This window comes from Schistocerca cancellata, chromosome 6, assembly GCF_023864275.1.
Source record: "Schistocerca cancellata isolate TAMUIC-IGC-003103 chromosome 6, iqSchCanc2.1, whole genome shotgun sequence".
Lineage (NCBI taxonomy): Eukaryota > Metazoa > Arthropoda > Insecta > Orthoptera > Acrididae > Schistocerca > Schistocerca cancellata.
The window spans coordinates 614893899-615180197 of record NC_064631.1 but is presented as its reverse complement, the minus strand read 5'-3'; the positions used below and the strand labels follow the sequence as shown (position 1 = coordinate 615180197).

The following is a 286299-nucleotide window of genomic DNA, read 5'->3' as shown; positions in this document are numbered from 1 at the left end:
AAGAACTGTTGTTCAGGTGCCCAGAGGCGGGTAGTGGACTGTGTAACCTTCCCTTCCAACATGGTAAATCTTTCCGTGAATTGGTTGTGTCTGCAAATCTCCCCTGTCTGCAAGTCTCTGTGTCAAAAAAAAAAAAAAAAAAGAAAAAAAATACTTCACCGACAAGTGAGGGATAATGAAACTTCACCGACAAGTGAGGGATAATAGGGATAATTCTGAGCTCTGAGGATGGAAGCAGAAGAGAATGGATGTGGCCAGGTACCGATGTACGTCTCAGGTATGTTGTCACACGGGTCTAGCAGGGACACATTTTGGGCCATAGCTATAGATGGGCATTTGAGGGCTGTGCCTTGTCAAGACGGGATCACCCCATTTTTCAGTCCTACAGTAAATATTTCGGCGATGGTTTCGCCTTTAGAGATGCTAATCCACGAGCAAATAGCGTCCATTCCACGTACACATGCGTCCATGAGGCAGGAATCAACCGAATGGGTGGCAGCACTATATGGTGACGTGACATGAACCGGACTGAGCATGCTTGAGATTAGTTGAAATTTGTAGCGCGTTGTCGCAAGAATTCTCTTCAAACACTAGAAGACATCAGCAAGGCCGTTTTTGAATAGTAGAACAAGCTTGAACAACTATGTCTGGATTACCACCGTCGACAGAATGAAAGATCGCAGCATGTTAAAATTCGCGGGGTGGAATAACTCGGTATTAAATGTAACCCAGCAGCCGATTTTGATTTTACAAAACTATGCTTTCGAACACATTGCCTCTGATTTGATTACTGTTTGCTTTCATTCCACATTACAGAAATTTTTTTAATTTTTTTTAGCTTTCATTTCCTGGTCTCTCTGAACCTGACCCCATTCTGTAGTTACACAGGTAGAGCATTTTTTAGTATGTATGTGGGGGGAGGGGGAGAGGGGTGTGTGTGTTTGTGTATGTGTGAATTACATTCGTTTCTGAGCTAAAAGTGGATTAACTAGAGAGAAATTCAGATTTTTTTTCCCCTTATGGTGTTGTGTTTGATCTCTGTCATTGTTATAGTGCAATGGATTTTTTTAACAAAAGCTGTCAATAATGTATAAATATACTGTGACGCTGCGAATAATTTTCTGAAGTGTTTAAATAGCCGCCCATAAGACGTACGTATGTGAACCTTGCACGTAATTCTAATATACTTTCTTTTGTGTGTTGAATACTTTTCGCGTAAGTGAGGAGTTACCCTAGAACATTATCCTCTAGGAAATCGGTTCATGAAAATGTGTAAAATGTGGAAAGTTACTGATTTCTATGCCGTCAATGGTGACCATTGTTATTAAGTCAAAAGTTATTATCTTTTCTGTTTCTCGAAAACTATATCGTTGTGGGTTTGATGTGGTTAACAAATTTTCTAGTGTACTAACGATTTCACCTCGTCTGAAACGAGTACTGAGCTATGATCTACGACCCGGATTTTCTTTTTCTTTCAGAAACCTCGTCCGCGGGGTACACAGCGGCTGTTTTCAATTAAACCGCCACAGCTCATACTTTATTTGATATATTGCTAGTGTCGTTAGTCAGATGTGAACATATTTACATATTTATTGGCCTGATTTCAAAGCGTTTACATGTCTGAAGCTCTACTCGATAGAAATCAACTAAAAGTATGATTGAAACGGTTAATAAACAACACGCGACGTCTGGCGAATTATCTATAGGTTAGTTAAAAGCGGTGGGTCGCGTGGTGTGGCCTGTCCTTGCCCAGTACCGGCGTGCCATGCCAATTATACTGTTTGCTGAGCCGCATTGTGTTTGCTGCAGCAGGCTGCTGGCCCAGGTGCGAGCCCTGATACAGCGAATGTAATTCTGTGCATGGGGCGCCACCTCCGTTCAGTCAATACGGGCGCCGGGCGCTCCGTGGGGCGGCGGTAGCTCGCGTATCGACCGGCGCGCCGAGCTGCCCAGCCGCCGCCCGCCGCCCACCGCCTCCGCTTCGCGCCAAATGTCGACACGTGGCAGCTGCCGGCTCACCGCGGAGCAGCCACGTGGCGTTATATTCCGCCCTTCCGCGCGAACCTTGGCTGCTCTCCCACCAACTGCTGTGACGCCAGTGGAAGGACACCGGCAGGCCCGAACTTGCAGACAGCTGACAGTCTCCTAGCAGCACTGCTTTCGTATGCTTCTCCCCTGTTCTCACGTCTTTTCTCATAAATACAGTATGCTTCTCCTTTGTTCTCACGTCTTTTTCCATTAATACAAAGATGGTAATAAAAAGTGTTACACAATGTGGCACCAGCCCAATATTTATCAAACTACTTAAGCACACAGTTGTTGTTGTTGTTGTTGTTGTTGTGGTCTTCAGTCCTGAGACTGGTTTGATACAGCTCTCCATGCTACTCTATCCTGTGCAAGCTTCTTCATCTCCCAGTACCTACTGCAACCTACATCCCTCTGAATCTGCTTAGTGTATTCATCTCTTGGTCTCCCTCTACGATTTTTACCCTCCACGCTGCCCTCCAGTACTAAATTGGTGATCCCTTGATGACTCAGAACATGTCCTACCAGCCGATCCCTTCTTCTGGTCAAGTTGTGCCACAAACTCCTCTTCTCCCCAATTCTATTCAATACTTCCTCATTAGTTATGTGATCTACCCAACTAATCTTCAGCATTCTTCTGTAGCACCACATTTCGAAAGCTCCTATTATCTTCTTGTCTAAACTATTTATCGTCCACTTTTCACTTCCGTACATAGCTACACCACATACAAATACTTTCAGAAACGACTTCCTGACACTTGAATCTATACTCGATGTTAACAAATTTCTCTTTTTCAGAAACGCTTTCCTTGCCATTGCCAGTCTACATTTTATATCCTCTCTACTTCGACCATCATCAGTTATTTTGCTCCCCAAATAGCAAAACTCCTTTACTACTTTAAGTGTCTCATTTCGTAATCTAATACCCTCAGCATCAGCCGACTTAATTCGACTACATTCCATTATCCTCGTTTTGCTTTTGTTGATGTTCATGTTATACCCTCCTTTCAAGACACTGTCCATTCCGTTCAACTCTCTCTGACAGAATTACAATGTCATCGGCGAACCTCAAAGTTTTTATTTCGTCTCCATGGATTTTAATACCTACTCCGAACTTTTCTTTTGTTTCCTTGACTGCTTGCTCAATATACGGATTGAATAGCATCGGGAAGAGGCTACAACCCTGTCTCACTCCCTTCCCAACCACTGCTTCCCCTTCATGTCCCTCGACTCTTATAACTGCCATCTGGTTTCTGTACAGATTGTAAATAGCCTTTCGCTCCCTTTATTTTACCCTTGCCACCTTCAGAATTTGAAAGAGAGTATTCCAGTCAACATTGTCACAAGCTTTCTCTAAGTCTACAAATGCTAGAAACGTAGGTTTGCCTTTCCTTAATCTTTCTTCTAAGGTAAGTCGTATGGTCAATACTGCCTCACGTGTTCCAATATTTCTATGGAATCCAAACTGATCTTCCCCGAGGTCGGCTTCTACCAGTTTTTCCATTCGTCTGTATAGAATTCGCGTTAGTATTTTGCAGCTATGACTTATTAAACTGATCAACACCTGCTTTCTTTGGGATTGGAATTATTAAATTCTTCTTGAAGTCTGACGGAATTTCGCCTGTCTCATACATCTTGCTCACCAGACGGTAGAGTTTTGTCAGGACTGGCTCTCCCAAGGCTGTCAGTAGTTCTAATGGAATGTTGTCTACTCCTGGGGCCTTGGCGGTGGCGTTCTCGCTTCCCACGCCCGGGTTCCCGGGCTCGATTCCCGGCGGGAACAGGAATTTTCTCTGCCTTGTGATGACTGGGTGTTGTGTGATGTCCTTAGGTTAGTTAGGTTTAAGTAGTTCTAAGTTCTAGGGGACTGATGACCATAGATGTTAAGTCCCATAGTGCTCAGAGCCTGGGGCCTTGTTTCGACTTAGGTCTTTCAGTGCTCTGTCAAACTCTTCACGCAGTATCATATCTCCCATTTCAAGGACACAGTATGTGATCAAAAGTATCCAGACACCCCCAAAAACATACGTTTTTCATATTAGGTGAATTGTGCTGCCAGGTACTCCATATCAGCGACCTCAGTAGTCATTAGCCATCGTGAGAGACAGAACGGGATGCTTCGTGGAACTCACGGACTTCGAACGTGTTCAGGTGATTGGGTGTCACTTGTGACATACGTCTGTACGTGAGATTTCCACACTCCTAAACATCCCTAGGTCCACTGTTTCCGATGTGATAGCGAAGTGGAAACGTGAAGGGACACGTACAGCACAAAAGCGTAGACCTGATCTGTTGACTGACAGAGACCGTCGACAGTTGAATAGGGTCGTAACGTGTAATAGGCAGACATCTACCCAGACCATCACACAAGAATTCCAAACTGCATCAGAATCCACTGCAAGTACTATGACAGTTAAGCAGGAGTTGAGAAAACGTGGATTTCATGGTCGAGCGGCTGCCCATAAGCCACACATCACGCCAGTAAATGTCAAACACGCCTCGCTTGGTGTAAGGAGCGTACACACTGGACGATTGAACAGTGGAAAAACATTGTGACGAATCGCGTTATACAATGTAGTGAACCGATGGCAGGGTTTGGCTATGGTGAATGCCCAGTGAACGTTATCTGCCAGCATGTGTAGTGCTAACAGCTAAATTCGGAGGCAGTGTTGTTATGGTATGGACGTGTTTTTCGTGGAGACGGCTTGCACCCCTTGTTGTTTTGCATAGTACTATCACAGTACAGACCTACATTGATGTTTTAAGCACCTTCTTGCTTCCCATTGTTGAAGAGCAATTTGGGGATGGCGTTGTATCTTTCAACATGATCGAGCACCTGTTCATAGCGCACAGACTGTTGTGAAGTGGTTACACGACAATAACATCCCTGTAATGGACTGGCCGCTACAGAGTCCTAACCTGAATCCTATAGAACACCTTCGGGATGTTTTGGAACGCCGACTTCGTGCTATGCCTCATCGAGCGACATTGATACCTCTTCTCAGTGCAGCACTCCGTGAAGAATGGACTGCCATTCCCCAAGAAACCTTACAGCACCTGATTGAACGTATGCCTGTCAGAGTGACAACTGTCATCAAGGCTAAGGGTGGGCCAACACCATTCCAGCACTACTGATGGAGTGCGCCACGAACTTGTATGTCATTTTCAGCCAGGTGTCCAGATACTTTTGATCACATAGTGTATATACTGAGGTGACAAAAGTCATGGGATAACAATACTCACACATACAATTAGCAGTAGTATCACGTACACAATGTATAAAAGGGCAATGAATTGGCGAAACTGTCATTTTTACTCAGGTGATTCATGTGAAAAGATTTCTGACATGATTGTGACCGCTCGACGGAAATTAACAGACTCTGGTCATGGTAGTTGGAGCTAGACGCATAGGACATTCCATTTTGGAAATTGTTAGTAAATTCAGTGTTCTGAGATCCACAGTGTCAAGGGTGTGCCGAGAATACCACATTTCAGACATTACCTCTCACCACGGGCAACACATAAACTGATGGTTTTCATTTAATGACCGAGACATGGGAACACTGCAGAGGCGGGCTGTTAGATTTGTTACTGGTAGGTTCAACTGACAGGCAATTGTTATGGAAATGCTTCGTGAACACAAATGAGGATCCCCGGAGAGATGGCGACGTTGTTTTTTGCAAGGAACACTACTGATAAAATTTAGAGAACCAGCATTTTAAGCTGCCTGCAGAACGAGAAGGTTGTTTTTCCCTTTTTCTCTTTGCGACTGGAAGAGGAAAGGAAATGCCTAGTAGTGGTGTGGGGTACCCTCCACCACATGCCATAAAGTGGACTGCAGAGTGTCAATGTGAATGTGGATGTAGACGTACAGGGTGTTTCAAAAATGACCGGTATATTTGAAACGGCAATAAAAACTAAACGAGCAGCGATAGAAATACACCGTTTGTTGCAATATGCTTGGGACAACAGTACATTTTCAGGCGGACAAACTTTCGAAATTACAGTAGTTACAATTTTCAACAACAGATGGCGCTGCAAGTGATGTGAAAGATATAGAAGACAACGCAGTCTGTGGGTGCGCCATTCTGTACGTCGTCTTTCTGCTGTAAGCGTGTGCTGTTCACAACGTGCAAGTGTGCTGTGGACAACATGGTTTATTCCTTAGAACAGAGGATTTTTCTGGTGTTGGAATTCCACCGCCTAGAACACAGTGTTGTTGCAACAAGACGAAGTTTTCAACGGAGGTTTAATGTAACCAAAGGACCGAAAAGCGATACAATAAAGGATCTGTTTGAAAAATTTCAACGGACTGGGAACGTGACGGATGAACGTGGTGGAAAGGTAGGGCGACCGCGTACGGCAACCACAGAGGGCAATGCGCAGCTAGTGCAGCAGGTGATCCGACAGCGGCCTCGGGTTTCCGTTTGCCGTGTTGCAGCTGCAGTCCAAACGACGCCAACGTCCACGTATCGTCTCGTGCGCCAGAGTTTACACCTCTATCCGTACAAAATTCAAACGCGGCAATCCCTCAGCACCGCTACCATTGCTGCACGAGAGACATTCGCTAACGATATAGTGCACAGGATTGATGACGGCGATATGCATGTGGGCAGCATTTGGTTTACTGACGAAGCTTATTTTTACCTGGATGGCTTCGTCAATAAACAGAACTGGCGCATATGGGGAACCAAAAAGCCCCATGTTGCGGTCCCATCGTCCCTGCATCCTCAAAAAGTACTGGTCTGGGCCGCCATTTCTTCCAAAGGAATCATTGGCCCATTTTTCAGATCCGAAACGATTACTGCATCACGCTATCTGGACATTCTTCTTGCATTTGTGGCGGTACAAACTGCCTTAGACGACACTGCGAACACCTCGTGGTTTATGCAAGATGGTGCCCGGCCACATCGCACGGCCGACGTCTTTAATTTCCTGAATGAATATTTCGATGATCGTGTGATTGCTTTGGGCTATCCGAAACATACAGGAGGCGGCGTGGATTGGCCTCCCTATTCGCAAGACATGAACCCCTGTGACTTCTTTCTGTGGGGACACTTGAAAGACCAGGTGTACCACCAGAATCCAGAAACAATTGAACAGCTGAAGCAGTACATCTCATCTGCATGTGAAGCCATTCCGCCAGACACGTTGTCAAAGGTTTCGGGTAATTTCATTCAGAGACTACGCCATATTATTGCTACGCATGGTGGATATGTGGAAAATATCGTACTATAGAGTTTCCCAGACCGCAGCGCCATCTGTTGTTGACAATTGTAACTACTGTAATTTCGAAAGTTTGTCTGCCTGAAAATGTACTGTTGTCCCAAGCATATTGCAACAAACAGTGTATTTCTATCGCTGCTCGTTTAGTTTGTATTGCCGTTTCAAATATACCGGTCATTTTTGAAACACCCTGTAGATGTAGAGAGCAGCGGCATTTGCGTAGAGTTGTCGGAGCTAACAGACAAGCAACACTGCATGAAATACTCACAAATCATTGTGGGACATATGACGAAAATATCTGTCAGGACAGTGTGATGAAATTTGTGTATGGGCTATGGCAGCAGATGCCGACGCTGTGTTTACATGGAAGGGACTGTGTCCTCTGGTTCAACTGAACTGATCATGGACTGTTAATGGTAATGTTCAGCTACCTGGAGACCATTTGTAGCCATTCACGGATTTCATGTTCTCGAACAACGATGCCATGTCATTGGGCCACAATTATTCGCGATTGGTTTGAAGAACATTCTGGACAATTTGAGTGAACGATTTAGCCATCCAGATTGCCCAACATGAATCTCATTGAACATTTATGTGACGCAATGGAGAGGTCAATTCATGCACAACATACTGCAACTGCAACACTTTTGCAATTATGGATGGCTGTAGAGGCAGCATGGGACAATATTTCTGCAGGGTACTTCCGACGACTTGTTGAGTCTATGCTACATCGAGTTGCTGGCAAAAGAAGGTCCAAGACGATATTATGAGGTATCCCATGACTTTTGGCATCTCAGCATAATTGTGAAGGTGGTCAATGTCAGTTGACATAAGAGTTTTCTGAGTATCATACTGTGTCATAAAAAAAACTTTGTTTTCTCCAGCACAGATCTTTTTAAATTATGATTGTCTATTGTCAATATCAATGTGACATTTACCCCCCGTCCCATGGGCCCGAACACACTCACATATTCCCTGTCATTGTTGTTGCTGTGATATTCAGTTTCTAGACTGCACTGATGCAGCTCTTCATGCTACTCTATCCTGTGCGAGCCATCTGCAGCCAAGGTGCATAAGGAGCATTAGAACCTGCTTTTAACTTCATCCCTTTTTTTGAACAAAAAAAAGGTTACTGCAGTTGCGCCCAGTAATTTGATTTTAGTGAAGTACAGGAGAAGTTCCATTCCTGCTTACGTTTTTAATATGATATTTTCTGACACTTTAAATGAGCATCACAACTGCATAGTTGTATTCAGGGATCACTCTAAACAGAGGGATTCCATTGGCTGCTACGTTGTATTCCCCAATTGTGTCCTCAAGTTTCAGTTGCCTCCATGCCAAATTATACACGATCTTGGCTGCACTGAAGCAGATGAGATGTGTTATACCTGCTAAATTACTCATCTTTTCCAACTTCCTGAATGCCCTCCAATCTCTACAACACTTGTATCTAGCAGATAAAGTAGTTCAGGAGACCCAGGATGCACTTTCCCACTTACAAAGGCTGCAGAAGGAGATTTCTTTCTGCAATATGTTAGGGCACACAGGTATAAAACAGAACTAAATGGAAGATGTAGCAGCCAAGGAGGCATGTTGTGACTCTCAGTTCATTCAGGATGTCATCAACCTGTGTGCTATCACCCCATTGTTGAAGTACAGACTCATGCATCGATGGAACAACAAATGGCTGAAAGTGACAGACAACAAACTGTGTCTGATGAAGTCCACACCCTTGCAGTGGCATATCTCCTTCCAGCCAAGTAGATGGGATGAGGTCCTTCTCAATCGTCTTCGTATAGGGCACAGCCCTCTGTTGCTCAGCTTCTTCCTCCAGCTGCAGGACTATCCAGTGTGTGGTGCTTGTGGAATATAGATCACAGTGTATCACATTTTGGTAATCTGTGTTTTTATTGAAAAATGTGGGCATTGGCCTCTATTTTAAACGACAATAACATGAATGCGGTGAGTTTTCTGCAATGTCCAACTTGTTCCCTAAAATTTTAGGGCAACAATTGTAAAGTGTTTTCGGGGTGGCTGGCAGTAGGGGGGCTATGCCTGTTCAAACTCAATGGGGTCCATTGTTCTCTTATGTAAACAAACTGGTCACTTGTCCTAGCTCCCCTTATGTAAACAAACTTCTCACTTGGGCTCTTGTTTTGTTTATTTAGGATTTCATTAATGGGCAATAACTGTCATTATAATTAATTTAATATTCAAAAGTATTATTATAACTTCTGTAATTTATAGCAAGACATCAGCCGAATAGTTCACCTGTCCTCATGTTCACACAGGTGTCATCATAAAGATGGTATTTTATGACTAATAAATGGTGTCCCCTCTCCCTCACTGGTTCAGCATGCTCCTATTCGTTCTCTCCTCTCCCCCTCCAACCACCCACCACCTTAGTGTTTCCTGCATCCTGAGAAGGAACTTGACATTCTTAGTCTGTATCTCACTTGAGCAAACCATGAAACTTCTGCAATTTCCAGCATGGTACTGCATCCCAATGCTATTTACAGATTTTTTAAACTATGCAGTCATAAATATGGAACTTAACATCACACTGCCCCAAAAACACATTCTTGTTACTTTGACACTCTAATATTTATAGTAAACTATCTATACACGGCGAACTTCGTTCCGCCTCTGAAAATCTTTATATGTTATAGCTGACCCGGCAAACATTGTTTTGCCATATAAATTATCTTTAGTATTTAAGAATAATGTATACGTATAACACAATGTATACGTGTAACACAATAGCCATTGTTGGTGGGAGCTCGTGACACAAACAATAATAACGGCCGAAAAATGTGTAGGGAGTGAGAAAAGGCTTAGGGGGAAGTCCGGCAGTATCGGCCACTATTAGTTCTAGCATTTCTACAGTAGATCACGCAGATTTAACAATTGCAGCCGATACACAGCTCGTCCATGAGCATACAAACATAGTGGCAATTTCATGTTGAAACTTGTTCGCCAGCATTATGAATAAGGCCAAGCACACATGCATCAATTTTTATCGTATGTAAAAATATTGTACAATTAAATTCTTTTAGAGGAACAAAGGAGAGGATAGGAACTTCTTTGTTCCACTAAAAGAATTTAATCATACAATATATTTCCATATGATAAAAATCTATCTGTGTGTGCTAGGCCTAAATGTCGGTTTGGCGAATGATGCGTTCTACCTAGTTAAACTTCTCGGTGTAGTTACATTGATTCAAAGAGGGGTATTCGAGTCGTTGCTTTTGGTACATTTTCCTCAATTACATATCTATCGAATAGTGAAGGACTCTCACCGGTGGACACCTGGCAGGGATAACTGATCAAGTTATTGACCGGTGTTGAAAATTATTAAATTACTAAAACTGCTATAAAAAATAGGGGTTAGTAGTAGAAGGGTGAAAATTTAGGGTTGCGTGTATTTTGTAATGCCACATCATAAAAAATAAAAATTAAAAGTTCTGTCCAAAAAAGAAGAAAAAAATTTTTGAGGTGGACCACCCTTATCACTTAGGGGTATGAAAAATAGATTACGAACAATTCTCAGTTGTACCAAATATACATGTAAAATTTCATCAGAATCGATCAAGCTGTTGATCAAGTGATAATTGATCCGTTATCGACTGGGGTTGAAAATTATTAAATCACTAAAATCACTATTAAAAAATAGCGGTTGGTGGTAGAAGGGTGAAATTTTAGGGTTGTGTGTATTTTTTAATGCCACATCATAAAAAAAGAAAAGTAAAAAGTTCTGTCCAAAAAATAAGAAAAAAATTTTTGGGGTGGGCCGGATTTATCACTTAGGTGTATGAAAAATAGATTACAACTGATTCTCAGATGTACCGAATATACTTGTAAAATTTCATCAGAATCGATCAAGCCATTTTGGAGGAGTATGGCAACTAACACTGTGACACGAGAATTTTATATATAAGGATAAAACTGGGAAATGTTGGCTATGCACTTTATTGTATATCTTCCACATACTGGCACTGTGCTTAGCCAGGGGACAGTGGGTGGTGGGGGACAGCTCCACGTGGGTGGTTGGCAGCTACTGGAGTGACACTGGCACAGGCAGTGGACAGTTGCCCAGTATGGTCTTCTCCTCATTAAATGCTTGAGTAAACACGTAAGCATATGACTCATTCTCTTGCAACAGCAGGCTACATCTCTCTCACTGCATGATTTGCAATTAATTCAAAGTGCTTAAGGATGTGCTGCTGCCTTAGCGCAGTCAGTATGTTACATAAAAGAGAAAAAGTAAGTGGTCTCAATTACCATATGGTTGGGTTAAATCAGCCACACATTTATTAAGAAAAAATGAGATGATGTTTTAAAAAAATCATGTATTTTATGCGATCCCTTTTTTACTACTTTCACAGTGCACTTTAATAGGAGGTGAGCAATCAACCTCACAATCCCCACTTGATTGAAAATGCCTATCACAATAGCCATGCCTGAAAATAAACTCATCCCTCTGAAACACCAGCAGTAGCTTGTGAAATTTCTGTGTAATGTTACAGAAAAGAGGAATCATTTCATTAGGAAATCTATAGTAACCTATCACACCCAAATTATAGCACTGTACATAAGCTTTTTATAAATTTCAAGTATCACCTTATACACATTTTTAGAATTAAGCCATAATATGTGTCAACACACTCCATTCTGTCAAACCCACAGTCTTTTAGTTGCATCATCATCAAGAATTCCAATACAGTTAATTCCAGAATATTCAGAATGGCAAGACTAAGCAGATTACCTGAAAACACCAATGTCCTGCAGTGATGATTCTCCATTAACAGTGTCTTAATGGTTGACTGCTGTATACTGAATGATTCTTCAGTTCTGAGAACTTGCAATATGGACATGTTTCCTGCATGTAAATTAATTAGTAATGCCGTTAAACTCTTCTTATCACATTTAGCATCTAGTTCATGATTTTATCCATTGTGTTATGACATGACCTGTCTGTGGAGCTTTCTGAATGAATGCTTTAACTCTCTCTCTCTCTCTCTCTCTCTCTCTCTCTCTCACTCTCTCTCTCTCTCTCTCCTCAGTACAGGTCGCAAGCAAGTATTAGCTGTGCTTGAGTTAGTAAAAGTATATGGCTGTACATGTGTATCTAACACATTTCTTCACCTTCCAACAGGTGAGGCAAGGCCAGAAAATGTTAGAATTATGGTATATAATACCACCTACAACTTAAACATCAATGACAGCAAATGGGTATGACCTCAGATCATGAATTCTATCCTGTTGTTTTTTGAAAATCCTTGATATAGGCTACTATAATGTCATTGGATAGATGAAAAATCTAATCACCAAGCAGTAGCAGGAGAAAACACATAGATAAAAAGGTTTAACTTATGCAAGCTTTTGGAGCCAGTGGCTCCTTCTTCTGGCAGGAGTTGAAGGAGAAGGAAAAATAGTGAAGGAAAAGGACTGGAGGGGTTTAGAAAAAGGTATATAGTTCACAAAAGTCACCCAGAACCCCAGGTCAGGAGAGACTCACCAGGTGGAATGAGAAGGAAAGATTGATTGTTGGGGACTGCACTGGATGAGATTTAAAAACCTGAGAGCTTAAAGTTGGAAGACAGGCTCCTTTTCCAAGTCAGTTATGCAATTCAGAGTGTTCTAGACATGTGTTTAAGCTTACAACCATATGTACATATTATACTAGAAAATATGGACCGGTCTGACAGAGTTGGCATGGAAAACTTCTAATCTGTTGGAGGAAATCATTGCTCAACTGTATGACACCTGCTGTGTGTCGATACATGGGAATATGTATGAACCAATCACTTCTGATGTAGGCATTAAACTATGAGTGTATTTAAGTATGCATATTTATCCTTGCTTATGTGAGAATTTAAACACTAGAAACTCCAAGTTGGAATATCAACAATGTAGGAAAAGAGAGACTACTATTTACTTAAAGATGACACATTAAGTTGCAGGCAGGCACAATTGCAAGACACTTACACACAAGCTTTGGCCACAGCCTTCATCAAAAAAGAAAGAGAAACACACATCATTCATTCACACAAGCAAGTACACCTCACGCACATGTGTCTGACAACTCCGGCAGGTAAGTAACAATCTATTTTTTTCTTTATTGTTGACATGCAAGAATGTATAAAGGAATAAAAGTATAAGAGCAATATTTGTTTCTCTCTCTCTCTCTTCTATACAATCCTCTGCATGCTAATGTAAACCTGTAGCCATCACCATGGCTGAAATATAGAAGGAAACATTCCACAAAGGAAAAATATACCTGGGTCAGGATGAAGCTGGCTAAGGTAATGAGGAAAGATGTTTTAGGTTATATATATATATATATATATATATACCTAAAAACAAAGATGATGTGACTTACCAAATGAAAGTGCTGGCAGGTCGACAGACACACAAACGAACACAAACATACACACAAAATTCAAGCTTTCGCAACAAACTGTTGCCTCATCAGGAAAGAGGGAAGGAGAGGGAAAGACGAAAGGATGTGGGTTTTAAGGGAGAGGGTAAGGAGTCATTCCAGTCCCGGGAGCGGAAAGACTTACCTTATGGGGAAAAAAGGACGGGTAAACACTCGCACACACACACATATCCATCCACACATATACAGACACAAGCAGACATATTTAAATATGTCTGCTTGTGTCTGTATATGTGTGGATGGATATGTGTGTGTGTGCGAGTGTTTACCCGTCCTTTTTTCCCCATAAGGTAAGTCTTTCCGCTCCCGGGACTGGAATGACTCCTTACCCTCTCCCTTAAAACCCACATCCTTTCGTCTTTCCCTCTCCTTCCCTCTTTCCTGATGAGGCAACAGTTTGTTGCGAAAGCTTGAATTTTGTGTGTATGTTTGTGTTCGTTTGTGTGTCTGTCGACCTGCCAGCACTTTCATTTGGTAAGTCACATCATCTTTGTTTTTAGGTATATTTTTCCTTCATGGAATGTTTCCTTCTATTATAACCATATATATATATATATATATATATATATAATAGAGGGAAACATTCCACATGGGAAAAATATATCTAAAAACAAAGATGATGTAACTTACCAAACAAAAGTGTTGGTATGTTGATAGACACACAAACAAACACAAACACACACACAAAATTCAAGCTTTTGCAACCAACGGTTGCTTCATCAGGAAAGAGGGAAGGAGAGGGAAAGACGAAAGGATGTGGGTTTCAAGGGAGAGGGTAAGGAGTCATCCCAATCCCGGGAGTGGAAAAACTTACCTTAGGGGGAAAAAAGGAAAGGTATACATTCGCACACACACACACATATCCATCCACACATATCCATCCCGGGATTGGGATGACTCCTTACCCTCTCCCTTAAAACCCACATCCTTTCGTCTTTCCCTCTCCTTCCCTCTTTCCTGATGAAGCAACCGTAGGTTGCAAAAGCTTGAATTTTGTGTGTGTGTTTGTGTGTCTATCAACATGCCAATGCTTTCATTTGGTAAGTTACATCATCTTTGTTTTTAGATATATATATATTTGAAAACATTATTTCAGCCCAAGTGTCAGCTGTTGCAGGAGATTCTGCATGACATCAAGTGAATAATGTATCAGATGTTGAGCAAAGGCAGTGGTTCCACCATCTGAAAAAGTAAAGCCATATAAATTGTGCAGGAGCATATCAACAAAATGCAAAGTCACTGAGGTGCATAAGGCTACTTGTCATACATTATGACTGCTAAAATTAGGACAGTTGGGGTTAGATCATTCTCTCTCAGTACCCGTTCAGCAGCCCCAGCAAACACTTCAACAACACACTGGATGCTTGTAGCTTATGTTGTCAGCTGCTGTGTTGGTGACACACACAAGAACATGTCAGCTTTTGGTAAGCTTATCTGGCAGCATAAGCTTCTTCCTTTCAGTCATTGGTGCCTCCCCCCTCCCCCCCCCCCCCCTCAAGAAATAAACAGTTAAAATAATTTTCATTAGATTTCAATACATTAATTTCATTAGATTTCAATACATTAATTTTATTATATTTCATCACTAAGTTTGTTTTATTCCTCAATCACTGCAGGACCCTTTACTTCCCAGGATAACATTTATGAGGGGCAATCATCTGTTGCTTGACACAGACTGACAATAAAATATTTTAATTGGTAAAGTGATGACAGTTCATGATTTTAACGCAGGTCAGTCCCATTTTTGGCAGTTGTTCCACATTACGTGGGGCAGTCCACAGCTCTTTTTTTTCTTTGAGTTACTGCTTTACTGTTTTTAATCAAGGATCAGTTCTGATGCCTAACTCTACTCTTTCATTTTTAGACATGATATCCATCGTTGATGATGGTTTTTATAAATTGAGAAGGGCTGAGAACTTTGCCTAGCCATGCCAACTTTTACTCTGTGGGATTCTGTAACTACTCCTTATAACATATGACGGAGCATTTGCAAGTAACCTTCTTTTGGTATGAGATTACAAATCTTATTTATTAAATATTTATAGGCCCATTCTTTGTGGGGCACATGTCATCTGCACCTAGTTTCCTAGATGCATAATATTTTCTGCCACATTTAAGTATATTCATTCAGTACTTAAAGATCTCTCAGATAACTTCAGTTCCTCATTTTGAAAGTATTAATTTGAAACTTTTTTCTGTACAGATATACAGGGTGATTTATTTCCCTGTGTACAAACTCTAGGGCTTGATCTATGAGAGGATATGGAACAAGAAAGGTCTAATCAACTTATGTCCAGAAATGCATGGTTTCCATGCTAGAGACCATTTATTCAGTCATGCATTGTTACGGAGACTGTGGTCTAATATGTGCTGTACCATGCAGCCACAGTTACAGTATATGTTGAAAATGGTTTCCATTCGACTCAATGCATGCATGTATGTGCAATAGCATGTTCTGTCTCACATGTTCACATCAGCCAGGCTGCATCTGAACAGTGTCAAAGGCAGCACGAATACGCTGCTCAAGTGTCTCCACATATGGAATGGGTTTGACATACATGATACTTTTTTGATGGCCTTATAACCAGAAATCGCATAGGCTGAGATCCTGTGAACAAGAAGGCCATGAAACTGTACCCCTTTGTCCAATCCATCGGCCAGGAAAGACACAACTGTTGGAGCACCATCATGTAGGAGCCACATAATCCTTTGAATCATCAATGGAACTTCTTCCAGAAGGGGAGGCAAAGTCACCCACAATAGTTCTGGCCTGATAGGTGATATAATCGCCAGTTATCCTGGCCCACATATTCTGGCAACACTGATGCTGGTGATTTACTGTCAGCATACCATGGGAGTTCTGCAAATTATTCCACAGATGACTGTTATGAAAGTTGAAGATACCACTCTGCGTAAATGTGGCCTCATCTGTGAATAGGATGGATGACACAAATCCCAGAATTGTGGTTACCTGGTGAAGAAACCAGTGAAAAAACTGCTTCCTATGTGGAAAGTCTATCACTAGTAAGCCCTGCAAACACTGTAAGTGATAAGGGTGTAACAATCATCATGAAGAATGTTCCTCATGGTCATCTGGCTTACCCTGTACTGGCATGCCAGCTGCCTGCTACTGACACTGTGGTCACCTTCCACAGTGTTAATCACATTTTCCTCTAAGTCTGGTGTCTGAACATTTTGGGTACATCCTTCATGATTTCCTGCTTCCTGAAATGTCCCATCTCAGACAAACAGCGAAACACAGTTGCAAACATTGAATGCTGTGGTTATTGCTGGCAGGGATAGGTCTCCTGATACAACCTTGCTTCCCACTGCCCATTGCCATTTGCCTTTCCATAAGTAAACTCCATGTTGGCAAGCTCTTTATTTGAATATGGAACCATTGTGTATAATGCTTATCTCATCCACTACAAGATGAGTCAGTAAGAGAAGTGAACCGTACATAATATTACCAATTACTATGGCAGGAGAGAGCACTAGGGTATGATGTATGAAGAACAGTACTGCCCTCTAGGAGGAAACCATGCATACTGTACCTGTGGCTGCGCAGTACAGTGCATATTAGACCACAGTCTCTGTAATGTATTATTGAACAAATGGTCTCTAGCATGGAAACCATGTGTTTCCAGACATAAGTTCATTAAGCATTTTTTGTTCCATATCCTCTCACTTATCAGTCCCTAGAGTTTGTACGTGGTGGAAAAAATCACTCAGTACACCAGAAGATGCAATTTAAATGATGTGAAACTGGTCATGTGGGTCTATAACCAACTTAAATAAATACAGCTACATTGGACTATTGGACTTTTCATTCAGTTTCATATTTTAAAAGTTTTAACACTTGTACTTAAACAACTGTTAACTGTATGAATTGTCAGTCAATCATGTATAACTATTTTAGCTATGGTTACCCCAGTTTTAAAATTATCTCTCTCAGAGACATTTAGACCAACAACTGAAAATCTTAAATACTTCTCGAACATGAGCTAAGGAGGCAGAAGAGGAGGAACAAGAAGAGGGGTAAACTACTCCAAATTACTTTAATCATCACAGTGCTACCAAAATAAATATGGCGTACAGAGTCACCAGGGATAAACCATATATGTCGGGAAAGCATACTATACCCTTAAATAGGCATTTAGTACATGTTGGAGAGAAGGAGTTTGAAGGAACACTTGGATAGTGCATCTAATATTCTTAAAAACTTTTAATCCTAGCATGTACTTCCCAAAAGAGATAGTAGAGTATGCTGAAATATTATATATGATCAAAGCACATAAAATGCATCCTGTAGATGTCTGTGATAATGAGTTTCTAAATACAGTATACAATGACATTAAAATTCTTGGTCCACAGAAGCAGGAATTTAATGTGGGTGATTTGATGTGCATTTTAAAGAGATATATACAATTTCCAGAATGTGATGAACAAATCCAAAAACTTGCATCATAAAGAATGGTGTAGATGAAGCGATGCCTGATAGTTTCTAGGCTATAGCACCCGCGGGTGCGAGGGGGAGGGGAGGGCAGTTTGAGTCAGGATGGTGCGAGTGGGTGGTGGAAGTGAGGTGGGAGCCCAGTTGGCTCCAGAGAAAGGCAGCTACAAATGTAACAAGTCCTTTTACTGATACATCTGCAATGCTTGATACATTGGGTCAGTAGCCAGCTGGCCTCTGAATTCTGCTGGGCTCACTGTCCACACACATTTCATTGCTGACATGTTACTACACTGTGCCAGAAACCTCATCACTTAAGCAGTATGTGACCTCAGTGTTCTGTGGTTGCTACAGCAACTAGGGCCATCCAGTGGTGCTATGAGAGATGCCCATCCAGTGGTTGTGGATAGTGGCTGGTGCACAAGGAAAGCAACCTACTGCCCCCTGGGATTGGGTTGGCCATGCTACTGGAGATGACATAGTGTGGTCAGCCATGATGTGTCACTAGAGCCCTTCTCACACCAAGTAAGGTTCTCTGCAAGTGTGCTAGATGGCATATATAGCTGCAGGCTAGATGGTGGGGGTGATGGCTACCTCGCATGCTGAACCTCTCATAGGAGTATGATTTGGTGTGGAAGTGAGCTGGCTGGACTGACTCCATGAATGGCAGGGTGCATGAGCTTCTAAATTGCAATCTTTCTCAAACGATTGTAATTAAACTATATAGTAAAAAATTTGATTCTCACACATCTTATAGCTTCATTCATCAACCTCATGATGAACAGCCTATCATTTCATTACTGGTCATATTTATTGTGATATTTTAGGATTAAGTGAACTACTCCAAGAATTTCGGAAAGTTTGCAGTGTAAAAACCAAGGTTGCTGTGAACTTCTGTTTGGTTCATGCTACATCACATGTTGCTGCATATGAAGTGTAGCTAATATATTGAATTTTTCTTTAAACTTTGAAGTATGTTGGTATCCATTCCAGTCTCAAGAAAATGGGTATTCCTGAACTCACACACCAGAAAAAAAATCCAGAATGAAATATTCACAAAATTCCTCTTATCTCGTAAATGGTTTCAGATATTGAAACAAGATTTTGGCAAATGATAGTACACAAAGATGAGAGTATTTGTGTCGTACTGTATGGAACTGGGGACCTACAAACAATGGAGAGGCTTCATCCCCACCGCAGTCCTCAGTGGTTCACAGCCCCACAACAAGCCACAGCAGTCCATTCACCCCACCACTGCCCCACACCAAACCCAGGGTTATTGTGCAGTTCAGCCCCCCACCGAACCAAGGGTTATTGTGTGGTTTGGCCCTCAATGGACCCCCTCTAGGAACATCTCACACCAGACGAATGTAGCCTCAACGTTTGCATGGTAGAGTAATTACAGTGTACGCATACATGGAGACAGTGTTTGCACAGCAATCGCCGACATAGTGTAACTGAGGCAGAATAAGGGGAACCAGCCCACATTTGCCGAGGCAGATGGAAAACAACCTTAAAAACCATCCACAAACTGGCCGGCACCCTGAACCCCAACACTAATCTGCCAGGCGGATTCACGCCAGGGACCGGCACACTGTCCCACCCGCAAAGCAGTGCATTAGATCGCACGGCTAATCGGGCAGGCAAGATGAGAGTATTTCATCATATGATTAATATGTGAAACTTGCATATTTACTGTGTGATTCAACTGACTATGGATGTTTCCAATGAAATGATGTAATATTTAAGGGCCACTGATAGCTGGTGAAATGAGATTTATTGTGGATTTGGAACAACATATGTGAGGAAATGTCACTTTATTTTTGTATCAAGAAAGGGGAGTTTCATAAGCTATTGATTTGTCTTTACATCAGTTGCTTTTTAATGATGCTGTAGCAATGTTAACTAGTGACATGAATATTTACAAACTCTGCAGTGTTTTGGTGAACGAAGCAGATTTGGATGTGGCAACAAGGATACTTAATGTATTACTCAAAATTGCCACTGATAACATCTCTCTGAAAGAAATTAAAGGGAATAAGAAGTCTGGTGAAAATAAAAAGAAGTCTGATGAAAATAAATAGCTACTGCAGTTGAAATTTTATGGAATCCTGTACATCAGTGTGTGTTTAATAATTTTTGTTGTTGGTTGATACTGGCCAAAGAATTTTATTTCCGTATCTCAGTAATCTGAGACAGATGAAAACATTTAAATTTGCAAAATGCAGTCAACTACTTATCAACATGTAAATAGATTACCAACAACTTTGACAAATTAAAGATGTTTGTGGTGAAAAAGGACAAGCCCTCATTCTTTATAGAGACAGGAAAGGAAAGATGGCATGCTATGTTCTGTTAATTGTTTTCATATTTCTTAGATGTTTGAGATACAGAAATAAAATCCATTGTCCAGTTTCAGTCCATATCATTTATATAAAAAATACACTTGGGTATAGGATTTTGCTTCGATTTCATCAGATTTAACCATTTATTTTCCCCAGACTTATCACCACCTTTATTTTTCTTCAGGGAAACATTATCAGTGACACGTTTTGAGTAATACCTAAGACTCCTTGTTGCTGTATTAATTGGTTTCTTTTGCCTAAATACTTGTACAGCTGAGTTAATAAATATTCATCTCACTGACATTCTAATGCAGTTGGAATTGCAAAAGAATCATAAAACAGCAACTGATGTAGAGACATGTCAATAGTCTATGAAAATGCCAAATTTTGCTATAAAATAAACTGTAATTTCTTCAGATATATTGCTCCAAACCACAGTAATTCTCATGTCACCAGCTATTAGTGCAGATATTACTTCACTTCATTGAAAAACTCTGTAGTTGCTTGAATATCATGGTACATTTGGGAGTTTTGCATATTACCCCTTAACATCACAGGAGCTGTCTCACAGACTGCTAACATTTATTGCTACTCTATTGTTAATGCATAGGGGTATGGTAGGAGATTATAGTGTTGTCTAGTTGTTCTTTCCCAAAGTTCGTTTCCTTTCTTAGTAGCTACTTGAAAGTGATGTGGACCTATACTATTACTGCTTCTGAGACTGCACCTGGAACTTTGTGTAATGAATTCAATAGGCAGGTCTTCGTCTACTGTTTGTATTATGGACCCTGACTTTGAGGATACTGCTTTTAAAATGGTTTGATGACAGTTTAGGAAATGATGTTGAATCAGATAGTTACAATGGAATTAAAAGTGAACATAATTTAGAATGAGAACTGTGAGTAGGCTATGTGAAGATGAATTTGTTTTGCCAACTGTGAATTACTTGAATGAAACAAGTTATCAAAGTGATGAAGACAAAAGTGTAGGGACTGAATCTTTAGCTAAAGGTTCTGCCAGAAATATATTTGGTTGAAACAAATATTGCTTGTCATTGGAGCCCCTTCCAACGATGGCCAATGACACTACTTTTCTGCATGTTTGACAAAGGTGGGATGAATGTGTTTGTCTTTCACAATTCCTACAAAGACAACACACAGGTGAGAGACTTTAATTTTCTGAAAAAGCTTGCAGGCTCACTCATGATGCCATAGACAAAAAGCAGTCAATTGCTGTCACATAGCCCATGAACTTCATGCATCTATTGACCATGTTTTGGGTGTAGCAGAACCAAGAGGAGCATTGTAGATCAATTGGAAAAACACAAAAACATGCTCCACCTGTCACCTGAGAAAGAAGAGAATTATGTCTTATATTTGCTAGAGTTGCAAGAAGCCAGTCCAACTCAAATTCTCTACAAAAATTTCCAGTGTGTGCAAATAAAACCTCTGAGGAGGAAACTAAAGACCTGAAAAGTACTTGTATAATTTTCAGTTTTTGAGAACTGAAACCAGACTGCAGACATGTGTGCAAGTTGTGTGTGTGTGTGTGTGCGCGGGCGCGCGCGCGCGTGTGTGTGTGTGTGCGTGTGTGTGTGTGTGTGTGTGTGTGTGTGTGTGTGTGTGTGTAAAAATATAGCAAAAAGCAAAGTTTAGAGTGCAGGATGTTTTAGTTTTCATAGCAGTAACATTATCATGTAATATTACATTCATTTTGTGCAGTTTTCTGTTTAGGTGCATTTTCTGGTAAAAATAAACTTTAAAATTTATTTAAATGTATTTTGTGTGGTATTAATGTAATCTTTTACATAAGAAACTGAACTGTTTCATTGAAACTCCTGAATGTAGTTTTTATGGATATTTAAATATAGCAGTCTCTCAGATTGTATCCGGGACAGAGTGTGACAAAAAAATGACATGGGAAGCTAAGGGTTAATCACCTGGCAAAATATCCTCCACTTTTCATACCGTCATTTGCCAAAATCTTGCTTCAGTGTCTAAAACTATTTATGAGCTACGAGGAATTTTGTGAATATTTCATTCTGGCTTTTTGATTGGTGCGTGAGTTCAGGATGAAGTGCTTCATACATGATCCAGTTTCTCAAGACTGGTGAGAGGCAATAATATCCATCAAAGCTTAAAGAAAAATTCAATATGTTAGCTACATTTCATATGATCTAACATGCACCAAATGCAAATTCGTAGCAATCTCTATTTTTCACTGAAAACTTTCTGAAATTCTTGCAGTAATTTACTCAATCCTAAATTATCAAAATAAATATGACTATTAATGAAATGATAGGCAGTTCATTTCTCTCTCTATCTCTTTTTTTTTCTTTTTTTTTGGGGGGGGAGGGGGGGGGGGAGTGATGTCAGTCATCAGCTGGACTCCTGACTGGCCAATGCAGATAGCAGCATACAGGGAAGCTGACAAGGCCTTACAGGAAAAAGGGAAAGGGAAACATGCACAGCTCCCTGCAGGGCAGCCAGTTATCAGATGACAGAGTCTTCAAAAGAGATGTTGCGTGAATGGGGAAGTAAGATTTCAGTGAATCTTACTCCATGTGAGACAAGCTTACATCTGAGGAGGGACTTACTATGCACAGTTCTTGCCCTACCATGGCCTTGAAGCTTTGACCTCTGCTGGCAGGTCCTTGTGGCATCCTCATCTGACACAGGTCTGTCATTCTGTTTGAGCTGCAAGACTCAGAATAATTCTATTGCAGTGACAACATTCAATCCTCATCTGCCATCAATGCTGCTGTTAATTACCCCCCTTCCCCCTCCCTAACAAACAACAAATAAGATCCATTTCCTTGGGTCAAGCTTAAGACCATTTCTTACCAGACTACATGTTCTCACAGAATACTGAGAAATTTTATACCTAAACAACTGAGACTTGCCCACACGGGTTAGATAAGACTTCCAGTCTTTCTTACCAGGCTGTTTTTTGCTACTTTGTATATGAGTCTACTTCTCACATTTAAATTTAGTGCTTTTGGCAACTCAATCTTCACAGCTTGTCCTGTTGTTTCCTTCCTACTTAGCCCTAAATTTACATCTATTCTGCATTCACACTACAAGGTTACACTCTCACTATCTCTTATGCCCTAGGGATCTAATCTACTACTGGAATCTGGACTGATGGTAGTTTACGCTAATGGTCAGATCCCTGCCTCAAAAGAATAAAAGCTACATACAGCAGAGTTAGACTTATGGTGGCACTTGGTATTGTGGTATTTGACATCACTGTTACATGTTGTTGCCCTTCTCTGTGCTGCTCTACATGCTGCATTAACTGGTTGATTGTGATTCGTCCTTCCTGTGCAGCAATGAAATGATCCAGTGACTGGATTAGGTCAGGTTCTAGTGTTTTATTTAGAAATATTATGTTTAGTGCTGGTGATAATTCCAAACATACATCTAGCCAGTACAACTGTGGTTGTGAGATGCTCATTTGCATTATTCTCACAATTTTGGCTGGTAGATGGAAGGTTGGCCCTGTTATGTTGCATGTAGTTCCATTGATCAATAATGCATTTATCTTCAGTTTAGTCCATCTGGCCTCCTTGAGATAGCGCTGCTCATAACAACTTGCCACTATTGCCAACTCATCATACTGTATTTACTCGAATCTAAGCCGCACTTTTTTTCCGGTTTTCGTAATCCAAAAAACCGCCTGCGGCTTAGAATCGAGTGCAAAGCAAGCAGAAGTTATGAAAAATGTCGGTACATGCCGCCACAACTAACTTCTGCTGCCGAATATATGTAGCACTACGCAGGCATGTTTTGTAGGCACAAGGATAAATACTGGCGCCAAAATCTCAGCGTCAGTAAATAAATTTTAAAAAAAAGTGGAAGACGAACTTTTTTTTCTCCGCCGCGAGTTTCGACCACTGCATTTTCATACATTATCCAACGAAGTAAATACAAATTCCGTATTGTTCATCTTCAAATGTAGCACAATTTCAGTGTACTACGAAAATCTGACTGGCAAGACTGTTTGGGATGTTTGTCAATATGGCCAACTCTACGTTCTGAATTTTTTCCTATCTGTGAGAAGAGATGGTTGCTAATAGGAACCTGATGAAATTTGAATCATATACAGTATTCTCTTCACCATAAGAATTATACGAATATAAACATTTTGCCATGTATTCTTTCGTGTTTGCTGCTATCTCATTTAAATCCTGTCTGCCTAATAAACTACGAAACTAGAGTGAGACAACAGCAAACGTGGAAGAATATACGTATCGTGTCATGTTTATATTCGTATTATTCTTATGCCTAATAGTGATACAGTCAGAAATGAAGCACGGCAAGTGACTAGATTTTTAAATCTAAAATGACTAATTTCTGTGCAGAATTTGATGTAATAAAGAAGCGACCGCAAAGATTTCCAAACGGAGAAAAATTTTCGCCTAACTTTCGTTCAGAACATGTTCTATCATACGCAGTCTATTATTTGATTCTTGTTGATCATTATCAAAGAAAGCAGCAGTGTAAGTAACAACAAATTGCGATCTCTTGCCATTGTTTCACTAATGAGACGATTCCTCTTTTTTTTTTTAATTGTACGCGGCGGTAGCGCGCACAAAAGCAAGCCGTGCTGCGAGCCGTGACAGGCCGTAAACACGCACTATCAGAATGCGACAAACAATGCATGACACAGTGCAGTAATGCATTTTCAGCTTAAGAGTGACGCAAACACCTATAACAAAGAAAACGGCAATTATCAGATCAAAGCAAAATAAGCAATCGATTCAAACCAGACGAAGCACGTGAAAAAGGAAGGGCACCCGTATAAATAAGGACGGAGCGCCTGACGCATAGCAATGGCTACGTGGTAAAGCTTAACTGCTAAGCTTACACTCGAACCAAACTACTGTAGCTGTATCGTCATTCATTCGACCTAAATTGTGTCTCATATTACAATGGACAAACTTTGTTTAGATTTAGAGGTGCGGCCTAAAACTTTTCTCTCCCCTTGAATTTCGAGTCTCAAATTTTAGGTGCGGCTTAGATTCGGGAAATTTTTTTTTTCCTTTATTTCGAGTCTCATTTTTCAGGTGCGGCTTCGATTCGAGTGCGGCTTAGATTCGAGTAAATATGGTAAGTGAAATAAATACAATGAAAATATGCTGGCTGGAAATGCAGTCTGGGACCCATGATATCCCTCAGACAGTCTAGCCCAGTGATCGTCAAACTGTGGCCTGTGGGCCGCATTTGGCCCAGATCATGTTTTCGTGCAGCCCGCGACCCTCCTCAGCTTCGCAGGGGTAGCATTAGTTATCTATTTGTCTTGCATAGCAGTGTTTTGTTTACAGAAACTGCATAGAATTGTGATTAAAGTTGGGGAAGTAATTAGGTAACTGAAAACCATCCACCACTTTCATTTTAGGTGCCACTTGCCAGTGTTGTGCAGCACTAAGGGCATGAGCGGCCTGCTAGTCAATAATGTGAGCCATGCATCAAGTGTGCCGCATGCCCACAGCTGCTCGTTTGTTGGCGGCGGGCTTGTCCCGCAGCCACCTCATTGTTAGCTGTGTTGTGTCAGTGTATCAGTCATGAACTAAGTTTCGGTGCCCCTGAGCATTCGTCGCATATTGAGTGTATTTGTGCTCATATTTGGTGATATAATTATAGTGGAATAAATAATGTCTGATGTACAATAATGTCTGATGTACCCTCAAGAACAGCGACTAAGAGGAAAATATGTGAAGAGAAAAGAAGTTTCCAAGAAATATGGGAAGAAGAGTTTTGCTTTATAAGTGGACACAAAGAAGGTACTGCTAATTGCTTAATATGCTGGGATACAATCATGGGGCTGAAGAGATACAATTTATTTCACCAATACACAAATAAGTACAATCCATTTACAGTAGCTTTTCCTTTGAATTCAAATGAAAGAAAGGAAAAAATTGCTCATTTAAAATCTACCATTTGTTGTCAACAAAACGTTATGTTAGGAGCAGTTGGGCAAAGTGAGGCTGTCACAAGAGCATCATACCAAGTATGTAATATTCTGGAGAAAAATATGAAAGCTTTCACTGATGCTGAATTAGTGAAGCAATGTTACCTGACTGTTTCTGAAAATTTGTTTCAAAATTTCTCCAACAGTAAACAAATATCAACTGAAATAAATAAGCTCACACTTTCAGAATCTATCTGTGAACATCATATAGAAGATATTTCAAAATATATGTTTGAGGCAGTAATTAATAAAGCCCAACTATGCAAATACTTCAGTCTTGCATGTGATTCCAGTACAGATTTAGCTTCGATGGCTCAGTTTTCATTTTTGTGTGTTACTGCACAAATGATGGGGTAATAGAGAAAGATTTTTTTAGCAATTATAACCACGAAAGGTCACACAAAAGGGTGTCATTTTGTGGATGCAGTTAAAGATTTTTTTAAAAAAAATAAAAAATAAAAAAATGACTTATCTATGAGCAAATTAATATCAGTATGTACAGATGGTTGTCCATCAATGATGGGTGTCAACAATGGTTTGATAGCACTGATTAAGAAGGAATGGAATTTGCCAGATTTACTCTCCATTCACTGCTTATTGCATCAAGAAAGTTTGGCATGCCAAATTTCAAATACCAAATTGAAGAATGTTATGCAAATGGTTATAAGCTTTACAAATTTAATTCGTGTCTGTGAACTTAATCACTGAAAATTTACACACTGCTGTCAGATGGCTAAGCAAAGGAAAAGTGCTGGAATGGTTTGTCAATTTGAAATCTGAAATTATTTTATTCTTACAACAAAGTGGCAAAAATTATCCTGAACTTGATGATGATGAATGGTGGATACTTACAGCTTTTTTGACTGATATTACACAAAAATTCAACACACTTAACTTGGAATTACAAGGACCAAACAAGATAATTGGGCAAATTACTAACAAGATATTTGCATTTCAAGCCAAACTGCAATTATATATAAATGAACTCGAAGTAAAAGATCTGGCTAATTTTCCAACTGTTGCTATGCTCCGATCAGGCTTAACTATCGCCGAAACTATTTACCAAAACATGACAGAATATTTGGAAGGCTATTTGGAAGAAATAAAAAACAGATTTGCAGATGTTAGAAATATTCAAAGCTGTTTCATTCTCGAACAAAATCCTTGGGATGTTGGACATAATGATCTCAAATTATTCTGCCAATTTGGATTTCCTAAAACTAATTTGCTAAATAAAATAATCAAACTTCAGCATGACACACAGCTTAAAGCTCTGCATATAGAACATCATGAAACACAACAGTACACTGAATTTTGGAAATGTGTGCCTAACTATTATAAAAATTTATGAGACTGTGCACAGTTCATTTTAACACTATTTCCTTCAACTTACCTTTGAGAAGCTTCATTTTCAAAAATGAAATACCTGTATAATAAATATTGTAATTGGTTATCCAGTCATTTAAAAGACACAAGGAGGATTGCATGCAGCCCAAACGACACAGATATAGATGACATAACCAAAAACGTTCAACATCACAAGTCACATTAATGAAAAAATTATATATTTTTATTTACATTTGTTTTGCAATTATAATGAATAAAAACCAGATTCAATAAGAGACTTGTAGCTTTCTTATATAGCCTGTTGCATGTGCAGTGCATCTGTCCTTTTCTTATTTTTTAAATTTCTTATTTAGTTCTACATTTTTTGAAAGTTTGAGATTAATTCAATTATATTAAAATTTTTGTGGCCATTTGAATAATGTAATATAATATTTTAATAATACAGCTATCTCATCTTGCATGAAAGTACTTTAAAATAAATTTCAGGAACAAGATACACTGATCCCAGATTTTTTTTTTTTTTTTTTTTTGGTAGTGACTCAAAATTACTAATGATTCCCTTCCTTCCCTTCACTCTTCATATGCTCTTGCATAGCTACATGAATACTGTAAGATTATGCAAGTCATGTGAATTTTATTTTCGCAGAGATAATTAAACTGGAACAAATTAGTCAGATGCACTGTATGCTTTTTTCCAGTTTATTGAAATTTGATCAGCAGCATTTATGCAGTTTTCAACACTCGTGAACATGGTGACAGTCATTCTGTGAAAGTCTGTGAATGGCACATGTCATCATTGACTCATGCTACCACAATGATTATTCCAGTCAGTCTCAACACTTGACTCCTGTGAAGACTGACTAAAAATGTAATTGTTGACAATGTGACACAACTACTCTTATGTCTGCTATGAATATATCCCTCATAATCTAATAGTTGTCAAACCAGCGGATGGGTATTTAAAAATCTTTTTCCCTGTATTGCAGAATTTCAGTGTCATAAACATGGCTTATTGTTGTCAGCAACTACACAGCAATGTTATTTGGTGAAGGAGTCACATACACCCAACAGTTGCGAGTGGTTTGTTTCCAAAACTACTATTTCATTTTAACAGGTGCTAATGTTTACAGTTCCTGAAGAATGATAATGATGCATATCCAAATCTGGTAAAGAATAAATGGTTTGCAGTTGTCAGCTGTACCTGTCTTCTTCACCAAATGAAAAATGTACTGGAAGAATTGTAAGTAGGAGCACGTAAAGTTGTTCTATCACTTTTACATGTGCCACTTGGTACAGGGGCAGATAGATTTGTCATTGCGGTGGGAGGGGACTTAATAATGGAAATGTTTTCTTGTTTGTTTCTCAGTGCTGACAACAAATGGGTGCTTGTGCCTCATACCAATTATCTGCTGTTGTATCAATCTTAAATGAAAGTGCATTGGATTCATGAATACGCATTATAGAGATGGTCATATGCGGTACATATTTGTTAAAAGAAATAATTAGACATTGGATCGATTTCAACCACACTGATACACACATTATTTTCAACCTGTAAAGGAGTATTGTGGGGTAAGCAAAGGCAACGTCTTATTGGGGCGGGGGATGGTAATGTGGAGGGATAAGGGGGAGGAGGACATGGACATATACAGGGGGAGTGCAAAATGGACAGATAAAGGGGTGAAGAGATGGTGAGTGAGACGGACGACAGAGAGTGAGGGATGGAATAGACAGAATAACGTAAGATTGGAATAAATACATATCTAGTCAATGCCAGGTACCTCATCTAGTATGAAATAAAATCAAGGCTGTTGTAGTTCAGTCATGTGAGGTGAAGAAAAATGACTTTCAAAACATGTAGAAAACAGTTGTGATCGTGTCTCATGCTACATAACACATATAAGTATAAGTCAATTTGCTGTTATTAACCATCTGGTCACTAAGACAATGCAGCAAAATTTCATCAGGCAATTAGTGTTACAATTTACAGATCATTGAGGGTGGCAACAATCTGAAAAACAGAGAACAGAACGTAGTGGTCCGAAAGGTATCGACTTTAATGATAAAAGCTAGAAAGTCAGTGGCATAGTTCTCGCTTCTTTACTACTCTGGATTACCTTGAAAAGGTAACAGATACCCAACATGTACCAGTGTTGTTCTTGTTGGTAATTGGAACTTCATGTTGATTGGTGAAGTATTTTCCACAACATGATAAGATCCTTGAAACCTTGGGACAAACTTCCTCATCTTCCCTTTTGTTGTGTAAGGACTGGATAACATCACCCATTGCCCCACCTTATACTGCAGCAAATTTTCTGTCACTGATTCCTCTTGGTTCTCTAAAGCCTTTGTATTCACTTTCTGTACTCACTTCCATATTTTGCATACTGTTTTTTCAAATTTGCATACCAACTCTCCAGCTTTACCTTTCTCTACCATTATTAGGTCCAAAGGTTGTATCATTTTCCGACCACACTACACCTCATATGGGGAGAAGCCAGTATTTCTGTGTACTATTGAATTATATGCCGACACAACATACCTCAGATGTGTTTCTCAATCCATGTTATGTGTATTTGTCTGGTAACTTAACATTTTCTCAATTGTTCTATGCAGTCATTTGTTGTATCATTGGCTGAGTGAAGAGGACTAGTTCTTAATTTCTTCACGTGCAATAACTGACACAGCTCCTTCAATAAATCTGACACAAAATTCATACCCTGGTCTGTAATTTTTTAATCTGGTACTCCAAACCTCAACATCTAGTTGTTAACCATTGTTTGTATGACTGCCACTGCAAATGGTTCAAATGGCTCTAAACACTAGGGGACTTAACATTTGAGGTCATCAGTCCCCTAGACTTAGAACTACTTAAACCTAACTAACCTAAGGACATCACACACATCCATGCCCAAGGCAGGATTTGAACATGCGACCATAGCAGCAGCACGGTTCTGGACTGAAGTGCCTAGAACTGCATGGACAGAGCGGCTAACTGTCACTGCCACAGAACTGAAAGCTCTGGTAAAGTCATAGATATTGCATTCCTAGCATGTCAGTGATGTATATCATAGTGGATGTCCCCACAAATGTAATACTACAGTAGAAAAATTGTAAAATGTTTGACAACTGGTTCTGTATTTTAGATTTGCAAATGGGACAAGTGAGGAGATTAACCTATAGTCTAGATACTGTTCAATCCAACTATCTAAATGGATGTATGTTTGGCTATATCAAGAAAATGAAGAGATCTGAAGGAGTGCGAAAGAGGGAAGAAAGTGTTCCATTTGCTGTAAAGTAGTGTGGCAACAGATTTGAAATGCTGGTTGGCAGTTTTATGGGAGTAAACCCAATGACTGAAGTAGAAAGATATGACAAGAAGAAGAAATCAATGAAGAGGCTCACCACATACCTTTGTACAATATAACAACTTCATAAGAGGTGTAGATCCTGTAGATTCTGTGAAAGCTTTGTACAGGATTTACAAAAATTCAAAAAAACTGTGCCACAGAAAATTTTTTCATGTACTTGATCTCATGGTGGTTAATGCTTAGTTTCTTGACAGAGGAGATGCACTATCAAGCAAAATGTGTTTGAAAAGTGCACTCGCCTTGGAAGCATTCAATAAGTCCATACATAGATGTTTATATAACAATGAAAATAATCAGTTTTTGATGATATAATGTAACTGGATGGATAAAAAATCTACTCACCAAGTGGCAGCAGAACATGCACATAAAAGCAGGTTATACTAATGCAAGCTTTCAGAGCGAGAGGGTCCTCCTTTTAGCAGAAGCTTGAAGAGGAAGGAAGAGGGGTGAAGAAAAAGGACTGGAAAGGTTTAGGAAAAGGAATAGATTTGAGAAAAGGAATCCAAAACCAGAGGCCAGGGGAGACTTACTGGTTGGGATGAAAAGGAAAGACCATCATCCTGTCTGGAAAGCCTCTCCTGGCCGATGGTTTTAGGTGGCTTTTCCAAAATCTACCCCTTTCCGCAAACCTCTCCAATCCTTTTCCTTCGTCCCTATTCATTCCCCTTCAACCATTCCTATGGAAGAAGGAGCCACTGGCTTCGAAAACTTGCATAAGTAAAAGCTTCTTTTATGTACATGTTCTGCCACCACGTGGTGAGTAGATTTTTTTATCCATCCAATTACATTATACATAGATGTTTGCTATTCCAGGGCAAGAAACCAAGGAAGACCTAGTAGTCCTTTTGAAAGATCCTGCATCACAAAAGCAACAAACGATCAGCTGCTGTACTGGCACAGGACATGGCTGAATGGCCTAGGACATTTGACTATTATGGATATGTAAGGACAGAGCAAGGTTTCCTGATTTTGACTAGCTAGATTGAAGTGTGTGAAATGAAAAGTGAATTTATGTTTCACTGCAGATAAGAACTGTTTCTTGAACACTTTACATATTATCACTCAGATGAGGATTTCGAGTGTACGACTAAAAATGTTATTAAAAAACCACAATTTCTTCACAAAAAACTCATCAAAGGCATATTTAGAGCCAAATTTAAATAAACTTACAGGTATGTCTGGAAGAATATGCACTGTAAATCATCACAGCCATGGGAAATAATTCGAAATTAATTCACTGAATTTCCATAAAACCAGCTGTATTAAGTACAGATCTACTACAAAATACTGTTGTTGTTGTTGTTGTTGTGGTCTTCAGTCCTGAGACTGGTTTGATGCAGCTCTCCATGCTACTCTATCCTGTGCAAGCTTCTTCACCTCCCAGTACCTACTGCAACCTACATCCTTCTGAATCTGCTTAGTGTATTGATCTCTTGGTCTCCCTCTACGATTTTTACCCTCCACGCTGCCCTCCAATGCTAAATTTGTGAACCCTCGATGCCTCAGAACATGTCCCACCAACCGATCCCTTCTTCTAGTCAAGTTGTGCCACAAACTTCTCTTCTCCCCAATCCTATTCAATACCTCCTCATTAGTTACGTGATCTACCCACCTTATCTTCAGCATTCTTCTGTAGCACCACATTTCGAAAGCTTCTATTCTCTTCTTGTCCAAACTAGTTATCGTCCATGTCTCACTTCCATACATGGCTACACTCCATACAAATACTTTCAGAAACGACTTCCTGACACCTAAATCTATATTCGATGTTAACAAATTTCTCTTCTTGAGAAACGCTTTCCTTGCCATTGCCAGTCTACATTTTATATCCTCTCTACTTCGACCATCATCGGTTATTTTACTCCCCAAATAGCAAAACTCCTTTACTACTTTAAGTGTCTCATTTCCTAATCTAATTCCCTCAGCATCACCCGACTTAATTTGACTACATTCCATTACCCTCGTTTTGCTTTCGTTGATGTTCATCTTATATCCTCCTTTCAAGACACTGTCCATTCCGTTCAACTGCTCTTGCAAGTCCTTTGCTGTCTCTGACAGAATTACAATGTCATCGGCGAACCTCAAAGTTTTTACTTCTTCTCCATGAATTTTAATACCTACTCCGAATTTTTTTTTTGATTCCTTTACTGCTTGCTCAATATACAGATTGAATAACATCGGGGAGAGGCTACAACCCTGTCTCACTCCTTTCCCAATCACTGCTTCCCTTTCATGCCCCTCGACTCTTATAACTGGCATCTGGTTTCTGTACAAATTGTAAATAGCCTTTCGCTCCCTGTATTTTACCCCTGCCACCTTTAGAATTTGAAAGAGAGTATTCCAGTCAACATTGTCAAAAGCTTTCTCTAAGTCTACAAATGCTAGAAACGTAGGTTTGCCTTTCCTTAATCTTTCTTCCAAGATAAGTCGTAAGGTCAGTATTGCCTCACGTGTTCCAACATTTCTACGGAACCCAAACTGATCTTCCCCGAGGTCAGCTTCTACCAGTTTTTCCATTCGTCTGTAAAGAATTCGCGTTAGTATTTTGCAGCTGTGACTTATTAAACTGATAGTTCGGTAACTTTCACATCTGTCAACAAAATACTAACATACAAAAATTTCTGCTTGAGTGGGACTCGAACGCAGATTTCCCCTTATCGTGGGCAGTCGTCTTAACCACTTCAGCTACCTGTGTACACTCCCAGGACCGATCCAAATTTACCATGTCACACTGTCTAGATTCTTATACCACAGTCTAGTGGGTGAGGAATTCAATTGACTACAATATAAGGATGTAGATAGTACGATGTATAGACAGTTTTGGTCAGTCCGGTGAGCGTGCATAGCTGGAATTCACGTTCAGTGAATTAATTTTGACTTATTTTGTGCAGCTGTGGATTATCAACAGAGTCTGTTCTTTCAGACATGCATGTAACTATTACAAACCTAGGCAGGCACATGACGACAACAACATTAGTCTCGATTCCTTGTTGTCTCATTCTCCTTATTGCAGAAATCCAAGTGCTCTTGCGAGCAATAGGTAATGAATTCGGTGGACTATGATATAAGGATGTAGACAGTGTGACGTATGGAAAGTCTGAGTCAGTCTGGGAAGCATGCACAGGAAGCCAAACTGGTTACGGTGCCCACATATGATAAGCGAGAAATCTGGGTTCAAATCCTGGACCGGGACAAATTTTTACATTTTGCTAGTGGGTATTAGATCTATACCTAATACAGCTAGTATCAAGGCATTCACATTCAATGAATTAATTTCAGAATTTACATTAAATATGTTTATACTTATAAGAAAATAGAAATACTGCGGGTATTTGGAAAGTATGTTGTCATACATTTGAAGACAAACCTAAAATATTGAGTAAACAAATATTAAATCAAAATTTTTAAGTTTAAACTGTTGTATAGAAATTTATGTACCCGACCTTATCCATAGATAATTTTTCAATGAAATTGGTTTTCTAAAAATGAGTTATGCAATAGAGCATTAACCTGCCCCGATGGGCAACTTGATCACTATAGGGTGACTCAAAAAAACATTTACAAAATGACTGACACATTGAGCATATGTCAAGGATCAGTAATCATGCAGGAACCAGAAGTTGAAAAGGCCATCCAGGGCTACTAAATGGTGTTGCAGTTATTGCCACATGTTACATATGGACACCCACTACAGGAGATGCTCAAAGTTATTGTCCAGGTACATTGAGATATGCCCAACATCGACAGCACATTGAATGGCGCACCCTCTCAAAGATACCTGGTGTATTTCAAAGACATCCTGCTGTCAGAACAATCCTGCCATCTAGGTCCTCCAGTGATGTAACAAGCATTTCATACACAAGGCCCTTCAGATAAACCCACAGGAAAAAATTGACTGGGTACAGAACGGGTGATCGTGGTGGCCATGTGGCGATGAATAGGCATGGGAACATCATTCAGCATGTCTGGCAGAACCTCTTGTAGAAATATGAGATACATGTGACCATCAAGTCAGTCCGGGACAATGTATTGCCCAATTAAACAGTTTCCGATGATGTCAGCCCACACATTGAGGGTAAATTTGCACTGTGAGGTGTACGTACATGTAGCATGTGGGTTAACATCTGCTCATACATGCAGGTTATGAACATTCACACCCTTGAGAGAGAACACAGCCTCATCAGTGAAGAGGACACTCACTGTGAACCTTCAGTCTGCAGTGGATTCCTGCAGAAATCGATGTATAAATCCCATGTGCTTGTTGTAGCCATCAGTCTGCAACACCTGGACACATTGGAAATGAAATGGATCAGTCCTTCATCATGTACTACACACCAGATGGAGGATTGGGGAATATCAATGGCTTGGGATACATACCGTGTACTTGTTGTTGGCATAACCTTTAGAGAAAGCTTTCTTGCACCACATTTGTCCCTGTTATTCATTGGTGACCAGCATCTGGCTTTTGCACATGGAATGAGTGGCAATGCAGGGTGGCAAATAATATGTGTCATGGCAGTTTTTGGTTGGGATATTTCACATGATTCAATTGCGTGGCTTCTCGTCCATTGCAATTGGCCACACCATAAATAAAATGAATCTCAGCCATTTTGCGGTAAGTATACCTAGCCGTGTTACTCTCAATGCTAACATAGTGCGAATGGTGACAGTCACCATGTTTTCTGCTCATATCTGTATGGCAACACCCTCTTGTAATGTGAACAACCCTGGTTTCTATGTGATTACTGATCCTTGTTGTATGCTTGATGTGCCATGTCAGTTTGTAAAAGTTTTTTTTTTTTAATCGCGCTGTAGAATAAAATGTTTTAGGAAGAGTACACACATTATGCTAGGACATATTTCACCAGTGTGTTAGTGATGTACGCTTATTTTTTCTGCAATGATCTGGCACTTTGGCCAATATGGAGGAGGCACCTTGATTCTTATCCAGACAGCACCACTTTCAAGAATAGCAAATAAACAATTTTTTCAGCCTTCAGTTGCAAGGTAATTTTACTCGTTTACCTAGGTTTCGATTCCAGTAATGGACTCTTCTTCAGAACAAAAAATGAAATTATTTTGTGAGCCAAACACTGGCCATGTCACAGATTAAAAATTAAAACATTAAAGACGCATAATCATAAGATTATGTCAGTCAAAATTAAAACCATTAGGGCGAACGTAGACGGAGCTGCGCCGGCCATAAATCAGGACCACACGTAAGCGGCTTGAAAACTCGCCGCTTACGTGTGGTCCTGATTTATGGCCGGCGCAGCTCCGTCTACGTTCGCCCTAATGGTTTTAATTTTGACTGACATAATCTTATGATTATGCGTCTTTAATGTTTTAATTTTTAATCTGTGACATGACCAGTGTTTGGCTCACAAAATAATTTCATTTTTTGTTCTGAAGAAGATTCCATTACTGGAATCGAAACCTAGGTAAACAAGTAAAATTACCTTGCAACTGAAGGCTGAAAAAATTGTTTATTTGCTGTACATTTCACAGTTGCTGACACGCTGCAATATGTTAAAGATTTGTAAACTTTCAAGAATGTATTAATTTGGTAATTTTTATCTCTGTTTATAACATTACTAGTTCTCATTATTACTATTAGTGGCTTCTTAGGGAATGGTGCTGTTTAATGTAATGTGCAATAATTAAAGCACATATTTATTTCTACATGGCACATATTGTATACCATTTAGAGGTGACTTCTCAATTAACATTATACAAAATCAAAATGGGATGTATTATTATTATTATTATTATTATTACTGTTAGCATCACCATCTCTTGGCCATCTTCAAAACTGAAATTTATTTTTACAAATGGACAAAGTATATGTGAAGGTAAGTCTATGTAAACTGTCACTGCACAGCCTAATCCAGAAAACAGGCAAAAGAGGTACAATAATTATGAATATCCAGCTTGATACGAGTGTATGTAAAAGAAATAAACGTCTCTAAAGGTATGACCAACATATTGCAAGCAGAAGAAACAAAAATGACCAAAATTATTTGATATCTTAAAAATGACAGCTGTTTCACTTATTTAGTTTGGTTTTTATATAATGATACTAATGAGACAATGAATCAAATAAAGGATGCAAGCAGGAAAATAGACTATTTTGGAGCAAAGTTACAACTATTTAAGAAATCACCAACAAAAATGAAAACAAAGTTAAATTGCACTATTTCCTTGTGTACAAATTTTTATATATGACTCAGAACGTGAATAACAGAAGATGAAATAAAAAAAAAAAACATAGAATATTTGAAAAAAAAAAATTGTTTTAAATATCCATATGTTCTTGAGAAAAACAGTGTGTGAGGGACTAAAATATAACAATGAATTACATGACCTTGTACAGGAAAAGATTTGTTAACATTTCTCAAACATACATTATTAGTTAGTGGAGAATAGAAAATGATAGGATGCCCAAGAAAACAATGCAAATAAAATCGTATTCCTATGTAAGAAATGGATGGTCAATGGCACACAGAACATGTAATGTTCTGATTGACAAGACCAAGAAGGAGGAGAAAAGTAGAAAATGGGGAGCAAAATAGCAAACTGCTGTGAAAACCAGGACAAACCAAAATCCCTATTAAACAAAGAAGAAAAAGAACATATAATTCTGTGCAACAACAGCCGGAACTTTCAAAGAAAACAAATGTTCAGTAATAAAACTGAATCAAAAGTTCACATACAAGAGTGGGGTGGGGTAGCAAGAAACTTGTACCTCGAGTACAAAAGCTCACGAGCAAAGCGACTCGAACAGTGGGGGTAGTGGGAGAGAAATTGGTGAAATGTTATAATGAGTTAACACAATGAAAATTAATTGCATGATAACAAAACATTTACTTCTGCATTCCTGTCTCATGCACCTGCTGCCTCCCTCCCAGTCATCAGTCACCTTTCCCCAACCCTCCATCCTGATCCCCGCCTCTTTTCAACTGCAGTCCCAGGGCACATATTCTAGCTCAAAAATGGGTTCATCCAAAAGCTAATGAAATTTCAGACTTGTTAAAGTCCCTGTTGACGACTCTACTATTCAGTGATTTGTTATTTTTACTCCTGATTTATTTACATAAGTAAATGTTTAATGAGTACTTTATTTCATTGTCATAATATTTTGATCTTTGCATTTACTTTCCCTCTTGCTTACAGCCATCGAAATATTAGAAAAATAAACACATGCTTTGCTTGTCGATTTGTCAAGTATGTGCCTGAAAGCACAACTTTTGACTTCTATGATCGTATTTAGTTTATGAAATTATTTCACAACAGTACACAGTATGAAATCATATCCTTTAAGATGTGATACGAATAGCACTGTGCATCCTTCTCTTTGGCTCTGTATGTAGGACTATAAGTATAGCTTTCAGCTGCTGCCCGAAATTAAAAACAGTAATAATTAAGATGTGTTCTGTCGAATACAACTCTCTACCTACCTTAAAATAATGCAGCAAAGTTTTCAAAACTAAAGTACTAGAAAAGTACCGAGGAGGAAACATTTTGTTGATTAATCCCGTAATGTTCGCTAGCTGAAACTTGGAGGACAGCTGCCTCAGTAACTAAAGAATCTTATTTGGTGAAACCAAAGGAAATTTTTTTCTGCATCTTATAAAAATTGATTTTACATTCAAGAATCCATTTCAATTTTTTTTACCACAGTATCTGGTGATAATTCCAAATCTTCATCCCGTAGATAAGCTTTTTAGCTTGATGTGGAACCAAGATAGCTTAACTTAAATAAGAAGATGAGGACAAGAAATGTATCAACTTACAATTTTAGCATGCCACTGTTCAGAAATGTGTGTGTTCTTACTAGGAACAGAGCAAGAGCTCAAAAGGTAGTGTTAACTATTTTCTATTGCATTATTTCCATGCACTACACACCAGTCCTCTGTAGGTAAGTGGCTGTCTTACCGTAATTTGACCTATTCTTCCATTCAGAAACTTCCATTGTTGTTATATTGTTCAGAAACTACAAGATGTGTGTAAATAAACATAATCACTCTCATTCCAAATAGTTGTATGAGTGCACAAGGAAAACTTGAGGAAAATTCAATAACATCGGCTTGGGTGCTGTTGTTCTCCTCATTCCAAAGACTGGTTTGACGCAGCTCTCCGTGCTACTCTATCCTGTGCAAGCTTCTTCATCTCCATGTAACAACTGCAACTTATATCCTTCTGAATCCGCATACTATATTCATCTCGTGGTCTTCCTCTACGATTTTTACTCCCCATGCTTCTCTCCAGCACTAAATAGGTGACCCCTTGATGTCAAAGAAAGTGTTCTACTAACCGGTCCCTTCTTCTTGTCAGGATGTGCCCCAAATTTCTTTTCTCCCCAATGCTATTCAGTAACTCCTCATTAGTTATATGATCTACCTATCTAATCTCCAGCGTTCTTCTCCCAAATATCAAAACTCATCTACTACTGCAAGTGTCACATTTCCTAACCTAATCCCCTCGGCATCACTTGATTAAATTCGACTACAGTCCATTGTCGTCGTTTTGTTTTTGTTGATTTTCATCTTATATCCTCCTTTCAAGACACTGCTCATTTCGTCCAACTGCTCTTTCAAGTACTTTGCTGTCTCTCACAGAATTACAGTGTCATTGGCAAACCTAAATTTTTTTAATTTCTACTCCAAATTTTTCTTCTCTTTTCTCTACTGCTTGCTCAATATACAGATTGAATAACACTGGGGATAAGTTACAACCTTGTCACATTCCCTCTCAACCACTGCTTCTCTTTCATGCTCCTTGACTCTTGTAACTGCCTTCGCTCCCTGTATTTTACTCTTGCCGCCTTTATAAATTGAAAGAGAGTATTCCAGTCACTATTGTCAAAAGCTTTCTCTAAGTCTACAGATGCTATAAATGTAGGTTTGCTTTTTCTTAACCTGTCTTGCATGAGAAGTCATAGTATTGCTTCACATGTTCCTACATTTCTACGGAATCCAAACTAATCTTTCACGAGGTGGGCTTTTACAACTTTTTACAGTCTTCTGTAAAGAGTACATGTTAATATTTTGCAACCATGACTTACTAAGCTAATAGTTGAGTAGTGTAGTGTCACGGAATAGTAAAGAGTTGGAAACGTGGAATATTGTCAAAGTTTCATTGCCTATGCCGCGAGCTAGAGGCAGTAGGTTAGCCAAGAGGTAAGAGGATTGCACATATATCGGAATGTGTCGTCACGCAGGGGCAGTGGCCGGGTTACACACAACAGGTGAGAGAGAATTGCTTAGCACCCGGGTTTGTGTTAGACGGAGACTTTTGTAGTGTGTAAAACAGAATATAGCGTCAGCTGTACTGAATTTCACAACTTCACATAAGTCTGCCGTAACAACACATAACTCTGTCACAAGAACTCCTAAGGGGCAAGTACGACAGATGAATCAGCAGTATAAGTGGAATGAATGCGTTCATTACAAATGAGCATGACGTCTGTATGTCGCTCGTGCTTCCTTTAAATACGCCAGCTTTGATAGCAACATTACACTCGCAGTTAGACTTGCAGTTATATGTGTACTGGGTCACTGCGTAGCACTCAGCTCGGTGATTGACATGTTAATCTTTATTAAGGATGTAACGCCGGAAATGCATATCCTCCTATTTCCATCTATTGCACTGCAAATTTTTTTCCTTATTTTGTCACCTGAAGATATGACATTTCTGTCTCTTTATATATTGTAATTGTTGTGAATATTATTTGTATTTATATGCTGGGTCTGGCCTACGGAAAACTATGCTATCGAACGAATACATCGATAGGTCGTGTGGAGAACCAAAGTGTTTAGGATCTTTGGTAGTGTTAACGCTGTCGCGTGGAGCTTCGCGAGTCTGGCTGGGGTGGTGCAGTGGAGCAGGTGTGTTGTGTGAAGCTCCCGCGGGTTGCCACGCGTTCGGGGTTTGGCAGCATGTAATTGCGCTCGACTTGCGATGATAGTTTCTGACATGGTGTCGCGGACGGGAAGCATTAGCTGGCGCACATCAAGAGCCCGTTTCGTCTGGTGACTGTGTCGAGAAGAAGGCGCGCCAACATCCAGCTTCTGCAACAGCGGCAACAGTGACTGTCGCCACCTCCTCGATCGACGGCTTCAAACCTTCAATCAACCAACAAGGAAGACTGGAAGCACGTAAAGTTTTAGAACTGTATGGCAGATCTCAGCTTTTTAAACTTTTAAAATGGTTGCATCACAAAATTACAGCAACTTAGCATGAATGTTTGTTGCTCATTGTCCCAATTGCATTGCCAAGCAGGGTCCCTTCCTTTTCCGAAATGAACCCGAGTGTCGTTGAAATTCAAACGCCAGCATTAAAGTAATATAATTCGATTTCACTGCTTTAATTTCAAAGTTCAGTTAAGGCATTCATAGCTGGCTACAATATTTAGATTACACAAGCACGAATTAAGAGTGCGAGCTTTGTTACCGTATTTTAGCTTACCTGTGACTGCAGCTCAGCTTGGTACGTACTAAATTTTACTACTGTTAATTGTTCAGAATCATTTAATTCAAGTTCAAAGTTAAATCTCTTCTTTCTAAATTGCGTAGATTCAAGTAGCTTTTGAAATGATTGTTGAGGTAGTCCAGGACTAACCGTATTTTACTGAATTTCTATGTGCTTCAGAAAGAAAGCTCACGATTAATTTCAGTCACTAAATTAAATTTCAATTTTCCGGTTTTATTAATTCTTTTGCTAAATTAAGTCAGAGTATAGCGAAATTTATTACTTCTGACAAACTTTCAGTTTTCACACTGCACGTGTCAACCTTCAGTTGCCACGCTTCTAGTGCTAATTATATGTGTAATAACCTTTCTTTTTCAGTTACTATAGTAATTGTCCTTAGGACTGGCGACCTTAATTTCCCCCAAATCTCAAATATCTAATTACCGCTAGTTAATTACTAACGTAACGGCCGCACATTTATTTTCTTTATTAACTTTACCCCTTTTCAAAATTAATTTCCACCAGTTTCATATGCATTTTTCCTTTCATTTAGATGTAACCCTTTCCTCCCTCTTTACCGACAAATTAACTGCGGTGACGATTGCTTTTCCAAAATTTCCGTTAGGTACACGCGGTTTAATTTTTCACTGTCATTAAGGTCGATAAGTGAGGGGGAGGTTACACGTGGCGACCTGGTGACAGGACAATCTTCGGATTTGAGGTTGTTCTGGACACGAATTTTGCATTGTGCAAATCTCGTAACAAAGTGCTGGTTACGAAATGGTCGATACTTCAGCGAGAATATTGGTGTGAGGAATCCTAATTAGATTTGAGATTTGACATTTATATTGAATATTATTAAAATGAGTGAAGTCAACAATTACCAAAATTTGGTAGACTTGGATACGGAACAATTGGTCGAACAGTGGAAAACGCGCACCGCGGTACCCATTGTTCAGGGGCAGGCGGCTAGCATGAAAGACGCGACCGCCGAAACGCAACAAAGAGCAGCAATGGAATTCCAAACTTTAGAAAATGTTTCAGAATTGGAAGTGAAAATCAAATCTGAATCCCTTGATGACGAACACGGGGGGACAATTAAAGAGGAAGCCGCTACGAAAGTAAAACTGGTAGTTTCCGGGAATTTAACTGATTTATTGAATGTTTTGATTAACGAAATCAAGAGTCAATCGGCAGAAATTAAAGCTCTGTCTGCCAAGCAAGAAGATCAGGCTGCCAAGCAAGAAGCTCAGGCTGCCAAGCAAGAAGCTCAGTCTGAAAAAATTGAACGAAAGTTAGAAAATCAGAACAAAGCTATTAATGTTGTTAACAACAATGTTGTAGTTGTTAACACAAAAGTTGATAAAATCAAAGAAGATATTGTTGTGATTAATACTGAAATCGGTAATCTTAAACAGGAAATGATGGGCGTTCAGGCGGAAATTGCGAGCATAAATACTCGTTTTTATTCCGAAATTAGCAGAATCGAGAAAAGTGTAGGAGAAGCAGTTGCTCCAATCATCGAGAATAAGGTGAGGAACAAATTCAATTAGTGAAAAAATAGGATCAAAAGAAGGTGGAAACTTTAAAGGCTTTAGTATCCGAAGTAGATACCAAAGTGACGAAGCAGTCTAATACCTGCGAAGAAAAAAAAGGGAAGTAGAAACGCTTGCGACAACCACTTGCCAAGTAATTACGAGAGTGTCGGAATTAGAAAAGAAACTTGACGAAAAACAGAGCTATGTGCCAATCTGTACACATAGTTCGGAATTGTTGACGAAAGAGGAGCGGTTCGACCCCTTGAAAAATAGCGGTATACACCCGACGGATTTCGTTAAAAATTGTGAAAGAGTTTTACCCAGATCATGGACTAATGAGAGAAAAATTAATGCGGTTATTGATGTGTTGGCTGGTGATGCCAAGTGTTGGGGCTTAAACCTCAACATTATGAACCTGACTTTTGACGAGTTTAAAAATTTGTTTCTGGCTGAATACTGGTCAGAGCAAAAACAGCAAAGTGTCTGGCGCGAATTTGTCGTATCGAGGCCTTTCGATGCGAATTCGCGCGGCTCGATGAAGGAGTTTTGTGAGGGCTGGATCCGCAAGTTGGAATATTTGCGTGATCGCCGCACGGAATCCGAAATAGACTGGGAACTCTACAAGAAGCTTCCAGATGATACAAAACGCTACGTAGGAAGCAATTACAGGACAATCAATGATTTCCTGGAAAGAGTTGAGGACGAGGACAATTGGCGCAATAATCGCGACAGTGGTAGAGGCCGTGGTAACAACAACGGGTACCACAGCAACCACAACAATGATAACTATGGGAATAATGCATACCGCAATCTTGGCAGCAATAACAATAGTGATTCGTGTCGTAATGACAATCGGTACAATGCAAATAATAACAGGAATGACGGAAACCAGTATCATATTAGCGTGATACGGGCTTCGCAGAATAGTAATAATGCCAGAGGGTGTGATCAGCCGCCTCAGCAGCATCCGGGGAGCGTATCTGCTGGGACGAGACAGGGAAACCATTAGCCGCGCCGGTGAGGGGCCGACCGGGCATGGAGAAATTTTGGAGGCCCAATAACAGGAGAAAACCCAGGTGTCATCGTTACGAAAATTCCGTATGGAATATTCAACGGTGGGAGAGTGTGCCAGTGATAAGAGAAAGGAGTGTGCCCACAAGTAGTAGATCAGCTGTAGACACAGCAGTAGAAAATACATTCACTGTCAGTGAGAACAATTTAAGTAGTGTTCCGGAAAACGATTATAAAGTGGCAGCTGTAACACCCACAGCGGAAATGGAGATTGAGTTTAAGAATGTTTCGCAATTGTTGAGAGAAGATCAGATGTCGGATAACACTAAGAATGTTTCGCAATTGTTGAGAGAAGATCAGATGTCGGATAACACGTCCGTCATTGAGCGAGGGGATGCAGAGAGGGATGAGGTCTGGTAAAGACAGGTCGGTCGCTTATACGACGAACTAAGAGATTATAGGGGCCTGTACGGGAGAAGTGTTTATGGGGAGCGCGGGCAGGATTTGCCGCGTCTCGTCCCACAGGAAGATAGTATTTGTGAAGTGATAGAAAGTTCTGGCCCTAACCGGCAGACTTTACCGAAAGTTATAGTGGTAGAAGTAGCCGATCCATCAGACGCAAACCTCCAGTTTAAACATTGCAAGAGTATTAAGGAGAAAGATTACGAAAATTTTAGTGATAGCCGGACACGATTGGTAGAAAAGCACATAGATTACAGCGTGTATGGCGTTAGAGCTGACATTATACGGTCAGACGATAGCAGTGTGGGTTGCGCTGATCTAGAGGAAGTAATTGCAGATACTACTGGGCACATTCCTCCAGGTAGACTGGCAGATGAGATCAATCTGACCAAAGAGGAATCAACGAAGGTGACAATTAATGAACTGATAGCAAAGTAACACTCACTAGTTGAAGAGTTACAGGAAAAGGGTTTCGGTATTGGAGGCGAAGCTACAGACTAAGCCTCAGGACAAATGTGTTGAAATTAAAACTGTATGTGAACAGAGGCTGAAAAGGCCGCCAGATAAGCCGGATTTAGGATCAAAGCCGGATGGTTTTTTTCTGGAATGACCTGGATGTAGACGAGGATTTACTGTGGGAAAATAAAGAAACAGTCGAGGACAAGTGTAGACAGATAGTAGTATCTGTTAATATGCACGACCTACAACTAAACGTGTTGATTGACACTGGTGCAGAATTGAGTGCTGTATCTGGGAAAATATTTGAGTTACTGAAAGACAGACCCGGCATCGTAGTTATGCCAGTAAGAGGAGTGAAAATTATCGGTGCTACTGGGAAGGCCAGTAAACCGGTCACAAAACAGTTTTTTGTCAACTTCGAGAAATGTGGGGCACGATTTGAACAAGAGTTTGTCGTCGTGCCAGACTTAACTATGGAAGTAATTATCGGGTTAGATTGCCTATTAAAGTACCGTGCAGTGATTAATTGCGAAAGCATGTACGTCACAAGATAAAACAATAGTAGTTAGCTTTGACGAGGCAGGAGACGGTGTGCATAGGCAATACCAGCCTATACACATTGTTAACTGGCTGGATGGTATTGATGTAGGTATGAATTTGAACTACTGTAATGTGAGGAATCTCGGCATTGGCAATAGTGTAGAAAGCGAATTGGAAAGTATTGTAGACAGTGTGTCAAACGTCGCACACGAACAAAGACGAGGCCTGTATGAAGCGATAATGAGGAATAAGAGTGTGTTTTCAGACAAACCGGGACTTGTGGAAGGATATAAATGCAAGTTTCATGTAATTCCGCACGAACCATTCTTCGTGAGACCGTATGCTATACCGCTGTCCAAAAAGGAAGCAGTGCAACAGGAGATAGATAAGATGATTGAATGGGGAGTGATTGAAAGAAGTATGATTCCATACAATAACGGTTTGGTCATTGTAGCAAAACGGGATGGTAGTGTGCATATTGTGATTGACGCACGCACGTTGAATAGGGTCGTTCAATGCGAAACAGACAGAACCAGAGAGTATGGAGGAGATTCTGCAACGTTTTCATGACGTTAAGTTCATGACTAGCCTCGATCTGACGGCTAGTTACTGGCAAATAGAACTCGAAGAAGAATCTAGGCCATACACTGCCTTCTTGTTCGCGGGCAGGTGTTATCAGTATAGAGTACTGCCGTTTGGACTTAATATATCTGTGTCCGTATTCATCAGGGCCCTAGATAAAGTGCTAGGACCGGCTTTGAGTTCAAGATTAACTATATATGTTGACGACCTATTGTTGGCCAATGCCACTTGGCATGACCATTGTGACCTGTTAGATGAAGTTTTTAGAGCATTGCGCCATGGCGGAATGACTCTAAAGCTAAAGAAATGCGAATTTGTGAAGCAGGAACTGAAATTTTTGGGCATGTAATTACCACTGCCGGTATTACGAAAGCCCCAGAGAAACTACAGGCAATAAGGAATTGTTCTTCACCCAAGTCTAGGAAACAGTTAAAAAGTTTTCTAGGGCTCACAGGACTTTACCGTAAATTTGTAAAAGGACAAGTGTTTAATGATGAAAATTTGAATAACCTCTTATGCAAAAATGTTCCGTTTGTGTGGACTGACGGGTGTCAGGCCGCTTTCGAGAGATTAAAAGACGAGTTGTTAAGATCTAGCATACTATTTCATCCTGATTTATCGCTACCCTTCCATCTGGGAACGGATTCGTCAAATTACGGGGTGGGGGTAGAACTGTTCCAAGAAGTTGGTAAAGGAGAGGATAAGGAACACTGGATGATAGCGTTCGCGAGTCAAACTTTATCAAAAAGTGAGCAAAACTACACGATTTCTGAGAAAGAGTGTCTCGCTATCGTGTGGGGATTCAAGAAGTTCAAGGGTTACCTATGGGACCATAAGGTGATTATTCATACAGACCATAAGGCACTCACTTATCTGAAGGATTGTAAACTGCTTCACGAAAGACTGACTAGGTGGTCGCTGTATTTACAGCAATTTAACTATGACATCTGTTACGTAAAAGGGACAGACAATTGCATAGTGGATGCGCTGTCGTGGTTGCTCGAGTCTAATCAAGATCTATTGAAAGATGAGGCAGATGGAGTGGTCAAATTATACTATTTTAAAGAAGTTGAGGGACGTAAATTAATAATGAACATCTGTAAGAATCTATGTCGCCATCAGAACGAGGACGGTTGTTCAAATATGGTGAAAACCCGATATGACGAAAGGAGTCCAGAAGAAGAGAAATTAAGGAAGTATTACAAGATATACGATCATATCTTGTACATACGTAAGGATGAAGATAGTAATATTTGGCGGGTATGCTGGCCCACCAAATACGTCACGGAAATAGTAGGCTACTACCATTTGGCGTATGGTCACTGTGGACCAAAGAAATGTACGGAAAAGCTGAGTGAAGTAGCGCATTTTAACAACATGTTAAAACGCGTTACGGACATAGTGAAAACTTGCGATTTATGTCAGAAGGTGAAGGTTACCAACTGTACGAGTCGTGGTCCTATGCAAAGTATAAGGCCTAACGACACCTTTGAATTACTGTGCGTGCACTTGTACGGACCTTTGCCCAAGTCATCAGGAAACTTTGCCTACATTTTAGTAGTGCTAGAAGCTTTTTCCAAGTTCATCAAACTATACCTGATTAGGAAAGCTACAGCCAAAGCGGTCTATAGCAAGCTTGTGAACGATTATTTTGTTCACGTTGGCAAGCCCAAGGCGACTCTATCAGACAATGGGGCACAATTTACTTCTAAGTTGTGGAATGAAGGCATGGCAAGTAATAGGGTCAAAGTGATCTATATTTCAGCTTACTGTCTGGCTGGAAATCCCGCTGAGAGGTATATGCGCGAGCTAGGCCGACTTTGCCGTACCTATTGCCATCACAACCATAGGGCATGGGGCAAATACATAGCAGTATTTGAGAGAATTATGAATACCTTGAGACATGAGTCTACGGGATTTTCTCCAGAGGAAATCCTGTTAGATGACAGAAGTAAAAGTTTAGTGGAAGAGATAATCAAATTCCCTCCACGGATTGACATTAGTATTGGTGTGAAAAAAGATCGTTTGCGAGAAATAATGAAGCTAAAAGCCGATGCTCGCATACGTCGTCATGACGCTAAAGCGCGTTTTGCTAAGTTTGCAGTCGGAGACTTAGTACTTGTAAAAACTCATGACAAATCGAATGAGATAGACAATGAAATCTCTAAATTTAAGTTTGTGTATAGTGGACCATATAAAGTCATTGGTATACCTCACACAAATGCTTATTGCTTAGAGTATCCAAGCTCTGGAAAACTATTAGGTATACGGAACATTGTAGACTTGAAATTGTACCAACCTAGGATTGATTAATACCACAGAAGGGTAATTTGTACAGTATGTAAGTATAGAGTGTAAGATTTAAACGATTTGCTAAATTGCCATGCTTCTGCCTGACCAAGAGGACATTAAAGAAGTTGTAATTAATAAGTAATTAATTTTACTAAATGATTTAAGAGAGAGTGATTATTTGTCAGTTGAAAAATCCAAGCTGCTAGTTTAAGTTTTCAGCTGAGTCACAGTAGATGAAGCAATGTAAACATGATTTTGTAACTAGCTGTAAGATTTCATGAACGTGTGTTTCACTAGTCATTGCCGATGTACTTAGACGCTGTTTTAAGTTTCAGACTAGTACATGCGTGTGATGATGGACAGTGTTGAGTTATCCACTGTGATAGTGTTAATGGACTTCTTGAGATTACTCGGGAGTGAGTTTTTCTGAAAGAATTCAGTGAAACGGACGTTCTGGAAATGCCGTTACACAGGCGAGTGAGATCAAGCGTGCCGAACAGGCGGGCGCAACAATACTGGCGAGGCGGAGACGCTGTCGGCTCTTGTGCCGCTGTCGGCATTCTTTGTACTTGCGGGTACGGAAGGCGGAGTTGTTTTTCTTCCCGGACAGCTGATGTGAAAGAATTTTGTTGTCAATATTTATGTTTTTGTTGATCTGCTGTATATTATTTTCTTGTTTAGTGTTAAGTGGACTCTCATGACGAGAATATTAATTATGAAAAGTATATAAAATACATATTCTATGTAATTAATTATTAATTTGCGTATTTTGATATACCTGTTTTTTATGACAATGTACTCTGATTAATTTTGTAAATAGTAGTACATTTCTTGATACTGTTAAGAATTTTGATTTTTTGAATAGCTAAACCATTTTCAATGTTTTCTATGAATGTTAATATGTTGTCAAGCTGTTTTATTTTGAGCAAGATGACAGAGTGGAATAAGATTAGCAGTGTGTCCACTCAATTATTATGGTCTAAAAATTAATTCATGGTTAATTAGACGAATGCTAAATTTTGTTGATGTTTTGAGCATATGCATTTCTGCTGTTTCTTTTTTGGGACATTTTCTGAGTCTGTTTAGGTTACACGAACATTCTCAGACAATGTGGGGCACGTGTAATGCCGGAAATGCATATCCTCCTATTTCCATCTATTGCACTGCAAATTTTTTTCCTTATTTTGTCACCTGAAGATATGACATTTCTGTCTCTTTATATATTGTAATTGTTTTACTGTTTGTGTATATATATATATATATATATATATATGCATTTATGTTGGTTTGTTTTGTGAATATTATTTGTATTTATACACTGGGTCTGGCCTAGGGAAAAATATGCTATCAGACGAATACATCGATAGGTCGTGTGGAGAACCAAAGTGTTTAGGATCTTTGGTAGTGTTAACGCTGTTGCGTGGAGCATGGGCAGAGGGAGAGTCTGGCTGGGGTGGTGCAGTGGAGCAGGTGTGTTGTGAAGCTCCTGCGAGTTGCCACGCTTTTGGGCTTTGGCAGCATGTAATTGCGCTCGACTTGTGATGATAGTTTCTGACATGGTGTCGCGGACGGGAAGCATTAGCTGGTGCACATCAAGAGCCCGTTTCGTCTGGTGACCGTGTCGAGAAGAAGGCGCACCAACATCCAGCTTCTGCAACAGCGGCAACAGTGACTGTCGCCACCTCCTCGATCGACGGCTTCAAAACTTCAATCAACCAACAAGGAAGACTGGAAGCACGTAAAGTTTTAGAACTGTATGGCAGATCTCAGCTTTTTAAACTTTTAAAATGGTTGCATCACAAAATTACAGCAACTTAGCATGAATGTTTGTTGCTCATTGTCCCAATTGCATTGCCAAGCAGGGTCCCTTCCTTTTCCGAAATGAACCCGAGTGTCGTTGAAATTCAAACACCAGCATTAAAGTAATATAATTCGATTTCACTGCTTTAATTTTAAAGTTCAGTTAAGGCATTCATAGCTGGCTACAATATTTAGATTACACAAGCACAAATTAAGAGTGTGAGTTTTGTTACCGTATTTTAGCTTACCTGTGACTGCAGCTCAGCTTGGTACGTACTAAATTTTACTATTGTTAATTGTTCAGAATCATTTAATTCAAGTTCAAAGTTAAATCTCTTCTTTCTAAATTGCGTAGATTCAAGTAGCTTTTGAAATGATTGTTGAGGTAGTCCAGGACTAACCGTATTTTACTGAATTTCTATGTGCTTCAGAAAGAAAGCTCACGATTAATTTCAGTCACTAAATTAACTTTCAATTTTCCAGTTTTATTAATTCTTTTGCTAAATTAAGTCAGAGTGTGGCGAAATTTATTACTTCTGACAAACTTTCAGTTTTCACACTACACGTGTCAAACTTCAGTTGCCACGCTTCTTAGTGCTAATTATATGTGTAATAACCTTTCTTTTTCAGTTACTATAGTAATTGTCCTTAGGACTGGCGACCGTAATTTCCCCCAAATCTCAAATATCTAATTACCACTAGTTAATTGTTAACGTAACGGCCGCACATTTACTTTCTTTATTAACTTTACCCCTTTTCAAAATTAATTTCCACCAGTTTCATTTGCATTTTTCCTTTCATTTAGATGTAACCCTTTCCTCCCTCTTTACCGACAAATTAACTTCGGTGACAATTGCTTTTCCCAAATTTCCATTAGGTACACGCGGTTTAATTTTTCACTGTCATTAAGGTCGATAAGTGAGGTTACAAGGAGATGTTGCAGTAAGGGCGGCCCATCCAGCAGCAGACGTGAGGGGACAGTACCAGCTCTGGTCCTCTCTGCTGCCGCTGTCAATCATCAAACCAGGATTAGCAGACATCGCGGCAGACTCGCTCGCCGCCAATGCTGACCACATTAGTGAGCCGTCGTTGAGATTGTGCGGGCCCTAGGCCCTGTGCATCCACCATCACAACCCGGTGAGCCGACGACGCTGGGGGACTGCAGCCCGTTCCGCCCGTCCACCGCGGCCGAGCTACCAGGAGGAGCAGGGAAGAAGACGGGGTGGGAGTACACTCCGCACTATGAGAATGCCTCTCGTGCCGTCAGTGCCGGGACTCCAACCTGGAGCCTCCTACACGCAGCAGGTTGCTGTCCGCCGGCCGGCCAGCCGAGCACCACCAGCCACGCGCAGCCGAAGTAAGGGCATTCCCTGCTATGTTATAGCACACGGCGCTGTGCTAGCAAGACTGGTGCGGCCCGGAGCTGGCGTCATCACTCCGAGTCAGCGAGGACTTGGGGAAGGTCGTTGATATCACCAAGCCACATTGTACTCGGTAGGAATAAAGATGTAATGAATTAATAATGTTTCTTTGGTGTTTCTGATGCGTCCACAGTCATTTCCTAGCATCCTGACAACTGGAGAGGTCACTGCTAGGGCCTCCAGTCCACCGTAGGCGACTGGGACCACCGGGGCGCCTACAGTAGTACTCACATCTGTCAGCACCTCCCTTCTTCGGAACTGTAACTATTACATTAATCTTGAAGTATGAGGGGATTCCGCCTGTCTCATACATCTTGCTCACCAGATGGAAGAGTTTTATCATGGCTGCCTATCCCAAGGCCATCAGTAGTTCTAATGGAATGTTGTCTACTCCCGGGGCCTTGTTTTGACTTAGGTCTTTTGGCATTCTGTCAAATTCTTCACGTAGTACCATATCTCCCATCTCATCTTTATCTATGTCCTCTATTGCCCTCAAGTACATCTCCCTTGTATAGACACTCTGTACACTACTTCCGCCTTTCAGTTTTTCCTTCTTTGCTTAGGACTGGTTTTCCATCTGAGCGCTTGATATTCGAACTGGTGGTTCCCTTTTCTCCAAAGGTCTGTTTAATCTTCCTTAGCATCTATCTATACCCTAATGACATATGCTGCTAAATCCTTACATTTGTCCTCTAGCCATTCCTGCTTAGCTATTTTGCACTTCCTATCAATCTCATTTTTTAGATATTTGTATTCCCTTTCGCATGCATCAACAGTTAACGTCCAGTTACAGTTACCCACAAAAACAACTACGGTTCATGCAAGCCGGTTGAAACCTTTTCAGCGAGTAACAGATGTAATGTCACCAATGGTAGAAAATACTGCTCTGAAGCGTGTTAGACTGCAGAAATGGAAGCCGGCTGATCCACTAACACAGAACAAGCACTTGGCCTCATATAATCTTCGGCTGCATGAAGTCAATTACGCATTCACAATAAAAAATCTACCATTCTAATACAAATGTAGCAGGTCGGGGTTTAGTGACATTAAATATTGAGTGTCACTGACAGAGGTGAGCAAATGTCATTATTTTGTCTGGGATGGCAGGAGGAAATGCGACACTTTTTTGGCAGTGGAGTGGGCTCTTTCCTTGGCTCAGTGGGCGAGGTGTGAGAGAAACATTGGTGGTTCCACTAACAGTCATTTGTTGAGTTAAAAGACCATTTAAACAAACGGAGTAATACAACATGTTTTAACTCTCTCAATTACTCACAGCTGCAGAGGGGTGGAGTCGTAGCATGCAAATTCCAGTGACCACTGATACGGTGACAGCTCATGTTGCAGAGGGACACTGGTGGCATATTCTTCTATTCAGTGCCGTACCCGTGACCCAGTGCTAAATTGATGAGGTCTTCTCCTTGTGAAATCGCTCACTGCATTATTAACATATGGCACAGAGTGCTCAGTTCCAGAATTGATCCAGCGACGCTTACTTTTGGCATCTCCTTGTGGATTTTATCAACCTCTAGGTTCACAGGTGACCCATTTGATGAGGCTGCAGTCCCCTTGTCCTCACCAGCCACCTGGGTAAGTACCACACAAACTTCTTTCTGGTAATACCTGGGTTGGCATCTTCTGCATTGACCTATTGGCATGGTACCAACATCATCATCATCATCATCATCATCATCAATCAAGAAGTGTTGCAGCTAAGTCATTGTGGCAAAGTATGACATCTGCTGACTAACTATCGGTCCGTCCATCCATGTGACGTTTCTTTGTGACTTTTCTCCCATCGAAGGATCTCTTAATGCCTGTTTGTCAGAGGTATTTACTCAGTATTTTCACCAATGTTGCAAAGTTTCTACAGTGGCGACTGGCTCCACTTTGGGCAGAAATGTGACCAATGTCGACGCACATGTTGGCTTTTGTTTGACTGCTGCTGCTTCCGAATATTATGGCTTAAGGTGTCAAAGTCTCCACAACGCTCACTTAATCCTTAAGAAGTCTTTATGTTTTTTTTTTCTGCTTTGAACAATCATACATAACACACAATTATTATACACCCTACAATTTACTGCATTTTTATATTTTCCCCTTTCATCAATTAAATTCAATATTTCTTATGCTATCCAAAGATTTCTATTAGCTCTCATCTTTTTACCTACCTGATTCCTGCTGCCTTCACTGTTTCATCTTTCAAAGCCACCCATTCTTCTTCTACTGTAGTCCTTTAACCCGTTCTTGTCAATCATTCCCTAATGCTTCCACCGAAACTCTGTACAACCTATAATTATTTCACTTTATTCAGTTCCCATATCCTTAAATTCATATCTTTTTGCAGTTTCATCAGTTTTATCTACAGTTGATAAGCAATAAACTGTGGTCTGAGTCCACATCTGCCCCTGAAAATGTCTTACAGTTTAAAATCTGGTTCCAAAACCTCTTTCTTACATTATATAATCCATCTGAAACATTCAGGTGTGTCCAGGTTCTTCCACGTATACAGCCTTCTTTTATGATTCTTAAAGCACGTGTTAGGTATGGTTAAATTATGTTCTACACAGAATTCTACCAACTGGTTTCCTTTTGGCTTGGGTACCTGGTTCATCTGAAAAAATGACACAAATTGATAGTAAAATTAAACAACCAGTAACTTGAAACTGTCCCAGCTGGAACTGCCCTAGCTTATTTTCGTTTATTCGGTAAAATGTGTGTCTCATCTGTTACCTTTCAAAAGGTACCTTCCTTCGTTGTCATAACAGTGTGACAAACAGCACTCGACAGTCAGCAAGTCCTATGAGCAGTACAAGCACAGCAGGAGCTTGCACACTCATTGCATAAGATGTCCACCACTGATTCCTGCCCAACAGCTTAATATAGCTGTGGATGTGCAACATAGTGGTGATATGACTACAAGACAATCTGAGGTCTGTGATTACTGGCTATGCCACTTACCAATCATTTCAGTCAACAGGACTGTCCAATTTCTACTCCAACCTCACTGATAACAAATCAGTATCAACTGATTCCTATAAGTATAGCCAATAGACATCTCAAGCCTTAACTGTCCATAATTATGAAATTTCTTCATATGAATATGACTTTACACTCTTCAATATCTTTCCATACCGCTGCTAAGTGGTTTCCAATAGTTATCACACTGAAATATAATAGTTCCCCATTTTGTTATTATTCTACAAGTCATTATCATAATATTTAACTATTCATGTTGCAGACCTATGATAGTCATGATTACGATCTATGCCCGATTAGAAATTTCCTTCTACAAAAAACTGAAACATGTGAGACTGTTTCACTTGCAGAGAGTCTGCAGATGACTCTCAGACGGGGTTAAATGGTGACTAAAATGTCATGGCTATCAAATTTTACTAATGTAGGAAGTGCCATGGCTAACAAATTTTAGTAACACAAGGAAGCACATGATACATGTAACATATGGCTGCCAGGGAACAGATTAGGTCATACAAGTGACAACACGCAGAGGCAAAAGTGGAGTGCCCACACAGCCATGGTCACTGTCAGGCAATAACAGGTTTGTATGCAACATTGGTAACACTGGCCAGACAGCCAAGGCAACATGCAAATGGTAGCAAGATTGCATGTGTCTAAACATCATTTCAACCGAGGACACATGTTTCCACAAATTAGGGAAGAGTCAGGAGAAAGTGACCAAGTGCACTGAGAAATCAGTATATGAGCCACAGGCACAGAGCGCCAAGTGAGTTATGAAACAAAAACTGCCAGTACCACAGCCAAGTTGGAGGGCACAGTATCACTGCTGAGCCTCCAAGTCACTATAGAGTGACACTTTAATGTTGCTGCTGTAAGGTGCTAAGAAGACTACACATTCAAGGGTAGACACCTGAATTTCCAGTAAGTATTCAGTAACAGTTATTATCTTAGAGTTCTCAGCTTGTTAAAGAAGGATACACACTATAGAATTTGTCTAGTAGTATTTGATATTTTCTGTCTTGTCAGAATATACAGAGGAACAAGTGCCGTCTTGCAGTTGTCACTGAGTGTGAGTAAGATATCCGATTGTATAAGTCACAACAAATAATAATTCATATTTTCTGTTTGTCAGAACATAGAGAGGAACAAGCACTATCTTGCAGTTGTCTCCAGTTGCGGGTTAAGGTATTTTATTGTGTGTCATCGGAACAAGTTGCAAGCAGAGCGCTGTTCTCTAATAGCTAAAGGCAGAACTCAGGAACTGGGAGTGGCTGGACAGGCCTAACATGTAGAGTGGTAGGGTGTACTCACTGATTTGCAAACACACAAAGCTGCTGTCTCCAAATAAGGTTAAACTACTTATTTACTTCCTACAAATCTCAACTTTTCCTCTCCATTCCAGAAATCACCTGTGCTAAGCATCCTAGAAGACTTACACCTCCTCAGTCTGTTAAAGGTGACTAGCAGGCCTCAGCCCACATTGTTATTAATGCCCTGACAGAGATATGCAGGCCACATCTTCATGCAAGCTGGTGATAGGACGTGTGCTAGGACATGACAATAATTACTGTAAATCACCATGTACTTGATATTTGGACTGAAAATAAGTACATACAAATTCAATGAATAAAGTTTCTCCATTGGATGCTATGTCTAAAACTGCAACACCTACAAGCATTCAGTTTATTACGCTTCTCCGTAGCTGCCGTGGGAACACGGGCATAATGTCTTAAAATTTTCTACAAGGTAGAATTTTTCAGTTCTTTTCATATTTAGGGGCATAAAAGACAGAATTCACATGCAACATTATACTGCAAATGACAAAATATCTTAAGAAATGAGATAAATTACATCAACACATTTAACTATTATTTCTTTTTTTGTCTTTTATTCGTCCCTGTAATTAATTTTCGAGTTATGTTTCACCAATTCTTTCCCACACATTTTGAGTTATCATCATCTGACTTTTATTTTATAGTAATAGCAAACTCCAATAAACAAGAAATGTAGTTCTTGTTTTCACACATTTTTTGTTTTTTCTTGTTGACACAGAAGTATATTAAAATGGTGACAATAAAGAACGAAAGAAGGAAGACAGATTAGGGTTTAATGTCCTGTTGACAAGGTAACAATAAGCATAACAAAGAAAGTTAATGGAAAACTATATTTATTTTCTCCAAATATTTCACAGTCCTTCAATGTAATAACTTACAAGAGCTTTCATATGAACCTCTATCGTACATAAAAATGAGATAAAAAACGAATGAAGAATGAAAAGAAACACAATGGAATTGTGTAAATATAGTGCAAAACATGTTTATCTCCTCCTGCGGCTTCTCCTCGTGCTGTAAAAAGAAAGAAGAAGACATTACATAATATCTTCATTTGACAAACACAAGAAGCAACACTGATAATAAAAACGTATACATAACAGCAGAACAACTGGAGAAAACTAGGCAGGAACTAAAGTACAGTAGTCTCTATTATCTGACCTAAACCGACCGCGGCTAGGTTGGATAAGCAGGAAGGCCGGATAACATGGGGGGGGGGGGGGGGGGGGGGGACCACAAAAATTAAACTAAAGTAGGCAAAATGAGTTAAACATTTAATACAATACAAATCAAATTAGACTGAATGGATATTTAGATATTTACTGTGTGAAGAAGTTAGCAATTGTCTTTTGTTTGCCTGCTTTTTTTTTTTTTTTTGCTGCTAAATCATGTAGTCTCTTAAGAAGTAAAACCTCAGTAGACGATGTTTGCTCCAGTTGCTCTACATATTCTAAAGCAGTTTCTAAGGCCTTGTGTCCTTCGTTGTGAGAACTCTTGGGTGCACTTTCCTCCACTACATCCGCTTCTTCATCTTCTTCTTTTTCATTTACCATGTTGACTATTTCTACATCTGTCACTTCAAATTCTTCATCTTCGACAATCCAGTCATTTATGTCATCTTCTGTGGCGTCAGTACATCCCAGACCTTTTCGTAACAATGAAAGCAGGGTAGTATTTTCTGGTTCGGTGTGCTGCTGTAGAATTTCATCATCTGGAGAATTTTCTTGATTTTCCTGTAGCAAAATTTTACAGGATTTTCCAATTGTATTTGCTCCAACACTCTCCCAAGATTGGGACATGTCATAAGCTACGTCTTTCAAATTAATATGGCGCAACTGCTCTAGCATGTCTTTTCCCTTGTACATAGCATTAATTAAAGAGGAAAGCAAGTTTCTGCGGTAGTTTCTCTTCAGTGTCTCTAAGGTCCCTTGGTCCATAGGCTGACGTAAGGATGTGACATTTGGAGGCAAAAACATGGCCTTTATATTTTGATCTTGAAGTTCATCTTCATTAGGATGACAAGCGGTATTGTCTAGAAGCAACAGTGCTTTGCGCAGCAAGTTGTTGACTTTCAAAAACTTTTCAGTTTGTGGCACGAACTCGTTAAAAAACCATTCTTTAAAAATGTCTGAGCTCATCCAAGCATTTTTTTGGTTGTAATATTCCACTGGTAAAGCATTTCTAGATACATTTTTAAATGCGCTCGGATTTTTTGGCTTACCTATCATAGTTTCATTTTCAAATTTGCTGTAGCATTACTGCATGCAAGAATTGTCACTCTTTCTTTGCTACGTTTGTAGCCTGGCGCTGCTTTTTCGGCCTTTGACACTAATGTTTTTTCCATTTTGTAATTGAGACCAGTCTCGTTGCATTTAAAAATTTGATGGCCTGTTCAGTTTTCCTTGTCCAATACCTTGTGAAGTTTATTCCTAAACAATTGAACAGCTTCAAAATTTGATGAAAGCATTTCACCACAGACATTAACTTGCCGAATTCCGTATCTTTTCTTCCATCTATTGAGCCAGCCTACACTAGTTGTGAAATCAGGTTCACCTTCGTTTAGTTCGTTACAAAACTTTAAGGCTTTTTCCTGCAAAATAGGTCCTGACATGGGTACACCTTTATCTCTATGTTGAGGAAACCATAGGAACAAAGCTTCATTTACTTTTCCATAATCACGTTATTTCATGGTTTTCCGATCTTCCAAAATAGCTGAGGTTGCTCGCTGAGAACACCACTTCTCAATTCCATAGCGGTTCCTTTTCCGGACTCCAACTGTTGTTTTCCCAACGTTATAATCTTGCGCCACTTTTAATAAAGTTTCACCATTGTCTATTCTTTTTAAAGCTTTAAGTTTTTCTTCCATTGAAACGACCACCTTTTTCCGTTTTGAAGCCATCATAGTAATGGTGTGTGTGTGTGTGTGTGTGTGTGTGTGTGTGTGTGTGTGTGTGTGTAGAGAATTTAATGAAAATCTGAACAATAGATGGCACTGTAAGCAACAGAATCTGCATACCCACAGATGTGCAGCACAGGGTTGTTCCTCAGTTTGCATTAGAGACACTCAACATGACTGTTTCCATGAGAGATCACATGCTGCTGATAAAGCTCTGTTACAAGAATAGTGACTGTGGACCAGTAGCCTTACAGAACTTCCGGACACTCAAGGGTATGAAAAAAGGCACTGGTCTGACCTTTGCTAAGGGTCTGGAGAAAAGATTGCAAAATTCCAAGCCTTTTGAAGTGCAATATGGCAGAGGGAAGAAAGCAGTTCATCCGACCTCTGTCAAAGATGTCACAGAACAGCAGGAGGATTTGAGTGCTGGTATGCAAACTTGCAGAGCGGGGCAATTGCCTGAACACTGAAAATGGCTGCGAGTATGGTGCATAAAAACCTACAAAACATCCTGCACATCCACACAAAATCACCAATGTTCAAGAGATGTTTCTATTGGTCTGTCAGAAACAAGCATTCATTATAGAATTTGTTGCTTGGATGGAAATGAACAATGAATGGCCATGGAACATTCCGTGGACCGATGAAGGCCATTTCCACCTCCAAGGAGATGCCAATATGCAGAACTATGAAATATGGGCCATGGAAAATTTGCACACACAGCAACTACAAAGGTGACAGTGTGGGGTGGGTTGGTGGCATTGTTTATTGTAGTGCCGTATTTTTTTCCCCCCAAAGAGATCAGTTCTTTGGGTCCTGCTACCTGTAGCATCACTGGGAAATACTAGTATGGTCTTTTGTGCACCAACACGGTGGCTGTGTGTTTATGATGATTTTTATGAAAGATGGTGCTCCTCTGCACACTGCACCGCCAATGAAATGGCTGCTGCAGAGGCATTTCAGAAATTCTAGAATTATAAGTTATCATTTCTGTGTAGCTGGCCATCCATATCACCTGATCTTAAGACGTGCGACTTCTGGCTGTGGGATTATCTGAAAGATGACATGTTCAGTGCTCCCATCGTATAAGTAGTTCAACTAAAGGAACGCATTGGGCAACACATTCTGAATGTGGACACTCCGATCTGTTGTGGAACATGCTGTTTGCCGCTTTCAACTTGAGGCAAAAAGCAGTGGGCGGCATACTGAACATGTCTTGCACCAGTCTCACAATTACAAACTAATGTCATTTTGCTTTTTATGTGGGACAATTAAAATATAATGTTATTTTGCTTTCCATGCATTCTTTGGCCTCAGGACAATTAAAAACCAATTTTTTCCTATCCGATGTGATACGATTTGGCCGTTGTGGATGTACTTACCTAACTAACAGTGCCACAAATTGACTGCCGAACTTATGCAGTCAGGCACATTGAACAGTACAGACGGTGGAATGTGCAACTCTAATTATAGCCATCATTTTGCAATTTGCATGTTATTCGTAGGCGAGCCCATTTACATTAATACACTCACAGTGTTGTTCCCCGACTTTTCCCTGTATCAATAGTATGCTGTTCAAATTTGACATCATTCCAAGCAGTGACACACTTTCTATAGCATTTTGAAACTGGAACTTTAATTACAGACACCTTCTACTTTATGAATGCATATTTCTGGTAAAGGCTGGGAGACATATGCTGCTAAGGTTTCTAATTTTCTTAAGAAATATATTCTCTAAAGGAAGTAAGGTGATCACCCTTCGTGAAACTTTGATTCACTGAATGCAGAAGGGTATGTTCTGGGCATCTGTAGGGTCCACATCGTCAGTTATTCTGAACCTGAGTTGTAGACAGCCTTGACAATTTGTAGTGGTGTTTTTCATCATAACTTTTCCATGAGTAAATGTGGAACTATTGCGGTAACACAAAATATGGAGTCCCATTTCCTTGCTCTTTCCCTCTGCTACATCAGACCACTGATAATGAATGGAAAATACAAAATACAGAGACACTATATGTGACTTCATGCCACACCTGTTAACAAGCTTAACATTGATACTTCGAATTCTTGATACTAGTGACAATCACCCCAATCTGAAGTTCAGTCCAAGATATCTCCTGCATAGAAATGTAACATCACCCCATAAGTTTCCTAAGATCTGGTGAAATCCCTGGAAAGCCACTTAAATGTTTCTTTCTCTGGAAAATTAAAGGTTTATTTTATGCTTAATGCAGACAATCAACAGTCCCAGAATATGTGAACATGTATGATTTCAGAACATGCATGTGTGTGTGTGTGTGTGTGTGTGTGTGTGGTGGGGGGGAAGTGATATTTTTCACAAGTGTTCGATTAGATTTTTGCTTTATAACTCTTAGAAAATAATGTTTTGCACATCACACAAGATTTTGAAGCGAGATGGAATGCCTTGAACTCTGCAGAACCAAAAATATGGTTCTGCAGTATCCATACAATAATGGAAGCAGCTATTTAATTTGTGATTTCAGTAGCTGTTCTATTTTCTCTCACTAAAGTAACTATTTATGAATCACAAATGTCATAAAGGAACAAAGACAGCTTCAGTACATCAATAACCCTTCAATCACTCCTCCTCTTTACCAATTATTCATCAGAAGTACAAACAAAGGCTTTTTATTTCGTCTAAGACTGTTTCTGTTGTTTCCAGGTTGTTCTTATTTGTAAGACACTGTAGACAAGTCATTTCATTTCACTCTGCATAGTTCATGGAATTTATTAGCCACGAATAAAGAAACACACAATAATATTCTACACATTCCCTGTGTTTCTTGTCAGACAAATCAACCAAAGTTCTATCGCAAAGACAAATTTGAAAGCAAGCAAAAATGGAATGTTTTTAACAGTGAAGTGTAGTAAAAAACAGCACCAGGCGGAGAGAACTACGGACAGGAACATGACTGTTGCACGTGTCTCTCCATCTGAGTTGGGGAGACTCCTGTGCCTGCATGTGGTGGCCTGTGCACACAAATCAGAGGCATGCGTGACTTTTCATCAGCATGTGCACCTCCTTGCCTCCAGCTTCCACTTAGTGCACACAGGAAGTAGTGCAGGTGTAAACACACCTTCCATGTACAACACTGTGATTTGCAGAGGATAGATGTAGATGTACACACATGCATATGTGCCAGCCTCCCTCCCCCCAAACGAATTTTTAAACAGAGATAAATCTACTTTTTGGAGCTTTTAAAAATTGCATTGTGACAACGCGAGACAAGGTAGTAGAAAGGGTACATTGTCAGTAACTTCTAGGAGCATGTATGTATTTTGGCCAAAAGTCATGACCTCAAAAATGCTCTTTGCTTGCAGAAAATCTTCCTTTGGAAAGATATGAAACATGTGTCTTCTGAAATTAATATTCAGAAACAAACAGTCGACAGATTAATTTATGAAGACTGTGAAGTGGTTAACATGCATATTCAGTACCAGAAGTTTAATTACAACTAGCAGTTCTCTGCTTTGAAAGTAGAGTCACTATAGTCGTCAGAAAAATTATGTTCTTCACCGGAAATGACCATAAGACATGGAATTACAAAAGCCAAGCACAGATTTTTTTTTTCTTTCTTTTTTCGTCAGAGTGTAAGGGGATGTTACATGCTGCTAGATATATGTCTAATGTAGCTGAACATGTGTGTGCAGATTATAAAGTTATAATTATAAACAATAGTCAGTTCACACAAAGCATTTAATTCCACAAGGAGGAAGGGACCTTAACATTAGAATGCCAGGTGGATATCACTTGACCATTTTTTATTTTGAAACCCAAATTTCTTTGATGCTTAAAACAGGCCACTCCCTGATTTTATGACTTTTAATTGTTTTAGTGGTGGTTTCATTTGCCTTAATTGTTCCTCTTGTAACTACAAGTTTTTAATCCTTTCACTGAAGCATTTTTTGTAGCAACTCAGTGAAGATAGTTTTTTTGGTATCCTCTTACAATTGCGATCAACTGACTATGTTTATTTTTTGATAATTTTATTTTGTGATTTAGGACCAAAAACTGTGGTGGTACAGATATCACCACAGCACCTTTGTGAGGTATTAAAACTACGGTGGTAAAAGGATTTCCCTTTTATGAGCTGTTATATGCTGCCATTGCACATAAAAACTGTTTCCTGTTTTTACTTTATTTGAAAAAAAAATATTTGTTACCAACATTTAAAGTTTCTGTATCACAATGTGAAAACAATTCTGGAAACTTTATTGCACAATAAGGGTACGAGCTGATACAGATCACAATAATGTATACTGCTGAAGCGAAGCAATGTGTTGTGACAACAGTACTGATCCCATGACAAACAGAAACCCATTGTTGCAGCAGTTTTCATACACCTGGTGCAGTGTACTACGACAAGATGTCAGGCACAGACAGAGTCGGTAAGATGTATTCCCAAATGCTTTGTCTACCCCTAAGTTGTTGGTAAGTATGCTTCCCGAGGACCACAAATTTTGTAGTAAATATACTTCCCAAGCCCCTTCCAGAAACTGCTTTGGTGGTAACCATACTTTGTAAGAATCATTAAAACACCATTATTTGGTGGGATAATACTTCTCACAGTCCTGAAGGCTGTATTTCACAACAAACAGAAATTATGGCTGGTGCAGCAGACTGCCACTAGATGCCAGGAGTGTACAGGAAGGATAACACACATTCCCTTAAATGCCGTAAAGAAATACATTTAGTGGGAAGTATCTCCCCCACAGCCTGCAAAAGGGTTAAGATAATTGTACATTTACTGTTGGTTCCCAATGGCAGTCAATTGACCACTTTTCCCAGAAATGCATTTCACCTGATTTATTTGGCATTTTTGCTAGTCAATAATGATGACCTTCATACAATGTTGTGTGGAACAGTTCCTGAACATCTGTTTGCTGTCACCTAAAGTTTGACTGGGAAATACAATGAATTGCTATCACAGTGGTGGCCTTTCTGAAGTTGAAAGCACAGTACTGGCTGTTCACAGACACTAATCATGCAAATCTGTGGTACAGCCTTGGCCACACCTCATGGCACCACCTATGCCAACCTATTCATGGGTGACCTAGAGGAATCCTTCCTAACTACCCAGAATCCCAAATCTCTAACCTGGTTTAGATTCACTGATGACATCTTCGTGATCTGGAATGATGGCGAGGATGCCCTACACACATTCCTACAGAACCTTAATACCTTCTCCCTCATTTGCTTCACCTGGTCCACCTCAATCCAACAAGCCAACTTCCATGATGTTGACCTCTGCCTCAAGGATAGCTACATTAATACCTCTGTTCACATCAAACCTACCAACTGCCAACAATACCTCCACTTTGACAGCTGCCACATAAGTCCCTTCCATACTTCCTGTAAACATTGCACCTGTAGTGATGAGTATTTCCTCTCCAAATATGCCAAGTGTCTCATGGAGGCTCTCACAAAAGAAAATTAACCTCCCAATCTTGTCCCAAAGTAGAGTGTCCACATGTTGCCATTTGAATCACCTACCACCTCCCAAATACCCATTGTCCAGCCACAAAGAAACAGTCCTCTCATGACTCTGTACCACTAAGGACTGGAGCAACTGAATCACATTCTCCGTCAGGATTTCAACTATTTTTTTGAGACTGTGCCCTGAAACGACATGTATCTTCCCTACTATCCTCCTCACCCCTCCCATTGTGGTATTCTGCCACCCACCAAACCTATGCAATATCCTTGTCTCTCTCTATTCCATTCCTGCTCTCAACCCCTTGTGCCTCATGGGTAATATCTCTGCAACAGATGTGTCCGCATAATTATTATACATATGCAAGATCTATCCTATACATCCTCCCACTATAATCTACTGCAATCCTGTTTAGGGCATCTCCGATCCCATCTTAGGCAGAGCCACATTCGACTAAAAATGTACCCACATAATTATTATTATTATTATTACACATGAAAAAATAATAAAAGCTATATTAAAGACAATAAATACACAATATCGTTACATTTTGTAAAAATCTTATCACTCAAATTGACCTCCATTAGGCACACAGGATAGTTCAAAGCTGGACATTCTAGTGTTAAACAGTCAAAGCAAATCTCTGGATGAATAAGACTCTTTTATGTATATATACATATGCATTAATATTATGAGAAGGATAGTTGCTACTCACCATATGGCGGAGAAGCTGAGCCGCAGATAGGCACACCAAAAAGAGTGCCAGAAAGTGAGCTTTCAGCCAACAAGGCCTTCGTCAGAAATAGACAAAACACACACACACACACACACACACACACACACACACACACACACAGTCTTTTTGTAGTGCCTATCTGTGACTCAGCATCTCCGCCGTATGGTGAGTAGCAAGTATCTGTTTCATAACACTGTTACATTCCATCCTGGATTTTCAACTGTTTCATACATATGCATTGTTAGTTGGAGCAAAATAACAATGCATCACGACAATGTCAGCTAATTGCAATATTTGAAAGTGCACTTTTGTGCACCAGTCTGTGGTGTAAACACCAAGGAAGTGTAGGAGCCTAATTACTTGAAGAACAGTACATTACATAAGATAAGTAAATATAAAAACTTCAGCAGAAAAAGGAAAGTAATTCTCGATTTTGCAAGAGGGCTTGGTACCAACTATTTGCTATTTCAATGTGTGGAAAAAATAGTAAAAAATTAACTGGGTTACGAGAAACACTTACCGCTTTGGCCCTTTAACAAAACACCAGTCTACACCTATCTGTTGTCCAAGAAACTCAGTGCCATTAAGAGATTCTCTTGCTGCTTGTGCTTCCTTGAAAGTTTCATATTCCACTAATGCATAGCCCTGAAATTCAAGAACAGTTAATTAAACTTTTTTTAAATAAATAAATAAATACAAAATCACCACATCCTTTAGCAGGAAACCTTAAGTAGTGCATTAAGTAAACTTAGAGGTAACTATCGACAGCACCAGAAATAGCTAAAATTACAGCTATACAATTAATTATGAATTAGTACAATATTTTAAAAACTTACTGCACATAGTAAACCAGTTCAGGTCATTCTAGTTCATTTATATGCACACATTTCATAAGAAGCAGCTTTTGTGATTTTTCAGTGAGGGACAAGAGGCAGTAAAAATGATGCGAGTAGCAACAGCTGGGTAAAAACAAACAAAACTTTAGTATACATTTGGCTTCCTATGAATCCAGTTTCCAGTGCCCCCAACAACAACAAATAAACACACCCAATAAATACATACGACATGAAACTTTAGAAAAAGTTTTGTTTCCTTCACACCACTGGTGATGTTCACCCCATTTTAGAGAGTTTTTATGTTTACTTTTAAACTGTAAAACAATACAAAAATAGATCACCCACACTCAATAGGTTCATGATTTCACTGCCACTAAAAGAAGCATGCTTTGACACAAATGTAATGTCTATTGACGGCTGCTGTCCATTTACTGAAGAATGGTAATAAAATTAGTGTGTCTGTGTTAAAAGTCGAGAACAATCATTGGAACTCTTGAATAACTGCAATGAATAAATGGCTACAAAGTGGCACCACATCAATGAGGTGCTAATGCAACGAAACAAAAGTCTAAGCTGTGGAAATTCACGAGAAGAAAATTACTCCCACTGGGTGTTGGAGCATAGAGCACAGGATTAACACTTAACAGAAAATTCATGAGAAGAAAATTACTCCCAATGGGTATTGGAGCATACAGCACAGGATTAACACTTAACAGAACTATGTTCCCATACTGTCTTGTTTCACAATTTTGTTAACTGCGTAGCTCAGTGCCACAGGTGATTAAGTGCCTCTGTGGCTTATTTTGAGATAGGGAATAGAGCTGGAAGGCAACACCCTTGTCTACGTGTGCCACGAATGACAACAGCTGTACTGTGTCTCTACAATACTGTCACAATCGAGCAAATGTGGCACTACAAGAACCTCTGTGGTGCCACAGATCACTAAATGGAAGGCAAGACAACCAATAAAGTGGATGAACAATGTTAGTTAACCTTTGACATTTCTGCTTCTTGTGACAATGATAGGATGTACCAAACACGCAAATGTACTTCCAGTGATGAAACAGCTAAGTTTGTTTGTTGCAATGATGCAACTTTGAAATACAACTGACTGAAAAACATGTCAAGTGATTTGAAAATTCCTGACAGCCTAAAACCCAAATTTTTTGCCTTTCACATGCATATGCTCTACTGACTGAGGTATGATTTTAACCAAGTAGCACTTCAATGTATGTGACACTACTGATATGTGTAAAAGAGAGAGAGAGAGAGAGAGAGAGAGAGAGAGAGAGAGAGAGAGAGTGTCCAGATTATGAGACTGTCTCACTGTGGACAAAAGCAGAAGAGAGATCCCAGAAGACATAAAAAAGCTATTACGAAACACTTTATAAATGACAGAAGGTGTGCATATCTGTACGAGGAAAACCCATTAAGGCCCAAGAAATAACACTTAAAGCATGCAGCTGTTATAAGGATTATAACAACCTGGTATATTGGAAAGATCATGAGACATATACAGTAAATTTTACAGTATGGACTAATACGAAAAATACTTTCATCATGGGATCAGGCACATTAAACTCTATTTGAAGACATTTTAATAAGGCAAAGGAATCAAAACATAACATGACTGGAGAAAAAAATTACAAGAAGCTACCGTATTTACTCGAATCTAAGCCGCACTTTTTTTCCGGTTTTTGTAATCCAAAAAACCGCCTGCGGCTTAGAATCGAGTGCAAAGTAAGCGGAAGTTCTGAAAAATGTTGGTAGGTGCCGCCACAACTAACTTCTGCCGTCGAATATATGTAGCGATTCACATGCATGCTTTTCAGGCACAAAGATAAATACTGGCGCCAAAACCTCTGCGTCAGTAAATAAATAAAAAAAAAAAAGATGGAAGATGAAATTTTTTCTCCGCCCCGAGTTTCGACCACTGCATTTTCATACATTATCCAACGAAGTAAATACAAATTCCGTATTGTTAGTCTTCGAATGTAGCAACATTTCAATGTACTGTACTACGAAAATCCGACTGGCAAGACTGTTTGGGATGTTTGTCAATATGGCCAACTCTACGTTCTGAATTTTTTCTACCTATGAGAAGAGATGGTTACTAATAGGAACTTTTATGAATTGTGAATCACATGCAGTATTCTCTTCACCATAAGAATAGTACGTATATAAACATTTTGCCATGTATTCTTTCGTGTTTGCTGCTATCTCGTTTTAAATCCTGTCCGCTTAATAAACTACGAAACTAGAGTGAGACAACAGCAAATGCCGAAGAATATACATATCATTTCATGTTTATATTCGTATTATTCTTATGCCTAATAGTGATAGTCAGAAATGAAGCACGTCAATTGACTAGATTTTTAAATCTAGGATGACTAATTTCTGTGCAGAATGTTATGTACTAAAGAGACGTCTGCAAAGATTTTCAAACAGAAAAATTTTCGCTAAACTCTCGTTCAGAACATCTTCTATCATACGCAGTCTATTATTTGGTTCTTGTTGATCGTCAAAGAAAGCAGCAGTGTTAGTAACAACAAATAGCAGTCTCTTGCCATTGTTTCGCTAATGAGACGATTTTTCTCTTTTTCTTTTTTTAATTGTAAGCGGCGGTAGTGCGCACAAAAGCAAGCCATGCCGCGAGCGGCGACAGGCCGTAAACACTGATTATCAGAATGCGACAAACAGTTCATGACACAGTACAGTAATGCATTTTCAGCTTAGAGTGACGTAAACACCTATAACAAAGAGAACGGCACTGATCAGATCAAAGAAAAATAAGCAATCTATCCAAACCAGACGAAGCACGTGAAAAAGGAAGGGTACCCGTATAATTATGGACGGAGCGCCTGACGCATAGCTATGGCTACCTGGTAAAGCCTAACTGCTTAGCTTACTACGCGAACCAAACTACTGTAGCTGTATCGTCATTCATTCGACCTAAATTGTGTCTCATATTACAATGGACCAACTTTGTTTCGATTTGGAGGTGCGGCCTAAAACTTTACTCTCCCCTTGAATTTCGAGTCTCATATTTCACGTGCGGCTTAGATTCGGGAAAATTTTTTTTCCTTGATTTCGAGTCTCATTTTTCAGGTGCGGCTTAGATTCGAGTGCGGCTTAGATTCGAGTAAATACGGTAGTGGCAAAGCGCATGTTGTTTGTATGAAGTGAAAGTGAAACATTGTGCATTCCAGATTGAATAATTGATTTGGTGTTACAACGAAAGCTAGCAAGTAAACTGTCTGCTTCTGATATTTGAGGAAAGCATGGACTACACAAAACTCCAAGAAGTACAGAGGAAATGACCCTGAAATTTACTTACTCCTTCAACATAAGATTCACACATCAGTCAGAAGGACAATATGGACAGGGACTGAAAGCAGTGGTGAGGTAGTGAGAGACTGGATTTGCATTTGGAAGGACAGCAGTTCAAGCTCTGAGTTAAACTTTCCTCAATTTCCCTAAATTGTTTAAGGCAAATGCCTGGATAGATCTTTCAAAAGGTACAACCGATTTTCTTCCCCCATCCTTCCCTCAAACTGAGGTTGTGTTCCATCCCTAATGACCTTCCTTGTTCTTCCTTTTTAATGTGAATATAAAATATGCTGAGATGACAAAAGTTATGGGATACCTCCTAATATTGTGTCAGACCTTCTTTTTGCACAGCATAGTGCAGCAACTAGAGATGGTATGGACTCAAAAAAGCACTGGAAGTCTCTTTCAGAAATATTGAGCCAAACATAACCATTTTCAATCAACAATTGGTTCAGTTTGACCAGAGGACCCAGCGCATTGGACGTAAACACAGCCCACTCCATTATGGAGCCACCACCAGCTTGCACAGTGCCTTGTTGACAACTTGAGTTCATGGCTTCATGTGGTCTGCACCACTCTTGAACCCTACCATCAGGTTTTAACAGCTGTGATTGGGACTTATCTGGCACTCATCTAGTGTCCAAACGATATAGTCATGACTGCAGCAGAGGTGCTGAGGGTTATGTTGTGCTGTTAGCAAAGGCATTCGAGTTGCTCATCTGCTGTCATAGTTCATTAATGCCAAATTTTGCCACACTGTTCTAACAGACATATTCACTGTATATCCCACATTGATTTCTGCAGTTATTTCATGCACTGTTGCTTGTCTGTTAGCACTGACAACTCAATTAAAACACAGCTGCTCTCAGTCATTAACTGAAGGCCAAACAGATATGTTTTTTGTATGTCCCACATTTATTTCTGCGGTCATTTCATGCACTGTTGCTTGTCCGTTAGCACTGATAACCCTATGCAGATGCCGCTCCTCTCAGTCATTAAGTGAAAGCCTTCAATCACTATGTTGTCTGTGATGAAAGGGCATTACCTTTTGGTAGTCTCGGCACCCTCTTGAAAGTGTGACTCTCCGATTATTGAATTTCCTAGTGATTTCTGAAATGGAGTGTCCCAAATGTCTACCTCCAACTACCATTCCACATTCAGAGTCTGTTAATTCCTGTCGTGCACTACAATCACGTCGGAAACCTTCTGACATGGATCACCTGTGTACAGAAGTGACAGCACCACCAATGTACTGCCCATTCATACCCTGTGTAAGTGATACTAAAACCATCTGTATACGTATATATCATTATCCCATGATTTTTGTCACTTCACTTCAGTGTATTTACCATCTGACATGAATATGACAATAAAATTGCACTTATAAGAAACAAATTCCTCGAATGACGAACACACATTAGTAGGTCTCTATGCCACCACATGTTCAATATGTATGAGATTTACATTTCCATCGGATTCTAAGATACTTGCAAACCTGTGATGCAAATGCTGCAGCATTTATAGTGACACAGAACAAGCTGCATAAGGTGCTGAGCATCAAGCTGCATGGGCACAGTTCCACGTTATTCTTTGAAAACTGGTACTGAAATGGCAAAATGAAGGCGTGAATAAGAGCCGTATTGGCATTCACGCTGCAGAAAATGCCACTCACACCAGTGTTATAAATGGGAGCAATATGTTACAAGAGAAATTACAGATCTACAATTTGGGAATACATGATGAAGTACACAACGTTGGCTACATGTACATCAGAGTGAAAACATTGATTGAAGGGCCCAGCAAGATATGAATTCATGTATTATGACACATCCATTGGTGAATCTACCCACAACAGCAAAACATATTACAGTGACTACCGTGGGGAGTATAAGTCAAAATTTAAAAATGTTGATGCTATCCTATATATCGCAAACATTGTCAGATTTTAGGTCTGTAAATAAAAGCCCATTGTTCTACAACACAATTTCAATTCTCAGAAAAGTGACTCTGCTATTATTGGAAAGATAAAACAGTACCATCCTAATGTGTATGTATCAGTCATTGCATCTACAAAGAAGAAACAGCCATATTTCCACAAACATGGACAACATCATGTTCTGTTCTTGTCAACATTTGCTGAAAGAGAAAGGGGCGGGAAGTTTTTATCAGAGACATGCCAGTCTTTGTAAAGGCAGCTCACTAACCACAATTGTTCACAACTTTCTATGATTTCTAACTGGAGACTCCAGTGACTGTCATTCAATAATGATAAAATGTTGCTGTCCGAGTGAACTTATGGAAACAACACCACACTTGTACCCCCACATGCATGTTATTTCAGTGGCAAAAATGATCTCCTGAAACTGTTAAAGTACGCACATCCACCATACCACAAATTTTACAAGACTGACTGTGGTTGTGTAAAAGTGTGTGCACATGTTCTTTATTTTGGAAAAAAGACGTTGTCCAAAAGCTTTAATATTTTAGCAGCCATTTTTGTTTTTCCTTTCTGTGACTCAGTACCTCCTCTACATTGTGAGTAGCAATGTATTTTATCCAGAATGATAATTTTCTTTTATGCAATCATACTAGCATTTGCTGCATAAATTAAGATATATTAACAGAGATACAAAAGCGTTAGACATTTATATAAGCTGCAGCTAAACTATGGGTACCATGGTAAGCAGAATGAATAAAATGGGTAGCAATGCCTTTATTGGTAATGCAAATAAATGTAGGCACACAAGGTATGTCTTTTTACTTGTAGCAAGATTCACAAATAATTTCGAATTACAGAATAGTTTCAATCTTTTCTTTAAGTTGCCTTGGGAATATCTCCAGCAGTGAGAAGTTCACAACAATAATTTTATTCATTGACTGTATAGATTCATTCAAAGCCAAACCTTGAGTTTCAAGCTTTTTAATACTTGCAGGTACATGGGAAAAATGAGTGCCAATCACAGCAATGTCTTTTCTAATACCAGAATCATTAAAAGCTTCCTTGCACTGGCAAACTGCCAAAGCCTCTGCACTATCAAAATGGTTTAGTACCTCTCTAATGGCCTCGAAATGTTCATTGTAAAACAACACAGCTTCGACCCACGTACTCCAACGAGTTACCACTGGTTCGGGAGATAAAGGCAAATTTAATAGTTTTTCTTTGTAGATCTTAATGTGAACAGGAGCCTTTCGAAACACTTTCTTTGTGGATGAAATAAATTTATTTACATTCACAAACGTGGAACGTACTTCTTCAGCATGGCCATGTACTCCATGAGCAAAGCAAGTCACATGAATCAAATTGGGATAAAATACTGGAGGGCTTTTCCTGCTTTGATTATATAGGGAGCAGCATCTGAAATAAACATAAACACCCTTTCATCTGCAGAAGATTCTGGAAACATTTTTCTAAAACCCTCATTCAAAAATCTGGCGATCATAGAATGCTTTACTTTTTCAAGCCTTTGCAGGCTCTTCTTTTTAAAGCACCAACAATTAAATTTGCAATGTAACCACCACAAGTAACTGTAGTTTCTTAACTGAAATCCAGATGAAACTCCTTCACTGCCTGTTTCTTCCAGAACAGCTACATAAATTGTTGGTATGTAATTTTTACGCAATGTTGATTCATCTGGTACATTCTGATTTAAGCAGTATTTGTGCAGGAAGCCTTTTAGCATAGGGTCTGAAAGTTTGTGAAGAGGGATATTACTCCCAATGAATGCTTCACATAGATCCATGTTAAACCGACTTTCTTGGTTGCCTTTGGACAAATCCCTGCTACTCCAACTTGCTGTTGTCAGAAGTTGTTGTCATGGCCCTTTCTTCTGCATTCCTGTGATATGAAAGCTTGTCTTGATATGCTGGTCTATTGGAAACTTTTTTTGTGTGAAACATTTTTCTCGCAAACTCAACACTATAAAACAATTTCATCATATGTAAATGTTCCAGGACGGTCAGCTATCCACGAAACGACGTTTCTTTTTTTTTCAGGTGGCATGGTGCACAACAAGTTACACACTACACGCGGTAAACACATTTGACTGTGTACAAGTAAATAGAAGCTAAACTGTGTATGACTAGAAGCCTGTATAGTTTAATTGTTACCGACGTGTACAGTATGACAGTGGAGGGTTTTAACCAGGGGCATGGGTGCAGGAGCACTGTCTGCCTGTTCCTGTTCCGCATGATTTTGCTAGACAGTGATTGCACACAGTTCTAGGTCGCGGTCAATCTGTGAGACATCAAAACTAGATCGATCTAGAGATTGCCTGTCAAAATTTTTAAAATATTGTAAACATAGAGCGAAAATATGTATTATCACCAGTTTTTAGTTAAAATATGCAATAACTGGTGAAAAGGAGCCAAATATGCAAATGCATAAGCAACATGCAAATGCATATAATCCAGTCTAGTCGTTACTGTGTGGTAACACTTCAGGACGCAGCATCAGAGAGATAAAATGAAAGTTTATTTTATTACTGTTTACTTAAACAGTGATTTAGCTCACATAAGTTTATTTTATCAAAGGACTTAATGACCAAAAGCTATGATTGTGTGAATCTTTTTATTGTGCCTATCGCAACTCAGCATCTCCGCCATATGGTGAGTAGCAACTTTCCTTCTCTGGTATTATTACATTCCATCCTGGATCTTCCATTGTTCAAAATTTAACATTTGTATTTCTGTATTTACCCGGTGCTGACACAGGTAAAGCCCAACACTTATTTCTCCACTTCCTAGTTTATTTTGGTACATAATAAGATTATTAAATTTGTTTTTGAAATCTGTAACATTTTGGTGGTTGATATTTTAATTTTATCACACTCTTATATGCAAAATATGACCATTATGACTCTCTTACAGTAAAACAAAAAAAGAAAAGACAAGATGCATAGTTTAAAAAAGAAACATCTTACTATCAAAAACATTTAATCTAAATTTTTGGTTTCTCTCACCTTTAAGTATCCTGTACGCCTGTCAAGGTTCAAGTGAATGTTCTTTATTTCTCCAAATTCAGAAAATTTATCATGTACATCATCTTCTTGAGCTTCTTCATGAACTGATGTCACAAACAAAATCCAGCCTTCCACAGCTTAAAGAAAACAACAAAAGAATATGAATATTAAAAGTACAGATGCCTGTGGTTGCTAATTTACATTTACTACAGTTAATGTAAGCTTTCCTAACACTATTTCAGCCTCGAGGAAAGTGTGTGCACCAATACTTGAAATAAGACAACTGGAACACAAACGAGAGACAGTATTTAAAAATGAGCAACAAAAGACTATTTCTATTATAAAATAAATGTTTCATCATTTTTATTCTTGTGTATTGTCAGGCTTAACTTGTGGGGAAACAGCACAGTTTAAATTTTGGTTTTGTTGTAGTTTCAGTTCAGGGCTTCTTTTGATGATGGTGGTTATGAATCTAACGATATAAAACAGTTTGATTGTCAGCAACTCCTTAATCAAGAAAGTCAACTCTAACGGTAATATGAAAGGAGATATGATAACGGTCTCTTCCAGGCTCATTGACCATCTTATCATAGTTAAACTCAAATGGCGTGATACTTTCAAAGGAGGCAACTTAGATTACTTGAAACGACAGTAGTTTAAGGGGGAAAAAGAGGGGAATGGTGGGATGTCACTATGGGAGTAGCACCATCTTCAAGTGCTCATCTTTTATCTGCAGTGAGGGGAACAACCTCCACTATACAGCATGATCAATGCAGTATATGCTATGGCGAATCTCAATAGCACCGACATTTATTCTCTCTCAAATCGGGCAAAAAATGTAATATTTTTAACTGAACAGGTTGTTAGCTTATGAAGATAAAGTATCAGTCTGATATGGAATGCAGCTGGAGTCCCTTGATGCTAGAACTGTGGCGAAAGGCACTCCCTCCAAGCCCACCCTGGAAACCAAAACGAAACAGTAAATGACATTAAATTTTGTTGTAATATTTGCAGTCGCATGTAAAACACTTTACTTGCTGTGCAGCTATCACATCACCTGAAAATGCGAGAAGTGTCATCCAGGTGGGTGCCACGAATGCTGACGGACGACCACATGGCTGTTCGTGTGGCATGTTGCCAAGCAATGTTGACACGCAACGACAGCATGAATGGGACTTTCTTTTCGTCGGTTGTGACAATGGATGAGACGTGGATGCCATTTTTCAATCCAGAAACAAAGCGCCAGTCAGCTCAATAGAAGCACACAGATTCACCGCCACCAAAAAATTTTGGGTAACCGCCAGTGCTGAAAAAATGATGGTGTCCATGTTCTGGGACAGTGAGGGCATAATCCTTACCCATTGCATTCCAAAGGGAACTACGGTAACAGGTGCATCCTATGAAAATGTATTGAAGAACAAATTCCTTCCTGCACTGCAACAAAAACGTACGGGAAGGGCTGCGCGTATGCTGTTTCACCAAGACAACGCACCCGCACATCGAGCTAACATTATGCAACAGTTTCTTCATGATAACAACTTTGAAGTGATTCCTCATGCTCCCTACTCACCTGACCTGGCTCCTAGTGACTTTTGGCTTTTTCCAACAATGAAAGACACTCTCCATGGCCGCACATTCACCAGCCGTGCTGCTATTGCCTCAGCGATTTTCCAGTGGTCAAAACAGACTCCTAAAGAAGCCTTCACCGCTGCCATGGAATAATGGCGTCAGCATTGTGAAAAATGTGTACGTCTGCAGGGCGATTACGTCGAGAAGTAACGCCAGTTTCATCGATTTCGGGTGAGTACTTAATTAGAAAAACTATTGGAGGCCTCAGAACTTGAATGCACCTCGTAGAAAAATTGTGGAATAGTAAGTGCAACATTAAGTGGATTACAGAAATCAAGGAAGATATGGATGAGCTACAGATTACATTGGAAGACCTAAGAAACAAAACTGACAAAACCAGGAAACTCACAAACAAACCAGACTACAAATGAGAATTAACAAACAGACAATAGGAAGGGTAATGTCCGATGAAGAAAGAAGGATGAGATCCGAGAGAATAAAGATGTACTGGACTAATAGGATATATAATGCTCGTGGTTCAGTGCCTGGTGCTCCAGGTATTTTGATGCATGCCCAAGTGGATCACATTCCAAATGAATGTGACTGTGGTTGTAAACAGACCAAAACGTTTTGGAGATAGCACTGATCTATTGTGTGTAGGTAGTCCACGGAGTCGGCGCACACCAGGACGTTTTTAGTTATAACAATTTTGATGTATGCAATGCTCTGTAGTGGCTATCAATTTGCAGTGGATGAAGTACTTGGCCGCGAGATCTGTTCATGGATATGCAGTCTATGCATAAATGTCACTCAGAATTTGCCTAAGCAGACGGCATGAATAACATAATGGTTTAAAATCTGACAAATTATGACTGCATAATTATGAGTTACAGGCATCTAACCCTTACTGGTGGGATATCTACTTCTCTCACAGACCGTTGGTGGGGCTCCTGTTGCTAATCACATATCACTGTGGTGGACAGGGTCTCACAAGCCTAGTAGTGATGGTGCTGTCAATTTGTCAGTACAGCATCCATAGGTCAGGCAGGATATGATCAGTACTTTGAATTTGTGGTTCATTTCCATGGAGTTGTTACCGACAAACTGAGGGGCATTAACTTTCATGACGAAATTTGCCTTTAGCTGGTGTACATGTAATCGTGCTAGAGTATTGCCAAACAAAAAGCCTAAAAACTGGAACAGCTCAACTACTTCGAACAAATGGTTACCCATAAAGATCATATGAGATTTCACAGATCTGAGTCTGTAGAAAATGTGAGACGAGGATTGTCACTGGAGATAATTTTCACCTACTGATTGATGGGAAAAATGATCATGTCAATTAACTAAGTAATAATGATGTTTTATCAAGACAAGATATGTATGAACTATTTATTTCCTCTGATATTAAATGGGTTAAAGCTGCAGAAACGAGACATACACCTGAAACGTAAGTTGAGTCCCGCATATGAGGTGAAAAAAAACTGTTACTCAGTTGTCTAGTGTGGAAGGCTTTTGTGGCAATATTCTGGAGTGAAAGACAAGCAGAAAGAACAAACTTAGAATGTGTTGACACTTTTTTGGGTAATAGAAAGCAGATGAAAGTAAAGTGAGCCTCCTCAGAAACTTTTACAATTCGAGCAGTGCAAGGCTACTGAGAGCAACTACAGCATATGCAGACAAGGACACCAGCGTGAATTGCACAATTTTTAGTGCACCTATGGTGCAAAAGAGAGAAATTGTTGTGAAGCGCAGATACACCTGCATGAAGACAGAATCCCTACTGAAGCATCAATCTCACACTCCTTGGCTGTGCTTATTCACTCACGTGTTGCTATAAGGATTGACAGGAACAGTAACCATTTTTCAATGGGTACATAACGCCGATTTTAATTTTGCTTAGATAAGACACAGCAGTCAGGAGGCCAAAGTCAGTTGCATAGTCTAACAGAAAGGAGGAGGTTCTGCTGCTAGGTAGTTCGAACAGTAGAGATGTGGGCCAGCAGTTGCAGGAAGTGTTGGGGAATGAGTACCAGGTCACCAGCATTGTGAAGCCTAGTGCAGGGTTGGCTCAAGTGACTGACAGTATAGGGGAGTTATGTAGGAATTTTATGGAGGAGGATTAGGTAGTGATAGTGGGTGGAGCAGGGAACCGTCTTGATAGGGATGGAAAATATGATGTAGATGTGACCTGGTAAAGATAGCTACTCAAACTGGTGGCACTAATGTGCATTTCGTGCAACTGTTTCAGCGTCATGACCGGCCTCATCTTAATACGGCTGTTAGGCGTGTTAACATGGGGCTGGGGAGGGTGCTGATGGCAGAGGGCATGGGTCACATCTCAATGGTGCAAGTTGGGTCCATCAGTAGACCAGCAGACTAGGCGTGGTCTGCACCTTGATAGGTATGGGAAGGGAAGGCTGGCAAAGCTTATAGGTGACAGTATAGTGGGTGGTGGTGGTGGGACCACTTATGGAAAAATTCCTGTAGTAGTTGGTGTTAGAGCTGCACCTTTTTTAGAACGAAGTCAGCTGATAGGTATACCTGCTTAAATGAAGTCCCTCTAACTAAGGGCTCAACTTCAGAGGATGTAATGTTTCAAAGTAGAGAAGGAATTAGCATATTTCATCAAACTATAAGCTATAAGAGGGATTAGAGATAAAGTTAGTGGACTGTTTATAGATGTTGACTCTGAAATTGTTGGTATATCAGAGCACCACTTAAATAGTTTGACAATTCAGAAGCTTCCTTTACCAGGATACAGATTAGCTGGCTGTACATAAAAAACAGTATTCCATTTGAGTCCATAGATGTATCATGGCATTGCACTGAACAGATATTTGAATGTTGTGCAGGGACAGTTGAACTTAGAGAAACTAAAATTCTAATTGTTGTTGTTTGTAGGTCCCCTAACTCTGACTTCAGAGCATTTCTGCTCACGCTAGAAAGGGTTCTTGATTCACTTTGCAGGAAGTAGGCTACCAGAAATTAGTTATATGTGGTGACTTCAATATAAATTTTGTATATGATAGTGTAAGAAAAAGGATGTTTGTAGATCTCATAAATGCATATGATCTGATACAGACTGTGTTTTTTCCAACTAGGGTGCAGGGGAACAACAGCACAGCCACAGACAATATTTTTGTTCATTCTTCATTACTAGATGGGCATTCTGTTAGTAGAGGGTGAATGGCCTTTCAGACCACAATGCACAAATTTTAACACTAAAAGTCTTTAGTACTCAAACAAATGTCACATTTAATTACAAATTATGTAGGAAAGTTAATCAAACAGCAATAGCAAGTTTTTTAAACCTTGTCAAGGAACAAGAGTGGCAGGATGTTTATAGTGCCAATAACACAGATGATAAATATAATGCTTTCCTTAACAAATTTCTCATGCTCTTTGAGAGTTGATTTCCATTAGAACGTTCTAAATGGGGTACTAGCAGTAACAGGCACCCCAGATGGTTGACTAGTGGGCTAAGGGTATCAGGCAGAACAAAATGGGAATTATATTAAAATGTTAGAAGTAGTCACAGTCTATAGTAGCCCATTACAAACAGTATTGTAAGGTGCTTAAAAGTGTTATTAGGAAGGCATAGAGTATGTGGTACACAAATAGAATAGCTAATTCACAGGATAAAATTAAAACCTATGTGAAGGAAGTGTCTGGTCAGCAGCGCAAGATCTACAATGTAAAGTCAGTTTGTAGTAAAAATATTTCTATTACTGATAATATCAAGTATACGTAAAGTATTTAACAATCATTTTCTGAACATTGCTAGTGAATTAAATAAAAATTTAGTTTCTACAGGGAACCATATAACTTTCTTGGCAAATGCCATTCCAAGATTGATGTCTGAAATTCTCCTCTGTGACACAGACAAGAGGGAGATTGAGTCAATAATTAAATCACTGAAGACTAAGGACTCTCATGGTCATGACAGAGTGCCTGGCAGAATATTAAAGTACTGTGACACACATGTTAACCCTGTATTTAGCCATATTTGTAATTTTTCCCTTAGGAATGGTCAGTTTCCTGAACGATTAAAGTACTCAGTAGTAAAGCTGCTTTCTAAAAAGGGAGAAAGGGATAATGTGATAATTTTAGACCTATTTCTATGCCATCAATACTTTAGACCCATTTCTATGCCATCAGTGTTTGCAAAAGTTATCGAAAAGGTTGTGTATGTAAGTATAATTGATCATTTTATATCACACGATTTGCTATCAAATGTTCGGCTTTAGAAGTTGTTTAACAACTGAATGCTATATCCTCTTTTCTTTGTAAGGTACTGAATGCATTAAACAAAAGATTTCGAACGCTAGGCATATATTTTGATTTAACTACGGCATTTGATTGTGTTGACACAAAATATTGCTCCAGAAGTTTGACCACCACAGAATACAGGCAGTAGCTCACAATTAGTTCACTTCTTACCTTAGCAGCAGACAGCAAAAGGTCATTATTCACAATGTTGAGAATGGCTGTGATGTGGGGTTTGAGTGGGGTACAGTTAAGCATATATATATATATATATGTGTGTGGGGGGGGGTGGGGGGGGGGGGTGGGGGAAGGGGGGGGTTGCCCCACGGATCAGTGTTGGAGCCACTCCTGTTCATTATTTATATAAATGATATGCCCTCTAGTAACACGGGTAACTCTAAAATATTTCTGTTTGCTGACGACACTAGCTTGGTAGTAAAAGATATTGTGTGCAACACTGGCTCAGTTTCAAATAGTGCAGTTCATGTCCTGTAAAAAATAAACTAATGCTAAATCACAGTAAGACTCAGTTTTTACAGTTTCTAACACACAATTCAACAAAACCTGACACTTTAATTTCACAGAATGAGCATATGATTCGTGAAAATGAACAGTTCAAATTTCTAGGTGTTCTGATAGATAGTAAGCTGTCATGGGAAGCCCACATTCAGGATCTTGTTCAAAGACTTAACGCTGCCATTTTTACTATTTGAAGTGAGTGATTGTTTGACATGAAAATTGGTCTACTTTGCTTATTTTCATTCGCGTATGTTGTATGGTGGTATATTCTGGGGTAACTCTTCCCATTCTAAAAGGATATTTTTGGCTCAGAAATGGGTGGTTTGGGCAATAAGTGGTGTAAGTTCGTGAACCTCCTAGTGACCCCTGTTCATGAGTCTGCATATTTTGACACTGCTCTCTCAATATATATATTTGTTATTATCATTTCTTGTTAACAATATTAGCTTATTCCCAAGAATAAACAGCTTTCACTCAGTTAATACTCGACAGAAATCAAACCTGCATTTGGATCGGGCTTCCTTAAGTCTTGTGCAGAAAGGTGTGCTGTATACTGCTGCATCCATTTTCAATAAGCTACCACTTGAATTCAAAAATCTTAGCAGTAATCCACGTGTTTTTAAATTGAAACTGATGAGTTTCCTCACGGGTCACTACTCCTATTCTGTAAAGGAGTTCCTTGAAAAATTAAGCTGATTCTTGTTGTACTGTTGATTACATTTACTTAAACTTATGGACTGACTTTTTTGGGTTCATAAACATTTATTTTTATCTGTTATTTACTTTTATGTTGTAATATCATGTACTGTCATGTTCCATGACCTTTGAGATTTGCTCGTCAATTTGGTCCTATGTAACTTGACGTGTAAATAAATGAAAATAAATAAAATATTTTATGTAAATTTTTGCTTACTGATTTCATACACATTTTGTTTGCAATAATTTGGTGCATATGTAGATCTCTCAACTTTAAGCTCTTCTTTTATGTTTTGCATCGCTTCTGAGATGATAATTTATTGTGATTTAAAGTAGTTTTAAATACTGACTTTTAATTAGCTAGATCACTTTCAGGTGTTCACGTATTCTCTTTATTAATGTCTATGTATTTATAATTGCTACTATTATGAAATCTAAAGTACTTTAATGTTTTATTATGATCATTGTGACTTGTTGTAGGCTACCTGTACAGAACAGGTTTACTTCTATGATTTGACCCTTAGTCTTTACGTCTTACTTTAATCCTGATGTTTAATAGTATGTCCAAGTTTAGCAGGAATTATGCACCTCAGGTTAATTAACTTAGTTTTTGAAGAGGTTTCATCATTTTTTTACTTTCTTTGTACTCTATGTGCTTGTTTTTAATATTTCTAAACACACATCTACACACATACTCGGCAAGCCATCATACAGTGCATGCAGGAAGGTATGTTGTACCACTACTGGTCACTTCTTCTGCTTCACTCACAAATGGAGTGTGGGAAAAAATAACGATCTTTATGCCTCCGTACAAGCCATAATTTTTCTCATCTTTGTGGTCCTTAATGCAAAACATACGTTGGTGGCAGTAAAATCATTCTGCAATCAGCTACAAATGTCAGTACTCTAAATTTTCTTAGACTTGTTTCATAAAAGAACATTGTCGTCTCAACAGATTCCCATTTTAGTTTTGTAATATTTGTGTGTTGACTGAACCTACTGTTAACAAATCCGGGAGCATATACAAATCTTCATTAATTTAGTATTAATATTATGAGGCCCAGAGCAAGCGAACAATAGAGATCAATTACACTCCATAGATTGGGCATCTGTTCCTTCAATATTATTGAAGTTGTTTCTAATTAACTATCAAGATGTTGCTTATAAACTATCAATATGTTCATCATTAATTATTAAGATGTTTCTTATTAATTATTTATACAATTAATAAGAAACATCTTTAACAAAACCGAAGGGAACTGATGATCAATCGATGGTTCTTGCTCTGGACATCACAATATTACATCCTTGTCACATTGGAAACATTCCTTGTCACCAAATCACCTGTAAGCAACATTTGGGCTGGTTAGCAATTGGATGGGTGACTGTCTAGGTGCACTGAGTTCCACTGGATCTGGGACATACAAGTCACTGATGTGGTGTCCAAGCGAAATACATGCACCAGGCAAATGGCCATATGGTTAGTACCGTTATTATTGCTTTTATTAATTTCAATTTTACTTCAATCTTTTGGCTCCAAAATTTACAGTATCCTGATCAGGAGTATTTTCACCTTGTTTCCACATTCTCCAGACATAAAATCAAGAGGTTTTTTATTTTTATTTTTAGAGGAATTTGAAAGCCCTTACATGTAAAGCACCAGTAGATACTTTAAGCCTACATACTTGTATTGCCAAAAGCAGTGAAACCGTACAAAGTACTCTAAGAGTACATAAGCCCAACTAGGACTCAATATGACAGCAGGGTGATGCATGTATCAATATTAATGGAAGATATTTTGAATATTTCATGGAACTGTTTTCTCATGTATTCTGGTGAGTTCTGTTCCTGTATGTTTTGCATTATTGAAGTACTACAAAAAATGGTAGAAAATGATGTTTAACATGAAGATAAAGTGCTTTCAGATCCTTGTTCATGTGTTTTCTTCTATGTGAGGAATGTATCTTGAAAATGAGTCACAAATTTTTGTCGCAACCATTCCAGAAGCCTTTGTCTGACACAATGTATATTTCTAACTACATGTGCATTGTCATGCATCCAATCACTGGCATACAGTAAACATGAGAAGTAAATATTCATTATTTCAATTTTTGCAAATTTTAGAGCATTAAAAATCTGACCAGATCTTACTTCAATGGGCACAGCATGTGTCTAATGTATCAAACATAATTGTGAAAGACGTATACAATCTGCTTCTTCTGAGTACCTAAGCACATTTATGAGGTGAACAAATGTGTATGCTTCGACAAAGCATACTCTACGGCACCCATATTTAGAAAAAAAAAAACACTCCACCTCAACAGGCTATAGCTTATGGTCAGCAAACTGCTCTCCCATTCATATGGCAGTTTACAAGACCAGGGCCGCTACTTCTCAAACAAGTAGCTCCTCAGTTTGCCTCACAAGGGCTGAGACTGCATTCATATTAAGCATGGGATTAGAAGATTAAGTTAGTAAAAATATTTTCTTTAGAGAAAGAAACAAAGTCTGCAAAAGAAATAAAACACATGAACTAGCTATTGAAAAACAGCACTTGACTGTGGTAAGACCTCAGAGTCTGTAATGATTATTAAAGAATAAGGAGAAATGTGATAACACTTTTCTTTCATAAATATTCCATTACTAAAGAATCATCACTTCAGGAGTGCAAAAACAAATATAAAAGTGATCAAAACATAAAGCTTTATTACCGATACTACATGACACAGAAAAAAGGCATCTTTTTGCCAAATTCTGAAAAGGTCTGACAAAAACAAAAAAAATAGTTTTTGGTTTTAATTTCTTTCTCAAATTTGGGTTTCTCTGGTCCAATGCTGGAGGCAACTTTGGCATCCATCCAAAACTTGCATAGCTTTCATTCACTTGCTTCTGCAGTCTCTCAACCCTTGCTCTTGCTCTTTAATACATTGACAAATATGTCTTTTCTTTTGTGTACAACAGCCATGCTACTATTGCTTTTATTCCAGTAGTTCATAAGATTGTTTCTGCTATCCTACTTGTAGTGTAAACTTTTTTTCCTTTTCAATTGATGTGGTTCTATTTTATATAATGACCACAGTTACTTTCAATGAGAAAAAATGAAGTCTCTCAAAGTTACACAGATTCTTTCAAAATCATAGAAATATGACATGGCTTAAACAAAGGTAAATACTCATTCACTTCTGGAATAACTAAACAAACTGCACAAAAATTGCAGCAAAGTAACAATCAATATTTAACATGGAAGAGATGCAAATTATAATACAATTTAAATTCAAATAAACAGAATACTTACATCTCTGTGGACCAGGCTCTTCATCTCCATCTGCATCCATGCTTTCATATTCTTTAATATCCTCTCTTGCAGAATTATCACTACCAAACCCACGACCCTTTCTTTTCTTTGCCTTCTCCTTAAGACGTGCTATTCCCTCTGTGAACATGAAGCACAAATATAAAAGTCAGATATTGGAGTATATTATATGCTTTTTATAAAAGTATATAGTTTAGATACAAAAATGTGACAACAGAAGTCATATTTATTATGTGCACCAATCTGCCAATTTTGTTTGTTGACTTTATTACAGGTCATATAAAACTTGACATTAAGTTCGGCATTAATATAAGAAAAACTCTAGGTTGACAAACAAAACTCATGTATAGCTTCGCTGTATGTTTTCAAATTAAAACACTATTACATACGAGGATTGGAACTTTAATAGTGGCAACTATTTATTTACAATTTATACAAAATAGATACCCGTTTCAAAGTTTTTCTGTTCTTCAAAATGGTCACCAGCATTGGGTATAACCCACTGCCAGTCATGTGGAAGCTGCAGGTTAACATTCGTAGCACCAATTGTGTTGATAGTTCAGACAAATCCCTCTAAAAATTCTTAAATGAAGGTTATGAAGTGCTTGCCTCAATTTAAGACTCAAGTTGAAGTCACAAGAGCTTAAGTCTTTGGAGTGTGGTGTGTGGAACATCACTTCTGTGCTGATTAAAAAAAAAAAAAAAAATGAGGATTGTGTCCTGCAGAAAGTGTTGCTTATTCTGTCTCTAAGATGGTTGCAGACTGTGTTCCAAAAATGAACAGCTGAGAGAAATGATCAGCAACACTTTCTGTTGGACCCTCCCATCATTTTGTAGGACAATGCTCATGCGCATTTGGTGCAAGCTGTGAATGAACTGTTTGATCGATGGAGCTGAGATGTGCTGTACCACCCATCACACACCCCGTACTTAAGCCCTCGTGACTTCAACTTGGTTCCTCAACTGAAGGAAGCACTTCATGGCACTTGTTTCAGAACTGTTAAAGAGATCTGTTGGGCAACAGACCACTCCACTCGAACTATCAGTACAACTGGCAGGCATTCCTCAGGGCATCCTACGACTACCATGTCACTGGAAACAGGCTGTACACAATGCTGGTGACTACACCAAAGGACAGAAAAGCTTTGAAATGAATATCTATTTTGTGGAAGATGTAAATAAATAGTTGCAAATATTAAAGCTCCAATCCTCATAGATGGAGTGAGTTACTCCAGTGCCAGCAGTGGACAGAACTGTAAAAGACCAAGTTATATGGCTACCTTTAGCATAAAAAAGACCTAATCATCCTGGAAAATCCATGACGGAATGTAACAATATTAGGAAAAGGATAGTTGCCACTTACCACATAGCGGAGATGTTGAGTTGCAGGTTCACACAACAAAAAGACTGTTGAAAAGTGAGCTTTTGACCGACAAGGTTTTCATCAAAAATAGAAAACACACACACACGACCACAGCCTCCGACAGCTGAAGGCAGACTTGGGTTGTTATTACCTAATCATCCTGAATATTTTTACTTTTAAGTCTTTAAATTGTATTTAGAATAAGATTTTATAAAAAAAATTCTCGCAGAAAACGTTGTACTTGAGCGATAGTCGAAAGTGTGTAAGTGAATGAATCAAACAATACTAAATGTTTCTGCTAGTTGGTAGCCAACGTTTTATGCAACTAGTAATTCTATAACTCGTGCTTTGGAGTCATCTGGTTTAAAAGAGGTGTGGCTAGTTTGTGTATCATGAAATCTCAACATACAATTGCAGAAATTATTAAGTGTTTATAGCAAAAATGGGAAAATAAAAGATAATATTGGGTGCTACATATAAATAAGGAAACAAGCTCCAGAAATGATGGGTTGTTGTGGGAATATCCATATTATTCTGTCCAATTTTTAGCAGTAATGCTATAAAATTCCACTGAATAATAATAATAATAATAATTAAAGATCCCAATACCACAACAGATAAATGCAGACTTTGCAAACAACAAATAGAAACAGTAGATCACATCACAAGCGGATGTACAATACTAGCAAGTACAGAATACCCCAGAAGACATGACAATGTAGCAAAAATAATACATCAACAGCTTGCCTTACAACATAAACTTATAAAACAACACGTTCCCACATACAAGTATGCACCACAAAATGTACTGGAGAATGATGAATACAAATTATACTGGAACAGAACCATTATAACAGATAAAACAACACCACATAACAAACCTAACATCATACTCACCAATAAAAAGAAGAAATTAACACAACAAATTGAAATATCCATACCCAATACAACAAATATACAGAAGAAAACAGGAGAAAAAATTGAAAAATACAACCAACTGGCTGAGGAAGTCAAGGACATGTGGCATCAGGATAAAGTTGACATTATACCAATTATACTGTCAACTACGAGAGTCATACCACACAATATCCACCAGTACATCAACGCAATACAGCTACATCCAAACTTATATATACAACTACAGAAATCTGTAATTATTGATACATGTTCAATTACCCAAAAGTTCCTAAATGCAATGTAACATATACCCTACAGTTAAAAGGAAGTCACACTTGATCAAGGTCCACGTCACTTTCCATTTTTGACCAGACATAACATCTGAGAAAAGAAAGAATAATAATAATAATGTTAACACCCTTTTGCTTATGAGTTATCTGTAATTCCCTGTCCTACATGTTTACATCAAATTCTGCATCTTTCAATGAAAACATTTTCCACTCTGGGCCGTAAATTTGTTTATTTAATACTAGTGACCTGCTGTGGTCAGACAACTTGTCTGGCATAGCAGTAATTTTGGTGATGGGCCACTGTATAGGGTCATGACAAAAATTCAGACCACTGAGTATCATCATTTTTTCATTTAAGAAACGATTTAAACATCACATGCCAGGAAAGTTCTCACGAGACACGAATTGTATGTGTTTCAAATTTAACTGGCGATCAGAGTGATATCTGATGGCAATGACAGGTGCTACGAGCTACTGTGCCAATTGGTTTGCCCAACTGCAGTGCCAGTTTGCAGTGAGTTACAGCAACACCGACTCAAAGGAAGGCCTCGGCGCTTGTTCGTGACGTCACGTCAGGTAGGCACGGCGAACGCCAGGTCTGTTGCAGGCAGAAATGCCTGGGCGTGCTTATCACTATAAATCTCATATTTTGGACAAAATGTTTGGTATTGTTTTGGGTTCTGCAGTTTTATTTAGATGAAAGATTTTCTTACTATCGTAAAGCTACAAATGAAGATCATAGTTCTGTATTACTGAATCCTGTCGAAACAAACGTAGGTCAATATGAGAAGATGCTTTGCCCCATTGCAAGCTTCGGAAGTTTTACATTCAAGTAACTATATTTACTTAATTCATTTTGTTATCAAAACTTAACCCAACCCCCTTACAATGAATTCGTTTCTTTTATTTATTTATTTGTTTTCGTCTGACATCGTCACTGAAAATGTGAACTAATTTACATGTGTTAACGTCCAACTGTTGCCAGTCATTAGATTAGTCATTTTCAACGAAAGGAATTCTAAACAGAAAACAAAATACCTTCATACATCGAAAATACGGCTGAGCTTAAACTTTTTTTTAAACACATACATTAGAAAAGATAAATATTCCCCTCTTGCAACTGAAAGGAGAAAGTTTACTTGATAAAACAATTTTATTTGATAAAACAAGTATCTCTCTCTTGCCTCTTCTTCTGTCCCCCACCCCTGCATCAATGTGTACAATCGCAAGATATTTCGTTAACATTCAGTGCTCCTCACCCCATAGTCAACCAAGATACCTAAAGAAGAGCACCAATATGTTCACAGTTTCTTGTAAAAGCAACCCAGTACAAACGTAACTTCCTCAGATTTGCAAATAAGGTAAAGGAGCACGAAGTCTGTTGGTGCTGGACCATGAAGTTGTTTTTGTATGTCAATCCTTAAAACAGATGGAAATTTAAGTTCAGGAGTAAACTATTTGTTAAGAAGTGTAATGCACAATTAATTGATTGCAGAAATCTCTCAGAACAATGTGTGTTGGTCAACTGCTGCCAATAGTTTCACATTGTCCTGTGTCAGGGCGACACCACCATTATGAGTATAATATAAATAGTCCCAGGTGCTAACACTTCGTACACATTTAAATTTTTTACATACAACTCTTTCACTAATAAGAAAGACTAGCTATGAAACCCGCTATGCATGTAACATAACACATTTTCAGATCCCTTAGTGATAAAAGGACTGTAGAATATACACTGACTGTGCAACAAACTAAAAATTAACCGACATTCAAGTACATCAGTATATGCTTTGCTAAGAAGTGTGATGAATTATGGATTTCACCGGTTGCACAAGTCACTCGATACAAAATGTGTTGCTCACTTACCAACTCAAGTGTCATGTTTTCTTGTTAAGAGGAAAAACACACTACCATTATGAATGTAATGGAAAAGAAAACAATCTTATCTGATAACACTTCAGAATGTACACAAGAAGAATTAAATTTTCGCATCTTGCAGTGTAATGAAGAAACTTTATAAGCCAACACAATTTTAAGAAATAAAATACATATCTTTGTGTCTTTCTTCCTTCCTTCCTTCTGCCGCAATGTGTACAGAGACAAGAAATTTCATTTCATTAACTTCCAAAGCTCCAAATACCATAGATCAACCAAAAAGCCTTCAGAAGAGCCCAATTGTGACCATAGTGTGTTGCAGAAGCAACACAGTGTACACTAACTTCCTTATAAAATGTATTAATAATGTATAAACAGCAACAGCTCTGTTGGACTATGGAATTTAAGCATGGCAATATATGCTTTGACAAGGGATGTAATGAATTACATACTGTACTGCTTGTGTAAGTCACTTGAACAGTATGTGTTAAAAACTTATGGTGTAGTACAGCATAAATTTCATTTTCTTATCAGGGAGGACCATAATCATTACTGTAAAACAGAAGCAGAAATTTGTTTGTCCTAGTACTTCAAATAAATTTCAACTTTTGACCTAACACTCTTTTAGCAATATTTAACATAATCTTCTATCCATGTATGACATTTTCAGTGTCCTGAGTGGTAAGAGTTTAGAAAAAAAAAACTAAATGCAATTTCCTTTTGTTTTAATAATAATAACACAATTACAATTACATTCATATGGGTCATTCCATGTTAAAGAGACTTTGTGACAAAAAAATTAAAATGACAATATTACAAATATAACCTTAAAAATGTCAAGTTAAAAGTACATTTGTTCATTGCAAAATAATCATGAATATGAAAAAATGAAATTTCTACTTTCACTAAGTGTTTAAAGTGCACTACTCTATGGCACCACAGAGAGGTATGTTTTATGCTATTTTGAGATGAGTATTAGTTGTGTTATCTATGGCTGATTGTTCTATTGTTGCAAAAAATATTGAAGTCAACATTGTTATAGCTCATAATAATTAGTTTTGTTGAGGTAAGCTAATTGGATTTCTATATTTTGTTAGTTTTATAATATATATGCAGCTTGTAACACCCATAACAAAAAGATACAAAAGTTTGATTTGTAATCTAGTAAATCTGTTCTGTAGAATACCTTTCTGTAAAAGTGAGGTTATGCACATGTTTTTTCAATATCATATCATTACGTGGCATTTTGAAATTTTATTTAACACTCTTAGAGCTGTTAGGGTGTTACTAATTTTTGTTTCGGGTGTTACTTAACACATGCGTAACACCCGTAACTTGAATTGGAAGGTTTAATGCCACCTTCATCTTTAGTAGGCCTAGGCCTTATATTTAAATTATATCCAAAGGGTATTATTGTGAATGAAAAAAGTTTTTTTAACTATGTTTATTACATATGACAACAGTTTTAAGCATGAAAACTAAAATTTTTATTCCTCTGCATACATTTTTTAAGCACTACACCTAAATTATAAAAGTTAATTAGGGCATTAACATGACTCAACTGATGTTTTCCTAAAAAGTTAATTAAGCCCAAAATTCTTTAGATTACATATAGTTTATGTTTTCCATTCTAACTTTTCCAAGAACAACAATATTGCTAACCCGAGTTTTAAATTTTATATAGGCCCAGTAAACTGCTTACTAAGGCAAATCCTAGTCATTCATAAAAGCTTATGTTTAACAATGTCTTTTACTTTTATCTCTCTGCACAGTGTTATGTTTATACATTAATAGGCCTACATTATCAGGATTTCTAATCTCTCTTCAAATGGACTTTGCAGAGAATTATGCTTTAATTTCACAAGATGAGGTACAGAGTGCACACTGGGTGCATTCACAAGCAACTATTTGCACTTTCTGCATTTGGTTTGCAAACCATGAAGTCAGATCCTATGCAGTCATCAGTAACGACCTTTCACAAAGAAAATATTCTGTGTGGACTTTTCTTAAAACTGTTATAACAGAGATTAAAAAAGCGTTTCCTAAAGTTAAAAGAGTTCAAAAATAAATATACTTTGTCCAATCTATGTTATTTTGAGAGAGACTTTGGATTGACAGTTGAGTGGAATTTTTTTGCCAGTTCACATAGTAAAGGAGCCATGGATGGCATTGGAGGTGCACTGAAGAGGAGTGTGTGGACAGCTGTTAGATCTAGGAAAGTTATTATTAACAACCCAATTGACTTTTATGACTACACTCTGAAGAATTTTTCTAAAAGTAAGGCACTATGGGTTGGTAAGATAACAGTGGAGCATAACATTCCAATTTTGGATGAAAGGTGGAAAAATTTACAAGCGATTCCTCAAAATCCAGGGTTGCCATCACTTTCAGCCTTATAACACAACTGATTTGCTGGTTTCAAAAACAGCAGAGTCATTAATGACAAGAGTGTCAGTATTTACTACTGAGGAGGCCAAAGTTAAAACATTACATGCAAAAAGATGCATAAACTTCTATGAAGTGTGCAGTTCTGATGATTCTGATCAGGAGACTGTTTCAATATCTGAATCACAAGACAATATTGGAAGTGGTTGTGAGTTAAGCCTAACTAATAAAATTGAAAAGTCTGATTTAAAATTTGGGTTATTTGTCTTGGTTGACATTCCAAGTGACAAAAAGAAGCCAACCCTATCTAAAATTCAATACCATTACTTGGGAATCTGCCAGAGTTAGGTTGATGAAGAGGAGGATGTGAAATTACTGTTTCTGAAGTCCGTAGGAAAAAGTAAAACACTTTTTAAACTAGATGAAACTGATGTTTGTTTTGTGAAATTCAGTCAAGTACCATCTAAGGTAACAACACCAGAAATCAAACAACAAGGTAACCATTTGTACTATGAGTCCAATTTTGAGTTGGATGTTGCTGAAAAAGATTATTAAATGAAGTTTTTAAATCTATCAATAATAAGAAAACATTTTTGTCATAAAATTATTAGGCCTACAAAATGAGGTAAATGTTAGGTAAGTAAGGATATCTTGGCCTAGTTGTACTATAAAATTGTAACAAAATTTTTTGTGTAATAAATAGCATTATCGTTCAAATATGTTTTCTTAAGTACATACTTTTATTCCAAATAGACTACAATACTAATTTCCTTGTTATGCAATTGTAAGAGGTAGATTTATTCCTTCAAGAATCAAATCTGATGCATCTATGTAACACCCGTAACATTTTACGTAACACCCGTAACAGCAAAAATATATATATACCGAGTTATGATGTCCAAAAAAATAAAAATTTATATTTCAAAATAAAATTTGGGGCAATACCTCTTAACAGTTGTTTTACAAGAATAAAAGTTTCATCAAGTATGCAGAAATTAGAGAATTCCCTAACTCATAGCAGGGGCCAGGTCTACTTTTGGTAACATCTGTAACACTAATTTTTTGATTGATAACCAGGAGAACAATAAAACAATTCCAGTATCAACATTTCTAACATGAAATATAATGTAAGCCTTAAAAGTTTTCAATAGGCCTATTAAATTCAATAAATATTTTTCCTTACATTATTTTTCCTGATTTTAAGGTGTGTACATGTAACACCCATAATTATGGAATTGCCCATATATTTCTTAACTTAAAGTCTGTACTTTCCTCTTCTTTTTAGCATTACAACATTCATTAAACTTTTTCACATAATCATTGAGGAGAATATTTGTAGAAACAAGTAACAGCTCACTTAGTACTCTATCTTTACAGTGTCCTTTTCTACAAGTGAAGTGTGGTAGGAAGAAACCTAATGTGTTTACCCTGCTAGTTGTCAAATTAATTACAAGCTCTCTCTGATTGCTGTGTCTCAGGAATGCTGTCTCCCTGCTACTTTCAATTAGCTTCTGTACTGTTATGTAGTTGTACATGACAGCATTCACCATATCCAAGTGTGGGTACAGCAGGCCTCCCCTGTCCATAGCTACTATTAAAGTATTTTTACAAGCACTGTTTCAGGCAATGCTCCCCTGTCCAAAACCACGACTGAAGCACAAAATTCACACTTAAGTCTCTTTAGAGCAATCCGAGTACAATATCCAGATAAATATGTAAGAAGAGGAAGCAGTTTCTCCACCTCCTTCACATCTGTAGGTGAATATTCAATGTGAATTGTGTCACTAACAGTAGATATCGATGATCCAGTAGTGGTTTCCAGATCAACTGGAAATGTAGGGAGATTTTGTTCATCAGTATCTGTAAGAGAAACAGTTATATTCCCAAAGAAACTGGATTGCAATGGAAGAAGGTGTTGAAGTCTTATCTTACATTCAGTTTCAAAGACTTGTCTCAGTGATACTAAGTATTGTGAACCTGCATATATTCTGTAATTGCCAAACCTTGCCTCAAGAGCATCTGTCTGTATTTTACCTGGCAAAAAGTACTTGAAGCCAAGTTCATTAATACAGTACTTGGCCATTTCAATTAGACCATGAGTGGTGTTTGATAGTGCCCAGTGGGTGTCTCGTGTAAGGCAGTTGTACTTTAACCCCATCTGGTCCCAACATCTAGCCAGTTCAAAAACTTATTCAGAAACAAGAAATTATCCTCATCTCCTGTCACAGTCAGTGGATGCTTAAGTGAATTTTTCAAATGTTCACCTTTGTATTTTGTTTGTACATTCACCACTGACCACCAGTTTTCAATTAAAGTAATAAAATCTGCAGTACTCTGATATTCATGAAGGTTGTGTTCCTCACCTAAAGTGAGAAGCCCCTGTACAACATATGGATTGAAAACATTTAATGCATATTTTACATTCTGCCTTTCAAAATTTGATGGACAGAGAGATGTCATACACAAGCCATAGGAGTACTTAATGATTGTTTTACTTTCCAAGGCATGGAGTTTCTTCAGAGTAGAAAATGAAGCAACTTTTAATGTCAAAGTTTTGTCCATGTTTTCAAAATTGGGATATGTGAGGACCTGCTGGGCATCTTTCTGGTTGATCCAATTGTTCTGAATGCATTTCAACACATGCACACTATCAATGATAAAAAATAATGGTGAACGAGGGTCTGAAGGATGGGGATAAACCACACTCTTTTTTGGTGGTGTTGAGAAATATGCCATACATTTTCTGTTTATGGAATTGTTATCAGTCACAACACAAATCACTTTAAAACCAATACTGTGCAAGCCTGTTATAACATTTTTGACATATGTAAAAAGATCACATGCCTGAATAATGTTTACAGGAAGAATATGTACAACTTCTTTAAATGAAGACAAAAGGCTCTGGATCATAAAAACATATACAGAGCTAGCTGCAGTGGTACCATTGAATGCAGTTCCTAAAATATTGCCTCCCTTATAGTCCAAGTATGGTTTGATGTGCATCTCATCTATCATTAATGAGACAACATGGTCCTCTGTCTTTAAATAACTAAACTTTTGTTTAACATAAGCAAGAAAGTTATCTTCCACCTGTTCCTTCTGAGGGCTTGCACCAAACTTTAAACATATCTTCTGAAGTGTACGAGGATGTGGCACAGACATGTAATGAGACTTTCTCATAAACCTATATGCATATGGGGAAATTGAAAATAATATGGCACAAAAAACAATAAATTCAGGAGAATACCTCAAGCGTTCTTGGGCTACAGGCAACAGCCTAACTTGTTCCATTAGAAATTCTATATTTCTCTCTTTTGCTTCTGTAACTTTACTAATGTTTTGCAACAGATCACAGATTATATTAATGTTGTCCTGTGTACTTTGAACATTGGCACTTATGGACAGTAGTAATTCCAAAATATTATTCACTTGACCAATATCCTGAATCTTTTTCGGGAAAATGTGACTCCCTACAGTTTTTAAGGCTGTTTGTTCTTTAAAAACATTTATCTCTAAATCACAAGTTATACAAGCGGACACTGATAAAAATGGCACAAAATTTGAAGTGTCAATAAAAGCAAATAATACACATTCCTTTTTCTTAACCACAGTCCAACATTCACTAAATGTTTCCCGTTCCAAACAGTCCATAAATTCGCTAAATGTTGTGAATCTTCTCCTTTCCTCAAACATTTTATATGTACACAAGGATTCAGATATTGCAGCAGACACAGCACTGTTGTTCAATCTTATTCTTCTTGCCTCTGGGTCTTCTCGTTTATTCTGTATCACTGTCGGGTATTGAGGACAGTTGGGAAAAATTGATGGCACAGATTGAGCTCTAAGTCGCGGTGGGTAGAGTGGAGCCACTATTTTCCGTCCAGTTTTCTCATCAAAGCACTCTGTATGTTTCAGAACATCCTCTTTTGGAAAATGTAGTTCACATACCTGAAAATAATTTCGAAAATAATGACTGAAGTTGAAGACTAATTCGATTGTGTTAGAGCTCATACACATCATACAATTATTTTCAATGGAAATCTTTGCAACACCCTGAATTATCACAACACAGCTAACTGTATGATCTTTACTCTGAAAAGCAGTATTTGCCTCCATGCAGGTCAAATAAATCGTGCCTTCGAGTAAATAAAAAATAATGTAGAAAACGCGATTTCGTCTATTCAAGTGTGAATACTAGCTGCTAAACTGACCGGTCAAAATACGTTTACTACATAAGACTGAAGACACAAAACCAGGTATCAGATCACTAAAAGGTATCAGATAGATTATATAATGGTAAGACAGAGATTTAGGAACCAGGTTTTAAATTGTAAGACATTTCCAGGTGCAGATGTGGACTCTGACCACAATCTATTGGTTATGACCTGTAGATTAAAACTGAAGAAACTACAAAAAGGTGGGAATTTAAGGAGATGGGACCTGGATAAACTGAAAGAACCAGAGGTTGTACAGAGTTTCAGGGAGAGAATAAGGGAACAATTGACAGGAAAGGGGGAAAGAAATACAGTAGAAGAAGAATGGGTAGCTTTGAGGGATGAAGTAGTGAAGGCAGCAGAGGATCAAGTAGGTAAAAAGACGAGGGCTAGTAGAAATCCTTGGGTAACAGAAGAAATATTGAATTTAATTGATGAAAGGAGAAAATATAAAAATGCAGTAAATGAAGCAGGCAAAAAGGAATACAAACGTCTCAAAAATGAGATCGACAGGAAGTGCAAAATGGCTAAGCAGGGATGGCTAGAGGACAAATGTAAGGATGTAGAGGCGTATCTCACTAGGGGTAAGATAGATACTGCCTACAGGAAAATTAAAGAGACCTTTGGAGATAAGAGAAACACTTGTATGAACATCAAGAGCTCAGATGGAAACCCAGTTCTAAGCAAAGAAGGGAAAGCAGAAAGGTGGAAGGAGTATATAGAGGGTCTATACAAGGGCGATGCACTTGAGGACAATATTATGGAAATGGAAGAGGATGTAGATGAAGATGAAATGGGAGATACGATACTGCGTGAAGAGTTTGACGGAGCACTGAGAGACCTGAGTCGAAACAAGGCCCCCGGAGTAGACAACATTCCATTGGAACTACTGACGGCCTTGGGAGAGCCAGTCATGACAAAACTCTACCATCTGGTGAGCAAGATGTATGAAACAGGCGAAATACCCTCAGACTTCAAGAAGAATATAATAATTCCAATCCCAAAGAAAGCAGGTGTTGACAGATGTGAAAATTACCGAACAATCAGTTTAATAAGCCACAGCTGCAAAATACTAACACGAATTCTTTACAGATGTATGGAAAAACTAGTAGAAGCCGACCTCGGGGAAGGTCAGTTTGGATTCCGTAGAAATACTGGAACACGTGAGGCAATACTGACCTTACAACTTATCTTAGAAGAAAGATTAAGGAAAGGCAAACCTACGTTTATAGCATTTGTAGACTTAGAGAAGCTTTTGACAATGTTGACTGGAATACTCTCTTTCAAATTCTAAAGGTGGCAGGGGTAAAATACAGGGAGCGAAAGGCTATTTACAATTTGTACAGAAACCAGATGGCAGTTATAATAGTCGAGGGACATGAAAGGGAAGCAGTGGTTGGGAAGGGAGTAAGACAGGGTTGTAGCCTCTCCCCGATGTTATTCAATCTGTATATTGAGCAAGCAGTAAAGGAAACAAAAGAAAAATTCGGGGTAGGTATTAAAATCCATGGAGAAGAAATAAAAACTTTGAGGTTCGCCGATGACATTGTAATTCTGTCAGAGACAGCAAAGGACATGGAAGAGCAGTTGAACGGAATGGATGGTGTCTTGAAGGGAGGATATAAGATGAACATCAACAAAAACAAAACGAGAATAATGGAATGTAGTCGAATTAAGTCGGATGATGTTGAGGGTATTAGATTAGGAAATGAGACACTTAAAGTAGTAAAGGAGTTTTGCTATTTGGGGAGCAAAATAAGTGATGATGGTCGAAGTAGAGAGGATATAAAATGTAGACTGGCAATGGCAAGGAAAGCGTTTCTGAAGAAGAGAAATTTGTTAACATCGAGTATAGATTTAAGTGTCAGGAAGACATTTCTGAAAGTATTTGTATGGAGTGTAGCCATGTATGGAAGTGAAACATGGACGGTAAATAGTTTGGACAAGAAGAGAATAGAAGCTTTCGAAATGTGGTGCTACAGAAGAATGCTGAAGATTAGATGGGTAGATCACATAACTAATGAGGAAGTATTAAATAGGATTGGGGAGAAGAGAAGTTTGTGGCGCAACTTGACCAGAAGAAGGGATCGGTTGATAGGACATGTTCTAAGGCATCAAGGGATCACCAATTTAGTATTGGAGGGCAGCGTGGAGGGTAAAAATCGTAGGGGGAGACCCAGAGATGAAAACACTAAGCAGATTCAGAAGGATGTAGGTTGCAGTAGGTACTGGGAGATGAAGAAGCTTGCACAGGATAGAGTAGCATGGAGAGCTGCATCAAACCAGTCTCAGGACTGAAGATCACAACAACAACACAACAGAACTATAAAAACTGAAAACATGGAACGCTATCGGATTTACTTACTTTGGAATACTTGGTTGGTGAAAATGCATCCCTGTTAATGGCGACAATCCACTTACGACGAAGGTTTTCGTCATTAGGAAACTAAAACACATGGACCTTAGGTCCATTTGGATAATTCCCGTTACAGCGAGGAACACAGCACTTGTACACCATGGTGAAAACTCTCACTATAACTGCTGTAGTGGAAAACACACAATAAGTTACACAAAACGAACGGCACTGCACAGCTAACACTCACAATCGTACGCCATGTGGCTTGCATAGCCCTTGTGACGTCACTAACGACTGATGACGTAGCGCCCGGGCCTTCCTTTGAGTCGGTGTTGGTTACAGCTACTTGGTAACCACCCAAGTGCTGTGCTAGTAAGGAATGGTCCACCTGACCGTGACAGCAGTCAGCTGCAGTCACTCTCTGGCCACCCCACATCATTGTTAGCCTGGTGCAAGCTACATTTTCTATGTGGCCTTTTCCTGCATTTTCCAATGTTTAACGCTGTCACGAAGTACCATCTGCCATGCAACATCACCCTCTGCCATGATACATTGTTATGAAGCACCCTCTAGTGCACATAGGCACAGAGCACACTTTGCCACACAACACTAGTACAAAGCACCCTAAATGCCACGCACAATCAGTATGGTGCGCCCTCCATCTCACAACATGGTAAAAGGCACTCTCTGTCACACAACATTAGTATGGAACACCCTCTGCCATGCAAAACTTGTTCAAAGCACTTCTGCCATGAAACACCATTATAAAGCACCCTCTGCCTCATAAAATTGGTAAGAAGCACCCTACACAATGTAGCATTGGTGCAAAGCGCCCACTGTAACATAACATCGCTAAGGAGTACACTCTGACATGCAACACTGGTACAAAGCACCATTAGCCGTGTAATTTTGGTAGAATGCATTCTATGTCATGGAACATTTGTATGAAGCTACCTCGTAATATTGGTATCAAACACCCTCTGACATGTAACTTCAATAAGATGGAAAATCTGTGACACAATTTCAAAATGAAGCGCCTCTGCCTCGCAACACTGGTGTGAAGCACCCTTTGCCATTCAACACTGGCACTCAAGCACCCTCTGCAATGTAACATAGCTACAAAGCATCCTTTGGTATGCAACACTGATAATACAAAGCACCATCTACCACACAAAATTAGTATAGAGCACCCTCCACCACAGTAAAATTTGTAAGAAGCATCCACTACCACACAAGATCACTATGAAGCATCCTTCCTTCACCATCTAACACAGGTGTAAAGTACCCAATACCACATAACATCGATACCAAGCACCTGCTGTCATGCAACACTGCTACGGAGCACTGCACGAGCAATTACAATAACAAGGACTTCTGCCATTCACTGCTAGATGGTAATGATATCATTTTCACAGCAGTTTTCACCATAGTTCAGCCAACGCATGCAAATATTTGTAAGTTATATACACAAACTTATCTCGTAAACAGTCATACTTATTAAATCATATCACAATCATTACAATAGTTCCTGAGATTAGCCCAAACATACAGACAGAACCATAGCAGGGACTTCCATATATATAGGTGTAGACTGATTGATAGATAATATGCTAACGTCGAATGTTGACCTTTCCCAAGTAGACAATGTATATAGCACCAACACAATGTTTTCAATTAATCTGTCAATTTGCACAGCTATGGAAGGCACACAGTAAATTATTCAGCTTCCTGTACTGAACAACTGTCTTCAGAAATCATAATAGAGTGGAATTTTGTTTTTAAGTTCTCTAGTTTTATGTTTTTCACAATTCTACAGCATAAATTCATAGCCCCAGTGAAAAACCCATTAGATCAATGCTAAAAATTCTCCAATTTTACGTTTCTTCGAAGTAAGGTTTACCTCAATTCTAAGTTCTTACTCAATGTATCACTTGGTCTTGTACAATTTTCTTATTATTGACATTTGATGTGACTGAATGAGCTATAAGTGGCACAAAAGATAGATGGTTCACATCACTGGTGGTGGCGGGGTTAAAGAAATATTTTAGGCCATTGTGGAGAGGGGAGACGAGAGAGAGGCAATGCTGATGTAATCCACGGTGGTTGTTTGTAACCCAACATTTAACTTCACCACGCAATTATGATGCAACTACTGCTAGGTTTCAGAGGTAATAGAAAAACAAGACAGTTGACACAAAGTTTTCCAACCCAGCCAATACATTACGAAGGGGACCAGCCACCATCTTTTCTTGTGCCACATATAATTCAGTCTCATCTTCTTGGATGTAATTCTGGTGTACTGTATTCAGCAACAATATCAATCATCAAAACTTTTAAATTCAAGCACTGAGTCTCGAAAAATATGCTCGATCATAATTAAGGAAACACTGCCCATTTCCGCCCAGCGAACTTTTATTGGCTGGCGACTTGTAAAGTCACCCAATAGTCTGTGCAGCCATCACACAACACTAACATACGTAAAATGAGCTCAGCTACTTGATGTGTGGAGAGGGGGAGTGGTCCTTTAATGAAGGGAGTACAGGTAGGAGTGAAAGCATTTTATGAGTGCTGAAAATATATTTTTCATGCAGATGATGTGCTACGACAGAGATGTCACAAGGAAGTAGAGCAAGGGTTCTGCGAAAGCACATTTTAAAGACTTTTGTGTACAAATCTGACATGATACAGTTGCAACAACAAATCAACTCTACTCACGTATATACTTTAAATCACACACTGTACAGCGCAAAGATCGGCAGCAATGACAGACAGCATTAAACGAAACTCTAGCACCTCAGATTTCTCACGTTTTACATAGTAAACAGAAATTCACTGAGCCAACTTCTAATAAGCTTGTAATGTCAACTGGGGAAGTAAACTCATTTTTTCACATCTCTGTTTCTCTCATCAAGCAACTTTTAACTGTGGTGAACATACGAAATGTGGCTCATAAGAAAAGCATTAAATAGTTTCAGCAATGGTCACAAGTCCGTCACTAAGCAGATGCTTATGGTTTAACCGCTTAGCTGCTGAGATGTTTCTGATTTAATTCAAAATGCTTAACTTTTTTTTTATTTGGGTGAGTACAAATAATGATCTCTCACAAACGCATCTTCTGATCATATAACTTGTGGTCTTAGCATGTTAGAAAATAGCTTTGATTATCTTGTACCTAGATACCAACTTCAATTTTTTGATGAGTTTTTACTTGCTGTTCCACATCTAAGATATTTTAAAGAACTGATGAAATTCATTATCACAATTATTGCATAAACACTGTATTGTACATTTAATTTCCTTCACTTAGACAGATTTACCACAAAGTATTGGAGATGATTGCGATTTTTAATCATGTATGCCAAAAATGTGATTTTGCTACATTTTCCTCAATTCTGCATTTTTGTAAGTCTGGGCCACACAAAAGTGTAAAATAGGGGTTTCACTGTATCACAAATCTGTATAGTTGGGCTGATGAGGGGGTAGCGGTAACTGGAAAAATTGATATTCAGAAAATGGTAGTTTTGAGAAATTTAATGCATCCCTGAATGTAAAGCAACACCTTTGTGCTTATTGTCATTGGGGGCTGAAATGCCATGTTGAGTACATCAGATGTTGCAATAAGAATACTCTAAGTGACCTCGTTGAAAGCCTACAAGCAACTATATCCCACTTTGGATATTATCCAATACAGTGGATGAGAATTTGTCTTCTGCTTATGACCCACTTAACCAGTATCTTGTTCTAAATGACCAGTTTTCTTATTAAGAACAACTGCAATCAGAAAATCAGTATTTTATCCTAGGTGAGATATATCATTTATATGTTACCCTTTAAGGATAATTAAACAAAGTAAGAGCATCTTTCCATTAATCAATGAGCCTTAAATTACTGAAGTAGGATATATTTAGCAGTGTAGTGTAGTGTGTTTTCTATTCTTTTTCAGTGTTTCTCTATTCTGGATTTGTATCAGCGCAACACTAGCTCTTCTATTTTTGACAACAGGTGGTACTATCAGTGTGACTATATAGGTTTCTAAATGCAACAACACTTATTCTTGCAGAGTTTGCCTCCAGATCTTTCTTTTACGTTAATATTTCTTTCTGGCAGTCTAGCTGCCTATCTATAGAACAACATATGCTGTGTTTCACTGAAATAATAATAAACCAGAGACAGAACCACTGCATACCAACCACGAACACAGGTTTTTCAGACTTTTACAGATTTGAGAGACTCAGTGCATCCTTATAAAACTGAATAGAAAACAAGCAACACAGCAAGCATGCTGCACTCAAAGAAGAACTAAGATTGGCCAACAACTAGCCTCTATCAACTGACTCACTGGAACACCGATCCAAAGAAATTTTAATCAAAGCGTAACTAACATGAACCTGAAATTGTAGCCTTTGTCACTATATGAGGCCATTCATTCAGCAGGGTCTAGCTCAACACATTTCATTGGCATGCCCACAACCATGTGCTGAAAACTATTCAAATGAGTGGCACTGAACACGATTTAGAAGTATGTGGCCTATAGAGAATTTTCCACTGTGTTCATACGTACTTCATTGTTGACATTCTGTGATACAGTGAGTGTAATGTTCTCCCTGGTCTGGCCACAGCAGCTAGACACAGTGGTTATTTGAGTGGATTTTGTTTGTGTGTGTGTGTGTGTGTGTGTGTGTGTGTGTGTGTGTGTGTGTGTGTGTGTGTGTGTGTCCTCTAAAGGATTCAGATTCAATAGTTTGACTATAACCTTCTGTTTTTCATTTATGTACCCATCCACTCCTCAAAGCCTCCGCTGTATGGTAAGTAGTTATCTTTATTCACTCTATTGTTTCCACTTCAGTTCTTTCCGTTATTGTATTAATTCAGCTGCATGACAGAGGGGGAAGGAAAGTATTCACCCTGCAATGAGCTTGATATATCTGTGAAATACAAGCATGTTTCACAGTTGCTCCACAGGTCCCATGGAAGTATCAAGCCTCTCAGATTCCTTGTGCCCTGCTCTGTCTTCGGTCTCTGATATTATTTCTTTCTATTCTGCATAAAACAACAACAATACATCATAACATTATCATGATGCCATTGCAACAATAGAGAACATCACATACCCAGTACAATACATTTGATACTTCAATTAGCTATTAACATCACAATTTTATATTACAGTTAATAGATTCTTTTATATTGTAGAGTGGGTGAGCAACTAACTAGTATGCACTGTCTGTTTGAATGCTTGTTCAGGTAGATCCCTTACAGTTTGTAAAAGCTTATTAAATAATTTCAATTTCATGAATTCATAACACTTAAATGACATTGACAGTGTGAGGTATGGAATATAAATGCATCTACTGCTTCTTGTGCTGTAACAATGTACATTTTCTCTGTTTACTGTTTCTGGTAACTTATTCTTTGTATAAATTAAAACATATTATATAATATGAACCAATAATTGTCCTAATAGCTTTCTTCTAGAGTACTGACATGTGACGCACACAACTGGAGTTTTCCCACAAAATAATACTGTAAGATATTATGCTTTGGAAACATCAAAAATAGGATGTTCTAACACATAATTCAGGTACACAACCAGTAAATCATCTCAACGCTTACATTACTCTAGATAACATACCAATAACATATTTTATCTGTTGGCCCCAAGATAATTACCATCTAAACATATCTCCTAAAACTTAACAGAATTTGGACCATCTGACAATACCTTGTGCTTTAGAGTAAAAACTGCCTGCGGGGTTTTATTTTCATTCAGCACAAATCTATCTGCTTTAAACCAATAAGATGCTACAGCAATTGTCTTTTTAACACATGTTTTAAGGCTACCTATATCAGTACTGCTGCGAAGGAAAGTTCTGTCGGCATATAGTACAAGGTATTCCTTTGCAAACACAGAAAACTTGCTCAAAGTTTTGCAGGTATGTTTTAATAGTTTAAAGCTGTTATATCTCATGTCTTGTAAGTCCATTTTTTCTAAAGTGTTGTAGGGTCCACACAGTCCAAGGACTTGCTTCAGTCACAAAAATAAAAAGGACTTGAGCAGAGTCTCCGTCGTTAAACACTTGAAGGAGGTATTTGACTACATACTCTATGGCATCAACAATTGATACTTTTCCCTAAAACCATACTGTGCTCCATTAATTTTTCCTAGATATTCAAGTTAGCCTTGAGCACTACTTTGTCTCTGATAATGTGAAACACAGCTCTTCTACTGCAAGCTCTTTAGTCTCCATATTTTGAGCACTGGCAGCATGTGCCAAAACAACAACAAAGTCCAGTAAACATAGGCTCTAAAGTGTATACCTTAATGGCTATGAACACTTGTTCATCTTTGTTACTGTGAAACACCTCTTTCACTGAAAAAGTGCTCACAGCTCTTAAGGTATGCATTTTAGAGCCCATGTTTACTAAACTTTTCTTGCTTTGAATAATCAATGCTGTCTTATCCCTGAGTACTGACAATTTCTCCTGGGACAACCTCTACATCTAAGGGATATTTTACTGATAAACATAAACTGTGTAGGGTAGTTCCAGCACATAAAAATGGAGATACAGATTCTCAAGCTTCAGGCCAGTTTCCTTAGTCCTAGCTTTTTCTCAACTATTTATTGGATATTGTGTGTGTGTGTGTGTGTGTGTGTGTGTGTGTGTGTGTGTGTGTGTGTGTGTGTTGTGCGCGCGCGCGTGCGTGTGTGGAGGGGGCGAAGGGGGAGTAGAGTGCAAGAGCGTGCGCCTACAGTATTTGTTGTAGCATTACAGTCAGTAACTCTCAAGACAAAGTGGATTTTGAAAAGCTCTTTATTTTTTTACTATTTGCCCTGAAATGCTGCAGGGCCCACAGTTTTTTTTATCTGAATGGTTGAAAATGACATATCATGCAACGAAACCTAAAAAGCCACTCTAACTGTCATTTTGTTTCACTTTTTTTTCTTCCGCACAATTACCTCTTTCACAACAGATTTTGAGACCAACTGCTGAATATTTGGGTTTTGACATGTAAGAGATTCTCGTGGAAGATGTGCAGAAGGTTTGCCCAGCACTGTTAGCTTTGAAAAACAGCAACAGACAAAGATTTGCCCAACTGGACCTCAAGTGGGCTCTTATGCAGAAGGTTTTTAAATATTTTTAGTTATCACTATTAATGTTGATGTTGATGTTGTTGTTGTTGTTGTGGTTGTGGTCTTCAGTCCTAACACTAGTTTAAAGCATCTCTCAACATTAGTCCATTCTGTGCTAGCTGCTTCAACTCAGCATAATTACTGCAATCTACACCTATTTTAACCTTTTTACCATAGTCAAGCCCTAGATTCCACTACAATTTTTACCTCTCGAACTCCATCAGGTACTTTACTAATGGTAAAATGTTTGTTGATTTTTTTTTTTTTTTTCCCCACGATGTTTCCCTCCAGCGGCAATAATATACTGTTCAAATTTGATGTCATTGAGCTGTGATTCTCTTTCTACAGCATTTTCAAACTAAAACTTTAATAACGGGCACCCTGTATTATTTCATGCCAGATTAAATCTACAAAAGGCAGAACAGACACATATTGAATATTGAAGTATGACCCAACTAGGAAGAACAAGTAAAATCCACACTTTGGTTAGGTCGCTTCCATAGAGAGGGGAAGGGGGTGGATATAGGGTGAGGGGAGGGGGAAAGAGAGGAGAGGGGAGGGGGAGGGGAGAGAGAGAGAGAGACGGCCAGTGTAGTGCAAAGTTTCAGCAATACCTGACCGAGTCATACTAGTGCTTAAAGCTCTTCTTACATGTTACTTGCATTTTCCCATCTCAAGACTATGTCCCGTAATTTAAAATATATGATCTGCATCATGCACGTGATTCGTTGAGTCTACAGGGTATTAAAAAGGAATACTCATATAAAAACCTGTATCTTGCATTGCGAAAATATTTGAAAAAACTTGAGATGGAAACCAAAAGTACACACAACTCACAGAACTTCCTTTGCCTCTATCTCCCATCATCACTAGATGGGGTACATGGTTGAAAGCTGTAGCTTTTTTTTTTTTTTTTTTTTTTTTTTTTTTTTTTTTTTTTTTTTTTTTTTTGCAATAATTTTTAGGCTGTACACAATTTTGTAGGCTTTGCCAGATGGTTCTGCAAGAAAGGCTAAACTACTACAGAAGTGCACAATGAACTTTGTCATATATGGCCACCCCTTCCTGATGGCAACGGAGAAAACTGGAAGAAGTGTGTTTAGAGCTAAAACAAAGTGGATTGTTTCCACAGATAAGGATGATGTGCTTAAATATGCTGGAAAATAATACTGAGCAAAGGTTAACCAAAAACCCTTGACATGGAAATATAGTAACAAATAAGGATTCTGATTACAATCTAGTTAGTTAGTTGGTTGCACGTTCCATTGATCAACTGCCAGTATGGTAGTTGTTATGATGTGGAACGTGAAAAGTGCACAAGCAATGCATATAGTTAAAGATTAATATTTCTATTATTTACCCCATTCCCTTAAATGGCACAAAATGCATACACTATATCTATAGATTTGTTTATTCCAATTCAAGAATTCATCTATGGTAGAGAAGGAGTTGTCAAGGAGAAATGATTTCAATTTATTATTGAAGCTATTACTGCTGTCTGTCAGACATTTTATTTCATCTGGTAATTTGTTGAAAAATATTATAGCAGCATATTTTACCCCTTTCTGTGCCAAAGATAGGTTGAGTAGAGGGTAGTGTAAGTCTTTCTTTTTTCTGGTATTATAATCATGAATGTCACTGTCGTTGTTAACAAATTTCATTAGTGAGTAAATGTACTGTGAGGCTGTTGTAAGAATTCCCAATCTTTTAAAAAGATGCCTACAAGATGTGCAACTATGAACCCCACACATTATTCTAACCACTTTCTTTTGAGCAGTGAATACTTTTTGTCTAAATGTTGAGTTACCCCAAAACATTATTCCGCGTGACATCAGAGAGTGAAAGTATGAAAGTATGTTAGCTTACTAATCTCTATATCCTCAAAATTGGCAATTATTGTGATTGCAAAAGCTCCTGAACCTAGTCGCTTTAGAAGATCCAAAATATGAATTTTCCAATTAAGATTCTCATCTATATGTACACCCAAAAACTTAGTATGCTCTACCCTGTCTACTGACTTCTGTTGGTGTGTTATATTTATTGAAGGAACTGTACTTTTTGCAGCAGAAAATTGGATGTACTGTGTTTTTTCAAAGTTTAGAGCAAGCCCATTTGCAGAAAACCAATTAATGACTTTTCGAAAGACCTTATTTGTATAATTTTCAATTGGAGTTTCTTTTACTGGATTTTTTTTTTTTTTTTTTGTTTGTTTGTGGTTTTAGGGCGCAAAACTTCTAGGGTCATTAGCGCCCAGCCCGTGACTTAAGACAGTAAAAAACCGAAATTGAAAACCAGCAGCAATGGGAACAAAGTCATAAAATTGGAGAAACTAAAAATAAAAGGAATGCTTAAAAATTCACTACAGAAAGGGGGAGGTTGTCCCCAAAAAAGCTTCAAATGACTGACGTCATTTCACTGTCACTAATAAACTGGAGAACGCGGTCGGCTGAGCGCGTGTCATCTGCTAAAATCGACGTTAGATCAGGCGAGAGCTGTAGACGGGAGCGTAACGGATTAAAATAGGGGCATTCAATTAAAAGGTGTCTTACCGTCCACAGCTGAGAGCAGTGGGGACAGAGTGGGGGAGGATCGCCGCTTAAAAGATGTCGATGGCTGAAACGACAGTGCCCTATCCGGAGTCTAGTTAAAATTACCTCCTCCCGACGACGCGTTCGGGAGAAAGAGGTCCAAGCGCAAGGAAGGGCTTTCACTTCCCGCAATTTATTACGGGAAAGTGTTGACCAATGCGCATGCCATAAATGAGCAACTTTGCGACATAAACTGCTCCGTATATCGGTGAAGGGAAGCGACTGAATAGCTGGCCGCGGAAGAGAGACTGCAGCCTTGGCCGCTATATCGGCCGCCTCATTCCCACAGATACCAGCGTGTCCCGGGAGCCAGAGGAACGCCACCGAGACGCCCCCCAGGTGGAGCAAGCGCAGACAGTCCTGAATCCGGTGGACCAGAGGGTGCACAGGGTAAAGAGCTTGGAGACTGAGGAGAGAGCTGAGAGAATCTGAGCAGATAACGTACTGTATCCGCTGATGGCGGCGGATGTAGTGGACAGCCTGGAGAACAGCGTAAAGCTCCGCAGTATAAACCGAACACTGGTCGGGAAGCCGAAAGCGGTTTGGGGTGTCGCCAACAACATAGGCACTCCCTACACCTAACGATGTTTTCTAGCCGTCGGTGTAAATAAATGTGGCGTCCGTCATTTCTGCACATAGAGCAGCAAATGCCCGACGATAAACAAGTGTAGGGGTACCATCCTTGGGAAATTGACAAAGGTCACGGAGCAGGCAGATCCGGGGACGGAGCCAAGGCGGTGCTGTACCCCAAGTTGTCAAGAAGGTTTTAGGAAAGCGGAAGGAAAGAGAATGGAGCAGTTGACGGAAGCGGACTCCCGGGGGTAGTAGGGAGGAGGAGCGGCCTGCATACCCTACATCAAAGGAGGCGTCGAAAAAAAGGTCATGGGCCGGATTAGCAGGCATGGAAGACAGATGGCTAGCATAACGACTCAGGAGGACTGCTCGCCGATTGGACAGCGGAGGTTCAACAGTCTCAGCATAAAGGCTTTCCACAGGGCTAGTGTAAAAAGCTCCAGACACTAAACGTAATCCACGGTGGTGGATAGAGTCGAGACGCCGAAGAATAGACGGCCGAGCAGAGGAGTAGACTATGCTTCCATAATCCAATTTCGAGCGCACTAAGGCGCGATAGAGGCGGAGAAGGACCACTCGGTCCGCTCCCCAGGCGGTACCATTCAGGACACGGAGGGTGTTAAGCGATCGCAGACAGCGAGCCGAAAGATAGGAAACGTGGGAGGACCAGCATAGTTTTCTGTCAAACATAAGACCCAAGAATTTAGCGACGTCTGAAAACGGAAGGTTGACAGGACCTAGATGTAAGGAGGGCGGAAGAAACTCCTTACGTCGCCAAAAATTGACAAAAACGGTCTTACTGGGTGAGAAACGGAAGCCAGTTTCAATGCTCCACGAGTGGAGGCGATCGAGACATCCTTGAAGACGTCGTTCAAGATGGCTGGTCCGTTGAGAGCTGTAGTAGATCGCAAAATCGTCCACAAAGAGGGAGCCCGAGACATCAGGAGGGAGACAATCCATAATTGGATTGATGGTGATGGCAAACAGTACAACACTCAGCACGGATCCCTGGGGTACCCCGTTTTTTTGGGAGAAAGGGCGGGAGAGAGTAGTGTTCACCCGCACCCTAAAAGTGCGCTCTGCCATAAATTCGCGAAGAAAAAGAGGCAGCCGGCCTCGAAAGCCCCAAGAGAACAGTGTGCGGAGGATGCCTGTCCTCCAACAGGTATCGTATGCTCTCTCCAGATCAAAAAATATTGCTACCGTTTGGCGCCTCCGGAGAAAACCGTTCATGGTGTAAGTGGAGAGAGCAACAAGATGGTCAACTGCAGAACGATGCTTCCGAAATCCGCATTGGGCTGGTGTTAAAAGACTGCGGGATTCCAGCCACCAAGCTAAACGGTAATTCACCATACGCTCCAAAACCTTACAGACACTACTCGTGAGAGAAATGGGGCGATAGCTAGAGGGAAGATGTTTGTCCTTTCCAGGTTTCGGAACGGGAACGACAATAGCTTCCCGCCACCGTCTAGGAAAGGTACTGTCGGTCCAAATTCGATTATATAGGCGAAGGAGGTAACGCAGACTATGGGTTGATAAATGCAGCAACATTTGGACATGGATACCATCTGGTCCTGGGGCGGAGGAGCGAGAAGAAGACAGGGCATGTTGGAGTTCCCGCATGGAGAAAACAGCATTGTAGCTTTCGTGATTTTGAGAGGAGAAAGCAAGATGTCGCACTTCTGCTGCACGTTTCTTCGGGAGAAACGCTGGCGGGTAATTTGAAGAGCTCGAAATCTCAGCAAAGTGCTGACCCAACGAGTTAGAAATTGCGACGGGGTCCACTAAGGTATCATGCGCGACAGTGAGCCCAGAGACCGGGGAGAAACTAGGCGTGCCTGAGAACCGTCGAAGCCGACTCCAAACTTCCGAGGAGGGAGTGAAGGTGTTAAATGAGCTAATAAAGAATTTCCAGCTTGCCTTCTTGCTATCGCGGATGACGCGACGGCATCGCGCACGGAGCTGCTTATAGCGGACACAGTTGGCCAAAGTAGGATGGTGACGGAAAATGCGAAGAGCACGTCGCCGCTCACGTAGTGCGTCACGACATGCCTCGTTCCACCAAGGAACTGGGGGGCGCCGGGGCAATTCGGAGGTGCGTGGTATTGAACGTTCCGCAGCTGTAAGAATAACGTCAGTAATATGTGTGACCTCATCGTCGACGCTGGGAAAGCGACGGTCATCGAATGTCGCTAAAGACGAAAAAAGTGTCCAATCGGCTTGGGCAAATTTCCAGCGTCGCGAGCGCATATATGGCAGTGGAGGCTGCAGTCTAAGGACACATGGAAAGTGGTCACTCGAGTGTGTATCATCAAGGGCGAACCATTCGAAGTGCCGAGCTAGCGGAACAGTACCGACCGCAAGGTCCAAATGAGATAAATTTGTCGTGGAGGCAGACAAAAATGTGGGGACCCCAGTGTTGAGGCAAACGAGATCCGCTTGGTGGAAGACGTCTAGCAATAGAGAGCCACGTGGACAAGGATGTGGAGATCCCCAAAGCGGGTGGTGGGCATTGAAGTCCCCAACCAGCAAATAGGGGGGTGGAAGCTGACCAAGAAGATGAAGGAGATCAGCTCGTGCCATTGGTGTGGATGATGGAATGTATACAGTACAAAGAGAGAACGTGAATCCAGAAAGGGAAAGACGGATGGCGACAGCTTGAAAGGAACTGTTTAAGGGGATTGGGTGATAATGTAGAGTATCATGGAGAAGAATCATGAGTCCTCCATGGGCCGGAGAGCCTTCACCAGAGGGGAGATCATATCGGACAGACTGAAAATGAGGGAGAACAAAGCGGTCATGGGGACGCAGCTTTGTTTCCTGAAGACAGAAGATGACCGGCGAGTAGGATCGTAAGAGGACCGACAATTCATCCCGATTGGCTCGAATGCCGCGGATATTCCAGTGGATAATGGACATGGGGTGAACAGAAGATGGAGGAATGTGACCAAAGTTGCTGTCAACTCAAAGACTGCTCGGAGCTAGCAACCGACAGCATGGAATGGCATTCAGCCGAAGGCAGAAGATCCTGATCCATAGGTTGGTCAGGAGCAGCCCCTGCCACCAGCGATCGGCCGGTTGACCGGCCACCAGCAGTGCGCCTCGGCGACACAGAAGACGGCCGAGGGCGATTTCCGCCAGGTGGCGCTGTAGATGGGACACGCCTTGGCGGAGAAGGAGAGGAACTAGGTTTCTTTGTAGCCTTCTTGGAAGAATGGTGTTTAGATGAAGGAGGAACCGATGGTTGGGAAGTTGCGGTACGTAAAAACTCTTCACGAGTATGCTCTTTTTTCGAAGACTTGGCGTCCGACTTTTGGGCTCGAGATTTAGCAAAACCCGACGAAGGGTGAGCCAGAGAATGGGCAGGCGAAAGTGGTGAGGTTGAACGAGCGATCTTTGCGCTGGCCGATCTGACGACCGTGGCACTAAAGGTGAGGTCGCAAGTCTGCGTGGCCGCCTCCTTTGTTGGCCGAGGAGAAGCGAGGACAGTGCTGTATTTTCCTGTCTGAGGCACGGTGGGCTTGCGACTGGCGAATAATTTTCGAGCAGCAAAGGTCGACACCTTTTCCTTCACTCTTATTTCCTGGATGAGCTTTTCGTCCTTAAAAACGGGGCAATCTCGAGAGGAAGCAGGGTGGTCACCCATACAGTTGATGCAGCGAGGGGATGGAGGTGGACAAGCACCCTCATGGGCCTCCTTGCCACACGTAACACATTTGGCCGGATTGGAACAGGACTGGCTGGTGTGATTGAACCGCTGACATCGATAGCAACGCGTAGGGTTTGGGACGTAAGGGCGAACGGAAATTATCTCATAGCCTGCTTTGATTTTCGATGGGAGTTGAACTTTATCAAATTTCAAGAAGACAGTGCGGGTTGGAATGATGTTTGTGTCAACCCGTTTCATAACTCTATGAACTGCCGTGACGCCCTGGTCAGACAGATAGTGCTGAATTTCTTCGTCAGACAATCCATCGAGGGAGCGTGTATAAACGACTCCACGCGACGAATTTAAGGTACGGTGCGGTTCCACCCGGACAGGGAAAGTGTGGAGCAGAGAAGTACGCAGCAATTTTTGTGCCTGGAGGGCACTGTGTGTTTCTAACAATAGGGTGCCATTCCGTAATCTGGAACAAGACTTTACAGGACCTGCAATTGCGTCGACACCTTTCTGAATAATGAAAGGGTTGACCGTGGAGAAGTCGTGACCTTCATCAGTCCGAGAAACAACAAGGAACTGTGGCAACGATGGAAGAATCGTCTGTGGCTGAGACTCAGTATACTTACGTTTGTGAGCAGACATAGTGGAAGGTGAGGAAACCATTGCGGAAGAATCCCCCATGATTACCGGCGTCTCCGATGGCGCGCTCCTCCCTTGTGGGGGCCCTCTCTGAGGGCACTCCCGCCTTAGGTGATTGTTCACACCTCAGGTCACACCTCCCGACAAACGGACGGAGGGACCAATCGGCATTTTCGGAAGGTATCAGCTCGGGTAATCACCCCTCCCTGGGCCTGGCCGTTACCAGGGGGTACGTACGTGTCCTACCTGTCTACCCGGGGCGGGGAATTACGCGTTACCCCCGTCACCGGCTACGCACAAAAGGCGTGGGTCGGCCTTCAGACACGCACAGGGAGGATGAAAAAGAGAAAGGGAAAGGAAAGAATAGGTCTCAAACGCCGCAGCGGAGAAAAGGGAAAGAGAAGAGGTAAGGAAAAGAGAAGGACAAAGGAAGGAAGAAGACAAAAGCAAGGAAGGCGAAGAATGCAGTACATTTACGAGCGTCCGTCTCCGCACGTAGGCACAAACCATACTCCCAGACGGGGAGAAAGGGAAGGAAAGAGCCAGAGGTGAGGGGAGGAGGGGCGAAGATAGGGATGGGGAGGGATGCGGAAAGGGAAGGTATGCAGCCCGGAAAGGAAGGAAGGCCACATTAGCACGGGGTCCCGTGCTCGCTACGCACGTATCCACAAAAGAGTTGTGGACCCCCTGGGGGGTTTTACTGGATTAATAATGATCTAAAACCAAAATACAGCCCTTCTGTGACCGGTGACATTAAGATGTCCTTTTTCTATTCACAAACATATGCTGAGTGACTGAAGATGCAATATTATATTATTGTTATTATTATTATTATTATTATTATTATTACTGTTTTAAAAGAAGCAGTTAAATGTTCAAAATTATTTGTTCCAACAGTCTTCTGTATGAGTGACTAAAGTATGTCAGGGAATTCAGTGATGTGTGTCACCAATTTTTTTATGCTTGAGTGAAACCTTTGGGTTTTATTTCCTATAACAAATTTTCACATTTGGAATAGTATCTTTCTTTGTCTAATAATCACATCTTTTATGTCAGACTGAAACAAACTCATCTAGAAACATCTACTGCCCATTCAAATTTCTGTTCATAACACTTAGTTGACACTCTGCCTCGTCTATCATTTCCCAACATTTGGTGTCATGGAGTGTGATACAGAAGTAACCTTCAGGTGATATTAATCTTTGTATTGACCTCGTCAGTATGTTGAGTAACAGCTATTGTGAATGTAAAATGCTTACATTCTGTGACTAGGCCTATCCTCAAATCACAAAAGATAGGTCTACTGGGCTTTTGCTCATCACTTACCTACAGGAACATCCTACTGCAATATTGCATAGGTTGTTTGTGCCACACTTGATCTTGGCACTCGTAATAAATATAGTATTCTGAGACCAATATGATTTCATCAACTTGGAGTGCCATTGGAAATGGTTGATACAAATTTGATACAACAACGTCCATCACAACTGTGATTAGATGTGGTGATAAACAGAGCCCTGATGCAGACTAACTATGATACAAAAGCCTCTGCAGCAGCTGGTACACACGTTCTCAATTATATCCACTTAAAAGTACATTTGAACTCCTTGGGTTCTAAGCATACAAAAAAGTATTTAACTGAACAATGGACAGGCGAAAACTAGTAGCAGCAAGCGAACAGTGACCTATTGATTTTCAAAACTATGAGGTCTGCACGATTTTAGAATGACTGAAGTGGCAGTTATTATTTGTATGATTTAGAGGAACTAGTGCTACTGAGAAGGGTCATTTGTCAAACTGTTGTTGAAACTGTTTCTTAGATCATTTTCTCTTGTTCTTAATTTTGTTTCCTTATCTTGGCAACAGATGTGTTTTTCTCCCCACCCTGCTGATTTCCTCAGTCCCAACCACCCCCCCCCCCCCCCCCCAATTTTCTCATGTATGTACCTTCTGTAGATCATGACACTCAAAGGATTCACTTCTATCTCTCACAGGGCTAGTCAGACAAACACTAGACAATCTTTCATGAGTACACTCTTTGTAATTTCCTCGCAGTTTATGGCTCCACTACAGTTTAATGAAACCAGCAATCTTCACCTTCCATACGTTCCTGTCACACTATATTACTAACCACTCAAGTAAACTGTCAAGTCAGTACTGTTGTTGTAGTGCTATTGTGTTGTATGTTCACATCCAACACTGGACAACCACCAAAAAGTGAAGAAGTAGCCACTCAGTTCTCCAAGCTCGGCAGTTATAAGAAAACCAGAAAGCAGGTGTCTCACACTTGGTACTGTGATCACTTTTTAAGGATATTTCAAATAAATGTCTACATACGGTACAACAAAAACATAATTAGGAATGAATCAATCCACATGGAGTGTAAGACATTCTGTAAAATCTGGAGTCAGCCCTGGCATGCATGCCACAATAACAGGAGTAAATTTCCATTTCTCGGCACTTATTAGGTAGTTGCATGCTTATATCACCAGAAAAACAAAAAGAGATTCAAGTGAAACATTACTGAATTAGCTTTCCAAAACTCCTATTACTCAATTAACTAGATCAGTCCCTCAAGAGTACATTCATGAGCACATGAATGACATGGTCATTAAGGACAGAGTACAACCTCAGATGTAGGAAGGAAATCATCTGTATCCTATTTAAAGGAACCTGTCTGGCATTTGCCAGAAGTGATTTAGGCAACCCACAGACATCCCCATGTTACCTCAAACTACACACTTGCATTGTAATGTCCTTTTCTACAAACCAGCAGCAAAATACATTGCCCAGAAGATTACTTAAAAAACATTCAATGACCTATCCTAGAATACTGCCTAAGTGTGTAGGACCCATACAAAATAGGATAACGGGATATTCAATGATGGTGGTTACTTAGCAAATATCATAAAAACTCTGACAAGTAGCCAACCAAAAATAAATTAAAAGAATCCCTTAATGGCAATATCTACTCAACAGATGAATTTTTAGATATAAGTTAGTAACTTTACAATTATTAAAAAGAAGACTGAATTATGTCCTGTAAAGAGACCTTTTGTTAAACTGACAAGTTCCCCATCATAATGAAGTACCATATTCATGATCTATGGAACAAGTATTAACCTAATCTACAGTAATCTGCATACAACAGCATGAATGGTCACAGGCTTGTCTGACACATCGGAGAGTGTCATAGGCACTGAAGGAACTGAAACAACAGACACTTAAGTTAGACACAAACTTTCCCAAGAACGCCTGCTTGTAAAGTTTCAAGAAACAGCTTTAATTGATGATACTAGGATATACCACAACCCACAGTGTATAATTCATTCCTGTAGGTATCATGAGGCCAATTACAGCACACAGGTCATTTAAATAGTCATTCTTCCTGAATGGAACAGGGAGAAGCCCTAATAATTGGTACAATGGAAAAGTACATTCTGCCATACACTTCACAGTGGTTTAAAAAGCAAGGATGTAGATGTAGCTGTAGATGTATGATGCCACATACAACATAATATTCACCTGATACCCAATATTTCAGTGGACACACTGCTGCAGATTACAATAGCAGTTGTATGAACCACAGTGCAGAACTGATTCACTGTTAGACAACAACTACTTGTGAACAGCCAAACCACCCACAAGCATCAACTAACAATGATGTATAGAAGTTATGCCCCAAATGTACATGTCTGATCATCATACATGACATGGCACAGATATTAGCATGGTCCCAACAACACAGCCACTGAATGTTTGAAGCAGCGGAAAGGTTGCCTAAATGAATGAGGCAGCTGATGATGGTACAAAAACCACATAGGATGTGGCATCACACTTTCCAACAATGCACAATATTAGTGCTGATGAGAGGTGTTAAAACTGTGTGTGTGTGTTTATGAGAGATGAAATTAAGTGACCAATATGTGTGTTATTGCCTTTCACTGGTTAATTGTACAACAACCAATCTCTTAATATGTGCATTGGTAGTTAGCTTATATCATTCTGCAGGTGACCTGTAAAGTGGGAAAATCAATACAAAACCCCATTCCTTCCAAAGTCATAAAAATATTTGAGAAACTCTCCACGGACATGGAGATGGTCATTTGTTCCATTCATCTGCATCTATGTCTATAATCTGCAAACCACTGTGGGTGCATGGCAGACAGTACATCCCATTTTACCACCTACTAGGGTTTCTTCCTGCTCCATTCACGTATGGAGCATGGGAAGAATGATTATTTGAATGACTCTGTGCAGACAGTAATTATTCTAATCCCATCATCGAGATCCCTTGTGAGCAATGTGTAGAGGGTTGTAGTATATCCCCCAGGGTAATCATTAAAGGCTGGTCATTGAAACTTTGTTAATAGACTTTCTCAGGATAGTTTATGCCGGTCTTCAAGAGTCTACCATTACAGTTCCTTCAGTATCTCTGTGACACTCTCCCATGGATTAAACAAAACCCATGACCATTCATGCTGCCCTTCTCTGTATAACTTCATTATCCCCTGTTAGTCCTATCTGGTACAGATCCCACACACTTGAGCAATATTCAAAGATGGGTTGCACGAGTGATTTGTAAGCAATCTCTTTTGTAGACTGATTTCACTTCCCCAGTATGCTACCAATAAACTGAAGTCTACCACATGCTTCATCCACAACTGAACCTATGCGAGCATTCCATTTCATATCCCTACAAAGAATAAAACCAGGCATTTCTATGAGTTGGCTGATTCCACCAATGACTCATTCATAATATAGTCATAGGATACTACATTTTTTGGTTTTGTGAAGTGCAAAAATTTACATATCTGAACATTTGGAGCAAGATGCCAATCTCTGTGCCATGTTGAAATCTTATCAAGATCTGACTGAATATTTACACAGTTCTGTCAGATAGTATGTCATTATAGATAACTCCATCATCTGCAAAAAGCCTGACTTTATTATTAATATCGTCTGCAATCTACAACATGTGCAGCAAGGGTCCCAACACACCCTAAGTTACTTCTACATTTGACACTGACTCTCCATCAGAGAAAACCTTCTGTGTCCTCCCAAACAGAGTGTCCTAAATCCAGTCACAAATTTCACTTGATAGCCCATATGACTGTACTTTTGACAATAAGCACAGGTGTGATACCAGGTCAAATGCTTTTGGAAATCAAGAAACACTGCATCTACCTAGCTGCCTTAATCCAAAGCTTTCAGTATGTTATCTGAGAAAAGTGCAAGTTGGGTTTCAAATGATTGATATTTTTGAAGTCCTTGCTTACTGTCACTGAAGAGATCATTCTGTTCAAGATACCTCATTATCTTTGAGCTCAGAATATATTCTAAGATTCTACAACAAATCGATATCAAGGATATCTGTGCCTTTTTCCAACAACTGGGGAGGGATCTATGATAAGATTATAGCGAGAAGAGGGGCTAACTCAGCCGCAAATTCAGTACAGAATCTGACAGGAATTCCACTGGGGCCTGGAGCGTTGTTCAATTTTAACGATTTCAGCTGTTTCTCAACACCATTGACTTATTTATTTCATTCATCTCTTCAGTGGTATGAGGATTAAACTGGGGCAAGTCTCCTGGGTTATCCTTTGTAAAGGAACAATTAAAAATGGAGTTAAGCATTTCAGATTTGCTTTGCTACCCTCAGTTTCAGTTCCTGTCTCATTCACTAGGGACAGAACACTAACTTTGGTGCAACTAACAGCTTATACATACGACCAGAATTTCTTTGGACTTTGTGAAATTTCATTTGACAATATTCTGCTATGGTAGTCACTGAAGGCATCACGCATTGCTCTCTTGACAACCAAACGTGTTTCATCCAGCATCTCTCTATCTACAGCGCTACGCTTTGTTTTACACCTATCATTGATTAATCTCTGTTTCTTCAGAAGTTTCTTTACTGTGGAGGTTCTGTTCCATTATGAACTGTTCTACTCGGTAATATCTGTCCAGTGGATGATCAACTATTCTTTTAAACTTGAGCCAGAGTTCCTATACGTGCTCCTGACCTGTACTGAAAGTTTCAAGTAACTCATTGAGATAGATATGACGTAACTGATTATTTTTATCTAGTCTACTGAACATACATATCTTTCTGCTTGTTTTAGTTGTCCTTTGTACTTTGGTAATCATTGCTGCCACAATCACATCGTGATCACTGATACCAGTTTCGATGTGAACTCCTCAAAGAGGTCAGGTTTATTTGTTGCCTTTAAGGTGGGTCCACACTGAGCGCACTGTGCAGAACGGCTCTGCACATCTCTGCGCGCTCAGTGTGGACGGTGAACCGCGCTGTGCCGCATCGTGCCGCGCAGTTTTCCGGCTGTTGTCGGTACATCAAAGGAAGTGACGCATTTGCGCGTGCTCAGTTTAGACGGGGTTTCGGTTCGCTCCATCTTCAGACCATGTGCGCGCTCCAACTGGAACACAGTGCACGCCTCGCAGCGGCGCGGATGGCGCACTCCTCTCTGGTAACAGCTGTGCACGGGGTGCAGCAACGCGGCGCGCTCAATGTGGACCCGCCTTTAGATCCAATATATGTCCATCATGAGTGGGGTTCCTATTCCACTGAGTGAGATGTGTATGCCCTGGACCCCATAAAACAAATCTTTGAGATTTGAAAGTGGTGGCTGAATGGCCTTGCAACAGCATGAGTTCCTAATTTTTTTTTTACATTACTTGGAGTCCTTTCCAACAATTGAAACTGCAGGTAGAACTACGACAATGTAGGAAAAAACAGATCGCTACTCACCATAAAGAAGACAAGTCAAGTTGCAGAGAGGCACAATTAAAAGACACTCAGATAAAGATTTCACCCACAGACTTAGTCGGTACAAAAAAGACAGACAGACAGACAGACAGACAGACAGACACACACACACACACACACACACACACACACACACACACACACACAAGACAACTCCAGCATCTTGGACTGGGATGCAACATCATGTTGGATGCATGCAGCAGCCTGGAGGGGTGGAGCAGGGGAAGGGATAGTAAAGTATGGGTCAGGGAAGAGACAAACACTGTCTGGTGGAGTAAGCAGGGACTAGACTGCCAACAGGTGCAGTGTCAGGAGGTCTTGAGGCAGTGAGGTGGAGAAAAAAAAGTAACAAAAAAGGAGAGGGGTGGGGAAAGATGGGTGGCTGCATTGGCAGAGAGCTGCAAATAAAGAGGGTGGGAGATAAGAAAGGGGAGGAGATGATAGGATAGAGGGGGTGGAAAATGTTGGGATGAGGGTTTGTGGTCAGTATGTTACAGGAGTGGAGAATGTGTTGTGAGGGTAACACCCGTCTGCATGGTTCGGAAAAGCTGGTGGTGAAGAGAAGGATCCAGATGGCCCTGGTAGTGAGTAACCATTGAAATCAAGTGTGTTATGTTCAGCTGCATTTGTGCCACACAGTGGTCTACACTGCTCTTGGCCACAGTTTGGCAGTGGCTGTTCATCCTTGTGGACATCTGGTTGGTGGTCATAACATTATAAAAAGCTGCGCAATGATTGCAGCAGAGCTGATAAATGACATAGCTGCTTTCACAGGTGGCCTGGCCCCTGATGGGATAGGATAAACCTGTGACAGGACTGCAATAGGTGGATGGATGGACTGGGCAGGTGGTGTTCAATAGCAGTAAGACCACGGGCTATTGAAGGCTACTGAACACTGATTTTCCCAGTGTCCTTCAAACTGTAAACCCACTACCCCACTCCTCACACATCTTACTAACTTTATCCTAACACAAAACTACTTGTCATTCAAAGGGAAGGTATGTTAACAAATTGGCATCCTCCTATGCCAACCTTTTTATGGCCCATCTCTAGGAGACCTTCCTAACCTCCCAAAAACACCAAACCCAAGTCTAGTTCAGGTTCACTGATGATATCTTCATGATCTGGACACAGGCCAAGACACCCAATCTTTGTTCCTTCACAACCTCAACACCTCTCCCATTTCACCTGGTCCTCAACCCCGTGTGACATCTTCCTAGATGTTGACCTCCTCCTCTCTGATGCCTTTATCAGCACATCTGTCCCCACTAAACCCACCAACCACCAACAGTACCTGCATTTTGACAGCTGCCATCACTTTCATCACTTTCACACACACACACACACACACACACACACACACACACACACACACACACACACACAAAAATCCCTCCCATATACCCTGGCCACCCGGAAACTGTGTATCTGCAGTGACTAAAATTCCCTTGCTCAGTATGCTGAAAGTCTCAACAAGGTCTTCACAGAGAAGCATTATCTCCCAGACCTACTCCACAAACAGTCCTGTGCCATTTCCCCTCAGATCCCCACTACACCGAAGAACCAGCCACAAAGAAGTGTATCCTTTACCACCCAGTACTACCTGATACTCGAACAACTGAATCACATCCTTCGTCAGGGCTTCGATTACCTATCATTGTGCCCTGAAATGAGGGATATCCTACCGGAGATACTTCCCAACCCTCCTCAAGCAGTGTTCTGTTACCCACCCAACCTCCACAACATCCTAGTCCATACCTATGCCACTCCCAATTCCTACCCCTTGTCACAAGGATCATATCCCCTGGCCAATCCATCCACCCAGTACTTCCTACTGCAGTCCTGTCACAGGTTTATCCTATCCCATCAGGGGCCGGACGGCCTGTGAAAGCAGCTATGTCATTTATCAGCTCTGTGGCAATCATTACACAGCTTTTTATGTTGGTATGATTACCAACCAGCTGTCCACAAGAATGAACACCCACCACCAAACTGCGGCTGAACATAAGACACTTGATTTCAATGGTTGCTTCACTACCAGAGTCATCTGGATCCTTCCCTCCACCCATTTTTATCTCCCATCCTCTTTATTTGCAGCCCTCTGCTATGCATCCACCCGTCTTTCCCCACTACTCTCCTTTTTTGTTCCTTTTTTTCCCCCCACCTCACTAGCTGAAGATCTGACGCTGCACTTGTTGGCAGGCTAGTCCCTGGACACTCCACCAGACAGTGTTTGTCTCTCTCCCCACCTGTACACTACAAGCCGTTCCCCTTTTATGCCCCTCCAGATTGCTGCTTGCATCTCAAAATCATTTCCATAATACAATGCTGCCATTTAATAATGAAATTGTATGCTACACACTATTAGCTACCTCTAATCCCGCTACTCATGAGTGCAAACTCTCCTATATCTCCTGGCAGTATACCAAATGCAAATTTCAAGCTAAATTAGGGAAAGATTGTGAGGGATCAATGTCTATTTGAGTTGAACAATATGTTAAAAAAGATGAGAAAATATTTTAATTCCACAAATATGTTGGTAAAATAAATGTCAAGTATTACTGCAGACAGCCAAGAACTACTCAGAAATTGAAACTAAAATTTGGAGGACCTGTAGCTCATATCCCAGTTATCAAAGGAAAGCTTGTGCATAAGTAGGCCTAGACGACATACATGGTAGACAAGGACAGAAAACACGTGCCTTATCATGGTTTAATACTGGGACCCAAAGAAAGGGGTCAACCAAAATTTTTTCAAAACAATGAATACAAACAATCTGCCAACCACCTAACAGAAGCCTAGTGAATAGGCATGGCATGTTGTGTACACTAGACACAGTCTGCCAAGAAACGTCATGTTGCTGCCAGGCAGTCAGCAAAATTTCTGTGATCATTGTTCCCAGATTTTGTTTCTACATAACAAACAGACCATTTATATCATGATAATGGCACAACTGGGCAACCTAATAATGTTCCAGAAATGAAACCTGTTTTTTTTTTTTTTTTTGGTCGTCAGTCTACTGACTGGTTTGATGTGGCCCGCCACGAATTCCTTTCCTGTGCTAACCTCTTCATCTCGGAGTAGCACTTGCAACCTACGTCCTCAATTATTTGCTTGACGTATTCCAATCTCTGTCTTCCTCTAGAGTTTTTGCCCTCTACAGCTCCCTCTAGTACCATGGAAGTCATTCCCTCATGTCTTAGCAGATGACCTATCATCCTGTCCCTTCTCCTTAGCAGTGTTTTCCACATATTCCTTTCCTCTCCGATTCTGCGTAGAACCTCCTCATTCCTTACCTTTTCAGTCCACCTAATTTTCAACATTCGTCTATAGCACCACATCTCAAATGCTTCGATTCTCTTCTGTTCCGGTTTTCCCACAGTCCATGTTTCACTACCATACAATGCTGTACTCCAGAAGCACATCCTCAGAAATTTCTTCCTCAAATTAATTTGATATTAGTTGACTTCTCTTGGCCAGAAATGCCTTTTTTGCCATAGCAAGTCTGCTTTTGATGTCCTCCTTGCTCCGTCCGTCATTGGTTATTTTACTGCCTAGGTAGCAGAATTCCTTAACTTCATTGACTTCGTGACCATCAATCCTGATGTTAAGTTTCTCGCTGTTCTCATTTCTAGTACTTCTCGTTACCTTCGTCTTTCTCCGATTTACTCTCAAACCATACTGTGTACTCATTAGACTGTTCATTCCATTCAGCAGATCATTTAATTCTTCTTCACTTTCACTCAGGATAGCAATGTCATCAGCGAATCGTATCATTGATATCCTTTCACCTTGTATTTTAATTCCACTCCTGAATCGTTCTTTTATTTCCATCATTGCTTCCTCGATGTACAGATTGAAGAGTAGTGGCGAAAGGCTACAGCCTTGTCTTACACCCTTCTTAATACGAGCACTTCGTTCTTGATCGTTCACTCTTATTATTCCCTCTTGGTTGTTGTACATATTGTATATGACCCTTCTCTCCCTATAGCTTACCCCTACTTTTTTCAGAATCTCGAACAGCTTGCACCATTTTATATTGTCGAACGCTTTTTCCAGGTCGACAAATTCTATGAAAGTGTCTTGATTTTTCTTTAGCCTTGCTTCCATTATTAGCCGTAACGTCAGAATTGCCTCTCTCGTCCCTTTACTTTTCCTAAAGCCAAACTGATCGTCTCCTAGCGCATTCTCAATTTTCTTTTCCATTCTTCTGTATATTATTCTTGTAAGCAGCTTCGATGCATGAGCTGTTAAGTTGATTGTGCGATAATTCTCGCACTTGTCAGCTCTTGCCGTCTTCGGAATTGTGTGGATGATGCTTTTCCGAAAGTCAGATGGTCATAGAGGCTTTCAATGTATTCTTTCCACCTCTCTGCTCTCTCCTCTGCATTTAACAGTGGAATTCCCGTTGCACTTTTAATGTTACCACCGTTGCTTTTAACGTCACCAAAGGTTGTTTTGACTTTCCTGTATGCTGAGTCTGTCCTTCCGACAATCATATCTTTTTCGATGTCTTCACATTTTTCCTGCAGCCATTTCGTCTTAGCTTCCCTGCACTTCCTATTTATTTCATTCCTCAGCGACTTGTATTTCTGTATTCCTGATTTTCCCGGAACATGTTTGTACTTCCTCCTTTCATCAATCAACTGAAGTATTTCTTCTGTTACCCATGGTTTCTTCGCAGCTACCTTCTTTGTACCTATGTTTTCCTTCCCAACTTCTGTGATGGCCCTTTTTAGTGATGTCCATTCCTCTTCAACTGTACTGCCTGCTGCGCTATTTCTTATTGCTGTATCTATAGCGTTAGAGAACTTCAAACGTATCTCGTCATTCCTTAGTACTTCCGTATCCCACTTCTTTGCGTATTGATTCTTCCTGACTAATGTCTTGAACTTCAGCCTACTCTTCATCACTACTATGGAAATGTCGTGTGGCTAGGGCCTCCCGTCGGGTAGACCGTTTGCCTGGTGCAGGTCTTTCGATTTGACGCCACTTCGGCGACCTGCGCGTCGATGGGGATGAAATGATGATGATTAGGACAACACAACACCCAGTGGTCTAGCTGAGTGGTCAGCGTGACAGACTGTCAATCCTAAGGGCCTGGGTTCGATTCCCGGCTGGGTCGGAAATTTTCTCTTCTCAGGGACTGGGGGTTGTGTTGTCCTAATCGTCATCATTTCATCCACATCGACGCGCAGGTCGCCGAAGTGGCGTCAAATTGAAAGACCTGCACCAGGCGAACGGTCTACCCGACGGGAGGCCCTAGCCACACGACATTTCCATCACTACTATATTGTGATCTGAGTCTATATCTGCTCCTGGGTATGTCTTACAATCCAGTATCTGATTTCGGAATCTCTGTCTGACCATGATGTAATCTAATTGAAATCTTCCCGTATCTCCCGGCCTTTTCCAAGTATACCTCCTCCTCTTGTGATTCTTGAACAGGGTATTCGCTATTACTAGCTGAAACTTGCTACAGAACTCGATTAGTCTTTCTCCTCTTTCATTCCTTGTCCCAAGCCCATATTCTCCTGTAACCTTTTCTTCTACTCCTTCCCCTACAACTGCATTCCAGTCGCCCATGACTATTAGATTTTTGTCCCCCTTTACATACTGCATTACCCTTTCAATATCCTCATACACTTTCTCTATCTGTTCATCTTCAGCTTGCGACGTCGGCATGTATACCTGAACTATCGCTGTCGGTGTTGGTCTGCTGTCGATTCTGATTAGAACAACCCGGTCACTGAACTGTTCACAGTAACACACCCACTGCCCTACCTTCCTATTCATAACGAATCCTACACCTTTTATACCATTTTCTGCTGCTGTTGATATTACCCGATACTCATCTGACCAGAAATCCTTGTCTTCCTTCCACTTCACTTCACTGACCCCTACTATATCTAGATTGAGCCTTTGCATTTCCCTTTTCAGATTTTCTAATTTCCCTACCACGTTCAAGCTTCTGACATTCCACGCCCCGACTCGTAGAACGTTATCCTTTCGTTGATTATTCAATCTTTTTCTTATGGTAACCTCCCCCTTGGCAGTCCCCTCCTGGAGATCCGAATGGGGGACAATTCTGGAATCTTTTGCCAATGGAGAGATCATCATGACACTTCTTCAAATACAGGCCACATGTCCAGTGGATACATGTTACGTGTCTTTAATGCAGTGGTTTCCATTGCCTTCTGCATCCTCATGTCGTTGATCATTGCTGATTCTTCCGCCTTTAGGGTCAATTTCCCACCCCTAGGACAAGAGAGTGCCCTGAACCTCTATCTGCTCCTCCGCCCTCTTTGACAAGGCCGTTGGCAGAATGAGGCTGACTTCTTATGCCGGAAGTCTTCGGCCGCCAATGCTGATTATTTATCAAAATTTAGGCAGCGGCGGGGATCGAACCCGGGACCGAAGACGTTTTTGATTATGAATCAAAGACGCTACCCCTAGACCACGGGTATCCTTATGAAACCTGTATAAAACAGTAAATGTGGAAATACAGAAGCGTCCGATCCTACCCGTCGGCTTTGACCCATGACGTCACAAATATGGCAGAAACGACCATAAACGACAATTCCAATATGGCGGATATAAAAACGTCGCATACGTATCATAAAGACGAAAATACATAAAAAACAACACACACACAAGTTTCACAAAAAGCCTAATGACTCTAAGGGGACAAGTGTGGGAAATTGGGGGTTTTTGGGTGGGGAGAAACTAAATATACACAAATTTAGCCACCCACCGCCATACAAAACCACGCAAGACGACGAAAAAAATCGACATCACAAAACTCACCAAATACCACAAAACACATTCTTATCCGGAATCGGACACTTCCCTTGACCTATATAGATCTACGGTAGCTCCCGATCCCATAAATTAGGATCGAACACTTCCCTTGACCTATATAGCTCAACAGCATCTCCCGATCCCATCCCCCAATACAAAAATCAAAATACACCGCAAAACATTGCGAACAAACACTTCCCTTCACCTACATATATCTACAGCAGCTCCCGACCCCATAAATTGGGATCGAACACTTCCCTTGACCTATATAGCTCAACAGCAACTTCCGATCCCATCTCCCATTACAAAAATCAACATACTCCACCAAACATTGAGATTGAACACTTCCCTCCAACTATATAGCTCAACAGCAGCTACCAATCCCATAACTTAGGATCGACCACTACCCTTGACCTATGTAACTCAAAAACATCTCCCAGTACGAATACCAAATATGGCGGATATAAAAACGTCGCATACGTATCATAAAGACGAACATAGCCCTCAACCGAGAACTATTAATCCGGTCTTTCATATCCATTCCTGAACAAAAACCACAACCGAATACACTTAATAACAAACTCAGTCGACGTACAGCAATCATCATTACATTAACCATCACACAAAACTGTTAACTCACTAATACAAATTCCGCTTCAAAAAGATGCACGCAGCACTCACCACTGACCAACAGCAAACTGAGCCCAACACACCAAACAAACGAAAACCATGAACATACCACCAGAGGGCACAACAAACAACAACACGACATCTACAAACACGCCACACTCACAAACCAAACTTCGCGCCGTAATGACGTCACACACCACAACACCCTTACGTCACGGGTCAAAGCCGACGCGTGAGATCGGATGTTTCTGTTGACCCGTAAATGTCTAATAACGCAGCTATGGAGTTTTTCATTGATCATTAATATTAGTGTTAGTTAGCTGTGGTACTCAACATGATGAAGATTATAACTTCAGAACAGGTGTCAAAATAAATCTAGCTGATTAGAAAACAAGTGACCAAAAGTATTTCAAGGATAACACTTGGAGAATGTAACTCATCAGTGAGCAAGACTACTTGGTAAGTATTTTCAGCACTTTTTCCTTGCTGTGATCCACATGAATAACAATAGCAGAGGATAAAGTAAGAACTGTGACATCTTTCTGCAAGTTTGTTGGTTCAAACTCTTGTGTCTCTTATACTCAACGCATTTGAGTGGGTGGCATTATGGCATTATCATTATTATTATTATTATTTTTCTTTTCTTTTAAGACCTACTTGCTAAGAAGAACAGAGGAGAAGCTTACTAATACCCACATGGATAAGAACAATTGTATAATTTTTATTACACTGAAACTAAAGAAATACCAGGTATTCTGCTTTATGGGAAATACTGTTTTACTTTAAAATTTAAGGTGAAATACCTCTCCTGTAGAGATCGTGGTGAACTAGATTTGGGTCAATGGAGGCATTCAGTCCCACCCGTCGGTTTTGACCCGTGACGTTCTTTTGTTAGGTATGGATATGACTTCTAAGTGTACTAGTGCGTGTCTGCGGGCTTAAATGGGGGACGACATGTTGTCCGTCATTAAGCTCCTGCAACTTTTTGGGCTTGTTACAGAGATAGTGAAATGCGACATATGCAACCAGAAAATGCAAGTTACGGGTTAGTGTTAAGTACTGGAGCTTTTTTTAAGGTAAGTAGTTGTTTTTTCTTTTGGGTCTGTTGTTTGCGTGTTATGATGTTCGTTGGGCTTTTTATTCGGTGTTGGTGTCTGATGTTTTGGTATTGGCACTTGTGGTTAATTTATGTATCTTATGGAAAAGTACTCGATTTCAAATTTTTTGGTATCATCGGTTGTATTTGAGCTGCATAGGTCATGGGAAGTGAACAATTGCAATTTGTCATGGTAGCTATGTGTGTTTTGGTATCGTGACCGGTTGTTGACCTATATAGGTCAAGGGAAGTGTCCGATTCCAGTGTGTCGTCGTAGCTATGTGTGTTTTGATATCGTGAGTTGCTGTTGACCTATATAGGTCAAGTGAAGTGTCGGATTCCAATTTTTGTTGTTTTAGGTATTGGTTTTGTGGTATCGATAGTTCTGGTGTGATGATAATTTTTGGAGTAGTTGGTTTTTATTTTGCGTTCTTTTTGTGAATTATAAATGTGGAAAACTTAAATAGCAAATCGATTACCTTGAAAGTCAATCTCCACCAACGATCAAAACACAGATGGGTTGATAATGGACACAAATTAAAATGTCTGTAGCGTAACGGGAATGGTAATAAACGGGGCATCGACGGGGTTACAACACCCCAAATGAGATACCGAGGAAAATCGCTGTAAGCCTTCTTAATCATCAATAATGAGAGAGCAAGGAGCGAAAATGAATGCATCTACGACGAAACAAACGGAGGCGTAATATCGAACTGTGGGACGGCATCTATGTTTGGTCATGAGAAAACCAGCACGGCAACTATCACGCGTCATCCACAAACGAGCGAGAGTGGTGAATATTATAGCACAATGAATTTTTTATTTTTTCGAATCCGAATTTATTGGCCTAGAATAACGTAATACACAATGGTTATATACGCAAGGGTACAAAGCTAACATACACATATGGATATGAAAGTTCTATGTTAGTCACATAGTAAAAGGGTTAAACATTACTTACGATCGCCTTCGTCATCAACTTCAAATTCTTCAGCGTTATCTATGTCCAGAACATCAGCCATCTTCAAATAAAACTACTACTGCTAATACGATAACAACAGACACAAACTTCGTCTTTGAGCAAAAACAACCCGGTACACTACCAGCAGCAACAACGTTTCCAAAGACTGTCATATGAATATACTACACACACTCGTCACCTACGACAATGCATACATTTATTTTATATAAATTTTATTGGCTTTTTAAACGGAGTTATTCTTTGTGTTGTGTAAAACGATTTGTATTTATTTTCTAATTTAGGAAATCAGCTAAGGTTTTCGTCCTACAGTTTTAAAAGAATTTCGAAAGTTCGAGGGTAGAATCATCGGCTTTTCATATTAAGTTATTATGTAGCGTGGTATGACTGGTACGTAGGAGTAAATAAAAATTAAAGAAATATTTACAGATTTTTCAAATTTCCATAGCAAAGATAGCTGTCTCATGTCGAAGTGTACGTCTTTTTTAACTTTGGCTCTTGGTACTTTGGTAGTGTTTACATTCGGCCTTCGGGTAGTAGTTGGGTGATTATGTTGTTGAGGTTAGGGAAAGTTTTAATATTTTTACACTTTGTTAGTTTTTGCGAGTGTTCGTAATTTGAAATAAAACTGTCACAGACATAAAGCCGCCGAAAAGACATGGTGAGGTATAATTCGTTTTAATTGTTCCTGGTGTCTTTCGTTTGGTATACTTACGCAGGAAAATTTTCGTCTGCAGGCTGCACTTGTGAAAGATGTCGCATTGAATGACAGTCATCCAAAAGAATTGCTGCTACAGAAGCATTCAGATTACATCGCTTCTTATGGAATGAATAAAGACGAATATGTAAGTGATCGTGAAAAATGATCATTCACTTTTACCAGCACGTATTATGGGTGTAATATAGTTTTAATAATATGGTAGACAATAGCTGTATTTCGTTGTATCAGTTGAGTAGTTACCAAAACTTTCGTATTTCCATTTATCAGTTGTTAACTCGATTCCTTCGGCGTGAACCGTAAGTCTGGATGAAATAAGTAACCACTTATGTGTAGATGTGAGAATTAGTGTTTCATTTTTCGTCTATCTTTTTCATACGTAGTGAATATTGTTAATAGTCTGCCGTTATATGCATGAAATGATATGATGTAGTTTTTCACTTGCAGGAGTACTGTATGACTGAGTACCTGCGAATGTCCGGAATGTACTGGGGTTTAACTGCTATTGAGCTAATGGGTAATTTAGACAGAATGAATAAGCAAGAAATTTTGGATTTCATTAGAATGTGCCAGGATGAATCTGGAGGAATATCAGCAAGTGTTGGACATGACCCTCATTTGCTTTATACATTAAGCGCTGTTCAGGTAAGCTACTAGAAAAATTTGTGTGTGTGTGTGTGTGTGTGTGTGTGTGTGTGTATGTGTGTGTGTTTGAGAGAGAGAGAGAGAGAGAGAGAGAGAGAGAGAGAGAGAGAGAGAGGAGGAGGAGGAGGAGGAGGAGATGTTGATGATGGCGATGACGATGACGATTATTATTATTATTATTAGTATGTGACGATAACAATGCCAATTGTAAGTTAAACAAAATTACAGTTTGCCCCTATGTGACACTATTGTTGTCATAGTATTTTTTTTTTTAAATTAATTCACATATATCAGCACCTATGGGGGGAAAAGTTCAAAATCGCAACTGACAGAAAAAAATACATTCTTTGCACTTTTCTTCAGATGTTGTTCATTCTGGTATCAAATATTCATGTCCCTAATTGCTCCCTCCCTTTTGCATTCCTGTGCTAGTATGAAGTATTTCTTTTAAACTTTCATGCTGTTGTAATAATGATCAATTAACTACATCACTAACAAACACAAATGCAATACATGCAGAAAATTGGCCACCATAAATTTGTTCGTCCCACTTTCATACTCTCCATTTTGGTGCTGAAACTCTGACTTCTCAAGTCAGGGGGTTGAAAATCACTGTTGATAACATTTTCCACCCTGTACTTAGGTACTGTGTTGCTGCAGGTGTGACATTGTCCCAATGCTAGACACTTTTGCTTACAGAGGTAGGGAACCAATAAGCAGGCATATAGTCGAATTATCTACACGTGGGAAATACGGAAGTGTCCAATCCTGCCTGTCTGCTTTGACCCATGACGTCACAAATATGGCGGAAACGACCATAAACCAAGATTCCAATATGGCATGTATAAAGTCGTTACATACACATTATGAGGACGAAAATACATCGAAAAACAAACATACACACTTTCCAAAAAAGCCTAATGACACTAACTGGACAAAAGCGCGGGAAATGGGGTGTTTTTGTGTGGGGGCAAAGCAAATATAAACAAATTTAGACACCCACCCCCATACAAAACCACACAAAACGACGAAAAAAAACATCACAAAACTCCCCAAACACCACTAAACACATCATCTGGAATCGGACACTTCCCTTGACCTATATAGCTCAACAGCATCTTCCGATCCCATAACTTAGGATCAAACACTTCCCTTGGCATATATAGCTCAAAAACGTCTCCCCTTACCAATACCAACATTCACAGCCACACATTGGGATCAAACAATTCCCTTGACCTGCGCAGTGTTAATTTTATCCGTCATATCCATTCCTGAACAAAAACAACAACCGATTATTTTACTAAAATTACCACACGACATACAGCGAATAGCACTACATTAACCTTCACACAGAATCGTTAACTCACTGAAACGAATTCCACTACAAACACAGCCGACACTCTAACAATTCTTGATAATGAACAAAAGCAAACTGAGCCCATTACACCACACAAACGAAAACCCTTAACATACCACCAGAGAGCACAACACGGCGACATCTACAAACACGCCACACTCACAAACCAAACTCCGCGCCGTCATGATGTCACACACGACAACACCCTTACGTCACAGGTCAAAGCCGACGCGTGGGATCGGACGCTTCTGTCGACCCTACATGTGTACTATACAAATCACAGTGAAGTGAGTGGCAGAGGTTTCTGCCCACTGTACCAGTTAGGGCTTTTTTCATATCCCATTCACATCTAGATCAAGGGGTGAATGGTTGCTTAAATGCATCGGTGCGTGCTGTGATTAGCATAATCTTGTCTTCGATATCCTTGCTGAGTACATTTATAGTTTCATAGGTACACTAAGGCTGTTGAAGATGTTTTCAACAAAACCTTGTATGTTCTCAGAATAAACATCCAATTCAACAATCCCTATGTGTTTATGGAATTTGTTGAGTTTGGTGCTATCTTACTTGTAGAAGGCACTGAACCCCCCCCCCCCCCCACACTTGAAAGTGAAAGTACAGAACTTTATACAGGTACAATAGCCTAATGCTGCTGTTGAAGGCAGTTTAATTAAAAATTTACTAAGCCTTGAATTTTCGAATGTTCATTAAAAATTGCTACACCCTGGAGTTGAAAATTGTCATCTTCTAGCTGCATCCATCACAATATCTTATAAACTGGAATTAACTGTAATGGCTCTGTTGCTTTTGAACATGTCATTTTCAGGCAAGGTGTATATTTGGCCTATTGGAGTCTCTGGGTTCACCTTACATAGAACATCCATCACATGAATCCACACATGTGGCTTTTCAATGTTTGCAATAGAAGGAGATGGACCACATGCATGAGGAAATGTCATCTTTAGTTCATCATCTTCTTCGTCTTTTCCCAAAATGTATGCAAGCCATCACCTGATAATATACACTGTATTTATGTATCCATTTATACCTGGTAATGACAGTGTTTCTTGGGGTCTAGTGGTCAGCTGTTGTAATGAACTTTGAGCATACGAAAATATCTTGGAAAAGATTTTTGTCATATCTGGAACTACAGGAGTGAATGTATGAAATGTTTGAGTCCCTGGAATTGTTAATACTCTGCTGAGGCAACTGTTCAGAAATGTGGCTGTCTCTATGTATTTGTTCTGAGTTACAAATGTAAAATATACTCCAGAGAGGTTTTCCACTTCCAATTGAATAGCTACCGAGGTATAAGAATTTGATTGTCATATGGACGTTGCGAACTTTCTCGTGTTGCCAACCTCTTGAATGTGCTCCCAACTCCATCTCAACGCCCATTTCCATGAGCTGTTGCTGCCATTCAGCCTCTATACCAAAATCAGCTTGATGAAAACATAGATTTAAATAGTTTTTCTTGGTGCTGAGCTGCAGCACTATCAGAAAAGTAGTATATTTTTGTAGGTTCAAAGTGTTTTCTTGAGAATTCAGTGAGCTTTTTCTGGAAGCACTAGACAGCCACAGTGTTGTGTTCAAGACAGTGTGAAATAACAACATAACTGAGATGTTGTGTTTCTGTTTTTTCTATGTAGTACCCAACAAATGAGTGAACAGTGGCTTGCTGACGTGTCCAATAAATAATAATAATGTCATGTGACGAGGGCCCCCCGTCTGGTCAACCGCTCGCCTGGTGCAATTCTTTCGATTTGACGCCACTTCGGCGACTTGCACGTCGATGGGGATGAAATGATGATGATTAGGACAATACAACACCCAATCCCTGAGCGGAGAAAATCTCCGACCCAGCCGGGAATCGAACCCGGGCCCTTAGGAGTGACAGTCCGTTGCACTGACCACTCAGCTACCCGGGGGGGGGGGGGGGGGGGGGGACACGTGTCCAATGATAGCTCTGGACGTTATCCTGCATCAGATATGAGTAGTTCTCTGAAAAATCACAGTACACAGCTAATTGTGACTCTTGTACTGTATCTCTAATGTGTTTCATAAATGAACTTCGTTGTTTTGCAATAAAGTCATGATGGACCAACATAGAAGATGAAGGATTTTGTGATTTTTCACATGTTACCAACTAAGGGTTCTAAGGGTTAAGCCCGAGGTTGTATTTGTTGCATTCCGCAACTTTTATTTTGTGTCAAATGTTTACATGGGTAAATGTCTGAGGAGGAACAGTCTCATTGGTGAAAGTTCACACAGTATTATCAAGTAGAAACTTTCTATTGTTGCAACGAGTGAAAAAATATTATAACAGGGATTGTCAATACGATCAGTAGCCTAAAGCATTGAGACAATTGCTATACAAGTTTTTCTTGTAAAATTATAAAATAACTATAGTTTTTTCAAAAGTGTGTACTGTGTCGGGTGATTTCAGATAATGCCAAGAATGTTTAAAAGCAAGAAAGATGCTAAAGTGCGGTGTGGTTATAACCTGGAACTTTTAGGTAGAGCTGTTCATGATATTGAGGAAAATTATCGTATATAGAAAAATGAGTGGTTTATATGATATAACTAGATTGACATCTCAGTGTTCCCATCTTGTTAACATGTGCTGTTTTGCCGACCCGGACCCTACTGCAGACGACCTACTGTCATATCTAGCGGAAAAAATTTTTCGGGCATTTATTGTACAACGTATGTTTCTCTTTGCATGTATCATGTACAAAAGACTTTGTTTCAGTATGAACCATTTATGAAATATGACACTTTTTATGATTACATGATTCCTGATCCTCACCACATGTAACTGTCTGTTGGATATGAAAACCAAAATCTCGAGAATGAAGTGAGATATCGTTCTGCTGTCAGTTTTAAATAAAATTATGATATCTTGTCTAGATTTTATTTGCTGCATTGTATTGGCTAAAATTAACCATGTACAAAATCTATGCAATGCAATTTTATCTCTGCAAACTCTTCAAAATTTTGTGTATTGCACTACTCAGTTTTATGTGGCACAGTAACTGTGAGGAATAACAAAAAGAAATTTAGTTATTTATGGAGCAAAGATATAAAATTGTAAGATGGTGAAAACCTAATTTTTTTGCCATGTAGCTCCTGTAAAATGGGGTCATAAGTATTTCACAGCAGCCGGAACATGGTCTCTCTGCACAGCCGAGCCGTAAACCCAAAGCAGCGCCCAGCATGGAGAGACAGCACATCTGTAGAAGCATTAATTACCTCAATCCTTGTCACTTCCTCCTAATGATGGATTTCCTTTATATGTGTTAAAAGTTACCAAAATCAAATAGGAAGAATGTAAAAAAAAAAAAAAAAAAAGTTGTGGTTTCATGCCTGAATTCACCCCATATATTTTGAAATTTTGGACAGAGCTATGAAAAACGTGTGTCTGAAAGGCAAATACAGGTACACATGGACAAATTGTGACATTTTGTAGTGACACTGTGAGCTACCACTCATACAGGATGCCACAAATTTTGTGATGTAGTTACGCATTTTGCAGTATGGCGTCATCAGTCTCACCTGACGTGATTCGGGAATGCATTAATGTTGTGGATTTACTCCTTGTATGACCTGATCCCAAAAGAAACTTTGAGAGGTGTAAGAGTATAGTGCAAGGAAATTTTGTGATTATTCAAAATTTTAAAAGTATGTCTGGTTTAGAAAACTAAAATTTATTGAACTTAAAAAAAAAGAAAAAAAAAATTAATAAAAACCATCATTTTGCATACCAAATGGAAGTCCATTAAAGAGCTTTAAAATGACACATTTTCCAGGTCTGTATCTCATCTATTTCCTGACACTCCAAGGTGTAGCAATTTTAAGATTCAAGGCTTAATAAATTTTTAATTAAATCACGGAAAAAAGTGTTTAGTTTTCATTCATAACTATGTAGGAACACTAGGTACTCCAAGTTTCATCAAAATCTAAGAGGTCAAGGTAAATTTTTGCTCAAAATTGTGTTGATTTGACATGGATTGATGCATTACTAAAATTTAAGAAAGAGAAAAAAAGTTTGTTTTATTCAATGATTACTTCAATTTTTAATGTAACTAACCTTCTATAGCACCACACGTCAAACAGTTCAGTTGTCTTGTGTTCTACTTCTCCTGCAATCTGTGATTCACAACAACACAATCCTGTGCTCCAAATCTACATTCTCAGAAAACTGTTCTCAAATTAGGGCTGATGTTTGATACTATTAGGTTTCTCCTGACCAGGAATTTCCTCATTTCCTGCCCTAGTCCTTGTGCTTCAGTGTTTTGAGACTTCTTATGTTGATATAAAGATGATTGTAGCATACAGTTGAAATGGTTAGTTGTAAAATCTATCTTTGTGACCTGGTTAAATAAAAGAAAATAGAAAGTATTATTATATCATGGGTGTCACCAAAATAGCAATTATCTCTTATTTCACAAAGTATTCTATGCTATTCTTGTGAGTGCACAGCGATTGTTGGAATACATACAGAACAAGGACCACAAAAAATAAAGAGTTAACAATATTAGAGTGGCAAAAGGCTAGTCGCATAGAACTAAGGGGATAATGAACACACTATAAACATGTGAAAGTAAAGGTCTGTCATGGTCTCTTCAAAGAAACCATATCAGCATTTGCTTTCCAATTAGAGAAAGTATGGAAAAACCTACTCAGGCTGTTTGTGCCACTCACCATAACCATATTTCTCTGTCAGGCATTGATTCACCGAAAGTTGATGCACACTCCATGGTACACAGTGGCCCCTAAATATGTAAATGGTGTTTGACTGGCTGTAGTATTTGTAATTCTGGACGACACTATATAGCCTGGGAGTGGGGATAATGGTCACTAGACGTAGAACCATTAGTGCATGCCAGGCAGCATGGCTGGACGGTTTCGTCTGGAACAGCGTGTGCATTGTATATTCTGCAGCAAACAGTTATGTTGAGGTAAGATGGAGGAAGGCAGTCAAGTTTGGAGACAGTGGCCCTTCTGTGTTTCAAGAATAAAGAATAAATTTCATGCCACTGGTAGTGTTTTGCATGTGAAAGGAGCAGGTAGGGGCCCCGGTCTATGCGTACCGATAGTAACAGAGCTCGTGTGTTGGAAGCCGTTAGCTCATTCCCTGGGAAGCCAAACTCTCAATGGTAACCTTTACTGTCTGCACAATAAGACATTAATGACCTACGGTGGCAGCAAGGTGGTGCCGTACCAGTGCGAGAGTGGCTGAATCAGTCGACTTATGGCTGTCAAGTGGTCAGCTCGTTCTCCCAATTGGACACCACCTGACTTTTTCTAATGGAGTGTTCTAAAGGACAAAGTGTGTCAACATTACATGCGCAGTTTGGCCAAAGTACAGGAAACTGTAACACAAGAGTTCCACAGGATACTAGTACAGGTGTGTCATGCTGCTTGTGACAGTGTTGCTCTTCTTCTCCATGCATGTATCAGGTTGGATGATGCATTGGTGAACCAGTGCCATGGAGAACAGAGATTAAAATTCTTGTAACGAAAGGTATGAGAGCAACTTGTTTATGTTCAATTTTACATTCAAGTGCCGTTGCTAGCAGTCTCTGAAGCAACATAAACATAATTATGGGCCAGCCTGTATATTACGTTTGTTATTGGAATTTTTGTGGCAAGCAGCAGAATGTCATACATCATAGGAAGCAGTAAAACAACAGATATCATTGCACCACTTGACATCACATTTAACTCGCTATTTCTTCCATCAGTGGTAACAGATACAACTATCATTGTATCTGGAAAAAATGCACACAGAAAACAGCAGCAGTAAACATTCATGTGAGATATCCTATACAGGGATTGTCTGTTACTGTGAATTTAAATTTGACTATTTCATACGGGTATTTAGGCAAACAGGAGTCATGCGCTGCTTTGATTTATTCCTGAAGGTGGACAACAATTTGATGTTTGTTATGCTGTTTGGAAGCTTATTGTAAAAAGTCTGCTGCACATACTTGATATTTATCCACCAGTCTTACTTTCTCTTTCATAATTGCTCCAATTTTTAATCTCCTTATTATGTATTTACTGATGTCTGAGTTTACGTTTTACTAGAGTATGGTGATTTAGAAACAATTTGAGATATTCAGCTGGGTAGCATCTTCCAAACGATGCAGTATTTCAGCAAACGTGACTCGTTACAATCTTCAGACAGTTGTGGTGTCTGATTTCTCTCTTCTGCTGGGCACATTCCTACATACACCCCCCCCCCCCCCCCCCCCCCCCCCCCCGCCTCCCTGCCGGGCTAGAGTCAATAGCTTGGCTCCTCTGGGAAGGTAGAGGGGAAGTGTATGGCCAGGGCACACAGGATGGTCCTCAGTCTCTTTGCCACCATGATGAGGGTGGGATGTAGCTGATCTGGAGAAGGTGTGGCTATGTGGTGTGATCTAATCTCTTCTGTTGGGCATAGCATGAATGGATCTTTCCACAAACAGCCATGCTTTGAGCATGCACAAGGCAAGCCATACATTGCAACAATTATTTAGGACCATTGAAGGGCCCTAAATGTTTCAAGTAACATCACTCACAGACTGCCCTTATCACATTTATGCAGCACTGTGCAGTGAATTGCTATCTAATTAAACACAGTAAGAAGGAACACTCAGAGTACTCTCTCTCCTCCTTGGGAAAGCACATTTCTTCTTCCCAGATGTGGACCAAATTCTGTAGTTTACGGGCCTCCAAAGATCAACATCATCTCCTTCCATGGTGGTATTTCTGCTTGTGCAGCTGTTCTTGCTAAACACCTCACGACCCACACCTCATGACCCACTTAGTGACAGTGTCAGCATCCTCTTCTTATCTGACTACCTTTTGAAGAATTAAGAGTGAAGTTGAAGTTATCCTCCTGTTCTCTAGCCAACCATAGAAGCGTAAGTCTTCTTCGGCTCCTCCTGTCAGGAAGGGATCCATTGGGTCACTCCCTTCCCAGGTTCCTAGCAGTGGCAAAGCTGACACCCGACAGTGGCTGAAGCAGCCACATGTAGGTCGTAGGGCTTCACGGTCCTCCACAGCCCCTGAGACTAAATCAGTGAAGCCCTCCCAGCTGGACAAACCTAAGGAGCAGTGAGAGAAACCTAAGAAGAAAAAGACCCCCAAAAACCAAGGCACTACGGTGGCACCCACACCACCACTACCTACAGGTTCTATGTCTGAGGATGAGGTGGAGATTCTGGCATCTGCTGAGGACCTAGATGTCGTTGGGCCCTCAGACACAATGGGTGTCAATTGCAGAAGTACTCATCTTGTGTCAACAGGTAACCTTGAGGCGTAGACTGCCTCATTGAGTGTTTCATGCCTTCCCAGTCTCACGACCACGTAATCCTCCAGTGGAATTGTGGTGGTTTTTTCTGCCACCTGGCTGAGCTACAGCAACTGTTAAGCTTTACACAGGTGTAAAGCTTAACAGTTGCCATATGCTTTCTGCATTGCCCTCCAGGAAACCTGGTTCCCAGCAATCCGGACCCCTGCCCTCCGTGGCTATAAGGGATATTACAGGAACCGTAGCAACTATAATAGTGTGTCAGGTGGAGTTTGTGTCTATGTCCTAAACTCAGTATGTAGTGAACCTGTGCCCCTTCAAACCCCCTTGAAGCTGTGGCTGTCAGGATAAGGACAATGCAGGAAATAACTGTCTGCAATGTATATCTTCCTCCAGATGGTGCAGTACCCCTGAATGTATTGGCTGCACTGATTGATCAACTCCCTAAACCTTTCCTACTTTTGGGAGATTTTAATGCGCATAACCCCTTGTGGGGTAGTGCCATGTTTACTGGCCAAGGTAAGGAGGTCAAAAGTTTACTGTCACAGCTCGACCTCTGCCTCTTAAATACAGGCGCCCCACACATTTCAGTGTGGCACATGGCACATATCCGGGCTTTGATCTCTCGGTTTGCAGCCCTGGCCTTCTCCCGTCTATCCATTGGAGAGCACTTGACAACCTGTGTGGTAGTGATCACTTCCCCATCTTCCTGTCACTCCCCCGGCATCATGCCCACAGATGCCTGCCCATATGGGCCTTAAACAAGGCAGACTTGGAAGCCTTCACCTCTGCTTTCACCACTGAATCTCCTCCACATGGTACCATTGATGTCGTCATTGAGCAGGTCACTACAACAATCGTTTCTGCAGTGGAAAATGTGATCCCTCGTTCTTTAGGGTGCCCCCGATGAAGACAGTCCCTTGGTAGTCGCTGGAAGTCACTGAGGCAATTAAAGAGTGTTGGCAAGCTCTGCAGCAATATAAACAGCACCCTTCCCCAGAGCACCTAATAACCTTTGAGCGGCTTCGTGCCCGCTTTCGCCAGCTTATAAAAAGACACAAACAGGAATGTTGGGAGAGGTATGTGTCGACCATTGGGTACCATACGTAACCTTCCCAAGTCTGGATGAAGATCAGGCATCTTTTTGGGTACCAGACCCCAATAGGTATCCCTGACATTAACATCAACAGCTTGTTATGTACTGACACAAGCACGAATGCTGAGCACTTTGCTGAACACTATGCTCGAGCCTCTGCCTCAGAGAACTACCCCCCAAGCCTTTCAGACCCTCAGACTGTGGATGGAAAGGAAAGTCCTCTCGTTCACTACAAGCCACAGTGAATCCTATAACGCCCCATTTACAGAGTGGTAACTCCTCAGTGCCCTTGCACATTGCCCTGACACAGCTCCTGGGTCGGATCAGATCCACAGTCAGATGATTAAACATCTCTCGTCTGACTACAAGCGATATCTCATCATCATCTTCAACCAGATCTGATGTAATGGCGTCTTTCCATCACAGTGGCAGGGGAGTAGCATCATTCCGGTGCTAAAACCCAGTAAAAATCTGCTTGATGTGGATAGCGATCTGCCCATCGGCCTCACCAATGTTCTCTGTAAGCTGCTGGAACATATGGTGTGTCGGCGGTTGGGTTGGGTTGGGTCGGGTCCTGGAGTCACGTAGCCTACTGGCTCCATGTCAGGGCGGCTTCCACCAGGGTTACTCTACCACTGATAATTTAGTATCCCTCGAGTCTGCCCTCCGAACAGCCTTTTCCAGATGCCAACATCTGGTTACCATCTTTTTTTGACTTATGTAAAGCATACGACATGACCTGGTGATATCATATCCTTTCCACATTGTATGAGTGAGGTCTCTGGGGCCTGCTCCCAATTTTTATCCGAAACTTCCTGTCGTTCCGTACTTTCTGTGAAGTCGGTGCCTCCCATAGTTCCGACCACATTTAGGAGAATGGCATTCCACAGGCCTCCGTATTGAGTGTATCTCTCTTTTTAGTGGCCATTAACAGACTAGCAGCAGCTGTAGGGCCATCGGCCTCCCCTTCTCTGTATGCGGACGACTTCTGCATTTCGTACTGCTCCTCCAGAACTGGAGATGCTGAGCGGCACCTACAGGGAGCTATTCACAAGGCGCAGTCGTGGTCTCTAGCCCACAGCTTCTAGTTTTCAGTCACAAAGTCGTGTGTTATGCACTTCTGTTGGCATTGTACCATTCATCTGGAACCTGAACTTTATCTGAATGATGATCCACTCACTGTAGTGGAGACATATCGATTCTTAGGACTGGTTTTCAATGCCCGATTGACTTGGCTACCTCACCTTTGTCAGCTTAAGCGGGTTTGGTGGCAGCACCTCAATGCTCTCCACTGCCTGAGCAACACCAGCTGGGGTGCAGATTGCTCTACGCAGAGCTCTTGTTCAATCTCGCCTTGACTATGGGAGTCTGGCTTACAGTTCAGCGCCACCCTCAGTGTTGCATTTACTTGACCCAGTGCACCACTGTGGCTTTCATCTAGTGACGGGAGGTTTTAGAATGAGTCCGGTGACCAGTGTCCTCGTGGAGGCCAGAATCCCTCCATTGCGAATCCGACATGTGCAACTGCTTGCTAGTTATGTTGCACACATTTGTAGTTCTCCCGAGCATCTGAATTACCATCTCCTTTTCCCACCTGCAGCAGTTCATTTCCCGCATCGGCGGCCCAGGTCAGGGCTTACAATTGCGGTTTGCGTGCGATCCCTCCTCTCTGAACTGGAGTCCTTCCCTTTACCACCTCTACTTGAGGTCCATTCATGTACACCTCCATGGTGTATACCTTGGCCGAAGCTTCATCTGGACCTTTTGCATGGCCCTAAGGACTCCATTAACCCCACCACTCTCTGCTGTCACTTCCTCTCAATTCTTGACATGATCCGGGGCTCTGAAGTTGTTTACACTGACAGCTCGATGCCTGATGGTAATGTTGGCTTCGCTTGTGTCCACAGGGGCCATATTGAACAGCATCCCTTGCCCGCTGGCTGCAGTGTGTTCACTGCAGAGCTTGTGGCTATATCTCGTGCACTTCAGTACATCCGTTTCTGTTCTGGTGAGTCGTTTCTTCTCTGTTCTGACTCCCTGAGCAGCTTACAAGCTGTCGACCTGTGCTACCGTCGTCATCCTTTGGTAGTGAACATCCAGGAGTTCATCCCTGCCCTGGAACGGTCCAGTCATTCAGTGGTGTTTGTGTGGACCCCAGGACATGTCAGAATCCCAGGCTACAAACTTGCTGACAGGCTGGCCAAACAAGCTACACGGAAACCGCTCCTGGAGATGGGCATCTCAGAAACTGATCTGCACTCTGTCTTACGCCACAAGGTTTTTCGTCTTTGGGAGACGGAGTGGCATAACAGTATGCACAACAAACTGTGTGTCATTAAGGAGACTGTGAATGTCTTCCCTACAGGCTTCTCGCAGGGAATCAGTTGTTCCTTGTCGGCTCCACATTGGCCATAAGTGGCTCACACATGGTTACCTCCTCCATCACAAGGACCCACCTCAGTGTCGCTGTGGCTCCCAAATGACAGTCATCCACCTCTTGCTGGACTGCCCACTTTTAGCCACTCTGCAGTCGACTTTTTAACTTTCCCAGCACTCTACCTTCGGCACTGGGCGACAATGCCTCAACAACAGCTTTAGTTTTACGTTTTATTCGTGAGGGTCCTCCACACCAGGGCCTTTAGGGTGGAGGTTTTAATGTGTTGCGGAGTGGCTAGCTTCTCCTTTTTTATTCTCATGATCAGCCAGCCATGGTAATCTGCTTTCTTGTTTTTAATCTCTTCTCGCTGTTTCTTGCCTCTCTGTGGTTTTCTTGTCCTGTTTTGCCATTGTAGTGTTTGTTGTCCTGTCGTTCTTCTGGTTCTTCCTTTCTCCTGTTATTGTGATGTACGTTATCTTTGCGTTCTTCATCCCTTTGGGTAATTGTTCTACTGGGAACACGGGACCAATGACTTCACAGTTTTGTCCCTCCCCCTTTTAAACCAACCAACCAACCAATCAGGGCTTATGATTGTGGTTTGCGTTCGGTCCCTTCTGTGCGATCTGAAGTCTTTCCCATTACCACCTCTCCTCGAGGTCCATTCACGTACACCTCCATGGTGTACACCTAGGCCACAGATTCTTCTGGACCATTCGCTGGCCCTAAGGACTCCGTTAACCCTGTGGCTCTCCATTATCTTTTCCTCTCAATTCTCGACATGTACCGAAGCCATGAATTGGTTTACACTGACAGCTCGATGGCTGATGGTCACGCAGGCTTTGCATATGTTCGTGGAAGACATATTGAACAGCACTCCTTGCCAGATGGCTGCAGTGTTTTCACTGCAGATCTGGTGGCCACATCTCGTGCTCTTGAGCGTACTGACTCCTTGAGCAGCCTACAAGCTATCGACCAGTGCCACCCTCGCCATCCTTTGGTAGCGTCCATTCAGAAGTCCATCTATGCTCTGGAATGGTCCCATTGTTCACTGGTGTTTGTGTGGGCCCCAGGACACATCGAAATCCCAGGCTATGAACTTGCCAACAGACTACGCAGAAACCACTTCTGGAGATGGGCATCTCCGAAACTGACCTGCATTCTGTCTTATGCCGCAGGGTTTTTCGGTTTTGGGAGGCAGAATGGCGTAACAGTAAACTCGACAAACTGCGTGTCATTAAGGAGACTACAAATGTTTGGAAGTCTTTCATGCGGTCGTCTCGCAAGGAATCAGTTGTCCTGTGCCGGCTCCCCATTGGCAATACATGGCTAACGCATGATTACCTCCTCCGCTGCGAGGACCCACCTCGGTGTCGCTGTGGCTCACAAATGGTGGTCGTCGTCCTCTTGCTAGACTGCCCACTTTCAGCCGCTCCATGGCGGACATTTAACTTTCCCAGCACCCTACCTTTGGTGTTGGGTGACAATGCCTCAACAGCACCTTTAGTTTTATGTTTTATTCGTGAGGGTGGGTTTTACCATTTGACCTAAGTTTAAGCGTATGTCCTTTGTCCCTCTGTGTCCTTCACCCTAGTGCTTTTAGGGTGGCAGTTTTAATATATTTCAGAGTGGCTGGCTTCTCCTTCTTATTCTCATGGTCAGCCAGCCATGGTAATCTGCTCTCTTCTTTTTATCTCGTCTACATGTTTCTCTCTGTGGGTTTCTAGTCCGATTTTGTCCATTTTAGTGTTTGTTGCCCTTCTGTCATTCTTGTGGTCTTCTCCTTTCTTCCAGCTATGTTTTGTGTGTCTCAATTATTTTACTCCCACCCTTGTGAAATTATTTTAATCTGAATGAGGGGCCGATGACCTAGCAGTTTGGTCCCTCCTCCCCTCTTTCAAACCAACCAACCTCAGCAGTGCAGGAAAAGATACATTACTACTTACCATAAAGAAGACATGTTAAGCTGCATGCAGACGCAATTAAAAGACATTTACACAATGATTTTGGCCACAACCGTCATCAGCAAAAGAGAAAACACACCACTGATACAAACAAGCCAGCACACCTCTCGCACACATGACTGCCAACTCTGGCAGCTCAGGCCAGAATAATGCTGAATTAAATAGTGAGCCTTTCACTGACTCAGAACTCTTGGCTCGTTACAAGATACAGCTCCAGGGCCTGATTAAGTTCACGATCAGATGATCCAACTTCTGATCACAGAATACATCACAGACTCCATGTGCTTAGTGTCTTGTGTTTGGCTATAACATGTTTTCCTTTTGCATTGGAAGGATAGTGTCATCATCCCAATCCTTAAATCGAACAAAAACCCAACATCCATCAGTGGCTACCACCTCACTATAATCCTCTGCAACCAGCTTGAAAGAATTGTAGCCCACAGATTATGCTTGGTACCTTTTGTCCCCCCTATCAGCATGGATTCTGGGAGGGATGCTTCTCAATTAAACACTTGCTTAGGTTGAAGACAACTCTCCAGCAGGATTTTTCTAAATGCCAAAATTTTACTGCAATCTTTTTTGACCTACTTCAGGTGTACGTCACAGTTTGTCTCCATCACAGTTTACTTTTGAGACTCCATATTAATTTTTATTCATCAGTTTTTATCCTTACAATGGTTTTGGGGTTGAACTGGAATGTAGCTCCCCTCAGGTTCAAGGGAAAGACATCTCTCAGGACTCCATGGATGGGCTTCTGATCTCTGTTGGGCCAGTAATTACCCCATTGTGTGTCATTGACTCCTGCATTTGGTATAGTTAACAATGGGTAACCTTGGCAGAACACTAGCTCCAAGGAGCCATCCAGAGGGGCTCCAGTTGAACCCTATCCCTCGGATGACAGTTTTGTCCCACGAAAACATGAATTATGTAACTCTGCTGTCATACCACAATTTATCGTGATGCAGAACTTGGTACTTAGCATATCAATGTTGTTGCTCAGTTCTGATTTTTGGGACTCCTCTTTGGTAAAAAGCTCACATGGCTGCCCCATATTTTTCAACTTAAGACCAGCTGCATGAAAAAGCTGAACACACTCTGGTTCCTTGCCCACCTTTCTTGTCAGGCAGAATGCGCTACTCTACTCTGTAATTACTGGGTCCTGGCCTTGTCCCAACTGGACTTTGGTTGCCGGGTTTATTGCTCAGTCGCATCTTCAGCCCTGAACTTAGTTTACCTAGTACATCATCGTGAAGTAAGACTGGTTACAGGCACCTTCTGGGCTACTCCTCTAGAAGTCTCCTTGTTGAAGTGAGAATCTTACGTCTTCAGTTCTGATCAACCTACACTTTCTCACTTGCACAATTACCATATAACAATTTTCTTGTTATCATACTGACCAAATTATTTTTCATACAGGGGGTGTTAACCCACTGAAGTTCACTCTCGGGTGGGTTTACCAGTTGGAATTCTCTTCAAGAATAGGTCTCTATCTACTGAGACCTATGCCTATGCGCCTTAGAATACGCTCCCCACGTGTTCCCAGGCACAGCTCCTTGGTTAATACTCAGTCCATGAATTAGAAACAATCTATTTCAAGGACCTAAAATTTCAGTCACACTCATGATCTTTTGTCATCTGTTCCTTTTAGTTTTTCAGTAGTATCAGGATGCTACCTTCATTTACACTGACTGCTCTGAAACCATGGGTAGGAGGAGATATGATTTTACATCTCACCCTCGGTCACGAACAACATTGGTTGTTTTTGTGTGAAGCTGAAAGCCATCAACAGAACCCCGTATTTTATTGAATAGATATCCATTGACTCCCATTTTAATTTATAGAGACTCAGTGAGCAGTCTCCAGGATTTTGATGAATGGTACTGTTGTTACCCTGTGATATCTGCTATTCACAATCTTCTCTCTGATCCAGACAGTACTCAATGCTCAGTTGTCCACCTCCATGCCATGTGGGTATCCCAGGGAATGAACTGTCTGACCATTTTGGTAGAAAAGTGATTACTTACTCAACATTCACTCTGATGATTTTATGCACAGATCTGCAGGTGCAGATAAGATGTCTACTCACTCGGAGATGAAGCAGTACTTGCTGGACCACTGCCCCTCCATGCCAAGATTACACTTGCATGACCGCTCCTTGTTACCAGTGCTCTGGTCATACTAGATTACCTCTTAGTTTTATCTTATGTAGTGAGTGAGCCTCACACTGTGGTTGTGGAGCCCTGTTAACAGTAGCTCAAATTCTGGTGAATTGCCACCTCCTCCTTGTTCTCCGTGCCAAACATGGTTTTCTCTATTCTTTGCTTCCGATATTGGCAAACAATCTGTGGACAGTTTAACTGGTACTTCATTGTCCCTGAGAAAGTGGAATTTATTCTCTGATGTCTTAACCTGTTAAGTGAACTGATACATTACATGGCAGTCATGGTCCATTGCTCTGTATCTGTATAAAATCGAAAGAGACATTGTGGGACTATGTGTTCTACAAAGCTGCAGCGGATAATGGCTGTCGGGCATTAAGAATGTTGGAGCCCAAGCAGCTCCAAGGTATGAGCTAGCCTGAAACCTGTTGGACAATACTGCAGCCAAGTATCCAGGAAGACTAGGGGGAAACTTCATGAGACATTCAGCCACATATCAGTGTGCTTCCGTCCCAGCTGGACAACATACTCAGCAGATGGAGAGAAGACAGCTGAGGTCAATAACTTACTTACTTACTCACTGGTCATACCGGACTCGAGAGTCCATTACTGCAGCAACGTATTTTCACCATCTGTCCCTGTCTTGGGCTATTTCCTTCCATTCACCTTCAATACCTAGGCTCCTCAAATCAGCCTTCACATTGTCCTCCCATCTAAGCCTCGGTCTCCCCACAGGACGTTTTCCTTGTAGGTGCCCTACCAGTACTCTGCGCGCTGCCCTGCCCTCATCCATTCGAGTTACGTGACCCGCCCATCGCAGCCTACGTGATTTAATAATGCTGATTATGTCAGGGTTTGAATAGAGTTCGTGAACCTCTTCGTTATGCAGATTTTGCCACTCTCCACTAATGTCATCCCTTTTTGCTCCAAAAATTTTCCTCAAAATTTTGTTTTCAAATACTCGAAATGGCTTTTCATTTTGCACAGTGAGAGACCAAGTCTCACACCCATACAGCATAACTGGTAGAATAATAGTTTTGTATATTCTAATCCTTAAATTCCAAGACAATATCTGTGATGAAAGTAATCTATTCAGTGAGAAGTAGCCCACATTTTAGTTTTGCTCTGTGAGCTTTATGTCCTCTCTGTCTACATCCATATAGTGCAGGTTGAAAATGAAGGTAATTTCATGTGATTCTGAAAAAAACATTGTCGTCCTTTCTTAGAATTACATTTCTTTGCATTATAGTAGATGAATCTTTACTTCCTGCTTTTCTGTAATTCCAGACAATCTGTGTAATTTTTCCAGAAGTTTGAATTGAGTTACTGAAATACCTTGATTTTGTGTCTCAGTAATATGTTTTAGCTTTCCCCCCACAACATTAGACAACTCCTTATCATTTGACTTTATATATATACTAGGTTCCATTCCTCTCTGGCGTTTTCACATTCAGAAGTATGCTGATCTTCCTACCTCCCCCTCCCCTCCCCTCCCCTCCCCTTCTTCCTTATTTTCCATTTTATTTTAGAACAAGCAGTACTTAACTAATAGCTTCAGAGTTTGGCAGAAAGCTTCTCATCCCTGGACTGAGGAACAGGATGTCCACATGAGAAACCAGTTTCCTGTTTTCAAGCATTTTTGATGGATTTATCAACATTACTTCCATGGAGATTTATTTTTTTTATTTATTTGTTCATCCAGGGATCATCTCTCAATAATTTAGGATTTGTCATCATAATACAGTGATGATAAATAGCTCAAATATACATAAACATAGACTATATATGTATGTTTTTATAAGGATAGGACAAGTAATCACCATGGAATTGCTGAAGAAACCATTTTGGGATTTGCCTAAAAAGATTTAGGAAAATCGAGATCATGATGACGAGACAGAGCAGACTCCATCATCCCAAATATAAGATCAGTGTCTTAATAATTGCACACCCCTTACCTCCATGTAGTACAGTGTTCTTTTGATTATCCACAATTTGCACAAGATAAATGTAATGGCTGTCTTGATAAGACCACCGTTGGAGGGGTGAAGAGCCATTTTTCTTGTAACTTGGAATGGCTTAGCAGCTCTGCCGTGCAGTGTGGAGGTGGGAACCAGTCAGCAAAAGACTAACAGCTGCAGAATACTCATTACTTAACACCAAATTCATAGATACATTGCAGAAGACAGGTGTACAACCTGTCCCAAGGGTGCAGTCAGAGTACGGCTCGTGTGAAGTGAGACTGCAGTGCGCTTCTGGAATGGGAGGCAGCAGTGGGCTAGGCTGCAATGCCATGTTCAACACAGCTGGAGCTGAAATGGTGGTTAGCAAGCAGCCAAGGCCTCACGGCTTTGATTACACCACACCAGTTGGGATGGTACAGTGATTAGCACAAAACACTAATTTCCTCCTCCTCCTCCTCAGAATACACTGTCGTACTGAAGTATTGGACCTGGGATATCCACATCTGGGCTTGTGCATACAAGTGGCAGTTGGTGATAACTGTCATGCAGATGCTGGGCAGATAGTGGACCCAGCTGACAGTTTGTTTGGGCAACGTGTGGTAGCTCAATCAGTGTGCATAAATAACACTTCGGTAATGGTTCCTTTGGCTGCAACTCATATAAGTGTCACATAGTTAAGTTGATCCAACATTGACTTGACACCACTCTACATATTGTACTGTTGCAAGGCCATCTTGTTGCGGACAATCAACTGCTCTGGCAATTTTGTTAGCTTTGAAGTAACACTGTATTATAAAACATTATTTTGCACAGAATCACTGTACACACTGTGGACACCCACTGGTGGCTCTAGGCCTTGGACAGGGTGTTATTTCCCTTGCATTCCATTCAGACTATTTGGAAAACTGCCTCCATTCCTCTAAACATGCTACTATGCCTCATGCACATCTCCATGTCCATGTGTCAGCATCCCTGCATGTCAGGCTGAGCTCAGGAGAATGTCATTAGTATCACACACTATAGATCTTGACACAGTTTTCTTGTAAAATCATGACATTGAGGTCACATATAATAATATGACAGGGTGTTGTAGTTTTCTCTTTCTGTTATTAACTCCTACCCTGAGTCTTCTAAGAATCTTTAATTGTGTAGTACGCATTACTTGAAAAGTATATTGTAGCTGTCTTTTTAAATAGATCCATTTTAGTTATTTTTCTCATATCTTTGGCCAATTTATTTTACAATTTTATTTCATGGGAGAAAATGCTATTTTGAGTTATTTGTTTGTTTTTCCTTTGGTAAATTTAAATCCAGGCTGGTTCATGTTCCATAATTTTGCATGTAACTGTTCTTGAAATACTTATTAATGATTTCCTTGATGTGTACAACAGACAAGTAGATATACTCACTTGGTACAGTAAATGTATCCATTTTTCTAAGCCGTTCTTCACGAAGAATCCATTTACTATGTTTAGTTACTATTCTTACGGTCCTCTTCTGCAGTTGGGAAATTTTTCCTTGTTTTGTGCCTATGATCCCCAGAAAAGAATCCGTGTCTCATGGAACTAGATATCTAAAATAAGAATTGAATGTACATAGAAATAGTATGTTACCACAAGGCATTGGTTGTTATAAATTGAAGAGAGTAACATGACAATGACATTCTTGCTGCCAGTATCTTTGTGTGTCCATCAATATTAACCGACTGCCAGTGTTCACCATTAAAAACTTTGTTACACAATCTGTAGTTTCATTTGCTGTGCTCAGTGCAACAGAATATGCTGAAATGCATGCTGTTTGCTTTCTTTATGTACAATGTTAATTTACTAATCACTGCCCAATGTGAAACATCCCGGAGAGTTTAATTTGCCTTCTTTATTAGGAATTCTGGTGTCTTATCAGTTACTACGATGTTGCTTCTTCAGCAAAGATAACTTTTTCTCAACATATTATATTGTCTGGAATGTAATTGATATGTATTAAGAGTAGAGTAGGACAATACATGCCCCTGAGGTTCATATGTTTTTTTTTTTTTTTTTTTCCTTCAGATAATGCTTGTACTAAATATTTATCTGTGCATGCCTTATGAACAGAGACTGGAACCTCAGCTGTGTGTGCTGTCATAACTGTGTCCTGTATTGCCTGTTATGCCTATTAGCAATTCATAATGGCCTGTTGTTATACGTATTCTTCTTAACTTGTACATTCCTCATGTTCCGTGGTGTTTATAATAGCATGATCTGTCAGTGACTCAGAGGTATCACTGAATCTTGTAAGGCTGTTTACTTCTTGTTACTAATACAACATTAATTAGGATTCTGTCATACAACCTTACTCTATTTTCAATGAGATATGTTTATAACATTCAGTAGGTCTCCTTCAGTCAGTTAATGTTCTAGTCATTAAAGTTGCCTATAATTTATATTCTATTAAAGTTCTGGGAAACAGATTACACCAACCGAATGGGAAAATAATTTCCCATTTGAATTATGTGCTACTTTATTGATAATAGCTTCAAGGCATTAGTAATAAGTTAGTTAAATTACATAGTTTTTCTAACTCCCAACTGCAAAGGAATTTAGGAGATTTTGCATTGCTGATTAACACCACTCCCTCAATTACAGTAAAAGTGCACATCAGTCTGGCAAAGTTCAGTAAAAATGAGCAGTTCATGGCATCCTGGCAATTTGTAACTTTGTTAAATCAAACATTAGGTTACTCAACATGATTACTTCATTTATTGGTGGGCTTGGCTTACTAGTACTACTTGATTTTCTGAAGTCAAGGTTTTTTCCCTGTTGGTAGTGGACTAGATTGGTGTGTCCCAACTTTGCTACATGCATTACTAATAAAAATGTGATATGTATCCAATGGTATGGCATAAAATTAGGTGGTAGTGGTCTTAAACTGAGGAGAATTGATCATTTGAAATAGCAGAAACATAATCAGAAGTGAAAGTAATAAAGTAAAGCAGTCCTAAACGCGATGGTTGGTTTGAACACCAAAACACTTACTAGGTATGATAATATTGGATGTGGTGAGCACTTGTCTTTCTCTGAGCTTTTCATTGATTTATCCAGACTGTTGTAAGAGAACCTATAGCTTTTAACATTTACATTGTACTATGTAGTTCCATATCATTTTGCCCAATCATCAAGTTGTGGAGCATCTTTTGTTCTTAGGAGAGCTGTATGTCTTGAATATCAATGGTAACATGTGATGCAGCCCAGTCATCACCTGTAGCTGATGTCTCACTCTATCTCCCAGCCTTTGCAAACACTGCTCAGTCAGATGTGATCAGTGTTGTAGCTCTCACTGACCTGGAACTAGTTATGAATGCCTGTGTTCATTATATTTGTGATATTCGACTCTTTGATCACATTTCACCATCATATGGAAAGCTATCCTGGCTGCCTGCAGCTATCCTGGGTCCATCATTGGGATAGAGCAGTCATCAAAATCGATGCTTAGTGTAAACTGGATGGTATTCATGCGGTTTACTCCTTTTTTTAGGTTTGAGGAAAGGAAAGGCATCTGAAAATGATCGTGTTTCAATAGAAATAGTTAAAGCTGAAGGCGAAGTAATGAATAAGAATATGCAGAATTAATTATCTCCTCATGGTTGGGGTTCACAGTCATGGGAATTTTGTAAATGACATTGTATTTACCATTCACTGTGGAAATTGTTTATTCCACAATTGCAGTTTCAGCCTTAAGACCATTATCAAGTTTTAGTGCAGAAATATTTGGGTTCAAAGCATGTCAGACTTTAAAATCCTCCAAGATGTGTACATATCATCATCAGAACTGAGCCTTTTCACTGTAAGAATACAGAAACATTAAACAAGCACAAAGTTCTGTACATTGTGAAGTGATGTAAGGCACATCCTTAATAAAAATCGCAGTAAACCAATGTTGTTACACACTGTGTACATGTGAACTGAGCCAATTGGTGGAAAAATTAGGTGGGACAACTGCATGAGGGATGGTTACTGTAACATGCAGAACATGCAGGAACACTCTCTTGGCCCCTCCCACCTACTGCCCTATTATTTATTTATTTGTGTGTTTGTTTATTTGTTTAACTTGATCTGGTTAGGGTCATCGGACCCTCTTTTATACCATACCAGAGTTTCACTATAACAATAATGACAATAACGACAACATTGATTGTGGCAGAAATAAGAAGAATTTGTATGTGTTCAAAATATATGTTTTCTGATTTAGTGAGGTCTGGGGAAAGGAAATTTATGGAGACTGCATTGACTAAGAATACTGGGAATTGAGGAAGGTCAGGTTGGAAGGAGGGATGTACAAGGGCAATGAGAGCATGCAGGGACAATGTCAATCATTATTGTTGCTTTACTAAATATGTCATTAACTGTCTTCTGAAGCTGGAGAGGTTATTGAGTCCTCAGATATAATGTGGGAGTGTATACAAGAGTCAGGTTCCAGTTACTGAGAATAACTTCAAGAAAGTGGCTGAACGATGCTGGGGGCGGAAAGAATTTTGCTCTGATGGGAGCAGCTATTTCTGCCATGTTGTTCAGGCAAGAACATCAAAGTCAAGGAGAGATATGAGGGATGTTGTCCATTAATAAAATAGTTGAGAAAACAGAGGGTATGGAAATCTCTGAAATTGCCTGCAGGCAGCCAGGATAGCTTTCCATATGATGGTGAAATGTGATCAAAGAGTCGAATATCACAAATATAATGAACACAGGCATTCATAACTAGTTCCAGGTGCTGTGAGCTTTCCTGAGAAAGGCCTTGCAGGATAACGTCACTGTTATCAGTAATTGAAAGTATAAATGTTTGTACAAGCTGTTCTTTCAGATCAAGAGGGCATGGAGAGATGCCTTCTTGCACATTGCAGTTTATGTGCTCTGTCCAATTTATATTTCATCTGTTATTACTCCTAGATTCTGCTTAAAGGGAAAGGTTGATTTTTGTCCCGTTTAGGGATTCTCAGTCCGTTGGCTTAATGTGCCGAGAATGACCAACCAGTATTGCTTGGGTTTTGGATGGGTTGAGCTTTAAGTATATATCCTGCACCCATTTTGATAGTGCACACAGGTCAGTACTGAGATTCTCAATAGCTGTCTTCTGGTTTATTGGTTTTGCACATACATAGAACTAGAGGCATCAGTGTACATGTCTGATACTACTTGCCTCCATTGTGATTTCAGGCTGCTGGACATGACACATTGCTGATGAGATGTCAGTTATGTGCAAAACCATTACACAGCACTTGGCAATAAATTTAGGCTGCTAAAATTGGCAAGAAAAGTGTGATAGCAGTATCAAAGGCTGTGCATAAGTCTAAGAAGCACATGATAGTTGCCTCTAGTGGATTCATGATGATCTTCAGCTCAGCTGTTACCTTTATTAAGGCAGATGTTGTGCTGCGATATGTATGGAAGTCTGATTGGTATTTGTCTAGTATGTTATTTGTAGTTAGGTAGTTTGTTAGATGGTCATGAACTATATATTCTGAGCCTTGGACAGTGCAAAAAGAATGCAAATAGGTTGATAATGAGAGGGTGCTGTGGCTACATCCTTTTTAGGCAATGACTTAACTAGGCCCTATTTCCAGGCCTCAAGAAAATGCTTGTAGTTAAAGAGTGATTGAAGATATCAGTTGTAGTGGACAGTAGTGGGTCGATAATAAGTTCTTCACTTGAACTGTGAAACCACCATGTCCAGTAGATGCTGATCTGATGTACAGATGGCTTTTTGGACAGAGTGAATTTTTGATGATTACAGTTTTTACCTCTGTGAATTAATTAATGATTGTCTGTCCATCTGACGTCCATTATGTTTTTAGCCTTCTCACTTCTACTATTACAAATCTCCCAACTAGAAGGCATACTTTACTCTGTAGCTGTCTTCAGCCTTAATCAGGTTATGGGGAGGAGGGTGAGGGTGTTGGATGCAAGTGGTGCTTCTCTCACCACAGATGAACCCTTATTTCTCAGATGTGGAATCAAGTTTGCTATCAGTGGTTTTATTTTACACTGCTATGTCCTTTCATAATTCAGTCCAATTTTTTGTGACATCACTAACTCCAGGTGACTACCTTTTGACCAAGGACCTTGCTGTTTAGTCCCCTTACCAACCAACCTTTCTGGAATCTCCCCCCCCCCCCCCCCCTTCCCTGCCCCACCTTTTTCTGCCTTGTTATATTTTCATACAGTGTTAATACCATGGCAAAATTACACAGTGGCACAATTGTGTATGTTATTTTTGGATGCAGTTTGAGAGGTAATCTTTAATTGTTGCCATAACTGTCTTTTAACCTTATGAAAATTATTTATCTTTTTATCTCTTTAATGCCCCCATATTAAAAAGGAATTTTTGTAACTGATTTCCAGATACTTACAATGTACGATGCACTGGAAACTGTTGATGTGGACAAAGTAGTACAATATGTGAAAAACTTGCAACAACCTGATGGAAGTTTTTGGGGAGACAAATGGGGAGAGGTGGATACAAGATTCTCATTTTGTGCTGTAGCATGCTTGTCTTTGCTTGTAAGTTCATGTAAAGAAAATATTGGTAGTAAATTTTCAGCTGTCTTCTGTCACATTTAAAAAACCTGTAGTGGCTTGATATCTTAGTCATTGACTCTAAGTGTATAATTAAAATAAAGTGTACTCTTAATAAACTTGCCTAGATTCATAAAAAAGTTAAACAATTGAACAATGAAACTTAATTTTCAAGCAACTGGTTTCAGCTTCCCTTATTTTCTTCCCAGTATTGCAAACTAATTGCTCACATATTCATACCAGGGAAGGTTGGATGCCATTGACGAAGAAAAAGCTGTCGAATTCGTTATTTCTTGTATGAACTTTGATGGTGGCTTTGGCTCTAGGCCTGGTGCAGAAAGCCATGCAGGACTTATTTATTGCTGTGTGGGAATGCTGTCAATTACAGGTAAGGCTGATAGTTTTACTTTCTTCCTTATGTTAATTTGTTGCATGAGATGCATGGTAAAGTGCTGAGAGAACATTGCCTGGAAGGGCTAAAAAGTCACACTGATATTTTGATCATAGGAACTTCTAGATCAGTATGTCATTATTCACAAAACACATTTTCAACCAATTTTAAGTTGAAACTTCCTGGCAGATTAAAACTGTGTGCCCGACCGAGTCTCGAACTCAGGACCTTTGCCTTTCGCGGGCAAGTGCTCTACCATCTGAGCTACCGAAGCACAACTCACGCCCGGTACTCACAGCATTACTTCTGCCAGTATCTTGTCTCCCACCTTCCAAACTTTACAGAAGCTCTCCTGCGAACCTTGCAGAACTAGCACTCCTGAAAGAAAGGATACTGCGGAGACATGGCTTAGCCACTGCCTGGGGGATGTTTCCAGAATGAGATTTTCACTCTGCAGCGGAGTGTGCGCTGATATGAAACTTCCTGGAAGATTAAAACTGTCTGCCCAACCGAGACTCGAACTCAGGACCTTTGCCTTTTGCGGGCAAGTACTCTACCATCTGAGCTACCGAAGCACGACTCACGCCCGGTACTCACAGCATTACTTCTGCCAGTATCTCGTCTCCTACCTTCCAAACTTTACAGAAGCTCTTCCCCAGGCTGTGGCTAAGCCATGTCTCCGCAGTATCCTTTCTTTGAGGAGTGCTAGTTCTGCAAGGTTCGCAGGAGAGCTTCTGTAAAGTTTGGAAGGTAGGAGACGAGATACTGGCAGAAGTAAAGCTGTGAGTACCGGGCGTGAGTCGTGCTTCGGTAGCTCAGATGGTAGAGCACTTGCCTGCGAAAGGCAAAGGTCCCGAGTTCGAGTCTTGGTCGGGCACACAGTTTTAATCTGCCAGGAAGTTTTATATCAGCGCACATTCCGCTGCAGAGTGAAAATCTCATTCTGGAGTTTTAAGTTATCCACAAAATATTCAGCTTTGCCCAGGCTCTGCCATTCTGACTGACCAACATAAAGTTTATCACAGCTTTGGCAATTAATTTTCTACACTCCACCCTCTCCACCACACATACCTTCCTGCACTACCCAATGGAGTCACAACTCTTTTGAGAGTACATACGTGCTGAGCATGTGGCCTCAAGCGATTGCAATGCTTCTTCCTGTCCTGTGCTGAAATTTTGCTCTTTGACTATACCATTCTGGCTTCTTCCAGTTCATTCTCTTTATTTTACATCACATATTTTGGTGAACTTACTTTCAATCCCCACATCTGGATTTGACCTCTGCCTTTTCGAAGCTTTTGGCCATATGTGGACTGTTGCCCAATACCCAGCATGGTAGTCAATCCATGCAGGAGCTCCTCAGGTATTCATGTCGTGGTAATCCCTTGATCACACAGTATCGCCCTCTTGATGATCGACCTGTCGTTTCCCGGCGTGTGCCAACGATTAGGTGCCTGTCTGTATTGGGGCACCAAGCCTCCTGGCACTGACCATCACACAAGGTGTCCTTTGCTCTTGCTGGCTGGTGCCCATGGGCTGAGCCCTCATTTTGAATAAGCAGCATTTTGGTGGATATTCAGCATCGTGAAATGACCACAGTGATCAGCATGAGGTGGTACACCGAGTGAGGTGGCACAGTGGTTAGCACACTGGACTTGCATTTGGGAGGACGACGGTTCAATCCCACGTCTGGCCATCCTGCTTTAGGTTTTCTGTGGTTTCCCTAAATATCTTCAGGCAAATGCAGGGATGGTTCCTTTGAAAAGGGCATGGCTGACTTCCTTACCCATCCTTCCCTTATTCGATGAGACCGTTGATCTTGCAGTTTGGTCTCCTTCCCCAACGCAACCCAGAGGTGGTGAGGGCCTGCCTGTCTCTTCGGACAGACAGCAATTCATTGCTGATCATTATGAACCAAGGAACTTTTATTCCTTGTCTGTGCCTTGGACAGGGAGGGTAACAAAACCAGGAAATTGCAGACAGTTACACCTTGCAATTCCTTTTTTGCACATGAACAGATGGAGGGTCTTCTGCTCTATTAAACCAATGTTCTTTGTGGAGAATATTGAAAAGATATTTTGCAAACTCTCCTCCCTTAGCAAATTACAAATTGGTTCCATCTTAATTGAGATGGCAAATTGTAACCAATCCTGGGTGTTACTCTATTGTAAACAGCTTGGTAATGCATCTATTACTAAAGAGGTGAAGTGATCCACTTCACATGTCTTGTATGTTGAGCCCCCCCCCCCTCTCCCCCCCAGGCAAGGTAAACAGTGGTGCATTCATCCTCATCAGAGTGGAATTCACTTCCAGAGAAGATCAAAATCTTGTTTCATTGTTGCAGTGTGAAGGCATATTTCCCATCCCTGATTTGGCACCTTAAATGCCAGTGCTTCAGGGTGAGTGTCTTCCCAGTATACATATGACCCAATTTGTAGAGACTGGCTGCCCACTTTCCAAATTTCACCATGTGTGCTACCACATATCTGTGTTGATGTGGCAACAGCCACTCTCCCAAATCCCCAAAATGTACTAACGTACTCAAGGAACACAAAATCTAGGATCTGTAGGTCACAGGTCACCTCTAATCGTGAGGCTCAGAAAAAATTTGACCTTTTGTATCCAGTCTCAGTGATATTAACCTTTGCCACTGCTGAGGTGAGGTCATCAGCAATACCTGGTGTATTTACTCTCTTGATGCCAACATCTAATAGTTGCATGAATAAACTTGACCATAGGGACAGTTGGCCTTTCTTTCTAATTGTTCCTGCATCACCATCTTTTGAAAACACTCTGTACACCTGACCTGAGAAGCAGCCGTCTCCTTTATCTACCAGTTACAAGGATCTTTCTTGGAAACACTCTTACTGGAAATCCACACATCAGTGACACGACACAAGCAGTGACTGAAGGAGCCATGGACTATGAATCCCAGGGCTGCCTGCTCTCCTTTCGTTCTTACGCCCACAATGGATAAGACTTCACAAGAATCTTAGCTGCCAAAATACATGAAGAGAGGAAGAAGAAATCTCAGGAGAAGACTACACAGGTGATCCCAGAGGCTCCAGATCACCCCCAAACTGTCCTTTGCTGAATCAATGTTTGGTGGTGATGGTCCATCTCTCCTCCTGCCCCTTCACACCCAACCAGGACACATTGAATGTGATGATCTGTCACCTGCTAGAACTACAACAACTAAATTTCCTCATGTTCTACAGTATGTGTTGCTCTCCAAGAAATGCAGTTCACTGATGATCATTCCCTAACTGTTCGGCATTACCATGCAGTCACTAAGGACCATACTGGCCCTGAGACAGCATTTGGAGAGGTCTGTACTTTGGTTCTCATTGATGTTGTCAGTAGCTAGATTCCTCTCCATACCACACAGGAAGCAGTAGGTGTGCAAGTGCATACAACCCCAATGATCACAATTTGTAACATTTATTTACCTCCAGCCAGGTCACTTAATCATCTTGAGATGATCAATTTAATCCAACAACTCTCCCTCTCTTTCCTGCCACTTGGGGGATTTCATTGTGCACCAACCCATGTAGGAAGAGAACAGTTCTTTTGGTAGGGGCCTTCTGGTTGATCAGCTTCTTTCCTATCTTGATCTGTCTCTCCTCAGTGATGGTATGGTACTCTACTCACTTCGGTGTCACCCAGGCACTTTTTCAGCTGTTGACCGTATGATCACTTCTCTCAAAACCGTGGCTTCGTTGCAGTGATAGCTGCATGACAATCTTTGTGACAATGACCACTATCTGGTGATTCTGTCATCACCTAACAGACCAGTTCCTATGTTAGGCTCTTCAAAACTGCTGCTTCCCTTTTTACAGGTATCCTTTGCCATCGGTTGGTACCATGATGGACCAAAGACAGTGCAACTACTGTATAGGATAATTGAAGGACCCTGCAGTGTCTCAAATGACATTCTTCACAGAAAACTTTCTGACTTTTAAGCTTGCTGTCTAATTAAATACAGTAAGAAGGAATGCTAAGAGCACTTCATCTCCTCTTTTTAAACATATGCCTCTTCATTCCAGATGTGAGCCAAACCCTATAGTGTCCTGGGCCACTAACGATCAACAGCTGTTCTGGGTCTCTTCTTTCATGGTGGTATTTGTTCTGGTGCGTTGGTTCTTGCTGAATATCTTGCAACCACTTTGTGACAGTGTTTCTATCTTCTTAATCAGTTACCTTCCAAGTGCATAAAAGGCCAGACTTCAGCCTTTGTCATGTGAAATTATGTAATGAAATTTTTACTAACTGGAAACTGTTTCAGGTTCTTGACTCATCACATGATATGGCTTTCAGCTCTGATTCAGTTGTGATGTTTAAAGCTTTCCCGTCGTACTGATTGTTCCATAAAAACATGGGAGAACTGCCGGATATCAGTAACGTCCTGCCACGATATTTCGGCGCAGAGTCTTCTGGCCATCTTCAGGTGAGTGCCACTGTAGTAGTAATGGCGAGTACGCATTGAGCTCCGCTATTTAAAGCCATACTGAGGTGACATTGTGCATGTGCTGCTCGGCATGCGCGTTCATAATGGCTCCATGCGCTGCGCCTCGCACCCTCCACTGTGAAAGCCTGGCGTATCGGTATCAGGTCGATTTCCATCTTTATGCAGATAACTACGTCGACTACCAAGTTTCTCTATAACAGGATTCCAAGCAGAGTTTAGATGATAACCGTTATCTCAATTGATGAGAGTCTCATTGTCAGACAATCTTATTTCCACAGATTCAGTGATAATCGAACTCCAAAAGTTTGATGCATGGGCCAAAATTTTTGTGTCGTCGTAATTCATAGAATGGTCTGTGTAAATACACTGTTCAGCGATTGTGGACTTGGTGGGTTGGAGAAGGCGAGTATGCTGTTGGCTTTTCACCTAGCCGAGTGAACAGAGTGGAAATGGAAATGCTGTGTGGCTAGGGCCTCCCGTCAGGTAGACCGTTCGCCTGGTGCAAGTCTTTTGAGTCGATGCCACTTCGGCAACTTGCGTGTTGATGGGGATGAAATGATGATGATAAGGACAACACAACACCCAGTCCCTGAGTGGAGAAAATCTCCGACCCAGCCGGGAATCGAACCCGGGCCGTTAGGTATGACATTCCATCGCGCTGACCACTCAGCTACCAGGGGCAGACAGTGAACAGAGTGATGAAGACCTACAAACAACGGAACAAGGAAGAGAAAGAGGAAGAGGAAGAGGCCTTCAGGTTGGCTGTTTATCTACCATTTATTGGGAATATTTCTTCACAGATAGGCAGAATATTGAGAAAGTATCAAGTGAGAGTCATCTTTCGCCCTCCTTCCAAAATTTCATCACTGGTGGGATCCGTTAAAGACGACCTGGGCCTGTGTAAATCAGGTGTTTACAAAATCTTTCTGATACCGATACGCCAGGCTTTCACAGTGGAGGGCGCGAGGTGCAGTGCACGGAGCCGTTGTGAACGCGCACGCTGAGCAGCGCATGCACAATGTCACCTAAGTACGGCTTTAAATAGCGGAGCTCAGTGTGTACTCGCCAGTACTACTACAGTGGCACTCACCTGAAGATGGCCAGAAGACTCTGCGCTGAAATATCGTGGCAGGACGTTACTGATATCCAGCAGTTCTCCCGTGTTTTTCTGATTCAGTTAATCTGATGATCCAGCATCTGACTTACACCAGGCAATAATCCAATGTTCATTTGATGGCTTCCAGCTAATTAGCCATACCAACATATTCTGCAAACTGCATGAAATTACAGTAGCCAAATGATTACGCTGAGTTTTCAAATCACAAGGCCTTTTGTCCCCTTATCGGTATGGGACGATCCACAACTAACCATCTGGGTACATTGGAAACAGCAATCTGACAGGCTCTTTCTAAGTGCTGCCACCTCATTACAATCCTTTTTGACCTACATAAGGCAGATGGTACTGCTAGGTGCCATCTCATTTTACTTGTCCTCCATGACTGGCACTTTTGAGGTACACTACTAATTTTTATTTGTCAGCTTTTATAGCATAAAGAGTAGCCTGTTGAAATGGAAAGAATTAAACAAGCAGATTATGTCCTTAGAAGTGAAGAAGAATGGGCACAAGATAGTAATAGTTGGTGTGTATACACGAACTGATGACACTGATATCATAATTCAGGATGCTTTTTATGAGGATTCAGTGGACATTGTAAGTGACAATAATCCATGGGAAGAGATATACCTTATGGGAGACTTTAGTCCCTGGACAGAAAAGACAAGAAAAACAGCAAAGTCGTAGAAGATATAGGGAAGGAACAGAGAACGAAAGTGCTGAAAGATTGGTTAGATTCTTGTAGAACACACTCATTAAAAATACAGGATGAATACTTTCCTCACAAAGAAATACATAAATATACCTGGGTGCAGTCTGCAAGGAATTTAAGATCCATAATAGACCATATGATACAACCACAAAATTCACAGTTAAAGACGCAAGATCTTAGTCAAAGTAAAAGTTATGGTAAACCATAAGAAAATTAACACCCATGGTAAGAATGAAGAGAACAGTAAAATAGCTGAAGCACCCTGATATAAGTGAGTTGGGTTTCACATGATCGATGTTTTCAGAATCCATGCTGGTTAGCATGGAGCAGGTCATTCTGTCATAGGTATATCATTGTGTTTGAGCTTAGAATATGTTCTAAGATTGTACAACAAGTTAGTGGTAGTGATATTTGATGGTAGTTTTGTGGATCACTTTTACTACCATTCTAATAGATGGATGTGATGTGTGCTTTTTTCGAAGATCTGGGCATGGTTTTTTGTTAGAGGGATCCATGATAGATTATAGTTAGAAGAGGTGCAAACTTGGTCACAAATTCAGTGTAGAGTGTGATAGGGATTCCATTGTGCCCTGGCACTTTGTTCACTTTTAACAATTTTAGCTGTTTCTCAACACCACTGGCACTAATAATTATTTGACTCTTCTTTTTAGTGGTACAAGGATTAAATAGGGGCAATTCTCCTGTGTTTTCCTTTGCAAAGAAACATTTGAAAACAGAGGTAAGCATTTTAGTTTTGCTTTGCTACCCTCAGTTTCAGTTCCTGTCCCATTTGAAAGGAACTGGACACTAACTTGGGTGCCACTGACAGCCTTTACATACAATCAGAATTTCTCTGGGTTTTGTGAAAGATCTTTTGAAAATATTCGGCTACAGTAGTCATTGAAGGCATCAGGCATTACTCTCTCGGCAACTAAAAGTGTATTATTCAGCACCTCTCTATTTGTAACCCTATGCTTTGTTTTACACCTATCGTGCAGTAACCTCTCTTTCTTTAGAAGTTTCTTTATAGTGAGTGTATACCATGGAGGGTCCCTCCCATTCTGTGCTGAAAGTTTCAAATTCCTCATTGAGATATGACACTACTTATTCTCTATGTAGTTTACTGAACATATATCTTGCTGCATGTTTTAGTTGTCCTTGGTACTTTGGTAATCATTGTTGCCAAAACTGCTTCGTTGTCTATGATACCAATTTTGATGTGGACATCCTCAAAGAGGTCATGTGTATTTGTTTATATTTGATCCAATACATTTCCATCCTGAGTGGGGTTCCAAACTATCTGTTCCAGTTAGTTATCAGAGAAGGCATTAAGTAATGTTTGACAGGATGTCTTACCAAGCCCACCACTAACAAAACTGTAATTTTCCCAGTTGTTTTTTGGATGATTAAAGTCTCTATTTTCTATATAGTCTCTATTTTCTATAAAGTTTTCAGTTACATCAGGAGATGAATCTGGTGAGTGATAGAAGGCTCCAGTCATCATTTTGTGACCACCCCTGATACTAAGTCTTGCCCAAACAATCTCACGTGTAGCTTATGTTTCTATCTCAGAGGATTTGAGTTTCTTGTCTACTGAGACAACAGAACTACCTCCATTTTCCTGTTAACTAGGCTCTCACTGCTATCAATTTCAGGTTTCAACCAGCTTTCTGTATGTAGTGATGTATGAGCTTCACTGCTTTTCAGGAGTGCTTTAAACTCTGGTACTTTGTTGTGAATGCTTTGGCAGATAACCATTAGGACTTTAATTCTCTCACCTTTTTGGGGTATTTCTTTTGATCTTACACTGATATATCTGGGTTTCCTACAGCTATCATTACTTGGAGTGGATGGAGAGTCACCTATTTAAAAAATTTCGTGTGTGCACTCCACTCATAATCAGCTATGTGAGTAGCAGCTTTTGATGTGTAGTGCACACCTGACCCATTTAAGGGGACCCTACAGTTCTCAACCCTATGGCTCAAGTCCAGGAAGTTGCAGCCTTGCTTGTCACAAAACCTTCGAAGTCTCTAGTTTGAGTCCCACTGGCTCAGTTTGTTTCAGTGAAAGATAGTGACTCAGACTTGGTTAGGGGGATTGGTGCAACACCCTGAGTCCTCCCTGGCCCCATCCAACCTGTACAGGATGCCCGACCCTGCCATTGAAATGCCAATTGCAACCAAGTGGACAAGTAATGGCAGATCCCGTAGTTTCTACAGAGGAGACAGGATCCACAGGAGCAGATAGTACCACAGCTACATGACTGGGGAGCTCTTCCAACACAACAATTCGCAGCAGCTGCTAGTCATTTGACAGAGCAATTTCCAGCTGCTGACCAGTGAACTCATTCAGTGTTTGAGAACAGCATTCACAGTGGGACTGCATTTTAGCTGGTGTGATGTGCTATAGGACAGTGAACAAACAACTTCAAATTAAGCTTGCTGATTATCTTTTAATGTCTTGAGCTGTAATGTTGCTAATTCCCTATAAGAATTGAAGCACATACACAAAACAAGATTTCTATTAAGGAAACAGAAAAACCTGTGATAAAAATTGCTGGTTTCTTAAAACTTTTTGAGGTAATTATAGTTATTAACAAACTCAAATTAGAGGTAATATATATATATATATATATATATAAGACATACTTCTCTTTAGGGGAAAACTGTATGTTAACATAATGTTAATGGCAATATCTGCTACAGTGACTAAATCACAAATGCCAATTTACTAAAAATTAGATTATGCACAGGACAATGATAGTTTCTGAAAATTATCAAAACTGCACATTTATTTGTGTTGATATAAATGAAATTCCGGGGTGATCTAGACTTTGGCAGTAACTAACTCTGAGCTACAGAGCCGCACACTGAACTACGTGTAAAATGACCTATATTCAGAATCTAATGTATAACATCTGCATATCCAAAGTTGTTTTTTATGGTAATAGTCAGTTGTCTGACGATAGCCTTGTTAAATTGATTTTTTTACCTCATTTAGAGCAATTGGATACCACATCAAGTAACTATAAAACATTTCTGGAACACTTTTGCAGCCCAAAAGTGTTCTATTGTTTTTGTGGCCACATGTCATCTTTCTTCTGTCCAGTGCTGTCCTGAATTTGCTCATCACGGAAATCCCTAAGGTTGTAGATCAGTGATTTGCACTGGGATTATAGATGCCATCCTCATTCACTTAAGTGCTTGTGACGTCTTTCCTTACTTCCTTGTCATTTATCAGGGACTCTAGTTATGTTGTACAACACATTAAAAATCTGCTCTGTTAGTAATGTTGTGTAAATCCTCAACAAATGTCCATAGAACTTCAATCATTGCTTTGTTATTGACTCCATCAGCCATTCATTATCCCTGTATAATTCCTCTCTTTCTTGATGTCTGCAATGTCTGTTATTCTAGGATCCATTGTTTTGTGAAGAATCTTGGGTTCAAACTTCTTGCCTTCTCGCAGCCCAGCCTTTTGTCATTCTGAGGCATTCACTTGCATACTGACATTCAGTTTTGATGCCTGTGTTATAGTGCCCGAGTTCAGTTTTTCTTGAGTTTGTCTTTTTGTTGTACAGGACATATGTCTATAAGAAGCAGCAGCCGTCTTCTCTTGGCTGCTGTCATTGGCTTCTTTTTCATTAGTTTTCCTGTGCACTATTTCACCATTGTATCTGACCGAAACTGTCCACTTTGTCTAATTTACCTTACTCTTTGTTATGTGATGAGGTGCTATTTGGATATTAGTTACGTACTATGTTTTCTTGAAAGAAATTTGGAAGCCATCTTTTTCTGCCTGTTCTTTATCTGTTCCACAGCAGTGTGTGTTTTTGTTTACAAGATTGCCAGGTCATTGGTGAAGGCAAGATAATTAACTCTAAAACTGTTATTTGATGATACCACTTTCCTGGCTAATTTCTTTTCCCATTCTTGAATGACCTATTGTAATACAAACTTGAAGAGAACTGGAAACAGTGCATAACCTCATCAAGCTACAGTTTTAATTACAAACCCTATGGAGAGTTTTCCCATGAATTTTATTTTTGAATGTGTCTGTGTTAAGAGTTTACTTGATGCTTTCCATTGTTTTAAAGCTCACTCCAAATTCTATTTAGATGTGAAACAATACATCCCAGTCAGCTGAACCATAGGCTTTCTTAAATCAATGAAGACCATTACCAGATCCTTAGAGATATAATTTCCCAGTATTCTATGTAGCCTTCAAATCTGCTCAATGCGTAACTGCCGTACCTGAATCCACCTTGTTGTTCTGTTTGCCCAACCAGCCTAGGCTGCAGTGCTTTGGAGAGTACCTTGTAAGTTTGACATACAACAGAACTACTGCCATAATTTTCAATGTCAGTTCTATCATTCTCTTTGTATTTAGGCTTAATCAGAGATGTTTTCCATTCACCATTATTCTAGTTTCCTAGAGCTTTTGCATCTCCTGACTTGGCACATTAATGGTTATTTCTTCTTCACAACATTTCTTCTATGATTGAGTTTTCCCTGGCAGCTTTTTGTCGTTCACTTCTATGACAATCTTCCAAAGTTCATAATGAGTAGGAGGAGTTGAATAGTTGGTTTTTGCTGTGGCATTTTTGTCAACCATTTTTCTCTGAGATCTTTATAGTTAAGAAGTACTGCAAAGTACTTGGTTAAGATCTCACATTTTCTTTATTATTCACTGCCCAGTTACCATTGTCTCAAAGGTCAATCTAGGTGGTTGATAGCCATTAACATGCAGCTGGAAGGTCCTGTAAAAGTTCCTGCTGTTGTTTATATTAAATTCTGACTCAATGCTCTCAATTTATTATGTGACTGTGACTCTTTTGGCTTTGTAGAGGGTTTTTGCAGTCTGCTTCTGCACTTCTTTGTACTTTGACAGTGAATGCTTTTTTTGTAACTGTGTCATCTTTTATAGGCCATTGCTCTTTGAGTGACTGCCTTATCACAGTTTCCAGTCTATCATGAGTGTGTACACCTCCCTTGTAAGGGTCCTGCTTCTTTAGCAGTATGTGTCACATTTTTTCAGATACCTTACCAGGTCTATGTTTTTCTTTCTGTAACATCTCTTAAAAATTAGGTTTGTTTTATTTTAGCTTTTTGGGTTTAATCCGTATAACTTTACTTTGAGGCAGTTTTTTCTTATTCAGTGGAAGAAACTTTTACGCATGTCAGTAAGTGATCTGAACCAAGATTGGTTCCTTTCCTCACTTTTACATTCATGATTTCCCTAATAATCCTGTTCTACAATGCAACACGGTCCAACTGAAATTCACATAGAGAATGCCAAGTTTTTATTTTACTGGAATGTCTTTTTAAAATGAGTTTATTTAAATTGAAACCAAGGCAACAAACCAAAAGCAGCTGCCAGTAAAATAAATAAATGACTGGAATACTCTCTTTCAAATTCTAAAGATGGCAGGGGTAAAATACAGGGAGCGAAAAGCTATTTACAATTTGTACAGAAACCAGATGGCAGTTACAAGAGTCGAGGGGCATGAAAGGGAAGCAGCTGTTGGGAAGGGAGTGAGACAGGGTTGTAGCCTCTCCCCGATGTTATTCGATAGGAAACAAAAGAAAAATTCGGGGTGTCAGAGACAGCAAAGGACTTGGAAGAGCAGTTGAATGGCATGGACATTGTCTTGAAAGGAGGATATAAGATGAACATTAACAAAAGCAAAATGAGGATAATGGAATGTAGTCGAATTAAGTCGGGTGATGCTGAGGGAATTAGATTAGGAAATGAGACGCTTAAACTAGTAAAGGAGTTTTGCTATTTGGGGAGCAAAATAAGTGATGATGGTCGAAGTAGAGAGGGTATAAAATGTAGACTGGCAATGGCAAGGAAAGCGTTTCTGAAGAAGAGAATTTGTTAACATCGAGTATAGATTTAAGTGTCAGGAAGTCATTTCTGAAAGTATTTGTATGAAGTGTAGCCATGTATGGAAGTGAAACATGGACGATAAATAGTTTGGACAAGAAGAGAATAGAAGCTTTCGAAATGCTGAAGATTAGATGGGTAGATCACATAACTAATGAGGAGGTATTGAATAGAATTGGGGAGAAGAGGAGTTTGTGGCACAACTTGACCAGAATAAGGGATCGGTTGGTAGGACATGTTCTGAGGCATCAAGGGATCACCAATTTAGTACTGGAGGGCGGCGCGGAGGGTAAAAATCGTAGAGGGAGACCAAGAGATGAAAACACTAAGCAGATTCAGAAGGATGTAGGTTGCAGTAAGTACTGGGAGATGAAGAAGCTTGCACAGGATAGAGTAGCACGGAAAGCTGCATCAAACCAGTCTCAGGACTGAAGACCACAACAATAACATACATAATCACCAGACATTTCATCATGGGCTGTCCATGATTATAATTTGTAGGTGAGGAATATTTTTGTTAAAATACATTCTCTTCAGTCACAATATGTGTAAGTCTTTATGTCATCTGATATGTTCTTTGCGTAAAACTAAGACCTGTATTGTTCTTTTACCTTTAGGTGACAGACTGAAGTGGCTGCAAGGCCCAAGAAAAGTCAATGTAGTCCTTCAGAATTGAGTTGTTGTTTTATAATGCATTGTGCGTAGTGGGAGAATGAATAATTGTAACTGAGGACAGTGCATTATTAACACAACTATTTGTGAGCAATAAATAGTTCACAGTGAAACATATTAAATATGTGTTATTTATCAGATTTTTTTAAAAAAATGTGTAGCATTTGTGAAATCAGTATTTAGAAGCCTGTATTAAAAATTTGCCTGTTTGGTGACTGACACCTCCCTCTCTTGTCTTTTGGGCAGTGCAGTTACATATATTTATCATCAATGCAAATAAATTTCCATAAAGTGATTAGATTTAAAAAATAATTAAAACATGAATATTAGATACATTCAGGAACAGGAAAAAAGTGAATTAACTTTGAATTACATGTCAGCAAATTTAAATAATTTCTTTTCTTGCAGGTCAACTGCACAGAATCGATGCAGACTTACTGGGCTGGTGGCTTTGTGAGCGTCAGCTACCATCTGGAGGTCTGAATGGGCGTCCAGAAAAGCTACCGGATGTGTGCTACTCTTGGTGGGTCCTTTCATCTATGAGCATGTTAGGCCGCCTCCACTGGGTAGACCGGGATGCTCTTATCAGGTTATTCTTTTGCACTTTTATCACATACTCATAATGCTCCACCATCATATTTTGCAACTTTCTTTGAAAGTTAGAGAATACTTACATAATATTTACCTTTACGAGACAAAATATTTAGCAACGCTAATAGGCACAGACAAAAGTGAAACTACCTGACACAATCCTAGCTTTTGGAACTGTTAGATCATCCCTCAGGAAGGATAGGTTTGGGAAGTTTAATAAGGAAGGATAGGTCACGTAGACTCTTGTATGAGAGGGACCACCTTTAGCGAGGACAACATTAGACAGAGGTGTTCATCACTACAGATGGGTCTCTCATCTGTCCTTCCTCTTTAAGCTTCCCCAACCTAATCCACTTTACTTCCCAAAAGCTAGAAGTGTTGTGTGCTTCTTAAATGTGTCTGTCGGCAGTACTAAATATCTTGCCTCCTGATGGTAAGCATTGGTCAGCAATTTTGTACTACATTTACAATTTAATAGTTTTCTCTGTTGAATTTTCCTTTTGATAAGACATATTTATTTATCTGTTTGAAGGCAAAAATTTGAATCTACCATAATGATTGTTTGGACCTGATAAATTCAATTGGTACAGTTTTCTAATGCTGTGTCAACACAAACCTCATAACATGCAGTGTTCTGTAAGGTTTTTTATTCTTTTATCTCATCTATTATTGCTGTGTCCCTCTTGACCTGCTGCCCTAGGTGACTTTAATGCTGCACTTAGTCCAGTCCTCTCATGCCAGATGTTCAAGACAATAGGTTTTGCTCTCCAAGGAATAGTTGCTGTAGTCCTTTGTAGTGTTTTAAAATTTTAAAAATTGGAACACTGTTTGAGAGATTTCTTATACTGTCATCTGCAGTTGATCGTGTTTTGACCACTCTATAATGTGTTCATGACAGTATGAAATAATCTTTTTTGTAACTCTATGGCTACTGGTTTTAGTAATCTGAGTAACAGTATCCCATCCTTAATCTGTTACAATGTTTGTATTGTATATATCTGTGATGAATAGACACAAAATACACTCCACCTCATTCATTCAGAAAGTTTTCTTCTGTGATATTGTCCGTAGTCATGAAAACATTAATGAAATTGACAGAACCATACATAAGAACGTTGCACATTATTCAGTTTTTGACATTCTTGTTCTTTTCCTCAGTGAGGAAGAATTCTTTAATATAAAAAGCACTCTGTCTTCTCTCTGTCACTCTACCGGGACCATCCGACAGCCATGTCATCCTCAGAGGAGGATGCGGATAGGAGGGGTGTGGGATCAGCACACCGCTATCCTGGTCGTTGTGATGGTATTCTTGACCGAAGCTGTTACTATTCGGTCAAGTAGCTCCTCAATTGGCATCACGAGGCAGAGTGCATCCCAGAATTCTATAATATGGCCAGTAAAATTTAACTTAGAGTGCCTGAAAGCAGAGATGTGTCTACTTCCATGAAGTTGGAATATGTAACGGTCACTCCGAACATAAATTGGAAGCCTTCATTGTTGTATGTGCATTTCTGTGTCTCAGACATTTACTTTGTTAAATGGGTCCTGGTGCTTATTTAGGAGAAAATTTTATTGATTACATAATCCAGAGTCTTTTGCATTTGGGTTTACCACAAAGGAATGTATTCTTTTTGTAGAACAGAGCCTCCAAGCTTAAGATAGTCTACATTTGCTGTTATTGATACACAGACGAGTCAGAACATTAAGATCCCTGCCCACCACAAGCTGAATGCTGTCTGGTGTCATTTCAGGCACATAACATGGTAAGGAAGTGTATAAGCAGAGCAGAGATGAATGAAAAATCATTCTAGGGATGATACAGACTGCAAATAGAGAAATCCATGTGATCAGTGACTTTGACAAATGGCAGATTGTTATGGCCAGCATGTGGGAATGAGCATCTCTGAAACGGTGAAGCTGGTTGGTTATTCTCATGCTACTGTGTTGAGCATCTATGCAAAGTGGTTTATGAACGTTAAACCAAAAGTAAGAGACAAGGTGTTGGGCATCCACACCTCGTCACTGAACATTGAGGTTGTAGGGTTGCCTGCTATGTAAAACAGGGTAGGTGGTGCTCTGTGGCAGATCTGATGACACTGTACAGTGCTGATGCAGCACAAGTGTTTTGAAGCACACCATACAAGAAACATTGTTGAAAATGAGGCTCCGCAGTAGGTGACCCCTTTTACATGCTCCCATATTGACCTATTATCATCATCAGTTAAGATTGTAGTGGGCACTGGATCACTGAGATTGGACTGTAGATCAGTGGAAATGTGTTAGCTGGTTGGATGAATTGTATTTCTTGTTAACTCAGGTCAGTGATCATGTGCAGATAAGCCATTGTCCAGGTGAAAGGCTGCTCAGAATGTGCACCTTTCCAAAGATGCAGTCTAAATGGAGCTGTAGAGAACATTCAACTATGCTTCTATGGGACCTTTGTTAGTAATCAAAGGCACTATGGCAGATCACCTAGGTCCCTTTGTGCATGGTGTCTTCCGTAAAGGCAATGGCATCTTCCAGCTGGCTAATAGTTCATCTTACAAGGCCAAAATCATTCTCCCATGGATAGGGAAGTTTAGAAGTCACCTCACGTCATGTCTTGACTACCAAATTTGCCGGACCTGAATGCAGTGGAACACATTTGGAATGCTATTGAATGCCAGCTTCTCACCCACCAAACACCTACAGGAAATTTATGACCTGTGCATCAACAGTTGGTGCCTACCAAGGAATTGCAAAATCCCATGCCATACAGAAGTACTCCTGTACTGTATTCCAAAGATGGATCAGTACGTTACGAAGCAATGGGTCAGAATGTTCTGGCTCAACAGTGTGCATGTTTTTCCTTTTTGAATTGAAAATAAATTATTGTCATTGAAGTATCTAATGATTCCTCCCGTATTTAGAAACACTCCATAAATTCTAACCAAGTGATGTAATACAGTGGTTAAGATGCCAGACCCTCATTTAGGAGAAGGGTTCATTTTCCCCTTTTACCCATCCCTAGATTGTGTAGGATAAATGATGCCTTTGAAAAGAACATTACCTTATTCTTTTCTCATTGTTGTCCATTGTGAATGTGAGTTCTGTCACTAATGACCTCTTTGTTGATAGGATATTACCCTCTGGAATGTCCTTGGTGGAATGCAAATAGTGGGAAGAGAATCTTCTACTTCTTGGGGCTTCACAACCCTGTGTCGGTCTTTGTACACTTAACAGTTTGCTTCCATTCTGCCCTCTTGTTTATTTTCCCTATCTGTTCTCTGATTCGTAGGGCTTTTGATATTTCCTTCCATGTCATCCAACCATTGCTTATGGTGTCTTCCATTTAATCTTCTTCCTTTTGGTTTCCATTGGAAGACTTTCATTGTCATTCTTGTGTTCTACATCCTTAGGACATGCTCTAGCCAACCTATTCTTTTACTTTTAATTAGCTGTACAATGTCAGCTCCTTGTAAGAGATGATCCTACTTATAATTGCTCCTTGCTCTCCAGTCACCATCATTATTTTGGATCCCTCCATCAGTGTTCTGAAGTATTCTTCTTTCAAATACTATGATTTGTTGTTCATCATTGTTGGTTAGCATCCATGCTTCACATCCATATGTGACCACCGGCCTAGTCTAAAACACATATATAGTCATTTTGAGCTATCTGTTTACTTTCCTAGATGTCATCAGCTTTCTTAGCCGTATGATACCAACTATTACCACTTAAAATGCATGCTTTTGTTTCAGTGGACATGGAATTTACTTTATTAATATTTGCCTCTCGGTATTCAGAGATCTCTATGTGCTGAAAATTAAGACTTGCTGCTGACAAGTTAGCCAGGCTATTGTTCTCTTTTCTGTGGAACTTCATACATTTGGTTGTGGACTTGTTAATTTCTAGTCATGTACACTGTGTGGCATGATGAATTTTATGAGCAACTTGATGGTGTAGCAATAGGTAACCCATAAGTCCTGCGATCGCTAATTTCAATATGGAGAAATTCGAACAATTGGCTCTGGATAAAGCAAATAAGAAACCATCTCTCTGGTATCGGCTTGTAGATGACGCATTTGTGTTTTGGCCCCATGGTAGAAACACTTTGGCCGAATTCTTTGATCATCTAAATAAAATTAATCCAAAAATCCATTTCGCCATTGAAATGGCAATGATAATGAAATATCTATCTTGGATGTTTTAGTTACGAGACAATCCGATGGAAGTTTGGAACATAAATTTTTTTGGAAAGTAACACATACTGACAGATATTTGCATGAAGACTCCAATCACCATCCACAATAAAAGAGAGGTGTCATTAAAAGCCTTGTCAATAGAGCTGAGTGGATATGCACGTCAGAACACCTGGTCGCTGAAATAAAACATTTGAAGCAAGCCTTTGAGAAAAATGGCTACTCAGGGAAAGAGTTAAAGAGAATTTTACGACCAAAGAGCAGAAGACCGAAGGACAAGGATGAACCATAATGATGGAAAAATACAGTTTCTCTTCCTTTTATTAGAAAAGTAAAGGATCAGATCACTAAGATTTTACAGAAACATGACATCAGACCGGTCTTTAGACCAACAAAGAAAATAGGTCAAGTTCTCCAATCTGTGAAGGATAATCATCCTCCTTTGTCGACATGTGATGTATACAAAAATCTGTGTACTTGTGGTAAAGTTTATACTGGAACTACCAAGAGCAGCATAAATACACAGCTAAAAGAACACAAAAGTCTTTGCCGACTAGGAAAAATAAAGAGATCAGCTGTAGCAGAGCATGCTCTTCAGTCAGGAAACCACGAAGTGAAGTTTTCTGAAACAGAAATTTTATCTACAACATCAAATTATTATCCACAATTATGTAGAGAAGCCATTGAAATTTATAAGCATCAGGATAATTTTAGTAGAAAAGAGGAGGCAATGAAACTCAGCAATATATGGACAGTAGCTCTGCAGAATCGCTAGACAATTTATCTTTGACAAGACAACAATTGATAGTTACATTTTATTTTTGACAAGGATTATCTCTGCTTATCATCTGTTACTTCGACTATGCCCCCTTTCCTACAGTATATATGTCGCTCTCAGATGTCCGACCAGTCAGTCAGCAAGATTCAGCGGAGGAGCGCCCCTGAAGATGTCCAGTGCAGTCCCGGATGAAATGCCAGGAACAGAAGAGTTTCTTGAACCACAACCTCACATCCCGAAATGTTTACCAGGAGCTATGTCATCCGGTTGTGAAAGCCTTCATTCTACACCTGAAGTTACTTCTACATCTGTCAATGGCTCTCATCCAGCATAACTTGTTGTGTCCTCTCTACCTTAAAATCCTCACTCCAGATAAAAATTTTGGCTGATACCCTATACAATCATACTTCGGGTAATAAGCACAGATGTACTTACTCAGATGCCTTTGATAAATCAAGAAATACTGTAATGAGATTTTCACTCTGCAGCGGAGTGTGCGCTGATATGAAACTCCCTGGCAGATTAAAACTGTGTGCTGGACCAAGACTCGAACTTGGGACCTTTGCCTTTCGTGGGCAAGTGCTCTGGCAACTGAGCTACCCAAGCACGACTCACGCCCCATCCTTACAGCTTTACTTCTGCCAGTACCTCATCTCTACGCAAAGGTCCCAAGTTCGAGTCTCGGTCCGGCACACAGTTTTAATCTACCAGGAAGTTTCAGGAAATAATGTGTCAGCCTGACTGCTGTGATCCATGGATTTCAGTACATTATGTGAGAAAAGTGGATGTTGGGACTCACATGATCTGCTGTTGGAACCCATGCTGGTTGGTGTGGAGGAGATTATTCTGTTCAGTACCTCACTATGTTTGAGCACAGAATGTGTTCTAAGATTCTATAACAAGTGGTTGTCAACTATATTGGACCATATTGTGGATCACATCTGCTACCCTTCTTGCAGACAGGTGTGACCTGTGTGTTCTTCCATCTGTTGGGCACAGTTCTTTGTTCGAGGGGTCTGCCATAGATTATAGTGAAAAGAGGGGCTGACCCAGCTGCTAGCAAGTTCAGTATATAATTTGAGATGCAATCCATCTGACGCTGGAGCTTTATTCAGTTTTAACAATTTGAACTGTATCTCAATGTCATGACATTAATATCTATTTCACTCATATTATCAGTGGTACTAGAATTAAATTGGGCAAATATTCCTGTAAAGGAACATTTGAAAATGGCATTAAGCATTTCTGTCTTTGCTTTGCTATCCTCAATTGCAGTTCCTGTCTTATCTGTGAGTGTCTGGGCACTAATACTCATCCCATAAACAGCCTTAACAGGCTCTCTTGACAGCTAAACACATTCCATTCAACATCTCTGTATCCGTAACCCTCCACTTTGTTTAAATGTTATGTGGTACTCTCTGTTTCTATAGGAGTTGCTTTACTATGACTGTATACAGTCAAGAACTGTTCTACTGAGTGCTTCAGTCCAGTATATGGTTAACTATTCTTTTAAACTAGAACAATAGTTCTACATTTTCCAGTCCTGAGCTAAAAGTCTGTTGAGTATGACACTGCTGTCTCTTTACATTGAAATGACAAAAGTCATGGAATACCTCCTAGTATCGTACCGGACTTCCTTTCCCTCAGCGTTGTGCAGCATCTCAACATAGAATGGACTCAACAATTCATTGGAAGTCCCCTGCAGAAATACTGAGCCATGCTGCCTCTATAGCCATCCATAATTACGAAAGTGGTGCTGGTGCAGGATGTTGTTCTCTCACTTAAATCCCATAAATGTTCAGTGGGATTCATGGTGTGAGATCTGAGAGGAGAATTCATTCACTCGAATTGTCCAGAATGTTCTTCAAACTCATCGTAAACAGTTGTGGTCCAGTGATATGACACTGTTGTTAGGGAACACGAAGTCCATGAATGATTTCAAGTGATGACCAAGTAGCCAAACATAACCATTTCCAGTCAGCGATCAGTTCATTTGGACCAGAGGACACAGTCTATTCCATGTAAATACAGCCCACACGATATGGAGCCACCACCAGCTTGTACAGTGCCTTGTTGACAACTTGGGTTCATGGCTTCCTGGAGTTTGTGCCTCACTCAGACCCTACCACCAGTTCTTACCAACTGAAATCAGGTCTCATCTGACCAGACCACAGTTTTTCAGTCATGTAGGGTCCAACTGATATGGCCACGATCCCAGGAGAAGTCCTGCAGGCACTTTTGTATGTTTAGCAAAGGCCCTTTCATCAGATGTCTGCTGCCTCCATTAATGCCAAATTTCCCTGCTCTGTCCTAATGGATACGTTCATTGCACATCCCACACTAATTTCTGTAGTTATTTCATGCAGTGTTTTTTGTTCATTAAGTGAAGACTGTCGGCTACTGCATTGTCCGTGGTAAGAGGTAATGTCTGAAATTCGGTACTCTTGGCACACTCTTGACACTCTCTTGCACTGGGATCTCAGAGTAGTAAATTTCCTAACAGTTTCCAAAATGGAATGTCCCAAGTGTCTAGTTCTGACTACCATTCTGCATTCACAGTCTGTTAATTCCCGTTGTGCGGCCATAATCATGTCGGAAATCTTTTCAGAAGACTCACCTGAGTACAAATGACAGTTCTGGCAATGCACTGTCACTTTATATCTTGTGTACACAATACTACTGCCATCTTTATATGTGCATATCGCTACCCCAGAACTTTGTCACATCAGTGTATCTACTTTACTAAACGTATGAATCTTTCTACTCGTTTTAGAAGCCCTTTGTGCTTTGATAAATGTCGTTGCTACAAGGGCCTCAGGGGCACTGATACCAGTTTCAAAGTGGACGTTGTCAAAACGTACATGTTGCCGTCAGACCTAGTACGCTGTATTTCCATCATGAGTGGGATTCTGAGCCACTTGTTATAGGTAGTTTTCAGAGAAGGCATTTAGTAATATTTCACAGGATGTGAAACCATCCAAATTGACTGATGAATGAGTGAACTTATGTATCATTGGCCTGAGCTTTTCGCTAAAGTTTTCGGTTACGTCAGGATGTGAGTCTGGTGGTCAACAGAAGGATCTAATTATAATCTTGTGCCCACGTCTGATTCTAAGTCTTGCCCAACTGATCTTGCATGGAGCTTCAATTTCTGTTTCAGTAGATTTGAATTTCTTGTCTACTGAAACAAATACACCACCACCATTTTCCATTAGCCTATCTTTTTGGTATATGCTTAAATTTTCCAAAAAAAAATGTCACTGCTGTCAACTTCAGTTTGTAATCAACTTTCTGTTTGTAGTATTATGTGAGCTTCACTGCTGCTTTGTAGTAGTGCTTCAAACTCTGACTATGTGTTGTGAATGCTTTGGCAGTTAACCACTGTAGCGGTCATCATGAAAATAGGCAGACCAAGTTCATCTCATTGCCGTATAGCATTTTTTGGTTAGTGATAACTTTTTTCAAATATTAGTAAAAACTCCAAAAAAAGTTGTAGCTCTTGTTTTAAATGTAAAATGTAATGCAGGACTTTCCACAAGATAATCATTGCCAACTGTTACAAAAAAGAATAAAAATTGATTTTTTTTTCCTTCAGGTTGAGTCACTATTGCCACCAATAATAACTCGGAAAGTATGATATGAGCTGAAAAGTTTGTGGGACAAAAGTTGTATCGGACAATGGTGGGCATAATATGACATTAGTTTTTTGTTGCTAGGTGGGGTCGCTTCAGAGATATGAATGTCAACTTTGTTTTTGTTTTAAATTGGATGCTATAGTTTGGTACATATTTTCTGATAGCAGCTATCGAGACAAATCCATTGATGTGTAACAGTAAAGTCATTGAAGATCAACGAAGGTCACAAAGATGGCATGAATGTCCATTTACGGCAGGTGTTCAAAGTGATGATCATTGGTATCAATGCAGTGCTGCAATCTTATTATCATGGACTGTGTGATATTCCTTATCATATCAGCACTTACTGAAGCACATGCTCTGACAGTTCTATCTCACATACCTTCAGGTGTAATTGGTACTTCTTTATAAACAATGTCTTTTATGAATCCCCACAAGAAAAAATCCAGAGGCATCAAGTCTGGCAAACGAGCCAGCCATGACACATCTCCTCCGCGTCCAGTCCAATGATTTGGGAATTGTCTCTGCAACTCATTTCTAGCCATCAGCAAAAAATGTGCTGGAGACCCATCATGTTGAATCCACTTTCTGTTCCTTGTTCCTAAAGGTATTTCTTCCAATAACAGACCTAATGTTTCTTGCAGGAATGTGATGTATTTCCTACCATTAACATTGCTTTCGATGAAATAGCGGCCTCTAATTCTGTCCTCCAGAAACCCACACAATACATTCACCGGCCACGATTTTTGGTGTGCAATTTGTCACAGCCAACATGGATTTTCCGTTGCCCAATAATGCATGTTATGCAAATTAACATTTCCATGGTTCGTGTATGTAGCCTCATCAGTAAATAAAATCAAATTAATAAATGTGTCATCCCTCTGAATCTGAAGTTCAGCCTGTTGGCAGAATTCAATGCGGCACATGCAATCCGTAACAGTTAATTCTTGGTGGAGACTGATATGGTAAGGATGATATTTATGGTGATGCACAACATGAACAACACTACTCTGGCCAGATTCTCTTGAGATTTGATGCGAACTAACACAAGGATCTCAAACTGCAGTGGCAAGAGTACCAGTTTTCATTTCCTCTTTAGTAACTTTCCTTTGCCAGATTCGTTTTCGATGCATTAAAGATCCAGTTGTTCTCAATTTATCATACATGTATTGAAATGTATGATGTGTAGGGTGAGTACGTTGAGGATATCTTTCAGCGTATAAGTCTATAGCTCTCACACAATTTCGTTGTCATTCTTTGTAAATGAGAAGCATTTTGACTTGTTCTTCAAAGGAATACATCATTCACATTTGCTTGATTCGACAATACAAGTCTTACTGTTCCTATTAGTGTTGTATTATGAAACTGTCGAATGGTGTTAACATGTCAGTGGCATGTGAGATGGATACGCCGTATTTAGCAAATATTTACTATTTACACGATATACGAGAGAGAATTGTCAGAGCATGTGCTTGGATAAGTGCCAGAGTTACAAGGAATACCACTCAATCCATGATAAGAAGATTGCAGCACAACATTGATACCAATGGTCATCACTTTGAACACCTTCTGTAAATGGATGTTCATGCCACCTTTTTGACCTTTGTTCACCTTCAAAGACCTTACTATTACACAGTATCATTGGATTCATCTCAATAGGCGCTATCAGAAAATAAGTACCAAACTATAGTACCCATTTAAAAAAAACACAGTTGATCTTCATATCCCTGATGTGACCCCACTTAGAAACAAAAAACCAACGTCATATTATGGTCCCCGTTGTCCCATGCAACTTTTGTACCACAAACTTTCCAGTTCCTATCATACTTTCCGAGTTATTCTAGGTGGAAATAGTTAGTGACTCACCCTGTATATTACACCCATTGCCCAAAGCACCCATACTCACTATACAGAAGTGGCTATAGGTATCTTGGAGCCACCATTTCCCTTGGAACCATGCCAAAGATTTCTTTTGTATGGTTTTATGGAACCTGAGTTTTTTCAGGTAAACCACAGGTCTGTCGTCCTCTATATGCAATAAATGCGTAGCCCACAAAATGTAGTTCCTTGAGAAATTTGCATCCATCCTCACATTTTCTGGGCTTAAAACTGACATCTTTTAGAAGAAGATGTCTACACTTCCAAGACCCGACACTCAATTTTGTACTGTAGTTAGACACTATCACTCATATATATTTATGAAGCAGAACAAGTTACTGGAACAGATTGAAATCAAACCCGTAGAAGTAGGGAATTGTGCCGACAGACCAAATGGTTCCTGACACAGCAACAATGCAGGGTAAGGGTGGGTGAGGGGGTGGGTAGGTTGTTTGGCTGGCTGGCTGGCTGGCTTGGGGGAGGGGACCAAACAGAGAGGTCATTGGTCCCATAGGATTAGGGAAAGATGGGGAAGGAAGTCGGCTGTGCCCTTTCAAAGGAACTGTCCTGACATTTACCTTAAATTATTTAGGGAAATCATGGAAAACCTAAATCAGAATGGCTGGACGCAGGTTTGAACCATCGTCCTCCCGAATGTGAGTCCAGTGTGCTAACTACTGTGCCATCTTGCTCGGTTAGGAGCAGGGATGGAGTGGGGTGAGACATAAGTAGCGATCTTGAGCCATCTACTTTCACGACAGTGGCTATGGGATTTTAACACTCTCATTTGGGAGGGAGTGGCATTTATTTGGATCATATACTGATTCTTCCGGATCTCCTACACTATCATTATCTGGACGTGATGGAGAGTTGCCTAATCTACAATAATTATGTAAAGAAAAAATGTTTTTTAACATAATTAATGCATGAATAGTTCACCTCCTGACTATTATCTGTTGTGAGTGCCCCACGTTTTTCGTTATAAATCTTACAAGTATTGTTGTTGCTCATAAAAATTGACAAGCACAGATTTTCAGGGCTGTCTCTCTGTTCGTCCATGCCCGTCCTCTTGCATTCCATCTCAGACATGTTCTCCTACTTCGAGTGTACACCAGGGGAGTGTTACATCTTAAGTCTGATGAGGCCTGTCACAGATGATGCTGTTGTATACAGAGAAATCGCAATACTAGAAAATTGTAATGAAATGCAGGAAGACCTGCATAAGATCGACACTTGGTGCAGGGAGTAGCAGTTGACCCTCAACGTAAACAAATGTGACGTATTGCATATACGTAAACAGAAATAAACCTTATTGCATGATTAGATGATTACAAAACAATCACTGGAAGCACTTACCGTGTTTACTCAAATCTAAGCCGCACTTTTTTTCCTGTTTTTGTAATCCAAAAAACCGTCTGCGGCTTAGAATCGAGTGCAAAGTAAGCGGAAGTTCTGAGAGATGTTGGTAGGTGCCGCCACAACTAACTTCTGCCGTCGAATATATGTAGCGCTACACAGGCAAGATTTGCAGACACAAAGATAAATACTGGCGCCAAAACCTCTGCGTCAATAAATAAATTAAAAAAAGGTGGAAGACGAGCTTTTTTCTCCGCCCCGAGTTTCGACCACTGCATTTTCATACATTATCCAAGGAAGTAAATACAAATTCCGTATTGTTCATCTTCGAATGTTGCAGCGTTTCAATGTACTATGAAAATCTGACTGGCAAGACTGTTTGGGATGTTTGTGAATATGGCCAACTCTACATTCTGAATTTTTTCCTACCTGTGAGAAGCGGTGGTTGCTAATAGGAACTTTTATGAATTGTGAATCACATGAAGTATTCTCTCAACATAAGAATAATATGAAAATAAACATTTTGCCATGTATTCTTTTGTGTTTTCTGCTATCTCATTTAAATCCTGTCTGCCTAATAAACTACGAAACTAGAGTGAGACAACAGCAAACGCGGAAGAACATACATATCATGCCATGTTTGTATTCGTATTCTTCTTATGCCTAATAGTGATACAGTCAGAAATAAAGCACGGTAATTGACTAGATTTTTAAATCTAAGATGACTCTAATTTCTGTGCAGAATATAATGTACTAAAGAGGCGTCTGCAAAGATTTTCAAACGGAGAAAAATTTTCGCTAAACTCTTGTTCAGAACATCTTCTGTCATACGCAGTCTATTATTTGGTTCTTGTTGATCATTATCAAAGAAAGCAGCTGTGTAAGTAACAACAAATAGCAGTCTCTTGCCATTGTTTCGCTAATGAGAGGATTCCTTTTTTTTTTTTTTTTTATTTAAAAAGTGGCGATAACGCGCACAAAAGCAAGCCATGCCGCAAGCGGCGACAGGTAGTAAACACTCATTATCAGAATGAGACAGACAATGCATGACACAGTACAGTAATGCATTTTTCAGCTTAGAGTGACGTAAACACCTATAAGAAAAAGAACGGCACTTATCAGGTCAAAGAAAAATAAGCAATTAATTCAAACCAGACGAAGCACGTGATAAAGGAAGGGTACCCGTATAAATACGGATGGAGCGCCTGACGCATAGCAATGGCTACCTGGTAAAGCTTAACTGCTAAGCTTACGACTCGAACCAAACTACTGTAGCTGTATAGTCATTCATTCGACCTAAATTGTGTCTCACATTACAATGGACCAACTTTGTTTCGGTTTGGAGGTGTGGCCTAAAACTTTTCTCTCGCCTTGAATTTCGACTCAAATTTCAGGTGCGGCTTAGATTCGGGAATTTTTTTTTCCTTGATTTCGAGTCTCATTTTTCAGATGCGGCTTAGATTCGAGTGCGGCTTAGATTCGAGTAAATACGGTACTTCCATAAAATATCTAGAGAGTATGCATATGGAGTGATTTAAAGTGGAACAACCACTTAAAATTAATCACCGGTAAGATAGATACCAGCCTAAGATTCATTGAAAGAATCCTCGGGAAATGTACTCCATCAGCAAAGGAGGTAGCTTACAAAATCCTTTCTCGAACAGTACTTGAATATTTCTTGGCAGTCTGTGATCCGTACCAGATAGGATTGGTAGAAGAAATAAAGAAGAGCAGCATGTTTCATTATAGGTTCATTTAGTAAGCTCAAAAGCATCACAGAGTTGATCATCCAACTCCAGTGGCAGACACTACAAGAGAGGCATTCCACATCAGTGTGATTTACAATTAAAGTTTTGAGATAGTATGTTTCTGGAAGAGTCAGCCAATATAATGCTTCCTCCTATGTGTATCTCACGAAAAAACCATGAAGATAAAATTAGAGGGATTCAAGCCCACAAAAGATGTTATAGCAATCATTCTTCCCACCAACCATTCACAACTGGAACAGGAAAAGGGGGAAGTAACTCTAGTATACGAAGTACTCTCTGCCACACACTATAAGGTGTCTTGCAGATTGTAGATGCAGATGTATATGCACAATACGCGGTTCCTGAGGGCAGTCAAGATCAGGCGGTGCCACCCTATTTCATCTCCACTGCCACCTCTACCAAACTGACAAACAAGAGAACAAATTAATATTGCAGTAACATCCAGTCCTTAGCTGTGTTTAAAATTTCAAGTCTCTAGCTCATCAGGAAGCTAATTTAAAATTAACTGCAAAATCTGTACTGAACAGACAAAAAGGAAAAGAATACAACCTAGTAAGAACATGTTAAAAGCCTTTGAACACCCAACACCTGGATTGCAGCCTTTGATGTGTAGAGCATACCTGACCCATCTAGGAGGACACTACAGTTCTCAACCATATGGCGCAAGTCCAGGAAGTCACAGCCTAGCTTGTCACAGAACCTTCGTGGTCTCTGGTTCGAACCATCCACATGACTTGAGAGGCACAGGACCATGACCTGTTCATTGGACAATGCTGGAGACTGTGAGTTCCATTGAAACTCTGTCAGAAAGGCTGGTGTTCTTAACCTTCTCTACCTGTCGCCTGGATGATCCAAATATGACCTCGGATCCAAGTTGACAGGTATCATTTGTCCCAGTGTGTTCCACAGTCTCCAACTACTTAACCCAGCTCCCTCAGTGGCTACCAGAAAAGCTTCTTCAGCATGCCTGAGGCCCTCAGGCATACATACTTAGAGTACATGGTGTTCTTCCCACCACTTGCTGCCACTTCCCTAAGGAAAGGACAACAAACCAGTGGCACTAGTCCCATTAATGTCACATGAACAAATAATTTGAGCACCATATTAAATGAGGAGTTTAGATAGGCACACTTAATGTAATTCATTTTTTCATCTGCATTTAAACTCACAGCAACAAAGATCATCACAAATGGGCTGTCGGGCCAAGATCTCATAGAAGTTCTAGATGACAGATCTTTGCTTATGCACACTTACTGTGAGTCAAGGTGTAATCCAATTTGTGAATATTGATACACCTTCATCCACTTTTAGAGCACATAGTTTGGCAGTTATTCCAATGACAATGACTTCCAACCTCTACCGACAAGTACTGTACTGTGATATTGTTGCGGTAATTGTTTTTGTTTGTTGTGCACTTGCATTGTACACTGCAATTATACATAGTTAGTACCATTCTTAAACTTGTGAGGCTTTTTTTTTAGTTTGGCAAAGAAACAAAAAGTGTAAGGTAAATGTAATAGAGAATTTCAAAATTGGTGGATGACACAATTAATAAAGGTAATAAAGAAGTGTGTGTTTTATGTTCCAGAAGAGTGGTATGCAGAACATTGTCAGTAAAATGGCGTTGTGAAACAAATCACAAATCTCGTTCGCAATAAAGTGAACCAGAGTAAAAGGAATTAGTTTCATGTGCTACTAAAGACAGAAATTAACAGTGAACATCTATTACTAGTTATACTAAAGCTCGGATCATCTGGGATGGCTTTTCTGGGTATAGAAGTATAGCAGAAAGAAAGTATGTGTGTGTGTGTGTGTGTGTGTGGGGGGGGGGGGGGGGGGGGGGGAGATGAGAACTGCGAATGCGCGACAGCAGAGTGGGCAAACAAAGTCCACGTTACTGAACTGCATTGCTGCAGACAACAATCGTGCTTGTTTACCTATGGTACGTTGTATTATACATTCATATCTATGAGGGGAATAATAAATATTAAGACCAATTTCGATCAGTTGTCATGAGCGAAATATTAATTTACGTCTTGACAACTTTACGTCCACTGCTCCACAGATTTACTCTGCATGATGTTGGGAGGCGAGAACAGCTGATACAGCTTTGTGAAGACGTAAAGTGCAACTTTTCTCAAAACGACGTTGAAACTGCTCGCAATAATTACCATTTATTGTGATTTGAACTGCGTTATAAGTAAAAATTTAATACACAACAAAATTAACTTAAAACACAAACCGAAATCGTTATATTTGCTTGACAACTGCTGCTGCTCAATATAATTTTTTTTAAGGTGTAAAGAGTGTGTGTGTGTGTGTGTGTTGTGTGTGTGTGTGTGTGGTGTGTGTGTGTGTGTGTGTGTGTGTGTGTGTGTGTGTTTGATGACAGTTAAGTGTAGTGTAATCACTGCGAGAAAAAAAGAATTAGTGGTAGAAAAGACTGATGTAAAAGACTGTTGTAAAAATGGTCAGTAATTTGTCATATTTTTCATTGTGAACGGGCATTATGAGTGTAAACTGACAAGTTCGATATTACAGTGAGAGACCACATTTGTAATCCATTGAACAAGCAAACAATTAACCATCATCTTCGAATGACTCCAGGGAATCTGACTGATAGCATCGAATACCACCGATATCTCGACAAGTAATAGTTACTGTTGTTTTAGGGCCTTATCCAGTTTGTGCCTTGAAAATGACGGAGATTTACAACGTGGTGGTTGAAGCTTAACTTCTCCTTGGGTGGTTGAAGCTTAACTTCTCCTTGGGCAATATATTGAACATTGTAGTCTGCATAATTAAAAGGATACGAAGTCCCAATCAAAAAGGCTAGGAAGTCCTCATTATTATGTATGCAACTGACATGTTGACAAACATTTCTTAAATGACTAGTCTTTAAAACTAAGAAATATTATTACTTTGTTTATTCTAAGAAATCAAACCAGAAGAAGTGTCAGCATGCAGAATAATTATCCGAGAACCTGTCCCTGTGAGAACTTTAAAACTGCCAGTACCATCACTCAATTTCCAACAGATCTTCTTGGAATGATTCTAATTGACCCATGTTTCATCAAAGTAATGTACTGTTAAGCTACCTCCTCCTCTTGTATTGTGAATCTTTATATGGGTTATAGTTCATGCTGCACCTAGGTCACTTCTTTGAACTGAAAACTCTCTTCTAAACACATCTTGAACCAACATTTTAAAAAATTCTTTACTTTGATGAAGTGCTTACCACTGAGGCCTGCATAACCGTAACATGTTATTGTTACGTAGTGGATTCATCATTCACATGGAGCACTTTAAAACATCATTGTTAAAACTATCCATTTGTGTTACAGGTTCCTTGTGACCCCGATGCTTTCCAGGCGACATGAAACCACCGTTTCTACAGTTCCTACAGCTCTGGCACTTTCCTTTACTATTCTTTTTACAGTTCTCTTGCCGACACCACATGGTTCTGGAGTCCATTCATGTGTTTTCCTCCACTGTCAACCCTAGGAGACTTGCTTTTAAATTCATGTTTGAAAAAGTTATAAATGCAGTAAATAATCCGCCTCACCTGCTTGTGAAACACTTCACTTTTATTGCCATCACCTGACTCTCTTCTTCTTCTTCTTTTTTTTTTTTTTTAAAAATTTACACTTAAACATTTACAAGATACACATTCACAGCTATACTGCTCCAAGAAAAAAAGGTTTCTGAAGAGGGGCAGCAGCCTTTTCAGTAGTTGCAAGGGCAACAGTCTGGATGATTGACTGATCTGGCCTTGTAACAATAACCAAAACGGCCTTGCTGTGCTGGCACTGCGAACGGCTGAAAGCGAGGGAAAACTACGGCCGTAATTTTTCCCGAGGGCATGCAGCATTACTGTATGATTAAATGATGATGGCGTCCTCTTGGGTAAAATATTCCGGATGTAAAATAGTCCCCCATTCGGATCTCCGGGCGGGGACTACTCAAGAGGACGTCTTTATCAGGAGAAAGAAAACTGGCGTTCTACAGATCAGAGTGTGGAATGTCAGATCACTTAATCGGGCAGGTAGGTTAGAAAATTTAAAAAGGGAAATGGATAGGTTAAAGTTAGATATAGTGGGAATTAGTGAAGTTCGGTGGCAGGAGGAACTAGACTTCTGGTCAGATGACTACAGGGTTATAAACACAAAATCAAATAGGGGTAATGCAGGAGTAGGTTTAATAATGAATAGGAAAATAGGAATGTGGGAAAGCTACTACAAACAGCATAGTGAACACATTATTGTGGCCAAGATAGATACGAAGCGCATGCCTACGACAGTAGTACAAGTTAATATGCCAACTAGCTCTGCAGATGATGAAGAAATTGAAGAAATGTATGATGAAATAAAAGAAATTATTCAGATAGTGAAGGGAGACAAAAATTTAATAGTCATGGGTGACTGGAATTCGTCAGTAGGAAAAGGGAGAGAAGGAAACGTAGTAGGTGAATATGGATTGGGGCTAAGAAATGAAAGAAGAAGCCGCCTGGTAGAATTTTGCGCAGAGCACAACTTAATCATAGCTAACACTTGGTTTAACAATCATGAAAGAAGGTTGTATACATGGAAGAACCCTGGAGATACTAAAAGGTATCAGATAGATTATATAATGGTAAGACAGAGATTTAGGAACCAGGTTTTAAATTGTAAGACATTTCCAGGTGCAGATGTGGACTCTGACCACAATCTATTGGTTATGACCTGTAGATTAAAACTGAAGAAACTGCAAAAAGGTGGGAATTTAAAGAGATGGGACCTGGATAAACTGAAAGAACCAGAGGTTGTACAGAGTGTCAGGGAGAGCATAAGGGAACAATTGACAGGAATGGGGGAAAGAAATACAGTAGAAGAAGAATGGGTAGCTTTGAGGGATGAAGTAGTGAAGGCAGCAGAGGATCAAGTAGGTAAAAAGACGAGGGCTAGTAGAAATCCTTGGGTAACAGAAGAAATATTGAATTTAATTGATGAAAGGAGAAAATATAAAAATGCAGTAAATGAAGCAGGCAAAAAGGAATACAAACGTATCAAAAATGAGATCGATAGGAAGTGCAAAATGGCTAAGCAGGGATGGCTAGAGGACAAATGTAAGGATGTAGAGGCTTATCTCACGAGGGGTAAGATAGATACTGCCTACAGGAAAATTAAAGAGACCTTTGGAGATAAGAGAAGCACATGTATGAACATCAAGAGCTCAGATGGAAACCCAGTTCTAACCAAAGAAGGGAAAGCAGAAAGGTGGAAGGAGTATATAGAGGGTCTATACAAGGGCGATGTACTTGAGGACAATATTATGGAAATGGAAGAGGATGTAGATGAAGATGAAATGGGAGATACGATACTGCGTGAAGAGTTTGACAGAGCACTGAAAGACCTGAGTCGAAACAAGGCCTCTGGTGTAGACGACATTCCATTGGAACTACTGACAACCTTGGGAGAGCCAGTCCTGACAAAACTCTACCATCTGGTGAGCAAGATGTATGAAACAGGTGAAATACCCTCAGACTTCAAGAAGAATATAATAATTCCAATCCCAAAGAAAGCAGGTGTTGACAGATGTGAAAATTACCGAACAATCAGTTTAATAAGCCACAGCTGCAAAATACTAACACAAATTCTTGACAGACGAATGGAAAAACTAGTAGAAGCCGACCTCGGGGAAGATCAGTTTGGATTCCGTAGAAATACAGGAACGCGTGAGGCAATACTGACCTTACGACTTATCTTAGAAGAAAGATTAAGGAAAGGCAAACCTACGTTCCTACCATTTGTAGACTTAGAGAAAGCTTTTGACAATGTTGACTGGAATACTCTCTTTCAAATTCTAAAGGTGTCAGGGGTAAAATACAGGGAGCGAAAGGCTATTTACAATTTGTACAGAAACCAGATGGCAGTTATAATAGTCGAGGGACATGAAAGGGAAGCAGTGGTTGGGAAGGGAGTAAGACAGGGTTGTAGCCTCTCCCCGGTGTTATTCAATCTGTATATTGAGCAAGCAGTAAAGGAAACAAAAGAAAAATTTGGAGTAGGTATTAAAATCCATGGAGAAGAAATAAAAACTTTGAGGTTCGCCGATGACATTGTAATTCTGTCAGAGACAGCAAAGGACTTGGAAGAGCAGTCGAACGGAATGGACAGTGTCTTGAAAGGAGGATATAAGATGAACATCAACAAAAGCAAAACGAGGATAATGGAATGTAGTCGGATTAAGTCGGGTGATGCTGAGGGAATTAGATTAGGAAATGAGAGGCTTAAAGTAGTAAAGGAGTTTTGCTATTTGGGGAGCAAAATAAGTAATGATGGTCGAAGTAGAGAGGGTATAAAATGTAGACTGGCAATGGCAAGAAAAGCGTTTCTGAAGTAGAGAAATTTGTTAACATCGACTATAGATTTAAGTGTCAGGAAGTCATTTCTGAAAGTATTTGTATGGAGTGTTGCCATGTATGGAAGTGAAACATGGACGATAAATAGTTTGGGCAAGAAGAGAATAGAAGCTTTCGAAATGTGGTGCTACAGAAGAATGCTGAAGATTAGATGGGTAGATCACATAACTAATGAGGAAGTATTGAATAGGATTGGGGAGAAGAGAAGTTTGTGGCACAACCTGACCAGAAGAAGGGATCGGTTGGTAGGACATGTTCTGAGGCATCAAGGGATCACCAGTTTAGTATTGGAGGGCTGCGTGGAGGGTAAAAATTGTAGAGGGAGACCAAGAGATGAATACACTAAGCAGATTCAGAAGGATTTAGGTTGCGGTAGGTACTGGGAGATGAAGAAGCTTGCACAGGATAGAGTAGCATGGAGAGCTGCATCAAACCAGTCTCAGGACTGAAGACCACAACAACAACAACATAGGTTTTGTCTTTTCTGTTACCCAAAAAGCCCTTCACAATTGCTTTAAAAGAAGGCCAAACAGTTAATTGTATATCAGTGAGTTTGGTATCAAAGGTTGGATCTTTCAGCAATTTTCTTATTTGTGGTCCAACAAATGTACCCTCTTTCAGCTTTGCCTCACGTAATTTGGGAAACTTTTCCTTTAAGTGATTGAAGGCCTCACCTTCTTTATCCAGAGCTTTTACAAAGTTATTGATAAGGCCTAACTTGATATGAAGGGGAGGCAAAATAATTCTATCGGGCTTAACCAATGGGGTATTGTTCACATTTATATTTCCAGGAACATATGACTTCCTTAGGGCCATTCCTTGACTGTATAGTGGTTCTTGGTGTCACGGCTGTCCCAAAGGCACAAGAAGCAGCAGCATTTTGTGAATCCAGCCTGTACACCTATAAGGAGTGCAACAACTTTTAAATCACAGCAAAGCTGCCATTCATGATCCTTATATTTGATTGCCTCTAGCAGCAAAGCCATGGTTTCATAAGTTTCTTTCATGTCTACTGCATAAGCCAAAGGTACTGATGGAAATGCATTGCCATTATGCAGTAGTACTGCTTTCAAGCTGGTTTTGCTGTAGTCAATTTAGTCACCACTCCTGTGGATTGTGTTGTACACCTAGCTGCATCATCAGACCATTGACATCTCTACATACAAACATTGAATTGTGCATATCGAAATATTGAGCAAAGGAAGCACCTCTTGATCTGAAACAGGAAATTTTTTTCCCTGGAGCTAGAAGGTTCCGTTGTTGCAGTATCGACTCCAAGAGTTCAGCTTGTTGTTTTGAAAGTTGTAGATCGCAAACCAAATTGCTCAGTTCCTTTTGATTAAAGAGCTGAGTTGAAGTGTCATGATATTGAGGGCGGTACTCTTCTATATGTTCAAACCTTTCTGATTCACTTGACATGGTGTCTGGTTCCGTGGCTTTCAAGTTACAGACAGGAACAGGCAACCCCTCATCATGGGGCACAGGCAAATGCACCGAAGATACATGTGGATACTTTATTTTATGTTTAGTTTTGCTTGAATGTCCCGAAATATTTGTAAGGCTGAAGTAACAGTCTTGAATAATGGTCTTTAGGCCCACACCACACCATCAGAACAGCGAATGGCATAGATTGGCGTTTTCCTTTCAACCACTTGGTTAAGGTTGTAGTACAGGGTAGGGAGGCAAAATGTGAGGTGCAAAATTTTTATCTTGATCACCAATAGGACAATCAAAATACAGTTTATATGCCTTCTTAACCAAATCAGTAATTGGTTTTCTTTGGGCTTTTGGTGTGAATTTCCTACACATATAACAAAAGTTGTCAGGGTTGTTTAGACAGCAATGAGATTTACTAGTTGCCATTTTACTTAGTGTTAGTTTTAAACACACAAAGTTTGCACTATCTTTCACAGGAAACACTCACTGAGGATCTCTTTCACACCACTGGATTACCACACTAACCATTTACTGATGATTTGTAGATCTTCTAGCTCTCCTCTGCAAATCAAAAACAAACAATTAAACATCAAAACAGGAGAACAGCAAAAAGCGAAATACTGAATATGAAAAATAAAAAAACCTTTAAAAACTCAAAAATGGTACGTGCTAGAACATTTTGAAAGTTATACTCAGATTCTACACTCCAAAATACATACTAGTTGATGTATCACATTCCAGATGATAAAAATTGCTGTTGACTAGTGAAATTGCACTGTCTTCTTAGATGACACGAACAATAGGAAGGATTGTCAGATATACACCCAAATGTCCACAGTCATGGTAACTGTCTCGCTATTACTCTGAACATGTATGTTTGGGTGTCTGTGTGGATGTGTGTGAGAATGTGTGTGCTCTTACTAGAAAAAGAGCAAGAGTTTGAAACCTAGTAGTAACTGTTTCCTATTGTTTCTGTGCACCACATACCAGTCCTCTGTAGGTAAATGGTTGCCTTTGCTTATTTTACATAGTTCTACATCTGTATCTATCCGTGTTTGTGCTCTGCAAGCTACCATGCTATGCATGGTGGAGTGTACCGTGTACCACTACTAGTCATTCCCTCTCCTATTACACTCACAAAAGGGGCAAGAGTAGAATTGTACTGCAGTCATTGAAAGACCTGGTTCTATAAATTTTCTCCCCTACAGGGATTTCTCCATTTGAGTTCGAAAGACATCACAGTAATGTTTGTATGTTGATTGAACCTAGCAGTAACAAATCTAGCAGCACACCTCTAACTTGCTTTCATGTCTTCCTTTAATCTGACCTGGTGAAGATCCAAAACACTCAAGCACTACTCAAGAATTGGTCATACCAGTGTCCTATATGTGGTCACCTTTGCAGATGAGTTACCTTTTCCTAGAATTCTCCCAATTAATTGAAGTCAACCATTCATCTTCCCTACTACCAATCGTATGTGCCTGTTCCATTTCATATCACTTTGTACATTGTGCGTAGATATTTAACCAACATGACTGTGACAAGCGGCTGCCACTAATACTGTACTCGAAGATTACAGGATTATTTTTCCTACTCATCTACATTCATGTACATTTTTCTACATTTAGAGAAAGGTACCATTCAACAGACCAAATAGATATTCTATCTAACCCATCCTATATTCTCCTTCAATTGCACAATGACAATTTCCTGCACTCTACAGCATCATCAGTAAATAGTTGCAGAGAATAAGAGTGGTCTTTCACACTTCCTTGTGGTACTGCTGATGATACCCTTGTCTTTAATGAACACTTGCCATCCAGGCCACTATTACTTAAGAAGTCTTTGAGCCATTCACATACTTTAGAACCTGTTCCATGTACTTGGAATTCCATTAACAGTCTGCAGTTGGGCACTGTGTCAAACACTTTCCAGAAATTTCGGAATATGGAATCTGCCTGTTGCCCTTCATCTGTGGTTCAAAGGATTGATGGTTTCTAAATCTGTGCTGGTTTGCAGACAGAAGCTTTTCTGTCTCAAGGAAATTTATTATATTTGAACTCAGAAAGTGGTCAAGAATTCTGAAGAAAACTGATCTTAAGGATACTAGTCTGTAATTTTCTGGGTTCATTCTCTTACTGTTCTTCTCTATTGGAGGCACCTGCACTTTTCTCCCAGTTGCTTGGTACTTTGCGCTGGGTGAGATATTCGTAATAAGTGAAAGCAAAGTAAGTGGCCAATGCTGAAGATTACTCTCTGTAAAACTGTGTTGTGATTCCACCTGTACCTCAAGACTTATTTGTTTACAACTGTTTCAGTTGCTTCTCAGTGCTAGGGATGCCCATTTCTATGTCCTCTACTTACTTTGAAGCTTAGTGAGAAGAATGTAAACCAATGGTTAAGCCACTAAAGAAGAAATTAAAATATTTTTTCAGCTTCAAAAGAATTTATTATTATTGTTGTTATTATTTGGAGGAAGGGACGCATTCACAAGGTGTGAAGCTTATGAACCATCTGAAAAAGGGAATACTCAGGCCTACATTATATCTCATTATTGGATAAATTGTACGAGAAAGTCAAAGAGATTCTCCAAGGGATGAAAAAACAGCTAATGATTTGTAGCTGGGTTGCAGTTAGGTGGAAGACATAAACCAAAGGTCCCATCAAATCTGTGATGATTAATGTGTGCTATTGGGTGTAGAATGTTGAGTCTCCATAATAGTTCAATCATTCACTTAATTGCAGAATCATTTTCTGGGGTAGCAGAGTATATGTGCCATGCACATGAGGCTTTTGAACAGAGAATTGGTTGAAATCATAAATAAAGAGCACTAAAAAGTAGACTGAGAATGTTATATTTACTAAAAGGATTAGTTGGACACCAATGGTGCTAAAATGCTTTTCATTGTAATATTTGTTGCTATGTAGGATCCATAATGTGTAATGAGATAAATACAGAGTCAAAATGCAAGATAATCTATGTGAAGATAAATGCCAAATATTGTTTAAATAATAATTTAATGTTTTCATTTTCCGCCTATATCAAGTATCACACTGTTGAAAGTGGTAGAAACATTGCATGTAAATTCTCTACTCATTCAGTAGTAATAGGGGGAGGTGTCAATATGTGATCTGTAGAATGGGAGACAAGAATTAGAAAGGGGTGGTGATAAAGAAGAATCTTGTGATGCTGTACTAAGTGCATTCTCTTAAAATCATATAGATCAGTTGATGATGCAGCCCATACTTGAAGAAAACATGTCAGATCTGCTGTCAATGAGCAGGGCCAAAATTTTAGGTTCAGTAGTGTGGGGATATGTATCAGTGACTGCAAGGCTCTTACAGCACATATATCACTCAAATTGACAAAATGCTAAGAAAGGAAAGTAGTCCTAATTAATAAGTGTGCTGTGAAAATGACGAGAACTGGGCATTTAATACCAAATATTCAACTTTGGGGAGGAGAATCTGGCACAAATTGAAATGTACTGTTTTCCATAAACTAAACAAGTTGGTGTTATGGGTAGTTAGGGATAGGACGGAGGCACCATAATTCAATAACTATTTTAGGAAGCTACTGTGTAAGCAGAGAAAGCTGAAAAGCAGATTCACATCTGAAGAATTGATGACAGGCAAAAGCTCAGAGAAGTCAGAATCAGTGTAAGCAATGCTGTGTGGCAAGTGTTCAATGAATTCATTCAAATTTCCCATTGAGAAGTCTGGACACCCTAAAAAGTTTTAGTTCTGTATAAAATCAGTTAATGAAATGAAGTCCTCTGTCCAAATTCTCACTGACCATGACATTGTCAAAATGAAAGGTATAAAAGTGAAGTCTGAAATATTCCATTCTGTCCTCCAGAATTGCTTCACTGAAGATCAGAATACAGTTCCTATACTTGTCTATAACATGAATGAGACGATGATGGAAATACATAATAGAAAAACTGCTGAAATTACTTGATTGGAGAAAGTCTATAGGACCTGATGGTGTGCTGTTAGATAAGCAAATGAAGGGTCCCATCTTCTTATACCAGTTTACCATAGGTCACTGAAGCAATGGATTATGCTCCATTATAGGATAAAAGGTACAGATCATTCAAAACTATTAGGTTGATGCATAAGTTTGTAGCACTTTTGCTTTGCTTGTTGGTATTCCAGGTGCTACAGGTTTATTTGCTGATTGTTATTTCTTATTTGTACGTCACTGTTGCTGTTTGAGTTTTCATGTTGTCATTTTGTCATCTGGAGATAGATAGTGGAGCTGTGGACACTAAAAAAAATGGAGTGCCAAGTGCAGAAATCAGAACATTTCCAACATGATCTTCTGTTTAAAGTCAGTACACAGATGACACCAGTGAAGGCAGCCAGAAACATTTGTGCCATGTATGGGACAATGCCACTGGACAGAGCATGGCGAAAAAAATGTTTTTCTCATTTTTACGGAGGGTTGTTTTGACATAAGTGACTCTTCACGTTCAGGAAGACCTTTGGGGTTTGATGACGATCTTTTAAACGTATTAATCCACAATGATAGGTGTCAGTGTACTTGAGAACTGGCAAATATGATGAACTGTGATCATTCCACCATTGTATGACATTTCCATGCAATGGGGAAAGTTCAAAAGTTGGGTGTATGAGTTCCACATACTCTAAACCAAAATCACAGAAATTAGCCAGAAGTTGGGTGTATGAGTTCCACATACTCTAAACCAAAATCACAGAAATTAGCCAAATGTGAATCTCTGCTTGTTTGTCATAATTTGGTTCATGAACAATACCAGCCATTCCTATCGTGCGTCATTACTGGTGATGAGAAATCGTGTATTTATGCTAACATAAGGAAAAGAAAGAAATGGTTGAGTCCAAACAAAGCAGCAACACCCCTAACAAAGACCCATACATATCCACAAAAGATAATGTTATGCATCTGATGAAACAGTGGTGGTGTGGTGTACTACATATTGATTTCGTGAGGTGTAACCATCACTGCTGGCATTTATTGTCAACAACGGTGGCATCTTGCAGATGCAGTCCAAGAACAATGCCCAGGAAGTCTTTGTGAAGTGATGCTACTCCACGATAACATCTGCCCGCATTCTGCTAAACTGGCAAAAAACAGTATGTGGAAGTTCGGTTGGGGAGTCATTCCACACCCACATTATTCACTTGTTCTTGTGTTTTCATATATTTACCTTTTCCGGTCTCTATCAAATAGTCTTCAGGGAACTTCCTTGAGTGTTACAGAATAGAAATGTTAACTCATTGTTGGCAGGCTGTTGTAAATATTGAAGGAAAAACATCAAGAACTTATGCACCAACCCAATGTAATGATTGGCTCAAGACAAAATGTGGAACTATTAATCTATCACAATAATGTCAATTTATTGTGAATTATGGAACCTATTTCATGGTGTTAATAGCGACCTTTTGTGAGACCATAAACTCCAATGCAGGAATCAGCATGGTTTCCCCAAGTACCGATTATGTAAAACCATTCTTGCTCTATGTATTCATGAGATCCAGAACACAGTGGGATAGCAGAGCTCAACTTAAAGCCATGTTTATCAACTTCCAGAAGTTCATTATTCTTATCAGAAAAACATCATCAGAAGTGAAGTTTTAGGATGGGGAAAACTGGCCAGTTAAAACCAATATCGATATTTTAGTTCTGAATAACATGTATTTTTCGGTATCTATTTGGCCTCTGTTATAACAGCTGTTTTTGTTTTATTTTTTTTTTTTTTTTTTACTAACAGCTGGGTAAATAACCAAAATATCCATTGGCCATAGCAACAGTATCAACATTTTTGGTTGTTAAAAAACAAGTAATTTTTATTTGTAAAATTTCCATTGCTTTGAAATATTGTGGTATAATAGAAAATGAGAAGAGTAATCCGTGCTATTTTAATAACTGTGCCAACAGAAACAAGCAACAAACACAAGGTTTCAAAATGAGTACAGTGTTGTTGAGACGGTAATGTTCCTGGTACCATGTGGCGTGGCCTATTGGATGACACACATGTACATACAGTGTGCAAGACTTGCTTCATCTAGTCTATATGGTAATTTCTCACTGTCGTCATTGGATATCAGATGTATTACAGAATGGCACAACCCTAGTCTGGAAGAAGTATATGAAGTACAGCATCAGTGAAAGCACAGTGCTCCATTTGCTTTAAAAGATTACAGATGGGAGGAGCCACAAGAAACCTGTGAGAGCAAAGTTTCAAAATAGAATCAACAAGAAAACACTTGTGATTTTTTGTGGTATTCAGCCACTTATAATTTTTTGAGAAAAGCAGCGAACTGTGCGTGGACTGAGTTTTGTTTTATTTACCTATTTAATTTAATATTTTGTTTCTGTGTATCTTGAAACCAAGGAGCCAACATTTTGCAATCTTTGTTCATTTTCTTCATTTATCATCTGGTGCACCTTGAGGTTGTATGAGAGGGCCACTGCTATTCATTGTATACAGGGTGTAACAAAAATGTATGACACAAATTGCAGGACACATTCCTCACACATAGACATAAAAATTATTCCATATGAATGTTGGTCTGGAAATGCTTTGTTTCCATGTTACAACTCATTTTCTCCAGCTCATTAATCATGGGAAACACACAAGAAGAACTTTAGAATCATGGGGAAAATGCACTCTTCGTTATGTCTGGTTATGTTGTGCACTGTCAGTGTTTTGTTTTACATGTCCCTCTTGCCGCTGAATGTAGGTCATTGCTCATGTAAAGGTAACATTAGCTGTTTCAGCGATCATCAGTATGACTGTTGCCAGCACACAGGTTACTAAGTAGAGGTAATCACAGACTTTGCTCATGCAATGGAAGTATACACAGATGCAGAGATGGCAGATGCCCATTTGATGTATGACCTCATAAGAGGTGGGCTGATCATAGTCTGGCGTCTGAGTGACTTGTCCCTGTTCACTTTTCAACTTCCTCCAACCAGTTCCTATTTCTTCCCGTAGAAGAAACACCACATACTGTTGTCATGCTGCTCCTTCATCCCCCCCACCCACATACCCCTTCCCCTTTCCCTTCCCCTTCTCCTTTCCCTACAAATGTAAGAGATTTCGTCACAGTTAGTTCTCTAAGCCAGTATGATAACCTAGTGGGCGTGTTCATTAATTTTAGTTGTACAACCCCACATGTAAGGTTGTGTTTTAAATGTTATTCACTCCAACTGCATTTAAAAAAATTTTTCTTCTTACAATTATGTTACAAGGAATTCATTGCATTTGAATTCAAAAGATCGTATGTAAGTATGTGCTTCCATTCTACAATGCATTTGGAAAAAATCATACCCTTTCCTGTGTGTCAAACACAATAAAATTTAAAATTTTCCAGCACTTAGTTCAAGAATACTCTAAATGAAATACATTGGGGTTTAATTTGATGGGATTTTGAAATTTGTTTATACAGTAATATTTCTTTACCATAATGTTGTCTGCCTTTCTTTTCATTGAGTTTGCATTATTGTAACAAAGAGATTTTGTTTCCAGATTTGTTCTAGCATGCCAAGACACAGAAACAGGAGGCTTCAGTGACCGTCCTGGTGACATTCCAGATCCTTTCCATACCTTGTTTGGGCTGGCAGCATTGTCATTGCTTGGTGAGCCATCAATAAAGCCAGTAGACCCAACTTACTGCCTCCCTAAACATGTGATTGACAGGCTAGGCCTCAGGCCACAGAGACTGTCTGTATGATTTAACTGGCACAGAAACTGTTGAGAGAACAATTTTATAACAAGCTTGGGATCACTTGTGTATCAGGCTTTCCTGATTTGACATGTAAGATTTTTCTGAAATCATGTATTTTGTAAGAGACTCCATCAATATGCTTTAGTGTTGAACTATCTTTGTGAAGAGCAATTGTACATTAGTCCAACATGCCATTGTAAGTATAATATCTCAGCACAGTGGACATAAGTGACAAGCAATTGGAGGAATAATATTCAAATACAGAATTCAAAATGTAACTGCAGTAGGAGTGACGATGATAATTATTAGAAAATTGCTGTACACATATTCCATGAGGTATATGTTAAGGACACTGTGCACCAACAGCACTGGATTTAGTATTGTACTCTGAAATAGCTTCTAAATGCCATACTTGTCATTTAAACTAAAGATGGAATTGTTAAATGGAGGACAGTGGCAAATTTACTGTCTCACACAGGCTGTAAATGATTTTGTTCGCATGTTACCTGTGAGTGGCTAATTTACTTTATGATATTCTGTGCATTTAATTGTAAATGTAAACATTGTTTCTGAGGTTCACAGTGTGCTAACACATCATGTTATTTTACTGATCAGTAATTAATGTGATGAAAGCGACAACTCTTGGTGTCACTTGCCACGTGTCTGTGGCTTTCTCGTTTCCTTTCAGTTTCTTTTTATGTATCAATCACTTTGTGTGAATGAAAACTGTGTACAAGCACAATGCACTACTAGTGGCAGGAATGAAAATTTGTGTTTTATATATAGCTTATAGTAATTTTTAATAAGCTGTGGATTTGTGTTTTGGAGCAGGACTCCATACCAGTCTCCTTTTTTTAAATAATGAACATAAGGAAATTTACTGTCATCTTTTATGTGACTTATACTTTTACCACCAGAGAGGGAAGTAGCAACTTTACAATGAGTAAAGGTAGAAGTTGTGTGATGTGTACATCGAAGCAAGCAGAGTGATTATTGTTGTATTGTTATTTGGAATATTTTGTTAATACAATGAATCTGGATTTCTTAAACTTGTATACTGTTTTATCATTTACAGTGAAACCCGATTCTAATGAACCCACTTTTAAAGAATTCCCTCTTTTAACGAATATCTCCATCTGTCCCAATGAAATTAGCACAATAACAGAATTACTGAACTTTGTTTTAACTTACCTTACTTTAAGAAACCCCCCATGAACCATGGACCTTGCCGTTGGTGGGGAGGCTTGTGTGCCTCAGCGATACAGATAGCCGTACCGTAGGTACAACCACAACGGAGGGGTATCTGTTGAGAGGCCAGACAAACGTGTGGTTCCCGAAGAGGGGCAGCAGCCTTTTCAGTAGTTGCAAGGGCAACAGTCTGGATGATTGACTGATCTGGCCTTGTAACAATAACCAAAACGGCCTTGCTGTGCTGGTACTGCGAACGGCTGAAAGCAAGGGGAAACTACGACCGTAATTTTTCCCGAGGGCATGCAGCTTTACTGTATGATTAAATGATGATGGCTTCCTCTTGGGTAAAATATTCCGGAGGTAAAATAGTCCCCCATTCGGATCTCCCGGCGGGGACTACTCAAGAGGATGTCATTATCAGGAGAAAGAAAACTGGCGTTCTACGGATCGGAGCGTGGAATGTCAGATCCCTTAATCGGGCAGGTAGGTTAGAAAATTTAAAAAGGGAAATGGATAGGTTAAAGTTAGATATAGTGGGAATTAGTGAAGTTCGGTGGCAGGAGGAACAAGACTTCTGGTCAGGTGACTACAGGGTTATAAACACAAAGTCAAATAGGGTTGATGCAGGAGTAGGTTTAATAATGAATAGGAAAATAGGAATGCGGGTAAGCTACTACAAACAGCATAGTGAACGCATTATTGTGGCCACGATAGATACGAAGCCCACACCTACTACAGTAGTACAAATTTATATGCCAACTAGCTCTGCAGATGACGAAGAAATTGAAGAAATGTATGAGGAAATAAAAGAAATTATTCAGATAGTGAAGGGAGACGAAATTTTAATAGTCATGGGTGACTGGAATTCGAGTGTAGGAAAAGGGAGAGAAGGAAACATAGTAGGTGAATATGGATTGGGGCTAAGAAATGAAAGAGGAAGCCGCCTGGTAGAATTTTGCACAGAGCACAACTTAATCATAGCTAACACTTGGTTTAACAATCATGATCGAAGGTTGTATACATGGAAGAACCCTGGAGATTCTAAAAGGTATCAGATAGATTATATAATGGTAAGACAGAGATTTAGGAACCAGGTTTTAAATTGTAAGACATTTCCAGGGGCAGATGTGGACTCTGACCACAATTTATTGGTTATGACCTGTAGATTAAAACTGAAGAAACTGCAAAAAGGTGGGAATTTAAGGAGATGGGACCTGGATAAACTGAAAGAACCAGAGGTTGTAGAGAGTTTCAGGGAGAGCATAAGGGAACAATTGACAGGAATGGGGGAAAGAAATACAGTAGAAGAAGAATGGGTAGCTTTGAGGGATGAAGTAGTGAAGGCAGCAGAGGATCAAGTAGGTAAAAAGAAGAGGGCTAGTAGAAATCCTTGGGTAACAGAAGAAATATTGAATTTAATTGATGAAAGGAGAAAATACAAAAATGCAGTAAGTGAAGCAGGCAAAAAGGAATACAAACGTCTCAAAAATGAGATCGACAGGAAGTGCAAAATGGCTAAGCAGGCATGGCTAGAGGACAAATGTAAGGATGTGGAGACTTATCTCACTAGGGGCAAGATAGATACTGCCTGCAGGAAAATTAAAGAGACCTTTGGAGACAAGAGAACCACTTGTATGAACATCAAGAGCTCAGATGGAAACCCAGTTCTAAGCAAAGAAGGGAAAGCAGAAAGGTGGAAGGAGTATATAGAGGGTCTATACAAGGGCGATGTACTTGAGGACAATATTATGGAAATGGAAGAGGATGTAGATGAAGATGAAATGGGAGATACGATACTGCGTGAAGAGTTTGACAGAGCACTGAAAGACCTGAGTCGAAACAAGGCCTCTGGTGTAGACGACATTCCATTGGAACTACTGACAACCTTGGGAGAGCCAGTCCTGACAAAACTCTACCATCTGGTGAGCAAGATGTATGAAACAGGTGAAATACCCTCAGACTTCAAGAAGAATATAATAATTCCAATCCCAAAGAAAGCAGGTGTTGACAGATGTGAAAATTACCGAACAATCAGTTTAATAAGCCACAGCTGCAAAATACTAACACAAATTCTTGACAGACGAATGGAAAAACTAGTAGAAGCCGACCTCGGGGAAGATCAGTTTGGATTCCGTAGATATACTGGAACACGTGAGGCAATACTGACCTTACGACTTATCTTAGAAGAAAGATTAAGGAAAGGCAAACCTACGTTCCTACCATTTGTAGACTTAGAGAAAGCTTTTGACAATGTTGACTGGAATACTCTCTTTCAAATTCTAAAGGTAGCAGGGGTAAAATACAGGGAGCGAAAGGCTATTTACAATTTGTATAGAAACCAGATGGCAGTTATAAGAGTCGAGGGGCATGAAAGAGAAGCTGTGGTTGGGAAGGGAGTAAGACAGGGTTGTAGCCTCTCCCCGATGCTATTCAATCTGTATATTGAGCAAGCAGTAAAGGAAACAAAAGAAAAATTCGGAGTAGGTATTAAAATCCATGGAGAAGAAATAAAAACGTTGAGGTTCACCGATGACATTGTAATTCTGTCAGAGACAGCAAAGGACTTGGAAGAGCAGTTGAACGGAATGGATAGTGTCTTGAAGGGAGGATATAAGATGAACATCAACAAAAGCAAAACGAGGATAATGGAATGTAGTCGAATTAAGTCGGGTGATGTTGAGGGTATTAGATTAGGAAATGAGACACTTAAAGTAGTAAAGGAGTTTTGCTATTTGGGGAGCAAAATAAGTGATGATGGTCGAAGTAGAGAGGATATAAAATGTAGACTGGCAATGGCAAGGAAAGCGTTTCTGAAGAAGAGAAATTTGTTAACATCGAGTATTGATTTAAGTGTCAGGAAATCATTTCAGAAAGTATTTGTATGGAGTGTTGCCATGTATGGAAGTGAAACATGAACGATAAGTAGTATGGACAAGAAGAGAATAGAAGCTTTGGAAATGTGGTACTGCAGAAGAATGCTGAAGATTAGATGGGTAGATCACATAACTAATGAGGAAGTATTGAATAGGATTGGGGAGAAGAGAAGTTTGTGGCACAACTTGACCAGAAGAAGGGATCGGTTGGTAGGTCATGTTCTGAGGCATCAAGGGATCACCAATTTAGTATTGGAGGGCAGCGTGGAGGGTAGGGGGAGACCAAGAGATGAATACACTAAGCAGATTCAGAAAGATGTAGGTTGCAGTAGGTACTGGGAGATGAAGAAGCTTGCACAGGATAGAGTAGCATGGAGAGCTGCATCAAACCAGTCTCAGGACTGAAGACCACAACAACAACTTTAAGAAAAAGTCCACATTAAAGTGTGTCAGTCCAGAACTTAGCTATGATGAATTTCATGACATGTTCAAAAGTTTTTGGCTGTTTCTTTAATTTTAGATAAGTTTCATTAAACTGCTGCCAGAAAAAACTTATGTAATTGAAAATCAATAATTGTTCATTTGTGTACGATTAAGGACGACTTCCAAATAGTGAACTCACTGATAAGTTGATGGTTGCACGTCAAGACATGTCATCAGTGAAATAGTGACATTTTTATAATCATTAGCATCAGAATTCTGCCACTTTTAGCTCTCTGATACACTTTTGGGCATAATATATCTGTCTGCCTTTATAGTACTAAGGTGGCTTGTTGAGAAGAATTCACTTTGTTTCTCTTTCAGTGGAGAATGTATAAATATGGGAAGATGTATCCAAATCAAGGAATCGAGCCATCAAGAATATATTATGCAGGGAATAAAGTATCAATTTCCTCATGTAGGTGACATGATCTAATACCACAGAAAACATTGCCATTAGGCCAAGCACATAAATTGATCACACTGTGTTGTTTATCAGAATTCGGAATTCTACATTGTGAAAGTTTTGTTTAGTCATGGCCAATGAATAAAAGAAAGCTTAAGAGTAATATGAAGCTAAAAGTTATTCATGATATTGAAGACACTCCGAATGTTAAATTCTCCAGCAAGGTAAACCAATATGATTTGGCACTGTTTTCCTCTTGTGATATAGAGAAAAATGCTGAATGTTGAAACAGTGTCCTTCATCATTGTGAGGAAGAACATCCATGCCACATCATCTAAATGTACCTACACATCTTCAGTTTTTCTGTGCTGTTATGAGTCCAAGTCAAACTCTGTATAATTATCTGTGCTTTCAGTTTTCCCCTCAGTTCCATTCTTGATTCACTCAGTTCTGGCAAGCTACGCAGTGTTTGTGACAATAGAACAACAATGTATGACAGAAAAAGAGAGAGCCACAGGTTGTTGTGTGCTTGCAGCTAAGTGGTTTCTTTTAACACTGGAATATACATGCTATTTATCACGGCAGACACTAGAGGTTGTTGGTCTTGGAGACTTGTAGGTATTTTTTCTTCGTAATGTTCTTTTTCACTAAGACAGCAGTGAAAATATGAATAAATGCTATGTCAGTAAGATTTTATCAACAACAATTAAAATATTGAGTGTGGTTAATTAACAACATTTTTATTTATTTTTCTAAATTTCACTGTATGAAGAACCCTGAAAAAAAAAAGAGCCTATATCTGTTGTAATTTTTTTTTGTTATCTTGGTAGACTTTATTCCTTTTCTTGTTTTCACTCAGAGCAGTTGTTCCACTTCACTACAGAGGTTGAGTATTTGCCACATAGGTTTCTATTGCAATTACTGCAAACAATTTTTTCATGTCACAATGCTGCTTCTTGGCTGGAGTTTTTTCTTTTACTACTGCAGTGGATTCTTGAGGTTCATACACAGCATTTCTCATACAATGAAGAAGTGCTAGTTTTGGCCTTTTTGCAATATGTGGTTGAACTAAACCTTTAACAAGTTTGGCAGGAAATAATCTGATGCCTTGATTTCATCTTTTTAACGTGATATGTCATGTTTTTATATAAAAAGAAATACCACATATGCTGCAACTCCACTTATGTCAACTGACTCCATGAATAATGCCAGGGGACATCTCGTTTTTCATTTGCAGGAATAAGTACGCACCATCTGATCTAATGAGTGCACCTGACCTTTCGTCTCATTATAGTACTTTATTAGAGCAGGCATAGAAGCATCTTCACTAATTACATTTGATGTACAATCCATTGTAGAAAGTACCACTAGGCTTTTATCATTTTTTGGAACATACGACAATAGAGTATGATCATGAGCTACATCAAATTCTGCAGTATGTTCCTCCTGGCTCTTCTTTGCCAAAAGTTCTGAAGGTACAAATCTTTCATTTTGTCGAACTATAGTCAGAAACCTTCCAGATCCATGGATGTGAAGAAATTAGCTGTTATGATATTTCGGCAGCTACCGAAATAGTTTAAGATGAGTGACGACAGTGAAACCAACATTTTTACCTCATTTGTTTCCTTATTTTCCGAGATATGGCAGCCCACTCAGTTGACGGAAATTTTTAGTCACGTGTCCGTAAAATTTTTATTCCATATTTATCAGATTTTGAACTTGTATACAGCTCAACTGTACACCTTCAAGGAATGAACAGACTGTTCATCTATCATCAGATTTTCATTTGGTAGATAATATTTTCCAGGATTATGATTTACATACTCCCAAATGTTTCTGAATGCAGCAAGTTCATATTTCTCTCTTTGAAAACTTCTTGCAGCTTTATCGTTGAATTGCGAAAACAATAACAAGTCTTTAAGTCTCTGAAGACCCATTGTGGCTCTAAATATTGGTGGACCACACTTCTTGCTCCACAGTACTCTTTCATTAGACAAAGTGCTTTTTGGACAACCAGGTGTGTTCATAAGACCAATCGCAGCTCTTATTTCTACACTATCACATTTTCTCCAACTGTTCTCAAAATTGTTCTCTTCACATATCTTTTCAACTTCTTGTTTGTAAACTGTACAATTTTCTTAATGATATGTGAAGAAATGTATAGTTCAAACGCATCTGTCGATGTTAAAATAGTTTTCAAAGAAGGGAGCTTGACTGTATCAACGTGAGATTTTGTTACATTTCCTTACAGTTGTTTTCTCGTGTGGAATTTTATCACTTGAAAATCCACTTTTTCCAGGAAATACACCTTCAGTACTTCCAATATTATCAATATTATCTTCATCTTCTTGGTTCAAAATATCTGCTAAGTCATGCACATAACTTGTTTCACTGAGAACATTTACGTGATCATTTTCCCTGTATTTATGTTCGTCATTGTATTCTGAATCATCATCACAGAAATCACTGGCATCATCAGATTTTTTCAGTAGGTGAAGAAATTCTTCGTCTATCAATTTCCTTTCAGATACGTTGTAAGACCAACAGCTAATATATTTTGTAGCTACCAGGTCTCATTCAACAATGGAGCATTACATCACAGAAATGCACAGTAAACAATGAACTGTAAATGAAGCAAAGAAATAAAAAGAAACATGATAAAAATATGAAAGGAGTCTGAGAGATTCGGCTCACAGTATTAGTGCATGAGTATTTTTAAAAATCAATTAAGTTATTAAAAAGATATAAAATTTGAATGATTATTATTTATAGGAGCAAAACAAGATACTAGAAGAATAACTAATTGATGAAATTTTGATACAATTGTTTATGGCTGATAAAAAAGAAAATGTAACGTTATGGGTCTTGGAGACTGACCTTAGGTATTCTAGAGTTAATTATTTTTGAAAAGCAGATCATAGGTTAGTGTTGTGCTTCCAGGTATAAAGCTGAATTGTTGTTTCAATTGTATGCACAGTACTGTACACCTGGAAGCACACCATGCTGAGAAAACCTGAGATGTCAAATGAAAGGTGGTTTTATTTTCTTCACTACACTATCATGAGTCATGATGGGCATCAGAAGTTTGTTTCATTGTTAAAACATTGTATGCAGCCACATTTTTAAACGATTGTTGTTATGTATCCCAAATTTCAGTAAAATTCTGGTAACCTTCAATTAAAGCCAAAAGCAAAAGCGCTTTGTTTTTTCTTTCTTTGTTTTGCTGCTGATGGCAAGGCAATAGGATGAGGTGCACTGGCGACAATGAAATGAGAATGTGTGAACTGTTTGTCTGCCAAATGCAACTGTGCAGATTAGTTTCAGAAAAGGTGAGTCTCACACAAGGTGAATGACTTACCTGAAGTGCGCATTTGTCTTTAGTTACCGAACAATTTATTGTTGAGATAAGGCATTGCATGCGGTAAACTGCACAGTTAAAATGAATTTTTGTAGGCCCCTTAAGGACATAGAATTGTACCCCCTAAAATGATTCACAAAGTGCAGAGTGGAACCATTACTATAAGTGGAAATATGTCATGAGACAAAGCCTGTGAAATTGCCCCGAAGCTCAGAAATGAAGATTTCAGTGCACCGATTGGCTGACAGGGTTGCTTAAAAAAGAAAAACATCCATAATGTCTCCTGCTAATATCTAGGTGTAGAAACTGAGGCAGTGGACAGGGAAACTGTTAAACACCAGGAGAAGAATTTTTTGCCATGGCTGATAATGGATATGAGCCCAGAAATATTTTCATTGTTTATGAAACTGTAGTGTTATAATTTTTTCCCTCAAAACTGTATTCTTTTAAGGAATACAAGAAGGCAAAAAAAAAAAAAAAAAGTGATGCCATGCTGTGTTTATAGTAATGGCAGTGGAATATTGCTGTCATCATGACCTGGAAAAACTAAAACTTCTATTTGTTTTATAAATGAGAAAACACTGTACATGTAAGATTTTAATATCAGTACCTGGATAACCACGCAAAATATATTCAAAGTTTTGTTTGAGTTTAGATGCCAAGATGGTCGTAGCAGGAAGATAGATTATTTTTACTGACAGATGTACTGCTCATCCAAAGGTAAGGATATTCCTCAGGAATATTGATGTGCTTCTTCCTGCTAATTAAAGTCTCAAGTTCTAAGCACAATTCATCCTGCGGAAGATAAATATGGAATGTTTTTTTTGCAAAGTATATTATGTCTTGTACAGACCTTATGACTTTTGATACTTTTGATTGTTGTCCATGACTGCATAAAAATCTAGAGGTACTCTGCCTGCGAAATTTAGAATTGTTGTTGCTCTTCCTTTTGATCGCTGGACTGAGACTAATATATATATAAAGTGAATGACCCTTTTACACTTCCCACTCTTTTGCTTCTGTTTGTCAGGTAATCCATTGTACAAGGTACATCTATTATCTTCCAGTGAATAAACAACTATTATAATTGGACATAATAAATTCTGTCTGGTTATTTAGGAATACATCTGAATCATTGATCCCAATAATCATTATTCAATAATATTTGTGATTAACATCAAAGGGATCTTAGTGTACAGGAAATATATAATAATGTGTGATGCGTTTGTCTTTCTGTCTGGTGTACAGTTAACTGAAACAGTTAACACTCATTTTCTTTTGGCAAAAATTTGAACCTGCAACTTTGTGACTTGTTTCAAAGACAATTTTATTGTGACACAAATGACTTTCATTAGTTTCACATGCTGTCAGATGGGAAAAGCAAATTTTCAATCACTTATTTCAGTTTTAAATACTTTGCACATTATAACTGTCACCCAGTGACAGGACAGATTTTAACTTATACTGAAGTATGGATGTTTTAAGTCATTGATTTATCTTGTAAGTAATTTTGAGTGTATTTTTTCAGTGTCATGATTGTCATGGTAATGTTAAATCTGAGTGGAGAACATAAACTGGAAAACGTAATTAAGATTGGAGTTTTCATTGATGGAGCTCAACTGTAACTATGAAAAAATTTACGAGTTCTTATACTTTCCTGCTTGCTACCAAGTTGCTCTCTTAGAATAGCTCAAAATGCAGTCTGCTAGTTGTAGGCAAATTTGTATTGCAGGTGAACATTGTAATTTTTTTTTTTTTTTAGGTGAATCTGGGCACAGTACCAACAATAGTGCTAGGTGCTGCTAGATTGTTTCATTTTTGCAAACTTATTCCCAAGCAAGTACCATTGTTAGCAGCTGTTAAATATAGTTATAAGTGCTCTTATTAACTATATTAGTAGTGAGGCCAGTTTTATTTTTGAGATTTTGTTTGAATTCGTGCTATGGTCAAAAAAAGCGAAATAGCGAAACGTGTGCTACTCAGATTATTGAAGTCGGACTGAACCCTGCAGTTGAAGACTCTACTGCTCAGGAAACTGTATCAACTGATCCACAACTGAACTTCTTAAAAAATTAGAATTAATGTTTACAACAATGTTTGTGGAGGTAAACTGCACAGATAAAATTTCATAAGCAGAAGTGGCTTTCATGAAAGCAAAACGTCATGCTTTAACAGGATCTCATCTGAAATTTCAGGTAATTCAGAAAAGTGTGAATCTCTGGTGTTAGAAATTGCAGCAAAGCAGGATTTGGTGTTGGAAGAATTATATGCTGAAATTTTAGCATTGTCAGCTTCGGCAGGTTTGCCACAAGCCAAAGAGAAATTAAGCACAAAGTCAATTAAATGAAATTAGCATGATCTGTACTATGAAACTGTTAGACAGCTACTAGGTGAGTAAACTAAGAGAGTTGGCCAGAAAGTAATGCAAAATCTTTTTTTCTCAGCTGAAAACAACACTATGGATGTGAAATGTTACTTGTGTATTATTTGAAGTCACATGAGTGTAGTTTCAGTCACTTCTGACAGATAGCAAGCCACAGGACAGTTTCAAAATTGTGTCTGTAGGTGATGTACGTTACGAACAATGTGCCATCTTTGAATTTGTCTTTGCAGAGAAAGGCTCTGTGAGGAATATTCACAAATGCTTGTGCAAAGACTGTGGAGCATCTGCTGTCAACACAAGTACAATTAGTCGCTGGACACAGAGGGTGAGGTCATCAGAAGGTGATTCGGCGGAGCTCTACGATTAGCAGCGATCGAGGAGACCATCCATGGGTGCCACACCTGAATTGTTACAGCAATCTTCCACTTGCTTGGGCCATTAAAGGATGCCATTCATAGACGACATTTTGAAGACAAAGAGGATGTAATTCACGCAGCGAAGTACTGGCTCCGCCCCTAGGACAAGGATTTGTACTGACAGGGCATACATTCCCTTGTTTTACACTGGAGGTAGGGCATAGAACAGGATGGAGATTATGTGGAAAAATAGGGTGTGTAAATAAAATGCCATTCTTTCGTGTGTATAATTCTCGTTATGTTCAATAAAGAATTGTTGAAGGAAAAAAAAAGCAGTGCATTACTTTCTGGGCAATTTTCTTATCTTGCTGCCAAACAGGAAAAGTCCGTGTATGTATAATTTGAAATACAATGAAAAAAATAGCAAATTAATTAGCCTTGAACATCTGAAAAGGACGTGTCAATCAATGAAATAATAGGTACAAAATTTCAAAAAGTAGTTGTCAAATTAATAAATGAGGCAATGTCTGAACAGGATTGTTTAACCAGTCAGGTGGAAACTGAATTGTGAAACATAACACAAAAAGTAGATCAAGATTGTCACTGTGTTGTAATGCTGTCAATGAGCAAATATAAAATATGAAAAAAGAGTTAGCTGAAGTAAAAGACATTGCATGACAACCAATCAGTTGTACAGGTTCAAAAGATATTCATGCTTCCGAGCCAATTGCAAGCAGGCTGCAGTGAGCACAGTATGAATTATTGGACCAATTGTTGCATGATTCACTATGTGATGAGGAATTATTCCTCTCATTACTTCTGTGCCACAGGAAGAAAATTTGATCAAACATAGGCAGTTCCAAGTGTTTTTGTCTGATAAATGAAATATTTATCCAGTTGTGTTAATCCGAGCATTTTGCGGAGCATTACCATTTCTATGGTCAAGTGCTCATAATATAGGCTTTGAGTGGCTTCATTCAGAGAGATGCTGCATCTGGGTCACAGAGACAGTTGGGTATTACTGCACATATGATAACTTTGAAAAATCTTTCCTACCAAAGTACTGCTTGACAGGAATACAGGAATGACTCCACAAACAGGTTTTCAGTCCTGAGCCATTTTGAACCTGTCAGTGTAGGTTGAGAAAATATTTAGAAAAATACATCACTAAAACTAGATACTGGAATAACCGCGTGTCTCAGTGTGTTGTGTTTTGAATATTAAGGACAAAATTGCTTATACATGTAAGAGAAAAAGTAATAAATGTACCAGAATCAAATCTTGAGGAATTCATGTAAATACTTCTATTGATCTGATTTATAAAGACATTAAAGCTGCTACAAAAAGTGTAAAATTTAATAAAAGCAACAGTCACAGTTCTGAACTGAATGATCAAGCAAATCATAATGAGCAATGGGCAGGAGAATGGTGCAATGACAACAATAGCAATCACCATAATCATAATAACTACTCAAGTAAGCATAAGCAAAAACATCGTAATAACAGGTACAACCCTGTCTGTGTGGATAATAACTGCCGTAGTCAGTGGCAGAACTCAGTCATCAGACTGATCAAAGCTGATGCACTCAGGCTCTTTACAGAAATATGATGGACAATGGGAATCGCACTTCCAAGTCTGCACAGGAAAGCTAACTGTGACCTCATTACACACTGAGGTGATGATTGTGGAGTAGGGTAGGGTTAGTGATAGATGGATAAATTTGAAATGTTGTGACAAAAGGCATGACATTAGAAATGAACTTTATTCTGATGCAATTCATTGTAATGGTTAACAGATTACCGTGTCACAGTCAGCAATCAGTGCATATGTAGGCAACATTATGACTCCAATGATACTAGGACAGGTGCTGCAGTTAATGTGGTCTCCACTAACTTGTTTAAAAGAATGTGTGAGGGTATGGTGTACTGACCTTAAACAACAGCAAAATACTAAGAATGATAGGTGCCAGGTCTCCTAAAGTAAAATGGCAGGCCTTCGCATCTTTTAAGTTGGGAAATGTAGTAACTCATGCACATTCTTAGTTGCTGAATCTTTGGTGATTGACTGTTTTTTAGATATGGAGTTTCTTCAGGAAAGGGATGCAAGAATCAACCTTTTGTCTGAGAATTGCCAATTCGTAGATGATGGTGTAGAGGTGAGTGTTGAATGTTGAAATAAGATACAAGCATTTTGTTAAGATATTTAGAAATCTTTGAAGAGAGCTCCAGTGTAATCCAAGGTCATAAATGGCACCTCAGTGTTGTCCCTAATGAAACCATCTGTCATATTTTTTTGCTCCATTTTGTGTGTGGAAAGACGTACCATCACTAGAAAAATACAAAGAATGTTGGATTGGAATGAGATTGAACCATGCATTATTCCATACCGTAGCTCGCTACTAGCAGTAGCAAAACGGGAAGGAAATATTTAATAGGTCATTTGTGTCAGACCTATTAATACAATCATTGTACCTGCCCAGACCTAAACAGAAAACATTGAGGAACAAATACAAAAATTCCAAGGAATTATGTATCCCTGTACCCCTTACTGACAAATTCCTGTATCTGAGGTGTCATGTAAGTATACTGCTTTTATCTATGCTGACAAAAGCTACCCGTTTAAGGTGCCCCCTTTGGTTTGAATGTTATTTCGGGTATATTTATTGCCGCACTTGACTCTGTACTGGAACCAAAGTTGTTTGATAGGGTAACCTTGTTTGTGGATGACCTACTAATAGTGAATCAAACATGGAACTGTGGATGAAGCTGACCAACAGGTAATTACATGCATTGAGCGAAAATAATAGTGCATTCAGAATGGCTAGTTTCTAGCTGAAATCTAGATCTGCACAATAAAATTAAAAAAAGTTGACTGATCGCTACAATCTATAATTTACAAACCTGGTAAATTCCCTGAATGTTCTACAGATGAGATTTGCCTCAAGGTGATACCTTCAGATCAGTATTTGTCTTGTACAATTTTCTTGTTAGAAGCCTCTCCAGCATACACTGATGAAGTTGATCACATTGTCTGACTGATTTGCCAAATAATCTGATTAAAATTACTTGATAACTGATACTACAACTGCTGGAGCTTGTTTCCTCCAACCAGAATGCTGATCATCACATCTGAACTGTTCACCATTGCTACGCTGCCACAAAACGTGGTCAGTTCAGTTCCAGTTCCAGTTCCTTGTCCAGTTTCCTTTCTTGGTGTTTGGATCCTGAATCTTAGGTCTGACTCTTTTATTTCAAATTGCGTCACACATGATAACCACACCAAAAACAAGACATACACACAACAATACTAACAAAATACATACATTTCACACACAGCACTAACCAAATGCTATTGGATCCTTCCATGCAAGATACAATTCCGCATCATATATACAGTTGTTATAATCACGGAGTTCAGCTTAAATTAGATAAGCTTTGCACAACATTGCGTGAAGCCAAATTTTTGAATGCTTCACTTCATCATTATGACTGGGTCACCAGAATCATAAACATAACAACGTAATGCAGTGTGCTGTAGTAGCACGGTGGTTACATATAAACCTGTTATACAGAAGGTCATAGGTTCGAATCTTTACAGATGTAGTGAAACATTTTTATTTCTAAATCTAGTCAAAAGACTTTAATTATTATTTTTATTTAATCAATTGTTTTAAGTGTTTTTTTTTTTAAATTTCTAGCATTTTGCCACATTATTTTCATTATTGTATTTACTGTTTTTAGTTGCTCTTACTTTTCTTCCTATGGTTCTTTTTCTGGTTGGAATCTGCATGTGTCACCTGTAATCTGCAAACATGTGCCAACCAGGACTGCTCATTGGTTGGTAAAGCAACAGCTCATGTAGCTAGTGTGAAGATAGTTTCAGATAACCAATGATAGCAAGAAATTACTGTTTCCTTTCAGTACTGAAATGAAAAATATCTTTTTTTGAGTTTGCTCATAAAGGTTAGCTTTAATTGCCGTGAACAAAGCAATTGTGATTTTCATTTTACCACAGGGTGTTGCCTGCTGTTTTCTTGGATACATTGCACATCATGAGGAGGTGATTAGGTTAGGACATGAGTTTAATTCAGGGATACAAAGTATGTTGCCTGCTGCAGTTCAGTCATTGGTCACTTAACATCAGCTGTTGACAGAGGATTTCACATTCCTGTTATATCTTGTGGCAGCAACTTCCAGGATTGTTCCACATTACAGATTAACGGCATTTGTGAAGTGAACTGCCGAATTTGTGTGTCGCCTATAACTGAGCGGTGGTCAGCAGCCAACGTAGCAAGTGACAGACACCAACTTTCAAGTAACTTTAATTGGACTATTGAAATTATAATCATTGACCAGTCTCCTGGTGATAGAAGTGCTCATAGAAGTCTTAAGCATCTAGCAGGCATGCTGGCATATAAATTACACCAAATGCAAATTTAATTTAATTTTTGCTAGTTTAAATTTTTTTTGGGTCTGGGCAAACAAATATTCCTTCATTATTGCTTTGGCTACCGCACTGATAGGTTTTATCCTTTTGTTGAACATCAGTAGTGTGTCTGTGAGAAGTTTTAAAGTGTCACATTTGGTGTACAAAATACACCACACACCTAGTCATCTAAGTAAAATTTCTCCTGTTTAGTTTTTCCACTTTCACTAACATAGCTAATGTTTTGCATGTGATCTATAAAGCCCAAAAGACATTTTTCTTGTTCAGGTCAGATACAAAGGGCACAACTGACAAACTTTATGAGCTAGCCAATATGAAACCCAGTTCAGGAATATTCAGATGGAGAAGAAGACATTTCTGATGAAAAGGTGAGGCCGTTGACTATAGCAAGCATGAGTCACAAAGTGAGAAGGAAGTACTGATTGTACTGGAGGTAATACCAGGTTTATAAATTAAATTTATTTCATAGGAAGAGAAAAACAGTGTAAATGGAAGAGAACCTAAAAGTCAGCAAAAAAGCCACCATGAAAGCATTTTTGTTGATTACAATGTAGTTATAAATTGTGAATCTTAACAAAGGAAACCATTTAATTTAAATAGTAACACAAAAATGCTTTATATCATAAAGTTAGCAAACTGTTACATATTACGTAATAGTTAAGGCTTCGTAGCCAATTGTTGACAAACTGCCTGTTGGCTTGTGTCGGTTCTTCAGCATCACCACCAGCAATGGAAGGTGAAGCTTTGATAATGTCTGCCACGCATGCTGGCAAAACATCGGAAAATCATCAAACAAATGTCACCTCTACATATAATTCTGCTAGAGGCATGCATAACATCTATAACAAAGATTGTCAATTGAACAACTTGAAATAATAATAAAATACTAATAAATGCTGTATTTCTTAAATATGTTTCCACTGAATTGATGGGTATGTGACAGTGTGCAAAGTAGACTGTGTAGCAGTTAACAGAAGAACGACGCACACACCCAGTTGAGGGTTGGGTACACACAGTTTATATTCTTAGAGAAAATGTATTGTGGCTTGGCATGTGCTCGTGGAAGGGGTCAGTTGCTACAAATGGCAAGGGTACATTAGGTTTAATAGCATATAGCCTTGCCCCTCCACTTTCCAACACATATTGAGTAGTTTAGCCTTTTGACAGAGCAAACAAGTCCTAAAGATCTGCTGCTCTTCTACTGATATTCAGAAAGTACTAGAAGTTGAACATTTTTTGAAACTAAAGTGCCCTTATGCATTATCTGTATACCATTTAATCTTTCCTGATGACCTGATATGATGTACAAACTCGAGTTGTCAGACTTAGGATCTCGGTGGTAAAATAACAAATCATTAAGTATCATGTAGTGTCATGTAAGATTTTCTGAAGGGTTCATTATTAACAGTTATTTCATGGCAAATCATTTTTTTTCTAAATTTACCCGTATTTTGGTGCATATAGAGATAATTCTTGATCCACACCAAAAACTTCCTAGAAATGGTATCTTGCGGGAAGAAAAAATAGGCCAAACCAGGATAATGCTGACAGACAAAGATCTCCAAAGAAAACAATATTTAGAAAAAATTATTAAAAGTACAGAAATTTAATATAGGGTAGACAGTCCTAATTAGGAACCATCCTACGTTCTCACTCCTTAATTTAAAAAAAATGAAAAATGCCATGTGTTGTATATAGGTCCTACAGATCTATCCTGGAATGAGCAGAATCAAAGAACTATATCCTCACCAAGATTTAAGCATGTGCTTCCAATAGTGTTTTCAGATGTACGCGTATAAAATTATGTACGTAAATATATATTGTTTCTTCTGCAGGGAGAATCTGTGTAACTGGATGTTTTATCTCTAGTGTAGGAAGTTAAATGTACTGATTTGCACTAATCCATGTGTGCCATGTACTACATGTGCATATATGTGTAGAATTTAGTAAGTTAGCTATGCTTTTTTGTCACTTGGTGGGCTGTGTTTGCTATACTCATTGATCTTAATGCATAAGGGCATTTTGACTCTGGAAGACAGCCTCATGTCAGAGCATAGTGTGTGTAAATAACTGTAGTAATAATTTCAGTTGTTAACCAAAAGACAATCATGACTATTTAGGCTACTAATAAATTTTTGAATTTTTTGTGATGTAAAATTTCAAGAACTGCAATGACTCAGCTATTTTCCACACGGTCAGCACATATGTCATTTATGGTGTTTAACTGATTGAGGAATATAAAACCACCAGGATAATTATTTACTGGTAATGCAGTTGAGCACAGAAGTTGCTATCCATCTGATGAGTTAAAGATATGCCAGGGGTTTTATAATACAGAGTTTTGCTTCATTTTGAGCAATTCTATGTTGAACAGGTACTATGAACTCATCACTGCGAAATAAGTTTTATTATGGACTGCTCCTTCCTAATCTTCATAATTTCAGTTTGTTTTGGGTTAGGATGTTTTTAACGAGAGTGGTACCATTTCCTTCTATTTAGAAATTTATTGTTGTACTGTTTTCCCAGCAGATAAATATTACTGTTACTTTTTTGACACCTGTGCAATTGTTTCATGTGTTCATACCATCTGATGGACAGTGATATACCCTTGGGTGGACCATTGAGACCATCTGCTCCACTGACAACAAATGATATGATGAGTTTTGCTATTTGGGGAGCAAAATAAATGATGATGGTCGAAGTAGAGAGGGTATAAGATGTAGACTAGCTATGGCAAGGAAAGAATTTCTGAAAAAGAAAAATTTGTTAACATTGTGTATAGATTTAAGTGTCAGGAAGTCTTTTCTGAAAATATTTTTATAGAGTATAGCCATGTATGGAAGTGAAACATGGATGATAAATAGTTTAGGGAAGAAGGGAGTAGAGCTTATGAAATGTGCTGCTACAGAAGAATGCTGAAGATTAGATGGGTAGATCACGTAACTAATGAGGAAGTACTGAATAGAATTGGGAAGGAGAGGAATTTGTGGCACAACTTGACTAAAAGAAGGGATCGATTGCTAGGACATGTTCTGAGGCATCAAGGGATCACCAGTTTAGTATTGGAGGGAAGCATGGAGGGTAAAAATTGTAGAGGGAGACCAAGAGATGAATACACTAAACAGATTCATAAGGATGTAGGTTGCAGTAGTTACTTGAGGATGAAGAAGCTTGCACAGGATAGAGTGGCATGGAGAGCTTCATCAAACCAGTCTCTGGACTGAAGACCACGACAGCAACAAGAAGAATGATGAATAGTCTCAACTCAATAACCTCTGTTAAGCAAGGAATTACCAATGCAGAAACTTCTGTAAAAACTGAACATTTATGCAACAAACTGGACTGAAGACCACGACAGCAACAACAAGAATGATGAATAATCTCAACTCAATAACCTCTGTTAAGTAAGAAATTACCAATGCAGAAACTTTTGTAAAAACTGAACATTTATGCAACAAACAGAACATTACTGCAAAAATGTATGAAAAGATGGTTTAGGAATCCATTCTCCCCACATAACACATAATGAAAATGAATTTTTCTGTATTATGAGTCATCCAAATGAAGCATTACTATGTAAATATTATTCAGTTATTGAATAACTGTAAATAACTGCATGAATAGAGCTTTACCCAATGAAGGCAGTATTTGTTTAAAGTTATTCAATGCTAAGATTCAGACTTAGTTGTAAAAGTACTATAATCAGAACTATTGTATGTAATATGATTAAATGTCTCATGGGGCTAAAGGCACTGCCACAGTTTTCCACTGATTTCCTCTGGGACTAGACTGAATAGTGGGGCAAAACAAAGAAACTTAATTTGGAGTGAAAGATAAAATCTGACCTCACACATAGCAAAACCAACAGTGGCAATAATTGATGCTGTAAACTGTTTAAAAACCAAACACATGTAATTAACTGATGTACTCATCCTATGGATGTCATTTTGTAAAACGCATCTTTGGATTTCTGTCATTTGTTACCATTTACACCAATGTTCAATATTTATGTACATATGACAAAACTGAAAAAAAAAAATTGTTTTCTCCAGTGTCTATATCCCTACCTTCTTATGTTAATCAAAAAGAAAAACAAAATAACCTAAAAGAAAATATAATAAATTCAGATTCAGATTTTGCCCTTCTCTCTTGTACATTGTACTACGAATAATCTATCCTTATATAAAACTTCCTGGCAGATTAAAACTGTGTGCCTGGACTGAGACCTGAACTGGGCACCTACGCCTTTCTTGGGCAAGTGCCCAACCATCTGAGCTACCCAAGTACAACTCACGCCCCATCCTCGCAGCTTTACTTCTGCCAGTACCTCATCTCCTATCTTCCAAACTTCACAAAAGCTTTCCTGAGAACCTCATTCTGGAAATATCCTTATATATAATCCTTCTCTCTCTCTCTCTCTCTCTCTCTCTCTCTCTCTCTCTCTCTCTCTCTCTCTGTGTGTGTGTGTGTGTGTGTGTGTGTGTGTGTGTGTGTGTGTGTGTGTGTGTGTGTCCTAAACCAATGGATTGATTTTTGAACACATATTGCTTGCAATAAGGGAATTGGCACAGGGTGAGGGGCGTTTGTCCGACCCTCTTAGCTCCCATAGGAATGGAGATACTGCAAAAAAAGTGTTTCTACCTGTGACACATAGGCTGTCCTGCATGACAGGGATGTTCTGTGAGTATTATAGGCATGTCCTGCAGGGTGAGTATTATCGGCATGTCCTGCAAGTACTACATCTGGAGACAGGCATGACTGAGCATAGAGGAGGGAGGAATTGGATATTTTGAGATGAAGGAGAGTGAGGTGGACAGACAGAGGAGAGGCTGAGATAGACAGACACTACAGGAGGATGATATGGAGAGAGGTGGAGCAGAGGACATGAACAGAGAGGAGGATTATGGGGATGAACAGAGAGAGGGGAGGAGGAGATGGTCATAAGCAGAGCAGGGAGAGATGTAGGTGGGAGGTGGAAAGTGTAGAAGAGTAGTAGGCAGGTGTAAAAGGAAGAAGAGAGAGAAGATGGACAGAGAGGCCAAGGAAGATTTAGACAGAAGGAGGGGAGGGGAATATGTAGTTGGAGACAGGAGATAATGTACATGGCCAAAGAGAGGAAAAGGAGGTGTGTGTGTGTGTGTGTGTGTGTGTGTGTGTTTGAGAGAGAGAGAGAGAGAGAGAGAGAGAGAGAGAGAGAGAGAGAGAGAGATAGAGAGAGATCCCCTGCCAGTCCCCTGCATTGATTTCAACCAAGTTTAGTGCAGAAACACCAGGCCTCATGAATAACAGCATTGTGAGGTAACCTCATAGCTACAATAGGAGCAGTGATATGTTTAAAAGGTGTTTTCCAGCTTCTGGAATATAGGCTGCCCTGCATGACAGGGAGGTTCAATGGGAACAGTATCAGCCTGCCAAATCAACCAGCCTTTCAGGTCAGCCTTTAAAAGTCACAGACATGAAATGGTTTTTGGGGCACTGACATGTAGGAAGCCCTGCACAACAGATGTGCTGTGTAGAAATCTTATCAACCCAATTTATCGACTTGTATTTGTATGACAGCCTGGACGTCAGGGCCAAAAGGTTGATTTTCAAGCCCCTGATTTGTAGCCTATCTTCTATGACAGGTATATTATGGGAGTAGTATTGACCTGCTTTACTAAAATGTTTTGCAGGGGCTACACACGCCAATGAGGATGACTGGAGACAGGTTGAGGTGGACAGAGGAAGGGATGGACAGAGTGAGAGGGAGGAAAAATGGTGAGAGGGTGTGGGAGAGGAGGAGATGCATGAGGCACATGGGAGGTATAGGGAGGTGGTGGGAAAATGGAAAAGGAAGAAGAAGAGGTGGAGGTTGAAAGAGAGAGGGGGCATGATATGGTCAGAGGGAGGGAGGAGGAAGATATGGTCTGAGAGAGGGGGAGGAAGGCCAGGTCCATGAGGCAGATGGGAGGTGGAGAGGCATCGTGAGCAGGTGGAACAGGAAGAGGGGGAGGATATGCACAGAGGGAAGGAGGTAAAGATGTGGTCAGAGAGAAGGGTGGAGGAAATAGAGAAAGAAAGGGCCAGAAGGAAGTAGACAGAGAGAGTGGAGTGGAGGGGATACACAGAAGTGGCAGGATGAGGTTGACACAGAAAGAGGAAGGTATGGCCAGAGAGAGAGAGAGAGTGTGTGTGTGTGTGTGTGTGTGTGTGTGTGTGTGTGTGTGTGTGTGTGTTTTTGGAGCTTACGGGTGCTCAACACCGAGGTTATCAGTGAAAGGAAGAGTAAGAAGTGCATTCTATATGCATGCGCTCTGTCTCTCTCTCTCTCTCTCTCTCTCTCTCTCTCTCTCTCTCTCTCTCTCTCTCACACACACACACACACACACACACACACACACACACACACACACACACCTGTATGTATTTGTAAGAACTCCTTCCAGGCTCTGGACCAAAGAGGTCCAATCTGACACAACACAAACTCCTTAGCCTTACCCCCAAGAGGACCAACACAGTGGGGCTTTTAATACTCTAGCACCAATATTTACGGAGATACAGACATGCACGTTTTTAAGCCCCCACTGTATAGGCTGCCTTCATAAGTGAGTTGCATGGGAATAGTATTGACCTCATGTACAAGACAGCCTACACGTCAGCGATTACAAAAGGTTTTCCAGTACCTGATGTGTAGGCTGCCGAGCACAATAAGCATGTTGTGTGGAGTAGTTTCGGTCTGCTTCATTAGCCTGCTTTGCATGGCAGTCTACATGTCATGGGAAAAAAGGTTTTCCCAGCCCGGGACACACAGGTTTTTCTCCATATATGTATATATGCAGCCAATTAAGCTTTAATTTTTTAATTAATTTAAAGGCCAAGCAATGAGAGTCTCATTTAAAATTCAATGCCAATAGAAATAATTTACAGAAAATTTAAAGTTAACTGTAACCCAAGATTACTTAATATTTGTTAAGGCAAGACACGCCTTATTTAAGACACACATGTAATAAGGGTAAAGCTGTAATAAAGGCAGACATAAATTTGAACAACAGTGCCACAACAGGTTAGAAAGGCCTTAGTTACCAAATGGTGAGAATAACACATGAGTAAAAACTTGACTGATTAGAAAGAAACTAAATCCATACCTAAAACAATGAAAAGCAATTTAACACCAACATCTAGTCAAGATCATTTTAAACCCAGAAAAACATCAATTTAAGGTTTACTAAATTTTCCAATCAAATTTCAACAGATTAAGGTATATACTGGGATGCCAACGCACATCAAAATTTGCTTAAGGTGAGGGCTACAAGCTAACAGATACAAATTAAGAATTATTCCAAGTATAAACTTAACTTAAACAGGAACATTAAGTAGTGTGGCTGTGGTTGGAGGAAACAGTGTGGAAGACAGACAGTGCCAAGTGTATGCACTCCAAACAATATAAATAGCCAGCTAAGCACACTGACAGGGCATGAGTAAGTGGGGCCTGATCTTGGGTAACATATACCAGCAATGGAGTACAAAGATTATTAACAATAGTTAATTTAAATTAGACAGAATTCCAACACAGCTGTGCATTAAACAAATAACTTTCAGGGTAGAATGAATTAATCTAAGCTACTGGTGTCAGAAGCCACAGAATTTTAATGCGCACCAGAGGGGATAGACCTGGATACCCACTAGGGGTCTCTGTGGTCCAGCATGCACCCGTGTCACGAGCCTCACAGTGTGAGTGTGGCACTCTCTGTGCCACGTGAAGTCTGTGGCAAATTGTGTTTTCCGTGGTCTCGTATTTAGGTGCTACCCTGGCAGTCTGGTAATTGCCGTAGTTCGAGTGTGCATCTTGGCCGTACTGTGTCCCAGTTCCATGTGTTGAGATACATACTGTCATTGTTTCTGTTCCTGCATTGTTATTGTCTTGTCATGTTTATCACCTCACTTCTTGTGTCTTAGTCAGTTGAAGTGTTTGTTGTCCCCTACTTGTTCGTTGTCCTGTCTGTTCATTGTTAGTGATACCTCCAGACCTCCAGTCCAGTGCCCTTCCCCTCCCCCCCCACCTCCGCCTGGTTGCTTTTCTTCTCCATTCTCTACCATGCACCACTTGTCGGTCGCTTGTTGTTATAACAAAGCTCTTACCAAATACCATGACAACTTAACTGCTTTTTTTAAATACTTTAGCCAAAAGATTTAAGAAACCAGTTACAAATATCTTTAAAAAAATTCAGCAACAAAATAGTAATATCATAAAATTTTTCCATCTTAGCAAATCATTAAAGTATCCACAAGGACACCTGCATGACATTCAAAGCTTGTCTGTACACATGTTAGTCCATAGCGGTTTGGAGAGAACAAATACGTCCTGGAACAGACTAAAATTTATCTGAGCCACTTAAATGGAACTTTCACTTTATATAATTTCTCAGACAGAATGGGCCTTTAGCGTTAGCTTCAAGGAAACCAGAAAAATGAAAGCAAATTAAAAATAGGCCAATGAAATAGTAACTCAGATATACATTCTGATGTGAACAATTAAACATCCATCACAACGGATAATACTAAACATCTTCCTGTGGATCCATTCGAAAATTTCATGACAAATCATTTACTTTATAACTCAGAAGAATTAATGGGAAGTGGACAAGAACAAGTTTATGCATAGACTGATGCAAAAAAAGCTTTCTTCTGGAACATGGTGTATTACACTTGCTAAAGATTCACAAATACCATAGATACATAAGATTAACACATAAAACAAATTACAATAAGGCATCAGCCATTGAATCAGTCTAAAATGTCTACCAGATATTAGAATCACATTGCCCTTTGAATACCATAGAGACATGGGCATCCATAGCCAACAAATGGAAGACACACCAAAATGACAGTGAACACTGCCCTGACCACTTGACAGCCTTCTGATAAATCACAGCACAAACAATGTCAGAGCTCAATAACTTACATGGGGTAACATGATCCCAATACTGGTCACCCGCCAAGAGCTAACACCACGATGAAGAGGCCCCATGGAAAGCTCATTACAGCGTTGGACCTCAGCTGATACTGCTCACAAATCTGCCACCATGCCCAGAGCCACCAAACAAGAGGGCACTGTGCTTGAACGGTGACATGTTAGTCAAAGATTATAAGAATAGTGATACTGATACATTGCAAGAAAGCCGCCACAAATCAACCTCCCCTACAACAGCTCCTATTATGCAACCCAGTGTGATTTAGGGCTAAACCTCATGACTTTCCTTAACCTGGTTAACATGTATCCTAGATAACTTACCAATCTCAAAGTTGCACATAGTAAATTGACTGAGCCCAATAACTGAAGAATCCAACAAGGGCGCATGAATTAGGAACAGTTTATCAGAAGGTTCTAGCTGTCCTCCTCGGCCCATGGGAAAGTTCCGTAGAAATACGTTATCACCAATTTTAATCTTACAGGGGTGCCTGCTGTGGTTATATCTAAGACACTGCCTTTGATGGGTTAAGTTTATGTTATTCCTAGCCTTACACCAATTACTTTCTATAATGCTCGATTTTACCTTGTTGGGCAAACTTTCATCAAGAAGCCGTAAATTGGCCAAGGGTGAATTAACATGATAAGACAACATTAAAGCAGCTGTGGTGGCTTTAATAGCAACATGCTGAATGGTATTAAATGCAAAATTAAGCCATGGGATAGAACTGCCCCACTTCATCTAGGCCTTAACATGGAAGATGATAAGCACTGATTTAAAGTTCCTATTAACCTTCTTGGGAAACGATCCCTGTGGATAATATGGGGTAGCTTCAACATGGTGAATGCCATTTTGAAAAAATAGAAAAAAAAAAATCTTCTGAACTCTTTGGAGACAAATGTGGGAGCATTGCCACTAACCAAGCCCTTGGGTAGACTGAAAACGGAGAATATCTTAGATAGATGTTGAATGGTCAAGCCAGCAGCGACACCCCAACTAGGAATTGACCAAGTAAAGTGGGTAAACACATCTACTACCACTAGATTGTAATGATACCCATTCCTAGTATGAAGAAGGGGACCTACATAATGAATATAATTTTTGTCCATGGGGTTATCTATGTGAATAGAATTCAAAAAACCCTTCCAAGAATTGTGATTAGGCTTTTGCACTCCTCCACCAAACTCGAACATCCTTATACGAGGAAGGCCAGGTAACATGTTCCCTAATCTTAACAAGGGTTGGACGTAGTCCCAAGTGACCCCCTATAATCGAGTTATGAAAATAGTGAAACCCAGCAGGTATTAACTCACTAGGGAGAGAAATTTTTAATTTCTTGCCTTGGCCATCCTTACGACAAACAATGAACATGCGAACAACATAATCATTAACCTGCTTTCCCTCTTGTAAGCAGCATTTAATAGGTCAAATAACTGGATCTTGATCTTGCTTAAGCTAATTATCAGCAAATAACTATGGAACTTCTATGAGTATGGCTCCTGTACACCTGATGTTATGACCAACATCCCCTGGCTCAGAATGGTCATGTTCTTCGAACATTCTGCGAAAGCCATTGGTTGCTTGATTGTCAGTGCCTTTAATGTGCCTAACTACGAACTTAAATGTGGATATATGGAGAGTTCAACAGGCAGTTCCTCCCACTTTTCTGGGTTGCCCCAGAACCCAGCTTAATGCCTGATTATCTGCTCCAAGCTGAAACTCCCTATGCTCTAAATAAAATTTGAACTTCTCTAGGGCACAGAGAACAGCGAGAACTTTCCATTCATGTACCAAATATATTAATTCAGCAAGTGATAATCCTCTTGAGGCATAGGCTATAGGATGTCTTTGCCACTCAAATTATTGTGAAAGTACAGAGGCCACACCGGAGTTTGAAGCATGACTTCAAAGGAGGCTTGTTGGCTTTCACCCCAGACAAAAACTTTTCCTTTCTTACATAACTTAGTGAGGGGAGCAGATATCTGAGAAAAATTTGGTACAAGTTTCAGAAAAAAATTGGCCATGCCAATAAATCTGGCTACATCCATCTTATTCTGAGGTAATGGAAAGTATACAGGTCACCCGTTTGCCTTTAATCTATTTTGATTCCACCAACCTAAACTAAATGACCCAAAAAGGAAACCTCCAATCTAGTAAATTTGATCGTAACTGGTTTGACCATAACACCTGCCTCTCTAAAATGAAGTAACACTTGATGAAGATGAACCAAATATTCATCAAAACTTGCACTGTAGCTTCCAAAGCTGCACCAGGTAGTTGTAGGGGTACTTAAATTTAATGTCTCTAAGCACATTACTAACAAATGAGACAATATTACACCCCAGGTGGAAAGCCCAAATGAAACACGATTGAACTCACAAAGATTTGAATCAGTACATAAGCCAGTAACATGTTTGCAGTCCTCAGTTAAGAATATCTTATAATAAGCGTGGTTCATATCTAAGACAGTAAAATAATGTGTCCCCGAAAACCAAGTGAAACAACTGTGTAAATCCCATAAAGGAACAGAGTCTTCAGATGACTTTCTCATTGCAAATCCTATAATTGGCAACTGCTCAATGAATGCCCTCCTGCCTCTTGTGAACGAAAGAGACAGGGGAGGCATAAAGGGAGGTGGACACCCCAATAATCCCTTCATGAATCATACCATTGATTATTTCCCTAAGAGTTTTCATCATGGTATGGAATAATCGATAAGGAGCTTCTCTAACAGGTATATCATCCTTCAAATGGACCTTATACACAGTTCTACTGATAACACCAAGTGTATCCGTTAGACAGTCGTGGAAACACCGAGGGATGTACAACAACTTCCTACCTTAGCCACTGTCCAAGTGAGCAATATCAAAACCATGACCACACGTACCATATTAACAAGGTAACACACTTGACAAGAGCAGAGAGCAATACATACACTAGGACAAAACTTGAAATGACACATGTTACCACCATAATCAGAAACAAGTCCAGTATGAAATATAAAATTTCACACAAAAAGTAAATTAACAGGGAGACCAACACCTACTAACAGAGTAAATGGCCACGAAAACCCAAGGATACTGAGTTTACCCCAAACTTTACCTATCAGAAGCAACATTTGCCATTGACAAGAAGACGTACCTGATCAGAAGCATGCAAGGAGGGCAACTTGCAAATGGTATGGAACACGAGATACCATTGATAATCAAATAAGGAAAAGGTACTACCAGAGTCAAGAATAGCACAAACGGATGTCTTCTACACACTGCTGATGTAATATGGGCGCACTATCTAGGCACTTTAGGGGCATTACTCCTTGCCCATACTCTTCTGGCATCAGCTGCTCGGACACGAACCTTGCTTGACCGTGCAATCTCACATCAAGTGACGTGGATTAGCACACCGATTACACTTCCTGACTTTAGATTGAAAAAAAGGAACTCATTTCAAACTCTCAAGATTCTGGCAAAAACTAGGCTGGACATTCGTGATTCTGTCAAGCCATTAATCAGTTAACCGCAATAGACACAAGCAAATGATGATTTCAGCCAAAGACGGTGTTTAGCGAAAAAGGTAACTTACGAACATACCTCCAAGAAAATTATGAAGAACATCTAACTCTGAGACCAGAAGCTGTATAGTGGTCAAGGTGTTCCAGACCCTCTTAGTAAAATAAGCTAAGTTCTCATCAATAGATTAAACACTGTGCAAAAATTTATTCTCCATGTTCTCATTTAATTTGAGAGACTAATTTCAGCTGTACTTCTCATTCCTGAGTGGACCTAGTGAAGATTCATTTAAAAGTACGTCACCATACTGAATCTTGCAGCCCTCCACCAGATATCGGATTTGGCACACAGCTGCTGCTGGGGGAGGGGTGTCCACATTGCCGTTTTCCAAATCTCTTGACTGTTTCGCCCTTACGATCGACGACGAGCGTCGGGCCACCAAAAGTTTGCGGTCTGCACAATCTTGACCTAGTGCACAGTTTGTTGGATTGCGCGGATCGACTGCGAAATGCTCCTTTCGGCTCCTCTCTCTGGCTGCAGTATGCTGTTGTCCACAGTGGCACTGACGTTGCCCATGGGGCTTCATGTAAGGCGACTGCACGATGCTCGGCCAGCAGCAGCTTACTGCAGACCGACGCTTAAGAGACACCAAATAGAAATCGACATCGAGAGACAGGCCCTGTCATATGGCACTCGCGACGTATACGCTGAAATTGAATGTAAAGAATACGTGTTTTGTAGTGGGCGTCGCTTCACTGCAGTGTTACACATGACGAATAAATAGGAAAACAGTAGAACGTCTGTGTAGGGCCATGTTTTTACCTACAGTGTCACTTGGCTGAACGTGTATAAGGCTTTGTGGCATCACTCAAACACAGCCAAGTTGTCACACTAGTTGTGTATCTCTAACAAGGTTGACGTATGTCCTCACCTCGGTGACGGTTAAGGCTATTTCGCCCCCGGGTGGGCTCGAACCACCAACCTTTCGGTTGCACGTCGCTCGGCCAGCTGCGGCTTACTGCAGACCGACACTTAAGAGACACCAAATAGAAATCGACATCGAGAGACAGGCCCTGTCATATGGCACTCGCGACGTATACGCTGAAATTGAATGTAAAGAATACGTCTTTTGTAGTGGGCGTCGCTCTACTGCAGTGTCACACATGACGAATAAATAGGAAAACAGTAGAACGTCTGCGTAGGGCCATGTTTTTACCTACAGTGTCACTTGGCTGAACGTGTATAAGGCTCTGTGGCATCACTCAAACACAGCCAAGTTGTCACACTAGCTGTGTATCTCTAACAAAGTTGACGTATGTCCTCACCTCGGTGACGGTTAAAACGATTTCGCCCCCGGGTGGGCTCGAACCACCAACCTTCCGGTTAACAGTCGAACGCGCTAGCCGATTGCGCCACGGAGGCCTTGACTTATGCTCTGCATATCAACGCAATTCGTATACCTTCTGCAGGAATCTCGCAGAATGGTAGCATCTGCTTACGCCTCTTCACATGGATAAAATGCATGCACACTGTAGCGACGCTCGTAAACGAATGACATCGCCAAGCATGACATTATACTACAAAATGCATACAAACCACTGTTCTGCCTATGCAATCAGAAGACCTCTGAGGCCAGTAGGATACTTGTTATAGGTTGTAGAACATCTCTTTCATTCAGTGTACTGCCGTGTGTTAGATGCTGCTCGAGATAGCTCCGCTCCTTGCGGGAAGGTTAAAAAAATGAATGCCTTCTGCGAGGTTCGAACTCACGACCCCTGGTTTACGAGACCAGTGCTCTACCACTGAGCTAAGAAGACGGCAGGTTCGCGTTTGTGAGCTATCCCCGAATTATCACTTCGTCATACTGAATCTTGCAGCCCTCGACCAGATATCGGATTTGGCACACAGCTGCTGCTGGGGGTGTCCACATTGCCGTTTTCCAAATCTCTTGACTGTTTCGCCATTACGATCGACGACGAGCGTCGTGCCACCAAACGTTTGCGGTCTGCACAATCTTGACCTAGTGAACAGTTTGTTGGATTGCGTAGCTCGACTGCGAAATGCGCCTTTCGGCTCCTCTCTCTGGCTGCAGTATGCTGTTGTCCACAGTGGCACTGGCGTTGCCCATGGGGCTTCATGTAAGGCGACTGCACGTCGCTCGGCCAGCAGCGGCCTACTGCAGACCGACGCTTAAGAGACACCAAATAGAAATCGACATCGAGAGACAGGCCCTGTCATATGGCACTCGCGACGTATACGCTGAAATTGAATGTAAAGAATACGTCTTTTGTAGTGGGCGTCGCTCTACTGCAGTGTCACACATGACGAATAAATAGGAAAACAGTAGAACGTCTGTGTAGGGCAATGTTTTTACCTACAGTGCCACTTGGCTGAATGTGTATAAGGCTCTGTGGCATCACTCAAACACAGCCAAGTTGTCACACTAGCTGTGTATCTCTAACAAAGTTGACGTATGTCCTCACCTCGGTGACGGTTAAAACGATTTCGCCCCCGGGTGGGCTCGAACCACCAACCTTTCGGTTAACAGCCGAACGCGCTAGCCGATTGCGCCACGGAGGCCTTGACTTGCGCTCTGCATATCAACGCAATTCGTATGCCTTCTGCAGGAATCTCGCAGAATGGTAGCATCTGCTTACGCCTCTTCACATGGATAAGATGCATGCACACTGTAGCGAGGCTCGTAAACGAATGACATCGCCAAGCATGACATTATACTACAAAATGCATACAAACCACTGTTCTGCCTATGCAATCAGAAAACCTCTGAGGCCAGTAGGATACTTGTTATAGGTTGTAGAACATCCCTTTCATTCAGTGTACTGCCATGTGTTAGATGCTGCTCGAGATAGCTCCGCTCCTTGCGGGAAGGTTAAAAAAATGAATGCCTTCTGTGAGGTTCGAACGCACGACCCTGGTTTACGAGACCAGTGCTCTACCACTGAGCTAAGAAGGCGGCAGCTTCGCGTATGTGAGCTATCCCCGAATTATCACTTCGTCATACTGAATCTTGCAGCCCTCGACCAGATATCGGATTTGGCACACAGCTGCTGCTGGGGGTGTCCACATTGCCGTTTTCCAAATCTCTTGACTGTTTCGCCATTACGATCGACGACGAGCGTCGTGCCACCAAACGTTTGCGGTCTGCACAATCTTGACCTAGTGAACAGTTTGTTGGATTGCGTAGCTCGACTGCGAAATGCGCCTTTCGGCTCCTCTCTCTGGCTGCAGTATGCTGTTGTCCACAGTGGCACTGGCGTTGCCCATGGGGCTTCATGTAAGTCGACTGCACGTCGCTCGGCCAGCAGCGGCCTACTGCAGACCGACGCTTAAGAGACACCAAATAGAAATCGACATCGAGAGACAGGCCCTGTCATATGGCACTCGCGACGTATACGCTGAAATTGAATGTAAAGAATACGTCTTTTGTAGTGGGCGTCGCTCTACTGCAGTGTCACACATGACGAATAAATAGGAAAACAGTAGAACGTCTGTGTAGGGCAATGTTTTTACCTACAGTGCCACTTGGCTGAATGTGTATAAGGCTCTGTGGCATCACACAAACACAGCCAAGTTGTCACACTAGCTGTGTATCTCTAACAAAGTTGACGTATGTCCTCACCTCGGTGACGGTTAAAACGATTTCGCCCCCGGGTGGGCTCGAACCACCAACCTTTCGGTTAACAGCCGAACGCGCTAGCCGATTGCGCCACGGAGGCCTTGACTTGCGCTCTGCATATCAACGCAATTCGTATACCTTCTGCAGGAATCTCGGAGAATGGTAGCATCTGCTTACGCCTCTTCACATGGATAAGATGCATGCACACTGTAGCGAGGCTCGTAAACGAGTGACATCGCCAAGCATGACATTATACTACAAAATGCATACAAACCACTGTTCTGCCTATGCAATCAGAAAACCTCTGAGGCCAGTTGGATACTTGTTATAGGTTGTAGTACATCCATTTCATTCAGTGTACTGCCATGTGTTAGATGCTGCTCGAGATAGCTCCGCTCCTTGCTGGAAGGTTAAAAAAATGAATGCCTTCTGTGAGGTTCGAACTCACGACCCCTGGTTTAGGAGACCAGTGCTCTACCACTTTTTTTTTTTTAATAAAATAGCAACAGCACAGGGTTTCCCAGGCGGTCACCCATCCAAGTACTAACCGGGCCCGATGATGCTTAACTTCGGTGATCGGACGAGAACCGGTGTATTCATCATGGTATGGCCGTTGGCTTATTTGTTTCTGCCTTAACCACGTTTTTTAAACGCTCTAACCAACCTTTTTTTTTATTAAAGAAAACGAAAATGATGCATTGAACACGAAAAAGAACCAGTTCCGCTAACGTGGCAAGTGTTCATTTTGCCATTTTTAATATTTTTTGTTTGTTTATTGAATTGTGTTTTTTTTTTTTTAATAATGAAAGAAGGAAATGAAATTGAAGAACCTCTTCGGGAATAGCATGGCTGACATTCTAAATGCAGCTGCTATTGGTGATACTGCCGTATGCATAGCTGTTTCGGGGTTCTGATGAGGCCTTCATGGCTACCGAAGCGGCCACAGGACACACGAAGTCCCCACCGTACTTCACCCTCACCAGCAGTCCCCTACTTTAGCTCGTTTCGTCCTAGGATGGTTTTACCGTGACATCTTAACCTATTCCCTGTTTGTGAAACAGGATTCGTAACATATTTCCAAAATTCTTTTTATGATCTTGTTGCTTGTGTAATTTATAGTATTCCCCACAGAGATATGTCCGGTAGTCCGTGATATTATCGTCACCATTCGAGTTGACAACGTAACTCACGTAGTTCCCAAGAAGCCATAATATGGCATTATTTTTCGGTGCAGGAAAAAATACCTTGTCCGGGAAGAAAATAAGATTCAAATTGAGCTCCCTCCCATCGCTGCGGGTCAGGAAGGCGATCTGCTGCTTGACCTCTTGCCATATATCTTTATACCCCCTGCAGACAAAGCGGTGATCCAACGTGTCAGTTGCGTTACATTTCTGACAAGTGTTTGTGTCACTGAGACCTATAGAATGAAGTTTTTCATTAGTACTTATGACGTTATTCACCACTCTGTACCATGCCACCTGAACTTCCGTTGGTAGTAACTTGTTGTTGATATTGGTCCATATAGTGTTCCAGGCTCTGTTCGGGTTCTTGGCCTGTGTCTTATTGTAATTGGCCGCCGTTCGTAAACTGTTAAAGATATAGCGACAGTTTCTCTTGCGTTTATCCCGTACTATGCAGCGCATGTAGCTTAATTCAAAGTAGAAGAATCTAATATGTTTTAATTTATAATTGATCTGACTTATATCTATAGGCGGTTGGAAGCTTTGTGGTTTAAAAAAGTTGAATAATTGAGCTGTTAGGCCGTCTGGATGACTTTCAATAACTTGCAAAGTCCGCTTAAGAAATAAGGCAGTAGATCTTTTGTGGACATCTGTGAGGCCAAGGCCTCCCTCTTCCGGTGGTAAGGTCAACGCGTCCACAGCAACTCGAAAGATATTCCCGTGCCAAATGTAGCTACAAACGGTCGACATTATCGCTTTAGCTATTCCTTTTGGTATTGGCAAAATCTGGCCGATGTTAGTTGCCCTGGATAAAACCGCTAAGTTTATCAACTTAATTTTTTGCTTGATGTTGACGTCCCTCATATGATTTAAAATGAGCGTGCCACGGATCTTATCGAGGACAGTTCTCCAGTTAGATGCTATTATCCGAAGAGGGCAGCTGTAGAGAGTAACTCCCAGGGCTGTATGCCGGTCCACACTCTTAGCCCAAGTGATGGTGACGTCAGATAGTCCGTGCAGATTTAGAAAAACACTCTTCGTGTCATTTATTCTCGCACCCGAGGCCGTGCAGTACAACTGCAAGTTTTCTGTTAACCGTGCTATGTCTGCGGCGCTGCGAATTATCACTCCTACGTCATCTGCGAATGCATTCGTCACTTGTTTCATGCCTGACACTTGCAAGCCCTCTAAGACGTCGTCTAACCTCCTTAAAAGTGGTTCCAAGGCAACTACATATAACATCATCGACAATGGACTCCCCTGAGGGACTCCACTGGCTACGGGAATATCTTTAGTGCGATGACCATTAATAGTCACTTTCGTTGATAAACCATTTAAGATGTTGGCTAAAACGTTCACATTACCATCATAAAACCCCATGTAGGTCATGGTTTTCAGAAGATATTCGTGATTGACTCTGTCAAATGCCTTGCTAAAGTCGATAAAAGCCCCACCATTTGCTGTTGTATTTGCAAAAATGGAAGCTATGTCCCTGTACGCACTTACAGTTGTAAAGATACTGCGCCCTGGAAGACAACTCTGATGACTACCGATGATCTTTCCTAAAATCGGTTGCAGTCTCTCTTTAAGAACCCTAGCTACTATTTTGTAGTCAGAATTCAAGAGGCTTATGGGCCGTGTCTTTGTAATATCCTTTAAACCTGTGGTCCTGCCCTTTGGAATTAACACTGTTATGCTCTGTTTGAAGGCCACTGGGACATCCTCCCCATGAAGAATTTCGTTTATCATGTCCGTGAATTCATTGCCTATAATGTGCCAGTACGTTCGGTAAAACTCCAGTGGCAGCCCATCTGGACCTGGTGACTTCTTGGAAGGTGAGCACCTAATTACGCCAAAAACGTCATCCTTGGTGAGGGCAGCATAGAAGTTGCGGTTGTCCTCTTCCGTTATAGTGTTCTCTAGGCCTGTTGATGATAAGAGGTCTCGTACAGCATTGTCGTCTATCTGATTGACACTATATAGAGAATTGTAAAAACGATACGCCTCGTCGATCATGTCTTTCTGGGTGGTGAGGACTCTCTGATCTTCGGCTCTGAGAGACCCTATAAAATTTCGTCGCCTTTGTTTGGCGTGTTGTATGAGGTGATATATTGAGGCATTTTCGTCTGCCACAATACTGTGTGAGTGCGATCTGATTTTTAATCCTTCTAGCTGTGATCTCTTAATATTGAGGAGCGCTGCTTTTGTTTTGTTGGTCTGTATGAGAATGTCCTGGGACAGTGGCTCCTCGTAAAGATCACGTAAGCAGGCGTAGTGGAACTCTGTTGTGTGTCGTATCCACCTCATCCTCTCCTTGCTAAACGCTATCAGAGTCGCCCTTAATTTTTTCTTCGCCACAGCGGTCCACCATTCAACGGTGGACCGATGTTTGTGACGCACTCGTAAGGCGGCCCGCCAAGTCTCTTGTATTTCTGCAGCTAAGGCGTTCTCCAATAGCACGCTTATATTCAGTTTCCAAAAGGGCCTGCCCCAGTAAGCTGACTGTTTGCTTAACCGTATGCTGCACTTGACGCCTAGGTGGTCGGAAATGAAGGTAGGTATTACTTCAACGCCAACAACATCATGTTCTAAAGTAGATGATACATAAAATCGGTCGATCCTACTTTGGGACCTGCTACTAAAGTAAGTAAATTTGACCAATGTAGGAAATTTCAGTTCCCAAGCATCTGTCCATTTCATGTGCGACACTAAATACTGTAGCTCCTTGGACTTATTAAAATTTGGCCGTTGGTCCTTGTCATTAAGTACGCAATTCCAGTCACCTCCAAGCAGAACCTTAGCAGGGTTGTCCTGAAGTAGAATTAAGATATCACTTTTGTAAAACGTGGCCCTTTCTTCTCGTGCATTATTGCCTGATGGTGCATAAACATTTATAATAGCTGTATTATGGATGTTACACCGAATGCCCCTCCCAGAGTCTAATTTACAAATGTCTGTCATTTCGATGCCCTCTCTAGCAAGAATAGCCGTCCCACAACTATGTTCGACAGCTACATTTAAAATAGCATTGAATCCTGGGATATGAAGGTCTCGAATCAGCACTTCCTGTAAAAGGGCTATATCGGTGTCCGACTGATAGATAAAATCTTGAAGTGCGGCTACTTTAGTTGCATTTTGAATTTTGTTAATATTTAATGTGGTCACATTATAGGTTTGGAGCATGGGCCAGATAGTTCAGGTAAGTTTATTGACTGCGCAACATTTTCATATGGAATCTGTCCGTCGTCATCAGTCCCTCGTTTAGTCTCAAGGCGATCTAGACAACTCTATTAATAAAAAAGGTCTTCTTCTTGACTTGCGTCATCATCCTTGTTATCTACACCCTGATCTGCGCCATCGTCCGCCCAATTGACTGGTGCTGCTGGTGCGTGTTGACCTGACAATGAACCACCTTCTGGAGCTATGTTCGTGAGCCCCATTTGCGATGGGTGTTGGTCACCCCCCGGGTCTTCTTGCCTTGCCGTTCTGTCTGGGTGCCCAGTAGTCCCTACTGGCTCCAGATCTTCTGCCTTCTGACCCTTGTGCTGTAGATGTTTCAGCTTTTCCCTGAGAGCTGGGGCCAAAGTCTCTGCCGCTTGGTGTGCCAAACGACGCTTTTTTGACTTCTTCCTCCTCCGCAGGGATCCCGTAGGAGACAAGTCAGGCGAATGTTCTGGTGGTTCGGTGGAAGAAGACAGTGGTGAGAGCGGTTCTGTCGTTGTCTCAGAGTTCCTCGTGTGAATTTCTCGAAGAACCTCAGTTGGGGGTTCCTTCACTTCCGCATGTGTCGGGTGGGGTTCCGGAGGTTGTCCTCCTTGCATTTCCGGGTGGTGTACGGCTCGGTTACGGACACCAGCGTCGCCATCACTCGACATCCTTTCAGCTCGTTCGCCCTGTGCGTCGGGCGGGAGGTCGAGTAATTTGGCGACTTCCGTCGGTGACTTGGTAGATTCTTGGGACACTTCGTGTCTCTGCGAGTCCGAAGATGGCTGTTCAGTACCTAGTATGACTGTATCCTCTCCCGCAGTTCCGTTTGTCTGTCGTCCGGACCACTTATCGCAGATGTATCGTCGCAAGAGGGCCGAACAGCAGCTGCTCGGTCGTCCACAGAGGCGATCAACTCTGGGGCGGTTGTGGCGGCCGCAGGCGCTGCGAGTCGTCCAACGTGCTCAACTGTTGTCGTTTCTGCAGATTGGTGGCCGTACGTGGCAGCCGCATACGTTAACTGAAGGCTGACAGCAGCGCCAGGAACTGCAGCCTCCCCGCTCGGTAGCTGGGGGACACGCCGTTTACTACATTCACTGCGTATGTGCTCTGGTGAGTTACACAAAGCACATGTCTTGGGTTGACCGTCGTAGATAACTATGGCGCGGTGTCCGCATACATTTATATATGACGGTATGTGCCTTTGAAGATCTATCTTTACTTGACGCACTCCGTTCAGGACGGGAAACATATGTGGCTCCGACCATTTTTCTGCAACGTTCGAAAGAACACGGCCATACGGTCGAAGGATTTTATTAATGTCCTCTGCAGAAACCTCAAACGGCAACTCAAAGACCCAAACGGTACGTATGCCTAAACCGGCGTGTGAGACGGAAACATCACTCACTGTACCGTCGGAATGTTTAAACTTCAGTACTCCGCCACACTTATCCATGATAGAGACACACAAATCTGGGTTAGTCAGTTTGTCAAAAACCGCGTTGGAAACGAACGATAAATGCACACCTATTATGTCATTGCCAGTAATCTTAACAGCATCGAGTAACCACTGCTTTACTTCATATGCCTCAGGCCTCAAGAAATTTCGGTCGAAAGAAAATTTAATCGTGTCTTTCCTCATTACAGTAATCGCGGTCATTCTATCTTGAAATCAGTAAACATAGCCTGACTCACAAAGGTAACGAAGTGACTAATCTCGTGACAGCAAACAGCCGGTGTTTACTTCAAGACGCCAAGCCAGCCGCCACACGTCCGTCCCGCACCGCGGCTGCGACTCGAATGCCACTGAGCTAAGAAGGCGGCAGCTGCGCGTTTGTGAGCTATCCCCGAATTGTCACTTCATCATACTGAATCTTGCAGCCCTCGACCAGATATCGGATTTGGCACACAGCTGCAGCTGCTGCTGGGGGTGTCCACATTGCCGTTTTCCAAATCTCTTGACTGTTTCGCCCTTACGATCGACGACGAGCGTCGTGCCACCAAACGTTTGCGGTCTGCACAATCTTGACCTAGTGCACAGTTTGTTGGATTGCGTGGCTCGACTGCGAAATGCGCCTTTCGGCTCCTCTCTCTGGCTGCAGTATGCTGTTGTCCACAGTGGCACTGGCGTTGCCCATGGGGCTTCATGTAAGGCGACTGCACGTCGCTCGGCCAGCAGCGGCCTACTGCAGACCGACACTTAAGAGACACCAAATAGAAATCGACATCGAGAGACAGGCCCTGTCATATGGCACTCGCGACGTATACGCTGAAATTGAATGTAAAGAATACGTCTTTTGTAGTGGGCGTCGCTCTACTGCAGTGTCACACATGACGAATAAATAGGAAAACAGTAGAACGTCTGTGTAGGGCCATGTTTTTACCTACAGTGTCACTTGGCTGAATGTGTATAAGGCTCTGTGGCATCACTCAACACAGCCAAGTTGTCACACTAGCTGTGTATCTCTAACAAAGCTGACGTATGTCCTCACCTGGGTGACGGTTAAAACGATTTCGCCCCCGGGTGGGCTCGAACCACCAACCTTTCGGTTAACAGCCGAACGCGCTAGCCGATTGCGCCACGGAGGCCTTGACTTGTGCTGTGCATATCAACGCAGTTCGTATACCTTCTGCAGGAATCTCGCAGAATGGTAGCATCTGCTTACGCCTCTTCACATGGATAAAATGCATGCACACTGTAGCGACGCTCGTAAACGAATGACATCGCCAAGCATGACATTATACTACAAAATGCATACAAACCACTGTTCTGCCTATGCAATCAGAAAACCTCTGAGGCCAGTAGGATACTTGTTATAGGTTGTAGAACATCCCTTCCATTCAGTGTACTGCCATGTGTTAGATGCTGCTCGCGATAGCTCCGCTCCTTGCGGGAAGGTTAAAAAAATGAATGCCTTCTGTGAGGTTCGAACTCACGACCCCTGGTTTACGAGACCAGTGCTCTACCACTGAGCTAAAAAGGCGGCAGCTGCGGGTTTGTGAGCTATCCCCGAATTGTCACTTCATCATACTGAATCTTGCAGCCCTCGACCAGATAACGGATTTGGCACACAGCTGCTGCTGCTGCTGGGGGTGTCCACATTGCCGTTTTCCAAATCTCTTGACTGTTTCGCCCTTACGATCGACGACGAGCGTCGTGCCACCAAACGTTTGCGGTCTGCACAATCTTGACCTAGTGCACAGTTTGTTGGATTGCGTGGCTCGACTGCGAAATGCGCCTTTCGGCTCCTCTCTCTGGCTGCAGTATGCTGTTGTCCACAGTGGCACTGGCGTTGCCCATGGGGCTTCATGTAAGGCGACTGCACGTCGCTCGGCCAGCAGCGGCCTACTGCAGACCGACACTTAAGAGACACCAAATAGAAATCGACATCGAGAGACAGGCCCTGTCATATGGCACTCGCGACGTATACGCTGAAATTGAATGTAAAGAATACGTCTTTTGTAGTGGGCGTCGCTCTACTGCAGTGTCACACATGACGAATAAATAGGAAACCAGTAGAACGTCTGTGTAGGGCCATGTTTTTACCTACAGTGTCACTTGGCTGAATGTGTATAAGGCTCTGTGGCATCACTCAACACAGCCAAGTTGTCACACTAGCTGTGTATCTCTAACAAAGCTGACGTATGTCCTCACCTGGGTGACGGTTAAAACGATTTCGCCCCCGGGTGGGCTCGAACCACCAACCTTTCGGTTAACAGCCGAACGCGCTAGCCGATTGCGCCACGGAGGCCTTGACTTGTGCTGTGCATATCAACGCAGTTCGTATACCTTCTGCAGGAATCTCGCAGAATGGTAGCATCTGCTTACGCCTCTTCACATGGATAAAATGCATGCACACTGTAGCGACGCTCGTAAACGAATGACATCGCCAAGCATGACATTATACTACAAAATGCATACAAACCACTGTTCTGCCTATGCAATCAGAAAACCTCTGAGGCCAGTAGGATACTTGTTATAGGTTGTAGAACATCCCTTCCATTCAGTGTACTGCCATGTGTTAGATGCTGCTCGCGATAGCTCCGCTCCTTGCGGGAAGGTTAAAAAAATGAATGCCTTCTGTGAGGTTCGAACTCACGACCCCTGGTTTACGAGACCAGTGCTCTACCACTGAGCTAAAAAGGCGGCAGCTGCGGGTTTGTGAGCTATCCCCGAATTGTCACTTCATCATACTGAATCTTGCAGCCCTCGACCAGATAACGGATTTGGCACACAGCTGCTGCTGCTGCTGGGGGTGTCCACATTGCCGTTTTCCAAATCTCTTGACTGTTTCGCCCTTACGATCGACGACGAGCGTCGTGCCACCAAACGTTTGCGGTCTGCACAATCTTGACCTAGTGCACAGTTTGTTGGATTGCGTGGCTCGACTGCGAAATGCGCCTTTCGGCTCCTCTCTCTGGCTGCAGTATGCTGTTGTCCACAGTGGCACTGGCGTTGCCCATGGGGCTTCATGTAAGGCGACTGCACGTCGCTCGGCCAGCAGCGGCCTACTGCAGACCGACACTTAAGAGACACCAAATAGAAATCGACATCGAGAGACAGGCCCTGTCATATGGCACTCGCGACGTATACGCTGAAATTGAATGTAAAGAATACGTCTTTTGTAGTGGGCGTCGCTCTACTGCAGTGTCACACATGACGAATAAATAGGAAACCAGTAGAACGTCTGTGTAGGGCCATGTTTTTACCTACAGTGTCACTTGGCTGAATGTGTATAAGGCTCTGTGGCATCACTCAACACAGCCAAGTTGTCACACTAGCTGTGTATCTCTAACAAAGCTGACGTATGTCCTCACCTGGGTGACGGTTAAAACGATTTCGCCCCCGGGTGGGCTCGAACCACCAACCTTTCGGTTAACAGCCGAACGCGCTAGCCGATTGCGCCACGGAGGCCTTGACTTGTGCTGTGCATATCAACGCAGTTCGTATACCTTCTGCAGGAATCTCGCAGAATGGTAGCATCTGCTTACGCCTCTTCACATGGATAAAATGCATGCACACTGTAGCGACGCTCGTAAACGAATGACATCGCCAAGCATGACATTATACTACAAAATGCATACAAACCACTGTTCTCCCTATGCAATCAGAAAACCTCTGAGGCCAGTAGGATACTTGTTATAGGTTGTAGAACATCCCTTCCATTCAGTGTACTGCCATGTGTTAGATGCTGCTCGCGATAGCTCCGCTCCTTGCGGGAAGGTTAAAAAAATGAATGCCTTCTGTGAGGTTCGAACTCACGACCCCTGGTTTACGAGACCAGTGCTCTACCACTGAGCTAAGAAGGCGGCAGCTGCGGGTTTGTGAGCTATCCCCGAATTGTCACTTCATCATACTGAATCTTGCAGCCCTCGACCAGATAACGGATTTGGCACACAGCTGCTGCTGCTGCTGGGGGTGTCCACATTGCCGTTTTCCAAATCTCTTGACTGTTTCGCCCTTACGATCGACGACGAGCGTCGTGCCACCAAACGTTTGCGGTCTGCACAATCTTGACCTAGTGCACAGTTTGTTGGATTGCGTGGCTCGACTGCGAAATGCGCCTTTCGGCTCCTCTCTCTGGCTGCAGTATGCTGTTGTCCACAGTGGCACTGGCGTTGCCCATGGGGCTTCATGTAAGGCGACTGCACGTCGCTCGGCCAGCAGCGGCCTACTGCAGACCGACACTTAAGAGACACCAAATAGAAATCGACATCGAGAGACAGGCCCTGTCATATGGCACTCGCGACGTATACGCTGAAATTGAATGTAAAGAATACGTCTTTTGTAGTGGGCGTCGCTCTACTGCAGTGTCACACATGACGAATAAATAGGAAAACAGTAGAACGTCTGTGTAGGGCCATGTTTTTACCTACAGTGTCACTTGGCTGAATGTGTATAAGGCTCTGTGGCATCACTCAACACAGCCAAGTTGTCACACTAGCTGTGTATCTCTAACAAAGCTGACGTATGTCCTCACCTGGGTGACGGTTAAAACGATTTCGCCCCCGGGTGGGCTCGAACCACCAACCTTTCGGTTAACAGCCGAACGCGCTAGCCGATTGCGCCACGGAGGCCTTGACTTGTGCTGTGCATATCAACGCAGTTCGTATACCTTCTGCAGGAATCTCGCAGAATGGTAGCATCTGCTTACGCCTCTTCACATGGATAAAATGCATGCACACTGTAGCGACGCTCGTAAACGAATGACATCGCCAAGCATGACATTATACTACAAAATGCATACAAACCACTGTTCTGCCTATGCAATCAGAAAACCTCTGAGGCCAGTAGGATACTTGTTATAGGTTGTAGAACATCCCTTCCATTCAGTGTACTGCCATGTGTTAGATGCTGCTCGCGATAGCTCCGCTCCTTGCGGGAAGGTTAAAAAAATGAATGCCTTCTGTGAGGTTCGAACTCACGACCCCTGGTTTACGAGACCAGTGCTCTACCACTGAGCTAAAAAGGCGGCAGCTGCGGGTTTGTGAGCTATCCCCGAATTGTCACTTCATCATACTGAATCTTGCAGCCCTCGACCAGATAACGGATTTGGCACACAGCTGCTGCTGCTGCTGGGGGTGTCCACATTGCCGTTTTCCAAATCTCTTGACTGTTTCGCCCTTACGATCGACGACGAGCGTCGTGCCACCAAACGTTTGCGGTCTGCACAATCTTGACCTAGTGCACAGTTTGTTGGATTGCGTGGCTCGACTGCGAAATGCGCCTTTCGGCTCCTCTCTCTGGCTGCAGTATGCTGTTGTCCACAGTGGCACTGGCGTTGCCCATGGGGCTTCATGTAAGGCGACTGCACGTCGCTCGGCCAGCAGCGGCCTACTGCAGACCGACACTTAAGAGACACCAAATAGAAATCGACATCGAGAGACAGGCCCTGTCATATGGCACTCGCGACGTATACGCTGAAATTGAATGTAAAGAATACGTCTTTTGTAGTGGGCGTCGCTCTACTGCAGTGTCACACATGACGAATAAATAGGAAACCAGTAGAACGTCTGTGTAGGGCCATGTTTTTACCTACAGTGTCACTTGGCTGAATGTGTATAAGGCTCTGTGGCATCACTCAACACAGCCAAGTTGTCACACTAGCTGTGTATCTCTAACAAAGCTGACGTATGTCCTCACCTGGGTGACGGTTAAAACGATTTCGCCCCCGGGTGGGCTCGAACCACCAACCTTTCGGTTAACAGCCGAACGCGCTAGCCGATTGCGCCACGGAGGCCTTGACTTGTGCTGTGCATATCAACGCAGTTCGTATACCTTCTGCAGGAATCTCGCAGAATGGTAGCATCTGCTTACGCCTCTTCACATGGATAAAATGCATGCACACTGTAGCGACGCTCGTAAACGAATGACATCGCCAAGCATGACATTATACTACAAAATGCATACAAACCACTGTTCTCCCTATGCAATCAGAAAACCTCTGAGGCCAGTAGGATACTTGTTATAGGTTGTAGAACATCCCTTCCATTCAGTGTACTGCCATGTGTTAGATGCTGCTCGCGATAGCTCCGCTCCTTGCGGGAAGGTTAAAAAAATGAATGCCTTCTGTGAGGTTCGAACTCACGACCCCTGGTTTACGAGACCAGTGCTCTACCACTGAGCTAAGAAGGCGGCAGCTGCGGGTTTGTGAGCTATCCCCGAATTGTCACTTCATCATACTGAATCTTGCAGCCCTCGACCAGATAACGGATTTGGCACACAGCTGCTGCTGCTGCTGGGGGTGTCCACATTGCCGTTTTCCAAATCTCTTGACTGTTTCGCCCTTACGATCGACGACGAGCGTCGTGCCACCAAACGTTTGCGGTCTGCACAATCTTGACCTAGTGCACAGTTTGTTGGATTGCGTGGCTCGACTGCGAAATGCGCCTTTCGGCTCCTCTCTCTGGCTGCAGTATGCTGTTGTCCACAGTGGCACTGGCGTTGCCCATGGGGCTTCATGTAAGGCGACTGCACGTCGCTCGGCCAGCAGCGGCCTACTGCAGACCGACACTTAAGAGACACCAAATAGAAATCGACATCGAGAGACAGGCCCTGTCATATGGCACTCGCGACGTATACGCTGAAATTGAATGTAAAGAATACGTCTTTTGTAGTGGGCGTCGCTCTACTGCAGTGTCACACATGACGAATAAATAGGAAACCAGTAGAACGTCTGTGTAGGGCCATGTTTTTACCTACAGTGTCACTTGGCTGAATGTGTATAAGGCTCTGTGGCATCACTCAACACAGCCAAGTTGTCACACTAGCTGTGTATCTCTAACAAAGCTGACGTATGTCCTCACCTGGGTGACGGTTAAAACGATTTCGCCCCCGGGTGAGCTCGAACCACCAACCTTTCGGTTAACAGCCGAACGCGCTAGCCGATTGCGCCACGGAGGCCTTGACTTGTGCTGTGCATATCAACGCAGTTCGTATACCTTCTGCAGGAATCTCGCAGAATGGTAGCATCTGCTTACGCCTCTTCACATGGATAAAATGCATGCACACTGTAGCGACGCTCGTAAACGAATGACATCGCCAAGCATGACATTATACTACAAAATGCATACAAACCACTGTTCTCCCTATGCAATCAGAAAACCTCTGAGGCCAGTAGGATACTTGTTATAGGTTGTAGAACATCCCTTCCATTCAGTGTACTGCCATGTGTTAGATGCTGCTCGCGATAGCTCCGCTCCTTGCGGGAAGGTTAAAAAAATGAATGCCTTCTGTGAGGTTCGAACTCACGACCCCTGGTTTACGAGACCAGTGCTCTACCACTGAGCTAAGAAGGCGGCAGCTGCGGGTTTGTGAGCTATCCCCGAATTGTCACTTCATCATACTGAATCTTGCAGCCCTCGACCAGATAACGGATTTGGCACACAGCTGCTGCTGCTGCTGGGGGTGTCCACATTGCCGTTTTCCAAATCTCTTGACTGTTTCGCCCTTACGATCGACGACGAGCGTCGTGCCACCAAACGTTTGCGGTCTGCACAATCTTGACCTAGTGCACAGTTTGTTGGATTGCGTGGCTCGACTGCGAAATGCGCCTTTCGGCTCCTCTCTCTGGCTGCAGTATGCTGTTGTCCACAGTGGCACTGGCGTTGCCCATGGGGCTTCATGTAAGGCGACTGCACGTCGCTCGGCCAGCAGCGGCCTACTGCAGACCGACACTTAAGAGACACCAAATAGAAATCGACATCGAGAGACAGGCCCTGTCATATGGCACTCGCGACGTATACGCTGAAATTGAATGTAAAGAATACGTCTTTTGTAGTGGGCGTCGCTCTACTGCAGTGTCACACATGACGAATAAATAGGAAACCAGTAGAACGTCTGTGTAGGGCCATGTTTTTACCTACAGTGTCACTTGGCTGAATGTGTATAAGGCTCTGTGGCATCACTCAACACAGCCAAGTTGTCACACTAGCTGTGTATCTCTAACAAAGCTGACGTATGTCCTCACCTGGGTGACGGTTAAAACGATTTCGCCCCCGGGTGGGCTCGAACCACCAACCTTTCGGTTAACAGCCGAACGCGCTAGCCGATTGCGCCACGGAGGCCTTGACTTGTGCTGTGCATATCAACGCAGTTCGTATACCTTCTGCAGGAATCTCGCAGAATGGTAGCATCTGCTTACGCCTCTTCACATGGATAAAATGCATGCACACTGTAGCGACGCTCGTAAACGAATGACATCGCCAAGCATGACATTATACTACAAAATGCATACAAACCACTGTTCTCCCTATGCAATCAGAAAACCTCTGAGGCCAGTAGGATACTTGTTATAGGTTGTAGAACATCCCTTCCATTCAGTGTACTGCCATGTGTTAGATGCTGCTCGCGATAGCTCCGCTCCTTGCGGGAAGGTTAAAAAAATGAATGCCTTCTGTGAGGTTCGAACTCACGACCCCTGGTTTACGAGACCAGTGCTCTACCACTGAGCTAAGAAGGCGGCAGCTGCGGGTTTGTCAGCTATCCCCGAATTGTCACTTCATCATACTGAATCTTGCAGCCCTCGACCAGATAACGGATTTGGCACACAGCTGCTGCTGCTGCTGGGGGTGTCCACATTGCCGTTTTCCAAATCTCTTGACTGTTTCGCCCTTACGATCGACGACGAGCGTCGTGCCACCAAACGTTTGCGGTCTGCACAATCTTGACCTAGTGCACAGTTTGTTGGATTGCGTGGCTCGACTGCGAAATGCGCCTTTCGGCTCCTCTCTCTGGCTGCAGTATGCTGTTGTCCACAGTGGCACTGGCGTTGCCCATGGGGCTTCATGTAAGGCGACTGCACGTCGCTCGGCCAGCAGCGGCCTACTGCAGACCGACACTTAAGAGACACCAAATAGAAATCGACATCGAGAGACAGGCCCTGTCATATGGCACTCGCGACGTATACGCTGAAATTGAATGTAAAGAATACGTCTTTTGTAGTGGGCGTCGCTCTACTGCAGTGTCACACATGACGAATAAATAGGAAACCAGTAGAACGTCTGTGTAGGGCCATGTTTTTACCTACAGTGTCACTTGGCTGAATGTGTATAAGGCTCTGTGGCATCACTCAACACAGCCAAGTTGTCACACTAGCTGTGTATCTCTAACAAAGCTGACGTATGTCCTCACCTGGGTGACGGTTAAAACGATTTCGCCCCCGGGTGGGCTCGAACCACCAACCTTTCGGTTAACAGCCGAACGCGCTAGCCGATTGCGCCACGGAGGCCTTGACTTGTGCTGTGCATATCAACGCAGTTCGTATACCTTCTGCAGGAATCTCGCAGAATGGTAGCATCTGCTTACGCCTCTTCACATGGATAAAATGCATGCACACTGTAGCGACGCTCGTAAACGAATGACATCGCCAAGCATGACATTATACTACAAAATGCATACAAACCACTGTTCTCCCTATGCAATCAGAAAACCTCTGAGGCCAGTAGGATACTTGTTATAGGTTGTAGAACATCCCTTCCATTCAGTGTACTGCCATGTGTTAGATGCTGCTCGCGATAGCTCCGCTCCTTGCGGGAAGGTTAAAAAAATGAATGCCTTCTGTGAGGTTCGAACTCACGACCCCTGGTTTACGAGACCAGTGCTCTACCACTGAGCTAAGAAGGCGGCAGCTGCGGGTTTGTCAGCTATCCCCGAATTGTCACTTCATCATACTGAATCTTGCAGCCCTCGACCAGATAACGGATTTGGCACACAGCTGCTGCTGCTGCTGGGGGTGTCCACATTGCCGTTTTCCAAATCTCTTGACTGTTTCGCCCTTACGATCGACGACGAGCGTCGTGCCACCAAACGTTTGCGGTCTGCACAATCTTGACCTAGTGCACAGTTTGTTGGATTGCGTGGCTCGACTGCGAAATGCGCCTTTCGGCTCCTCTCTCTGGCTGCAGTATGCTGTTGTCCACAGTGGCACTGGCGTTGCCCATGGGGCTTCATGTAAGGCGACTGCACGTCGCTCGGCCAGCAGCGGCCTACTGCAGACCGACACTTAAGAGACACCAAATAGAAATCGACATCGAGAGACAGGCCCTGTCATATGGCACTCGCGACGTATACGCTGAAATTGAATGTAAAGAATACGTCTTTTGTAGTGGGCGTCGCTCTACTGCAGTGTCACACATGACGAATAAATAGGAAACCAGTAGAACGTCTGTGTAGGGCCATGTTTTTACCTACAGTGTCACTTGGCTGAATGTGTATAAGGCTCTGTGGCATCACTCAACACAGCCAAGTTGTCACACTAGCTGTGTATCTCTAACAAAGCTGACGTATGTCCTCACCTGGGTGACGGTTAAAACGATTTCGCCCCCGGGTGGGCTCGAACCACCAACCTTTCGGTTAACAGCCGAACGCGCTAGCCGATTGCGCCACGGAGGCCTTGACTTGTGCTGTGCATATCAACGCAGTTCGTATACCTTCTGCAGGAATCTCGCAGAATGGTAGCATCTGCTTACGCCTCTTCACATGGATAAAATGCATGCACACTGTAGCGACGCTCGTAAACGAATGACATCGCCAAGCATGACATTATACTACAAAATGCATACAAACCACTGTTCTCCCTATGCAATCAGAAAACCTCTGAGGCCAGTAGGATACTTGTTATAGGTTGTAGAACATCCCTTCCATTCAGTGTACTGCCATGTGTTAGATGCTGCTCGCGATAGCTCCGCTCCTTGCGGGAAGGTTAAAAAAATGAATGCCTTCTGTGAGGTTCGAACTCACGACCCCTGGTTTACGAGACCAGTGCTCTACCACTGAGCTAAGAAGGCGGCAGCTGCGCGTTTGTGAGCTATCCCCGAATTGTCACTTCATCATACTGAATCTTGCAGCCCTCGACCAGATAACGGATTTGGCACACAGCTGCTGCTGCTGGGGGTGTCCACATTGCCGTTTTCCAAATCTCTTGACTGTTTCGCCCTTACGATCGACGACGAGCGTCGTGCCACCAAACGTTTGCGGTCTGCACAATCTTGACCTAGTGCACAGTTTGTTGGATTGCGTGGCTCGACTGCGAAATGCGCCTTTCGGCTCCTCTCTCTGGCTGCAGTATGCTGTTGTCCACAGTGGCACTGGCGTTGCCCATGGGGCTTCATGTAAGGCGACTGCACGTCGCTCGGCCAGCAGCGGCCTACTGCAGACCGACACTTAAGAGACACCAAATAGAAATCGACATCGAGAGACAGGCCCTGTCATATGGCACTCGCGACGTATACGCTGAAATTGAATGTAAAGAATACGTCTTTTGTAGTGGGCGTCGCTCTACTGCAGTGTCACACATGACGAATAAATAGGAAACCAGTAGAACGTCTGTGTAGGGCCATGTTTTTACCTACAGTGTCACTTGGCTGAATGTGTATAAGGCTCTGTGGCATCACTCAACACAGCCAAGTTGTCACACTAGCTGTGTATCTCTAACAAAGCTGACGTATGTCCTCACCTGGGTGACGGTTAAAACGATTTCGCCCCCGGGTGGGCTCGAACCACCAACCTTTCGGTTAACAGCCGAACGCGCTAGCCGATTGCGCCACGGAGGCCTTGACTTGTGCTGTGCATATCAACGCAGTTCGTATACCTTCTGCAGGAATCTCGCAGAATGGTAGCATCTGCTTACGCCTCTTCACATGGATAAAATGCATGCACACTGTAGCGACGCTCGTAAACGAATGACATCGCCAAGCATGACATTATACTACAAAATGCATACAAACCACTGTTCTCCCTATGCAATCAGAAAACCTCTGAGGCCAGTAGGATACTTGTTATAGGTTGTAGAACATCCCTTCCATTCAGTGTACTGCCATGTGTTAGATGCTGCTCGCGATAGCTCCGCTCCTTGCGGGAAGGTTAAAAAAATGAATGCCTTCTGTGAGGTTCGAACTCACGACCCCTGGTTTACGAGACCAGTGCTCTACCACTGAGCTAAGAAGGCGGCAGCTGCGGGTTTGTCAGCTATCCCCGAATTGTCACTTCATCATACTGAATCTTGCAGCCCTCGACCAGATAACGGATTTGGCACACAGCTGCTGCTGCTGCTGGGGGTGTCCACATTGCCGTTTTCCAAATCTCTTGACTGTTTCGCCCTTACGATCGACGACGAGCGTCGTGCCACCAAACGTTTGCGGTCTGCACAATCTTGACCTAGTGCACAGTTTGTTGGATTGCGTGGCTCGACTGCGAAATGCGCCTTTCGGCTCCTCTCTCTGGCTGCAGTATGCTGTTGTCCACAGTGGCACTGGCGTTGCCCATGGGGCTTCATGTAAGGCGACTGCACGTCGCTCGGCCAGCAGCGGCCTACTGCAGACCGACACTTAAGAGACACCAAATAGAAATCGACATCGAGAGACAGGCCCTGTCATATGGCACTCGCGACGTATACGCTGAAATTGAATGTAAAGAATACGTCTTTTGTAGTGGGCGTCGCTCTACTGCAGTGTCACACATGACGAATAAATAGGAAACCAGTAGAACGTCTGTGTAGGGCCATGTTTTTACCTACAGTGTCACTTGGCTGAATGTGTATAAGGCTCTGTGGCATCACTCAACACAGCCAAGTTGTCACACTAGCTGTGTATCTCTAACAAAGCTGACGTATGTCCTCACCTGGGTGACGGTTAAAACGATTTCGCCCCCGGGTGGGCTCGAACCACCAACCTTTCGGTTAACAGCCGAACGCGCTAGCCGATTGCGCCACGGAGGCCTTGACTTGTGCTGTGCATATCAACGCAGTTCGTATACCTTCTGCAGGAATCTCGCAGAATGGTAGCATCTGCTTACGCCTCTTCACATGGATAAAATGCATGCACACTGTAGCGACGCTCGTAAACGAATGACATCGCCAAGCATGACATTATACTACAAAATGCATACAAACCACTGTTCTCCCTATGCAATCAGAAAACCTCTGAGGCCAGTAGGATACTTGTTATAGGTTGTAGAACATCCCTTCCATTCAGTGTACTGCCATGTGTTAGATGCTGCTCGCGATAGCTCCGCTCCTTGCGGGAAGGTTAAAAAAATGAATGCCTTCTGTGAGGTTCGAACTCACGACCCCTGGTTTACGAGACCAGTGCTCTACCACTGAGCTAAGAAGGCGGCAGCTGCGGGTTTGTCAGCTATCCCTGAATTGTCACTTCATCATACTGAATCTTGCAGCCCTCGACCAGATAACGGATTTGGCACACAGCTGCTGCTGCTGCTGGGGGTGTCCACATTGCCGTTTTCCAAATCTCTTGACTGTTTCGCCCTTACGATCGACGACGAGCGTCGTGCCACCAAACGTTTGCGGTCTGCACAATCTTGACCTAGTGCACAGTTTGTTGGATTGCGTGGCTCGACTGCGAAATGCGCCTTTCGGCTCCTCTCTCTGGCTGCAGTATGCTGTTGTCCACAGTGGCACTGGCGTTGCCCATGGGGCTTCATGTAAGGCGACTGCACGTCGCTCGGCCAGCAGCGGCCTACTGCAGACCGACACTTAAGAGACACCAAATAGAAATCGACATCGAGAGACAGGCCCTGTCATATGGCACTCGCGACGTATACGCTGAAATTGAATGTAAAGAATACGTCTTTTGTAGTGGGCGTCGCTCTACTGCAGTGTCACACATGACGAATAAATAGGAAACCAGTAGAACGTCTGTGTAGGGCCATGTTTTTACCTACAGTGTCACTTGGCTGAATGTGTATAAGGCTCTGTGGCATCACTCAACACAGCCAAGTTGTCACACTAGCTGTGTATCTCTAACAAAGCTGACGTATGTCCTCACCTGGGTGACGGTTAAAACGATTTCGCCCCCGGGTGGGCTCGAACCACCAACCTTTCGGTTAACAGCCGAACGCGCTAGCCGATTGCGCCACGGAGGCCTTGACTTGTGCTGTGCATATCAACGCAGTTCGTATACCTTCTGCAGGAATCTCGCAGAATGGTAGCATCTGCTTACGCCTCTTCACATGGATAAAATGCATGCACACTGTAGCGACGCTCGTAAACGAATGACATCGCCAAGCATGACATTATACTACAAAATGCATACAAACCACTGTTCTCCCTATGCAATCAGAAAACCTCTGAGGCCAGTAGGATACTTGTTATAGGTTGTAGAACATCCCTTCCATTCAGTGTACTGCCATGTGTTAGATGCTGCTCGCGATAGCTCCGCTCCTTGCGGGAAGGTTAAAAAAATGAATGCCTTCTGTGAGGTTCGAACTCACGACCCCTGGTTTACGAGACCAGTGCTCTACCACTGAGCTAAGAAGGCGGCAGCTGCGCGTTTGTGAGCTATCCCCGAATTGTCACTTCATCATACTGAATCTTGCAGCCCTCGACCAGATAACGGATTTGGCACACAGCTGCTGCTGCTGCTGGGGGTGTCCACATTGCCGTTTTCCAAATCTCTTGACTGTTTCGCCCTTACGATCGACGACGAGCGTCGTGCCACCAAACGTTTGCGGTCTGCACAATCTTGACCTAGTGCACAGTTTGTTGGATTGCGTGGCTCGACTGCGAAATGCGCCTTTCGGCTCCTCTCTCTGGCTGCAGTATGCTGTTGTCCACAGTGGCACTGGCGTTGCCCATGGGGCTTCATGTAAGGCGACTGCACGTCGCTCGGCCAGCAGCGGCCTACTGCAGACCGACACTTAAGAGACACCAAATAGAAATCGACATCGAGAGACAGGCCCTGTCATATGGCACTCGCGACGTATACGCTGAAATTGAATGTAAAGAATACGTCTTTTGTAGTGGGCGTCGCTCTACTGCAGTGTCACACATGACGAATAAATAGGAAACCAGTAGAACGTCTGTGTAGGGCCATGTTTTTACCTACAGTGTCACTTGGCTGAATGTGTATAAGGCTCTGTGGCATCACTCAACACAGCCAAGTTGTCACACTAGCTGTGTATCTCTAACAAAGCTGACGTATGTCCTCACCTGGGTGACGGTTAAAACGATTTCGCCCCCGGGTGGGCTCGAACCACCAACCTTTCGGTTAACAGCCGAACGCGCTAGCCGATTGCGCCACGGAGGCCTTGACTTGTGCTGTGCATATCAACGCAGTTCGTATACCTTCTGCAGGAATCTCGCAGAATGGTAGCATCTGCTTACGCCTCTTCACATGGATAAAATGCATGCACACTGTAGCGACGCTCGTAAACGAATGACATCGCCAAGCATGACATTATACTACAAAATGCATACAAACCACTGTTCTCCCTATGCAATCAGAAAACCTCTGAGGCCAGTAGGATACTTGTTATAGGTTGTAGAACATCCCTTCCATTCAGTGTACTGCCATGTGTTAGATGCTGCTCGCGATAGCTCCGCTCCTTGCGGGAAGGTTAAAAAAATGAATGCCTTCTGTGAGGTTCGAACTCACGATCCCTGGTTTACGAGACCAGTGCTCTACCACTGAGCTAAGAAGGCGGCAGCTGCGGGTTTGTCAGCTATCCCCGAATTGTCACTTCATCATACTGAATCTTGCAGCCCTCGACCAGATAACGGATTTGGCACACAGCTGCTGCTGCTGCTGGGGGTGTCCACATTGCCGTTTTCCAAATCTCTTGACTGTTTCGCCCTTACGATCGACGACGAGCGTCGTGCCACCAAACGTTTGCGGTCTGCACAATCTTGACCTAGTGCACAGTTTGTTGGATTGCGTGGCTCGACTGCGAAATGCGCCTTTCGGCTCCTCTCTCTGGCTGCAGTATGCTGTTGTCCACAGTGGCACTGGCGTTGCCCATGGGGCTTCATGTAAGTCGACTGCTCGTCGCTCGGCCAGCAGCGGCCTACTGCAGACCGACGCTTAAGAGACACCAAATAGAAATCGACATCGAGAGACAGGCCCTGTCATATGGCACTCGCGACGTATACGCTGAAATTGAATGTAAAGAATACGTCTTTTGTAGTGGGCGTCGCTCTACTGCAGTGTCACACATGACGAATAAATAGGAAAACAGTAGAACGTCTGTGTAGGGCCATGTTTTTACCTACAGTGTCACTTGGCTGAATGTGTATAAGGCTCTGTGGCATCACTCAACACAGCCAAGTTGTCACACTAGCTGTGTATCTCTAACAAAGCTGACGTATGTCCTCACCTGGGTGACGGTTAAAACGATTTCGCCCCCGGGTGGGCTCGAACCACCAACCTTTCGGTTAACAGCCGAACGCGCTAGCCGATTGCGCCACGGAGGCCTTGACTTGTGCTGTGCATATCAACGCAGTTCGTATACCTTCTGCAGGAATCTCGCAGAATGGTAGCATCTGCTTACGCCTCTTCACATGGATAAAATGCATGCACACTGTAGCGACGCTCGTAAACGAATGACATCGCCAAGCATGACATTATACTACAAAATGCATACAAACCACTGTTCTCCCTATGCAATCAGAAAACCTCTGAGGCCAGTAGGATACTTGTTATAGGTTGTAGAACATCCCTTCCATTCAGTGTACTGCCATGTGTTAGATGCTGCTCGCGATAGCTCCGCTCCTTGCGGGAAGGTTAAAAAAATGAATGCCTTCTGTGAGGTTCGAACTCACGACCCCTGGTTTACGAGACCAGTGCTCTACCACTGAGCTAAGAAGGCGGCAGCTGCGGGTTTGTCAGCTATCCCCGAATTGTCACTTCATCATACTGAATCTTGCAGCCCTCGACCAGATAACGGATTTGGCACACAGCTGCTGCTGCTGCTGGGGGTGTCCACATTGCCGTTTTCCAAATCTCTTGACTGTTTCGCCCTTACGATCGACGACGAGCGTCGTGCCACCAAACGTTTGCGGTCTGCACAATCTTGACCTAGTGCACAGTTTGTTGGATTGCGTGGCTCGACTGCGAAATGCGCCTTTCGGCTCCTCTCTCTGGCTGCAGTATGCTGTTGTCCACAGTGGCACTGGCGTTGCCCATGGGGCTTCATGTAAGTCGACTGCTCGTCGCTCGGCCAGCAGCGGCCTACTGCAGACCGACGCTTAAGAGACACCAAATAGAAATCGACATCGAGAGACAGGCCCTGTCATATGGCACTCGCGACGTATACGCTGAAATTGAATGTAAAGAATACGTCTTTTGTAGTGGGCGTCGCTCTACTGCAGTGTCACACATGACGAATAAATAGGAAAACAGTAGAACGTCTGTGTAGGGCCATGTTTTTACCTACAGTGTCACTTGGCTGAATGTGTATAAGGCTCTGTGGCATCACTCAACACAGCCAAGTTGTCACACTAGCTGTGTATCTCTAACAAAGCTGACGTATGTCCTCACCTGGGTGACGGTTAAAACGATTTCGCCCCCGGGTGGGCTCGAACCACCAACCTTTCGGTTAACAGCCGAACGCGCTAGCCGATTGCGCCACGGAGGCCTCGACTTGTGCTGTGCATATCAACGCAGTTCGTATACCTTCTGCAGGAATCTCGCAGAATGGTAGCATCTGCTTACGCCTCTTCACATGGATAAAATGCATGCACACTGTAGCGACGCTCGTAAACGAATGACATCGCCAAGCATGACATTATACTACAAAATGCATACAAACCACTGTTCTCCCTATGCAATCAGAAAACCTCTGAGGCCAGTAGGATACTTGTTATAGGTTGTAGAACATCCCTTCCATTCAGTGTACTGCCATGTGTTAGATGCTGCTCGCGATAGCTCCGCTCCTTGCGGGAAGGTTAAAAAAATGAATGCCTTCTGTGAGGTTCGAACTCACGACCCCTGGTTTACGAGACCAGTGCTCTACCACTGAGCTAAGAAGGCGGCAGCTGCGCGTTTGTGAGCTATCCCCGAATTGTCACTTCATCATACTGAATCTTGCAGCCCTCGACCAGATAACGGATTTGGCACACAGCTGCTGCTGCTGCTGGGGGTGTCCACATTGCCGTTTTCCAAATCTCTTGACTGTTTCGCCCTTACGATCGACGACGAGCGTCGTGCCACCAAACGTTTGCGGTCTGCACAATCTTGACCTAGTGCACAGTTTGTTGGATTGCGTGGCTCGACTGCGAAATGCGCCTTTCGGCTCCTCTCTCTGGCTGCAGTATGCTGTTGTCCACAGTGGCACTGGCGTTGCCCATGGGGCTTCATGTAAGTCGACTGCTCGTCGCTCGGCCAGCAGCGGCCTACTGCAGACCGACGCTTAAGAGACACCAAATAGAAATCGACATCGAGAGACAGGCCCTGTCATATGGCACTCGCGACGTATACGCTGAAATTGAATGTAAAGAATACGTCTTTTGTAGTGGGCGTCGCTCTACTGCAGTGTCACACATGACGAATAAATAGGAAAACAGTAGAACGTCTGTGTAGGGCCATGTTTTTACCTACAGTGTCACTTGGCTGAATGTGTATAAGGCTCTGTGGCATCACTCAACACAGCCAAGTTGTCACACTAGCTGTGTATCTCTAACAAAGCTGACGTATGTCCTCACCTGGGTGACGGTTAAAACGATTTCGCCCCCGGGTGGGCTCGAACCACCAACCTTTCGGTTAACAGCCGAACGCGCTAGCCGATTGCGCCACGGAGGCCTTGACTTGTGCTGTGCATATCAACGCAGTTCGTATACCTTCTGCAGGAATCTCGCAGAATGGTAGCATCTGCTTACGCCTCTTCACATGGATAAAATGCATGCACACTGTAGCGACGCTCGTAAACGAATGACATCGCCAAGCATGACATTATACTACAAAATGCATACAAACCACTGTTCTCCCTATGCAATCAGAAAACCTCTGAGGCCAGTAGGATACTTGTTATAGGTTGTAGAACATCCCTTCCATTCAGTGTACTGCCATGTGTTAGATGCTGCTCGCGATAGCTCCGCTCCTTGCGGGAAGGTTAAAAAAATGAATGCCTTCTGTGAGGTTCGAACTCACGACCCCTGGTTTACGAGACCAGTGCTCTACCACTGAGCTAAGAAGGCGGCAGCTGCGGGTTTGTGAGCTATCCCCGAATTGTCACTTCATCATACTGAATCTTGCAGCCCTCGACCAGATAACGGATTTGGCACACAGCTGCTGCTGCTGCTGGGGGTGTCCACATTGCCGTTTTCCAAATCTCTTGACTGTTTCGCCCTTACGATCGACGACGAGCGTCGTGCCACCAAACGTTTGCGGTCTGCACAATCTTGACCTAGTGCACAGTTTGTTGGATTGCGTGGCTCGACTGCGAAATGCGCCTTTCGGCTCCTCTCTCTGGCTGCAGTATGCTGTTGTCCACAGTGGCACTGGCGTTGCCCATGGGGCTTCATGTAAGGCGACTGCACGTCGCTCGGCCAGCAGCGGCCTACTGCAGACCGACACTTAAGAGACACCAAATAGAAATCGACATCGAGAGACAGGCCCTGTCATATGGCACTCGCGACGTATACGCTGAAATTGAATGTAAAGAATACGTCTTTTGTAGTGGGCGTCGCTCTACTGCAGTGTCACACATGACGAATAAATAGGAAAACAGTAGAACGTCTGTGTAGGGCCATGTTTTTACCTAAAGTGTCACTTGGCTGAATGTGTATAAGGCTCTGTGGCATCACTCAACACAGCCAAGTTGTCACACTAGCTGTGTATCTCTAACAAAGCTGACGTATGTCCTCACCTGGGTGACGGTTAAAACGATTTCGCCCCCGGGTGGGCTCGAACCACCAACCTTTCGGTTAACAGCCGAACGCGCTAGCCGATTGCGCCACGGAGGCCTTGACTTGTGCTGTGCATATCAACGCAGTTCGTATACCTTCTGCAGGAATCTCGCAGAATGGTAGCATCTGCTTACGCCTCTTCACATGGATAAAATGCATGCACACTGTAGCGACGCTCGTAAACGAATGACATCGCCAAGCATGACATTATACTACAAAATGCATACAAACCACTGTTCTCCCTATGCAATCAGAAAACCTCTGAGGCCAGTAGGATACTTGTTATAGGTTGTAGAACATCCCTTCCATTCAGTGTACTGCCATGTGTTAGATGCTGCTCGCGATAGCTCCGCTCCTTGCGGGAAGGTTAAAAAAATGAATGCCTTCTGTGAGGTTCGAACTCACGACCCCTGGTTTACGAGACCAGTGCTCTACCACTGAGCTAAGAAGGCGGCAGCTGCGGGTTTGTGAGCTATCCCCGAATTGTCACTTCATCATACTGAATCTTGCAGCCCTCGACCAGATAACGGATTTGGCACACAGCTGCTGCTGCTGCTGGGGGTGTCCACATTGCCGTTTTCCAAATCTCTTGACTGTTTCGCCCTTACGATCGACGACGAGCGTCGTGCCACCAAACGTTTGCGGTCTGCACAATCTTGACCTAGTGCACAGTTTGTTGGATTGCGTGGCTCGACTGCGAAATGCGCCTTTCGGCTCCTCTCTCTGGCTGCAGTATGCTGTTGTCCACAGTGGCACTGGCGTTGCCCATGGGGCTTCATGTAAGTCGACTGCTCGTCGCTCGGCCAGCAGCGGCCTACTGCAGACCGACGCTTAAGAGACACCAAATAGAAATCGACATCGAGAGACAGGCCCTGTCATATGGCACTCGCGACGTATACGCTGAAACTGAATGTAAAGAATACGTCTTTTGTAGTGGGCGTCGCTCTACTGCAGTGTCACACATGACGAATAAATAGGAAAACAGTAGAACGTCTGTGTAGGGCCATGTTTTTACCTACAGTGTCACTTGGCTGAATGTGTATAAGGCTCTGTGGCATCACTCAACACAGCCAAGTTGTCACACTAGCTGTGTATCTCTAACAAAGCTGACGTATGTCCTCACCTGGGTGACGGTTAAAACGATTTCGCCCCCGGGTGGGCTCGAACCACCAACCTTTCGGTTAACAGCCGAACGCGCTAGCCGATTGCGCCACGGAGGCCTTGACTTGTGCTGTGCATATCAACGCAGTTCGTATACCTTCTGCAGGAATCTCGCAGAATGGTAGCATCTGCTTACGCCTCTTCACATGGATAAAATGCATGCACACTGTAGCGACGCTCGTAAACGAATGACATCGCCAAGCATGACATTATACTACAAAATGCATACAAACCACTGTTCTCCCTATGCAATCAGAAAACCTCTGAGGCCAGTAGGATACTTGTTATAGGTTGTAGAACATCCCTTCCATTCAGTGTACTGCCATGTGTTAGATGCTGCTCGCGATGGCTCCGCTCCTTGCGGGAAGGTTAAAAAAACGAATGCCTTCTGTGAGGTTCGAACTCACGACCCCTGGTTTACGAGACCAGTGCTCTACCACTGAGCTAAGAAGGCGGCAGCTGCGGGTTTGTGAGCTATCCCCGAATTGTCACTTCATCATACTGAATCTTGCAGCCCTCGACCAGATAACGGATTTGGCACACAGCTGCTGCTGCTGCTGGGGGTGTCCACATTGCCGTTTTCCAAATCTCTTGACTGTTTCGCCCTTACGATCGACGACGAGCGTCGTGCCACCAAACGTTTGCGGTCTGCACAATCTTGACCTAGTGCACAGTTTGTTGGATTGCGTGGCTCGACTGCGAAATGCGCCTTTCGGCTCCTCTCTCTGGCTGCAGTATGCTGTTGTCCACAGTGGCACTGGCGTTGCCCATGGGGCTTCATGTAAGGCGACTGCACGTCGCTCGGCCAGCAGCGGCCTACTGCAGACCGACACTTAAGAGACACCAAATAGAAATCGACATCGAGAGACAGGCCCTGTCATATGGCACTCGCGACGTATACGCTGAAATTGAATGTAAAGAATACGTCTTTTGTAGTGGGCGTCGCTCTACTGCAGTGTCACACATGACGAATAAATAGGAAAACAGTAGAACGTCTGTGTAGGGCCATGTTTTTACCTACAGTGTCACTTGGCTGAATGTGTATAAGGCTCTGTGGCATCACTCAACACAGCCAAGTTGTCACACTAGCTGTGTATCTCTAACAAAGCTGACGTATGTCCTCACCTGGGTGACGGTTAAAACGATTTCGCCCCCGGGTGGGCTCGAACCACCAACCTTTCGGTTAACAGCCGAACGCACTAGCCGATTGCGCCACGGAGGCCTTGACTTGTGCTGTGCATATCAACGCAGTTCGTATACCTTCTGCAGGAATCTCGCAGAATGGTAGCATCTGCTTACGCCTCTTCACATGGATAAAATGCATGCACACTGTAGCGACGCTCGTAAACGAATGACATCGCCAAGCATGACATTATACTACAAAATGCATACAAACCACTGTTCTCCCTATGCAATCAGAAAACCTCTGAGGCCAGTAGGATACTTGTTATAGGTTGTAGAACATCCCTTCCATTCAGTGTACTGCCATGTGTTAGATGCTGCTCGCGATAGCTCCGCTCCTTGCGGGAAGGTTAAAAAAATGAATGCCTTCTGTGAGGTTCGAACTCACGACCCCTGGTTTACGAGACCAGTGCTCTACCACTGAGCTAAGAAGGCGGCAGCTGCGGGTTTGTGAGCTATCCCCGAATTGTCACTTCATCATACTGAATCTTGCAGCCCTCGACCAGATAACGGATTTGGCACACAGCTGCTGCTGCTGCTGGGGGTGTCCACATTGCCGTTTTCCAAATCTCTTGACTGTTTCGCCCTTACGATCGACGACGAGCGTCGTGCCACCAAACGTTTGCGGTCTGCACAATCTTGACCTAGTGCACAGTTTGTTGGATTGCGTGGCTCGACTGCGAAATGCGCCTTTCGGCTCCTCTCTCTGGCTGCAGTATGCTGTTGTCCACAGTGGCACTGGCGTTGCCCATGGGGCTTCATGTAAGGCGACTGCACGTCGCTCGGCCAGCAGCGGCCTACTGCAGACCGACACTTAAGAGACACCAAATAGAAATCGACATCGAGAGACAGGCCCTGTCATATGGCACTCGCGACGTATACGCTGAAATTGAATGTAAAGAATACGTCTTTTGTAGTGGGCGTCGCTCTACTGCAGTGTCACACATGACGAATAAATAGGAAAACAGTAGAACGTCTGTGTAGGGCCATGTTTTTACCTACAGTGTCACTTGGCTGAATGTGTATAAGGCTCTGTGGCATCACTCAACACAGCCAAGTTGTCACACTAGCTGTGTATCTCTAACAAAGCTGACGTATGTCCTCACCTGGGTGACGGTTAAAACGATTTCGCCCCCGGGTGGGCTCGAACCACCAACCTTTCGGTTAACAGCCGAACGCACTAGCCGATTGCGCCACGGAGGCCTTGACTTGTGCTGTGCATATCAACGCAGTTCGTATACCTTCTGCAGGAATCTCGCAGAATGGTAGCATCTGCTTACGCCTCTTCACATGGATAAAATGCATGCACACTGTAGCGACGCTCGTAAACGAATGACATCGCCAAGCATGACATTATACTACAAAATGCATACAAACCACTGTTCTCCCTATGCAATCAGAAAACCTCTGAGGCCAGTAGGATACTTGTTATAGGTTGTAGAACATCCCTTCCATTCAGTGTACTGCCATGTGTTAGATGCTGCTCGCGATAGCTCCGCTCCTTGCGGGAAGGTTAAAAAAACGAATGCCTTCTGTGAGGTTCGAACTCACGACCCCTGGTTTACGAGACCAGTGCTCTACCACTGAGCTAAGAAGGCGGCAGCTGCGGGTTTGTGAGCTATCCCCGAATTGTCACTTCATCATACTGAATCTTGCAGCCCTCGACCAGATAACGGATTTGGCACACAGCTGCTGCTGCTGCTGGGGGTGTCCACATTGCCGTTTTCCAAATCTCTTGACTGTTTCGCCCTTACGATCGACGACGAGCGTCGTGCCACCAAACGTTTGCGGTCTGCACAATCTTGACCTAGTGCACAGTTTGTTGGATTGCGTGGCTCGACTGCGAAATGCGCCTTTCGGCTCCTCTCTCTGGCTGCAGTATGCTGTTGTCCACAGTGGCACTGGCGTTGCCCATGGGGCTTCATGTAAGTCGACTGCTCGTCGCTCGGCCAGCAGCGGCCTACTGCAGACCGACGCTTAAGAGACACCAAATAGAAATCGACATCGAGAGACAGGCCCTGTCATATGGCACTCGCGACGTATACGCTGAAATTGAATGTAAAGAATACGTCTTTTGTAGTGGGCGTCGCTCTACTGCAGTGTCACACATGACGAATAAATAGGAAAACAGTAGAACGTCTGTGTAGGGCCATGTTTTTACCTACAGTGTCACTTGGCTGAAATTGTATAAGGCTCTGTGGCATCACTCAACACAGCCAAGTTGTCACACTAGCTGTGTATCTCTAACAAAGCTGACGTATGTCCTCACCTGGGTGACGGTTAAAATGATTTCGCCCCCGGGTGGGCTCGAACCACCAACCTTTCGGTTAACAGCCGAACGCACTAGCCGATTGCGCCACGGAGGCCTTGACTTGTGCTGTGCATATCAACGCAGTTCGTATACCTTCTGCAGGAATCTCGCAGAATGGTAGCATCTGCTTACGCCTCTTCACATGGATAAAATGCATGCACACTGTAGCGACGCTCGTAAACGAATGACATCGCCAAGCATGACATTATACTACAAAATGCATACAAACCACTGTTCTCCCTATGCAATCAGAAAACCTCTGAGGCCAGTAGGATACTTGTTATAGGTTGTAGAACATCCCTTCCATTCAGTGTACTGCCATGTGTTAGATGCTGCTCGCGATAGCTCCGCTCCTTGCGGGAAGGTTAAAAAAATGAATGCCTTCTGTGAGGTTCGAACTCACGACCCCTGGTTTACGAGACCAGTGCTCTACCACTGAGCTAAGAAGGCGGCAGCTGCGGGTTTGTGAGCTATCCCCGAATTGTCACTTCATCATACTGAATCTTGCAGCCCTCGACCAGATAACGGATTTGGCACACAGCTGCTGCTGCTGCTGGGGGTGTCCACATTGCCGTTTTCCAAATCTCTTGACTGTTTCGCCCTTACGATCGACGACGAGCGTCGTGCCACCAAACGTTTGCGGTCTGCACAATCTTGACCTAGTGCACAGTTTGTTGGATTGCGTGGCTCGACTGCGAAATGCGCCTTTCGGCTCCTCTCTCTGGCTGCAGTATGCTGTTGTCCACAGTGGCACTGGCGTTGCCCATGGGGCTTCATGTAAGTCGACTGCTCGTCGCTCGGCCAGCAGCGGCCTACTGCAGACCGACGCTTAAGAGACACCAAATAGAAATCGACATCGAGAGACAGGCCCTGTCATATGGCACTCGCGACGTATACGCTGAAATTGAATGTAAAGAATACGTCTTTTGTAGTGGGCGTCGCTCTACTGCAGTGTCACACATGACGAATAAATAGGAAAACAGTAGAACGTCTGTGTAGGGCCATGTTTTTACCTACAGTGTCACTTGGCTGAATGTGTATAAGGCTCTGTGGCATCACTCAACACAGCCAAGTTGTCACACTAGCTGTGTATCTCTAACAAAGCTGACGTATGTCCTCACCTGGGTGACGGTTAAAACGATTTCGCCCCCGGGTGGGCTCGAACCACCAACCTTTCGGTTAACAGCCGAACGCACTAGCCGATTGCGCCACGGAGGCCTTGACTTGTGCTGTGCATATCAACGCAGTTCGTATACCTTCTGCAGGAATCTCGCAGAATGGTAGCATCTGCTTACGCCTCTTCACATGGATAAAATGCATGCACACTGTAGCGACGCTCGTAAACGAATGACATCGCCAAGCATGACATTATACTACAAAATGCATACAAACCACTGTTCTCCCTATGCAATCAGAAAACCTCTGAGGCCAGTAGGATACTTGTTATAGGTTGTAGAACATCCCTTCCATTCAGTGTACTGCCATGTGTTAGATGCTGCTCGCGATAGCTCCGCTCCTTGCGGGAAGGTTAAAAAAATGAATGCCTTCTGTGAGGTTCGAACTCACGACCCCTGGTTTACGAGACCAGTGCTCTACCACTGAGCTAAGAAGGCGGCAGCTGCGGGTTTGTGAGCTATCCCCGAATTGTCACTTCATCATACTGAATCTTGCAGCCCTCGACCAGATAACGGATTTGGCACACAGCTGCTGCTGCTGCTGGGGGTGTCCACATTGCCGTTTTCCAAATCTCTTGACTGTTTCGCCCTTACGATCGACGACGAGCGTCGTGCCACCAAACGTTTGCGGTCTGCACAATCTTGACCTAGTGCACAGTTTGTTGGATTGCGTGGCTCGACTGCGAAATGCGCCTTTCGGCTCCTCTCTCTGGCTGCAGTATGCTGTTGTCCACAGTGGCACTGGCGTTGCCCATGGGGCTTCATGTAAGGCGACTGCACGTCGCTCGGCCAGCAGCGGCCTACTGCAGACCGACACTTAAGAGACACCAAATAGAAATCGACATCGAGAGACAGGCCCTGTCATATGGCACTCGCGACGTATACGCTGAAATTGAATGTAAAGAATACGTCTTTTGTAGTGGGCGTCGCTCTACTGCAGTGTCACACATGACGAATAAATAGGAAAACAGTAGAACGTCTGTGTAGGGCCATGTTTTTACCTACAGTGTCACTTGGCTGAATGTGTATAAGGCTCTGTGGCATCACTCAACACAGCCAAGTTGTCACACTAGCTGTGTATCTCTAACAAAGCTGACGTATGTCCTCACCTGGGTGACGGTTAAAACGATTTCGCCCCCGGGTGGGCTCGAACCACCAACCTTTCGGTTAACAGCCGAACGCACTAGCCGATTGCGCCACGGAGGCCTTGACTTGTGCTGTGCATATCAACGCAGTTCGTATACCTTCTGCAGGAATCTCGCAGAATGGTAGCATCTGCTTACGCCTCTTCACATGGATAAAATGCATGCACACTGTAGCGACGCTCGTAAACGAATGACATCGCCAAGCATGACATTATACTACAAAATGCATACAAACCACTGTTCTCCCTATGCAATCAGAAAACCTCTGAGGCCAGTAGGATACTTGTTATAGGTTGTAGAACATCCCTTCCATTCAGTGTACTGCCATGTGTTAGATGCTGCTCGCGATAGCTCCGCTCCTTGCGGGAAGGTTAAAAAAACGAATGCCTTCTGTGAGGTTCGAACTCACGACCCCTGGTTTACGAGACCAGTGCTCTACCACTGAGCTAAGAAGGCGGCAGCTGCGGGTTTGTGAGCTATCCCCGAATTGTCACTTCATCATACTGAATCTTGCAGCCCTCGACCAGATAACGGATTTGGCACACAGCTGCTGCTGCTGCTGGGGGTGTCCACATTGCCGTTTTCCAAATCTCTTGACTGTTTCGCCCTTACGATCGACGACGAGCGTCGTGCCACCAAACGTTTGCGGTCTGCACAATCTTGACCTAGTGCACAGTTTGTTGGATTGCGTGGCTCGACTGCGAAATGCGCCTTTCGGCTCCTCTCTCTGGCTGCAGTATGCTGTTGTCCACAGTGGCACTGGCGTTGCCCATGGGGCTTCATGTAAGTCGACTGCTCGTCGCTCGGCCAGCAGCGGCCTACTGCAGACCGACGCTTAAGAGACACCAAATAGAAATCGACATCGAGAGACAGGCCCTGTCATATGGCACTCGCGACGTATACGCTGAAATTGAATGTAAAGAATACGTCTTTTGTAGTGGGCGTCGCTCTACTGCAGTGTCACACATGACGAATAAATAGGAAAACAGTAGAACGTCTGTGTAGGGCCATGTTTTTACCTACAGTGTCACTTGGCTGAAATTGTATAAGGCTCTGTGGCATCACTCAACACAGCCAAGTTGTCACACTAGCTGTGTATCTCTAACAAAGCTGACGTATGTCCTCACCTGGGTGACGGTTAAAATGATTTCGCCCCCGGGTGGGCTCGAACCACCAACCTTTCGGTTAACAGCCGAACGCACTAGCCGATTGCGCCACGGAGGCCTTGACTTGTGCTGTGCATATCAACGCAGTTCGTATACCTTCTGCAGGAATCTCGCAGAATGGTAGCATCTGCTTACGCCTCTTCACATGGATAAAATGCATGCACACTGTAGCGACGCTCGTAAACGAATGACATCGCCAAGCATGACATTATACTACAAAATGCATACAAACCACTGTTCTCCCTATGCAATCAGAAAACCTCTGAGGCCAGTAGGATACTTGTTATAGGTTGTAGAACATCCCTTCCATTCAGTGTACTGCCATGTGTTAGATGCTGCTCGCGATAGCTCCGCTCCTTGCGGGAAGGTTAAAAAAATGAATGCCTTCTGTGAGGTTCGAACTCACGACCCCTGGTTTACGAGACCAGTGCTCTACCACTGAGCTAAGAAGGCGGCAGCTGCGGGTTTGTGAGCTATCCCCGAATTGTCACTTCATCATACTGAATCTTGCAGCCCTCGACCAGATAACGGATTTGGCACACAGCTGCTGCTGCTGCTGGGGGTGTCCACATTGCCGTTTTCCAAATCTCTTGACTGTTTCGCCCTTACGATCGACGACGAGCGTCGTGCCACCAAACGTTTGCGGTCTGCACAATCTTGACCTAGTGCACAGTTTGTTGGATTGCGTGGCTCGACTGCGAAATGCGCCTTTCGGCTCCTCTCTCTGGCTGCAGTATGCTGTTGTCCACAGTGGCACTGGCGTTGCCCATGGGGCTTCATGTAAGTCGACTGCTCGTCGCTCGGCCAGCAGCGGCCTACTGCAGACCGACGCTTAAGAGACACCAAATAGAAATCGACATCGAGAGACAGGCCCTGTCATATGGCACTCGCGACGTATACGCTGAAATTGAATGTAAAGAATACGTCTTTTGTAGTGGGCGTCGCTCTACTGCAGTGTCACACATGACGAATAAATAGGAAAACAGTAGAACGTCTGTGTAGGGCCATGTTTTTACCTACAGTGTCACTTGGCTGAATGTGTATAAGGCTCTGTGGCATCACTCAACACAGCCAAGTTGTCACACTAGCTGTGTATCTCTAACAAAGCTGACGTATGTCCTCACCTGGGTGACGGTTAAAACGATTTCGCCCCCGGGTGGGCTCGAACCACCAACCTTTCGGTTAACAGCCGAACGCGCTAGCCGATTGCGCCACGGAGGCCTTGACTTGTGCTGTGCATATCAACGCAGTTCGTATACCTTCTGCAGGAATCTCGCAGAATGGTAGCATCTGCTTACGCCTCTTCACATGGATAAAATGCATGCACACTGTAGCGACGCTCGTAAACGAATGACATCGCCAAGCATGACATTATACTACAAAATGCATACAAACCACTGTTCTCCCTATGCAATCAGAAAACCTCTGAGGCCAGTAGGATACTTGTTATAGGTTGTAGAACATCCCTTCCATTCAGTGTACTGCCATGTGTTAGATGCTGCTCGCGATAGCTCCGCTCCTTGCGGGAAGGTTAAAAAAATGAATGCCTTCTGTGAGGTTCGAACTCACGACCCCTGGTTTACGAGACCAGTGCTCTACCACTGAGCTAAGAAGGCGGCAGCTGCGGGTTTGTGAGCTATCCCCGAATTGTCACTTCATCATACTGAATCTTGCAGCCCTCGACCAGATAACGGATTTGGCACACAGCTGCTGCTGCTGCTGGGGGTGTCCACATTGCCGTTTTCCAAATCTCTTGACTGTTTCGCCCTTACGATCGACGACGAGCGTCGTGCCACCAAACGTTTGCGGTCTGCACAATCTTGACCTAGTGCACAGTTTGTTGGATTGCGTGGCTCGACTGCGAAATGCGCCTTTCGGCTCCTCTCTCTGGCTGCAGTATGCTGTTGTCCACAGTGGCACTGGCGTTGCCCATGGGGCTTCATGTAAGGCGACTGCACGTCGCTCGGCCAGCAGCGGCCTACTGCAGACCGACACTTAAGAGACACCAAATAGAAATCGACATCGAGAGACAGGCCCTGTCATATGGCACTCGCGACGTATACGCTGAAATTGAATGTAAAGAATACGTCTTTTGTAGTGGGCGTCGCTCTACTGCAGTGTCACACATGACGAATAAATAGGAAAACAGTAGAACGTCTGTGTAGGGCCATGTTTTTACCTACAGTGTCACTTGGCTGAATGTGTATAAGGCTCTGTGGCATCACTCAACACAGCCAAGTTGTCACACTAGCTGTGTATCTCTAACAAAGCTGACGTATGTCCTCACCTGGGTGACGGTTAAAACGATTTCGCCCCCGGGTGGGCTCGAACCACCAACCTTTCGGTTAACAGCCGAACGCGCTAGCCGATTGCGCCACGGAGGCCTTGACTTGTGCTGTGCATATCAACGCAGTTCGTATACCTTCTGCAGGAATCTCGCAGAATGGTAGCATCTGCTTACGCCTCTTCACATGGATAAAATGCATGCACACTGTAGCGACGCTCGTAAACGAATGACATCGCCAAGCATGACATTATACTACAAAATGCATACAAACCACTGTTCTCCCTATGCAATCAGAAAACCTCTGAGGCCAGTAGGATACTTGTTATAGGTTGTAGAACATCCCTTCCATTCAGTGTACTGCCATGTGTTAGATGCTGCTCGCGATAGCTCCGCTCCTTGCGGGAAGGTTAAAAAAATGAATGCCTTCTGTGAGGTTCGAACTCACGACCCCTGGTTTACGAGACCAGTGCTCTACCACTGAGCTAAGAAGGTGGCAGCTGCGCGTTTGTGAGCTATCCCCGAATTGTCACTTCATCATACTGAATCTTGCAGCCCTCGACCAGATAACGGATTTGGCACACAGCTGCTGCTGCTGCTGGGGGTGTCCACATTGCCGTTTTCCAAATCTCTTGACTGTTTCGCCCTTACGATCGACGACGAGCGTCGTGCCACCAAACGTTTGCGGTCTGCACAATCTTGACCTAGTGCACAGTTTGTTGGATTGCGTGGCTCGACTGCGAAATGCGCCTTTCGGCTCCTCTCTCTGGCTGCAGTATGCTGTTGTCCACAGTGGCACTGGCGTTGCCCATGGGGCTTCATGTAAGGCGACTGCACGTCGCTCGGCCAGCAGCGGCCTACTGCAGACCGACACTTAAGAGACACCAAATAGAAATCGACATCGAGAGACAGGCCCTGTCATATGGCACTCGCGACGTATACGCTGAAATTGAATGTAAAGAATACGTCTTTTGTAGTGGGCGTCGCTCTACTGCAGTGTCACACATGACGAATAAATAGGAAAACAGTAGAACGTCTGTGTAGGGCCATGTTTTTACCTACAGTGTCACTTGGCTGAATGTGTATAAGGCTCTGTGGCATCACTCAACACAGCCAAGTTGTCACACTAGCTGTGTATCTCTAACAAAGCTGACGTATGTCCTCACCTGGGTGACGGTTAAAACGATTTCGCCCCCGGGTGGGCTCGAACCACCAACCTTTCGGTTAACAGCCGAACGCACTAGCCGATTGCGCCACGGAGGCCTTGACTTGTGCTGTGCATATCAACGCAGTTCGTATACCTTCTGCAGGAATCTCGCAGAATGGTAGCATCTGCTTACGCCTCTTCACATGGATAAAATGCATGCACACTGTAGCGACGCTCGTAAACGAATGACATCGCCAAGCATGACATTATACTACAAAATGCATACAAACCACTGTTCTCCCTATGCAATCAGAAAACCTCTGAGGCCAGTAGGATACTTGTTATAGGTTGTAGAACATCCCTTCCATTCAGTGTACTGCCATGTGTTAGATGCTGCTCGCGATAGCTCCGCTCCTTGCGGGAAGGTTAAAAAAATGAATGCCTTCTGTGAGGTTCGAACTCACGACCCCTGGTTTACGAGACCAGTGCTCTACCACTGAGCTAAGAAGGCGGCAGCTGCGGGTTTGTGAGCTATCCCCGAATTGTCACTTCATCATACTGAATCTTGCAGCCCTCGACCAGATAACGGATTTGGCACACAGCTGCTGCTGCTGCTGGGGGTGTCCACATTGCCGTTTTCCAAATCTCTTGACTGTTTCGCCCTTACGATCGACGACGAGCGTCGTGCCACCAAACGTTTGCGGTCTGCACAATCTTGACCTAGTGCACAGTTTGTTGGATTGCGTGGCTCGACTGCGAAATGCGCCTTTCGGCTCCTCTCTCTGGCTGCAGTATGCTGTTGTCCACAGTGGCACTGGCGTTGCCCATGGGGCTTCATGTAAGGCGACTGCACGTCGCTCGGCCAGCAGCGGCCTACTGCAGACCGACACTTAAGAGACACCAAATAGAAATCGACATCGAGAGACAGGCCCTGTCATATGGCACTCGCGACGTATACGCTGAAATTGAATGTAAAGAATACGTCTTTTGTAGTGGGCGTCGCTCTACTGCAGTGTCACACATGACGAATAAATAGGAAAACAGTAGAACGTCTGTGTAGGGCCATGTTTTTACCTACAGTGTCACTTGGCTGAATGTGTATAAGGCTCTGTGGCATCACTCAACACAGCCAAGTTGTCACACTAGCTGTGTATCTCTAACAAAGCTGACGTATGTCCTCACCTGGGTGACGGTTAAAACGATTTCGCCCCCGGGTGGGCTCGAACCACCAACCTTTCGGTTAACAGCCGAACGCACTAGCCGATTGCGCCACGGAGGCCTTGACTTGTGCTGTGCATATCAACGCAGTTCGTATACCTTCTGCAGGAATCTCGCAGAATGGTAGCATCTGCTTACGCCTCTTCACATGGATAAAATGCATGCACACTGTAGCGACGCTCGTAAACGAATGACATCGCCAAGCATGACATTATACTACAAAATGCATACAAACCACTGTTCTCCCTATGCAATCAGAAAACCTCTGAGGCCAGTAGGATACTTGTTATAGGTTGTAGAACATCCCTTCCATTCAGTGTACTGCCATGTGTTAGATGCTGCTCGCGATAGCTCCGCTCCTTGCGGGAAGGTTAAAAAAACGAATGCCTTCTGTGAGGTTCGAACTCACGACCCCTGGTTTACGAGACCAGTGCTCTACCACTGAGCTAAGAAGGCGGCAGCTGCGGGTTTGTGAGCTATCCCCGAATTGTCACTTCATCATACTGAATCTTGCAGCCCTCGACCAGATAACGGATTTGGCACACAGCTGCTGCTGCTGCTGGGGGTGTCCACATTGCCGTTTTCCAAATCTCTTGACTGTTTCGCCCTTACGATCGACGACGAGCGTCGTGCCACCAAACGTTTGCGGTCTGCACAATCTTGACCTAGTGCACAGTTTGTTGGATTGCGTGGCTCGACTGCGAAATGCGCCTTTCGGCTCCTCTCTCTGGCTGCAGTATGCTGTTGTCCACAGTGGCACTGGCGTTGCCCATGGGGCTTCATGTAAGTCGACTGCTCGTCGCTCGGCCAGCAGCGGCCTACTGCAGACCGACGCTTAAGAGACACCAAATAGAAATCGACATCGAGAGACAGGCCCTGTCATATGGCACTCGCGACGTATACGCTGAAATTGAATGTAAAGAATACGTCTTTTGTAGTGGGCGTCGCTCTACTGCAGTGTCACACATGACGAATAAATAGGAAAACAGTAGAACGTCTGTGTAGGGCCATGTTTTTACCTACAGTGTCACTTGGCTGAATGTGTATAAGGCTCTGTGGCATCACTCAACACAGCCAAGTTGTCACACTAGCTGTGTATCTCTAACAAAGCTGACGTATGTCCTCACCTGGGTGACGGTTAAAACGATTTCGCCCCCGGGTGGGCTCGAACCACCAACCTTTCGGTTAACAGCCGAACGCACTAGCCGATTGCGCCACGGAGGCCTTGACTTGTGCTGTGCATATCAACGCAGTTCGTATACCTTCTGCAGGAATCTCGCAGAATGGTAGCATCTGCTTACGCCTCTTCACATGGATAAAATGCATGCACACTGTAGCGACGCTCGTAAACGAATGACATCGCCAAGCATGACATTATACTACAAAATGCATACAAACCACTGTTCTCCCTATGCAATCAGAAAACCTCTGAGGCCAGTAGGATACTTGTTATAGGTTGTAGAACATCCCTTCCATTCAGTGTACTGCCATGTGTTAGATGCTGCTCGCGATAGCTCCGCTCCTTGCGGGAAGGTTAAAAAAATGAATGCCTTCTGTGAGGTTCGAACTCACGACCCCTGGTTTACGAGACCAGTGCTCTACCACTGAGCTAAGAAGGCGGCAGCTGCGGGTTTGTGAGCTATCCCCGAATTGTCACTTCATCATACTGAATCTTGCAGCCCTCGACCAGATAACGGATTTGGCACACAGCTGCTGCTGCTGCTGGGGGTGTCCACATTGCCGTTTTCCAAATCTCTTGACTGTTTCGCCCTTACGATCGACGACGAGCGTCGTGCCACCAAACGTTTGCGGTCTGCACAATCTTGACCTAGTGCACAGTTTGTTGGATTGCGTGGCTCGACTGCGAAATGCGCCTTTCGGCTCCTCTCTCTGGCTGCAGTATGCTGTTGTCCACAGTGGCACTGGCGTTGCCCATGGGGCTTCATGTAAGTCGACTGCTCGTCGCTCGGCCAGCAGCGGCCTACTGCAGACCGACGCTTAAGAGACACCAAATAGAAATCGACATCGAGAGACAGGCCCTGTCATATGGCACTCGCGACGTATACGCTGAAATTGAATGTAAAGAATACGTCTTTTGTAGTGGGCGTCGCTCTACTGCAGTGTCACACATGACGAATAAATAGGAAAACAGTAGAACGTCTGTGTAGGGCCATGTTTTTACCTACAGTGTCACTTGGCTGAATGTGTATAAGGCTCTGTGGCATCACTCAACACAGCCAAGTTGTCACACTAGCTGTGTATCTCTAACAAAGCTGACGTATGTCCTCACCTGGGTGACGGTTAAAACGATTTCGCCCCCGGGTGGGCTCGAACCACCAACCTTTCGGTTAACAGCCGAACGCGCTAGCCGATTGCGCCACGGAGGCCTTGACTTGTGCTGTGCATATCAACGCAGTTCGTATACCTTCTGCAGGAATCTCGCAGAATGGTAGCATCTGCTTACGCCTCTTCACATGGATAAAATGCATGCACACTGTAGCGACGCTCGTAAACGAATGACATCGCCAAGCATGACATTATACTACAAAATGCATACAAACCACTGTTCTCCCTATGCAATCAGAAAACCTCTGAGGCCAGTAGGATACTTGTTATAGGTTGTAGAACATCCCTTCCATTCAGTGTACTGCCATGTGTTAGATGCTGCTCGCGATAGCTCCGCTCCTTGCGGGAAGGTTAAAAAAATGAATGCCTTCTGTGAGGTTCGAACTCACGACCCCTGGTTTACGAGACCAGTGCTCTACCACTGAGCTAAGAAAGCGGCAGCTGCGCGTTTGTGAGCTATCCCCGAATTGTCACTTCATCATACTGAATCTTGCAGCCCTCGACCAGATAACGGATTTGGCACACAGCTGCTGCTGGGGGTGTCCACATTGCAGTTTTCCAAATCTCTTGACTGTTTCGCCCTTACGATCGACGACGAGCGTCGTGCCACCAAACGTTTGCGGTCTGCACAATCTTGACCTAGTGCACAGTTTGTTGGATTGCGTGGCTCGACTGCGAAATGCGCCTTTCGGCTCCTCTCTCTGGCTGCAGTATGCTGTTGTCCACAGTGGCACTGGCGTTGCCCATGGGGCTTCATGTAAGTCGACTGCTCGTCGCTCGGCCAGCAGCGGCCTACTGCAGACCGACGCTTAAGAGACACCAAATAGAAATCGACATCGAGAGACAGGCCCTGTCATATGGCACTCGCGACGTATACGCTGAAATTGAATGTAAAGAATACGTCTTTTGTAGTGGGCGTCGCTCTACTGCAGTGTCACACATGACGAATAAATAGGAAAACAGTAGAACGTCTGTGTAGGGCCATGTTTTTACCTACAGTGTCACTTGGCTGAATGTGTATAAGGCTCTGTGGCATCACTCAACACAGCCAAGTTGTCACACTAGCTGTGTATCTCTAACAAAGCTGACGTATGTCCTCACCTGGGTGACGGTTAAAACGATTTCGCCCCCGGGTGGGCTCGAACCACCAACCTTTCGGTTAACAGCCGAACGCACTAGCCGATTGCGCCACGGAGGCCTTGACTTGTGCTGTGCATATCAACGCAGTTCGTATACCTTCTGCAGGAATCTCGCAGAATGGTAGCATCTGCTTACGCCTCTTCACATGGATAAAATGCATGCACACTGTAGCGACGCTCGTAAACGAATGACATCGCCAAGCATGACATTATACTACAAAATGCATACAAACCACTGTTCTCCCTATGCAATCAGAAAACCTCTGAGGCCAGTAGGATACTTGTTATAGGTTGTAGAACATCCCTTCCATTCAGTGTACTGCCATGTGTTAGATGCTGCTCGCGATAGCTCCGCTCCTTGCGGGAAGGTTAAAAAAATGAATGCCTTCTGTGAGGTTCGAACTCACGACCCCTGGTTTACGAGACCAGTGCTCTACCACTGAGCTAAGAAGGCGGCAGCTGCGGGTTTGTGAGCTATCCCCGAATTGTCACTTCATCATACTGAATCTTGCAGCCCTCGACCAGATAACGGATTTGGCACACAGCTGCTGCTGCTGCTGGGGGTGTCCACATTGCCGTTTTCCAAATCTCTTGACTGTTTCGCCCTTACGATCGACGACGAGCGTCGTGCCACCAAACGTTTGCGGTCTGCACAATCTTGACCTAGTGCACAGTTTGTTGGATTGCGTGGCTCGACTGCGAAATGCGCCTTTCGGCTCCTCTCTCTGGCTGCAGTATGCTGTTGTCCACAGTGGCACTGGCGTTGCCCATGGGGCTTCATGTAAGGCGACTGCACGTCGCTCGGCCAGCAGCGGCCTACTGCAGACCGACACTTAAGAGACACCAAATAGAAATCGACATCGAGAGACAGGCCCTGTCATATGGCACTCGCGACGTATACGCTGAAATTGAATGTAAAGAATACGTCTTTTGTAGTGGGCGTCGCTCTACTGCAGTGTCACACATGACGAATAAATAGGAAAACAGTAGAACGTCTGTGTAGGGCCATGTTTTTACCTACAGTGTCACTTGGCTGAATGTGTATAAGGCTCTGTGGCATCACTCAACACAGCCAAGTTGTCACACTAGCTGTGTATCTCTAACAAAGCTGACGTATGTCCTCACCTGGGTGACGGTTAAAACGATTTCGCCCCCGGGTGGGCTCGAACCACCAACCTTTCGGTTAACAGCCGAACGCACTAGCCGATTGCGCCACGGAGGCCTTGACTTGTGCTGTGCATATCAACGCAGTTCGTATACCTTCTGCAGGAATCTCGCAGAATGGTAGCATCTGCTTACGCCTCTTCACATGGATAAAATGCATGCACACTGTAGCGACGCTCGTAAACGAATGACATCGCCAAGCATGACATTATACTACAAAATGCATACAAACCACTGTTCTCCCTATGCAATCAGAAAACCTCTGAGGCCAGTAGGATACTTGTTATAGGTTGTAGAACATCCCTTCCATTCAGTGTACTGCCATGTGTTAGATGCTGCTCGCGATAGCTCCGCTCCTTGCGGGAAGGTTAAAAAAACGAATGCCTTCTGTGAGGTTCGAACTCACGACCCCTGGTTTACGAGACCAGTGCTCTACCACTGAGCTAAGAAGGCGGCAGCTGCGGGTTTGTGAGCTATCCCCGAATTGTCACTTCATCATACTGAATCTTGCAGCCCTCGACCAGATAACGGATTTGGCACACAGCTGCTGCTGCTGCTGGGGGTGTCCACATTGCCGTTTTCCAAATCTCTTGACTGTTTCGCCCTTACGATCGACGACGAGCGTCGTGCCACCAAACGTTTGCGGTCTGCACAATCTTGACCTAGTGCACAGTTTGTTGGATTGCGTGGCTCGACTGCGAAATGCGCCTTTCGGCTCCTCTCTCTGGCTGCAGTATGCTGTTGTCCACAGTGGCACTGGCGTTGCCCATGGGGCTTCATGTAAGTCGACTGCTCGTCGCTCGGCCAGCAGCGGCCTACTGCAGACCGACGCTTAAGAGACACCAAATAGAAATCGACATCGAGAGACAGGCCCTGTCATATGGCACTCGCGACGTATACGCTGAAATTGAATGTAAAGAATACGTCTTTTGTAGTGGGCGTCGCTCTACTGCAGTGTCACACATGACGAATAAATAGGAAAACAGTAGAACGTCTGTGTAGGGCCATGTTTTTACCTACAGTGTCACTTGGCTGAAATTGTATAAGGCTCTGTGGCATCACTCAACACAGCCAAGTTGTCACACTAGCTGTGTATCTCTAACAAAGCTGACGTATGTCCTCACCTGGGTGACGGTTAAAATGATTTCGCCCCCGGGTGGGCTCGAACCACCAACCTTTCGGTTAACAGCCGAACGCACTAGCCGATTGCGCCACGGAGGCCTTGACTTGTGCTGTGCATATCAACGCAGTTCGTATACCTTCTGCAGGAATCTCGCAGAATGGTAGCATCTGCTTACGCCTCTTCACATGGATAAAATGCATGCACACTGTAGCGACGCTCGTAAACGAATGACATCGCCAAGCATGACATTATACTACAAAATGCATACAAACCACTGTTCTCCCTATGCAATCAGAAAACCTCTGAGGCCAGTAGGATACTTGTTATAGGTTGTAGAACATCCCTTCCATTCAGTGTACTGCCATGTGTTAGATGCTGCTCGCGATAGCTCCGCTCCTTGCGGGAAGGTTAAAAAAATGAATGCCTTCTGTGAGGTTCGAACTCACGACCCCTGGTTTACGAGACCAGTGCTCTACCACTGAGCTAAGAAGGCGGCAGCTGCGGGTTTGTGAGCTATCCCCGAATTGTCACTTCATCATACTGAATCTTGCAGCCCTCGACCAGATAACGGATTTGGCACACAGCTGCTGCTGCTGCTGGGGGTGTCCACATTGCCGTTTTCCAAATCTCTTGACTGTTTCGCCCTTACGATCGACGACGAGCGTCGTGCCACCAAACGTTTGCGGTCTGCACAATCTTGACCTAGTGCACAGTTTGTTGGATTGCGTGGCTCGACTGCGAAATGCGCCTTTCGGCTCCTCTCTCTGGCTGCAGTATGCTGTTGTCCACAGTGGCACTGGCGTTGCCCATGGGGCTTCATGTAAGTCGACTGCTCGTCGCTCGGCCAGCAGCGGCCTACTGCAGACCGACGCTTAAGAGACACCAAATAGAAATCGACATCGAGAGACAGGCCCTGTCATATGGCACTCGCGACGTATACGCTGAAATTGAATGTAAAGAATACGTCTTTTGTAGTGGGCGTCGCTCTACTGCAGTGTCACACATGACGAATAAATAGGAAAACAGTAGAACGTCTGTGTAGGGCCATGTTTTTACCTACAGTGTCACTTGGCTGAATGTGTATAAGGCTCTGTGGCATCACTCAACACAGCCAAGTTGTCACACTAGCTGTGTATCTCTAACAAAGCTGACGTATGTCCTCACCTGGGTGACGGTTAAAACGATTTCGCCCCCGGGTGGGCTCGAACCACCAACCTTTCGGTTAACAGCCGAACGCGCTAGCCGATTGCGCCACGGAGGCCTTGACTTGTGCTGTGCATATCAACGCAGTTCGTATACCTTCTGCAGGAATCTCGCAGAATGGTAGCATCTGCTTACGCCTCTTCACATGGATAAAATGCATGCACACTGTAGCGACGCTCGTAAACGAATGACATCGCCAAGCATGACATTATACTACAAAATGCATACAAACCACTGTTCTCCCTATGCAATCAGAAAACCTCTGAGGCCAGTAGGATACTTGTTATAGGTTGTAGAACATCCCTTCCATTCAGTGTACTGCCATGTGTTAGATGCTGCTCGCGATAGCTCCGCTCCTTGCGGGAAGGTTAAAAAAATGAATGCCTTCTGTGAGGTTCGAACTCACGACCCCTGGTTTACGAGACCAGTGCTCTACCACTGAGCTAAGAAGGCGGCAGCTGCGGGTTTGTGAGCTATCCCCGAATTGTCACTTCATCATACTGAATCTTGCAGCCCTCGACCAGATAACGGATTTGGCACACAGCTGCTGCTGCTGCTGGGGGTGTCCACATTGCCGTTTTCCAAATCTCTTGACTGTTTCGCCCTTACGATCGACGACGAGCGTCGTGCCACCAAACGTTTGCGGTCTGCACAATCTTGACCTAGTGCACAGTTTGTTGGATTGCGTGGCTCGACTGCGAAATGCGCCTTTCGGCTCCTCTCTCTGGCTGCAGTATGCTGTTGTCCACAGTGGCACTGGCGTTGCCCATGGGGCTTCATGTAAGGCGACTGCACGTCGCTCGGCCAGCAGCGGCCTACTGCAGACCGACACTTAAGAGACACCAAATAGAAATCGACATCGAGAGACAGGCCCTGTCATATGGCACTCGCGACGTATACGCTGAAATTGAATGTAAAGAATACGTCTTTTGTAGTGGGCGTCGCTCTACTGCAGTGTCACACATGACGAATAAATAGGAAAACAGTAGAACGTCTGTGTAGGGCCATGTTTTTACCTACAGTGTCACTTGGCTGAATGTGTATAAGGCTCTGTGGCATCACTCAACACAGCCAAGTTGTCACACTAGCTGTGTATCTCTAACAAAGCTGACGTATGTCCTCACCTGGGTGACGGTTAAAACGATTTCGCCCCCGGGTGGGCTCGAACCACCAACCTTTCGGTTAACAGCCGAACGCGCTAGCCGATTGCGCCACGGAGGCCTTGACTTGTGCTGTGCATATCAACGCAGTTCGTATACCTTCTGCAGGAATCTCGCAGAATGGTAGCATCTGCTTACGCCTCTTCACATGGATAAAATGCATGCACACTGTAGCGACGCTCGTAAACGAATGACATCGCCAAGCATGACATTATACTACAAAATGCATACAAACCACTGTTCTCCCTATGCAATCAGAAAACCTCTGAGGCCAGTAGGATACTTGTTATAGGTTGTAGAACATCCCTTCCATTCAGTGTACTGCCATGTGTTAGATGCTGCTCGCGATAGCTCCGCTCCTTGCGGGAAGGTTAAAAAAATGAATGCCTTCTGTGAGGTTCGAACTCACGACCCCTGGTTTACGAGACCAGTGCTCTACCACTGAGCTAAGAAGGTGGCAGCTGCGCGTTTGTGAGCTATCCCCGAATTGTCACTTCATCATACTGAATCTTGCAGCCCTCGACCAGATAACGGATTTGGCACACAGCTGCTGCTGCTGCTGGGGGTGTCCACATTGCCGTTTTCCAAATCTCTTGACTGTTTCGCCCTTACGATCGACGACGAGCGTCGTGCCACCAAACGTTTGCGGTCTGCACAATCTTGACCTAGTGCACAGTTTGTTGGATTGCGTGGCTCGACTGCGAAATGCGCCTTTCGGCTCCTCTCTCTGGCTGCAGTATGCTGTTGTCCACAGTGGCACTGGCGTTGCCCATGGGGCTTCATGTAAGGCGACTGCACGTCGCTCGGCCAGCAGCGGCCTACTGCAGACCGACACTTAAGAGACACCAAATAGAAATCGACATCGAGAGACAGGCCCTGTCATATGGCACTCGCGACGTATACGCTGAAATTGAATGTAAAGAATACGTCTTTTGTAGTGGGCGTCGCTCTACTGCAGTGTCACACATGACGAATAAATAGGAAAACAGTAGAACGTCTGTGTAGGGCCATGTTTTTACCTACAGTGTCACTTGGCTGAATGTGTATAAGGCTCTGTGGCATCACTCAACACAGCCAAGTTGTCACACTAGCTGTGTATCTCTAACAAAGCTGACGTATGTCCTCACCTGGGTGACGGTTAAAACGATTTCGCCCCCGGGTGGGCTCGAACCACCAACCTTTCGGTTAACAGCCGAACGCACTAGCCGATTGCGCCACGGAGGCCTTGACTTGTGCTGTGCATATCAACGCAGTTCGTATACCTTCTGCAGGAATCTCGCAGAATGGTAGCATCTGCTTACGCCTCTTCACATGGATAAAATGCATGCACACTGTAGCGACGCTCGTAAACGAATGACATCGCCAAGCATGACATTATACTACAAAATGCATACAAACCACTGTTCTCCCTATGCAATCAGAAAACCTCTGAGGCCAGTAGGATACTTGTTATAGGTTGTAGAACATCCCTTCCATTCAGTGTACTGCCATGTGTTAGATGCTGCTCGCGATAGCTCCGCTCCTTGCGGGAAGGTTAAAAAAATGAATGCCTTCTGTGAGGTTCGAACTCACGACCCCTGGTTTACGAGACCAGTGCTCTACCACTGAGCTAAGAAGGCGGCAGCTGCGGGTTTGTGAGCTATCCCCGAATTGTCACTTCATCATACTGAATCTTGCAGCCCTCGACCAGATAACGGATTTGGCACACAGCTGCTGCTGCTGCTGGGGGTGTCCACATTGCCGTTTTCCAAATCTCTTGACTGTTTCGCCCTTACGATCGACGACGAGCGTCGTGCCACCAAACGTTTGCGGTCTGCACAATCTTGACCTAGTGCACAGTTTGTTGGATTGCGTGGCTCGACTGCGAAATGCGCCTTTCGGCTCCTCTCTCTGGCTGCAGTATGCTGTTGTCCACAGTGGCACTGGCGTTGCCCATGGGGCTTCATGTAAGGCGACTGCACGTCGCTCGGCCAGCAGCGGCCTACTGCAGACCGACACTTAAGAGACACCAAATAGAAATCGACATCGAGAGACAGGCCCTGTCATATGGCACTCGCGACGTATACGCTGAAATTGAATGTAAAGAATACGTCTTTTGTAGTGGGCGTCGCTCTACTGCAGTGTCACACATGACGAATAAATAGGAAAACAGTAGAACGTCTGTGTAGGGCCATGTTTTTACCTACAGTGTCACTTGGCTGAATGTGTATAAGGCTCTGTGGCATCACTCAACACAGCCAAGTTGTCACACTAGCTGTGTATCTCTAACAAAGCTGACGTATGTCCTCACCTGGGTGACGGTTAAAACGATTTCGCCCCCGGGTGGGCTCGAACCACCAACCTTTCGGTTAACAGCCGAACGCACTAGCCGATTGCGCCACGGAGGCCTTGACTTGTGCTGTGCATATCAACGCAGTTCGTATACCTTCTGCAGGAATCTCGCAGAATGGTAGCATCTGCTTACGCCTCTTCACATGGATAAAATGCATGCACACTGTAGCGACGCTCGTAAACGAATGACATCGCCAAGCATGACATTATACTACAAAATGCATACAAACCACTGTTCTCCCTATGCAATCAGAAAACCTCTGAGGCCAGTAGGATACTTGTTATAGGTTGTAGAACATCCCTTCCATTCAGTGTACTGCCATGTGTTAGATGCTGCTCGCGATAGCTCCGCTCCTTGCGGGAAGGTTAAAAAAACGAATGCCTTCTGTGAGGTTCGAACTCACGACCCCTGGTTTACGAGACCAGTGCTCTACCACTGAGCTAAGAAGGCGGCAGCTGCGGGTTTGTGAGCTATCCCCGAATTGTCACTTCATCATACTGAATCTTGCAGCCCTCGACCAGATAACGGATTTGGCACACAGCTGCTGCTGCTGCTGGGGGTGTCCACATTGCCGTTTTCCAAATCTCTTGACTGTTTCGCCCTTACGATCGACGACGAGCGTCGTGCCACCAAACGTTTGCGGTCTGCACAATCTTGACCTAGTGCACAGTTTGTTGGATTGCGTGGCTCGACTGCGAAATGCGCCTTTCGGCTCCTCTCTCTGGCTGCAGTATGCTGTTGTCCACAGTGGCACTGGCGTTGCCCATGGGGCTTCATGTAAGTCGACTGCTCGTCGCTCGGCCAGCAGCGGCCTACTGCAGACCGACGCTTAAGAGACACCAAATAGAAATCGACATCGAGAGACAGGCCCTGTCATATGGCACTCGCGACGTATACGCTGAAATTGAATGTAAAGAATACGTCTTTTGTAGTGGGCGTCGCTCTACTGCAGTGTCACACATGACGAATAAATAGGAAAACAGTAGAACGTCTGTGTAGGGCCATGTTTTTACCTACAGTGTCACTTGGCTGAATGTGTATAAGGCTCTGTGGCATCACTCAACACAGCCAAGTTGTCACACTAGCTGTGTATCTCTAACAAAGCTGACGTATGTCCTCACCTGGGTGACGGTTAAAACGATTTCGCCCCCGGGTGGGCTCGAACCACCAACCTTTCGGTTAACAGCCGAACGCACTAGCCGATTGCGCCACGGAGGCCTTGACTTGTGCTGTGCATATCAACGCAGTTCGTATACCTTCTGCAGGAATCTCGCAGAATGGTAGCATCTGCTTACGCCTCTTCACATGGATAAAATGCATGCACACTGTAGCGACGCTCGTAAACGAATGACATCGCCAAGCATGACATTATACTACAAAATGCATACAAACCACTGTTCTCCCTATGCAATCAGAAAACCTCTGAGGCCAGTAGGATACTTGTTATAGGTTGTAGAACATCCCTTCCATTCAGTGTACTGCCATGTGTTAGATGCTGCTCGCGATAGCTCCGCTCCTTGCGGGAAGGTTAAAAAAATGAATGCCTTCTGTGAGGTTCGAACTCACGACCCCTGGTTTACGAGACCAGTGCTCTACCACTGAGCTAAGAAGGCGGCAGCTGCGGGTTTGTGAGCTATCCCCGAATTGTCACTTCATCATACTGAATCTTGCAGCCCTCGACCAGATAACGGATTTGGCACACAGCTGCTGCTGCTGCTGGGGGTGTCCACATTGCCGTTTTCCAAATCTCTTGACTGTTTCGCCCTTACGATCGACGACGAGCGTCGTGCCACCAAACGTTTGCGGTCTGCACAATCTTGACCTAGTGCACAGTTTGTTGGATTGCGTGGCTCGACTGCGAAATGCGCCTTTCGGCTCCTCTCTCTGGCTGCAGTATGCTGTTGTCCACAGTGGCACTGGCGTTGCCCATGGGGCTTCATGTAAGTCGACTGCTCGTCGCTCGGCCAGCAGCGGCCTACTGCAGACCGACGCTTAAGAGACACCAAATAGAAATCGACATCGAGAGACAGGCCCTGTCATATGGCACTCGCGACGTATACGCTGAAATTGAATGTAAAGAATACGTCTTTTGTAGTGGGCGTCGCTCTACTGCAGTGTCACACATGACGAATAAATAGGAAAACAGTAGAACGTCTGTGTAGGGCCATGTTTTTACCTACAGTGTCACTTGGCTGAATGTGTATAAGGCTCTGTGGCATCACTCAACACAGCCAAGTTGTCACACTAGCTGTGTATCTCTAACAAAGCTGACGTATGTCCTCACCTGGGTGACGGTTAAAACGATTTCGCCCCCGGGTGGGCTCGAACCACCAACCTTTCGGTTAACAGCCGAACGCGCTAGCCGATTGCGCCACGGAGGCCTTGACTTGTGCTGTGCATATCAACGCAGTTCGTATACCTTCTGCAGGAATCTCGCAGAATGGTAGCATCTGCTTACGCCTCTTCACATGGATAAAATGCATGCACACTGTAGCGACGCTCGTAAACGAATGACATCGCCAAGCATGACATTATACTACAAAATGCATACAAACCACTGTTCTCCCTATGCAATCAGAAAACCTCTGAGGCCAGTAGGATACTTGTTATAGGTTGTAGAACATCCCTTCCATTCAGTGTACTGCCATGTGTTAGATGCTGCTCGCGATAGCTCCGCTCCTTGCGGGAAGGTTAAAAAAATGAATGCCTTCTGTGAGGTTCGAACTCACGACCCCTGGTTTACGAGACCAGTGCTCTACCACTGAGCTAAGAAAGCGGCAGCTGCGCGTTTGTGAGCTATCCCCGAATTGTCACTTCATCATACTGAATCTTGCAGCCCTCGACCAGATAACGGATTTGGCACACAGCTGCTGCTGGGGGTGTCCACATTGCAGTTTTCCAAATCTCTTGACTGTTTCGCCCTTACGATCGACGACGAGCGTCGTGCCACCAAACGTTTGCGGTCTGCACAATCTTGACCTAGTGCACAGTTTGTTGGATTGCGTGGCTCGACTGCGAAATGCGCCTTTCGGCTCCTCTCTCTGGCTGCAGTATGCTGTTGTCCACAGTGGCACTGGCGTTGCCCATGGGGCTTCATGTAAGGCGACTGCACGTCGCTCGGCCAGCAGCGGCCTACTGCAGACCGACACTTAAGAGACACCAAATAGAAATCGACATCGAGAGACAGGCCCTGTCATATGGCACTCGCGACGTATACGCTGAAATTGAATGTAAAGAATACGTCTTTTGTAGTGGGCGTCGCTCTACTGCAGTGTCACACATGACGAATAAATAGGAAAACAGTAGAACGTCTGTGTAGGGCCATGTTTTTACCTACAGTGTCACTTGGCTGAATGTGTATAAGGCTCTGTGGCATCACTCAACACAGCCAAGTTGTCACACTAGCTGTGTATCTCTAACAAAGCTGACGTATGTCCTCACCTGGGTGACGGTTAAAACGATTTCGCCCCCGGGTGGGCTCGAACCACCAACCTTTCGGTTAACAGCCGAACGCGCTAGCCGATTGCGCCACGGAGGCCTTGACTTGTGCTGTGCATATCAACGCAGTTCGTATACCTTCTGCAGGAATCTCGCAGAATGGTAGCATCTGCTTACGCCTCTTCACATGGATAAAATGCATGCACACTGTAGCGACGCTCGTAAACGAATGACATCGCCAAGCATGACATTATACTACAAAATGCATACAAACCACTGTTCTCCCTATGCAATCAGAAAACCTCTGAGGCCAGTAGGATACTTGTTATAGGTTGTAGAACATCCCTTCCATTCAGTGTACTGCCATGTGTTAGATGCTGCTCGCGATAGCTCCGCTCCTTGCGGGAAGGTTAAAAAAATGAATGCCTTCTGTGAGGTTCGAACTCACGACCCCTGGTTTACGAGACCAGTGCTCTACCACTGAGCTAAGAAGGTGGCATCTGCGCGTTTGTGAGCTATCCCCGAATTGTCACTTCATCATACTGAATCTTGCAGCCCTCGACCAGATAACGGATTTGGCACACAGCTGCTGCTGCTGCTGGGGGTGTCCACATTGCCGTTTTCCAAATCTCTTGACTGTTTCGCCCTTACGATCGACGACGAGCGTCGTGCCACCAAACGTTTGCGGTCTGCACAATCTTGACCTAGTGCACAGTTTGTTGGATTGCGTGGCTCGACTGCGAAATGCGCCTTTCGGCTCCTCTCTCTGGCTGCAGTATGCTGTTGTCCACAGTGGCACTGGCGTTGCCCATGGGGCTTCATGTAAGGCGACTGCACGTCGCTCGGCCAGCAGCGGCCTACTGCAGACCGACACTTAAGAGACACCAAATAGAAATCGACATCGAGAGACAGGCCCTGTCATATGGCACTCGCGACGTATACGCTGAAATTGAATGTAAAGAATACGTCTTTTGTAGTGGGCGTCGCTCTACTGCAGTGTCACACATGACGAATAAATAGGAAAACAGTAGAACGTCTGTGTAGGGCCATGTTTTTACCTACAGTGTCACTTGGCTGAATGTGTATAAGGCTCTGTGGCATCACTCAACACAGCCAAGTTGTCACACTAGCTGTGTATCTCTAACAAAGCTGACGTATGTCCTCACCTGGGTGACGGTTAAAACGATTTCGCCCCCGGGTGGGCTCGAACCACCAACCTTTCGGTTAACAGCCGAACGCGCTAGCCGATTGCGCCACGGAGGCCTTGACTTGTGCTGTGCATATCAACGCAGTTCGTATACCTTCTGCAGGAATCTCGCAGAATGGTAGCATCTGCTTACGCCTCTTCACATGGATAAAATGCATGCACACTGTAGCGACGCTCGTAAACGAATGACATCGCCAAGCATGACATTATACTACAAAATGCATACAAACCACTGTTCTCCCTATGCAATCAGAAAACCTCTGAGGCCAGTAGGATACTTGTTATAGGTTGTAGAACATCCCTTCCATTCAGTGTACTGCCATGTGTTAGATGCTGCTCGCGATAGCTCCGCTCCTTGCGGGAAGGTTAAAAAAATGAATGCCTTCTGTGAGGTTCGAACTCACGACCCCTGGTTTACGAGACCAGTGCTCTACCACTGAGCTAAGAAGGCGGCAGCTGCGGGTTTGTGAGCTATCCCCGAATTGTCACTTCATCATACTGAATCTTGCAGCCCTCGACCAGATAACGGATTTGGCACACAGCTGCTGCTGCTGCTGGGGGTGTCCACATTGCCGTTTTCCAAATCTCTTGACTGTTTCGCCCTTACGATCGACGACGAGCGTCGTGCCACCAAACGTTTGCGGTCTGCACAATCTTGACCTAGTGCACAGTTTGTTGGATTGCGTGGCTCGACTGCGAAATGCGCCTTTCGGCTCCTCTCTCTGGCTGCAGTATGCTGTTGTCCACAGTGGCACTGGCGTTGCCCATGGGGCTTCATGTAAGGCGACTGCACGTCGCTCGGCCAGCAGCGGCCTACTGCAGACCGACACTTAAGAGACACCAAATAGAAATCGACATCGAGAGACAGGCCCTGTCATATGGCACTCGCGACGTATACGCTGAAATTGAATGTAAAGAATACGTCTTTTGTAGTGGGCGTCGCTCTACTGCAGTGTCACACATGACGAATAAATAGGAAAACAGTAGAACGTCTGTGTAGGGCCATGTTTTTACCTACAGTGTCACTTGGCTGAATGTGTATAAGGCTCTGTGGCATCACTCAACACAGCCAAGTTGTCACACTAGCTGTGTATCTCTAACAAAGCTGACGTATGTCCTCACCTGGGTGACGGTTAAAACGATTTCGCCCCCGGGTGGGCTCGAACCACCAACCTTTCGGTTAACAGCCGAACGCGCTAGCCGATTGCGCCACGGAGGCCTTGACTTGTGCTGTGCATATCAACGCAGTTCGTATACCTTCTGCAGGAATCTCGCAGAATGGTAGCATCTGCTTACGCCTCTTCACATGGATAAAATGCATGCACACTGTAGCGACGCTCGTAAACGAATGACATCGCCAAGCATGACATTATACTACAAAATGCATACAAACCACTGTTCTCCCTATGCAATCAGAAAACCTCTGAGGCCAGTAGGATACTTGTTATAGGTTGTAGAACATCCCTTCCATTCAGTGTACTGCCATGTGTTAGATGCTGCTCGCGATAGCTCCGCTCCTTGCGGGAAGGTTAAAAAAATGAATGCCTTCTGTGAGGTTCGAACTCACGACCCCTGGTTTACGAGACCAGTGCTCTACCACTGAGCTAAGAAAGCGGCAGCTGCGCGTTTGTGAGCTATCCCCGAATTGTCACTTCATCATACTGAATCTTGCAGCCCTCGACCAGATAACGGATTTGGCACACAGCTGCTGCTGGGGGTGTCCACATTGCAGTTTTCCAAATCTCTTGACTGTTTCGCCCTTACGATCGACGACGAGCGTCGTGCCACCAAACGTTTGCGGTCTGCACAATCTTGACCTAGTGCACAGTTTGTTGGATTGCGTGGCTCGACTGCGAAATGCGCCTTTCGGCTCCTCTCTCTGGCTGCAGTATGCTGTTGTCCACAGTGGCACTGGCGTTGCCCATGGGGCTTCATGTAAGGCGACTGCACGTCGCTCGGCCAGCAGCGGCCTACTGCAGACCGACACTTAAGAGACACCAAATAGAAATCGACATCGAGAGACAGGCCCTGTCATATGGCACTCGCGACGTATACGCTGAAATTGAATGTAAAGAATACGTCTTTTGTAGTGGGCGTCGCTCTACTGCAGTGTCACACATGACGAATAAATAGGAAAACAGTAGAACGTCTGTGTAGGGCCATGTTTTTACCTACAGTGTCACTTGGCTGAATGTGTATAAGGCTCTGTGGCATCACTCAACACAGCCAAGTTGTCACACTAGCTGTGTATCTCTAACAAAGCTGACGTATGTCCTCACCTGGGTGACGGTTAAAACGATTTCGCCCCCGGGTGGGCTCGAACCACCAACCTTTCGGTTAACAGCCGAACGCGCTAGCCGATTGCGCCACGGAGGCCTTGACTTGTGCTGTGCATATCAACGCAGTTCGTATACCTTCTGCAGGAATCTCGCAGAATGGTAGCATCTGCTTACGCCTCTTCACATGGATAAAATGCATGCACACTGTAGCGACGCTCGTAAACGAATGACATCGCCAAGCATGACATTATACTACAAAATGCATACAAACCACTGTTCTCCCTATGCAATCAGAAAACCTCTGAGGCCAGTAGGATACTTGTTATAGGTTGTAGAACATCCCTTCCATTCAGTGTACTGCCATGTGTTAGATGCTGCTCGCGATAGCTCCGCTCCTTGCGGGAAGGTTAAAAAAATGAATGCCTTCTGTGAGGTTCGAACTCACGACCCCTGGTTTACGAGACCAGTGCTCTACCACTGAGCTAAGAAGGCGGCAGCTGCGGGTTTGTGAGCTATCCCCGAATTGTCACTTCATCATACTGAATCTTGCAGCCCTCGACCAGATAACGGATTTGGCACACAGCTGCTGCTGCTGCTGGGGGTGTCCACATTGCCGTTTTCCAAATCTCTTGACTGTTTCGCCCTTACGATCGACGACGAGCGTCGTGCCACCAAACGTTTGCGGTCTGCACAATCTTGACCTAGTGCACAGTTTGTTGGATTGCGTGGCTCGACTGCGAAATGCGCCTTTCGGCTCCTCTCTCTGGCTGCAGTATGCTGTTGTCCACAGTGGCACTGGCGTTGCCCATGGGGCTTCATGTAAGGCGACTGCACGTCGCTCGGCCAGCAGCGGCCTACTGCAGACCGACACTTAAGAGACACCAAATAGAAATCGACATCGAGAGACAGGCCCTGTCATATGGCACTCGCGACGTATACGCTGAAATTGAATGTAAAGAATACGTCTTTTGTAGTGGGCGTCGCTCTA

At 41.9% G+C, this 286299-nt stretch overlaps 2 protein-coding genes and 92 non-coding genes across 94 annotated transcripts; 1 reads left to right on the top strand and 93 right to left on the bottom strand.

The window, feature by feature from the left end:
* Positions 1-56883: 56883 nt before the first annotated feature.
* LOC126191294 (RNA-binding protein 8A) lies at positions 56884-129049 on the bottom strand. Its single transcript, XM_049932118.1, has 5 exons — positions 128895-129049; positions 84625-84762; positions 74277-74413; positions 65673-65797; positions 56884-57078 (listed from the first exon to the last, which is right to left on the bottom strand). The coding sequence occupies exons 1-5, from the start codon at positions 128953-128955 to the stop codon at positions 57051-57053; spliced, it is 489 nt and encodes a 162-aa protein (XP_049788075.1). The 5' UTR covers positions 128956-129049; the 3' UTR covers positions 56884-57050.
* A 360-nt stretch (positions 129050-129409) lies between these two features.
* On the top strand, positions 129410-199076 carry LOC126191282 (geranylgeranyl transferase type-2 subunit beta). The gene is made up of 7 exons (XM_049932091.1): positions 129410-129573; positions 129650-129757; positions 130078-130275; positions 154861-155019; positions 155278-155422; positions 168689-168869; positions 197823-199076. Exons 1-7 carry the CDS (start codon positions 129571-129573, stop codon positions 198025-198027), a joined length of 999 nt encoding a protein of 332 aa, XP_049788048.1. The 5' UTR covers positions 129410-129570; the 3' UTR covers positions 198028-199076.
* A 28244-nt stretch (positions 199077-227320) lies between these two features.
* On the bottom strand, positions 227321-227394 carry Trnan-guu (transfer RNA asparagine (anticodon GUU)). Its single transcript has one exon. It is a non-coding gene; the product is annotated as a tRNA-Asn (tRNA).
* Positions 227395-227717: 323 nt separating this feature from the next.
* On the bottom strand, positions 227718-227789 carry Trnat-cgu (transfer RNA threonine (anticodon CGU)). Its single transcript has one exon. It is a non-coding gene; the product is annotated as a tRNA-Thr (tRNA).
* A 689-nt stretch (positions 227790-228478) lies between these two features.
* Trnan-guu (transfer RNA asparagine (anticodon GUU)) lies at positions 228479-228552 on the bottom strand. The gene has a single exon. It is a non-coding gene; the product is annotated as a tRNA-Asn (tRNA).
* Positions 228553-228875: 323 nt separating this feature from the next.
* Positions 228876-228946, bottom strand: Trnat-cgu (transfer RNA threonine (anticodon CGU)). Its single transcript has one exon. It is a non-coding gene; the product is annotated as a tRNA-Thr (tRNA).
* Positions 228947-229635: 689 nt separating this feature from the next.
* On the bottom strand, positions 229636-229709 carry Trnan-guu (transfer RNA asparagine (anticodon GUU)). The gene has a single exon. It is a non-coding gene; the product is annotated as a tRNA-Asn (tRNA).
* Positions 229710-230109: 400 nt separating this feature from the next.
* LOC126089454 (5S ribosomal RNA) lies at positions 230110-230227 on the bottom strand. The gene has a single exon (XR_007520777.1). It is a non-coding gene; the product is annotated as a 5S ribosomal RNA (ribosomal RNA).
* A 6282-nt stretch (positions 230228-236509) lies between these two features.
* Trnan-guu (transfer RNA asparagine (anticodon GUU)) lies at positions 236510-236583 on the bottom strand. The gene has a single exon. It is a non-coding gene; the product is annotated as a tRNA-Asn (tRNA).
* A 323-nt stretch (positions 236584-236906) lies between these two features.
* Positions 236907-236978, bottom strand: Trnat-cgu (transfer RNA threonine (anticodon CGU)). The gene has a single exon. It is a non-coding gene; the product is annotated as a tRNA-Thr (tRNA).
* A 694-nt stretch (positions 236979-237672) lies between these two features.
* Positions 237673-237746, bottom strand: Trnan-guu (transfer RNA asparagine (anticodon GUU)). The gene has a single exon. It is a non-coding gene; the product is annotated as a tRNA-Asn (tRNA).
* Positions 237747-238069: 323 nt separating this feature from the next.
* Trnat-cgu (transfer RNA threonine (anticodon CGU)) lies at positions 238070-238141 on the bottom strand. The gene has a single exon. It is a non-coding gene; the product is annotated as a tRNA-Thr (tRNA).
* A 694-nt stretch (positions 238142-238835) lies between these two features.
* Trnan-guu (transfer RNA asparagine (anticodon GUU)) lies at positions 238836-238909 on the bottom strand. Its single transcript has one exon. It is a non-coding gene; the product is annotated as a tRNA-Asn (tRNA).
* Positions 238910-239232: 323 nt separating this feature from the next.
* Positions 239233-239304, bottom strand: Trnat-cgu (transfer RNA threonine (anticodon CGU)). The gene has a single exon. It is a non-coding gene; the product is annotated as a tRNA-Thr (tRNA).
* A 694-nt stretch (positions 239305-239998) lies between these two features.
* On the bottom strand, positions 239999-240072 carry Trnan-guu (transfer RNA asparagine (anticodon GUU)). Its single transcript has one exon. It is a non-coding gene; the product is annotated as a tRNA-Asn (tRNA).
* Positions 240073-240395: 323 nt separating this feature from the next.
* Positions 240396-240467, bottom strand: Trnat-cgu (transfer RNA threonine (anticodon CGU)). Its single transcript has one exon. It is a non-coding gene; the product is annotated as a tRNA-Thr (tRNA).
* Positions 240468-241161: 694 nt separating this feature from the next.
* Trnan-guu (transfer RNA asparagine (anticodon GUU)) lies at positions 241162-241235 on the bottom strand. The gene has a single exon. It is a non-coding gene; the product is annotated as a tRNA-Asn (tRNA).
* A 323-nt stretch (positions 241236-241558) lies between these two features.
* On the bottom strand, positions 241559-241630 carry Trnat-cgu (transfer RNA threonine (anticodon CGU)). The gene has a single exon. It is a non-coding gene; the product is annotated as a tRNA-Thr (tRNA).
* A 694-nt stretch (positions 241631-242324) lies between these two features.
* Positions 242325-242398, bottom strand: Trnan-guu (transfer RNA asparagine (anticodon GUU)). The gene has a single exon. It is a non-coding gene; the product is annotated as a tRNA-Asn (tRNA).
* A 323-nt stretch (positions 242399-242721) lies between these two features.
* On the bottom strand, positions 242722-242793 carry Trnat-cgu (transfer RNA threonine (anticodon CGU)). Its single transcript has one exon. It is a non-coding gene; the product is annotated as a tRNA-Thr (tRNA).
* Positions 242794-243487: 694 nt separating this feature from the next.
* On the bottom strand, positions 243488-243561 carry Trnan-guu (transfer RNA asparagine (anticodon GUU)). The gene has a single exon. It is a non-coding gene; the product is annotated as a tRNA-Asn (tRNA).
* Positions 243562-243884: 323 nt separating this feature from the next.
* Trnat-cgu (transfer RNA threonine (anticodon CGU)) lies at positions 243885-243956 on the bottom strand. Its single transcript has one exon. It is a non-coding gene; the product is annotated as a tRNA-Thr (tRNA).
* A 694-nt stretch (positions 243957-244650) lies between these two features.
* Trnan-guu (transfer RNA asparagine (anticodon GUU)) lies at positions 244651-244724 on the bottom strand. Its single transcript has one exon. It is a non-coding gene; the product is annotated as a tRNA-Asn (tRNA).
* A 323-nt stretch (positions 244725-245047) lies between these two features.
* On the bottom strand, positions 245048-245119 carry Trnat-cgu (transfer RNA threonine (anticodon CGU)). The gene has a single exon. It is a non-coding gene; the product is annotated as a tRNA-Thr (tRNA).
* Positions 245120-245813: 694 nt separating this feature from the next.
* On the bottom strand, positions 245814-245887 carry Trnan-guu (transfer RNA asparagine (anticodon GUU)). The gene has a single exon. It is a non-coding gene; the product is annotated as a tRNA-Asn (tRNA).
* Positions 245888-246210: 323 nt separating this feature from the next.
* On the bottom strand, positions 246211-246282 carry Trnat-cgu (transfer RNA threonine (anticodon CGU)). The gene has a single exon. It is a non-coding gene; the product is annotated as a tRNA-Thr (tRNA).
* Positions 246283-246973: 691 nt separating this feature from the next.
* Positions 246974-247047, bottom strand: Trnan-guu (transfer RNA asparagine (anticodon GUU)). The gene has a single exon. It is a non-coding gene; the product is annotated as a tRNA-Asn (tRNA).
* A 323-nt stretch (positions 247048-247370) lies between these two features.
* Positions 247371-247442, bottom strand: Trnat-cgu (transfer RNA threonine (anticodon CGU)). Its single transcript has one exon. It is a non-coding gene; the product is annotated as a tRNA-Thr (tRNA).
* A 694-nt stretch (positions 247443-248136) lies between these two features.
* Positions 248137-248210, bottom strand: Trnan-guu (transfer RNA asparagine (anticodon GUU)). Its single transcript has one exon. It is a non-coding gene; the product is annotated as a tRNA-Asn (tRNA).
* Positions 248211-248533: 323 nt separating this feature from the next.
* Positions 248534-248605, bottom strand: Trnat-cgu (transfer RNA threonine (anticodon CGU)). Its single transcript has one exon. It is a non-coding gene; the product is annotated as a tRNA-Thr (tRNA).
* A 694-nt stretch (positions 248606-249299) lies between these two features.
* On the bottom strand, positions 249300-249373 carry Trnan-guu (transfer RNA asparagine (anticodon GUU)). Its single transcript has one exon. It is a non-coding gene; the product is annotated as a tRNA-Asn (tRNA).
* A 323-nt stretch (positions 249374-249696) lies between these two features.
* On the bottom strand, positions 249697-249768 carry Trnat-cgu (transfer RNA threonine (anticodon CGU)). Its single transcript has one exon. It is a non-coding gene; the product is annotated as a tRNA-Thr (tRNA).
* A 694-nt stretch (positions 249769-250462) lies between these two features.
* On the bottom strand, positions 250463-250536 carry Trnan-guu (transfer RNA asparagine (anticodon GUU)). Its single transcript has one exon. It is a non-coding gene; the product is annotated as a tRNA-Asn (tRNA).
* Positions 250537-250859: 323 nt separating this feature from the next.
* Positions 250860-250931, bottom strand: Trnat-cgu (transfer RNA threonine (anticodon CGU)). Its single transcript has one exon. It is a non-coding gene; the product is annotated as a tRNA-Thr (tRNA).
* Positions 250932-251625: 694 nt separating this feature from the next.
* On the bottom strand, positions 251626-251699 carry Trnan-guu (transfer RNA asparagine (anticodon GUU)). Its single transcript has one exon. It is a non-coding gene; the product is annotated as a tRNA-Asn (tRNA).
* A 323-nt stretch (positions 251700-252022) lies between these two features.
* Trnat-cgu (transfer RNA threonine (anticodon CGU)) lies at positions 252023-252094 on the bottom strand. The gene has a single exon. It is a non-coding gene; the product is annotated as a tRNA-Thr (tRNA).
* A 694-nt stretch (positions 252095-252788) lies between these two features.
* On the bottom strand, positions 252789-252862 carry Trnan-guu (transfer RNA asparagine (anticodon GUU)). Its single transcript has one exon. It is a non-coding gene; the product is annotated as a tRNA-Asn (tRNA).
* Positions 252863-253185: 323 nt separating this feature from the next.
* Positions 253186-253257, bottom strand: Trnat-cgu (transfer RNA threonine (anticodon CGU)). Its single transcript has one exon. It is a non-coding gene; the product is annotated as a tRNA-Thr (tRNA).
* Positions 253258-253951: 694 nt separating this feature from the next.
* Positions 253952-254025, bottom strand: Trnan-guu (transfer RNA asparagine (anticodon GUU)). The gene has a single exon. It is a non-coding gene; the product is annotated as a tRNA-Asn (tRNA).
* Positions 254026-254348: 323 nt separating this feature from the next.
* Trnat-cgu (transfer RNA threonine (anticodon CGU)) lies at positions 254349-254420 on the bottom strand. The gene has a single exon. It is a non-coding gene; the product is annotated as a tRNA-Thr (tRNA).
* A 694-nt stretch (positions 254421-255114) lies between these two features.
* On the bottom strand, positions 255115-255188 carry Trnan-guu (transfer RNA asparagine (anticodon GUU)). The gene has a single exon. It is a non-coding gene; the product is annotated as a tRNA-Asn (tRNA).
* A 323-nt stretch (positions 255189-255511) lies between these two features.
* Trnat-cgu (transfer RNA threonine (anticodon CGU)) lies at positions 255512-255583 on the bottom strand. The gene has a single exon. It is a non-coding gene; the product is annotated as a tRNA-Thr (tRNA).
* Positions 255584-256277: 694 nt separating this feature from the next.
* Trnan-guu (transfer RNA asparagine (anticodon GUU)) lies at positions 256278-256351 on the bottom strand. Its single transcript has one exon. It is a non-coding gene; the product is annotated as a tRNA-Asn (tRNA).
* Positions 256352-256674: 323 nt separating this feature from the next.
* Positions 256675-256746, bottom strand: Trnat-cgu (transfer RNA threonine (anticodon CGU)). The gene has a single exon. It is a non-coding gene; the product is annotated as a tRNA-Thr (tRNA).
* A 694-nt stretch (positions 256747-257440) lies between these two features.
* On the bottom strand, positions 257441-257514 carry Trnan-guu (transfer RNA asparagine (anticodon GUU)). Its single transcript has one exon. It is a non-coding gene; the product is annotated as a tRNA-Asn (tRNA).
* Positions 257515-257837: 323 nt separating this feature from the next.
* Positions 257838-257909, bottom strand: Trnat-cgu (transfer RNA threonine (anticodon CGU)). The gene has a single exon. It is a non-coding gene; the product is annotated as a tRNA-Thr (tRNA).
* A 694-nt stretch (positions 257910-258603) lies between these two features.
* On the bottom strand, positions 258604-258677 carry Trnan-guu (transfer RNA asparagine (anticodon GUU)). Its single transcript has one exon. It is a non-coding gene; the product is annotated as a tRNA-Asn (tRNA).
* Positions 258678-259000: 323 nt separating this feature from the next.
* Trnat-cgu (transfer RNA threonine (anticodon CGU)) lies at positions 259001-259072 on the bottom strand. The gene has a single exon. It is a non-coding gene; the product is annotated as a tRNA-Thr (tRNA).
* Positions 259073-259766: 694 nt separating this feature from the next.
* Positions 259767-259840, bottom strand: Trnan-guu (transfer RNA asparagine (anticodon GUU)). Its single transcript has one exon. It is a non-coding gene; the product is annotated as a tRNA-Asn (tRNA).
* A 323-nt stretch (positions 259841-260163) lies between these two features.
* Trnat-cgu (transfer RNA threonine (anticodon CGU)) lies at positions 260164-260235 on the bottom strand. Its single transcript has one exon. It is a non-coding gene; the product is annotated as a tRNA-Thr (tRNA).
* Positions 260236-260929: 694 nt separating this feature from the next.
* On the bottom strand, positions 260930-261003 carry Trnan-guu (transfer RNA asparagine (anticodon GUU)). Its single transcript has one exon. It is a non-coding gene; the product is annotated as a tRNA-Asn (tRNA).
* Positions 261004-261326: 323 nt separating this feature from the next.
* On the bottom strand, positions 261327-261398 carry Trnat-cgu (transfer RNA threonine (anticodon CGU)). Its single transcript has one exon. It is a non-coding gene; the product is annotated as a tRNA-Thr (tRNA).
* A 694-nt stretch (positions 261399-262092) lies between these two features.
* On the bottom strand, positions 262093-262166 carry Trnan-guu (transfer RNA asparagine (anticodon GUU)). The gene has a single exon. It is a non-coding gene; the product is annotated as a tRNA-Asn (tRNA).
* A 323-nt stretch (positions 262167-262489) lies between these two features.
* On the bottom strand, positions 262490-262561 carry Trnat-cgu (transfer RNA threonine (anticodon CGU)). Its single transcript has one exon. It is a non-coding gene; the product is annotated as a tRNA-Thr (tRNA).
* Positions 262562-263255: 694 nt separating this feature from the next.
* On the bottom strand, positions 263256-263329 carry Trnan-guu (transfer RNA asparagine (anticodon GUU)). The gene has a single exon. It is a non-coding gene; the product is annotated as a tRNA-Asn (tRNA).
* Positions 263330-263652: 323 nt separating this feature from the next.
* Positions 263653-263724, bottom strand: Trnat-cgu (transfer RNA threonine (anticodon CGU)). Its single transcript has one exon. It is a non-coding gene; the product is annotated as a tRNA-Thr (tRNA).
* A 694-nt stretch (positions 263725-264418) lies between these two features.
* On the bottom strand, positions 264419-264492 carry Trnan-guu (transfer RNA asparagine (anticodon GUU)). Its single transcript has one exon. It is a non-coding gene; the product is annotated as a tRNA-Asn (tRNA).
* Positions 264493-264815: 323 nt separating this feature from the next.
* Trnat-cgu (transfer RNA threonine (anticodon CGU)) lies at positions 264816-264887 on the bottom strand. Its single transcript has one exon. It is a non-coding gene; the product is annotated as a tRNA-Thr (tRNA).
* Positions 264888-265581: 694 nt separating this feature from the next.
* Trnan-guu (transfer RNA asparagine (anticodon GUU)) lies at positions 265582-265655 on the bottom strand. The gene has a single exon. It is a non-coding gene; the product is annotated as a tRNA-Asn (tRNA).
* Positions 265656-265978: 323 nt separating this feature from the next.
* Positions 265979-266050, bottom strand: Trnat-cgu (transfer RNA threonine (anticodon CGU)). Its single transcript has one exon. It is a non-coding gene; the product is annotated as a tRNA-Thr (tRNA).
* Positions 266051-266744: 694 nt separating this feature from the next.
* Trnan-guu (transfer RNA asparagine (anticodon GUU)) lies at positions 266745-266818 on the bottom strand. The gene has a single exon. It is a non-coding gene; the product is annotated as a tRNA-Asn (tRNA).
* A 323-nt stretch (positions 266819-267141) lies between these two features.
* Positions 267142-267213, bottom strand: Trnat-cgu (transfer RNA threonine (anticodon CGU)). The gene has a single exon. It is a non-coding gene; the product is annotated as a tRNA-Thr (tRNA).
* Positions 267214-267907: 694 nt separating this feature from the next.
* Positions 267908-267981, bottom strand: Trnan-guu (transfer RNA asparagine (anticodon GUU)). The gene has a single exon. It is a non-coding gene; the product is annotated as a tRNA-Asn (tRNA).
* A 323-nt stretch (positions 267982-268304) lies between these two features.
* Trnat-cgu (transfer RNA threonine (anticodon CGU)) lies at positions 268305-268376 on the bottom strand. The gene has a single exon. It is a non-coding gene; the product is annotated as a tRNA-Thr (tRNA).
* A 694-nt stretch (positions 268377-269070) lies between these two features.
* Trnan-guu (transfer RNA asparagine (anticodon GUU)) lies at positions 269071-269144 on the bottom strand. Its single transcript has one exon. It is a non-coding gene; the product is annotated as a tRNA-Asn (tRNA).
* A 323-nt stretch (positions 269145-269467) lies between these two features.
* Positions 269468-269539, bottom strand: Trnat-cgu (transfer RNA threonine (anticodon CGU)). Its single transcript has one exon. It is a non-coding gene; the product is annotated as a tRNA-Thr (tRNA).
* Positions 269540-270233: 694 nt separating this feature from the next.
* On the bottom strand, positions 270234-270307 carry Trnan-guu (transfer RNA asparagine (anticodon GUU)). Its single transcript has one exon. It is a non-coding gene; the product is annotated as a tRNA-Asn (tRNA).
* Positions 270308-270630: 323 nt separating this feature from the next.
* Trnat-cgu (transfer RNA threonine (anticodon CGU)) lies at positions 270631-270702 on the bottom strand. The gene has a single exon. It is a non-coding gene; the product is annotated as a tRNA-Thr (tRNA).
* A 688-nt stretch (positions 270703-271390) lies between these two features.
* On the bottom strand, positions 271391-271464 carry Trnan-guu (transfer RNA asparagine (anticodon GUU)). The gene has a single exon. It is a non-coding gene; the product is annotated as a tRNA-Asn (tRNA).
* A 323-nt stretch (positions 271465-271787) lies between these two features.
* Positions 271788-271859, bottom strand: Trnat-cgu (transfer RNA threonine (anticodon CGU)). The gene has a single exon. It is a non-coding gene; the product is annotated as a tRNA-Thr (tRNA).
* Positions 271860-272553: 694 nt separating this feature from the next.
* Positions 272554-272627, bottom strand: Trnan-guu (transfer RNA asparagine (anticodon GUU)). The gene has a single exon. It is a non-coding gene; the product is annotated as a tRNA-Asn (tRNA).
* Positions 272628-272950: 323 nt separating this feature from the next.
* Trnat-cgu (transfer RNA threonine (anticodon CGU)) lies at positions 272951-273022 on the bottom strand. Its single transcript has one exon. It is a non-coding gene; the product is annotated as a tRNA-Thr (tRNA).
* A 694-nt stretch (positions 273023-273716) lies between these two features.
* Trnan-guu (transfer RNA asparagine (anticodon GUU)) lies at positions 273717-273790 on the bottom strand. Its single transcript has one exon. It is a non-coding gene; the product is annotated as a tRNA-Asn (tRNA).
* Positions 273791-274113: 323 nt separating this feature from the next.
* Positions 274114-274185, bottom strand: Trnat-cgu (transfer RNA threonine (anticodon CGU)). Its single transcript has one exon. It is a non-coding gene; the product is annotated as a tRNA-Thr (tRNA).
* Positions 274186-274879: 694 nt separating this feature from the next.
* On the bottom strand, positions 274880-274953 carry Trnan-guu (transfer RNA asparagine (anticodon GUU)). Its single transcript has one exon. It is a non-coding gene; the product is annotated as a tRNA-Asn (tRNA).
* A 323-nt stretch (positions 274954-275276) lies between these two features.
* On the bottom strand, positions 275277-275348 carry Trnat-cgu (transfer RNA threonine (anticodon CGU)). The gene has a single exon. It is a non-coding gene; the product is annotated as a tRNA-Thr (tRNA).
* Positions 275349-276042: 694 nt separating this feature from the next.
* Positions 276043-276116, bottom strand: Trnan-guu (transfer RNA asparagine (anticodon GUU)). The gene has a single exon. It is a non-coding gene; the product is annotated as a tRNA-Asn (tRNA).
* A 323-nt stretch (positions 276117-276439) lies between these two features.
* Positions 276440-276511, bottom strand: Trnat-cgu (transfer RNA threonine (anticodon CGU)). The gene has a single exon. It is a non-coding gene; the product is annotated as a tRNA-Thr (tRNA).
* Positions 276512-277205: 694 nt separating this feature from the next.
* Positions 277206-277279, bottom strand: Trnan-guu (transfer RNA asparagine (anticodon GUU)). Its single transcript has one exon. It is a non-coding gene; the product is annotated as a tRNA-Asn (tRNA).
* Positions 277280-277602: 323 nt separating this feature from the next.
* Trnat-cgu (transfer RNA threonine (anticodon CGU)) lies at positions 277603-277674 on the bottom strand. Its single transcript has one exon. It is a non-coding gene; the product is annotated as a tRNA-Thr (tRNA).
* Positions 277675-278368: 694 nt separating this feature from the next.
* Trnan-guu (transfer RNA asparagine (anticodon GUU)) lies at positions 278369-278442 on the bottom strand. Its single transcript has one exon. It is a non-coding gene; the product is annotated as a tRNA-Asn (tRNA).
* Positions 278443-278765: 323 nt separating this feature from the next.
* Positions 278766-278837, bottom strand: Trnat-cgu (transfer RNA threonine (anticodon CGU)). The gene has a single exon. It is a non-coding gene; the product is annotated as a tRNA-Thr (tRNA).
* A 694-nt stretch (positions 278838-279531) lies between these two features.
* Trnan-guu (transfer RNA asparagine (anticodon GUU)) lies at positions 279532-279605 on the bottom strand. The gene has a single exon. It is a non-coding gene; the product is annotated as a tRNA-Asn (tRNA).
* A 323-nt stretch (positions 279606-279928) lies between these two features.
* On the bottom strand, positions 279929-280000 carry Trnat-cgu (transfer RNA threonine (anticodon CGU)). The gene has a single exon. It is a non-coding gene; the product is annotated as a tRNA-Thr (tRNA).
* Positions 280001-280694: 694 nt separating this feature from the next.
* On the bottom strand, positions 280695-280768 carry Trnan-guu (transfer RNA asparagine (anticodon GUU)). The gene has a single exon. It is a non-coding gene; the product is annotated as a tRNA-Asn (tRNA).
* Positions 280769-281091: 323 nt separating this feature from the next.
* Positions 281092-281163, bottom strand: Trnat-cgu (transfer RNA threonine (anticodon CGU)). Its single transcript has one exon. It is a non-coding gene; the product is annotated as a tRNA-Thr (tRNA).
* Positions 281164-281851: 688 nt separating this feature from the next.
* On the bottom strand, positions 281852-281925 carry Trnan-guu (transfer RNA asparagine (anticodon GUU)). The gene has a single exon. It is a non-coding gene; the product is annotated as a tRNA-Asn (tRNA).
* Positions 281926-282248: 323 nt separating this feature from the next.
* Trnat-cgu (transfer RNA threonine (anticodon CGU)) lies at positions 282249-282320 on the bottom strand. The gene has a single exon. It is a non-coding gene; the product is annotated as a tRNA-Thr (tRNA).
* Positions 282321-283014: 694 nt separating this feature from the next.
* Trnan-guu (transfer RNA asparagine (anticodon GUU)) lies at positions 283015-283088 on the bottom strand. Its single transcript has one exon. It is a non-coding gene; the product is annotated as a tRNA-Asn (tRNA).
* Positions 283089-283411: 323 nt separating this feature from the next.
* On the bottom strand, positions 283412-283483 carry Trnat-cgu (transfer RNA threonine (anticodon CGU)). Its single transcript has one exon. It is a non-coding gene; the product is annotated as a tRNA-Thr (tRNA).
* A 694-nt stretch (positions 283484-284177) lies between these two features.
* On the bottom strand, positions 284178-284251 carry Trnan-guu (transfer RNA asparagine (anticodon GUU)). The gene has a single exon. It is a non-coding gene; the product is annotated as a tRNA-Asn (tRNA).
* A 323-nt stretch (positions 284252-284574) lies between these two features.
* Positions 284575-284646, bottom strand: Trnat-cgu (transfer RNA threonine (anticodon CGU)). Its single transcript has one exon. It is a non-coding gene; the product is annotated as a tRNA-Thr (tRNA).
* A 688-nt stretch (positions 284647-285334) lies between these two features.
* On the bottom strand, positions 285335-285408 carry Trnan-guu (transfer RNA asparagine (anticodon GUU)). Its single transcript has one exon. It is a non-coding gene; the product is annotated as a tRNA-Asn (tRNA).
* Positions 285409-285731: 323 nt separating this feature from the next.
* Positions 285732-285803, bottom strand: Trnat-cgu (transfer RNA threonine (anticodon CGU)). Its single transcript has one exon. It is a non-coding gene; the product is annotated as a tRNA-Thr (tRNA).
* Between the last annotated feature and the right edge of the window lie 496 nt (positions 285804-286299).

Coding starts and splice junctions, on each gene's coding strand:
- LOC126191294 (XM_049932118.1), bottom strand. CDS start 128,955: ATGGCTGATGTTCTGGACATAGATAACGCTGAAGAATTTGAAGTTGAT. Junction 84,763..128,894: donor AGTTGATGACGAAGGCGATC/GTAAGTAATGTT, acceptor TCATGTTCACAG/AGGGAATAGCACGTCTTAAG. Junction 65,798..74,276: donor GGCGTACAGGATACTTAAAG/GTGAGAGAAACC, acceptor CTTGAATTTCAG/GGCTATGCATTAGTGGAATA.
- LOC126191282 (XM_049932091.1), top strand. Junction 155,020..155,277: donor TAGCATGCTTGTCTTTGCTT/GTAAGTTCATGT, acceptor TATTCATACCAG/GGAAGGTTGGATGCCATTGA. Junction 155,423..168,688: donor GGGAATGCTGTCAATTACAG/GTAAGGCTGATA, acceptor CTTTTCTTGCAG/GTCAACTGCACAGAATCGAT.